Source organism: Hirundo rustica, chromosome 5 (assembly GCF_015227805.2).
Source record: "Hirundo rustica isolate bHirRus1 chromosome 5, bHirRus1.pri.v3, whole genome shotgun sequence".
NCBI classification, from domain to species: domain Eukaryota; kingdom Metazoa; phylum Chordata; class Aves; order Passeriformes; family Hirundinidae; genus Hirundo; species Hirundo rustica.
Window position 1 is genome coordinate 46,634,999 of NC_053454.1, and position 287,924 is coordinate 46,922,922.

Sequence of the window (287,924 nt, forward strand, 5' to 3'; positions counted from 1 at the left end):
GCCCTCGGGCCCTTGCAGCACGCGTGGGGTAAGGGTAAGGTCGAGTGCAGCGTGTCCGTGGGCATGGTTAGTGCTGGACTTGGCAGTGCTGGATTAACAGTTGGACTCGCTGATCTTAGAGGTCTGTTCCGAACTAAACGGTTCTGTGGTAGGATTGCTGAATTAAATATATGATGCCAGAAAATCGGTGAGTGCCTCTCTTCACACACTCTCCCCCACACACACAACCACACACCTCTGTATTCAGATGATGCACTTGCTTTCGGGGTGTTTGGTGTGAGATACTTCTCTACAAGACTGTGGGAAAGAAGGAGGAAGTAAACCTTAAGATACATTACAAATTAGCTTAAAAAAAGTAAAAAAAAAAAAAGCCAAAAAAAAATAAAAAAAAAAAAAAAACAACAACAAAAAAAAACCCAAAAAAAACCAGGACGTTAAAGCCTGCTCCTTTTAAAAGGGAGACCACTTCTCAAATGAGACCCCTTGTCTCTGGGTGATGAAAAAGCTAGACAAATGTTTAAGTTCCAGTTATTCGTCTTGCCAACTGCAACTCAAAAAGCAATCCAAAAGCTTGTGCGTAGTTCTAGCTTTCAAGCTGACCATAAGAAATGCTATGAAACTGTGTCAGGAGAGGTTTAGGCTGGATATTAGGGAGAGTTTCTTTACCCAGAGGGTAGCTGGGCATTGGTACAGGCTCCCCAGGGAAGTTGTAGCAAAAGACTGACTGAGTTCAAGAAGCGTTTGGTGGACAAGGCTCTCAGGCATGTGGTGTGATCCTTGGGGCTGACCCATGCAGGCTCAGGAGCTGAACTTGGTGATCCTTGTGAGTCCCTTCCAATTCAGGATATTCTATAACTTTAAATTTGCTGTCATCCTTACTGAATTCTGTGTATATATAAAAAGTTGCCTTTTTTTTTTTTTTTTTTTTTTTTTTTTTCCCCTTTTCTTTTTCACACATGGATTGTGTAGGTTTGGATAAGCTGATAGCGTGACAGGCTTTTCTGTCTTACTTTCTGGATATGCTAACTTGGTTGTCTCCAATGGTAATGATATTCTCTGATTATTAGGATTTACAAGTAAGTATTCACTCACACTGCATCTATAATATTTTATTTTTCAGTCATAGTAGTGGAAATATTGAAGCTGCTAAATATGTACAGTTCATTAAGAAATAAGGTTTCCTCCCCCATGAATTCTGGAGTTTAGGAAAACTGATACAGATGGATTTCTGGTCTATGTCTGTGCTTTCCAGGGAGTATTGTAACATAAATAGAAGGGTATAAACATCTGATACATAAGAATATTTCTGTGTCTCATAGTATTCCTCTATCTTGCCATGTCAGTGCCGTCGCTACAGAAAACAAAGGGACTTTTTTGAAACAGAGACTTGTTGAATCTAAACAAAGTTTCATCTCACAATTGGATTTCACTTTTGGGCACAGCTTCTTCAAAAGATCTGATGGCAAGAATTTGCCAGCCTTTCTAGCATAGTTTTGTAAGCAAGGCAATTACTGTTGTCTAAACTTAGTTTGCTGCCTAAGGAATGTAAAATATCTATTAAAACAGTAAAGGAATTTACAACACAAGTGGTGCACCAAGGAAGCAAGATGAAAGTTCAGGGAAGCAGGATAAAAAGATTACCCCTTTATCAGGGCTGGTCTTTGATAGTGTTTTATGTAAAGTCTGTAAAATGCTAAATACATTGTGGAATACAAACCAAAGCAGTAAACACTCTGAAGAGTACCAGGTAAATATGTTACTTCCTGAGCAGTAGCTGTAGTTAATTTTCAAACAATTATGATCCATGTAAAAAATCGTGGGGGTGTGTGCACATTTATGCCACTGCCCTCTTATACATGAAGTGCTTGACCCAGATAGGCTGGAAAACTCTGGTGCCAGAACTGAAAGGAACAGAATTGCTGTTAAATTGAAGCATTTATTCTTTCTTACTACCAGCCATAAGCAGGGAATTGCACTCTTCAGACATTTTTACATGAGAAGGCCTCACTTCTTGAAATTGTCCCATCCTTACACACAGTTCATTAGTTCCTTGTACAGCTTTTGCTAAGAACATGATGCAAAGAGCAGAAATCCCCTAAAAGCACAGATTTGAAAGATGAAGCCCTCCAGTTACTCAACCACCTGGATTTCTACAATTATAATGTCTGTTAATATTTGCTTGTATTTTACACTTTTTTTTTTTTAGTGTAATGAATTGTACTTCTGTTAGTAGGTTACAGGCACACTTTTTTTCACCTCCAATGTATGTTGTTTCTCTTCACCTGGAAGCTGTTGAGTAAAGGAATAAGCAAAGGACAAGAGGAATAACAGCAAAAGACAATGTCAGTAGCAGAAAGAACTGGTAACACGTTTTTCTTTCCTTTTTTCTGTGTCAGCATCCTTAGTGCAATAAACCCACTGTGTTCCCAGCAATCCTTCTCTTTCACCAATACCTTCTTTTTCCTCTCTGAGCCAAAGAGCCTAAAGGCCTCTTCAGCCCACTGTTGAAACAATCACACTTTCTATTTTAACTAACCCTTACTGTAATGAGACCTGTTTCTGGCACATTTCCGAGTACCCTTAGTTTTTCCCTCTGTCTTTAAAATGTGAGACAGTCTATACTGTGCCTGGCTTTGAGCAACACTGCTTAATTAATAAGTTGGCAGCTCACAAGAAGAGAAAAAAATATCTGCTGCACCCTTTGCTGTAGGAAGGATGTTTAATATTAGATTATTTTTTATATGACCACTATATTCTATAAAACCTCTGGAATCTTAATATCGTTCCAGATATTCCATCAGGTTTTGCCAATGAATTATTGGGAAGAGGGTCTAAAATATGCACTCTACAGTCATCTGCATCTAGGAAATTTAATGGATAAGTAGTATGGGATATTTCAGAATTGCACGTTTTTCAACATGCAAATCTCAAACATAAAGACATTTGGTAACTAATGCCCCAAATACACTAACACACTACAGAACAACACTGGGTCCAATCTTCGTTCTAATCCTGCAGAATGTCCCTGAAGATTGTTACCCTTGACAGCAGGGATAATCCATGTGCCTGAAAAAGTCATGTTAGCACTATATATATATAGAGTAATAAAACAAAACTCAGTGCCATGTAGAGAAATGCAGGCCTGCAAGAATAAACATATGAAGGCATAATTAATTTATTTGTTAATTCCATCCTGAAAGTCTTCAGATAACTGCAAATGGCTCAAACATAATAAGACTCATGAAACAAGAGGTGTTATGTCCTATCAAAAAGAAAATACAGCCTTATGGCAGTCATTGTCTGAATTAATTTTATTTGTAGGTTCATAAGCATGTTTTTGTTTTGAGCCACTATTTTTGTACTAAAATATTTTTAAGGTGTTGGGTTTGTTTTGTTTTTGGTTTTTTTTTTTCCTAATTTAGTCAGGATCACGTTTTTTCATCAGCCTGTCTTTCCCATGCTACATATATCTCAAGCACAGGCCAAAAAGATTAATCTTATTCCCTTGTAAAAGGATCCCTGGAGATGTGATGGCAATCCCCTTTCAAAGGGGATTCATTCCACATTTCTCCATAAATAAAAACCAAACTGTGCCAACCCGTGACAATAGGCCATGCAAAATTCCCACTGACATCCCTTTAAGTGAGAGTTTACTGCTGATGGCCATCCTGATCTTGCTGGCTTTACACTGGCAAGGACAGCACATTATGAAGTATGGTTCATGGCCAACTTTCTTCAGTCTGTGGTGGAAATGAGCAAAGATGTTCTTCAATGACTTCATTCCTTTTTTATTAAAGAGTTGGGGTGTCTTTTTTGTTGTTTTTTTGGGTTTTTTTGGTTTTTTTCGGGTTTTTTGGTGGTTTTGGTTTCAGGTTTTTTCAGGAAGCTAAGGGAGGACTGCAGTTTGGTTTTGTTTTGGTGACTTGGTTTATTGGTTTTGGGTTTGTTTTTGGTTTTTTTTTTTTTTTCAGTTAGTACCAGCTTTAAATTACCTAGCTCAGTTACTGTTGGCAACAATTCTAGGAGCAAGGAGCTTAGCATGGTTGATACTGATCTAATTGGTTTTCTGGCAAACTGAGTTTTATGCTATTCTTAATGTACTTACTGGGTTATGAACTAGTTTTAACTACATCAATGACAAATGCACTTCTAAGGCTTTTGCATTCTGCCAGAAGGATCTCTGCTGTTCAGGTATTTGTGAGGAGTTGGGAGAAATGAGTTGTAAAACTAAAAGCCAAAATATTCTGAAAGCACATCTTTATGCTGCGTCCTAGGCATCCAGCTTTCTTGATTACAGTATCACTTGTGTATTCATGTTGTAATCCGGTTCTCACCCGTGATAAGGTGAACCTGGGATTGTAACTTTATACATATTGCTGCTATTGCAATAACTCAAATTGACTCACAGGGAGGAAGCGTGCAATACAAAAAGTGTCTGTGGCATTAAGGAATAAACATGTCACAAGTTCTCAGGGTTTGGGTGAGCTTTTTGTTATAAGACATTCCCATCAGGTTAGTCACAGGAAAACACTGGGTGCTTATGTTCCCTATAACCTAGCTGCATCATTCAGTGCTGTACTTTGTAGAAATGCAATAAGGTATTGGGTTATGTAGTCAGTCAAGAACTTGATTTAAATATTCATTATGCTGATGGGAAATTTGTGCCTGCATCTCATTAATCAGCAAGCTTGAATTTGCCCTTACTACAAACAAGGTTAAAGGAAAAACAAAGGAGAATGCACGTTTGAATAAATCAAGCTAGATGGTACAGCTGTGAAGATTTTAGAAGAGCAGAAATGTTAGAATCCATTCTTAGGAAGTTTATTCCAAAATCAGAATATCTTTTTCCTTCCTTGCATACAGCTGATAAGCTACATACCTAGTCTGTGAGGCTGCAGAGTTGGTCCTAACGCTTCTTTGCCCCTCTAGAGTTGTGCTCTCTCCACAGGGGAGATGCTGGTGTGGACAGAGCATACCAGATTATGTTTTCAGTCCTACTCTAGGTATCTGCCAGCCACATTAAGGTCTGGTCTCCCAAAGATTTGTAAGTGATTCAGGATGTAGTTTTAAAATTATTGACTGCCCTAGACATTTTGGAATGCTTACATGCTGTTTTAATAGTTTGCTATATTGTTAGCAAATTGTAAGCTATTAAAAAGCTATTAGTATTTTCCCCACTTGCAAAGGCTGCATTCCAGTCACAGGGTAAAGCGCTTTCATATGAACAGTAAACCAATAATCATATAAATATTGAAGTAAAATTATCATGTTACTGACTCTAGACTGAGATCGGGCAGAGCTGTAATAAACCACTTCCAGTGATAGTGAGCTGGAATGACTAAAGTCCAGTTTTATCTTTGGAGAACACTGTGACAATTGTTTGGAGCTTTGGACACCCAAATGTGTTCAGATACACAGATGAGAAGATTTGCAGGGCCCAAACAACTCTTCTTTGTAAATAAGCAAAAGTATCATGGAGGATATTCATCGTTTACTTAGTCTTCATTACCACTCTTCATTACCAAAGTATCTGTAAGAAGCCCACTGTCTGGAGATTGGATACTTGGCACATATATTTTTTGACAAAAAAACAAACAAACAAACAAACAAACAAAAAAAAACCACCAAAAAAAAAAAAACCAAAAAACCAAAACAAAAAACCACAACAAAACAAAAAAGCCATTTTAGATAGGAGAAGGAATTGCTGAGGAGAGTCAGAGGCACTTTTGCATGTGGGGCTGTAGAGAGGGAAGGAGGTTGTGGGTTTTAGGAGATGTCTGTATCCATCATGATGTCAGGTCTACCGGACAATTCCTAGGTTCTGCCTTTTGTTATACTTTAATTTCTAGAAACACGCTATAGCTTCACTCTGTAAAATCCTATGAGAAGATGAAGCTAGTCAGTAAGTTTCACATACAGGGAAGAATTCATAATACTGTGCTATTTTATCTAGAGGGGTCCTTCAGTCAAATTAGCCCTCCAAGAGCAAACATCCATGGCCAAAGCCTTGGGGTCCTCCAGTCAGTAACAGGGTGGAACCTCAGATCTATTCACATTTTCACACCAAATAAATCTTCAAAGCATATTAAGCATTCTATTCAGTCTTTCTAGATGAGAAATTTTCATGTCCACTCAGCATAGGCTCTACCACAGATGATGTAAAGAATTTTATTTCTCTTTTTGGTAACTGCATGACAATGAAAATTCAGAAATTTTGGCAGGTCTTTACAAACACCTTATCCAAAGTGTCTTATTCCAAGAGAAGTGCATTTACAGAGGTGGAACTCTTTAAAACTCCTTTAAAACTCTTTAAAAGTCTTTATGCTTTTGTGGTCATGAAAGCTAAAGGGTGACAAATGTGTAGCAATAATGTATCTGTAGTGCAGTTTGTGTTTTTTTATGATGAGTCCTGCAGTTCCTCCTACTGTCCAAATCAGGCAGTCTGTTGAAAAGTACCGTAATCCCTTCACCTGCATCTCTTCTGCAGAGAGAGTTGATTTGGATTTTGTCCCAGAAGAGTCTGTAGCTGTGTTACATTCTCAGACTTAGGAGCAGGGACTAGTAAGATGCTCCAGGATAAATATATGACATCTTCCCATGTCACATGGATTCATGAATTTAATGAAATTCATATGTTTTTACAGCAAAATCTACATGAAGATTAAATTTTAAACTAAGTTATTTTAGAATTTCAAGTGCTGCAACAGTTTGATAGCTTGCCAAAAAAAAAAAAAAAAAAAAAAAGTTATATTAGTTCTTAAAAGCATTCACAGCTAGATTCTTTTTTTTTTTTTCAGAGAGATTTATTTCCCTAAAATAACATTTTCTTACTAAAAAGTGCCTGCTGGGCAGAGCTATGTGACAGGCAAGTTGGATTATCAGCATGTTTACTTTTCAAACATCTCTGCCACACTTGAACGGTTCTGCTGTGGTGTCATACATGAGTGATGAGATAGATTGTGTAAGAGTTTGTGTACTAGGATATAAAAATTTAAAATGTTACAGCATTTAAAGTGCACTACCATTTTAATTCCAAACTAGTCAAAGCAGTGTCCTTATACCAAGGGAAAGCATTTTCTTTGACTTTAGTGTCCCTTTTTGGAATGTACCCTCAGCTCGAAGGAAAGTTGCAACCCCATTAGCACAAATTAGGCCTCTTGCTTGTCTGAAAGGTGCAGAAGCTCCTTTACAGCTTTGGTCCTCTGCTTTCCTGGTACACTTTTTGAAGGGATGTAGGCAGAAGTTTGGATGTGATCAGTGTGCCAGCCACGTACTGTGCTGTTGTCCATGATATCTTGGAAGCAAAAAGCAAGGATTTATGATGTAGCTTGACTCTGAAGGAAGGCTTTTACTTACACTGGGATGAAAGTAAGGGAATAAAGCGACAAGTTCCCCAGTGATTTTTTGTGGAATCACTATCATTCTGCTACTACAGTTCTTTATAAACAGAGGAATGTAGGAAAAAGGACCCCAAAACTATCTTTGTTCAAAATAAGATTATGGAAGTGAGATAAATTTATGGAGTATTCATGGCACTACTTTGGATTTCTTTCATAAAGCTTGAGACTTGGCTTCTAAGTCGATAAGGACATTGAGACACAAAATGAATTCTCTGAGGCTGCTAGTGCTACAAGGCTATATAATCACTCTGGTATTGCCAAAGATTTCTTTCTTTCTTTCTTTCTTCTTCTTCTTCTTTTTTTTTTTTTTTTTTTTTTTTTTTTTTTTTTTTTTTTTAAGATTTGTGTCATTTTCACTCCCACACATCTGGCAAGAGAACTCTGCACTGGCTTAGCAGAAAAATCTTATCTCATAGATCATTACTAGCAATAAATTCCAGCCTTTGTGCTTACTTACATTGTCCCACAGCCTGGAGTCACTGACTTTGTAGAACTAGGAATGTGGGCTGTAAAATATTTATTCACTAGCATGCCCCCACCACCAAAAGAAACCCCAATCCCAAAAAAACCATGCCATGCCTCAAAACCAAGCCTCAAGCTCTTTCATTGTGAAGTCAGCTTTGAAAATGTAAATCACATGAAACTGGCTCTTGGGGCCAAAGAAAACAGGCAGCTGGATTCCATCCCCCAGCTAAGAATCAGCCCTTAAATACCTCTTAAATAGACACTCTATATGAGCTATAGTCAAACTCATTTTCAAGTAATGTTTTCCCATGTGTCCCAGAAAATGCAAAGAGCAACTCTGCGTGGGGATGAACTGGGGCATTGGCAATGGGTAAGTGTGCCAAAACCCTGCAAACTGCTAATGCAGTTCTACCACAGTTCTTCTCTAAGGTCACACCTGTGTTAAAAAACTGATGTATTTTTAATCCACGTCATAGTCCTTATATATAGCTAAGGCAGCTGTGCTCTAAAGGACTGTCAGCAGATGGCCTGTGCTAGGTCTTTTCCTGCATACTAGTTCACATTGGTGAGCATTTTTTCTGGTATTGTCTTCTGGAAGCATTCTTATTTATGGGATTTATTGTGCTGATCCTTTTCTATATGACAGGCGTGGGGAACAAGAAGGCAGAGTTACCTGATACATGGAAGACTTGGCAACTTGTTGCAAAAAAGACTGAAAAGATGAGAGAAGGTAAGACAAACGAGACAAGGACTGGCACAGATGCATTTATCTCTATGGGTTCAATTAAATAATATGCTGGGGAGGAAGCAAAGGAACAATTCCTAGTACTAAACTACAGATTTCCAGTTTAGCAACCTGTCTCCTGGAGTAGAATTAATCCTACTATTAATAAACAAGATCAGAGTTAATGATGACCAGCAAGTGTTACTGGGCAGCAAATGTATTCTCTTGGTGTGGAAGAGTATGGTATGGAGACACTTGAGGTGCAATGTACTCTCATATTCCTCATAATCAGATTTCAGAGGAATAATTGGCAACTGGCATATAATAAAGCCAGAATATTTTCCAAGAGTCACAACAATCATTCTTGAGTAGCTTACCCCAGCAAAAATATGGCGGAATAACCAATCAGCTTAAAATGAACATGAAATGCCTTCCCCTTTGTTTTCGTAGGACAAATTAATGTTTTGACTCTAGGTAGTGTTGCATAACATGAAACGTATTAGTTTTAACCAATATACCAGCACAATCCAAGAACAAGCTGTAAGTTAAATTTTGGCATTTTTATCTTCAGTTTCCCCAGTGACTATTAGTGAGTGCATGGAATTATTTTTTTAATCAGTCCTGTTAGCATTCACATACCCAGCCATCAAGACTGAGGTTAGTTTATTATAGCTGCTCCGGGAACCTTAACTCACTTGCATTGGCTTTAGGAGGATTAAGTCAGGAACAATACTATTTTAATGCCATTTTTTTGTATTTACTTGGCAAATGCTTTTGACAATTTAAAGTTTCCCATGGGAGGTGTCAAGAGGCTGAAATTCTCCTGGGCAAGGGAGGGAGAGTGGTTGAAACCATGGCTTCCATGCGGCTTCCTTCAGTATTTTTCTTCATGTCATTAGTGCTGTACTCGGCGCTTTCCCCTCAGCTTCCATTGGAAGAGAGAGTGAACAAATGTAAAAATGTTAGTGAGAAATGGAGGCAAGAAATATAGAAAAGGCTTCCCTGCTGTTTTATTTGGCTACTTCTAGGCCTCAGTAACAGTAAACTTAGCCACAGAAAATTAGTATAGAATATTTTGTCTAGTATGCACAAAACCTCCCAGATGCTTTCAGTACATTTTTTTTCCCAGTTCATTCTATTATTCTACACAGTCTTTGTGCCAACGATCACAAAACCTTCTGACCTCTCTGTTATCCTATGGCAAGAAAATACAGTTCCCTAAGGCTGCAAAAGCATCAAGATTTCCAGAAATGAGGTACCTGCAATTTCCATGACCATCAATCAGTGTAGCTGTGAGCAGCATATCCTTCAGACACCACTAAGACAGAAATACAGAATGGAGGGACAGGGGACACCCCACATCTGACAGGCTTGCCAGTCTTCTGAATTTCGGCTGAAAATACCTGAGTTGAAGTGTCATGGATAGCTTTGTTAAATCTAGTGACCGTAGGAAGTGATCTGACTTGTGTCATACTATGCATTACTCTGATCCTCTAACAAGCCTCCATGGTTTATTGTGTGATAAGCCAGGAAATGACACAATTAGTAAATTATTTCAGTTATACATTTCTCACCTTTTTAACTGCTGTAAGGCAGAATAAAACATCTGTGGGGATTTTGCCAGCAAGTGAAAATAAAAATAGTGCTAAGTAAATACATTAAAACTTGATTAATGCAAGAAAAACACTATAGGCTACACAGCTTTTGCTCCTCAGCAGGCCTATTTCACGTTATATGTTCATACACAAATTTCTCTTACTAACACTGCACAAGCAGTCTGGCACCATCCTTGACAGATGAGCTTTAGGAACTGTTACAAAGTGGTTTAAGTTATAGCTCCATCTGTTATATCCCATCCTTCTGATGGAGATTGTGTTCACTGTGGCAGAATAAGCAGAATGGAAGATGTGTTCATATCCTCACCAACTGCAGCTCAGAGTCTGGTGCCTTGGCTCACACCCATCTTCTCAGCAGTTTAATCAATGACGCTCTGCTTCGTGCCCAAGCATGAGGGTGGGCGAACATTTCCTTCTGCTGGTCCTGATAATCATCAGCACAGGGAAAGAACAGGCTGTGGTGAACAGGAGAAACTTAACAAATCACAATGGGATCTGACTCAAAGCTTTCTTGAATTTTACTGTGAGGAAGGAGGCCTTATGACAGTGCTCATCCATGCTCCGCCACTCTTATGTACAGCTAGACCAGGGTTGTGGTGAAAAGTCTGCCCATTATGGATCTGAGCAAAGTAGTTACTACACTATCACTGCGTGGTTAACAAAGGTTGTGGGCCAGGACTGAACTGTGCTTCCTTTCCCACCTGGCAATGTTTGACCTCATGGTCTGTGCAGTCAGAATCTGCTGAAGTTTCTGGACAAAGAGGATTGTCCCATGTAGAGAAAGCAATAGTGGTCATCTGAGAAAAGGTGACAAAGCAGTGTTAAGTGAGTAAAGTGAGTTAAGTTATTCAGGGCATTGTGATCATTAACTGATGTACTAAAGGCCGCAGTGGAACTGGATACAGAGCTTAGTGCAATCAGGCTTTTCCACAGCTGGAAAAAAAACGTGCTACGTTACTTAGGTAAAAATCATATCAGGGATATTTTAGTGCCATTGAAATAATTCTCACATATGTAACAATAAATACACGTCTACTAAATAAGGCTTAAAACTACTGAGTATTTTTTTAAAAAAAGTATACTCATATTTCTTATAATTAAAAGACATAAAAATATGTCCAAAGTTGTGTATACTCTGTTGAGAAGCTCAGCTGTCATAGACTTCATCTTTTAGGTTCTTCTTACAATGTTCAAAGAAGAGGATTAAAATTCTCCAAACGGCTATGTAAGTTATCAAAATTAATGTCAGTAGGAAAGGATAATTTAAATGTGCTATAATTATAGCAAATTAGTTGCATTTTATTTCTATCTTTCAGACATCTTTATCAAGAATTGTTACAAATTTCCAGAATAAATGAGGTTGGAAAAGACCTCTTGAGATCGAGTCCAGCCTGTGACTGACTGTCACTGTGTCAACTAGGCCATGGCAGTAAGTGTCATGTCCAGTCCTTTCTTAAACACTTCCACACAAAGGAAGAAACAAAATTTAGAGGAAATAATAACACCTACAGCAGTTTATAAAAAGCAGTGTTAAGCAGGGCTCAAGTTGGTAGAGCTCCACAGTAGAGAGAGTTAGGGCTCATCATTAATAGCACCTCAGGTATTCTGTCCTTTCTGTATCTGTATCAGTCACTTCAGAAAACAGCTACATACCTTAGTTTTGCAAAACTTCTCTGACAGCATTCAGAATAGTTGTAGCAGCAATAAAACAAAGAACAGTAAGAACATTTGATTGCTTATGGGGGAGCCAATAGGAGGAAAGTATGGCATCTCTGAAGTAATGCTTGAGATTTAAAAATTTTTAAGAGAGATGGAATCACAGTCTTTTAGCCAACAATTTGAATTTAGGGAAGTTTTATTCTATATCAAAGACACAGCCAAAATGCATACTTCATCCCATCCCCTAGGGGAGAGATTACTGTCAGGACTGTGTGCAGGATACAGCAAAAATTAGGGTATGCTTGGTTCTCTTCTCCTCAGAGCATGTCTGCATCAGCTCAAGCCACAGTCCTATTTAAATCTGAACTGTATATTTCCTGGCTGACTACAGTCCCTAAGGGAACATCAGCCAAGCAGAAGTGAATCACGCAACGCCCCAGCCTCACACTTGATACACTCAACCTCAGGGATGACTTGCGAAAGAACTGTCACAGCCATCCTGGAACTAAGCAAATGCTACCTTGCTGGAGTTTTCCCTCTCTGCAACCTGCCTATGGCTTCGGCTTATGTTGTGCAGCTCATGTGAAAAGACTCTCCAAGTCTTTGGCTCTGTGAGTTCTCTAAACTGCATTGTTAAAAAGAGAGTGAATGGAATTGGCTAAATCCCATCTTGGTTTAAAAATGTCTTGGAAATAAAATCTGGAAGAGTGCACCAGATCAGAGATTCTCAAGGCAAGCAATTTAGGAGCAGCAGCTGAACTCATATGTATACACATATATATACACACACACATATATATGTATATGTAAATGTCTCACAAGTAACTGCAAATTAATGTATCTTCGTGGAAGCAGCTCAATTAAGGCTTTAGTTGATGATGAAATGTTTTAAAGACTCTTGCACAAGCCAACCATTCTAAGTGCTACAATTTGAATTGATGAACTCATCAGCTCAGCTGGAAAACCTATCAACTTGGAAACACATCTGAAGGGTAAATTGCATTAATGCACAAATTTAATTTAAAGGAAGATGTTTATGGGTTTAAAAACTACTACTTAAACTATTAAAAAAATGCTCCATTTAAACTACTATGATAAAAATGGCCCAAAAAATGGTTTAGGAATGGTAAACATTGTTTTCTATTTCACGCTAAATTTGAGTCTACACGGTTCATGAATGAACAAATGGTAAAATAAGACTTGAGAATACACAGTTATTTGAAAAGAAAAACAGTTAAAAGGATTGAAAAGTTAAATTTCTATGTTTGTCTTCGGTTTATCACAGCTAATAAAATTATGTAGAGCGTAGCTTTATTTGAGCTCTGATGTGGTGCTTTGACAGAAGTCAGATCAGTAATTTAGTCAGGGGCATGCTTCTACCCCAGCCCCTGGCAGAGGGGAAGATTATACAGAATCCAACCATACATTTCAACTGTGCTAAAAGTCTCGTGTTCTATTTAAATTTGCATCTAGTCATTTGGGGAAACTGGACATACCATGCCATAAAGCTACTAGAGAGCATCCAGAGCAGGGCTACAGCGATGGTGAAGGACCGAAGAGAAGTCATGAGGAACAGCTGAGATCACTTGGTCTGTTCAGCCTGGAGGAGATCGAGGGGAGACCCCAGTGCAGTTACAACTTCATCCTGAGGGGAAGAGGAGGGGCAGGCGCTGATCTTTTCTCTGTGGTGCGCGCTGGCCTCAAGTTATGTCAGGGAGGTTTATTTGGGTCGTTGTTCATATTAGAAAAAGATACTTCCTGCAGAGGGTGGTTGGGCACTGGAACAGGCTCCCAGGGAAGTAGTTACAGAGTGACCGCCAGAGTTCAAGGAGCGTTTGGACAGTGTTCTCAGGCACACGGTGTGCTTGTTCAGGGCCAGGAGTTGGACTCTGTGATCCTTGTAGGTCCCTTCCAACTCAGGATATTCTATCATCCTCCTATCCTCCGGGAAAAGAACGTAAAGATTTGTAAACAGACAAAGAATTGCATTGACGGGTATTTTCAGAAAACGGCCTCGTACATGGAAATAAATCAATGGCGGGGCCTCAGTTACTCCTGTTGCGGCTCGGCCTCGCCGCGTCCCCCGCAGGCCCCGCAGGCCCGGCGGCCGCGCGTTTGCACCAGAGCGCTGCCACCTGGCGGCCGCAGCGCCCGCACAGCGCCCGCGGCACGGCGCTCCCGGGAGCGCGGGCAGGGGCTTGGAGCTTCGGAGCCACCAGGGGAGCGGAGAGCGCGTGGGGGAGTAAGCGTACAGCAGCTATGCTCGAAGGAGAGAAAGAGGGACGCAGAAGCAGCAAAAGCCGAAGTAAGAACTACTAACAAAAAATGCAGATTTCTCAAGAGCACGAAGAGCTTTGTTAGGAAAAGTGGTAGACTGGAACTTGATTTAAATCAGCCATTCATTTACCAGACCACAGAAAAAGCTGCGCTCTGCTTTGGTTCACATCACCCAACCAGATAACAGATACAGTTTTCTGAAGTTTCTTCTCATAGTAACTTCAAATAGGCACTCATCAGGCCTCTTCAGGCTTTGTTCTTCAAAAAAGGTTTTAGGCATCAGTGCCCATGGTAGAGTACTGTACCTGTTCAGCTCTAACTAGCTCACCGCTCGGGGTCTTACTTCTCTCTGCTGATGGTTTTTTGCTTGTTGGGGTTTGGTTTTTTTAAACTTTCCTCAACTGAACTTAGAGTTGGCTTCAAGGGTTAAGAAGCGAGTCTGAGGACAGAGACATCAGTGTTATATAGTTCACAGAATATGTTTTGTGTGAAAGATACCATTCCATATCTCAATTTGCTACTAGAATTACAAGAGAAAATTCTTCAAGATGAAGCTATGCACAGCACACAAGCCAAATGCTCAACTAATTTCAATAAATTGCATAGAGACCAATTAATTATCTTGCAGCCACCCTGTCCTTGATGTCATTAGAGAATATGTTAAAGATGGATTTACCATTTCAGATGAAAGTATTTCTTTTGCAGACAAACTTATTTACTGTGTCAGTTTAACTTAGCTTTTGAGGGATTTCAAGGATATTCAGACTTGGGCAGCAGGTTTGAAGATTATAAAAAAAAAAAGCTGTCCACAATCTACATGTATTTTTCAAATCATTAATTGGTAAAAAGCTCTGTTTGTAAATCTTGCAGTCAGCAGATTATGCCCATTTTTCTCACCAGAAGCAAGCCAGTACACAGTGTAAAAACTGAAGACTACCAATAATTATATGATTTCAATTTAAAGGAAGTGAACACAGCCCAATCCTTAACTCCCGTAAGACTGCATCACCTTAAGGGGATTCAAAACCATAGAGGACAGAATATACCAGTTGCGTGTTTTGTTGTTTCCATACAGTTATTCTATATTATTTTAAATCTAAAGGTTTTGAGTCCTCCCTTCCTCCAAAAAGTAGGCAAGGCATGATTCGAAAACTCAAACCTGAAAAAAAGGAAAATAATTCAGAATCATTCTTGAAGAGTCTTTGAGGTGTATTTGCTAAATGTCATGGGTGACATAGCTCATGAGGATCATCTCTCTGAATAGATTATGCAGCAGTGAAAAGTGGAATGGAAGAGAAGCCTGGTAAAAAGTTTACTGTGGGAAGTTAAGAAAAAGGAAATAAAGAAGGAAAGGGAATGAGAAGAGAGGCAGCATAGCCCAGAACCAATGCCATTTCCAACAACTGATCATAGTTTCCCATCAGATGAAGTAGGAGGTGTTTATCAAAGAAATAAGGATATAAAGAATAATCTGTTAAAGGCAATTTATTATTATTAATTTTATTCTCACCGCAGATTTCCACGATACTGCTGAACTACAGTAAGTTTCGTATTTGTCTAAAAAAATTAACGGTTTTCAGTGAGCAAAATTTTAATAATGACACCATAAAACAATTATACAAAAATCATGTACATATTTTGACAGTTTAAATTATATATATATATATGTACTTGTTTTTACTTTGTGGAAAAGCAACTTTTGACAGTTTTAAATTGTGACTGAAAAAAAAAAAAAAGAAACCAAACCTATTTTTCTTCAGTCGGGCACTTGGAAGTTTGACAGTTCTTCAAATTCATAGCAAGACTTACTGTAATGGGTAAACCAGTAAAGATGATGCAGAGACCATGACTGCAAAACAACAGAATCCCTATTGTCTGCCCTCTATAGTACTACTTTGACACAGGGAACGAGGAAATGTGTGTCAGAAGAAACCGGCTTTTGCTTGTAGGGTGGTGGAAACCAAGCTATACAATACAGGAGCCAGAAGATGTGAAGTATCACACAGCACTTGTGTCTGCAATGTTTCATTTTCCCCTGGAGCAACAACTAGAACACTCAGACTTCAAAGTCAAACTGGAAACCCCCTCCCCCTTTCAGTTCAACAGTGTAGAACATCATCATTGAGCAGATTATAAAATTCAAGAGCGGTAAACAACTGGGATTTTTAGGAAGGGGATAGGAAAGGGGAAAAAGAAGAAAAAGAAGGAGAAAAAATTTGGAAAAACGAGTATTCCAGCTCCAAATGGATTTTACAATCTCAACCCCTCCCAGACATTTCAATGATGACTTATGTACCAGCTTGCCCTGATTTAGAAACAACATCAAGATATTTCAGATGTGACAGAAGCCTTCAAGTTCAAAATACAGTAAGAGTGAAATGCTTGAACTGGACCAATAGATTAAGATACTATTAAAATACAACCATGAGAGTCAGTAAAAACAAAATAATTTCTTTGTGTAGGTGTAAAGAAAAGCTACTTGAAGTATGTAAGTAAATAGCTAGATGTGAGTATTTCCACCACACAGTAATGCTTCCAGCTGTTCTACCATACCAGCTATCTCTTCCTATGGCAGAAATTCTGTTTTAATTATAGGTCTCAGTTTTGTATCGGAATATATACAGGCATTTCTTTTTATTTTGTTGTGTTGGTTGGTGTGGGTTTTTTTAAATTTTGGGTACCGAATATTTAAGGAACATGTATGCAAATCCACACAAGAGAACTCTAAAGGTATCTCAGTTTAAAAGGCATGTTTTTTCTCTTTTTCATACAATCCACATTCTTTTTTGAAGTCTTGCCTCTCCTGCCCTATGTTACATTCTCGGCTACAATTTGTTGTTCAGCTGTGCAAACTTCAGACACTGATATGTAGTAAGCACTAAGGAATTTCCTGAGTCAGGTTTATTCATCATTACCTGTAAAAAGTAGAAGAGGGAGAGAGACAGTGTGAAAAAGAGAGACACACATAGACATAAGTCAAGCTAGGGTTACCAAACAATCTAGAAACCACAATTTAGTAAGCAGTAACACTAAGTCTATCACCAGCGAGGTGACCATGACCAAAGCTGCCTTAAAGCACTGCACACAAATATTGAACATCTTGTCATCTTGGATCAGTGAATTTAACATAGGTGCACCTCAAGTGACCTGCTTCAGTTAGAACAATCCTCTTAGGAAAGAGCAACAAAGATTTTCTCCCAACATTTCTTATTTGAAGAGTATAAGGCTTTTGAGACAGAAGCTCATGAAGATCCTTCTGTCACTTGTCCTCTATTCACCCCTATTAGCATAGGACTATTTAATTTAAGTGTCTGAAATGTATAGAATTACTTTTTCTTATTATTTTTGGATGCTACCACAGATTTGTAAAATACAGAATTAGAACTGAATCTAATAAAAATAGCTACTTGTTAATCAGCATTTTATAAGATGAAAGTCAGCTCATTTTAATAGGATTCACTCGGACAACAGCTTATAATTTATATGCCAACATTTCAGCAAATTTCATTTAAGTCTTTTAGTACTAGTTTTAAAATATCCTTAAGAGCAGCAAGCAAAAGAAAATGGTAACACTATCCATTTTCTTGTTATTTTGCCAGTCTTTTGGACAATTGAAAAATTAACTACGATGATGTATCTCTCCAAATGTGTCATTAAATCAATAAATTGTGCCTGAAAAAATACTTTTCAGACATTTCTCTGTCATACTTCTCTAACACAGCATGAAAACAACATGGAACTGATTGTTCTTACCTAGCAGTTCTATATCAGTAGAAAAAAAATAAATTGGGAAAATGTAATTTGGATTAGAATTTTTTAAAAAGGTTATGTTTTTATAACTAGTTTTAAGACACCCTCCCCCAAGTATTTACATGTAAATAGAAGGCCATGCACTTACTTGACTTCGCACTGCTAATGCAACACATTTGTAAAAGAATTTAAAAGATGCAGAAAGCATATATGGATTAACATGCATTAGAATACTTTTTAAAAAAATTAAATACATGAAATGGTGATCATTAAACACACTTCTAAAGCCAATACAGGATGCTTCTGATTTTCATAAAACTGATTAAAATTTTAGATTTCTTCTTTTTCCCCTCTCCAGTGAAGATTTTCACCATTAGAAATTTAAAAATACATAACAGTAGTTAAATTTTCGACATGAGAGAAATGAAAGAAACCAAAACCATTTCCTCACTGATGGTGGTCTGAGTAGTTTTTCATAAGAGCGATTCTAAAAGATGGAGGAACATCCATCTGCCTTGTAACCTGTGCTAAACTGGGCAGGGCTCGAGAGCAAAATAAATTATTTTCATGTATTACTACTGAGTCACCACCTAAGATGGATGGTATATACACATCAAGGGCTTCTGAAAATTGCTAATTATAGGATAAAGAGCTCCATGAAATTTTCACAAAAGGAGTGATGGTGCAACCTATTAAAAGTAACATAATAGAAAGCATAATACTGTTTTAGCTAAAAGTTCATAAATTCTTAAGATAAAATTGGTTTTGATGCTGCAAGTTTTGTGCTGGATTTCCTTTCCCCCATGTGTGAAACTGTTTTACAGAAATTAAATAAGTATACTGTACCTTTTGTAAGCCAATTATTGTTACAGTTGACTGTACATGCAAATTCTATTAAATCAGAGTGGTCAACAAAGTTTGCCACATTTTGTTGTGGGAATAAAAATACCCTTTGTGGAAAATTTTAATTAATTTAGCCAATCAATATACCAAAGCACAGATATGTTCTATATTCTGTCATACTATGATGTTTTAAAGTGTCTTGGAACCTAAATTGAATATGACCAAGAAAGAACATAAGACAAGCCATAATTTCCAGGATACGTGGAGATTACCTTCTTGGTAGGCTCCATCTGCCATTACCAGGTGAAGTATTTTGGCATACAGGTGTTTGTGTTCATTTCCAAGAACAGTCTGAACTATGGTTGAACAAATATCAATATTTTCATCTTCATCTTCAAGTATAGCCTAGGGGAAAGAACCACGTTGCCAAAATTAAAATGGGTATAAAATGAAATAGTTCAAATTTATTAAATGCAATTCATGGTATAACCCAATGTTTTTCTCTTTAATCCACTGGCTGGGCATTTTCTCTGTTAATATTTTAGCGTGCCAAAACAGATTAAAAGACTATAGAAAAAACCTTTTACTCTAGTCACACAAAGAAATTAGTTAACGGGCACAGCAAACAGTCATAGGTGCTTGTTTCTTAAAATATTTCCACTTGAGTTTATTCCACAAACCTTTATTTTCTCATAAACTTCAATTAATTTATCAAAGCCTATTTCCTGCTCCAGGTTATATCTCAGCTCTTCTAAATGGCTGAAGATACTATCACATTCTTCACATTCACTGGCAATCTCTCCATCACTATTATCTAGAAAGAAAGAAAACAACAGTAAAACCCCCTCAGTTTTCCTTTAAATGTTGTTTCTAAATCTCCAAAACAAATATCCTTTAAAAGCAACCAAACAGGTAAGCTCAGGAGCACTGGACGATCCTGGCCGATGTTCTGGCAATGTGCAAGAAAATAGGAATGGTCCCTTTCTTGAAAAAAATCCCAAATCCCAAATGGGAAGTGTCCAGCTGTCCCCTCCAAATCCCCACTCTTACAATTGGCCATAGGGGTATTCAACCTGAAGGAAAACAAGGTATGGTCTTAAAGCAGAATTTTAGTAAGCAAAGTAGGTCAAGCTCCACACCATCACTCTATAAATTTCTGAGGTGAAACTCATGAACGGTTTGGCAGCTGTCCCACACAAGGGAAGGACTTCCTTAATGAAGCAGCTGTCTTCCAGCAAAAAATAAGGATATGTATCTTATCTGTCCATTACTTTCTACCTGAGATGCATCCTCTTCCATGGAGCAAGTCTCAAAATCTCAGTACTAATCTAGCTATGGAGTTCCTTGTTCTTTTATAAGTGCATCTCCTTTGTGTAGCAAATTAAGTATGCCAAGTGGTGCAATAAGATACAGGAGAGAAATCAAAACAATTTTGCTTAAAAGGTACAGGAACCTTAAAAATAGGTTTATAATGGTAAAACATTAGGTAAATCTAACAAAAAGGATGTTTTAAAAAATACAAGACAGAATTCCTATGTAAAATTCCATTGTAAAATACAAGAAAAAATACTTTCTTAAATAAGCATTCGAATTTGGAGAGAACTTGTCTACCAGGGAAAAACTTAATACATTTCAGAGCATGTAATATTAAACCTTTAAATACTATTACCTGGTAGATCACAGACTTAATGAGTTAGTATTAGAACTCTACTACTTACAATTATTATATATGACTAGTGTAAGGTATAGTCCTGACCAAATCACATCCTTCATTCAAGTATCAACAGTCAAATCAGTAAGAAATTATCATTAAAATAAAAAGAAAAGTTGAAGATGGGTTAAAACCCCATTAGGTTATTCCCAATACTCTATTAAACATCTAGATTTGAGCAGATTTTGTCACAAGTTCTATCTGTTACCCCTTTGAAAGCTGGCCTCCCTTCCTCCCTGCCCCAACAATTAAACTTGAAATTCATATGGAATATCCAGAAGGGAGGACACTGGAATTAAACACTAGCACTTGCAACAACAGCTGAATCACAGACACAGATAGTATTGCATGTGTATAACATCAGCACCACCATAAAATTAAGTTTATTTAAAAAAAAAAAAGTTTATTTTACCTTAAAATAATTATTGTAATGTATTATTAGATGTTTAATTTGTTGAAATTTTTTTCTTAACTATATTTCTAATTGCACTTAATTTTACAGCCAGAGTAAAATACTTCTATTTCCACCAGAATTTAAAATACAGAAATGAGACTTCAGGATGTTGTGCATATCTAACACAAAATGCTAAAACCAGTAATTAATTTATCTCACTTTTAGTCTGACTGCATTAATGCCAGATTTTGGCTAAGGACAAGGTGAGTAATTTCACGTTCCTTCTGACTGCCTGTTAAATTACTTAACTATAATTTAAGCTGAATCCCAGATACTCCAGTCATGTCAATTGCTATTTCTTTTTCACACTTACAGCCATGAATTATTCAAGACATACAATGCATTCTTTGATCTTTCCTGAAGCCAAGTTTTAGACCACTTAGAGAAAAAGGCACTTACCAACGCTACCCAACAAACAGCCAAGCTTTAACTTGCAACATGGAATGTCACTTAGATGTTGACCTTAACATTCAGAAAGTCTGAATACTATCTGATTTCTTTAAACTTATGCATAAAAGCTATTAATTAGAGCTTTACTCGATTATAAGTTAATGAAGCCAAAACATTATTCTGTGTCTGAATTTTAACGTGAATAAATTACTTATAAAACAGGTATAACAGAAATTATACCTGACTGCCATTCTTCATTAAGAGCACTTTCACTGCTGGGGTTATTTTCATCTCCTTCATCCAGCTCAGTACCATTTGTAACGCATTCCATAGCATTAGCCTTTAAAGTAGACTCCTCTTCTTCACTCAATTCCTCACTAGGCTGCTCCCGAAGCAACTGTTCCATCGAATCCCGGAGCTCCTGCAAATCTGTATCTGTCTCTCCAAACATACTAAAGGAATGTGATATAAAGTTTATATAATTAATACTTTGCAAGACAAACCCTGTAGAAAGAGCTCGTTTATTTTGTTAAGCAGCAAATTGAAAAGCCAGTCATGCAGGGGAAAGGAACAATAGAGACACCCTCCCTCCCCCAGCTATTTGTGACCAAGTCCAGCATGACTACACCATTGATACTGATGTATCATGCAACACACAGAGAATAAACAGATATCCCAGTCTCATAAAACGACAGTAAGTCCTCAACTCAACTTTATTAGTAAGGTAATTTCAAAATCCTTGTATTTGTGCACTATTATAGAACCCTGGCAAATGCAACATTTTCAATCCAGATAAAAACGTGTCTGGAGCAAAAAAGAGATCTAGCTCAAATCAAAATAGATACACCAGACTATCCAAGCTGTGGGGATTAGTCAATTCCAGGGTCAGATTTTGTAGCCCCTGAAAGAATCTGGGGGACTTGAACATTTTAATACAACAGTAGAGATAAATGAGCAAGATTCCCAGAACACAGAAAGAAAGGAAATATTCAAGAAATTTTTATTTCTACAAGAGCAGTATCAATCAACTCTGAGTTGTTTGAGCAAAATGCAAGTTGCAGACACCAGAGAGAATAGCACCTTGGATAGATTTTGGGAAGGAAATTCAGACAGCTATCATATACAGTACACCCCATTAGCTTCTCAGTTCTCTGGAACAACACTTAAAGAAAATGGTGATTCACTACAGAATTTTCAAAATCTGGGTAAAAACTCCATGCTGATATGGTGTGTATAACAATTAGTGTCTAACCAAAGACATTCTTGATCTAAGATGCCTGTTAAAATACTTGATGCACTCACATATCCTCAGAGTCAGAGGGTCCTTCTTTGGCTTGCTCATCTTCCGTATCATCTATTTCAAGATTATGTTGATGCTGCACATCTGCTACACTGGGAACATCAACTAAAGTTCTGTACAGTTTGTAAAGATCTGGGAGTGAACATGTTCTCAACATCTACAAAGGCAATAGAAAGCCCGCTTGGTAACAATATTAAAGACAGTTTGAGTTTACAAAACATTAAAGTGAGATTTCACTGTTCTTCAGGCTTCCTGCTTCACAGCCAGAAGCTGTGCTAGTAGATGAAATCCCACAGGAAAAAAATCACTTAGTTGGCACAAGTGACAAGATGTCTTTGCTGCCCTGTTCAGTGATTGTTTATGATGGGAAAGTAGTGATAATTCTAAAAAACTGCACAAAAGGGAGAAAGCAGACAGGGCAAGTTAGGAATGTCTTCATGAACTCCCTCAGTAATGTCTAGAGAAAGGGTGGAATTCCTCCACTAACACCTTGAACACAAAATGCTGATTAGTGAAACCAGACTTTCACTGCTGCATGAGACTTGCTGACACCATGAGCACAGTGCAGTTGAACTACAGGGCAGACACGGCTAGACAAATACAAACACCTGCTGAAAGAGTTGTGCCATCTGTTCAGGCCTCGTTCAACTTCACTAAGAAAGTAAGAGTAATACTATAGAACAAAAAAGTATTTCTTTTTGGTTTTTAAAACTTGCCTTTGGGTCATTTGCATCAAAAAGTCCTGTAGAAAGTCCAATCAACAAAGAACTTTTGCCTTTATTTCTTGCTGGTGATATGGAACGTGAACGAGGTACAAAAGACTCTTCCTGTGAAGACTGAGCTGACAGAACTGGTGAGGTTGTTGGTACAGCTGTGGGCTGTATTACCCTCTGGAACAAGGGTTCAGCTTGCTGACAGTCACTGGCACAAGTTTCTGATGTGGTAAAAGAAAGTCTGTTACAAGTCTAACTAGATTAAAACCCCAAGATGCTTAAGAAAAATGTAACTACCTAACTAACTTTTGTAATACAACTAGAGGGAAAAGTAGATAGCACTTTAAAAGTATTAAAATATTTTTGATTATTTTAGTAAATACAATTACAATGTGAAATTTCCTCATCTTAATTTTTGGAGAGTATACATCCCCAGCTATAGCCTGTTCTGTTCTCTGGCCTTCTGTTTTCTCACTAACCAGTCCATGTCTGATACTGTGTCATCCGTTTTCACCTGTTGCTTATCACCTCATCCTAGAGTTCTTTGAAGTTATCTCAATATAATTCACACAAACAGGGGGAAAAAACCTAGCCAGTTTGCTTAACCCACCCTTAACTAGATGCAAGAGTATCATCAATGATACTTGACAAAACTGACAATGTTTTTTCTGAAGTTACTTCCCAGACCTCCAAGAACAAGCAATTCTTCTATGCAATAAAGATAAAAGATTATCATTAGCAGCCATATAAGACATTGAGTCGCAGCTCAGTATTAATTTGAGATGTGTATAAACAAAGCAACACTTTGATTAAGTAAATAATCAGATCTCATACCATCCTAAATAGTCATTTGAAAAAGCTGTAACATTCAGAAAGTCAACGTTCATCAGTATGAGCCACTGTCCTGTTCATCTAATACTCGGTGTAGCTTTCTTGTAACATGTTTTCCTCCAAAGCAGCAAACATAATACCCACAATCTGTCCTCCTAATCCATCAAAAATTTCCTTTTTAGAAGTAAGAACCGAAGAAGCAAATAAAAATTTGCTCTTTTGGGGCTGACAAAGTGAGAAGGGGTGACTCAAGCACCCCACACAGCCAAGCCATGGAACATGAGACTTGCACTGACCTGCTGGAGCTTCCTTTTGTGGTTGCACCTTGTTGGGCACTGCTTTCTCTGAAGCTGCCTCATTCATTCCATCAAGTTGTACCCTATTATAACACATCACATCAAGGGGAAATACCATGTAAAAAACGGTCATTAGTCTATTGAAGTCATCAAGTGCAGTAAAACTAACACAGCAGCAAGCAATGAAGCTTTAACTAAATGTAATTTTAACTGACAAGTCCAAATAAAACTCAGTCAAAGCTCAGTTGCTTGAACCAGAGAGAGAGAAGTCAGACTAGGGTACTTACGTATCCTCTTTCTCTTTTACCCACACTTCATTAACAGTGCTGGGAAACTCCTTATTCTCCTTACTCTGGCTCTGGTTCATTTTATCTTCCATTTCTTCCAGCACCTCTGCTTCCAAATCATCAGGCTCTAAAATTAATAGTTGTTTACCTTATTAAAAATTAATCCCAACCAAGCAAAAAGATGGGGTAATATACCTTTTAAAATTACAGTTAAATCCTTCAGCTTTAATAATTTTCTGCATTTTGCAGAAGAAGCAGAAGTTTTGTAATCCCAAAGCTAAAAGTTTTGGTTTTTTTTCTGATACCAGGAAAGTATTTTAAAGCTCCAATGATCTGTGTCTTCTAAAAACCTCAGTACCCTGCCTCCAGAGATCAAAAGGATGGCAGTATCGTACAGGGGAAAAGATTCCAGCACAATTGATGGGGAGAAATGTTACCCTGGTTTTTCTGAGCCTTTTGATTTTCTTAAATGGAGTCAGATCTTTTTAGTTATTGTACAATATTAAGAGCAGTTTTCTACCTTTCCCACAGATGTAACATAAACAAATCCTTTGTTTTTCATTCTCTGTCCTTTGTTTGCATATTTCTAACCTGAAAACAATTGTAACTGACAATTGGTCTGGCCACTGAGGCTGAGGGGTGGAAGCCCCAAAAAGCCAATCTTCTGCTAGACCTAGAAATGTATAAAAAGTAAAAAATAAACAAAGGGGCTCTCTCTCTCCACTCTCTTAGCTGGGAGCTGGTTCGGAAGGACCTCTGCCTTGCAAAATCTCTTGTCTGAGTGTAACTGCTTTGTGTGTCTCGGTAACAGAGAAACAAACCAAACCCCACCAAATTAACAACAAAAAATTTGAAGCACTTTAGAATTCTACTAGTACTCTGAAGTTTTCTATAAGCACACAAAGAAATGTTTCTGGAAATTTACTAAATACATTGCCGAATCAGATTACAACACAGGCATAGAAAGCACCTACCTAAAATGTGTTAATATAAAACTGCACATTACTTATGAGAAGACATAAAAGTATTCAGGATCATTACTTCACTTATTGCATCCAATAAACAGACTTTAAGTAGAATTACTGACGAAATGAGTTACCATCCAGCATAATAGGTATGCTCTGTACCAGGGGGGGTTCAGTTCTTTGAGATTCTTCTGGTACAGCCATGACAGACTTTGTAACACCAACTGGTACTGCAGACTGAGCTCCAACAGGAAAAAAAGCCTTCTCTTCCTTCTCCTCTGATGAAGACTGATGACCTTCTTCAAGAAGTTCTGCAGTACCTAATAGAAAAAGATTCTATTATTTAAATAGTGCTTCACCATATCTGGATAATAAACTATGCTGTGGCTAATAAGGTAAGTTGGGAAATTTTGTTTCTTTAAAGGAAAACAGAAAGAAAAAGTTTGCATGCTTTTAGTACTGTTATAAAGAAGAAAGCTAGAAATATTAAAATTTGAATTTCATATGTTACATTATTGTTAGTACAATTTTATATTTGGGATAAATTTAAGTCCTTTTGTCCTCAGAAAGAATGAAGGGCAGGAGTTGACTAGGAAAAAAAATAATCAACAGATATGGTAAGTCACATGCTGCCAAAAAGGTTACAGGAAGCATCTAATGCAATATTCAGATGATGACATCCTTTCAAAAAATGGGATTGTTTCTATAAAAAGGCAAAGTTTAAGACTTTTCAGCAAAATTAAGATCCTTTCCTCTCAGCGCACCCTGGTTAATTTCTTACCACTTCACTGAGTTTGAAATATTTTGGTGTCCTCCAGTATCAGCTTGTGCTTACATTCAGAACTGAGGCAACACCCAGAAGTAGAAAGCAAGAGAGAATATAAGAATACGCTTCTATTACTTCAAAATTTTTCTCAGTAGAGAAACTGTGACTGCACTTGCAGTGCAGATAATTACCCACTGTGCTTACCATTTATCTCATCTTGTTCCTCAAGTATGTCAGTTTGCAGCTGCAGCTCTGCTTCTCCTAGGATCCTCAGAACTGAATCAGTAGGGCTTTTGCCCCAGACTTTCCTGTGAGGTTCACCAATATCTAACCTAATTACTTCCCCCAGAGTCTGACCTTTGGGACACAAACACAAATATAAAAACTTTTCTAAATTAGATTTTTTTTGTTCATTTTCTACATAATAAGCAATCAAACAACCAACCTCCACAAAACTTAAAACTAAAAAGGCTACAAAGCCAGAATGTCACTTCACCCCAAGTCAGACAGCCTAAAGACTGTGCTTATCTAGAGTTTTTCTTCTGCCAATTCTAATCATTAACAGGAGTTACTCAATACCAGTTGACATATGCAACTTAATAGCAGCAGTAGCTCTTTTCAGAAATTTGGGCATTCCAAAAGAAAGCAGTATGAGAAGTGTTTATTTAACACTGGCATAGAATGGTATTGAACTTTACTTGAAATTGTAAGCTAGAAAGTTTCTTGTCTTGCTATCCTTTGGCATTTATTTCTGTTAATTCTCCTTCCAAGGAAAACAGGATACAAAGCGACAAAGAAGAACAGAGTAAAAGAAGTTTCTTGATCTTCTAACATTCTAGCATTGCAAAACTACTATGCATAGATGCAAGTCTGTCACATTCTCAATGATTTTTTTTTCCTACAATGTGAAACAGACTTTTAATAAGATATACTGAAACCAGGAAAAAGGGGATCCCACCAACAGACCAAAGAAAGCAAGTAGAAAATCTGAAACGTAGTCTTGATTTACGAAAGGCTCAACAGAAATAACAGATATAAATTGAGAAAAACCCTCAGTTGTTTTTTTTTCTACTAATAACACAACATAACAGGATTTTCAAGTTAAATAAGAAACTTTCATATATTTTAAATGCTTTTTATTCTTTCTGTTAAATTAGTGCCTATTTAAAAGACATGAAGAAAGTAAGCATGCATTTAATTAAGTAACTGTTTTCAAAATTATGAAATTATTTATTGAATCTCCTGCAAGCCATTTAAGTACTCAGCCTGTACCTCATTCCTTATTTAAGGGAATACATAACCACCCACTTTTTAGAAGCAGATGACATGTAACTGACAACAAGATGATAATAATAAAGTATATCTGCTTTATAAAAACACACACTAGACGTGGCAAACTGATTTACTAATACCACAGTCACAAAAGAAAAAGAAAGAAAAAGAAAGAAAAAGAAAGAAAAAGAAAGAAAAAGAAAGAAAAAGAAAGAAAAAGAAAGAAAAAGAAATATAAAGATAGAAAAAGAAAGAAATAGTAAGATTAATAAATAATAAGTAAGAAATAGTAAGAAAAAGAAAGAAAAAGAAAGAAAAAGAAAGAAAAAAAAAAAAAAAAAAACAAAAAAAAAAGAAAAAAAAAGAGGGGGAAAAAAAAAAGAAAAAAGGGAAAGTACTTACACTCTGTTCCAGAGAGAGAATCTTCCATCGATAACTGAGCCAGAGGAACGACCAGCTCAGATGCCCCAGGTTCCCATTTTTTGCGATCTCCCAGAAGTGGCTGGTCACCTTGTTGTTCCTTACCATCTTCAGATCCACCTGATTCAGAGGTATTTTTATCCTCCTTTTTTCCTTTCTCATCTTCTTGAGCTTTAAGATTTTGATTTAATCTTCTCAGAATTTCGCGCTTATTCTGAAAGAAGGACCAACATATGCATTAAAATAGTGCCTTTCTTAAAAGGATACCTACATCAAACGAAATAATTTTACGTACTTGTATTGCAAAATCTGGTTTTTTTACTTCCTCCTCAGGTTCCTGGATAGCAGTTATTACATGTTCATCCTTTAAGTCCAAGAAGCATGAAATAGAAAGTAGAAGAACATGTCAGAAAAAAATTATCTTGAGAAGAGTAATAAACATAATAAAACCTTTCCAATAACAACTGCAGGTAGAATGCATGAATATTCTGTTTTATTCTGTCCCAAAGACAGAATTTCAAGGGCACCCACCATCTTTGAACCAATCACTATCTGAAAGTGATGAGCAAATGAATCACTCAATTTAAACAGACAAATGAGATTTCAGAGCATGAAACATGTAGAGATAAAGCCAGAAATGACCTTTACAGCAAGATGCCACTGAATTCCTATGTTACAAATGAGTAATTCTACAAGAGAACCAAAACAGTGGCAAGCACAGAGTCAAGGATAATGTGTGAAGAAAAAACAGAAGGGAGAAGAGACAACTTAAGTGATATGTAAATAAGCAAACTAAATATTGAAGGTAAAAATGTTGAATTCATAGTCTGTATACAAGGCTCGCATTATCCATTTCCAATTGCTCTGTGCTGTGTTACAGTCACTGTCTTGCATCACTGTGAGACAAACTGTCTACATAAAAAAAATGCTAATGATTTTAGTATTTGTCCAAACATGATTTATTTTGCCAGCTATCATCTGACATCTTTCAGTGTATTATATTATATATATACTCTTTATTGTAAGCATCACTCTATTCCCATTGTCATGGCCTCCAGGGTTGAATACAGTATGAAGTTCTACACTACACTGAAATTTAGAAACAGCTTGGGTAAAAGTACAAAAGCCAGCATTCAAATTAACACAAATTATGTTAAAATTTTAAATTATACAAGGTTACATACACCTGCTCAGTTTCACAATAACATAAAGCAGTTGAGGGAAACACCTAAGTATTTACAATATCAGGACCAAGAGTTTGCAAAATAGAAATTAGGATGCTCTTTTAGGCAGCAAGAAGTGACAGCACTAATAGATTCAAGAATCTTAAGCTTTGTCTTCTCTGTAATATTCAGCACATTCAAGCTCACTGAAAACAATCAATCATTAATACAACATAATTCTATCATTCAAAATGTATCTGCTCACTTCCACCAAGTATCCAACTCATTAACTCCTCTTTTCAAGAGGCTGATGAAAATGCTGGAAGTTGATGTCTTCTCTGACTAAACATACCTGCCCTGATCAAAATGGAAACTGCATCCCAGGGTTTGCCATAAGCTATTTTGTTCACAACATGAATTTCAGTTTCAGACTACAGACGTGTTTCAACAGCTTCCAAGCTCTGGTTTTTGGTTGTTTGTTTGTTTGTTTGTTTGTTTTTAAATTATTATTATTATTATTGTTTTTTATTTTTTTATTTCTTTTCTCTAATTAGGAGCAATAAATGTCCTTAACAGTTTTTTTTCTAACTAACCAATACATTTCCTCTGTATTCTCTTTCCAATCAGTGTCTATTTCCTATCCATTCATTTTACCCTCTTAGCAAAAGTACCTACCACACCCACTTCCTTCAAAGCAGAAGTCATGGAGATGACAGGTACAGCAGGCTTCACTGGAAGTTGTGGCTTAGGAAGAGCAGCTCCAGGCTCTTGTAGTCCATTCATAGGACTATGTTCTGTAGCTTCCACATGAAAAGGCACATTAGGATTCTTTACCCCTTTTGCAATCATCTGTACAGATTCAAATAAAAAATTAAGTCAAAAATTAACTTCAAGACTTTGCACATTAAACACAGTATTATCAATTAGGCTCATGTAATCCTTACAAAAGGAGAATAATGCCACACATTCATGCTACTCACTGCACGTCAGTTTGTCAGCTTCAGCATCCATATCCTTTCTCTAGTCCTACTATTACTAGTTGGACTTCTTGTTCCATAGCACACAGAAGTAAAAGAATATAAAATAAATTTTGGTCATGTACAGATCATTAATAAAATAATTGGGGTGGTCCTAGTGATTTTTAGGTTTGACATTTTAGTCTTCCTGCAAGTATACCTAAGATTAGGCTTCTAACTCGGGAATTCTGATTGATACAAGATACTCTCTCCACTTGCAGAACTACATGTCTTGAAAAATCACAATATAGTATTTTATTTATACAAAGATATGGCCCTACATACTTTAACTGCAGGTAACAGATTTATTTTCTTACATGTTCTTCCCAGGCTCTTTTCTCTCTTTCATATGCTTCCTTTCTCTTTCGCTCCAACTGTTCCTTCAGAACTGCAGCACGAGCATTTGCTTGGGCCTACAGTAAACAAGCAAAAAAAAGGACCAACATAAAATCATCAGCAACCTATTTCATGGAACATCTTAGGAAGGAATATTCTTGGATTACTCATCTCCCTTTCTCTCACTACTCTATAGACTGTGAAAGAAGGACTCCATTGACAAAATCACCACACAAGTATGATAACTGATCTTTCATGTTGAAATACTGGCAACTCCTCAAAATTTAATTACAGTTCTTGATTTGCCGAGTTGTATTTTTAGTGTACATTGTAATATTAAACAGTGACTTAAAATTAGAATCTCTACATAAAATTAGCCTTGAAGCTAAATGCATTAATCAAAAAAATATTCAATATTCAGTTTAAATTTTACTAACTTACTCAAACACAAAAAGCATCGCTTGCTGTTTCATCTCTAGTTTTCAGGTTAGGCACAAGGTTAGCTTGTTTTTACACTGTACTTTGCAGACGATGTGGGAAAAATCATAGAATAGATAAGAGCAATATGTATATGCTATGTATAATACTGTGAAATAGTTATTGATATAAAACCACCACATGGAATAAAGTTCTAATCAAACACTGGAATTCTGTGAAATGCATCTGTTTTAAATGTAATTCATCCAATCCACACATAACCCATGTCAGCCCATTTAAGGAGTTTTGCCTTCCTTTATTCTTTAACGAAAATAAAGCTGTTGTCAAAGACACATCTTCCTTACCCTTTCAGTCTCAAAATGCTGTTTTAATTATACCAAATTGCCATTAGGACTAAAGCTACCCTAGAGATAAATCTCAAAGAGGCTGAGATAGGGAAAAGTCCTTGACTTGAAAGGACAGGCTACACTATGTCTCAGTATGTTTTAAAGTTGCCAAGATAAAGCAGCTGAAGGGAGTTGTTTGCTCAATACAGTTAACCCCCCCACCCCTTGTAGAGGATCAATGAACAAACTATTGATACCAAAATGAAATATAAGAAAATTCATGAGATATAAAACATATTTGACAACAGTAACTTCCACCTCCTCCCACTCCACGCTTACCTTCTGCATTTCTACCTTCTTGCGTTTCAATTCTGCTTCCTCACTCGAGTCCTGTCCATCAGAACTGGCAGCTTCATTCTGCAAAGTGAAAGTCTTCAGGGAATTATCATCAGTTCATGCATTTAAAAGCTGAGTGATACGAGTGCCTACTCAGAATATTTTAACTGACTGTATGACTAACATGGGTCAGTTTCACTAAGTAACTCCTTGCATAAATGCAAAGTCTAGTTGAACAGAGCTTGATCTCTGAGATCACTGGGGATTTTGTTTATTTGTTTGGTTTTTCAGGGAGGATTGTTTCTAAAAGGTGCGAAGCTTTAATAAGTCAGGAAAACAGTGATGTGCCTCTTGTTGCAAGGAAAGTGGCCTACAAAGCTGGGCTCTCACCTGCCACCCCTCATCACTGCTGCATGTTCTGCAGGTGAGGTACACAAGAAAGGTTTGATGCTCTAGAATTCCATTTTTTTTCACAATACATGCTGTCTAAAATATATGTCTCTATATAAAACTGCCTATGACAAAAGTCTTCCACCAGGGGTAAAAGAATACACCCCACAGTCAACTTCTGTAAGTATTTGAGATTATTTTTAAACCAACCTTATCTCCACGAAGTTTTGCTCTAATCTGTTGACGTTCGTTAAAATTTTGTAGCCGGATCTGTCTCAGTCTTGCCAAATATTCCTAACACAAAGAAATGACATAAGTTTCAGCTCTATGGAAACTCTCTCCAGTATGATTAACTTAAAATATATCAGATTACACACACACACACAAAAAAAAAGGGTGATCCACCCTCCAATATTGTTATCACTTCATTAGCATTTACTAACCCTCCAGAAAAATTCTCATGTAATAAAACCAAAGAAAATTGGAATATATGTTTCTCAGTATTAATAATTATAACTACATTTTACATTACTGAAAGCTAAGAAAGATTGCTTTTATCAAAACAGGATTAGGATATAGTGATACCTATGTGTATCAAATTCAAGAACCTCTCTGAGACAGATTGACGTAAGCAACTATTATTTTGATTATTTTAAAAACCAAAATAATTAAACACACCCAATCTTTAGTACATTAACAGTAAAATATTTCCTAGAATTTTAGAAAGTCCTTTAATTTTGTTACACTGATGGAACCATGCAGGGAAACCAGGCACAGTCAAGGTCAAAATAGTGCTATTTTTGTGATGAGCAAAGTGGCAAACATGCAGCAAGCATACCTCTTCCTCCTTGTTTCTGGATTTCCTTCCTCTTGCAGAAATGGACCTGCCTCCATAGGTATCTGCCACGTTTTGCAGTGTACCCTGTTTGCCATTTAATGGTATCAAATTTAAGGTGGCTGGGGCAGTAAAATTATCTGCTTTATCCAATAACTGTTCAGTTATAAGAAACCAAATCCATCAAAGATCTACAGATGTTCTGAAGTTAACCAAAAAGCGAGACAAGAACTCTAAGAATATAGCTGCCTTCCTTCAGTTCTGATTCTCTCATGCTATGTTAGAAAACCTAAATTGTGATGGGTATGAGTTTTCTACATCTGGATTATATAAAAATGGTGGCACAGGGTAGGGATTTCTGCCATTGCTGAGTCAAGCCTAAAATAGAGAGTGGAATCCTTTTATGTTCTTAGATTAAGCTTTTTTAACAATGATGACTTAAAAATCTAATAAAGCACTTCACATTACACCTAACAAGCCGTGCTAAATGTCTAATACACATGTAGTGTATGGACTTGGTTCGTGTGATGTACTCTGTGACTTGTCACCAAAAGAATTTTAACCTCTAAGAAAGTCCTCTACGGAACAAGAATAATTTAATTTCATGTTTTCTGCTTGGATTAAAATAAGAAATACTTGAATTATTTTATTATTTTTATCTAATAATCTAGCACAAATTTTTGCTGAACAGGTTAAAAATTCCTGGATTTGTTAGTGCAACATACAACAAAGACAGCAAGCACATATACATGTGATAGACCTGCCTTATACAATGCCAAGGGTTTTGGCTTTCTCAAGCTTGTGTGTAGAGAATCATGAGTAAGTAAATACTACAGTGAGGTTACTGACTGAATCCAAATATTCTGGTTAAATAACCTCTCAGATTAAGAAAAACTAATAGCTCAAGGAAACAGCACACTACTGCACTTCTGTAGTTTAGTGAACAGAGGATCAGAGAACAAATTAAAGGAACTATTTTGTGGAAGAGTAGTTTCTATATGTTCATAAGGGCTCCATGAATGCTGGTTTCAGCTTGAACATTAAGCCATACAAAAAAGAAAAGACTATTTTCCATATTCATCTTTTTAGAAAATATTTGGTTTTATTTTTAACTTTTTTATTACATGTTCCTGAGCTTTACAAAAGTTTACTGGCACTATTGAAGGAATTTCATTGTTCTTTGTTCTAGCATTGAAGTTATTTTAGGTATTTCCATCACTGATGGTGACTTATATAACTGTTCTTAAGAAAGAAACTGGAAGCAAGATTTTTGAGAACTGATTTTCTTTTTTGTAGATCGTTAATTTTACTCATCTGCCTACATTAAATTTTCAAAGAGCAGGACTCATATTTTGCAATGCCACATAGCTACATTGAAGTAGCAAATTGGTCAGCAGCTGTCCTAAAAAACAGATGTCTGAAAGTACCATCGACTCAACTTGTGAGTCAAATTTAGACTGTCAGTTGAAAATTAAAATTGACAGCAATTATATTTAATAGAAGCTGGGTAAATTACTGGCAGTCATCATACAAAAGGCTGACTATTAGCTGATGATTTCTCCTTACAGATCAACATTGTCCAAACAACAGTCTATCTGTGAACAACTGCCAGCTAGTCAAATTATTGTCCTGCACAAACAGAAGGAAGCTGTTGATAACTTCTGCTTTCAATGGCAAATCCAGAAATGGATTTGGACTCTGGCTTCAAGTTGTAAGTCTTAAACATCTGGAAGTTACTTTTTTAACTGTTCAGTGACCTCCCTGTTTTATTATGGGAACCATCCAAGAATAAAACATTTAGGCTCATTGAACACATTAGAGAAAACTGAGAAACATTAACTTGAATGGTTGGATATCTTAAATTTATATCAATGCCAACAAAGTCAAGAACAAAATGGAAGTAGGTACTACTAATGACTTGCTCAAGAAGAGGTAGTGACAAGAATTGCTCATTTTTTTAAAAAATATTTGCTGGTCTGGAAGGTTTCAAAAAACAGAACCATAGTTTTAGAGAGGAAGATTCATGTTTTATAACATATATACTAATCTAAGGATACGTCACCATCAAAGCAGTGAATCAAAGTACCTAAGAATTGCTTACTGTAAGTGAAATAATCCCTGACATTACGATCTGGCTTTAAATCATAATCTGATTATCAGGTATAACTCAGGAGATGCTTCTATAAATCTGCAGTTGGTCTCATCTCACTGCTACTCCAGCACAGACAGCTCAGTTTCAGCAGCTGACAAAGACATTGTCACTCAATTGCACATGAATAGTGCAGAGAAGCACTCAAAAAGTAAAACCCTTCATGTTATCAAAACACATAGTCATTTCCAATATATATTTTGAACAAACTTCCTAAAGGAATACTGAATTTAGAACCATAAGCATAAACAACATTTTATGACACTATCTTCTACCTAATTTCTAAAGAGTAAAGGTTTTATAAAGGTCAGCACTGACAGATATGGATGACTTCAAACCTTTTCAATAAGCAGAATGTGTTTTTCTAGCATGCACCACTATGTCTGACCATTAGCTGCATCAGTTTAATCAAACTTCATTTTTGGTTCAAGCTACTGTATAACACAAAGTTTAATTTTAACCAAGACTACGAAGTATGAACTGAAAAAAATGTAAATGAATCTTCTAAAATTCACAATAGCAAGTTAGACACATGCAAACAAAGATAATGTCCTTTGTTAATAAGTTTAAAGTAATGAGAAATTTACTGCAGAATGATGTTACATTTTATTAAAATTAGCAACAAAATGCAGACAACTTATCTCCCATTCTCTCTCTTTTTTTCAACACTTAAGGAAAATATTTAGTCAGCATTTCACTTACGATGCTACTTCAAAGACTCACAAAGCATGCTGAAACAGTAATACACACAGGAAGACCAGATTTCATACCATGTGTCCCTGAGCTCGAGCTTTGTTTTCCATGGCTTCTCTCTTTCGTTGCCAGAATTCTTCAACTTGCTTTGCTCTATCTGCAGCTATCCATCCTTTTTGCCTGAGTAATTTCAACACAGGCAAGATGAAAGTCTCTGAAAGATGACACTCTAAACACCACCACCCCCACTGTCCTCCCCCCCGCACTTATTCTAACTAGAACACACAGGGAAAAAAAGTAACTTTGTATGAGTAAGGCATCTTCAAAAAATGCCTTTCATCAGCCAAAATACAAGTCACACTTCCACAAAATGGAGGAAAATAGGCTTCATGAAAGAAGAACTATTAAAGTTGAGAAGAACTATTAAAAAAATAAATCCAAAACACTGTATTGTTGTCGTTCCAGATCCTTGTCGTCAAAACAAAAATGAATGTCAAAACACAATCTGGATACGATTGTTTCTGGAAGTGTCTCAGTTTGTTTCATTACTGTCATAATTTGTGAAAAAGAAGACTCCTTCACCATTTCCCCTCAGAGATGAGCAAGAACTCATCACACGAGCCATTCAGTAAGGTCAATACTGTGACAGCCTTTCAAGACTGTCCTACATTTGCAGTAAGAGCCTCTACCACTGAGGCAATGACTACCGTGTTACTGCTCTCAGAGTGTTCTGGCAATTCCTTTCAGGGAACCTTGGGGGATTTGTTTGTTTGTTTTCAAAGGGTCCCTGAAAGAATTTTCCTACCCTAGAATTAGCCATAACAAGATGATTGTTTTTTGACAAATTTCACCCAGGTCAAGGACCTCCTTGGGAAGACAAGAAGGCGACATTTAGGTTACCATAACTGAGCATCCTGCAACTCTGTCAGTACATTCATAAGATCATAGAGGAACCAGATTCTGGCAAATTTCTTAGAAGTAAACCCAGAAAAGTTTCATACTAAAATAAAACTAAAACACAGAGAAATGGTGTAAGATTCTACAAATGGTAGAATGATGAGGCTTATCCAAGGCCCCCTGAGCCTCCTTTAACTGAGGACCACTGGGGGTTTGGCAACGGTCAGGAAGAAACTGGAATCATAGCAATCATCCATTAGGTTGAGGCAGTTAAAGAAAGAATCATTTTACAATACAGAAAGCTCTAGTAATTCATAATTAATTAGCACACTAATTAAAATACTTGCATTTTATTATTTTGCCCCTTCACTCCCCAATCAAAAAGGAAATGAATTTTTTCCCGTATGCTACAATTCATTAAAAGGAAGACAGGGATAAAATTACTTCGATACAATAAAACAAACACTGCTCTGAAAAGGCAAGACAATCCACACAGGTGTTACTGCTAAAGAAACAAACACTTGCCAATCTGTGTACACACACAATTCACTGAAAGATTTTAACTCTACCTTTTAATTACATATGAACTCAATTGGTGAAATCTGTGCAAAGCAGCTGAAGTTTGTCACACATCATGAACGGTGTTGGAGGAGAGGTCTTTTCAAAAAAATTCAAACCAAGACAATCCTATTTGTCGCAGATCAAATTCGCAGGAACATCTTATCTCACTGTAAAGGTGAGCGACTCATTTTGCTAAGACATTTCAACAAGATTTCTTCTGGGCTGCACTTCTGCCTTAGACAAGTTTTCAAGATTGATCACACTGAATGCACTTAGCTTTAAAATAGTGGTGGTATAATGAGAAATACTTCATTTGAAGATTTCTCAGCTTCTTCAATATATGCCCTAAATTAACAACAACTTTGTTAAAGATAGTAATTTAAATTCTTTCTTTGAGTGAAACATCATGAACACTAGCCTTCAGCTGAAAGAATTAAGTGTAAGATGGAAATAGTGCTAGGCTGACTATGTTAATAAAATTGCTTCTAGGTAAAATACAAATTCTTAACACATTTAAGATGCTAAGAAACAGTACCTAGCACCTCAACTTAAGGCTAACAGTAATCCAGTTTATAAACAGAAAAAAATCCCCAATCTCTACCTATTTTGAAACTTTTGAAACTCTGGAGTGTTTTTCATTGAGTGCTCTGAATTCATGTATTTGAGAAATACTGAACTAGTTTCTCTTCCCAGTCTCTGTGTTATTTAAAATTTGCAGCACTCTGCTATAGTTGCTCTCAATTTTAATACATTTAAAACAGTTTATCCAGGTGTAGACAAATATAATCTACTATTTTCAAACATACAAGTCAAACTGTTTCCTAATCTAGGCAAGAGTTGGAGATTGTGCGCTCTGTGCAAAGCACTGAGAATAAATAGAGGAGGAAACACATTTAAATATAGCTGGCAAAGGATACCTTCCAGTACTGGGTTGTACCAGGAAGAATTTTAATTATCTCACAACAGTCCAACCTACTATAAAGAATTTAAAATATACCTTGGAGTTGTAAGAATTTTAATATCAGTGTTAAGCATGATATTATTGCTGTAAATTTTAAAATAGTAAAAAATCTATAATTACAAGTACACATTATATTAGAACATAAAATTGAAGTAATTTAGTTTACAAGAATAAATTATTTCTTTGGCCACTTCCTTTTTCTCACATTAACTCCATTTATTTCTTCCTCCATGGAACAGATCATTGGCTCTTCGGAAGTTTAAATAATGAAAGAAAATCTGTGCCTCTAGGAAAGTTAGTTAGTAACATCCACAGTACTGAACTTCCAGGAAAATGGTATTTTCGCATTTACTAGTCACAACTACAAACACAGTTCTTTGGGCAATATTACAAGATCTAAAGGAGAGCAAAGAAGTTTTGAAGAAGCTATTGGAAAGAGTGAAAACATTAAAAAGAAAATCAGTACTTGTTTAAAATCTTTTTAAATATAAAAATACCCTATTTACAGTAATTAGACTTAAACCTTCTAATTCACTATTTGAATACCGAATTAGAAGCTGCACACCATTATAACATCTGGCATTCACATCTCAATGAGGAAAACTCCTAGAAGTTCTCCCCTGATCAATGAACAGAAGCCAACAATTCTGGGATGGATCTAGACACTTTGCAATACTACAAACACTTAGTTGCAGAGAAGGTAGGAAGAATAAGATGATGGGAGAAGGAAGCATCTTGTCAGGTAACACAAAAAGTGAATGATGAACAAAGCGAAGGAGGAGGCTTTATGTTGCTATCTGCAACCACATTAAGCCAACGATTTTGACTGAAATCTACTTTAGGTACATTTGCTTAGTAAACTATTTTTTTCATTATTGGAAAAGCCAAGATCTCTGTGGCAACTGAGCTGAGATGGGTAATACCTTAGCCCAGGTAGCCTATGCAGAAACCATAAACCTGAGACCACGGGAGGGGGGATATGGAATTAGGATGCTAAGGGCATTATTCCAAAATAGGTCACGTCTCTAGTTCTAGTACTCATCTGGTTCCAGACCTTTGACATATAAAGTCATGCCACTATCCCCTGTTTGGGATTGGACCCCTGCCCCCAGACAACCCTATATATTGTAAAGTTAGGCACGCCCCCAGGTCTTTGGATGCTGGCTCTCAAACTACGCAGTTGCTGCGTTTGTGATCAGACCACCATTAAAGTTCTATTTTCGGGCATTCCATCGCTCCTGTCCCATTTATTTTTGCCACGCTCCGCCCGGCCGGCCCAGACCCGAAATCACTGTGCTGACTGGGAGAGATCTCCGTTGGCTCTACAAGAATTGTGGTCTGTGAGGGACTAACACACAAACAGCACAATACCAATGAATAGAAGTGATTTGGAGACATGCTCAACTACTAAATGAAACCAGACACAGAACAAGAATCTAACATGTAGGGACAGATTCACGGATTATCATAGTCCAACCTGTTTGCACTGGCTTGTTTAGACACCTCCTTCAATCTTTTCCCTTTTTTCCTAACTGCACCAACATCGGGTAAATGGTGATGACCTGCAGGTCCCTTAGGAACTCCTGGACGTGTTCCAGGTGGAATTCCTCTGTAGATAAATACGTACAGTAACTTTCATTACTTTCATCTAAAGCAGAACACGGGTAACTTCTAATGGAAGGCAGCCATACCTTTCAGCAACTCCTCGGTCTTGTAGTTTTGCCCTCAATTTGGCCTCCCTCTCTTCAGCTACTCTGAAGATGTTTTCCTTTTGCTGTTGCATCTGGTCAAAAATAGCATGATAGTGTTCATAGCGTCCTCTGGAAGACACAGGAAGAGGACCAACACCACCTCCACCGACATAATATGGTGCCTGGAAACCAAAAGGGGTGGGGCAGAAATCTCAAATACTGGTTTTAATAAGCTCTTCCAATTTTTACCTCTTCAGCAGAGTAATGATATTAACATATTCTGCAACAATTCTAAATTTTTTCTAGTTTTATCCCTGGCATGCCCCTATTTTAATGAATAACAAGATATCTCTTTTTTTTTTTTTTTTTTTTTTTTTGGTTAGCAGTCCATAATAAAACACCATTTTTAGGCTTCCTTTAAAAATAGTCCAGTCATACATGAGCTGTCTGTCACACATTTTGGAAGTCATTGAAAGCGACTCCATTGAAGTGTAAACAGAGACAGATAATATTACATGGCACAAATAAAAGTTTTAGCAAAACTTGTGTTACAATTCCAACCAAAGTAGTAACAAGTGACTTATAGCCAAACACACTTTTTTTTCATGTTGAGCACAGTCTTAACTTTGCTGAATAGCACCAAGTACAGATTTATCTGAGAACCCCCATTGTCACCAACCTATAACTTGATTTCCATCACTAGACTTGAGATGCTTCTCTACTAAAGCTCAGATCAGGGAAACACCTACCACAAGGTACTGCGTTATGCAAATTATCCCTGTCATTCTCAAAGCATTAGAATTCCTGCAGAATTTTCAAGAGAAAATAATGAAAAAAATAATGTTTCAAGCAGCTATGTACAGTAATAGCCAAGGATGGATGCAGAAAATGTGAAACTGGCAAAACAAGGTTAAGGTTGTCAGCACATGCATAAAAAGGTTTCCTTTACGCCCGGGGGAAGCAGTCAAATAGCCCATGGTAGTAAATCCATGGAATTTGTTTTAACAACTGTGTCAATCTTCCTTCCAGACTGGTCTGAAATATTTAATATAAATTCAAACAGGTGAGTACAGCTGTGACAGGTTTAAGACTGCTGGTTTAGAAATTCTTGAAGAGACTATATTTGACAATGGAATTTATCTCACGTTCTGAGTTTCAGTTGTTCAGTGCCTATCAATGGCTCCCCATAATCCAGACAAGAGTAGTAAATCAAGGATTTATTTAGGCATTCAAACAAATATGCAGGTAGACTGTTGGTCTGAATAAAAATAACTGTGCAAGACTATATTTCTACAAATAGAAGGAAAAGTCTTACTTTATACACTATTCAGGGTTTCACCTATTACTATTATTAGAGTTCAGTTTCCAAAATTTAAAGAAATACTATAGGATGATCATCATTCTCTAGGCAAATGATATGAAGCAGGTGCTCATCAACAGTCTGGAGAACAGACTGTTACAGCTCCTGCTAGAACCACAAACCCAAAGCCAAACGCCACCTCTTTCTCTACTTTTCCTCAGAACAGGTGCCAGCAACCAACCTTAAAAGAAAACAGGAGGACAGAATCATGCAGTGCATGACTCTGTTGTGCCTTAGTGAGAGGCTGTGTGGCTTGTGTTATAGGAAAGCTTGAACAATGCTATTCAACAGCACTGTCGGGGGGGTTGCTGGATATATTGCTTTCATGCTGAAGAAAGGAAAAAGATAATTAAGCCAAGAATATTGTAATAGTATATGGAAACCTGAAATTATAGTAAACTAGCAGCCTGCAGCATAATTTGTACTCAACTCTCCAATTTGAAGAAGACATCTCAATGATTCTTCCACCTACCATGATGTTTTACGCCAGTGACACTTGGTGAAAACAGACGCACTCACTAGCCTTAGTTTTCCTAGATAACTGAGAATACAGACAACAGTGCAGCTGGAGCCACAATAGAACAGTTCATATGTTCACAGTAAAACTTTCTGAGTTAATCAGAAACACTGTGTTCAGGAACACATGTAGTTCTCATCCAAATGTGAGTATGTATGCCTGCCATGTTGTATGGGAGCTCGCATCAGTGCCTGCCAGTGTGATCTTGAAGGAGAGGAGGACAACATAGGAGGCAAATTACATTTTTTGACTTTTTTCATTAAATCAGCACTTCACAGTTTTCAGTCTGGTGTGCTTAAGTTTGCTTTTATATTTAAGCTTCACTTATGTGATGTATGGCACACACCCAAAGATGATATCTATTTTGAAATGAAATACTTAATAAGCAGCTACTGAAACCTGGTCAGTGTTTGTGTTATATTTACTGCTATTCCTTGTTTTTGTACAAGGAATAGCAGTAAAACCTTTATCCATTTTGACTTTATTACTCAGTCAAAGCTTGCTTACAAAAACCCTACTAAGCATGTTTATGCCCAGTATTTTTGTAAGACTCACTATCACCACAACAAATCCCTGTGTTTCGATCCACTTTCTATTGTCAGATAGATTTGCACCATAGCACTACTTAAATTCCTGCACTGGCTCTGTCTGATGGAAGTACCCAGAGTCATATATTCAACTAACTTGATGAGACTGCTTTCCAGGACACTTACGTTTCCATGAAATTATGACACGCAAAAATAGGGAAGAAGAACCTGTCATAGGAATCAGATTAAATTATGCACAAAGTGAATGGCTAAACAGCACACTGCATTAAAAAAAGAACTAGATTTACTCAGAATTTTTTACCCCCCATCTGAACATCTTATCGATATATAGAAAAACCTATATTGCTAAATAACAAGGAATGTTTAAAAGCAAGTGTTTAATGCTGGGAATGAGGTCCATTACTATAATATGAAAACCTGTGAACAAAAAAATTCAAGAAAAAAACTTGAATGTGAAAGAAGCTGTTCATGCATACAGTCAGCACACGAAAAGCAGCAAAAGCAGGCGTGGAAATAAGAAAGTGGTGCATGAAAACCATTACTGGCAGAAAGAGAAGAGATTCAGAAATTTAGGAAACATTAAAAATGAAAATTGCGCATAATCTCCAAAAGGCCAGGGAGGAGCTGTTACAGTCTATCTCAAATTATCCACAGATTAATAATGGACAGCCCCAAGACTTGACTTCCAAGAGCCGATCTTTCTGAAAAGAGAAGACCATTTAATATAATCAAAGGTGGGGGGAACAGACTGCACCACATTTCTGCATCTGCTGCCAACCTTAACACCACTTCCACCTGAACCAAGCACATTCCTCCATCCTTGTTCCCTGGCTCTGTTTATTCGTTCCATCTGAAGGAGAAAACAATACAGGAAAACAAAATTCAAGGAACCACTAAGTAAAAATTGAACTTCACTCTTAACACATTTTAAACATATTTTACCCTTTCTTTTTCCAATCTTCTCATTTCATCTGCCTTCGGTAAACTGATCTGCAATGTGTAAGGATTAAAAACGTTAAGGAACTGGGGAAATCAAACTACTGCATATTCTTACACACCACACCACACGGTATTTCAATAAAATTACTATGGGGGAATAAAGAAAAATGTGAAGACTCTTGTCTACCTGCTCTCTCTGGCGTTTTTCTTTTTCAGGCAATTCTAACCTTTTCTTTTTTGAAGGTTCCTGAAAAATAAGCATATAATTTGGTATTTATTACTGAGCCATTACTCTGTCAAGTCTCTGTCAGGATGGGTTATTGATCCAATCGCTGGTGTATGTCCACAAATATTAAAAAAAAGAAATTGCTGCTATATAATGTTTGGGTAAAAGATGAAAAGGAAAGGTTTGAAGGTCGCATTTTATCATTTTTGCTGTGGACTTGGCTTTTCCTCAGTTTGCAAACTGATGATTTCATGATACCTCAACCATTTTCCTCCTTTTTTCTACCGGAATAATTTTCATCAATGGGATTATAAATGCCTGCATAAAAGGTTAAACTTCAAATTAGACAGCACAACGCCATAATGAGAGAAAAATTCTATCAGAAAACATATTCTTTAAGTCACAACTGAGTGTGCACTAAATGGTGTTTAAAATACTTGGTTAATCTGGTGGTTTGAAGTGAAAATTTAGCAGTGCTCATCCTGTACTAGAAATTCTTCAAAAGCTGAACACAGTGATTTTTAAATCCATTTTGTCTTAATTATTTCTTCTCTGGTACTATCACTCTTCATTACAATCTTTTCTTTATATTAACTCTTTGAGGGGGCCTAGATATTAGGATTCTCTTACTTGGAGAAAAGATTTGGTAAGTTATCCTAGGGCTCTCATGCTTGGTACTTCGCTTGGTTCCAACTCTAACTGAGGTTCTTGTTACCTATGACAACACACTCACCATTGAATACCTGCTAAAGAAGCAGCTATAGTTAATAAAATGTGCTGTTTACTCTAATCTTCTCAAAAAAGCCATCACTACTTTTAAAGCTTTTTTTTCTGACCATACTAGAACATACAGAGCTTCACAGTATTTTCTTTTGACAACATGCAATCTGTCAAATGGGTAATTTAAAATCAAGTTGAAGAAGTTGGAAACTTTTAGAGACTTGTAATAACATAATGTTAATGTAATACTACTAAATAAAAGAGATGATTGTTACATCCTCCTCTGAAAAGCCAGCTAAGAGCTGCAAGCTCAGACTCAGAGAAGAACATTCATATTAAGTAGTAGCCATTGTTTCTATCCTGCATCTTATCACTAGGTACAGTTCACAAAAAGACTGCCTTAAAATAGCAGCATTACTGACTCCTTCCATGTGGGAAGAGGGTATTTCCTCAGTCTCTCCCCGCCACATTAAGTCTCGGGACCAGTTGGATCAGTGTTGGCTGGTGAAACCCATGACAAAGACTGATAGATGGCTTTGCAACCAAGCCTTAAAACACATAAACCTCGTGATTTCATAAGGACACACACAAAGTCTGCACTCTCCTTGCTTTTTCAAACTGTGTTTCATGAGCCAATAAGGCTTGCGTGATCAATGAGCTTTTCTCTAAACCTCTGATAATTGCTGAACACCATAGATAATTTGTATCTCAAGAATAATTTTCTATCCACCTAAATCTTAGACAGATGGATAGAGGTTTTAGTATTACGTTGCCTGAAGTGCCATAGGAGAAGGAAAAAAAAAACCAAACAAACCCCACAACAACACCACCACCCACGTTACTTATTCAGAAGAAAATCTGAACTAGTTATCTTGCTGAAGTAGCAGCCTCTTGGTTGCTAGCTGTTTGGCATGTACATCTAGCTCAAAACTAGCTGTAGCAAAAACAACTCCTGACCATGCAGTAATTAATGAAATAAACAGAGAGATAACAGAAGTTTTACATAATAAGGAATACAGAGAAGACAACAGGAAGAAAGATCAAAAGTACTCTATGATGGTATACAGAAAACATTCTCATTAGCTCATGGAATTAAATCTGGGAAATTCCTCTTTCAATTACAGTTTCTCTGGCTGACAACACTTTGTAAAATAGCTAGAAAAAGTTCGCATATTTTGAAACTTTAAATTGTTTTGAAACAAAGTAAAAAAGATGGAAAGGTTCCTATCCAGTGTCAATGATCTTGGTATACCTGACAGGCTTCCAATATTTCTAAGAGTTGTTAACACCAACAAAGCAAATGAAAACACACAAATGTAATTTAGCCTTGGAATTAAAACCCAAGCCTAAAGTAGGAGTTTACAAAAATATTAAAACAAACTAAACAAACAATCAAAAATGAAGCAAGCCAAGCATTTAAACTGCTACTACTTTCTCTGCAGGCGCATGAGACATCTCCACATACCAAAATATTTTGAAAAGGAAGGCATATTATTTAAATAAGGTATGAACAAAACAGCTCAATTTAACTAACTTAGCTTCTTACCTGTCTGGTTTTAGTCAATGGCTTCTTCTCATTAGGCTTTCTAGGTGCACCACAAGACTTCCTGATAGTTAAAGGCACTCCATATTTTGCAGCAGGTTTGGTAATTTTCTGAGCTGGTGCAACTGAAGTCAGTGTTTGTTCTTGAGCTGGTCTTTTAGCTGAAAAGAAAAAAACCCAAACCCCACGATAAAAAAAAAACTGGTTTTGAGCTACTCAGGCTGGCCAATGTATCACATTTCCCTTTCCCAAAGTCTTAGAACAGCAAAACTGGAGAAAGATGGGTGAACTGTGTGTCAGAGACCGAAGTCATATCTAGGCCCTGCCATATTTGGTCTGCTTTGTGCATATTGACAAGAGAATGAAGAAAACTTTATTGTAAAACTGGTGGGAACTTGACCCTTGAAAGAGAAACAAGGTGGGAACTTAACCTGTGAAAGAGGAACAATGCTCATTGGAGCTGTTGTTAGCATGGAGGTGGGATCATGAGCTGCTGTGGCCTCATCTCACACGCTGGCCAGATGTGAGGTGATGTTGTAACTGCAAAAATTCCACTCTTGAGAAGCCGTGAGGTGTGGTCCTGGGGTGGAGGGGTGACAAGGACAGGAGGCACACTGTGTGGATCTAGGGGATGCCCTGAAGGTGCACTGCCTGCACGAGCACCATGCTCTCATGTCCTCCTGCCCAGTGGCAGGGGTCCATATGTATTTTTTGCTACTGCTAGTAATAAAAGTAAATTTGCTTTGCAGTCACAGTTGAGTTTCAGCTTTTTTGTGCATGGGGTATCCTCCTGAACCCATAACAAACTGCTAACATTTCATCCACATAAGCTGATGTATTAGCTTGCCTAAGTTTGATGTTCGGCAAGAAATAGAAGAAAATTATTTCCATGCTTTGACATCTTAAACCTTCAAGCTGGGTAACTGATACTTAATTCAGCTCCCTTGCTTTACTGCACAGTGGTCATGCACACAGGAAAGATGTTTCCCAGTGGAATGGAAAGACAGGCCTGTCTCCACTAACAACACTGCAGGACTAAAACCTGCAATGTTAATGCCAGCAGATGATGAGATCTAAAAGAGCTTCAGTGGCCTTCAGGGACTGTGATTCCCCATGGAGTTCCTGAATATACACCAATATTGTGGGTTTGATTCTGGGTTAGCAGGGCTCTCTTACCACAAAATAGGAAGACAGCAACACTATCAAGAGATAGCAAAGCCCTTGTCAGAGCAACAAATAATTACAGAAAATAAAATAATTGGGAAGAAAACCTAGGGGGGGGAAAAAAAAAGCAGACTAATGCAGTAAAATGAAGTAAGACCATCTTGACAGAATTAATCTACTTTGTTGACATGAGTAGAAATTTTACTGAATTAGATTGAAGCCAGGGCTTTATCTTGGAATCTCTAATAAAACCTCCTGCATTGTTTTTTAAGAAATTGTACTTCTCATTAGGCATTTGTCACTACCAAGGGATAAAAATAAGTCATACATTCATAGCATATTAATTAGTTCCATTATTTGCAGTCTACACTGTCTCCTTAAATTTTGCAAGTATAGCATACTGCAAAAGGAAAAAGTATACTTAATATATTACAGACCCATAGCTTGTACTTGCATTATTTGTACTCAATATATGTCCAACTCCCAAGGGGAGGGGAGGAAATGGCTTCTCTCTTTTTTCCTGAAAATTCTAGTCAGGTATGAGAACACACCACAAAAACACTAGTAGAAGAACAAAGCTACATACATGACCTTGACACAGCTGAAAGTAAAAGAAGACACTAACTTACCTGGTGAAGCATGTGGTCCAAACTTGTGGAAAATTTTGTGACTGAATTCTTCTGCAATAAGCTAAACAAGTTGAAGAGTTAGTCAATTGTACCTGTGACCAAAGCTAGGAAGAACTCATTTTCAGACAAGTGTGCCATTAGCAGTAAGCATCTAACTAAGAGCATTTACTGTAAATTACCTTTAAATGAATACTCAGCTTTATGTATTGAATCTAGTATTACTAAAATCAATATGGAACTGGAGTATTTTCAAACATTTTTGGCATAATTACTCAAGTAATATTAAAAAGCAATTTAGTCTGACTTCTGGGTGGCACATGTTATCTCATTTATGAATTAGCTAAGAATCTAGAAGAAAGTTAATGTGAACATCAACACATTTTTTATGCATAATTCATTTTAGATTTCTGAGTAGCTGCCAAAGTCCACCTCAACTTCTCATACAGCTTGTGTCAAAAAAAATAGTTCTTGAAAAATATTTGCAGTTTTAAAGTGTTTCTATCCTTCTTAAGATGGGAAGATTACCACATATATGTGGATATCTGGAAGAACATATATGGTGTGCTGTCAGGCATATCAAATTAGCATAATAAAATATGGAAAGCAGTCTTACTGGGGTGAAAAATTTGAGACTAGACAAAGAACATTCAAATATTAAGAGGCCATCATCTTAAATACTGTAGGTAGTTCTGAACCAAACACCTCAAAACCTCTATAGTAGAAATGAAAAATATTCAAGGAAGAGCAGCAAGGATAAATGAAAAGTGTTAGCTCAGGAGTAGGCTTTACAGAATCTTGAACTACCCAGATTGCTTTGATTTGTACCAGTTGCTACAATGTACCAATCAGTTGCAATGAATGCTGAGGAGTTAAACCTGAAAAAAAACCCCAAAACAACAAAACAAGAACTAAACTGCAGAACTTAGAACTCTGCACATGATGATGGAACAAATTTTTAATCTGTAGGGTCAGGCATCAAAGATTCCATAAGCCAGAAGTCACACAGTTTCCTACAGTTTCCTATTAATGGAATTTCAGTGATTTTGGAGTTTTTATTTGAGTGGTAAATTGTAACAACTGAAGTATATATCCAAGATAACATCTTTACTGATAGAAAAGAAACCTGACTCTTCAATATCTTTCAAAGAGCCTCCTCTCCTTTTAAAAAATTGATGCAAATTTAGATCCACTCCTTAATGCAGCTTAATGAAGCTTAAAAAAAGAATTTACATAAAACTGGAAGACTGATGTCTTGACATTTAATAGAATTTCAGCAAAAGCTGCGACATTCTGAAGATATCAACTATGCTTGTTGATACGCTTAAAAAAATTTTTAAGCTTAGATTAAGGAAAAGAGAGGACAACAGCACTAGCCATGGATGACACTGGAAAAAAAAAAGCATTACAACTGTGTCAAAGAATGACCACCTCCAGCTGAATATCAATATACCAGACTGACACATTTAGTAAAAGGTGCTTTCTGTGTGGGTTTTTTGTTGTTGTTGTTTTAAATTTTAGATAACACCTCTAAGTCAAACACAGCAGTGCTACAGTTGGAAAAACTGCCTAAGTATTCATACTCAGTCTAGGACAAAGTAGTATCACCATCTAGTGATAGAGACACCTTAGTACTAATTATACTTTGACTGACTAACTCCAAATAAAAATTTCATATCCATTGTAGCTACTGGAAATAAAATCCGATCAAATTACTGTTGCAAATGTTGGAACAAACTTATCTGTAAAGATTTCTGAATTTTACCTTTCTTTGGGACTTCAGTCTGAAGTAAGTTGAAAGTCTATTTCAACACAATAGAAATTCCAATTATATATGGCTTTTTCATGACATTTCTTTAGTTGTGAGTTAGAATCCATTAGAATTATTTATACTGCCCTTCCTCCATGCCCTTTCTCTTCTGTATTTATTTACCTCATGTCAGTACTATTATTCACTTGTTAAATCTTGATCTCTTTTGACTAGATTCATATTAAAAGGACATAATCAAATATCAAATTATATGAATAGACTTTAAACAGAATAGGAAGCAACTTCTTTGAGGGTATATACACATGATACATTTAAACCTCAAGAAATTTAAATATTATTTTATTCAGCATTATTTTCCAGAACAGGCTCTCAGGCCATTCCAAATTACAAACAAAAACTGGATTGAAGAATTCTATACAGCAACAACGCTGAAATAATTGATAGCAGCATTTTATAGAAAGATGCATATCTAAACAAATCTCAGTCGTGACTCCTCACAATAGAGAAAAACACAGAAAACAATGCACTTCAGAAAATGTCACTTTAGATTTACGTATGGAAACAACCAAACTTAATAATTTGAGAATTTTCTTTACAGTTCATGGTAGAACTATGTTTTCCTCAACTGATCCTGTCTGTAAGAGCTCTAGGGAATACCTTTACTCCAGTTTTCTATGTAATATATTAACATTAGAATGAAGAAAAAGGAAAGTCCAATGCTGTTTTTAGCAAAGTTAGAATTAAAACTAACTCCATACCTCTGGTGTGAGAAATTTTTCAACCCGTTTGGCTATAAAGTTTTTCTCCAATATGGAGTTTACTGATGGTCTATTCCTAGGATTCCTTTTAAATAGCTGTGACAGCAGATTACGTAGGTCATAGGAGTAATGCATAGAAACAGGAGGAAAAGGTCCAGAGATTATCTTCAGGACCAAGTTCTTCATGTTACCGGCTTCAAACTGTATGACACAAGGAAGAAAACAGTTACTCTTATCGCCTGCTCACATGCAAGGCTGCACATACAGACAGATGGTGAGGAAATCAAACTAACAGTGCACCTTCCTTTGCCTCAACATACACATTTTCAAGGTCAACACTAGCAGTTTAAAATAAAGTGTTGCCAAGTATTCAAATTAAAATTCCAATTAAAAATACATCACAATACAGGTATTTCATACTGTGGAGACATAAATGTTGCTAACGAGTAATTATTTCCCTCCAGATCTAGACTGACAATGATATATAACTAAGGAAAAAAAAATTATCTGCTTGATCTCCTCTTCCAAAGGCTTTGAACCACAACATGCCTGCTGCCTTTTTTTAGCAACCCCCTCAATTCAAATTACAGGAATTATTCACACTCATTAATGGTGAAATCCAAGGGAATGCTCAGCCTTCAGTTTAACCTCAGGTAACAGAGGGACCACTTCAATTCCTTTGTACAACAGAAAGAAAACAACACATCTCACACATCTTGCAGAAAACATATTGTTGACATCAACTCTCAGAAATTAAAATATTGTCAGCAGTGTTGCCACATAAAAGACCAAGCAAGAAGAAATTACAAACTTGGAAATGAAATTAAATCCTTCTCCCTTGAAAATCTTTCTTTTCATGTTTTCTTTCAATCTTTTTCTTTTAATAAAACAGCTACTAACAAAGCTCCAAACGAAACAAAATCGACAAAAAAACCATAGTAGGACAGAAAAAAACCCAAACATTTTCATCTCTTCCTAACTGAAAAATGAATGATGAAGACATACTCTTCGAACTACACATACACATAGATAGAAGAAGAAAAAGTTGGATAAAAGCAACTCTTCCACCTTGGGAGTTTTTTCTAAGCACTTTTTCTGTCCTAAGCAGAAATACATTAATCCATCTGCAAAAATGCAGGATCTAAATTCAGACTTTCAGTGAAGCTTACAATGAATTCAAGCTTTTTTACAAATAAAACCCCACCCAACCAACCAAAAGCCCCCAAACCCGAAAAAACAACAACAAAAGCAACAAAACCCCAAAACCAACCAAACAAAAAACCTCACTAATACCATCCCCCCCCATTCCTTGTCTCCTTTATTACAACACCTAACAAATTTTTCAGCTAATACAATCCATTAAAAACAAAAGTGCCAAGATACCTGAGAGACTGGCACGAAACAAAACACCAAAGAAAAATGTTGGTTAGCACAGAAAGCGGAGATGAAAATGCTGAAGGTAATTTTCAAGCAGCTACCATAAAAGCCTTTCACCAACTAAAATATATCTGCATAACATTAGAAATAAATTGTTTGAAATCATTATTCTTTTATAGACACACAAAGTTTCTACTCACCGCATGTTTAAGTGTACACATTTCATAGAGAACACAACCAAGGGCCCAGATATCACTAAATCAAAGAGAAGACATTACTTTAACACTTAGTTCTAGGTTAACATTGCCAAGTAACTTGTATCTGTGAAGTCTATCTCTAAAGAGGAAAAGGATGGATTTTTGAGGGTGTACAAGCTCCCCTCTATGGCCTTCTTTGACCCCGCAAAACCATAAGGAAACAAAAACCCCAAAACCAATTCATCAACCAAAGTAAGGCCACCTTGAAAACTAGATGATGCTGTTTCGGCTTCTGATTTAGAACCATCTCAGCCACAGAAATTAGACAAAATATGGACAAAGGTTTCTTTTGTTTAAATATATACATTTGCCCGATGTCTTTGAACTAAACAGACAAAATCCAAAAATACTTCATCACTTAATTCAGCAAATACAATTCTGAAAGTCCATTTATTCTGTTTAGCAGTGACTGAACTTACCCTCACTCATTACAAGATTTGGTTAGAACACCATTTCATAATAAACCCTACGTACATGAAATTAAGGGGAAGGAATTGTAACATTTTTATCTCTTAAGGAATTCACTCGCAGCAATGAATGCAACAGCTCGATGCAGTGGAAGGGTAACTCACTAACAGCTGCATAATTACCCTGGGGACACTGTTACCAGGCACAGGCTGCTGCCAGGGCAGCAAAGGTGTACGCCAGGCATACACAGGACTTCATCTGGAGCAAGCCGAGCCACCCATCTATGCACATCATGTGCTCAGATAATCAAATTGCTGTGTTTCATCCTTAGCAGAGTTTCACACTGGTAGTGCATAAAGGAAGGCAGTACAACCACTGTGCAGACGGGCAAATTTAGAGCCATAATTAAGAACACAACTAGATCTAGAACTTGCAGCATTAGGCAGTCACCTCTCCATGTCATTGCTTTCTGCTGCAGACCTACTGAAGTACCACCTCTACAGTGAAGCTCAGTACCTACTTGGGTAAGAGACAAACTAAGAGATGTTCACCGTCATTTGATTAGAACAGGTTTAGATTCCTAAAAGAACTCATTTTCTTTTTACCAAAAATGTTGAATAAAATCCTTATTAGTACCTTTTATTGTTGTAAGGCTTGTTCTGACATATTTCAGGTGACAAATAGTACGGTGTTCCTATGCAAGTGCGTGCCAACTCTGCAGTACTGAGACAAAAATAAGGATGGATATTAACTGGTTAATTCACATGAAGTGCACAGATTGTGTTTTCCTTGATCAAAGCAAGTTAAATTAAGTCAGGGGAAAAACAGTATCAAAAAGGAGTTACCTGTTCAGAACTCTGGCGATTCCAAAGTCTCCCAGCTGTATTGTTCCATCTTTGGTTAAAAATATATTCTTGATATAGAAATGTTAAAAAGTCTGTTAATTAAAACTTTCATACAATTGCATACTTTTTGTTCCCTACATGTTTTGAGAATAATAAAGTTTTTACTATTCAATACCCCTGAAATTATTGTTATTGACTGCTATGGAATGCCAGACTTACACAAGTCCTACTTTCTTAATATGAGAAAACATTACTTCACATTTTCAAACATAACTTTTTCTGTCCCCAAACAGAAATACATCAGTAACACTTGTAGTTCCATGAAATAGCCTCATCTGTTTGTATAAATATATAAATCTCCTGCAGACTGAAGAAGTGTTTCCAATATTAGAAATGTTTCCATAAACAAGCTAGGAAACTATGACTGCAATCACTTTGAAAGACAATTCAGTTGAAAAACAGCCACCTACATACCTGTGACTTTATGTCCCGATGCAAGATTTTTCTATCATGTATGTGTTTTAGTGCTAAACAGATTTGTACAAACCAATCCAGAATCTATTCATAAAAGAAAATGAAACATCAACTTCGTCATTTATCTGAAAACTCCCCCCACTTACAAGATATTATCAAATCAGACTTTAATTATAACTATGGATTTTACCTTCTTCCCCTCCCCCCTTACACACTTCATTTATACCATAGGATAATTAAAAACTTAATAGTACTGTCACCATAATGCAAACCTTTTACAGAAAGATGATTATTACCCAAGTTTGATATTAAGACTGAGTTTCATTAGGTAAAATAAACCTAGCAGAGGTATGTACTATGGACTTGATTGGCTAAAATGCCTAAGATGTGGAACTTGCAAATTAAGATTGCAGTTTTGCTGTAGCCAATCCAAGTCCTCTTGCACTCAATCAACCAGGAGTCCTAAGAAGCCTACTGATGCTCACTGATGCTTATTTTACATGTAGTAATTTTGTGTATCTTACCTTGAAAAGAAAAATATTACAAAGTAGTTTTTGATGAAAAAAAGCAACAAACAGCTAACTAGAAAATTATGAACAAGCCAACAATGACCTTTTTTGGGTAAATCTGCAAAAGTCACAATTTAAGAAGTGACTAATGACAAGAACTTCACCGTGTGAATAAAAGTTTTACATTCACTACTTAGAAGCACATACATGACAAAATTATAGAATAATTGCAAGGCATAATTTTCACTTTTCCACTTGAAGTCCTTCTTGTAAAAGTGATGTCAAATGAGAAAAATTGAAACTGCTACAAATTATATCCTAAATGTTTCATATACTACTAAGGTTTTCCAATCCCAGGTAAATTCAGATCCTACTGGACACAGACACAAAAGCATAGAAACAATTTATAAACAAAGAAACACATCTGTCCTAACAAAAAACCCACCCTGAATCCTACATAACTTATTTTTACTTAATTTAATCAAATCTGTACTTGAAGTCCTCCCATTTATTCCAAATTTTGTCACTGCTCTTTCACGAAAAAATACTTTATGACCAGTTTTGTGGAAGAAGAAAATGTATTGGAAGCATATCAGTAGAATATTAAATTTCTATTACTGGCAAAATGAACTTTTGAATTAGCCAACTCCATATTTCCATATTTCATATTATTATACTTACAAAGTATATTATTTTATATTTATGATACATAAAAATCAGTACTACAATACAAAAAATTCTATGCCATTACATCTTTAAAAACATTATTGCAGAGGTTTAAGGATATTCATGTCATCTTTCAGTATTTTTCATGTCTCAGATTCGGTTCACCTCACAAGAGATCCAACTTTTAAAAGCATCTTACACATACAGACAAAATCTCAAGTAACATACCCAGGACTTCCAACCACATTTTCTTTCCGGTTTTTTTTTTTTTTTTATGCAGTTGGTGTTTTTGGTTGTGTTTGTGTTTTTAATGCTACTACACTGACCAAGAGCAACAAGAATGACTGTTTGAGAATCTCCTTTTAGATTAAGCAATCACATGTAAAATCTGAACCAAAATAATTTCAAATTCATGAAAAAGTATCCGGAAATGAAACATTATAGCCGCAGTTTGCTGCTACCTGATCTTCAGAGAACAGGATTCCTTTCTGGGCATTTATCTTTTTAAATAGGTCTCCTCCTTCACAGTAATCCATCACTATGTACAGACTGCCATTTTCTGTAAAGAAAAAGACAAAGTACTTCAAAAAGACTAAAACAAGACCCTTCTTTATTTAACTTTCTAAATATCTTCTCCACAGTCCCAGAAAAGGCAACAAAAAATTACTTTTTCACATGCAGTTTCAGATTTAACTTATTAGTCCATTTTTTCAAACTTCAAGAAACAATATGTTTATTATTTTGGGTTTCACAACCTAATTTTACCATTTTGGTAACATTGGACTATTTTGATAGGAAGAGTAAAGAATTAGATCTACTGAACCAATGCCCCAACATGGTACTCAAAACCACTGTGAAATTAAAGGTGTCATTTTATGAACGCAGTATAAAACCAACCTTCAAACTTCTTTCAAACAGGCTATAGATTGCCTTACCCTAAAAACAGGGATCTTAAGTTGCCTCTATTTGCCTTATTCTTTCTTGGAACTTTACCTGGACTTGCCAGAACACAAAAGCCATCAGCTTTCATACTAGACACGCAGTTTATTTCAGTCTGAAGAACAGTAAGAGAACTTACAGCAGACAACCAGAGATGGAAACAATTATTTTCTCATTTTTGAATGAAGTCTCAGAAGACTTCAAAAAATCCCATGCAAGTTTCCAGCAGGAGTTGTGAACAAACATAACATATTTCATTCAAAGTTATGATGTTAAAGTTAACAGTTATTGATGAAAAAACAGATTAGGGAGAAGCAAATTGCAAGCTGCCAAAAGCATAAGAACTACACTATTTACATACTAGGCATGATTTTGAGAAGAGATGAACTGCTGAAAATCAGTCACATGCTGCTCAAAAGAAAAAAAACCTCCTATTTTATGAAAAAGTTAGTCACAGCACTTAAAAAACATTAAATTAAAATAAATTGAATCATCTAAGTCACTTAAATTTCCCTCCCACAGAATGTTTCTGAAATTTGCCTTTCAAAACATCAAGCCCTTAAAGCTGTTTCTCTGTTTGGTTATTTTATTGTTATCTTTAATTAGTATTATTTTAAAAAATTATTCTAGGAGTCTGGATTTCTTGCACATCTATTGCTGAAATAATTTTCTTCTATAAATTTTATAGTCAATGTATTCAAAGTCAATGTGTTTTGGCAATAAAGATGCAACACAAAGTCTTGTGAATTATGGATTACAGGATCTACCTTGTAAGAAAAAAGCAGTCTTAAAGAACAGGCCTCTACCACAATGAAGAAAGCAGTGTGCATATATAAACCAGAAGTGTGGCTGTGTAATATGATTATGTCACAAAAATCTAATTAAACGAAAAGTGAAAGCCCCAGGCAAAAGACAAAATAATGTCAGCAGAAAGGAAGGAAAGAAGAAGAGACCAGAATCTCTAAACAGCACTTCAAAAAATATTTAGGAGCTTCTAATAATATTTTAACTTGTATAACAGGTTTTTGGAGTCTTTTTTCTTTTCTGTCCATTTCCCAAGACATTCAATGTGAAGACAATGCAGAATTATATTCCTCCTTCCTTCGCTGCCTGATGAATTGAACAGTCCCATCTATTTTTCCATCTCTGAAAGCAATTATACGGTTGCAGTTACTGAAAACTGCATTCTAAGACAACAGACTTGGACATAAAACTGCTCTTGCTAGGTTATCAATATCCCAATTTAGACTGTAATTTAACCTACACAAATTTAACCCACATAGGCATTCCAGTTGCTAGGGTATATTCAAGGAGACTTATGCTCTGGAGAAACAAGAGAATCTCGTTCATTTAAGCACCAACCAAAACCAATGCATGTAAGGTATAGTCATGAATAGTTTATCTGTTGCCCTTTTTTCTGAATTACAATGATTTTTACACGTGGATGGGAATTCTGAAAAAAAATATGGAAAACAACTGAAGTAAGTAATAAAGGTATGAAAAACACTGATTAAAAAGAGAAAACTCCCTGACTCTTAGACTAAGTGCAGTAAATAGTGCACAGAGTCACTCACGTTACTTCAGGTTCTACTGCATTAGTTCATCTTACCTTCAAATGACTCCCTATAGAGGACAATATTTGGGTGTTTCATGTTAGCCAAAACAGCAACTTCTCTCCTTGATTCTTCTCTCTCCTTATTTGACATCTTCAGAAGGAAAGTAATGATTTGTGAGAACAGAAATACAAAACGAATGGATCAGGAATTTATTAATAATAATCACTCACCTTAGAGATGTTTATTTCTTTAATAACATACTGTTGGCCATTTTCTTTAGCTTTGACAAGAATTGCTTTCCCAAAGGATCCTTCTCCAATCTTCCGTACTTTGATATATTTATCCATAGTTCTCGTTTTAAGGCATCCTTACTTGAGTACTGGGAAAAAAAAACCAAAAAACAAACAACACAAAAAAAAATAGCATATTTAATTAGGTGTACATAGTAATCTAGCCTGATCAGGTCATGGTACTTTTTTTGCTCAAAATGTTGATCCATTTTTCTCTTCAGTTGCTCTTCTGTAAATCATCTACTCTTTGTCTCAATTCTATTTTGGTACAGTTGGCTCATTTTGGGCCAACAAGGACTGCATAACTAAAACCTGTTTCATCTTTCATTCTGATTAAAAAGGATCTGTTTTGTCTGTAAATAAATCAGTACAATCAGTGGCAAGGGTTCTGATTCAGCTGGTACACAAACACCATAGAGCTATAGTACCTGGTTAAAAATCTCTTGTTCAGCTTTACTTGGAAGAAACACAGCGGAGGTGAGGGGAAATCCTATGCATTGTTTCTTAAGAAGCACTAAATCCAGCTTTTTTAATCACTATAATGAAGCAAAAAAATGGATGGAGTTCAACAGATCCCCATCACATTTCAAATCATTATTCAATACAGAAAGGTGTGGCCTTAAGTCTGACTGAAAGGCTCTTTTCACATTGCATATAAAACAAATCTTTACAAAATGGCACCAATCACTATTTTTCATGTACTATCTGACCATTTAGACTACCTTTTCAGATAAAAAAGGAGCACTCAGGTGAATTGTGATGGTGTTTAAAGTTCTATATTAAAAAATTGTTCTGTAAAAACAGGACACCAGTGTCTGCAAGCAGAAGCTATGGCAATACACAAGTGTGTTAGAACTGCACAGGGAAAGGGCAAAACAAGGACCAAAGTGACAAACATCAAAGCAAATTCACAGTAAACGAAAAAATTATATTTTTTAAAGCAAAAGGAGCTTCCATGCCCTCAGGAAGTTTCCATAAGCTAAAAAAGAAGTGTCCTAAGATTTTCTTCACTTAAGCCTCACTTGGAAGAACTAATAGCATTTCTGCTTTGCTGCATCCAGCTTCCCTCCAGCAGGAGATCGCGGTAGTTTAGATCCAAACTTCACACACATCACAGGTCTCACAATCAGGGTCTCTCCTCAATTTGAGATTTTTTTTTTTTCCCACAGAATTACCATGTACTAGACACAGATGCTGCTTAACAGAACCTATACCACGAAAGCAGACTAAAATTAATAAGTTTGATTAGCACAGCAAGAGAAAACGAGAGAGATCTAAAGCAATTTGTTCTGCAAAAGAGGAGTTGTGAAGCCTATTAAGGCTAAGCATAAACACCAGGAAAGGAAAAAGTTAAAATTACAGGCCTGCAGTGTCTTGGTAAGGTTGGGGTTTTTTTCTTACAGTACATAAAGATAGTTTAATGTAAAGTTGCACTTCTAAACACAAGACGGACTTGGTATTAACTTCAATATTCTCTTTCAGGCAGCAGTAAAAGCACAGCAAATGGGACACAATTTGAACTTTGCGTGACTTTACTGAAGTTCTCTTCCTACCCTTCTTTATTAAACCATCAGCGTTGTTCTACAGTTAAACCAGCCGCAGTAGGCATAGCTTAGGGCTGCTTCTGCATGCTGCTCTGTGCAAAACAACTGGCCAGTAACAAGCCTTTGGGCGAGAAGTTACAGTTCAGTCAAAGCGGATATATAATCTTCTATGAGCTAGATAGCTTATTTTTACAGGTGGCAAGAGAAAAAGAGGCGTCCAGAGAAAGGACATCAGCGCTGACAGGGCGTTGTCTTTCCAAGCCTACGGCAGTAAGTCAGTTCATCCACCACAGACGCGCAGGAAAGCGGCACAAGTCACTCCCCGAGGCAGGGCGACCGCCCGGAGCGCAGGGCCGGGCCAGGGCCGCGCGTACGGGGAGGGACAGGGCAGGACACGGCACGGCAGGGGCCGAACTGGGCCGCGCTCCGCAAGCGGGCCCCGCCAGGCCGCCGCCCCCGCACAGCCAGAGCAAGCTCTGCACCGGGGCGAGAGGGGCGGCCGGGAACCCCCAGCCCCAGGGTGACTGAGAGAGATCCGGGCTATCAGCCCGGCTCCCAGAAGGGCGGCTCCGCCCGCCCCGTCCCCACCCCGCCTCAGCTTCCCCCGCCCGCCCCGTCCCCACCCCGCCATACCTGCCCGCCGCGGCCACGGCCGCCCAACCTGGCCTCGCGCCCAGCAGGGCCCCGCCCCCTCCGCCCCTACCGGCGGCCCCGCCCCGAGGCTCGGCTCCCATTGGGCGAGCCCGCAACAGGGCGGGGCCGCGGCCCTGCCCGCCCGCCCTGTCCGCGTTAGCGGCGCTTCACCCTGGTAACGCGCGGCCGGCGTCACGTGACGGGCGGGGCGCGCGCCAGGCGCGGCGCTTCGGGGGAAGCCCCCCAAAGAGCTACAGCTGTGTGAGCGACGGCCCGCAGCAGCGCACGGCCCCGCACCCGCCGGGTTCCTAGGGGAAGCGTGCCCCCGCGGGCTGAGCGCAGCGCTTACCGGGGAGCGTCGGGCTGCACCTGTGGCTCCTCCGTTCCCCACTCCAAAACGCGCCTTAACGGCACCTATGGGCAAAAAGCCTCGTGATTCGCAACGCGCTTTCTCAGTCCGAGTGCCACAGGGCACGGCGTCCTCCGGGCTTGATAGCCTTGCGTACAAAAGAACCAGCGGGCATTTTCCTAAGGGGAAGAAAAAAAAAAAAAAAAAATCACTCCTTGACTTGACACGTTTTGGTGTAACTTTCATTCGCTGTGTATTAAGTGAACCCCACACTGGCCTCGGCATCTCGGCTGGCAGTACCCAAGAATTCTGTGCTCAAGCCCGACCTCAGCTTAAGGGGTTTACCTGCATTTTCTCTGCAGAGAAAATAAAGGTAAAACCCTTAAGCTCTCGGGGCCTCCGCAGCGCCTGGAATTTAGAGGCGGCGTAGTTCAGCCCAAAGCCGAACGCCGCAATGTACCCAGCATCTCTCTGCCGCCTTTACCCGGGAAACCACCTCCCGCCCGCTCTGAAGCGCGGGACGGTCCTGCCTCCCCCTGGGCCCTGAACCCACCCTCGCAGCGAGGGAGCCCGGCACGGGCCCCTCCCGGGCCTCCGGGAAGCCGCGCCCCTCCGCGGGAGGGCGGGAGCGAGGGCCGGACCCGCGCCGGGCGGACCGCGGGAAGCAGAATCAGCCGTGACGGCGATGCTGACCCCGGCGGCCCTCCGAGCGCCGATTCTGCGCGGTGGGAATCCCCGCCCTCCCCGGGCCGAGGGGGCGGTGCCGGGCGGCGGAGCGGCCGCGGGTCCGGGGGCTGCGCCCGTGTCCCGCTGGCGCTCGGAGGGAGGATGAGCCAGCGCCTCCCCGGGGATCAGCGGGCGGCACCGCCCGCGCAGGTACGGGCGGGGCGAGCTGGGGCGGGGCAGGCTCGGGTTCCGCCGCGGCCCAGGGACACGGCACGGGAGCGGGGCCGAGGCGGCGGGAGGAGGGGAGCGGGCAGCTCCCGCCCGCCGAGCGGCAGCTGCGCCCCGCCAGGGAGGCGGCTCCGGCCGGCCGGCCGGGGGCGGGAAGGGACGGACGTGGTGGCTCCGTGAGGAGCCCTCACCTCGTCCCTGCGCCTCCCCCGAAAGGCCGGGATGAGGGGGGAATGCCCCGCGCGTTTACACAGCGTAAGCACAGCGTGTTTGTACCCTGTCACCCCATCCCGTCCGGGCAGCGCTTGTGCGCGCACGGGAAGCGGGGGCTCTGCGGCTGGGAATGTCCAGGGTCTCCTCCCCACGTAACCAGAGCTGGAAGGATGATTCCGCATGAGTTGCTCGCTTTATGTTGGCTCACGGCTTTGGCTAGTAGGGCCCCTCTTAGACAAGGGAGAGAGGTAATGGGCTCTTGTTGAAGCCTTATAATTAAATGGGCGTGCAGGTCAGCGAGGTTAAAACTGAATGTTAACTGCGTTCTTTCATATTATCTTCCCTGCTTGTCCAAAATTCTTCCCTTCTCTAGCCAAACCCGTGGAAATGGCAGCCAAACAAGTGTGTATCAATTCGCACTTAAAATGAATGGTTATGAATGTGTCAGTGGAAAATCGTGTGCTGATAGTGAACTGCGTTCAGTGTAGTGTAGTAAATTTGCTGTGTCACACTTTAAAGTACTAAACTAAGTAAAATGTGACCTTACAACCAAATTTAATATGCTTCTGGGGCTAACCTATGTTAGAATATATGCTTAAATATTTTTGACAACATACTGGTAAATGATAGTTATTTGAATGTGAGGACTTGCACCTCATTTTTGATGTTGTGGGACCTCTGAAGTTTCTGGTGCAGAGTTTGTGGAAGAAATTGTCAGGTGAATGGGTGCCTTTTGCCTTTAGATGGTTTTCTTTTTGGTGGACCTGTGAAGGGGTTTATTTTCAGTATCCCTTAGCAACAGAGATACTTCTTTGCAGATACAGCTATTTGAATAAAGTATGTGTTGGTATGACAGATTTGAAAGCAGATAGTCATCAAAACTGTTTCTCTATTTAAAGAAATGTCAATATGCTGTAATGTAAAATTTAAAAAATATATTTGTGCATTATAGGAAACATACCTTTGTGAAGCATAATAAAAGAGAACTCACCAGCTGTCACTATCAGTTTTGTCAGGATAAGTCTTTCACTGAGTAACTGTCAAATACTGAAAATTCAATGTCTTGTCTCTTTGGCTGGTAAGCAGATGTAAACTTGCTGCAAAGTTGTCAGAGTGGGAAGGAGTTCTGCTCTGGGCAAACTACAGGTAGCTTGAAACTCACAGCTTGAAACACAATGACTCTGCATCTCTCTGCAACACATGTGAAAACAATTTACATGGTATTCAGAAAAATGGAGACTCTGTCTTGTTTGTTTTTGTTTAGTATTGGCATGTGATATGTCAGTCCTAAAAATTCTTTGCCTGATAATGGTAGATGTCATACGCAATGTGTATTGTAATGCTTCTAGAAACATGTTGTACTTGTTGTATTCCAAGGTTTTCTTTGCCCAAATTTTTACAGTGCCCTCTTTAAATGGTTTATCATTCCACTGTTCTCTCTGTGGTGTGTACTTGCAAGTTAAAGTAATCTGGGGTAAAATTCCCCTCCTCCCTCTCCTCCCCTTTTAATAAGAACAAGCCTGTCCAAACTCTTGACCAGGAAAGGCACTTGAAGCTGTTGGCCTTTGCTCTTTGTGACTGCGTTGCTCTGAACCACTTTATTTCATGAATTTGTCAGTGTTTTTCTCATGGCCCTGTTTATACTTCCCCTTTTGCACACCAAACATTTGTAGCAAATTGATGTTTGAATAACCTGCAAGTGAAAACCCACTGTGCTGGTTGCTCTATGAGCAGGTGGGTCTGGCTGTGTAATACATGTTCTCCTTCCACTGAATATAAAATTCGGCTTTTCTCCCACACCCCCCTCGCCCTCCACTTTGCTTTGGGGTCTCTGTGTATGTGTCTTAACCTTGAACAGCAGAGTTGCATTCCTTGAGTGTAAATGCTAGAGCCAGGACAACTGTTCCAAGTTTACAACCATTGCCAAAAGGCGTTCTAGGAACATTGAGATAGTTTTTTCCTGCTCTTACTTAGCTGACTTCATATGCATGGGAATAGGTGTAACTGTGCAGATTAAGTTTTCAGGGTAAAGTCTTATAATAATTTGGCAGTGGGGATATTTTTAACTTGGTTATAAATAAATTAAAAAAAAAAAAAAAAAAAAAAAAAAAACCACAAAAAAACCAAGTAGAATAGAAGCTCTACTGCTGAAGAGATTTGTGCCAGAAATGATAGTGCCAGTTTGATTTAATTTCCTAATTCAGACTATTTTGCATGTTCCTAAACGTCTTGCTTTGGCACCTTGACAGCAGCAGTAACCCAATAAACTCCAAAGGTTGTCAGCAGTGGCAGTGATAATGTACATGGAACTGCTTTTGTACTCTCCCTGCTCATCTTCCCAGAACTAAGATTTCAGCTTAATGCCTGTGAGCAAGTTCCCGTTTCTGTCCTCCTTGTTTCGGTTGTTCCCTTGTGTCATAACCTTGAAGTGCAGGTTCTGTGTTGTCTGACTTGCTAAAGCTGTTCGGGTGTCAGGTCAGCTTTTTACCTGTGCTTGTGAATGAGGAGGCTCTGCAGTACAGTGCTTCGTGCTTGACTATATGCCACGCTTTGGAAACTGCTGGAGATGCTCAGAACAGTAGAAAGTTGACAGTTACGAAGTTTTAGAGTTGTATAACTTGAAACTTGTTTTTGGATTTTGGAAGCCTTTATAAAATAATCTGAGAGAATAAAGTCTAGACAAAAAGATGCTCATTTAAATTGTTTAGGATGAGAGGGTTGTAAAACAGATAATTTTTTTTTTCTGCTGGGAAATGTGCTCTGCTTTAAAAAAACAGAGGAACTGAAAAATGTGAATTGTTGAGATAGTAATTATACTTAATGAACTGGTATTTTTTATTACTGGAGAAGGGAGTTGATGAAGTAATGCATAGGCTTCATGTGTAATAGAAAGATTCTGGACAAAGCTGTTAAAATGGTTACAAATCTGTTTACATCTGGAGTACCCTTTTTAGTTTGTATTATGTAATAAGTAGTCTTGAGTGTATATTCCTGGAAATGAATGTAAAGAACAGAATTTATAACTTCATAGTGACTCCAAGCAGTTATTTTTAATAACTTGCAGAGAGTCTAGTCAGGTATTTTCTCCTTGAACTTTCTAGGCATTCAGCTGTTTTGCTTGTTAAGCATTTTCCTTTGGCTTTCTAGTTACAGGTGTAGACTGTGCTTACTTTGTGAGGCTAGAGAGGACTAGTAAATAAAAAAGTGAATTAAGCTTGGTCCTGAAGCACAGACCCTTTGATTAAAATAACCTTTGCTGTTATTTTTTTCTCCTTATTTTTGATATATTTTGATAAATTCCTCTAAAAAGTTCTGAGGAGATGAAGTACTCAAATATGTATTTTGCGTGTTCATACTGCACTAACAAAGAAATGTTTCCTAATTGAAATAGTAAAAATGGCATTTCGCTTCAGTACTTTGTACTGGATAGATAGTATAGATAGAGCTACTGGGGTGATTTAATATTTTGACATCCTGCCAGTGTAAATTTAAGTACTTGTGTTCCTGAAAGATAAGTTTGTTTTTGAATTCCTTCCACTTTTATCTTCAAATTAGTGTTCTCTGCCAGATTTCTTGGATTTTGATGTGTTATCTGCAATTTTTGATCTACTGCAGCTTTTCCCCTTGAGTTTTCCATTTTTGATTTGTCTCATGTATATGTTGGGAAAAAAATTCAGTTCTCCATATGCTTCCAAACACATTAATTTTCTGATTTTGAAAAGTGAATCTACAAATTTCCAGAGTATATCTAGGAAAGAAAACTGAAAATTCCTTTAATTGTTATTTGACTTTTTGCTTCTTGTCTTGCAGACAACTTTAAATTATTTTTAGTCCTATGGACTTAGTTAACAGTTTTCTTCTGTTTTGTGCTGAAATGTGAATATGCTTTTAACTTAGGCAGTAAAGCTTCTAAGACACCTGAGGAGACCTAACAATCTGGGCACTAAGTATTTATGTCATTACCACAGTTAGAAAAATCTCAGTGTTTATTCTAACAAATTTTAAAGAATGTTGGGTTTTTGTTGTTGTTGTTGGGTTTTTTTCCTTTGGGTAGGGAGAGGATGAATTATTTTTACTAAATTTGATCTATGAACTCAGTGAACTGACCTCATCTCTGTGGTTATATAACATATTTAAGATAACACCTTCTTTGCAGTCTGTTAGCTAGAAGCCTTTTAGTAAACTATAGGTTTGTGGGGTTTTGTTTTGGGGTTTGTGTTTTTTGTTTTTTTTTTTTTTTGGTAATATTAAAAATCTCACATTAATTCAATTTCTTCTTCATAAGATACCCACCATGAGTCTTCCTTTCAACATGATACCACTATTGAACAGTAAATTTCCCTCTAGACTCTCCTGCCAGAAACTTGTTTACCACTTGTAGACCCTGATGAAAAACACGTAATTTTGGGAGCTAGCCTTGGCAATATTTCAACTAGGTTTTACATCTGGAGAGAAGAATCTTTAAGTGAGGGGAACTTGCTGTGCATTCTGAACTGCTAACACACTTGATTTAGTAAATACTTTGCTTTTGGTGCTGTTTGTGCATCTAGGGCTTCACTGCCTTTTGCTTTTTCTTTTTTTAAAATCCTTTTAGAGTATCTATTTTTATTAAAAAGCAGGAACAGGCTGTTAACAGTTTTGTTTTTTAACATCAGAGGTTCATAGGTCTCTCGGAACAGATTAATATATTTATTTCATCATTGAAAATTACCAGAATGGCCACCAGTAATGGTTGGGAGTGCTGGTTTTTTTTTTTAAAAAAAAAAAAAAAAAAAAAAAAAAATGAGGTGGCTTCTGTGTAATCCAGCAAAGGATGTCTGCCATGAGCCAGATCCAGGTGTTGAGCACAGATCAGTCCTTCCTTACCTTGCTGCCTTTAACACTTGCTTGAGAGAATCCAGAGCAAGAAACAGAGCAGGTTTGTTGTCAGGGCTCCTGGCCTTGAAGTTTAAATAGCTGTGTCTACTGCACCTGTCAGTTTATCACTCTGCTACTGTGATGTACCTCCCTTGAGGAGAAGGAAGCACTCAAGGTTCATAAGTGCTTGTAGTCAAAAGGAACAACAAAAGTCAGAGGATCTGCAAACAATCAGAAAGGTTTGTTAGTGCACTATGCACATGGCGTGAAAGCTGCTCTCTTAGTCTGTCATTAGCGCTTGGCAGTGGGTTTGGATAAAGGGATAGGGTGAAAGGGAAGAGAGGAAAAGAGATCACTAGCCCTGGTTCCAGCATCGTTCCAGCTGATGAGATGTCCAGGGTCCTGGGGGCACTCCTGGGCTTGCTGGGGGTACTTTTTAATATATAGGTTCCCTCAGCAGGAAGGCAGGTTTCTTGTTCTCTGTGCGAGTTACCCATCGTGCGCAGTCCATTCTCTCAGACCTTTCTGGAAATGGGCTGGAGAGCTTCAGGGGTCTTGATAGTCTTGATGCCCCTCTGCAGTCCAGGCCTCGTTCCTGTGCTTCCTCCGTAGTGTGCTGTGCTTGGTTCTGGGAACTAGACCAAAGATGTTTGTCCTGGAGGAGTGCTGCCCTGCCTCTGCATGGCCCCTTCTCCAGCCGCATCTTGTTCTTTCTCATGTTAGCACCAACAACCATCTGTTGTTACCAGCAATCCTTGGTTGGCTCCGCAGCCCTGCAGCTCGCACTGTGTGAGACATACACGTCAGCCCCTCATCTTCTGGGATTCTACAGCTGCACATACCGACGGGAGTGCCCAGCCTTTTTTTGTGTCTGGTCACCAAAGTCTTGTCACTTCTAGCGCAGTACAAAAACATGTTCCTGTTTGGCTGGTGTTTTCTTCACTTCTTTGAAGCTGGGAAATTGTTAGGGAGAGTAAGGATCAGGAACCACCAGGGGTCCCCACAAGATTTCACAAGTAGTGGTCCTGTGCCTGTGCTGTGCTTTGGAGAGCTCTAGAGGATTTTTTCCTTGATCTCAGGGGCTTTAGTATGTGTTTAAAGAAATTTTAATTCAGACCTTAAAAGGTAGCTGCTGTTATTGAGAAGGTGCTTGGAGTCAGACTTAGGATAGTGGTGCTTTTTCGCATTCCAATTTGACAATCCTGAATTATATTGAACTTGAATGAAATTGTCTGAAAGATTCTCAACTCTGGTGTGACTCTGAACTTAGGAATCTGTGCACATAGTAGGGTGCTGAGTGCATTTCTCTGAGAAGTTGAAGGAAAGTAGTATGATTAACGAGATTTCTGGTCATTCTGGTGATGTGTAAAAGCTCTGCTCTATTGTATAACCCTCAGATGACTTCAACACAAGTCCACATTAAAAAGGAGCAAAGGCCTTTAAAAACTGGTAAGAGACACTGTTGCAGTGTCTTATCATCAAACAGAAAATGAGAAACATGACCCAAGACTCAACAGACAGAAGTTACATTGTCTGCAATGGGAACTGCAGTCATAGTTCCTGCCCTTCTGAAGAGGAGTATGGCTTTTACCTTTTAGTTTTCTTAACACGTTGCAATGTTATTTCTCATTTGAATATGATCGCAGAAGGAATACCAGAGACTTTTTATTTTTGCGAAGGGAACTCTTCATCTTTTCTTTCCTGGACTGAATATTTGCAGCTATGGGTACTGACCCATTAATTTAGAAATTAGTACTGTATCCTACATGTATTTTAGACTTGCTCCAAAGCAGCAGCCATGGACACAGTTGTTAACCGTGATTTGACTAAGGAGCAGTACCTGCCTGTGAAGCTAAAGCTTTTGAGTCATACTTGATTTTTTTTCCGCTTAGTTCAGGTTCATGCTAAGGAATAATATTGTTAGCTTTTCTTTTTCTTTTTTTTTTTTTTTCCCTCTCCTTTTTAAACTGTTGCCTGAAAAACCCTCCAAGACTTTGCCACTGATGGAGCTGCTTGTTACTCTACCTGTGTGGGAGAGGACCCTTCAACTCTGATGGCAGAGTTTTTTCTAATGTCTCAATAAATGCAGTTAGTTTTGTAAGTTTAAATTGAAGTTTTCAGATAATTCAGCCAGTTTGGTTGAATGCTATTAAAGTATTCACATTAGTAATTTGGTGAATGTGAAATGCCATTAAAAAGTATTCTCATTAGTGACTGGGTGTGAAAGAAGCAGTGCCTTCCATCAGGCAGGCTGATTTGGGTCAATGGGTATAATTCCTCAGCTGTCACAACTATGGGGAGCCATCATCTTTCTGGTTATGACATTTTAGGGAGTGGAGAAGCTGTGGTTTTGAATACTTTGTACAAACTAAATGCCCTTAATGTTTGGCATCATATGACCAGAAGCATGAGTTCGGTATTAATCCGGTTATTAGGCTCTCGGGTTTTAGTTGGCTTTTTGTTGGCTTCCTTTTTTTTTTTTAAAAAAAAAAAAAAAAAAAACCCTGAGGAGATAAAAAGTACTCTTAACTAAGATTGTAAAGATTCAGTAGAATGTAAATATGAATACTGAGAGGTTTTGTTGCAGTTTTAAAGCTAAGACTGTGCTTTGCAAGTATTGTCTTTTCCTGTGGTTTTGTCTATGTGGTTCTGTTCATATTTGAGTATGTCTCTTGCCTCCACGAGTGTCGGTTTTATTTTGGAAGCAGCTGTGAATGAAACTAACCTAAGCTTTACTTATGGATATTTTTAGAAACCGACTTTTTATCTTCTATTCCAAGACAGTCTAGGAGTCTACTACATAAACACAAAAGTTTTTTTTGATTTTTAAACTCAAATAGCTTCAGTTAAGTGGCAGTGCTTTTTCATAACTTTGTTTTCCAAAGATGACCTAAAAATTGACCAAGATTCTTTCCTGAGGATGACAGGTTGGGGTTGGAAGGGACCTTAAAGGTCATTTAGTCGCAAGCCTCCTGCCTTGGGCAGGGACACCTTCTGCTGGACAGGCTGCCCAAAGCCCCGTCCAGCCTGGCCTTCAACACTTCCCCGAACAGGGCATCCGCAGTTTCTCCGGGCAAGCAGTCCCAGTGCATCACCACCCTCACAGCAAAGAAAAAGAGGTTTTGATGGGGTTTTTTTGGTTTTTTTTTTTTTTTTTTTTTTTTTTTTTTTTTTTTTTTTTTTTTTTAAGTGCTACAGAGAATGATCTACAGAATGTATTTCTGTAGAGGTTAGCATAAGCATTCCTTAAAATTTAAGTTTGAATTATAGAGTTACCTTTAAGATTTTTTCGTGGTTGAAGCTGAATTTGAAGCGTTAAGATCTTTTTTGTGCCTTTTTTTTTTTTGCGAAGAAATAATCTGCCAGTGGTCTAAAAAATACAGTGATAAGTTCCTCACAATTCATTCGCCCATTTCCAAAGCTGGAGTTTGGAAGATGAGTAATGTTCTCGTCCTGCTTAAATATTTTCATGTCACAGACAGAATAAATAAATGAAAGGTAGACATGCTGAATCTGTGGTGAAAATAGAAATGTAATTTTCATGCTGGTGAGACGAAGAGAAAGAGGGGCCACAACATGGCCTTTGTTTTAGGACTGTTGTAAAATTCTTGAAATTTCTGAGTTTAAAATTTCTTTCTGAAGGAAAGGTTTATTTAAAAACTAAAAAATATGCAGGATTTTAAATTAATTTGATATGGTAGGTTTAGAATTTGATGATAAAAGCTTAATTCTGCTTTGATCTTTTGGGCAGATGTTCTGGCATAGACTCCCATACATATATGGATACATGTTAAAATTTTAATTTAAGAATGGGTGTGGGAAGTGTTGCTGTCATACTGTTTGTCTGCTCTTAAAATATGCAGTAGTTGGATACGTAAAAAAAAGATTTTTTTTTTATATATATATATATATTATGCCTGACTATTTTATAACAAATAGTTATAAACAAACCTTTGAAAGTTCTTAACAGTTAAACCATTTTAAATTCTGTATTATTTTCAAAAATTTTCAGCAAATTACTCTTTGATTCCTGTCGCCGCATTTTCTCTACTGTAGAGGATATTCTTTTGTATAAAGCTTGTATTGATAATTTTAATTCCATCTCCTTTTGCTTGATAGGTGCATAGCATTCTCATTAAGTGCTGTACTCAAGTAGGGTTTCTTGGAAGATATATGAGAGTTAGGGGACAGATCACTGCCTTTTAGCTTAGTTTTTAGTACTGAACAGAAAAATTGAATTTTACACTGATTTTTTTAATCAGGATTCTTAGTTTGAAAAAGAGTTTGAAGAGCTTGTTAAGACCGATCGTGGGTTTTTTGTGTTCATTGTGTTTGTTGGATTGTTTGTTGTTTTGTTGGGGTTTTTTAGTTGTTTTTGACTTCAAACTATTTAAAGCAAATTTGTAATCTGGAATCTGGAAGAGTACTTTAAAATTTTCACTCTACCCCCTTCTGGGGAAATGACAACCCTTAGATGCCTTTATTTTTTTCCTGCCACCCCTTTGAGATGGTGATACAGACATTTTTTAAATTGAGTTGCAGAAAAGTTTTTCTGTGGGATAACAGAGCACAATCTGGAGATTTACCGATTTGCTTGGATCAGCTGTCAGCAAATGTCTTGTAAATCTGGGTTTTTACTGGCCATTTTTTGTCTTTTCCCTAGACATGTCTCTGCACTGGCAGTGGTTCCCTCAGCTGACTCGCTTCTCTGCTTGACCTTTTAATTGTAGAGCTTGAAAGAGAAGCAGGATGTCTGACGTTGGACGGCAGAAAACGGCACAGCCTTACGTGGTTTTTCTGCTGTTAACATAGCTGTTTGTCCACTGTTCTTCTTTACCAATGTACTTCCTGCCTGCACTGTATTTCATTAGATTTTCCACAAGATATTATGCCCGTGTGCTCATTACTTTCTTTGCTGTCTCTGGTCGTAACAGGTAAGATATCCTGCTTTAGCTCTCTGTTCTTGAGTTTGGTTATATTTGTTCTGTATTGCTGCTACCTTTTTGTAACTTGTAGCATTGTCACCATAAAAAGTTTTCTCCGAAGCTCGAAATACTCTTGTTTTATTTTGATACAAGTTTCTTAGTGTTTTTTGAATATGCAAATAGGGAATAACTTCTTTTTTTATATGTGTTATACGTACAGGTTGTAAAGCAGCTAAATGGAGTCTGAGCAGCTGTTTCATAGAGGCTACTATCGAAACAGTTACAACAGCATAACTAGTGCAAGCAGCGATGAGGAGCTTTTAGATGGAGCAGGAGTAATTATGGATTTTCAGACCTCTGAAGATGACAATCTCTTGGATGGTGATGCATCCATTGGTAAGTTAATTTCTGCTTAAAAGTTTCTCTGGGTTGTATTTTTCTGTGTTGTGGGGATTTTTTTGTTGGTTTTTATTTTGTTTTGATTTTATATGACCAAATCTGATCCTTTTCTGTTGAGTTAATCTTTCCTTCAGAGAGAGGCTTTAAACCTGAAAGGGGTTGAACGTTCTTCTGTGTGCTTTTCTAACAATTACATTGTGTGGGATGACATCTGATACAAGGCAGATATTAACATGCTGCTGATGTAAAACTTGCTGTCAAGTAGAAGGATGGCTATTCTGCAGCTACCTGGTCTTTCTTCTCTGCAGTGGGATTTTGGAAGTCTCAATGTCTCCAATATTTCTTTGATGCACAAATTAACAGGCTGTTTTAATCATTACTTCTAAAGATAAATCTGTTTTGCTTCGTTTAGCTTCATCTCTGTAAAACAGAGGCAAAAGCCAAAAGCAGAGGTGTTGTTAGAAGCAACAGAAGGCACAATATGAGCTGAATTTTTGACTAGATAAAAAGTTGCAAAGAAAACTTTCTACTGTGAACGCTGTAAAAGCACTGAAATAATACAAAGAAGAAAGAACTGGGAAGCTTTTTTTTGGTGTAAGAAAACAGTTAATGTAGTGAAAGTATTAGCATTCATTTAGCTATAGTCAAAGAGGTAAACTGAAGGAGGGAAAGAAAGTAATTTCTGTTAAAGATACTAAACTTGGTTAAATGTATACTCTGGTCACTTCCTCTAACTTTGTTTAAAATCAAACTCTGCTTCCTGGATTTTTTTCTTTTTTAACTGCCTTTTCCCCTTTTCTTCTCCCATTAGCAATTAGAGTTGTTTTCCTCCCCTGCAGTGTCTCTTCCTCCGTATGTTTTCCCTTTGCTGCACTTAGCACTTGAAAGTTGGCACTGTACTGGTGGCTGTGCCATATCATAAGCATCCTTCTCACCTGTATTCCTTTTAATTAGGTATGTCTTGAATGTGCAGTTGTTTAACTTGCATACCAATACAGCTATCAAAAGCCAGCACACCTTCAGTCCTGTTCCTTCTGGCACATTACTTGGAGAGCACCAGCATGCTTAAGTCTAGTGCTGAAGAGTTGGGAATTATGAGGTGGACAGCTGGCTTCTGTATATAATTCTTTGCTCTAAGTATCTGGCACTGTTAATAAAGAGAGTGCCTTGTTTGTCTAACATGGTATTTACAACCTGTACTGAAAGTCTGAAGCTCCTCTAGTTATTGTTCATGTAAATAATTTCCATTGCTTCAAGAATGAGGGAGAAATGAGTTTACAGTAGTTTCAGAGTCAGTGTTCTGCCCTTTACTTGTGAAATCAGATCCATAAATTGATTCTAATGAGGGGTTGTTTTCTTTGCATTGTCAAAACCAGTGCTAATTGCTGCATATGCCCGCAGCTCCCATCTTGTTCTAACACTGAAGTAACAAAATGTGGGTTGGTATGTAAATATTAATGTATTTTCTTTCTTGGATCTTTAATTTTTTGCCAATGACTTACGTGCTTGCCCCTGTTCAGGACACCCTGTAAGAGGCAGCAATAGTAATAAGCCCAATTATTTTATTTAAGTGAATGGTGATTTATGGATCTTCATACATGGAAAATGTTTTATTGTATAGCAAATCATATTAAATATCTTAGTAGAAGATCAGAATCTGATGCAAGTTTTCTTTCTAGGGTGATAAGAACATACTTCTAAAAATGTTACACATAAACTTCCATGAAGGAGGTGAACATCTGTGTTTCTCATTCTTTAGGTGTTCAAATAAGTCAGGTGTTTTTTCTTTTGTGTTTTTAATACAGCAAATCACAATGATAAGACAAAAAAGGGCTTTTTTGCGTGTGTCTGTTTTGTAATTCTTTCTCACTCACTTAGCATCATACATCTGGGGTTTTATGTATTATTATTACTATTATTACTATTCTTTAAATGCTCTTATCCTTTAGCTGTGTTTTTGGTCTGTTCAATCTAAGTACAGATGGATTCAGTATGGACAGTATGGAATGCTCCCTACCTCCTGAGGAAGGGCAGGACAATCCCAGTAATTGGAAGATTACATGTTTCTCAGCACTGCAGGCCCTCCAGAGCCTGATGTGAATGCAGAAGCCTCAGGTCTAGCTCTGTGCTTTAGCAGGAGAACCCTGCCAAAATCAGAACCCCTATTTAAAAATGTGGTGTGGTTTAAGTCTGTGGGACTGGAAGGATTTATAAGCCTGGTATCTTAGCAACATTAGCAAAATGGCAATAATGCATTTGTAGTTAAAATTATTGTGGAAATAATGTAGATAAATGGAAAGCTGCATTGCTGCAGAATGTAAGCTTTTAGTACAAATGAGCACAGACGTGAATTTATGCAGTCTGCACAAGTTGCTGTGGACAATAGAGTGCACATCAACATTTTACAGTTTATGTAATAAAATGTAGAACTGCCGATTTTTTTAAAAATGAAGACATGCAGTGAGGAGAAAAGGGAGGGTTAAGAAATAGTCTTTCTTCTTTTTCCAGCTAATGAAAATGGAAACATAAGTTGCACTTATCTAACCAATATGGAATTTCTAAAGTGGTTGTAGTCTTTCCCCCTTGTTCAGAGGGTAGTAAGTTAGCAGAAGTCTGCTTATTTCACTAGGCTTGCTCAGTCCCTTGGTTCTCAGGACAGCAATTCTGTAAAGCTGCACTGTACTGTTATTCACATTACCACTCATACTTAAGTACCTAAGTGAGGTTTAGAAAGCCAGTGAAGCTCTTACACAGTGGTGAATATGCCTTCTGTTGAAAGAATGTGAAAATTGGATGATGTTGGGAAGGAATGCTACCTCATATACTCCTTGTCTTATGTGGGAAATTCCATGATACTATATGGGACTAAACAAATGAACAGTAACTGAAACCAGTAATCAGAAAGTCCTGTCACCTAGACTCTTAGGTTTCTTTGATATTTGGTTGATAGTGTTTTGTCTTTTTAGTGTCATCTTATTTGAAAGGTTGTGGATAGTTCCATGTTGGGTGATCACCATTATCTTAAAACCAGCGCTGTACAATAATCTTGCTTTTCCTAACACCATCTGAAAGCATGTATGTGGCCTGTCCTTTGGTGACTCATATGAGGAAAATACAGAAATTGTGATGATGTAGTGTTGTAAACCAAATATATATATATATATGTATAGTAATTGTATATGTACTATGCCTGTTGTGTTCTCTGGTAGCTGTTTTCTTTGCAAGAATGACTAATTTACAGTGGCAGTTGTTGTGGACAACAAGTAGGTATTATGAAATTGTGAGTTCTTTGAGCGTAGTCTATTTTAACATGCTAAATAATTACATTGCCACGCATATGGATGTCGTCATCGAGATGGCCACAGCACTCAAGGGTGCTTCTTTAAAAACTTCAGAGGGCTTCAAGTATCAGTCCCATGTTATCTAAAAGTCTTTCACACCTTTTCTATGTTGCAGTCCCGTGAGTAGCTCCACACAGCTCTGGATCTTTCTCTCCTTTTACCTTCCTTCTGCATTTAAAGTTCACTCCTTCCTGTCCCTAGCACGGCCGCCTAAGCCTGTCTGTCCCTCACACAACCTCTTGTCCCTTCCTCCTCACAGCACAGCCAACTGACTCCTCTCCCCCTTAATTCACTCTCTTATCACACCCCTAGCTGTAAGGACAAGGCTGTTCCCACTCTTTGATAATTAACTCGGCTGCAATGTATGGGGGGCAAGATTGCCTTTTAGCACTATCTCTGTCTTCCCACATATGGAGGCTTGGATGGCTTGTACCAAAGCCCTGCCTTGAAGGGATGCCGCCTGTCAGCTTTGAACAAAACTTGCTTTTGTTGCTTATCAAAACTTTGTAGCACTGAAGTTAGTGTTTTTCCTTGTTAAAGGGCTGGCTAATGAGTTTGGTGATTTTATACTGAAGCATCTACCTCTTTGTATGGAGGACTTGTCACCAGAGCTCATACAGAGAATGTACATCCATATCTGTGTTTTATTTTTAGACTGTTTGCCCTGCTTCTTGCTAGGTCAATTTAAAGATATTATACTTAACTCTGGAAACTCAGTTCTTTAATAGTGAAGTCATATAAGCTAATATTTACTGGTTTAAATTTTATGGAGCTATACTATTTAGCTTTAAATCTTACACTAGGATAGTTCATTATCATTGTTGGCCATCAGTTTAGCAGAGGGGGAAAAAAGAATTCTTTCTAAACAGAAATAAAATCTCCAGAATGGAAATATATTATTAGATTTATATTATAACTATGGAATGTCATGAGAACATGAAATGTCTACTTTTCTCTCAGCAGTGGTTTACCTTGTCTGCCTCTTAAGTTTGAGAGAATCACAATTCTTGGCTATTAGCTGGGCTTAGAAGGGTGTAACAAGTCTCTTCAAAACATGAGACCTTTTCCTTTTCTGACTCAGGGATAGCCAACCAGCAAGGTAAAACTGAAAGTTCTGCATAATTTTGCTCAGAATGGAGAGCTGTTTATATAAGAAAGGGCTGCATCAGTTATGACTGGTTTTTATTTAAGTGTAGGGCAAGCTCAGTAGGAGGTGATTTTTTTGTTCTGTTGTCAGAGTGCAATTTTTGCAAGAAATCAGATGATTAAACCTTATTTGCAGTAAAAGTGGTTTGCAAACAAATGGCCTCTCGAGGTACTTTGATCTGTCTGTCTATGGGAATCAGAGTCCTGAATGAGCTTGCATCCTTCTCGGTAGCTATAGATGTTCCTGCTTCCGTTGAAGGAGCTTAGTTGCTTATATTGTGAGTTCCGTGTGGAGACCGTTTACAATTTGACATATGGTGTTAACATAGAATTGGCAATACTTAACCTTAGTATGACAACCTGTAAACTGGTAATTCAAAAGCTGCTGCTACAGCCGCTACTCTCCTCCTTGCTACTATCTCACTGGCACTGAAAAAGAAAAGAATGTGCAAGCAGGTCATAGTGTAAAACACTGCATCTCTGCTAAAACCTCCTTAACCATGATTTGGAATCCTTTGCCTAAAGAGAGAGGCCTAAACAATCCATTTTCAGTGCCTTAAATACTGACACTAAAAATCTTGCAATAGTGAACTAATATTATGGCATTATTTGAGGAACAGAATGCGACTTCCAGCAAGTGCAGGAGGTTCAGTATAACCAAGAAGTTTGTACCACAGGGGGGGATAATTTTTCGAGTAAGAGCTAGTTATCTTTTCCAACAGCATGTGAATGTTGTTTCTTATGTATGTGTGTTTCTATTTAGCTATCGCCCTTTATTAATAGAAGGAAGAATACAAAGAAAATAATAAAATGGCTTAGTGTTGTATTCTTTATATGTGGAAATTGCCTTGACGCATTCTTCCTATTGTTCACAGCTGATATGAAGAAGAGTCTTTTGAAGAAGTGATTTTGCACCTTTGGCATTGTTTTTGTTATCCATCCATTCCATCCATGTGTTATAAAACTGACTTGACTGAACAGTCAATATGACAGTTTGACATATCACTTTCCTAAGCTACATACAACTTATTTTCCAAGTTAGCAATATATTTGCATTAAAGAGCTCACTGCCATTCTTAAGTAAGGAGTATATTCACCCCCAAATGATGCCATACAGATTGAAGCATGAGATAACATGACTTGCTGTGATCACAAGAGCAAGCATGAGAGACAGCTAATTTATAGAATGAAATTAAATGAAATTAAATTGTCAATAACTAATTATGATTTACTTTTTTTCTGTTGGATTGTAGTTAGCCTGCAGACTTTTTGCCTGTTTCATACTGCTAATACAGCTACACACAGGATAGCTGACAGTATTAAACCATGATTTCTTCTACTTTTTTATTAGGAATGCATGAAGTTGATTTTGCCCACCTCTCTGGAACAGAAATTGTCATACAATATGTTTGCATAGGTAACTTGACTAATTAATAAGATTCTTCTTTGAGGATTTAAAAATTCTTGTCAACACCCCCTCACTTCCCCCCCGCAACTGACTGGAAGATTCTTAATTTAAGGAAAAAAATGTTTTGTCTTACTTAGGGGTTGTCATTATCGAATGAGTGAATTTCAGTCAGTATCTGCTTATTATGCTAGTGATTTCCTGAACTCTAATGTTTGATTGGATTTTTTTATTGTAGTTATTGTCCAAAATATAAATTCACTTGATATTGTTGTAGTTGAACAGTCTGTAATGGTGTTATAGCGTTACTTCAGGCCATCAGATTATAGATGGATTGGTGTGGCATTAGGCTTTCCGAGGGATGGAAATTACGGCAGTGTGTATGTTTTTAGCAACCAAGTAGCTTCTTGTTCCCTTTAGTGTCTGAAAAGAAATAATTATCATTTCAGTTTCTCATAAATGCCATGGTCAGCTCTTGGAGGACTTGTTTGTCAACCCGCCTAACAGTCCTTGAATGGTCTTACCAGTCCTTCCTGCCAAAGTTTATTTAGCACATGAGCCTGATGCTCTGGAGGAAGATGAATTACAGTACTCATAATCCATTCTTTTCATCTTCCTGATATTATATAAGTTTGTTGGCTTCCTTCTGCAGCTCTCCTGAAGTGCTTAAAGCACATTGGCTTTGTCAACAGATGCTGCTGAGGAAGTTGTTCCCAACTTGACAGCTTGGTGTAGTGTTAGTATGTGTGTGTCCTTCTCCCAGACAAACTGTGTGAATAGTGTAAAGTGAAGGAATGAAAACAGAGGAAGTGTGATGGCATACATGTAGAAAGATGAGTCTGAAATATAAAATAATTCAGTATAAAATCTTTAGGATCTAAATAGTCAATTTTTTCTACAGATTTGATAATGTTTCATTTATTCATTTTAGTTTTGATTTTTTCTCTCAAGTCAGCCAAAGAAGGCAGATAGGACTTTAGCCAGTTTGATGTTGGGCTGTACTCTTGCTTTCTGCCTTTGAGAATATTCTTGGTTACCAGCATTTTAAAGTGAAAGCTTTTCATCTAGTTGGATTAAACAGGAATATTATTCTGAAAGAGGATATCATGATGTCCCTGAAACATGAGAACAGCCATACTGAGTCAAACAACAAATCTACCTAGCTCAGCATCCTGTCTTTGACAGGGATTAAAAGTCAGTGCTTAAGGAAGAGTAAGAACAGGATAAGACATAGGCACCACAGTACCTGTACAGCATATTTTGTCTGACGGCCTCTCTCATCTGAGTGGTGGGTTTTAATTGTAGTCCTTATCAGTGAGTGTAATTTTCTTGAACTGAGCTTTTCTCACAAATGCAATTCTTTAGCACCCAAATCATCCTTTGCAAGCTCTGATAGCTTAGCTACATTTTATGTAAAGCACCACCTTCTTTTCTTTATTTTGAACCTAAATCCAGGTATAAATACTGCTGAGAACAGATATAAGTGCCAGAGTCTTACTTAGGTTAACACTCCATGTGTTAGCGTGGACTGACACGTGGATCTCCTCGTCACTTACTCTTGTATGGTATAAATGCATAAACTCTCTTTTGTGTTTTTTAATTATCATCTACAGTAGTAACTGCAGAAAGTATTTCTGCTGATACAGAAAGTTTTAGAGGGTATTATTAGCTTATTGAAGTGAAACTGCTGTTGATAGGAAAAGGTTTGACATGAAACTAGAACAGGGTGACCTGAAACTAGGATGACTTGATTGTTGTGCCAAATACACAAATACCCTGATAAGCCTATCATGCAGCGGCCATACGTGTGTAGAAACTAACAAGGATTAACACATGAATTACGTGGTGCTGTCACTGTTATTAGAACAGATGGTAAAAAATTTATTTCCATTGCAACTTATTTTTTCTTTTCCTTAGTTATGTCTTTTTCAGGTTGCGGTAGTCTTGTTCAATTGATTTGACCTTGTAGCTATCCCATCCTTTGGATATTCTTCACTGCTCCTTTCTGAACCCTTCCTAATATCTCTAATTTAAGGGAGGGGTCAGAATTTCACACAACATTTGGAGGATGGGCATGTCCTGGAAATGGAGTGAGTTTATTTTGCCCACTACTAAGTACTGAGCCCATAGTTTAATGGAATTCAAATATACCCGGCATAATGTAGTATTAAGTATTAACAACATACAGAATTGCTGTTGACACTATGCTGACAAAGCTTATTTATTTATGAAGAAGATGTAATATTTTCGAAGTTAGAAGGTAAGCCTAATATATATATATATATATATATATATATATATATATATATATGTGTGTGTGTTCTGGTTTAGGAGTATGGTACTCCCCAGTTTAGTTCTCCACCAAGACCTTTGAAACCATACTGCTTGCTCCACCGTTCCCCCCATCCCTGCCACCGCTGTGGGTGGATGGAGAGGAGAATTGGAGGAACAAAAGGCAAAACCCACAGCTTGAGATAAGAACAATTTCATGGAAAAAGCAGTAAGATAAGAAAATGAACAGTAACAGCAACAATAGTAATAACGAATGTGTACAAAAAAAAGAGAATGATTCACATGCAAAAATTCTCACCTCAGAGCCTGACCCGACCAAACCCTGCTGCAGCCATGTCTTCCCAAGTGGAAAGGAGTACCCTTCTTGGGCATTAGAGAGAGTCCCATTTCCCTGCCCTGGCACTGATGTGAGGGGTATGGAATAACAAAGTCTTGGTCACACCCTTCCTGCTGAGCTGGCCAGAACCAGGACAGGTCTGTATCTAGGGAGGAATACGCCTTGGTGCTAGAATTTTTATCCCCTGCAATATGCTTTGAATACCAAGTTGGAAATAGTGGCCAACAGTAAACAACCCTAAAACAGAATAAGGGCAATGGAGCAGATAATGCCTATATCCTTGTATGCATTTAGGTGTGAGGAAAAATGGAACAATCTCCACAGCAGAATTTTGACTAGTCTGAGAAAGGGGGGAAGTGAACTTCAGGGAAGGATGCTGAATCTTCCTGTTGATGCATTGTAACTACAGCTTTAGCAAATTGGAGCGTGAGAAGAAAGCACATATGTTTCACATATGTTTTCACAAAGGTGAAAATGCAGCAGTGCTTTTTTTTTTTTTAGTAAAAGCCTCCCCTGTAAACAAAAAGCATGGAAAAAACACAGAAAGTAGTTAAGAGGCTCTTAGAGAATCAGGGAGCAACTTGTCTGCAGAAAATAGCTTGCTTTTCTTCCAAGTCCTCTTCACGTGATTAATACAGGAAAGTAGATATTTCTAATGTCAGTGTAAAACTGATTAAAAAAAAAAAACAACAAAAAAAAACCCCCACCAAACAATGAAACTCCCCCCCCCAAAAAAAAGCAACAACAACCCCCCTCGAACAAAACAAAACCCCAAAGACCAAAAAAACTGACACACATCTCTCACACGTGGTAGTTATATGTAGTCTGTTGATGTCAAGTGTTTTCTTCCATCCTCATTGGGTTACATGTTAAGTAGTGTTAGGGGCAGGTCCACAAAGAAGTGGAAAGAAAACTGAGATACTAGTCTTGCTTTCAGTGTTTTGGGCCAAGATGTCGAACCAGTCTTTAGGGACCAAAGTTTCTCCCTCCCCCCAGTTTATTTTTGGTCTCAGGTGTTAATGCTGCATCATGATTTTATTATTTCCCCTTTTTTAAGTCTATTTTCTCTTCTGCCCTGAAGTTTTGCATGGCAGTGGGAAACCTTTACTGCTGTTTCCCCGACTGGCAGTGAAGGTTCAACTCCCCTGAGGGGAAGTCAGTCTCAGAATTGATTACACAACATGCTTGTGGCTATATGACCTGTTCTACTGCATTCTGTTTGCTGCTTGGGTTTGACTTCAATTACCACCTTCTGTGTCTGGACAGTGAATAAAAGCACCATTGGAAGTTATATAAAACTGTAGGTGTATAATACAAAAAGCCGTGGTTGGCCAGTAAAAAGTGAGTTTATTAGGTGAGAACCTGAACAAAAGTGTTCTCTGGTGGGTGAAATGAGCATGAACAAAATTAAGTAACAAATTTGTGGGAGACAAGCAATTATGAAAAATGAAACTGTGATTAAGAAGTTTTGTTGGGGTTTTTTTGGTGGTTTTTTTTGTTTGTTTGTTTTTGTGTGTGGGGGGTGGTTTTTTTTGTATAATAAAATGCAGATAGGGAAAAATCTTACTGCCTATTACTGCGGTGCACTTTCTTCTGGGTTTTTTTTACTTCTGTGTTGCTTAAACCCCATCTGCCTTAAACTACTCAACAGCATATGCTATACATTTGTTTTCTTCTGCTTTTACATTGTATTTGGTCTAATTTTTTTCGTTTTGTTATCTGCCTGTCTTATTGAGGCTTTTGATGAGGTGGCAGTGGTAACAGAGCCTTCGATATATAGCCTGATACACTGATCAAGGACAGAATTCTATATGCTACTAATAAAAGAATGAAGTTCAAGACTCTAATTTACAATGCTTCCAAAATAATTTATCCTTGTTTTTTACTGTGTATCAATTTGAAGCTATGTATAGCTGTACTTTTTTTTCTTTCTCTCTCTTTCTCTTCCTTTCCTCCCCATTTTCAATCTTTGTTATATCATCCTGGACCATGTCTGGGAGTTAGAGCTGGGAGAACGGTGCTTATCCTTTTGTCATCTTTCATATCCTCGCAGCAGGCTCTGTGTGACCCAGATGAGAAAGTTGTATGATTTTGTGCAAAATGAACAAAGTCAGGCTGAAGGGTCTGCAAGATAGTAAACTGAGACATTAAGAGAAGTCAGGCTGGTAGAGGTGTTAGATCTGGGCTTGATTTGTCAGCATGGCTTAAGAAGAGGGTTAATGAAAGAAGAAACTGGGAGAAAAGGTAGGAGAATAAAACTGCAAGGAAAAGTCATGATGAGGCACAGAGGGTTTTGAGACATTTTATGTATACTTTGGGTACTCTTGTGTGCTGATGCTTTCATGGCCACCCTTCAAGAGAAGGTTTATATGAGTTAAATTCCTTTTGGAAGGGTTGAAGATGGTAGCTACTTTGGTGAGTGCTCTATATGTAGCATTTTTCAAGGGAACATTATCTTCTAGCTCTGCTGAAAGAGAAGCTTTAGTTTTGAATAATAATAGAAAAGAAAATGACAGTTAAGAGTCACCAAAATCTTTTGCATCAGTCACACTAAAATTTGTAATTATCAAGTCACGTTTTTGGTATCTGTTGTCATGCTGATAAAATCATTCAGCATCCTGAAACTTACATTTGTAATTTCATAAAAGACATGATTTTAATTTTCATTATCTAGTGCAACCAAGGTACATCGTCTGTCACCAAAATAAACCAAGTAATTGGAAAAGTGAGCGCATGTTTATTTTATAGGTAGCAAGGTGTTTGGCTGTCTTCTTTAAACCTAGATTACCTTTTAATATGAAATGGTGGGAAGTGTTTCAGAGTTAAGGTCTTCCCTCCAGCTTTGGGTAAGCAGGCTGTCCTGCCTCCATGGTACTCCCCTTCTTTTCATTGGCCTTGTTTTGTCCCTTCAAAACATATTTCCATGGGTGTATCTGATTTGTATAACCTCTGACTTGTTCTTATATTGTCAGATACTTTGCCTTGAATATGATTCTTCTCTTTCCCTAAACTGGAAAAGATAAAATGTGGAGAGAGGATAAAAGTGTCTTCTGTCATTCTTAGTATGCCATAAAGGTGTGTCACCTGTGTTTGTTCCAGTATTTTCAGAACAATGGACTTCTGCAAAGACAGGTGCATCTAAGTTATGGTTAACCACAGCCTATGCCTGTGGCAAACAATGGGAGCACTCAGATGTGTGAAGTTATTTGGGCATGGAGGATTTCTGTGATTGAGACCTCAGTCTGTAATTACTACAATGAAATTTGGGAAACAAGCTGCTATACAAACCTACTGTTTATGTGTGAGCTGTTCTATGTAGTGAATTGGCAATTTGAAGGGGCTCTCAGCCATTTAAAATAAAGCTATTGTTAAATTTGCTTTAGGCCTTACAACAAGTGTTCATAATATTCTGTGCTTCATAATACCCAAAATACACAGTTAGCTAGAGACACTGTTTCGCTGACTATAATTTTGGAATTTGCATAACTTCACAACAGAAATGACTGACAAATAGTCTTTGGAATATAAAGTCATCAGTTCAAGCCATGCACTTTTTCAGATCAGGTGGAAAAAGAGTAATTTGGAATAATTAAATTGGATAGGTGTTTAGATATTTGCAAAAAAAAAAGACTGCTTGTCATGTTAGTATGCATAGTATCTTTCTTTCATAAGAAAACCGAAACAACACAAAAACTGAAATCACCTTTCATGGCATTGTAGGAAAGGGAATACACACAGTGGTGATGGCTATGAACAATGAGAACACAAGCTGCTGGTAACTGAGAAGGGAAAATGACTGCTCTGCTTTTGAAGCACAGACAAAGGACTGTATTTGACAGCCAGTCTATAAGCAGTGACCTTTGAAGAGCTGTTTTTTTTTATTAGGGGGACTCTTGAAATTTCATGTAGCGAACATGAAGTCATCTATTTTACACTGCAGACCTCTTGTTATAATTTTCCCTCACATCCACAGTTAATCAGGTATGCTCTCCATATCCTTCACTTTTTCCAGCTCAAACTGGATTTCAGCCTTGGGCAGAAATTTTGCATTTGCCTTAGTCCAATGAAAAGGTTTAGGCCAACAAGTGAGCCATTTCTTTGTTGTCACTGATTTTTATTGTCAGTTTTAAGACATTGCAGGCTTTCAATAACCACATCAAACTCCTAAAGTAGAAGTGATCTTCCAGACTTTGTTAATGCAAGTCCTTCCTAACTTTTATTTCATATTTTCTCAAGTATGAAGTTGAATTTTTAGTGTTGTCATCTATAATCAGCATATAATAAATGCAATAACTGTTCATTCTGTAATAATTCTTGCTTCAGGTTACAGAAACTGTTGTATTTCTTCCAGCTGTGAATGACTTTTTATTTAGAGCCTTACACTAAGATTAGAGACTGCTTCCAGGTTCTGTTGAGGTAAGGAGTTAAGAATGCTCAGGGATTTCTGTTGTACTTCTCTGGAAATAAGGGATATGATAATTTTAAGTTAAGAGGTCCTTAGGTTTGTCTTTTCACAGGCAAAACTAAATGGTGGTAATACATAATGGCTCTGAAAGTTTTGGATGTGCAAGATCTTAAAGATTTAGGGGTTTTTGTTAACAAGTTTGTTGTTGGAGGCCACTCTTAAAAAAGCATTTGTTTGTATAGGTGATAGGAAATGGAGCTGTCTGTTTCTCAGAATTGAGTTTCTCTGGCTCAAAGGTTCCCTTTGTCTTGGAGAAAAGGTAGTCTTTAAGGTTTTGAAACATATTTTGCTATATGCTCATTTACTCCCCCTTTTCTCACTTGAATTTCCACCTATAGAGATAACCAGAATTTTCTCAATGTTTGTATCGAAACCATATTTTTAACATTTAGTAGATTTATAAGCCTGTGAAGTAAATGTAACATTTCTTTATGTCCTACTCTGTCCTCAAAATGATCATTTGCAGTACACATCTTGTAACATTGGCTTATAAAAGAAATTACTTTCCTAAGAACATGTATGGAAAATTATTTCAGAAACTGATGCATTTGAAAACTAAAATAACTGTCTGTCACTTACAGAGGTGCCAGGCCATGCACAATAAAACTAATTCCTTGTTTCCTGTGTGAATGAAATGGAAGCTGGGCCTTGGTGCAGTGGGCATGCGACATATTTAACTTAGCTACCTGCTGAAGGGAAAGAAAAGGAAAAACAATATGCACACCTTCCGTATGTATTTGATTACCACTGGACCAACTATGGAAATCTCATGTAAAATAGCTGTCTTATCAATTTTTCTTATCAGCAATTGCAAGATAGAACCAGGACAAAATCATACATTAAACATAAAATAGTAAGTATATGGATTCAATATGTAATAGTATCTGCTTCAAATGGAAGCATGTAGTCGATGTAAGATTTCCTGTCTTTAGATCCCGGCTGTTTGAAGTGCTTGGGCTTTGTCAGTGCTGTAACAGCCGCCGCTTGATGATGCATCACATGAATGCCTTGGTTAGCATTCATGTGGGTTGTTGCCTATTTTGAGCCTGTGACTTTTAAGGGACTCAGACCATTTTATCAATGTGTAGAGCAATGCGAGCTAAGTGTGGACTTGTGTTTATTACGTTGTCTTCCACCCCCACCCCAAGCTTTGTAGTGTGAGTATGGATGTTACGCAGTTGTAATACCAGAATAATCACCAAAAAAAAAAAAAAAAAAAAGGTCTGTCAGTCTGCTATAGGACTAAAAGTTCTGTATGAATGGGGGATAGGGGATTGATGAAAATGGAGTGAGCTGATCCTGTGGAGCAGAGGGGTTGGCTTTTGGCAGGTTATGTTGTTGTTCCTTGGACGCAATCGTTTTGATGTGAGAAAAGAGTAAACAAAATGCTTAGGAAGGAGGCTTCTCCTCAGCCCCCAGCAATGCATGAAACTTCACTTCCAGATAAAACGCGATTATAGGTGTTCAGAAGCGTCAGCAGGCGTGGCTCCAGAAAGGTGCAGCAACTCCGGGCAGCTCTTCTGTGGCAGCTTCGCCTGTTTCTCTGAGCCGGGCCCCACCGTTCACCTGTTGACGGGGTGGCAGCTTCGGCGGGTTCGGCTGTGCGAGCGCATCCCTCTCGCCGTCCGGCGGCGGGGGCGGCTCCCGGGAGCTGCAGCGGCCGCTCCGTGCCGTGCCGTGCCGTGCCGCCGGGCGCTCCCCGCCCCGTGCCGTGCCGTGCCGCCGGGCGCTCCCCGCCGCCCCGTGCCGTGCCGCCGGTTGCTCCCCGCCCCGTGCCGTGCCGTGCCGTGCCGTGCGGCCGGGGCCGCGGGCGGGAGGCGCAGGTGGCGGGGCCGCCCCGCGCTGACATCAGCGGCGGGGCCGAGCCCGCTCCGCAGAGCTCGGCGCTGCAGAGCCACGGCGGCGGCGCAGGCCGGGCCCGGCCGAACATGGCAGCGGCCCCCGCGGCCGCCCTTGCGTGAGCGATGCCGCGGCCCTCCTGAGCCGGCAGGCGGGCTTCGCGTTCGTCACGTCCATGGATGTCTCTTCCGACCCGTATCTGCCCTACGATGGAGGGGGAGGAGACGGCATTCCCCTCCGGGAATTGCATAAACGAGGTATGCCGGCTTGGCGTTCGGGTGACTTGTTTGCGTAGCCGTACGTGCGGGACCGCTGTCCGCGTTTGAAACAGGGACCTGAAGGCTCGCTAATTATCGAGCTGCTTTGTTTCGCCTGCCCGGTGCGTTCTGTGGGAGGAGAATTCAGTTCTGGCTGGTTCCTGTGTTGTCGGGGGTGGTTTTCTCTGCGGGTAGATCAGTCCTGCTTCACATCTCATCGCCCTGTGACTCCATCTTCGATATGTGGCAGGCTTGCCTTTCGCTCTCTCTCGGGTTTTTTTCTTGTGTGTTTTTTTAACCAATAAAGCCATCTCGTGCAGAAAAAAATCCCCTCCAAAAACTGTGTTTGTCTTTTGACCACGAGCAAATCATCTAGTTACTAAATAGGATATCTACCTGTCTTCTACTAGCATGAATAGAAACAGCGTTTGTCTGGCTTTGAAGTTTCCCTACCTGGGTTTAAGACTGGGCCGGCTGTTGGCGTCTTTGATATGCCAAGGGAAAGCTCTGCGATGGTAATATGTCAGCTCAGCAAATATTGATGAACTCATAAGGAACTGCTACTTCAGTTTACACTGTTGCTTGTAAGGAAGCAGATAAGAAAGAAAAGTGATAACAGTGTGTGTGTGGGGAATAGTCTTTTGAGTTTACATTTTGTTTCTCGCTGCATATTTAAAGCAGAATATGTTCTGTAGAGATTTGGTTTTGTCCTGAGAAGTTGTAGTAGGAAAAAAAAAAGTTATGCTCTCCAATTCTGAAGGATGTAAGTGTGTTTTCTTGTTTGGATTGGGCTGTTACAATGTGGTATTTAAAACAACAAATGCAGTGAATTCCTAGTTTTGTTTAAATTGGGCAATCTAAAATTAGAAAGTTATCAACAGTTATATCTGCTGGCATAAGCATTAGAGAGGAGGTTTGAGATATGATTTACATAAAATGATTTTTTTTCTCTCCGTGTTATTTGTTGGTTTGCATGTCCATGCAGACTCTTTATTTCTGTAAATAAATTAGCTCATAATTTATTTTCATCTAACATTTTATCTGTCTTTTAGTGGTTTACATAGAAGGTTATTTGTTGTCTTTTTATGATTCTTAGAACGTTTCTCAGCATCTCTTAAGAACATCAATATGTTCCAATGCAGTTTCTTTTATACAAGCAAATTTTACACTGTTTAGCAAGTGCTACGTAGTTCTCTAAGTCAGATTTTAGAACCACTTCTGAGAAATTGAGGTGGGTGTGTTCTTAAAAGATTTGCAAAATGAATTTGGGACCTTCTCAAGGCTGAATTTAAATACTTGAAGGGAAGGTGCAAAGAAGGTGGGGACAGGCACTTCTCAGTGGTGCCCAGTGACAGAGGCAATGGGCACAGACTGAACACGGGAGGTGCCCTCTGAACATCAGGAAACAGTTTTTTGCTTTGAGGTTGACTGAGCACTGTAACAGGTGACCCAGAGAGATTGTGAAATTTCCTTCCTCAGAGATACTCAAAAGCCATGTGGACATGGTCCTGGGAAAACAGCTCTAGGTGGCCCTGCATGAGTAGGTGGTTTGGATAAGATAACCTCCAGAGATCCCCTTCAACCTCAACCGTTCAATGAGTTTAGATTTGTAGATAGATTTAAATATGAGAACTGCAAAACAGTCCTAACATGACACTTTTAGACTCTGCAGTTATAGTTAGACATTGAAATGTGAATTTTTTACAATATAAAAAGTAGATATTTGCACTGCAAAGTGATGTCTGGTGCACTGGAGTATTGCTGTTAAACACAGTGTTTGAAAATACTGTAATGAGAAATGTGGAGGATTCAGTTATGTAGTTCCATTGTGGTGACACTGCTGGGGGCCAGCAAGGCAATTCCCAGTTGTGACTTGTCATTTTTGCAGTTACACTGAATTCTCTTAGGGCTTATACTTCCCATATTCTAGTACTGTATTTCAAAATAATATTACTGGTGCTTCTTGGGCTTGCTCTAGGGAGTTTTGATTAAAAAACCCCCAAACAACCAACAACAAAACCTGAATAGTGTCACCATAATCTCTTGCAATTCTGAATTTTTCAAGTGCTTATCAAACCATGACAGTATGTCTCATAAGAAGATGACTCCAGACTTAATCCAATAGATGTAACCAAAATTTGTGAGTATTTCCTGCTGGTTCAATATGTCACAGTAATCTGTTATTGTGATTCAGCTATTAAAATAAAGCTCAAAATGCTGGCAGACAAAACCAGAAACTCAGAGTAAATTCTTGACGTTACCTTGGGTACTACCAAGATTTTTTTTTTTTTTGCTCTCACATAGATTTCACAGCATTGTGATAACAAGCTCAGAGAACGTGGGTAAAGATATTCCAGGAAAGCAGACTTCATTGTCAAAGGCTGGTGATTTTTTCCCTTATTCACATACCGACAACTTGTATGTCCTGCGGAGTGATGTTCACATCTTGAAAAATTGCTTTGTAACATCAAAGCATTTGTTGCGCTAATTGACTGCAGTGGCTCACCCAAAGTAGCTGTACCTCAGCAATTATGAAATGGCTGCTTAAATTAGCAGGGGTCTTTGAGGTTTAATTAACGGCCTTCACTAATGTTCAGTGAGATGAAATACAAAGTATTATAATACATTGTTATTAAAGCCCTGATCTGTTTGCTTGCCTTAAGAAGGTTTTTTTTCATGTGCAAGTACACTCTGAAACATCAAGTGGAAAGATAAAAAAATACATATTTATTGTGTTTATCTTTTATGTGGATTACTCACAACTATCTCTTAAAAAACAGGGAGCTAAACAGAATGATTGAATACTTCTTACCAGGAGATCCTTTGACTTGTGCTGTCCTAAGACTTCTTTTTATGTGATACTAAATGAATTGTTCCAGACCTACTTATCCTCCCTGACACATAAATAAAAATTCAGGAACATGGTTCACTTCTGCTCTCTTCTCTACTAAATTACAGTTAAAAATATTGTTCTCAGAAAGGGTTTAAAATTCTGATTTAGGATTGCATAAATCACAAGTGACCGGCATGTACATTTTTGTAAGAATTTTTCATATAACAAACCATATACTGCAACATACGTTGTGTAAATAAATTACTTGTGTTGCCCTCAGATTTATTTTCGCATCATTTTTACTCGACCCTTTTGAAAGTTCAGAAGTTTCAGTATCAGTGTCTTGCTTGTCTTCTAGCCATTCATATACATGCTCACACTCTGATTTCTTTACCCCTGCCCCTCTTTTTATTATTCCTAAATAAGCACTCATTTTACCTCGCTATAAAAATTTGAAATCTGAGCAATAGCAGTACGTGTAGGGTGGCCAGGCTACCAGATCAAGCAAGACTTGATCTTTAGTAGGCATAAACTTTGTTGACTCCCAGTTATTTTCTACATATATGTAAACATGTCTTAGATTTAAGAAATTGGAAGTCCTCAAGTGAAATTAATGAAATTTTGTTTTGCTAATAATCTCTGAGTAAGTCGCCAAGAGATGTGAAAAGTATGTATATAAAGAACACGCAGGTTTACTGATGACTTAGTTTTAGTAGATCTAATTTTTTGGGGAGACAGAATAAGTCACAATTATTGTGCACCAGTCACCAGCCTTGAAGGTGCAACTTCTCTTGCTTAGACAATATTAATAGTAACATAGGGGAAAACTCTCAGCCACCTGGAGCCTCACCTGTTACTGAAAGCTGTGGGGCAGAGATTATTTAATAATATCCTAGGATGACTTTGAGTCTGATGCATACTGAGCCCGTTCAGATCTTCCTAAGTGATAAAACTTAGACTTTTAGGCTGCATTTCTGCTTAAGGACCTCTAATGTTTAAGAATTAGTAATAAATCAAAAGTCAATACCAGTGTGACCTTTGAAATAAATGGGTATGAAAGTTGTGTACACATGTTCAGAGCTAGAGCTTGACCCTGAAATTTTATTGGTGGCAGACGGAGAGTTAAAAAATTATTTTTCTGGATTAATTACATGTTCTCCACAGAAAATGTGATCAAGATTATTATCTTTCTCTAACTTTAAGTACCTTGAGAAAAAACATAACTTGGAGAAACTCAATATGAATATGGCACTGTATTTCTGCTGTGCTTTATTTTAAAGTTCCTTGTATAAAAGAGGGATAAGCATTTTCAATTATGAATTTAGCTTATTTAACTTTGTTGATTAACATAAAGTTTCATCAGATGTAACTACAGTTCATTTAGGTACTGTAGTTTCAGGTTCCCTGTTTTTATGTGCTGTAGACCTGGTAAGGTTCTCTATGTAGCATGTTTCTCAGTTTTGAAAAAAAATTGATGTTTTCTTATTTGAGATATTAGAAAGCTAATGAACAGATCAAGATTATTCCCCCCTGGGGCCTGAATGTGGTCTGATTGGGGTAATCATATTAGCAGAATTATTACTTTTGCTGCATCCTGTCTTTGCCCTCTAAACCAACTTATAAGTAAGTTGCTCTTATGTACATGCAGCAGCGGCACTTAAAAATCTAATTATCTAAATTTCTGGCGTTCTGACTCTTATGGCCTTGGTCATTGTTAGATCATAGATAACTTCCCTTTTGTAATGTTTGCTTTATCTAGCTTTATAGATTTTTTTATACCTTCTATTTTTCTCATCTCCTTGCTCATTATTAATCTTAAATATAAGTTGCAAATTTAGAAGTGGGAGGATCTCAGCTTTTCACTTGCATATCTGAATCCCTGTTCATCATGGACATAACTAAAGAAACATAGTCCATCTGCCTTTATGACTACAGGAAAAGAAATCTATAGCAAGAATTCTTCTTCTTCTTTTTTTTTTTTTTTTTGGGTGCTGCATTAAGAAACAGAAATGTTTGTTTCACCTGAAGTGAAAAGCCAAAGCTCAGGGTTTTTTTATTTTTTTTTTCCCATGTCCATTTGTGACAGACACAAATCTTCAAAAGTTTTGGTTTACCTCCGAGGTGCTACTATTGAACTATGATTTGAGTCCTACTTTTTAAAAGGTTATTTTTAAATCCAGGTCTATTTGGGGGCAGATGAAGTGGAGGGTATTATCATGCAGTACTTTGGTAAATAGTACAGCTTATCCATGTTCTTCAAGACTTGTTCTGTGTCTTCCTGTTTCCCATTTGTCAGCTTTTTTCCAGCTGATTTTTTCCAGTTTTTGTATATATAGTTGTGTCAATTTTATGTGCATTTTGACTGTATTGCAGAGACCAGTGTCTTTTTGAAAGTCTTGGATGCAGTTAAAAGAGCTAACTGAAGAGACGTGCTGAAAATTCATAGTTGGACACAAAGTGGAATGTATTACTTGATTGCAAGGACTTCAACATCGTTAATTATCAACAGTAGTGAATAACAGTGGCATTGTATGCTGTATTTTTGATTCTGAAATTTAAAAATTGCTTCTAGCCAGGAAAAGGAAATAGTGCTCACTGACTCTTTTTGAGTGGTTACAGACGAATTTAAATAAACTGTTGATTGTTTCTTGTCTTTTTAATTGAAAGCCTCAAATTTCAAAAGCCTCAGTTTTCAAAATGGAAAAATTTGAGGTCTGAATATGGAGACAGAAAGAAACTGAGGCACTAACACATACCTCGTGTATGCAAATTTTGTTACAAGCATGTGATCATTACAGTGTGCCTTGCACGCAGGGTGCTTCCCTGCCTCCACTCCCCTTGCCACCTAATACCCAAGGACATACGGGTGAAGCAAAGCCTTGGATTAGAATCTGGCCTCTGGAAAGCTACAGCCCTGCTGATTTTAACACTCAGCAGATTTGGATGGTCATGTCAGGGGGAGCTTATTCCAGCCTTTATTGTAATCTGACTAGCTTCATTTTCACTCCCAGAGGTGCATTTATTTTTTTCCCCTCCTCCTTTCACACTGCTGGGAGTAGCCCAAAGGAGACGCGTTGCACTGCTGTCAGCCATAAGAGCAGCAGCTGAGGCATATGCTGTGTAGTCGTGCGTTGTTTAGAAAAAAGGATGGGTGAGCAGCAGCAGCTATTCCTACTGCAAGAGTTAGCAATTACATAGCTTGTAGAGAAATACCTTTGAGAAATTAGGACCTGTTATTGCTCTGTCTTTGAATACAGCACTGACATTGTTTATCTGTTGTTGATTTCACAACTTTGGAATGTTTCTAAACCTTTGGGAGTTTTGAGCTGTGTGAAATAGATGTTACTGTATAGTGTCTGGACATTAATATTTATAGTTTTGAGTTGTTTCCGGCAGAAAGTTATAATTAAAATCTAACAAGACCCCAAGGGTGCATTTATGTATTTCAGGATAACTAGTCTGACAGTTTGTTGCTGTCAGACTATGGAAGGAAGTGAACTTGTTGCTCCCCATCTATTCTCTCAGTTTTTGCCCTTGCACTGGCTATGTTTCTTCTCCAACAGCACAGAAACTTGATTCCAGTTCCATATAATGGCAGATTTTTTTGTTGTTGTTGTTAGTTCTGTCTGCTTAGTTGGATTAGCATGTCGGCTTGGTTTACTGTGCAGTCAGATCAAGGGTGTCAGAGCTGATTCAAGGGTGAGAGTGGGAGTGTGTGACCAGGAACGGCAGGGAGAAACAGGGGGAGCAACATCTACTCTGTGTGCCAGCAGTCAGTTAGATCAGTTCAGTCTTACTGTGTAATTATGTCCCAAGGGGTACGTCTCATTTCTTAAAATGGAATAAAGTCACAGAGGCTCAGTTTGAGACAACGGTATATTTTGTGAAGTGCATTCAGAAGATGGGTATCATGTGCTGGGTAGCATATTGAAGGGGTCTTAAGCTTAATCGTAAGATAATGGTGCGTTGTTAACTCTGATAGCCACCCTCTTGAGAAGCTTGTTCAGGTCTCAGTTCTGTACCTTATTCTTGTGCGAGGGTGTAGCTGTGAGGATTTGTTCTCCAGGTGATACTGGTTAATTGCTCAGATAATCACGTGGGGGATTACCACATAAAAATCTGTCGTGCATCGTTTGACTACCCAGGACATAGCATTTGTCTTAAATCTCGATGTTTCTCTTCTCATTATTTTTATGAGAAAAGAAGGAACGCAAGGAAAGAGTTGGGGAGGATTGTTGAACAGTTATTCATTAATTGAGAGCAGCATGTATGTTGTAAAAACCCTTTCTTGTGTGGAATAAATTAGCTATAAACTTACCAGGTATTTTTCTTTAAAAAACACCTTTCATCAGCTGCATGTGTTCCAGGGTTACTTTCAAATTTGAAAGAAATCTCCTGAGTTGTAAAAAGACAAAGCAGTATGGGATTACTTCTACAGGAGGTGAGGCCGCCCTTAAAAATACTGTGCGTGGCCTCAAGATTGCTGTGTGTAAACTATGTAAATCAGCTTTCTGTCATGTTTATCATAGTTCCAACATCAATCAAGATTGAACACTGCTTGTGTGAGGCACATCTATAAAATGCGAAAGAAGAGATATTCCTTGCCTTAATGCGGGGCAAAAGGCAGGGAGGAATCCTGATATATAAAACAGCTTCTGTGAGTATAGCAAAATATTAGTTTTGTAATTATTTTTGCTAGTGGTTCCATCAGGAGAAACTAGCTAGGCAAAGCAGGAGGCTGGAGCAGTGTAGGGACTCAACAGCCACTGAGTGTAACTTCATGTTCAGAGAGAAATGCAGGAGAGCAATATGGAAAGGACTGTTCATTTTTTGTCAGACGTATTATCATCTCAAGCAATTTTGGATTATATTTTTTACATTCTCATTAAAATTTAAAAAAAAAAGGAAGAAGAAAAAATCCTTCACTTCTTCAGATAGGAGAGCTTTATTTTTATGGGGTTGGAATCCACTTCTCTTATTCTGGTTTCATTTGCGTAGCATTTTTGTTTTTCTTGTACTTAATTCTCATCAGATGTCCCGAAGTATAGTGTTTTACTGGTAACCTCAATGCTTATTACAATTTTTTCTTTTATTGTTGTGCAATTTTTTTTTTTTTTTAACAACTTCAGTTGAAACAGTTCTTCACAATACCAGAGCTGATTGTTGAGAAAGGATTGTGCTCAAGGCTTGGAATTACATGCACGGAAGGATAACAAAAGTCAGCTGCCTTTCTGGAAGGTAGTTCATTCAAGACCTACAGTGACTGAATCCCTCAGAAGAGTTTCCTTTTTCTGAAGAAGCATGTTGCTTTTATTATCTAGAAGCTTACTGTCTATAAGCTTGCAGTCTGTGATTGCAGCAGCTCACAGCAGTTACATGTTGAGATTCAGGACAGCCAGCACAGCTTCAACAAGGTTTGTGCCTGACCCACTCAATGGCCTTCTATGACGGAGTGATTCCTTCAGTGAAAAAGGGAAGGGTTACAGATAGACACCATTTGTCTGGACCCCTGTAAAGCCTTTGACATGGTCCCCCGCAGCATCCTTCTTTCTAAACTGGACAGAGATGGGTTTCATGGACAGGCCATTAGATGGATAGGAAATTGCTTGCATGATCACATCCGGGGGGAGGGTTTAATTTCTCAGTCTTGATGGAGGTAAGTGACAAGTGGTGTCTCTCAGGGGTCAGTATTGAGACTGGTGTTGTTGAATATCTTCATTAATGACACAGATGAAGGGATCGAGTGCATGCTTAGCTAATTTGTAGATGACACCAAGCTGACTGGTGCTGTTGACAGTCCTGAAGGATGGGATACCATCCAGAAGGAGCTGGACAAGCTCCAGAAGTGGACCTGTGGGCATCTCATGAGGTTTAACAAGACCAAGTGCAAGGGAGTGTTGGTGGCTGAGAAGCTGGATATGACCTGGCCATGTGCACTTGCAGCCAGGAAAACCTGTGCTGCATCCAAAGCAGGAGACAGAGGAGATTCTTTTCTGCCTCACTCTGGTGAGACCCCACCTGCAGTGCTGCATCCAGCTCTGGGTAGCCAGGATAGGAAGGACACTAACCTGATGGAGCAAGTCCAGCAGAGGGACACCAAGATGATCACAGAACTGGAGCACCTCTCCTATGAGGAAAAGCTGAGAGGGTTGGGTTTGTTCAGCCTGGAAAAGAGAAGGTTTTGAGGTGTCCTAATTGTTGCCTTCCAGTACCCAAAAGGAGCCTAGAAGAAAAAAGGAGAAAGACTATTTACAAGAGTGTGTAGTGACGGGACAAGGGGGAAAGGCTTCAAATGGAGAGGAGGTTTAGATTAGATATTGAAAGAAATTATTTACTGTGATGGTGGTGAGGCGCTGGAACAGGTTGCCCAGAGAAGCTGTAGATGCCCCATGCTTGAAAGTGTTCAGGGCGAGGTTGGATGGGACTTTGAGCAACCTGTCTAGTGAAACGTGTCCTTGTGCAAGAACTAGATGATCTTTAAGGTCCCTTCCAACTGAAACTATTCTGTGATTTTGCCTTATTTTTGCAAAATGTGGAGAGGCTGTGTTTACTTTATAAGGCTTCTTGAGTTGTACCAGGCCTCTGAGAGGATCAGTATACTACTGTTCCCCTCTCTCTAGTAACGTTGGAATACTTTGGAATAGCAGTAATAATAAAAGTTCTGCATTAGCTTCCAGTCCCATAAAAACTTAAGCAAACTCATATGTAACAAAATGCCTTTACTTTCTTTACAGCTCCAGAATGGCTTAGGTGTCCTCATATGAACATCAGAAGTGTTCTATTATCATAGCTAGAGGCTATGCCTATACATCTTGTATAGGCATAGTGCTTGTTGTGGTTTTTAAGACCAAACCTGCCCCTATTTTGGTGAAAAGCATGTGGCCTGAGAAAGCATCTTGAAACTTGAGGACTGGGGAGGAGAGAGAGGAAGGAAGGGGGAAATACTTCTGAAGGTTTGCTAAGTGCTACAATTTATCTATCTAACAATAACGATTTCCTGCCTGATGGTAAGAATGTTGTAATGAAGTATTTGTATTCTGGTAAGGGTTTTAGCATTGCGTTGAAAATACGTTTAATGACACTTTGGAACTGGGAGTAAATAGTGAGAATTTATGTGTTTATGTTGATGAGAATCAGTGTCTTCATAGCTGGAAGGAGCATCTTGCTGTGTGAAATGCTAGAGAAGGAAGGGTAGAAAGGGAAGCGAAAGCTTGGAAAAGTATTGAGTCTTAGTAAAAGTATATTTCTTTAAAATCTCCTTTAGAATAGTTGTGTACTACATAGATCTTAACACTCACAGGAGAATGTCATCTCAGATTTCTGTGTCTTAGATACAGAGCATCAGATTTTGTAGAGTTGCCCTCTTCATGGTCCGCTAAGGATGCCTTTCTACCACACTGCTGCCTGTTTTCTCACTTGATACAAGACTACGGCTATTCAGGCTATTCAGCTATCACATCAGAACTCATGGCAGCTCTGGATGCAACAAAGCCTCCTCCTCAGCTTCATATCTTCTTCTGTGGCTCTTCCCCATCATACAATAATCATTCATAGTCCAGTCTTTGGTGTACCAGCAACTGTTGGCAAAGTAGGAACCTGACACAATTTCAGTGGGATTTTTACTGTATCTAGACGATGACCAGCCTTTGTAGTCTACTCCAAGTTCTGCTATGGGTCAGGTGCAGTTAATATAGTGCCATCTCTGATGGTGGCATCTCTGATAATCCCCTGGAGGGAATTCCAATTTAGCTCCTTGTGATATGCATAAATCCTACTGCTTGTGATACATTTATAACTCTTAACTTTCCTTTGTGTTCTGTGGCATAGGATTGCATGCTCCTTGTAGTTTGGTATTGCTTCATATATAGCAGGGCATAAAACCAACTCCTCCAGAGCAAAGACAAGCTTTGGCCCAACCCTACTCACTCAGGTTCAGGAAACTGTGATCATGTTGTAACTTTGTTAGAGATTAATAATTAAGCCGTGGGTGAGGTTAATTTATGTCCCCTTGCTTTGCCAAAGGAAGCTGATTTCATGTAAGTATAATATTTTAATAAGATATTCTGTTACTATCTTAATTTTGAGAACTAAACTAGTTACTACACTGTGAATTTTGTTATTATGTCTTCCACAAGATCCCCTTGCCCTTTCAGCTAACCTGACATGTATTTTAGACTTCTAGTTGGGAGAATTGGAAATGGCAAGAGAATGGAATCCCATATCCTAAAGCAAGGTTTTCACAATCACCTCTGTTAGCAAATCTGATTTGAATTGTTGTGGTTGTTAGCTTTTTATTAATGGAAGGATAGGTAATGCTTCTTTACGTCTGCCTTAAGAGAGACTAACTGCAGCTTTCAGAAGAGATTTACAAGGCTTAGCTCTGGGAAATAGATGAGGGGGAATTTAGTATGGCATAGGCTGGGGAAAAAAGTATTAAGCTAAAGATGGGAGCCAGGGTCACCTAAAAGAATGGTAGTGATGTTACTGGGGAGCTGTCTGCTACATTTGCATTGTCTTCTGTACTTTTCTTTTAATCTTTATAGAATTTGTAATAATAGTTGTTTGTGAATCTTGAATATCATAGTTTGCATTTTGTCTTAATATGAATTTTGTGTTATTTTCTTGGTTTGTCTTTCACCACTAAGAAAATGTCCCAATAAGCAATGTGTTATATAGTAGGCATCAACTTGACCTCTTAAGCAATACGTGACTGAGGCACCACTTTGGTCAGAGTATAACGTCAGGTGTCACACTGCTTCTAGATCTTAGAATTCACAGTTGTAAAGGAAAAGGCACACTTTACTTATGTATAAATCTAATTATGAGTTGTTGTGAGGGCTTGGGCTGGTGAACTCAGCATTTGTAACATTTGGAAGTTTACAGGTAGGTCCTTTGACAAATTTTTGTTTGTTAGTTTTGGTGTTTTGGTTAGTTGGAAATTTCAACTGGCAATACCAAGAAGCTCAATTAAAGAGGCCTGGAATTAAAAACAAAAACAAAAGAAAAGCCCCACAAAAAACAAACCCGGCTTAAAAAAATCCCACCTGTCTAAACATCCCAATATCAATCTAGTGAAGTGAGTTCTGGTGTCTGTCTGAACTGACAGAAATCTTGGTCAACTTGAGCCTACGTCTTCATGAATAGAGATTACTGTGGTGTGCCATATACTATTGGGCAAATTATTTTGTTCTTAGTCAAACAAGTGAGGACTAAGAAAAAGAAGCCAATATATTACAGAATTTATGACATTTGAAAGGTTAAAAAAAGTAAAACTTTCTTATTCACTTTTGAAAATTGAAAAATTCTCAATACCCCTCTTGTTCTTAATCTGATCAGTAGTATTTATGCAGTAAATACTGCATTTACTATGCAGTAAATATTCATAGGGCTGTTGCTCTGCAAGCTGCTTATGAAGAAACTAGCTAGTGATGACAAATTAGCAGAAGATATTTTCTTTATACAGTATTTCCAATTTTTCATGACCAAAGACTGTTCTGCGATTTACCTGAAAAAAATAAAACCAAAATATGAGTATTTGTTTGGCTTTTGTTGCCTTTTAGCTGCACTTGCAATCTATTAGTTTAGGTTTGGTTTAGATGTGTGGGAGAGATTGGTAATCAATAGAATGTATATTTAGAAATAAGTGCTAACATATGAAGGCACTGTGAACTTTCTAGCTAATCATCCTTGCTTTCTTTTTGTACAAACAAATTTTCCTCTGGTAGTTCATAAACTGAAATGAACTTCAAGTTAAATGTGTGTCAAAGCTGCTCTTTTTTCCACTTGTTTCTGTTGAACTTCTTCTGGAGTCTGTACACAAAACAGAACAGTAATTTGACTAATACATTTGTATTTAACCAATGGAAACACAAAGTATGAAATACTTGTGTGAAATACACAACTTTAACTTACAGCTGAATGACAGTAAAAAGGTTTAGATGTGTAGGAGATGGCATGCAACACTGAGAGACCTAAATGACAATACAATATGCATATTGTGGAAAGTGTCTTAATCGGTTGCTCAGAATTTTTTGTGCTATGAACATAGTTTGAATATTTCATGTATTGCAGAATTGATTGATTCCTGTGTTTCTCTGCTCTAGGAACTCATTATACAATGACAAATGGAGGAAATATCAACAGTTCAACACATTTACTGGACCTTCTGGATGAGCCAATTCCTGGAGTAGGAACATACGATGACTTCCATACCATCGACTGGGTTCGAGAGAAGTGCAAAGACAGAGAAAGGCATAGACGGGTACTTGAGATAAATAACAGTACTTTTTTGCTTGGATGTTGGAGTTAAGGTCTGATTTAGAAACACATACAAATATATGCATATCCTTTACATTTGAACATAGTTACATCAGCTAGAACTACTTGAATACTGTTTAGAAGGCACTGCTTAGCTGGTTACCTGCAGTCTTGCAGCATTATTATTACTTGGAAAGGAAGCAGTAATTTAATAGAGCAGGAATAGGTCCCTGTCACCCAAATACCATTTTTAAAGTACTGAATTTTTTGCATGCTAGTATATTTAAGGCTATTTTCCAGTGTAGATGTATTTGGATTAATACAATAGTGGTTTTGGTGGTACTTGTACAGAAAAGGGAAGTGTGATGTATATTGCTTTTATACTGACACAAGTGTGTTGGTGCCGCTGCAGGTAAATGCGCAGAGTAAATAAGGATAAAATAAGAATAGCAACTTTTTCACTACAATGACTTAAGGTGTCATTACTAACAGTTGTCTAGAAGTACTATAGGGTAGTTATCCAAATTTTTTTGTTTTATTTTACTTTTATGTGTTTTTTAGTCTAAAGATAAATATGTTTATATTTGAAGTAGCAGTTTTGGAATTTGAATCATATGAAAAAACTTAGTATTCTAACAGTTAAATTGAGGTTCAAAAATATTTAATCTATAAGAGGGAAATAATGTTACAATTCACATTTTTAGATGTGTGCCATTGAAAATACTCAATTATCCTAATAGTGCATTTCTTGAATTTTAGTTCTTTAAATCAAGCAAATATATGTTTCTCTGCCAGTTACTTGATGTCTGAATAATTAAGCTGACTTATCTATGTAAAGCACTAAATACAAGCAGAACTCTTGTGGTTTCAAGAGAGGGTTTATTTGCCTGCAGCTTGCATCATGCAATTTGTATGTCATACTTCCTTTTTTTTTCATTATTCATATTACAGAAATACATACAACTCTACATATCAATTTCTCTTTGCAGATTAACAGCAAGAAGAAAGAATCAGCATGGGAGATGACCAAAAGTTTGTACGATGCATGGTCAGGATGGTTGGTCGTCACATTAACTGGTTTGGCTTCAGGTAAATGAAAACACAAAGGAGTCTTGTCTTATATTTATCAACAAGTACAGTTATTGTGTTTTTCCTTTGTTCTCCACCAACCCAGCTAAGAGCTGGTTCAATCTACTACAACAATTCCATAGGGAAGAAAAAAGTTGACTATCTTGATTTACAGGCTTCACCATTTTGAGGTGAGGGTTTACTGATCAAATGGGAACCAAAGTCCTCACTGAATTTACAGAGTTTCTCGAGTGTTTTTGAATTTCCATCTACTAAACTATCGATGTTCTTTAATCCTGTGATTGAGATTTAAGTTTTCCCTTTTTGTGAAGTTTTGGTTTTTACCTGTAGGATTTCTTGTGAGAGTGTTGATTGTAAAAATAGTTCTGGTATACGTGTAGTTTTGGTAAGCACACTTCCTTGTAAAGCATGTATTTATAGAGTAGTTCTAGCTATATGTTTATGTCCTACTTTTACAGTGGTCCTTCCACAGAAAATACTGACTTGAACAGGTAGAGTTTGATGACTTATACTTCAATTCTCTCTTTCCTTCTTAATGTGTTTTAGCATGAATTTGACAAAAAACCGTCCAATAGTTTGTGGCCGAGCCATCGGGCAGTGCTACTGCTTTTTCTGTTAGTATAGTTTGAAATGACTAAAACCTGCAGGAAGGAAAGGTCACAAACTTTGTGCCCAGTTTTTCAAAAAAGTACTTACAACAGACATTTTAGATGAAGCGTTAGGAAAAATAGTTGTGAAGTAAAGCTATGCCTCTTAAAAGCATGGTAACAGTATAATTAATGCTTAGGTATATACATAATTGCTTTCACAAATCACATATAAATTATTATATATGCAAAGTTTGTAGTATGTTTATATACTTCCGGATGCACAAACCAGGAGTATAATTACTGGAAATTGTTTCTGATAATTTCAGTGGGAACATGCACTATGGTGTTTTCAAACCCCCAAGCTGCTGTTTATTAAAATTCCTTTATTCTGTTTCTGAGCAACAAAATGAACAAATTCTGGTCTTGAACACTGGTAGATTTTTCTGTCTCAGATGCCTTCTCTTGTATGTCTAGTGGATCTTAAATGGTACTGCTTTGAGTTCAGTCACAAGGAAATCTTATGTTTGTGTTTTAATAATTTGGATTCTGCTTTTGACTTGCCAGCACATGGGCTAGAATCCTTTTCCACCTTTTAGACAGGTTAATGCCATCTCTTTCCAGAGGCTTGGTGCCCTATAAAATGGTCCATCACAAAAAAGTAACAGTTTTCTTTTTACTCTTAACTCCTTGGTTTCAATGGGCTATTGGAGAACTGCGGTATAGGCAAAAAAAAAAAATAAATCTCATTTAATTTGGGAAATATACAAAGCACTTAATTCTTCAGCAAATATTAGTCTTACCATAATGAAAACAGGATATAATCCTGAAAGTCAGTCGTATATTAAATATCTGTTTAATTCAGTTAATACAAGCACATTGCTTCATTTTTGCTGTGTGTGTTATTTCCGTTTACCAGAACATTAATACAAAACTGTTTCTACAACAGGGGCGTTGGCAGGATTAATTGACATAGCTGCTGACTGGATGACTGACTTAAAGGAAGGCATTTGCCTCAGTGCTTTGTGGTTTAACCATGAGCAGTGTTGTTGGGGTTCAAACGAGACCACATTTGAAGAGCGAGATAAATGTCCGCAGTGGAAAACATGGGCAGAACTAATAATTGGGCAAGCAGAAGTGAGTATTCTTTGATGGTCTTGTTCAACAGCTTGACTGAATGGAGAAAGAAAATAATGGGCTTAAGGTTAGGATTCTAAACATGAATTTGGTTTGTACTGTCTGTGCCATTTTTCAGCATTTGAATAGCTTAATAGATTACAGTGCAATAAATGTGTGTTTCATGAACTGCAAGGGGCCTTGGAGTATTGCAAATGTAAGGAAGTTATGAGAATATAGAACTGTTAATAACGTGAGAATTTGATCATAGCTATATGTAAATTAAATCCATTTATGGTGTTCTCTGATAACTAAGAATAGATTTGTTTCATTTTTTCTACCACATTTTAAATAAGGGAGATGTACTCAATATTCACTAGATTTTAGCACTTACTAGCTATTAAAAATATATACCTGTTCTATGTTTATTTTTTCTGTTTAAGATGTAGTGTTAGAATACTTTCTACCTTTTATAACCCAGTCTGTGCTAATGTGTAGGTGTCATGACTTTATGCTTTTCAAACAAAACTCTCTCTTGGCAATAATTATTGTGCCTCAAAATGTGTGTATAAATGTACTTGCAGCAAGAGTACTTCTGGATTATTTTAAGTAGTGATTTTGCTCTTATGTCAAATCTATTTTCTGACTCTTTGTTTTTGCTTTTAGGGCCCAGGTTCATACATAATGAACTACATAATGTACATTTTCTGGGCATTGAGCTTTGCCTTCTTAGCAGTTTCTCTGGTGAAGGTATTTGCTCCCTACGCCTGTGGCTCAGGGATACCTGAGGTGAGGTCTAACTAATATATGTTTATTATAGGTGTTTCATATTAATGTGTAAATTACTGCTGCCTTAGTGGGTCAGGGGGAAGGCAAGAGGAAGCACCCTGTGCCTTTGAGAAAATATATTAATACAAGCATTCAAATTGAAAACATGTAATTGTGCTGTTTCTGAAAAAATAACCCAAATTTTAAAAAATCTCCTGGGTTAGTAGATTTTGCCTCTGTCAGGACCACTTTTTAAGGAAGCATTTGGATTTCCATGAAGAAACACTGAAGAATGATTTCCAAATCTTCCCTAAAGTGCATCCTCCGTATGGTGATAAGAGAGCAGTGGTTAGTTGACACAGTATGGGTTGTTTGATAGAGCTATCAATCTTTTGTTGCAATGGCTTTGGTTGCCTTAACTAGCACAAACCAAGGCAGTCACAGTGTGAAATGTGTAATATCCTCAAAAACTCTCCATTTCCAATTGCTGTCTGCTGCTATCCACAGAATGGGAGAGAAAAATCCAAAGTCAAATCAGTTCTGGTCAGTCTCACATCTTCAGTTTTTCTGTAAATATGTTTTTTTTAATTGGCCTCTATTTAGGCCTGGGGTAGTTCTGTGCCATTATTTTGGAAGAAATTTCATCTTAAATTGGTTTTGAAATCTAGCTGTCTTTACTTTCTCGACACAGCTGCCCAGTGTTTTGTGTACATCCTATTTATGGACATGTTCTCCTATGATAGCTGTGTACTATTTACTCTATGTGGGCATTTTTCCAGGCTAATAATAAAGCATTGTTAAGCACAGTAATACCTTTAGCAAGTGTCACATTTTTTTGGTGGAGGTAGGCTGATCTTTTCCATCTTTATGTGAAGAAATCTGCTGTTGATTTTTATGCAGTGATGGTAAAACATGAAGAGAAAACAGGGGTGATATTTGTGCAAGTTGGGATATTGCTGCAATTGATGACCTTGAGTATGGTTTTAGCAGGTTTATTTTTCCTTTGGAAATTTTCTGCCTTTCGCTCAATAATTTACATAATAAACTTAACGAAACCAGTCTTGGAAGTTGCTGTAGATTAAATTTCTACTAGATAACAATTTATAATGCAGTTAGTTGTGTGTTATTATCCAGTGTTCTAGAGTAAGTTGCAAATGGAAAGCTTCTGGTAAACAGATAGACTCAGTGTGACAATCTGAATGATACATGTTTTAAAGTGTGACAAAGCTAGTCATTTGAAAAAGCTGGCCTTGAAGTTCTGTGGCTAAAATAAAAGGATTAATTATTTTCTGAAAATTGAAGAATGCAGTAACAGATACAGTTTTTCATTTCTTACAGATAAAAACTATTTTGAGCGGCTTCATCATCAGAGGTTACTTGGGGAAGTGGACTTTGATGATAAAAACAATTACTTTAGTCTTGGCTGTTGCATCAGGTTTGAGTTTAGGAAAAGAGGGTCCTTTGGTACATGTTGCCTGCTGCTGTGGGAATATTTTTTCCTACCTCTTTCCAAAATACAGTACAAATGAAGCTAAAAAAAGAGAGGTAAGTTCTTGAAAAACCATTTCTAGAATGTGTGGAATATTGGTGCATTTACACAGATTTGTTTAAAAGATGGTATTTGTTCTCTTGGACAATGTTTAGTGATTATCAATAGTTATTTGTTATGTTAAAAACAATGTATTATCCCCAGCATTCTCACAGGTAAATAATTTCCATGGTAGAGTCAGTCTCTATTTCTTCCACCTTAGAGACCATTTAATTTTAATTCTTTCTGTGTTTGTCGCTACATTTTGGTAATTGATGAGTGTCTTCAATTGTGAGGACAGCAGAGTGCTCTTAACCCATGAAAAAAGTATTCCTGGTGGCAGCAGTGTTTTCTGCCCTGTTTTAGTTCACTGTTGTTAGTGAGAGTGTGGTGGGTTAGACTTGGTGCCGGCCAAGCTGTTCTCTCAGCCCTCTGTGTTGGCAGGACAGCAGAGTAAGATGAAAAGCTCGGAGGTCAGGATGAGGACTGGGAGATTCCTCACCTCATCCTCACAGGCCAGACAGACTAGACTTGAGGAAAGTTACTTGACTGCCAATAGCAGAGTAGTGAGAAACGAAAACAAAACTAAATGTATCTTGCCCCCACTGTCCCTGCTGGAGGGGCTCAGCTTCGCTCCTAACTCTTCTATCCCAAAGCGGCACAAGGGGATACTTTTTCTCTGCTGCTCCTTCCTCTTGATACTCTTTCTCTGCTTCAATGTGGGGCCCCATCCATGGGGACAGTCCTTCCCAAACACCTTCAGCATGGGTCCTTTCCACAGGATGCAGCCATTCAGAACTGCCCCAGCCTGGGTCACCCACAGGCTGCAGTGCTTGCAAGAAACCTGCTCCTGCTCAGGCTCCTTTTCACAGGCTGTGGCTCTTGCCCGGAGCTTGCTCTGGCATGGGCTGTAGGGTGAAAATCTGCTCTGCTGTGGTCCTCGGTGGGCTGCTGGGAAACAACCTGTGTCACCAGGGCTTTACCATGAGCTGCAGGGCAATCTCTGCTCCAGCCTCCTCTCCAAACGAGTTCTCAGACACTCTTTCCATCCTTGTCACCAGCTTTGTTTCTCTCCTCTGGATGTATCCAAGGACCATCACTTTCTTGACATGTGGGGCCCAGCACTGCAGAGAGCACTCAGGGTGAGCCCCCCCAAGGCTGTCACCTCTGCTGGCTGTCTGCTCATGCTGTGCTTGATGCACACCAGGATGGGGTTTTGCCCTCTGGGTTCCAGGGCACGCCCTGCTGACCCACACTGAGCTGCTGCCGACCAGCACCCCCAGATCCCTCTTGGCAGGGCTGCTCTCCAGCCACTCCTCTCCCAGTTTAGTTTTGAACCTGGTGTTACTTGATCCTAGGTGTGCAGCATTTGGACTCATTGAATTTGATTCCATTAATCATTGCTTGGGGCCTCAATCTATCTAGATCTTTCTGTAAGGCCTCCTGTCCCTCAAGAGAGTCAGTGGCATGTCCCAGTTTGGTACCATCAGCAAACTTAGCTTATAGCTATAGTGTACTTCTGTTGTTCATGTTTACAGTGTGGACTGCAACAAACCCCCTCACCTTTATTTTTTTCCAGGTGTTGTCAGCTGCCTCAGCAGCAGGAGTTTCTGTAGCCTTTGGTGCCCCAATTGGTGGAGTCCTTTTCAGTCTGGAGGAGGTATGTCAACAGATGGCACTGAAGAATAAATACTTTTTTAAAATCTGTCTTAGTTTAAATAATCTCAGACTCCTTTAAGCTATGGAGTCTCTCTTAAGAAGGAAATTATTTTTGGACTTATATTTCAAAGCCAAGAGTCCGGTTACCAGCAAACTCCTAAAGATTTTTTTTTTTTTTCCTTTTTTTTATGAATTCCAGCTTTATTCTCAATTATTTTATTCTGGAAAAGGAGTGAGTCTGTTAGTAATTACAGTTTGCATACAGATAGAGACACAGCAGCTTTTCAGTCCAGGAGTTTATTGTAAAAAAATAAATAAAGGGAATAGGGCGCTTAATTTTTGAAAAAGGCTTTAGAAACTTATTGAAAAGTTTTGTAAAGCAAGTTATTAAACATTACTTAAAGCTTCAGACAGTAAGCACAATTGAATATGATAATTATTAAAATGGCAAATATACTATAAAACTTACTTCCAAAGCAAGGAAATTCTCTTCTCCAAAAAATGTTTTTATGTTAAATTAGTTTTAATTGTAATTTTCAAAATATGTAAGGGTGTTATTTCTATCATTCATGTTTTTAAAGACAACTAAAATGCTAAAAATCTCTGAATTAAAAAGTAGGAAAAATACTCTTTCATGTATAATTTTGTTATATTCTTAGGGGATTTTGAGGAGTTCCTCTGTTGCCAGAAAAATGCATAAGAAAACTCGAAATTCAAATCGGGTTATATGTGGCTTAAGAATGAAATTGCATGTTCTGTTTTGAGGCCTTTTAATTTTTTTGTTGTTGTTGTTCGTTTTAGTTATACTTCTCAAATATAACAGATCTGTGAAAAATCTTTCAATATAGGTTGAAAGGAGATGAAACATATACTTGCAGGAGATCTGAGAGTGCAGCTGGTACGCACTTGGGCTCTCATGGAGGCTAATAAGAGACACAAAGCAGAGCAGCTTCTAAGCATAAACTGCAGAGCATCATTTCCTAGCAGTCTTAAAACAGCAGTGGTTTCAACATTGCTGTAGCACTGGCTTTAAATCAGAGTTGTTGAGCTGTTTACAGACATAGAATATGCTGGAGTGCCAGTGCTCCAGGTGACAGGAATAATTTTTTTAGCTTATACCATGTGAGCAGCAGTATTCTAACAAGTGCATAAACCTGTCTTTCCAGGTTTTTAATTGAATAACTAATAACTCTCATGTATTGTCTTTTGCAGGTCAGTTATTATTTCCCACTGAAAACTTTATGGAGATCGTTTTTTGCTGCTTTAGTAGCTGCATTTGTTTTAAGGTCCATCAATCCCTTTGGTAATAGCCGCCTAGTTCTTTTTTATGTGGAATATCACACTCCTTGGTACCTTTTTGAACTGCTTCCTTTTATTCTTCTGGGAGTATTTGGTGGGCTCTGGGGAGCGTTTTTCATCCGAGCAAATATTGCGTGGTGTCGTCGACGCAAGTCTACAAAATTTGGGAAGTATCCTGTCCTGGAGGTTATTATTGTTGCAGCAATAACAGCTGTGATTGCGTTTCCTAATCCATATACAAGGTTAAACACCAGTGAGCTTATTAAGGAACTCTTCACAGACTGTGGGCCATTGGAATCCTCCTCACTCTGTGACTACAGAAATGATATGAATGCAAGCAAAATAGTAGATGATATTCCTGACCGTCCAGCAGGCACTGGAGTCTATTCAGCTATATGGCAGCTGTGTTTAGCACTCATATTTAAAATAATCATGACAGTCTTCACTTTTGGTATCAAGGTAAGTGTGAATGCAGTAGCTCTTATCTGCTTGATCATTTAATTATTGGCTTTCTCATTTCCCATATCTCAAAGCTAGAAGCTTTGTTTCTTTTTTTCATGTTATTTCTTTTAAAAAAAGGTCTTTTTACTTTTGGTTTATAAGCAAGTCTTGTAACAAACAAACAGTATTAAATTTAATTAAATTCAGAATAGCCCTTTGTTCAGCTGAAAAGGAATGTGCTAAATGCAGTAGGGAGCAGTAACTGTGTGGATGGATGGCTGTTTGGGCCTGATTCAGCAATAAGGGATGGTTCTAAAATTTTTAAGAGCAAAGTTCAGTATAACCACTCAGGTTCCCTACTCCTGTTGCTTGGAAGAAGAATAGACTGTACCCCCCTTACACTACTCATTGGTGGTAATTCTTATATCCACTCTCCTCATCGTTCACATAAATACAATTACTACAGATGTTAAAGAGAGACAGTGATGATTTCTTTTGCTGTATTTTCCAGTATTGCACATCATGAGGAGAAAGTGAGCTTTGTTCACGTGACTAATGGGAATTTTGTCTCCATTACAAGCAGTGTTTGGTTTTCTCAGTTGTTTCATAGATTTGTTTTGGAGGTGGCTTCAGCTTCTCCCCAGTCTGTGTATGTTTGCTGAATGATGATGTATAACTGTCATGCCTTCATCATTTTCTGTCTTGTCAAGCTCCCATCCCAGTTTTTTGCCGCCACATAATTATCAAATGTGTCTTAAAGCAAACTTCTGTAGAATATTCACTAAGCAAGATTTGTGTTTAAATTTGCCTTAACTTTTCAGTTCAAGTTGTCGTTCCATGTGACAGCATGTATGAGAACACACTTCCTTTCTGTGAGGGTTTGATCACTGGAATATGCTGTGCAGAGAGCACCCTTAGAAATACTCATGTCTTGACTGGTTGCAAGCCTGGACAGCATGCTGTAGGGGACCCTGCTTGAGCAGGGGTAGACAATCTAGGGCAGTCATCTTCAACCTCAACTATTCTATAACTAGAACAATAACATCATGTGGTGTGTCTCATGTTTCGATATTTTAGAAGATGTTGCAGGTTGCCATTTGAAGTTATGTTCTATATATTGGTCTATGGGTGAGAGGAATCTTAGAGTATGTATTTTAAATGCTGGTCTTCCTTAGGTCCATAATTTGGACAGTGTTCTGTGATGTGACTGCTTCAATGTGTTGTTTAATTTTGTATTCACTTACTGAGTTTCATTTATATCTAGGACATAATTTTACCATTCCCATGCTTATGTGCATCTGGCTCTTTTGCGTGGGGCTGTCACCACAAGGTCACACTGCATATTAGAATTTACTGGTTTACAGAATGGGAGAGCTTATGCTTCATTTGGATTTGGTCCCTTTTCTCAGAACTTCAGCACAGTGGAAATATTTCCGTGAAGCTGTGAGAATATATTTATTACTTTGCCAATAGGCGAGGGGTCATGTTGCTGTCATTGATAGAACTGTGCTATGTGAATTTCTTGGAAGCTTTAAAGCACATGGTTGGTTAGTGTCAGCCAGGATCTGGAGAAGAGGATGTTACTTCAATGGTATTTGCTTTAGGCTTTATCTCTATAAAAGAGGCAAATTCAAAATAGAAGGGAAAAACAAACAAACACCCCCCACAATACTCCATTGTCATTTAAATCATTATAAAGAATCCCCCAGGCTCTCCAGGTCTGTTCCTGGAGCTGTAGCTATCTGCAAACACGTATCTTCCCCATAGGAACTGCTTTCCTGTGCGGTGAGCAAAGCTACCCAGCTGCTGCCAGTGGGGCAAAGTGATTCCTCCTGCTATTACTGCTGTAGACATGCATTACCAGGATGCTGATATGGCAGGGGTTTGGCATTTTTTAGTTTGTTTTGGTTGGGTTTTTTTGTCCCTTTCATGCTTTTGTACCTATACTGTGCTGCTTATTATCAGTAGACTTGTTACGGTGTCTAAATGCTGATCAACAGGTGGGAAGGAGTTACAGTTTTGCCTCAGAACATGACTGGTACACAGCTGCACTAGCAAAGAAGTGGAAAGTTGTACCCATATCCTAATCCTTGCTTCTTCCAAAGATGATACATGTGACACAGAACAAATCTTTTCCTCTGGAGTGTAATTTGAGCTTGTTCAAAAGCGAGCCCCAGGGAAGAATGCTGAGAAGAGGAAAAACTTAGCTGCTTTCCCTTGCTATTTCTCTGGGAAGATTCCTCTCCCCTTTGTGAATTGTGATTCATGGGCTTATGAGAACAAATGGATCTGTAAAATCATAATTACAGTTAGACTTGTAACCGTTATCCACATACGATGGAGAGAAGAGAAGGAGCTAGTGCATAAGAAGTTATATTACCAAAGGACTGGAAACAATTTGGATACAATTTCCGCATGGAGACTGAATTTCTGTGGCATACTGCTAGCACAATAGGATCTGAGCCGGTTTCAAAGGTTTATTTAGTTACTTTTATATTGGAAATATGGGACTTTTTTCAGGGTTGTACTGTTCACCAAAAAAGAATTTAACTCAGGAAAAAGAATTGATTTTAGCAGTTAGAAAGGGACTTTGATGCATAATTAATTGTGGGAAATTACAGTAGTGGTATAAATGTGCAATTTGAATACTAGACTAAAATGATGGCATTGAACATTACCTCTACAAACAGTGACATATTAGGTAATCCAGTATAGGAATTAAGGATTATTAAACTTTTTCTCAAAACCCATGCTGCTGTCTACCTAACACAAAGTTGTTTTTTGTTTCCTTGATTTGTTGGTTAGAAATCATCTTTGCAACCATACATACAGACAAAATACAATAATACTAACAACAATTCTGAAATATATTTCTGCACATTTCTGCACCAACTGTTGAATACCATAGCAAAAACCTAGAGTTTGGAATTCCACAATACTTAAATTTCACAGCTGTACAGTACAAGAAAAGTGGTGTGATGTGTCCTGTTACAGCAGGAATGCAATATTTAATTTTATTATTTCAGCAGGATGGGATGAGGTGCATTTAGTCAAAGTAAAAATTCTACTTTTTTGTAGTCACATCTGTACCTCAGTCACAGTATAAGATATTTTGATGTTAACAACCACTGTGAGGAGAAGCAGCAGGCATTTATAGTTAAGACATTTAGGTACCAGTATGTTTTTTTGAAAGATTAACTTCGTAAGGAGAAGAAAAGAAACACAACAGTTTATTTATGTGAAACTGCTGATAAAAGCAGGTTTGCAATAATATTTTACTAAACCATGGTTGTGTGACGAGGCTTTAATTAGTAGTAGGAAAACATTTTTAGTAACTAAAATGACAGTAGGAGCTTTCTTTTTTTTTTTTTTCTTTCACCTATTATGTTACCTACTTTTTGCAGTGGAGATTATCTTGCCCTTTTCTCTCTCAGTGTGTTTAGCATTCTATGTGCACTCATTTCTATAGGAAACAGCAATAATAGTACAAAGCCTCTTTTAAAAATCACCTGTTTAGTTAATTTATAGCAGTGTCAGGAAGCAGTTTAGGAAGGCAGTCCTGTTGAGTGAGTGAGTGTTGACTCTGAGGAACATGAAGGAATAAGGGAGACAGGAAATAATAAGGAACACTTTTCAGTATGATTAGCACAGCTCACACTGGACATGCACTTGGTAGAGAATTGTGCTGTTGACACTGAGTCTAGTTTGTGGTCCTGTATTTGTGATAGACTTTTGTCTTAAACACAGTAAGATATAAACAAATGTGCTCATAAAATGGATTCTGCTAATCAGGTCAATCAGAGACATCAGTAATATTCTGTTAAGTTCTGCTAATCTTCCAAGGTCACTTTGCATGGTTTTAACCTGACAGTTTGAGCATTTGCATCTCCTTCAGAAGAAAAAAAATTAAAAGTCATTTGTTAAGCAAGGTGTCAGGTATGTTCCCAGCAGCATGACAGCAGTTCTGTTTTTGTTGCAGGTTCCATCTGGCTTGTTCATACCTAGTATGGCAATTGGAGCAATAGCAGGAAGGATTGTAGGAATTGCAGTGGAGCAGCTGGCTTACTACCATCATGACTGGTTCATTTTCAAGGAGTGGTGTGAAGTTGGAGCTGACTGTATTACACCTGGTCTTTATGCCATGGTTGGTGCTGCTGCATGCTTAGGTAAATAAAATACAACAAATAAGTATCTGATTTCTTCGTATAGCAAAGTAATTATTAAAAAATGAAAAGAGATATAAACTCGTGCAGTTTTGGAACATCTATTTATGGGTTCTTCCCTCCAGAATAATGCATTCACATCTCTACATAAGACCCTCAAATCCTTGTGATCTGAGGAATAATGTGAAATCTAAATTGATGAGAAATAGGAAAATTTTAGTAGTGTTTGCTTTCTCTTTTTGGTATCAAGAGATGTCATTACTATATTGGTCAGAAAAACCAGTTCCTTGAAAGGTATGAAGCAGAGCATTTACAGTGTCAAATACAGTTAAAATTATTAGAAGGAAGTGGTGTGATAGGCTGCCACATCTACATGAATCTCAAAAATTGTTCTTGACATTCATAACCCAAACAAAAGTTTTAGAAGTGTGTAAGGTATTTTTAACAAGTTTAATTGTTGAAAATCAGCCTCAAGGAAAGAGGCTTAAATTGGGCACCTAAAGTTGTCCTCATTTATAATTTGGTGGCTTTAGAAATTAAACTTAAAAGCTGTTGGGACAGATTCTGCAAGAAGTAGACTTTTCTTTAAGGAAAAGTGTGTTTGGGCAATCAAACTAGTGAAAATAATTTAGGTTTTGGAGAGGTTGTTTTGGTTTTTAATAGTGCATATTGAATCACTCTTGAATGCATTGAAAGACAGTTCATATTCTTTCATTGAATGAGGATATGGCATCAGAAACCTTATCAGAAAAAATGATTTTAAATGGTAACAAAAGAAAAATATAATCCCTGTCTTCTGTTGTCCAAGAAAGAGATTTCTTTTCATCGATCATAATTCTGGTTAGCTTTTATGATTAAGCAACATCATTAAATTCTTAATCCTTTGGACAATATAGCTGTTGATTTGCTACCTGTGACTTTTTTGCATTAGTTCCATTCTTTTTTCAAACTCTTGTCATACTGGATTTCCTTGCATTGCACAATACTTTTAACCCTAATGTAGTATGGGGGTATACACAGTTTTATTCTCATAACTGTAGATACTTTCCAATTCCCTTTATAACCTCCCTTTCAATGAATTTTCCATAAACTCTCTTTTTCACTTCTAGAATTTTTATGTTAATTTTCTCTGTCTGCTTCTGCTGGTATTACACAGAAGGATGTTTGTCAGATGACCTTTCATGTCAAAGTTACGTTTGTAGGTCTCAACAGGAAGGCAGAAAAGTCTAAAATCATTATTATCTGATACTCACATGTTACTGGCTATCATTTTCCTTGCAGGTGGTGTGACAAGGATGACTGTGTCCCTGGTAGTTATTGTCTTTGAGCTAACAGGAGGGCTGGAATATATTGTGCCCCTAATGGCTGCAGTCATGACCAGTAAGTGGGTAGGAGATGCCTTTGGTAGGGAAGGCATCTATGAAGCGCACATCCGACTGAATGGGTATCCTTTCTTGGATGCAAAGGAAGAATTCACTCACACAACACTGGCTGCTGATGTGATGAGACCTCGGAGAAGCGACCCGCCTCTAGCAGTTCTGACACAGGACAATATGACTGTCGAAGACATAGAAAACTTGATCAACGAAACCAGCTATAATGGTTTTCCTGTTATTATGTCAAAGGAATCGCAGAGACTAGTGGGTTTTGCTCTAAGAAGAGATTTAACTATTGCAATAGGTAATTAACTTTCAGTACTGCATTATTATATATGCCAATTCAAATTGTTTTATATAATTTTATGTTTAAAATAGAATTTACACTGTAGGTTTCTAGACTCAGCTCTAGGTTGATTTAAGTATATGATAATACATCTTCAGTAGCAGGCTCTGAAATGAAGAAAATCCTCATCTCTTTGTTTCTATTGTAAAAAAAAAAAGTTATATTCAAGTAGGTCAAAACATTATCTTACCTGGTATTTTTCAGTTTTTTGAGGCTTTTGATAGTATCTCATTCCTCAAGTAATGCTATACTAACATTCTTCAAAATTGAGTAATTCTCATTTTTCACCAGCAGTATTCTGTGAGAATTGCTGTCCAATTTTTAAATTCATATCCTATTTCTTTCTGACAGTGTGTTATTTACTTTTTTTATAACAACCAAGGTTGTATTATGGAGAGATAAGTGCAATATTAATTATTTTAGGTTTATGTTTTTCAATCTGTTTGTGTAATGGGAAATTTGTCCTTGGGCACACGAGCACACAAGCCCTGTTTAGGACATCTCTTTCTGGGTGAGTATTAGTTCTTGTGTGATACTTGTGACAATGCTTTGTGCACTGGCAAGAAACCAAGTAACCAAAGGAAGAAACACACTGTTATGTAAGAAAATGTTAACAAAACTGGAACATTTAGTGCATGAAATAAGTAGTGGAAGTTGCATCTTAAACTACGTTGGGGGTTTTTTGATACATACTTCTTAAACAAGGACACTTGAGAAGGGGACAGAAGTCTACAGAAACTTTTTTAAAACATGTTTTATGAACGTAACACTATTTACTTCAGATTTTTCCTTGTGGTCTTACTACTGTGTATAGCACGTTATTGTATTACGTAGGATGTATATGAATGTACAAAACTTGGAAATTATTACCGACACCATACTGGTTTAAGTTTGCATTTAGTTGGGTAAATGGGGGAATAGCAGAGCATTCTTCTTAGAATACACTTTCACAGGACTCACTGTATAAACTCAGCAGCTGAAGACTCACTTATGCTGCTGAGTTTATACAAGGAAAGTTGCTTAGTCTTGGGTTGTGTCTGTCTTAAGAGTCATTGTGCCCTGGTAGCCAGGAGGGCCAAGTGTGTCCTGGGGGCATCAGGCTCAGCATCACCAGCCGGGCAAGGGAGGGGATTGTCCCGCTCTGCTCTGAGCTGGGGCAACCTCACCTCAAGTCCTGTGGACAGCTTTGGGTGCCAGATTTAGAGATCATCCAAAGGAGGGCCACAAGGATGGTGAAGGGTCTTAAGGGGAGGCCATATGAGGAGCGGCTGAGGTCACTTGGTCTGTTCAGCCTGGGGAAGAGGAGACTGAGGGGAGACCTCACTGCAGTCCTCAGCTTCCTTTTGAGGGGAAGAGGAGGGGCAGGCACTGAACTCTTCTCTGTGGTGCCCAGTGACAAGATCCGAGGGAATGGCCTGAAGTTGTGTCAAGGAGGTTTAGGTTGGATATTAGGAAAAGGTTCAGGGCCTTTCAATTGAGACTGGCTTTTCCCTGGCAGTTTCTTCAGGAGCTGAATATGTTGTTTTTTTAACCTTTCCACCTCTTCATGGTAAATAAAAGTTACTTACAGGAGTGAAAAAATTGGTTGAATAATGACTAAAGCTGAGTGACAAATGGCTTTTGTGATGTTTGCACAACCAATTCCCAGGGATAAAGCAGTGGCTGTGGAAACATGAGAGCCTGCTAGTGTTGATTGAGCTGTCTGCACTATCTTACTCCAAGAATGTAAATTCTTCCTCCTCTGCTGTTTTTCTCCCTTCCCTGTCTTTCTTAAAGAAAGTGCTAGAAAGAAGCAGGAGGGGATTGTTGGCAGTTCCAGGGTATGTTTTGCCCAGCACACCCCATCGCTTCCAGCAGAAAGCCCTCGCCCTTTGAAGCTCAGAAGCATACTTGATATGAGCCCTTTCACCGTGACAGACCACACACCAATGGAAATAGTGGTGGATATTTTCCGGAAGCTGGGTCTGAGGCAGTGCCTTGTAACACACAATGGGTGAGTAAAGTGGCAGCAGTGCTGTGCATTTTGTTAGAAACAGTAATTTTCACTTCCAGGATCAGAGTATTTGAACCAGGATGTACACCAGGATCATGGAAACTTGGAAATTTGAATGTGTAAGTTTGGTATTGCAGCTGAGGGCTCCAGCTGTCATTAAGAACGTGCTGTGCTGTAGCACCTCTCTGAAATTCCTGTGCCTTCCTTGTATTTCAAGTAAGCAGGCAGATGATTTCAGTCATTTTGTGACGATCTGTTAAAAATTTACTGCCACTCAACAAGCTTGGTCTGTGCAACTTGCTTGTGGAGGACATACAACTTGTCTTGTAGCAATTTAGTCTTGTGCGCTGCACAGCCTAAGGCCTGTATTTCTCAGTTACTGTCTGTGTTCTGGCAACATGCAATGTATCAGCAGTTACTGAACATCTACAAGTACTGGGTTCATAAAGAGTAAAGGAGAAAATGATCCAGTCAGTGTCTCTTCTTCTGGAGTCTAGTGATGGCGATTAGCACCAAGTTGTTGTTTTTTGGAATTCTAACAGCTAAGCCGCTGCTAGTTCTGGAACTTCAATCTGCAACTTTTGTTTCTACAATTCCAAATATTTCAGGAAAGTGATTTTAAGATTTAGAATGTTTGTAAATGAGACTGTTGGGAGCTGTCCTGTGATTATCTACTAAATAAATCAGCCCCTAGCATGGAAACTAAATGTTCACTGTAATTGCCTCTTGTCTAAACTGCTCCTTGTTTTTTTATATGATCTTTTTCTGTGCAGCTGTTCATTTAACATTCTGCTTTCCTGTATCTCCTGCATCAAACACTTGACACGCAAATCAAAGTTACCATACTACTACCACCATAGTATCTTGCTTTGCCTTTAGCATGTCTTTTAAGGGGAGTGAAATGTCTGCTCACATGTTTAGGATTGATCAATGTCCTTGGGACAAGAAATTCGAAATGACTGGGACTTTCTTAGTTTTTCTGTGGGCAAAAGGACTGCTGCTGTATGTGGCAAATGTTTAAATATTTCACTGGTTTCCAAATAGGTGGTTTTTTTCAGATGTATCTTAAAACAAATTTATTTAAATGTTCTCTTGCCTGTTTTTTGTTTGTTTGTTTGTTTCTTCAATGAATCTCTGTATGGAATGGCAAGTACTGTTCCCAGAAGCCTTTCTCTGGCAGGGAAAGGACATAATGATCTGACACTTAGAAGTTAGTGTGGGCATGCAGTTATTCTTGTTTTGGGAAGGGAAATTGGAATTGATGGAACTTCAATTAAAAGTATTTACTATGATAATTTTTTTCATAGTTTCTTTTGTGGTTGAGTACTCAAACATTGACGTTGATGCTAGAATCTTCTCTAAAGAAAGCTTGATCCTGCAAAGCTATGGCAAGCTCTACTATAAATTTTTAACTATTTTATGACAAAGTAGCAGAAGTATGGCTTTAATATTTATTTTATCCTACTTCATTTTGCAAATTTGTGATATTCCACGAGCACACTGTCCATTACAAGAAGAGCAGATCATAAATACTAGTACCAGTGGTGTTTAGCCATGGCATTATAGCCTTGTGGATATCAAGGACTAATTTATATTTTGGCTGGCAGATTTCCTGCAAGCTGAATATACCTGTTTAAAGACTTGCATCAACATACTGGTTCCAATCCAGACTGGATTGTACAGAAATTGGTGCAGATGGCAGAGAGAAGACTGAGCCTTACTCCTCCAAATATACACCAGTATATCCATTCCAGGGAGCTGCTCTTGATTTGTCCTGTCATGAAGAAGAAATTTGTCTGAATTTGTCTAAGGACACCAGATAGCCCAGCTCTGTAGGGGAGCTTTGAACCTCAGTTGCTATGATTTGACACAGTTACTACTTTGTTCATCTACTGTAGCTAGTTAAAATGTGAATAATTATCTGTATGTGTGAGGAGAAATAACTATTAAACAATGGAAATACAAAGTAGATTTTTGTTTTGGTGCCTTTAAAACCCAAAAATTTGTGAATTTAGGGTGAAGAGATACAGCTTGCTACCCTGATGTGTACCTGATATGAGAAACATACTCCTCTGGGGTGGCTGAAGAGCCAATTGTGTTCCGCATTTAGGGAGAAAAAGGAGAAAAGCAAAATCTGGGAAAGGTTACTGACTTATAAATAAATTCTCATTTAATTATCTCATTAGCTTTCCTGCAACCATTCTTTTTTTTTTTTTTCTTTTTTCTTTCTTTTTTTTTTTTTTTTTTAGTTTGCGCTTACCTTTTTTTTATTATGATTAGAACTTTTTTTTAAATTTTATTTCACACACAGTTATTAGCATAACATAATCTGTTGCAGGATTGTCTTGGGGATCATCACAAAGAAGAACATATTAGAGCATCTCGAGCAACTAAAGCAGCACGTCGAACCCTTGGTGATTAGATATATCAGATCTCATAATTAGACACATTAGAAGTCAGGAAGCATGAAACTTGTGAACTGTTCAGGGCTTTTATGACATCAGCTGAACAATGAAATCTTCTTATGCTCAGAATTTGTATTAAACATAACGTGCAAAATCCTTCTGTAGAAATGAAGCTGTAAATGTGAACGTAGTCACAATATTAAAGGAAAGTAAACAGTAAACTTTCTGATACTTGTGTTGTTGAGATCACATCAATCCAGCTGGTTGAACTCTAGAATTCCCCCAGTGGGAAGGCACACAGCTAGGATACTTTCTCTCTACCTAATGCAAAGTAAGATTTTTCATATATCCCAATTTCTTTTTTTGATTTGGACAGCTTTAAATAGCTGTTAAATAGCAAAGTATCACATCTTTTGAGAAGCAAAGATAAGCACATTTTAAATGCACCATTAGATCTTCCCTGTAATCCTCCTTTATCAACATGATTTTTAAAAAAATATTCTTATTTTTTAGCAAAAAATTTTGCTAAAGTCTGATTTAACAAAATTAGATTTTATGTAAAGTCTGTGATTCTGCCGCTGTTACTTACAGCAGTCAGTGTACTCCTTTACAAAATGTGCAGTGATACCAGCCACCGAGTGGCCTGCTACTATCTTGACTGTTAACTTCAGAATCTAGATATGGTTTTAACCATGATGTTGTGAACTAACCCAGATACGTGGTACACTTTGTCTTAATTTGGACATGAGTTGCTAGTTCCATGTCTACTAAACATAGCCACTATGTTTAGCTGCTTGTGTGCAAAACATGCTAATTATATTCTCATTTTATGCTAATATTTCACAAGTATTTCATGCATCCTTTAATAAGACAAATTGAAGTGTACTAACTAGAATAACAAGGGCAGCAGCTCATTCATTCTGCTCTTTGCTTCTCTTGTGATATTATCCTTTTGGACAGTCTCACCCTATTTGATGTTTTGCAGTTACAGTTTTAAAAGACCCTGTCATAAGAGCACAGTATCTAAATTGGAAAATGAAAATTTTATTATTCAGAGTTTATTTTTTTCTAGAGCCACGAACTCCAAAAACTAATTAACTGTTTATTATACAGAAGTTTCATGGCTAATACAGTGTGCTCCTATGAATACATTCAGTCTGAGCCAGTGTGTCGGACTGGAAGGATCCTTCCAGTTTAAAAAAGGAGGGGAGTTCAATTTGCTTGATTTGGGGCCATCAAATGGTACATTACTTCTGATGGCTAGGTTGGAACATGCCTCCCTTACAAAATGGGATCACTATCACTTCTTTTTCATACCTCTCTTCTCTTTGTCCCTCTTTGTTACTTTTTTGTTGGCATATGCTAATCAAAATTTGATTTTTGTAGAAACAAAAAGTTAAATAAAAATTGTGATGGGCTCTACTTGTATGACTTGTATTTCATTAAAATGGACTACAGCTGTCAGAGACCATCTGATACGGTGTCTCAGCATTGCTGTGTTTTATCAAACCGGTGGTTCCTCAACATTTTGATAAATAAAATGTTTCTGTTTAAATAAGAAAATCAGGCTGTTTACTTTTGCGCTATTCCTGTCAACAAAAAGGACTTGCCTACAGATTTGTTCCTCTTCATTGTTTTCCTGCTTGGATTAATATCAATCTTCCATTTATCCTTTTCAGGCGCCTCCTTGGCATTATAACAAAAAAAGATATCCTCCGTCATATGGCCCAGACGGCAAACCAAGACCCCGCCTCCATAATGTTCAACTGAAGCCCATAGCTGAGGAGAGAGAGGAAATGGAAGAGGAGGTTCATTTGTTGAATAGCACAACACTTTAGTCTGGGGAAAACTTCTAAAATCAGAGACGAGCTGGGTTTTTACGTGACAGTGCTGCTGGCAATCAGGAGTCAGTCTGGGGGAGCATGTGGCCAGGAGGAAGGCTGATGGGAGTGTGGGAAGGGAGAGCTGCTGTCCTGCACTGGATGCGTCCCGAGACATCAGGTCTGCCATGATAGTGCAGTGGGTGAGCCGTGCAAAGTGGTGCCATTCTCCAGCCCAGCCTGGTACTTCAGCATTGAAGAGACGTGTTATTAATCCCTGTTTCTGGAGGGATCATTCTGAATTGAGCCATCTTGTGGAGACTGAAAGGTCTTGCCCTTTTTACCATTGAAAACTGTTGTGTTAACTCATGAAACGTATTAACTATTACTCGTCACCTTTCTACATTCCAGAAGAGCTTTATTTCTCTCTCTCCTGAGCCGTAACAGAGTCTCTTTAAAATTGGTGTGCCCTTTTGAAGCAGTTGTTTCTCATATTGAGATGTACTGTGAGTTACTGAGGTGCGATCACAAGAAGGGAGGTTTTTCTTGTGCCATTAAATGTGTAAGTTCGTACATCACAAAATGCTGGGGGCAGTGCAGATCCACTGCAACAAAACCAGATTGAACAGGTAATACTTGCAAGAACCACGCGAGACTTCTTTCAACACGTGTGCTGTCATGATATGAGAAAACGAAAATCAGATGAAACCAGTATTTTAAAGAAAAATACTGGTTTTGCTGCAGAAAATATCAATAATGTGACCTGGTCTTATGCAATTTTTGTATTGTTGAACACACTATGATATATACCAATGTTGTGCAGTATAAGAAAAAATACTGCTATTCTACTAGTTTAAGAGCTGGAACAATTCTGCATACATGTATCTGGTAAAAAAAAAAAAAAAATGCATGCTTCAACACTGGAGATCTTTTTCCCCCCCCCCCCGTAAAATTTGAGAATGGTCATTTTTATTTTTTCTTCTCCACAAAAGACGCTCCACTGCTGACATGATAGGAAGAAATGTAACTCATAATTTGCACTAAATGTATATTATTTTTCTTGAAGTTTTACCATTCTTTATTTATATTTGTATGGATTAAAAAAATCTATTAACTATGAATCAGTTAATATCTCACATAACTAATTACCTTTTTAATGTGATTTTATAGAATAATTCATAATCCTCTGCAAGTAATGGAGGATTAGCAAATGTTTACAACTAGATGAAGGGTTTCAAGAAAATGGCTTCTTTATCATCCAACATACATACAAGATCATTTTCAAATGTAACTTTCACTGCCGTTACCTTGGATTTCCTTTTTTCTTTACTAGCAGATAACTGGAACAGTAATAGTAGGGTTTCATTAAAAAAACAACAACAACAAAAAACCAAACCTGCATGGTTTTAAAAGTAATAGGAGAAAGCAACTATTAGATTGTTTTTGACTCTTCTCCTAACTGTATAAAGGTGTAAGTTATATGTAGTCACACCTGAGCAGCAGGGCAGAATTGAATCCAGTACTTGAAACTTTGGCAGGACTTTAAAATTCAGCAGCAACACACACACACTTGGAGGTGAACTGACAGACCCCTAACTTCATTATATTCCTATTCATTTTATCAGACCACCACCAGAACTGCATGCAGAGGAAAAAATGAGAATATGCTATAAGCCTAAATTAGGGAGGGAAAAAAATTAGGAAATCTGGCTGACAAAAATCATGTTTTGTAGTATGAGGTTGGGTGAAGTTCCTGTCTTTTAACCATAATGCTCACAAGACTGCAAAAATGGCAAGAATATAAACACTAAAAGTCTAACATAATAATTTCAATATCTCTAAGGCATTCATCACAATTACCTCAAACATCTTTATTCAGAGAGTACTCAGTATGATTTTACCATAAGTAAACAGTGAACCAAAATTCTGGCACTTTTGGTGAGTTGCACAAAAATGGTTGTGCTTAAGTGCACTGTTGAATTTTAACTGATTTTTCTTAGTAAAAAAATGCCATCTCCATTTTATCATCTCAGCTCTAGCAGCAACTGGAACTGGTAGAAAGTGAAATGTGCCAGGGGGGTCACAGGCCCTGTATTAGAAACAGGTTTGGAAATGAAACAGGGACTTGGGCTATGTAAAAATGGGAGCATGGCAACAACCAGCTGCACTCTTCCATGTGAAGTCAGTGCTAGTTGTTAAAAATTTGCTCTGTTACATTACATTAGCCTGAAGAAGAGGAAACTTCACAAAGAGCAGAATTTGACCCATTTAGAGAAGGCAGGAAGTTGTCTGTGACACTGATTTCTGTTGTCTGATTATTTTTTTTTCTACAGTGGAAGAATACAAACTCACTGCACATACAAAAATCACTTTAAAATCTCGGCCATGTCTGATGTTATTGTAAAACACTGCTGTGTGTACTGTATTAACTTGCACCTAATTCTAGAGACTGCTGTCTGAATTAAAATACAGTTCACACTCCTGCTGTGTTTCATTTCTGTGTGGATCCTGAGTGCTGCACATAAATTGTGCATCTCTGTTTACTCTTCTAAACCTGCAAAGCTTTTCCCTGTTGACATTTAAAATGTCTTCTGGTAAACATACAATAGAGTTCTGTTAATGAAGTATGTGTGCCTGTGCTGTGCAACAAAAAATTTCTAACGTGAAACTTGCAGCACCTTACTCAAGTTACTAATTTAAAAAGAAAAAAAAAAAAAGGTGGTGGATGGGAGGGGGAAAGCGTCAGCATTTTCTTATTTTTTAAATCATTCAGATACTGGTTCATGAACAATGCATTCTTTGTTAATCTGTGATGTTGCCTAGAGCTGTATTTAATATTGATCTTAATGTTTTTATTTATAATAGTGTGGTAGAACTGCATATCATCACAGTAAAAATTCTCATTACTGTGATGATTTAATCAAGCATTAAAAACTTCTGTATGACCATTTATTGTTCTGTCATGTTTTCTCATTATTCTCAAAAACAAGATTTGTGTTGATTTTTGTCTTTATTTTCCCTTAGAAAAGACTAACAACTGGGATTTTTACATACAAAACTAGTAAGATATGATGAAAAGAAGGGAGTTTAGGAGATGCAGTATTTGCATTGTCTAGCATTTGTCTATAAATCAGTAGCCAAACCAGCCCCATAAAGCGCATCTGCCTTAGGTGGGGTACGTCTCAAAAATGGAAGTTTAAGAGTTTGTTTTAATTAATTAAAATCTTTTTGACTTAAAATGGTTAAAAGTGGATGATCCTTTTATTGTCTAAAAGCCTGCTGCTGATGACGTACACATCACAGAATGGCTTGCGTTGGAAGGGAGCTAAAAGATCACTTTGTTCCAACCCTCCTGTCATGGGCAGGTACACCTTCCACTAGAGCAGGTTCCTCAGAGCCACATCCATTGAACACTTTAAGGGATGGGCATGTGTGCTGGCTTGAAAGCAAAACCAGCGAGAGACTCCAAGTCAGAAAAAACAATTTAATAGGAGAGGAAAAAAAAGGTAAAACAAAACACATGCAATGATACAAAAGATCACTGACAAGAGTCAGAATACAACCTGAAACCGTGGTGGTAGCAGTCCAGATGAAGTGGTCTTGTTGAAGCAGTGTTCTTGCAGAAAGATCTGGTAGCTCTTGTCCTCTGGGAATCCAGTGGGTAAGGCTGCCTGTGCTGTCCCAAATGCCAGATTATATCCAGGTGGGAATGCTTGGCTCCTCCCCCTGGGCAGAGCATCTCACAATGGGCTGATATCATTTTATCAGTTTTGTAATGGGTCCTTGATTGCCCATTAAACAGAGATATCTCCTGGAGGGAGTTATCTATGAGTCATGCAGCAGGGCATTGATGGGCCATTAACAGAAGATAGTCTGGAGGGAGGGGCCAAGGGAAACACTGCCCAACCTGGCTTCAACAGCTCATGTAGATGGTGATAGAATACATACTTTGGGCACATCTTACATTGTAACCTAGAACAGCATATACTTCCCCTCTGGGCAACCCATTTCAGTATTTTACCACTCTCATAATAAAAAATGTCTGCCCCCGATCTAGTCTGAATCTACCCTTTTTCTTTTTAGTTAAGACCATTATTCCTTGTCATAGTGCAGCAGGCCCTGCTAAGAAGTCTGTCCCAGTTCCAGGATACACAGCTCATCAGTCATTTTGCAGCTGCAGTAACAGATTTCCTTCTCCATCAGGGGGTTAATACATGAGTATGGATGTCCAGCCTCCAGTCCTCATTTTTGCAGATCTCAGCTCATATTTAAGTAACAGTTAAAAAGTTGAAGGTTTAAGGTCCCCTCCAGTGCAGCCCTTTCCATTTTACTTTTTTAGTACTTGTATGATTTCCAGGGCATTAATATAAAGGTCTGCTGTACTTGAAAAAAAGGAAAGTGAGATGGAAAGTACACCTGTTTTTTTATGTATAAAACAAAACTCGAGGCCTGTGAATGAGTGCCTTTATGTTCGTGCTTGAATAATTGGAACATTAAGATGCTGAGTGAAAGGGGTGAAGTTGTCAAATGTACCTAAGTAGCTGTGGCATGTGATTACCTTATACATTTGAAGCTCAGAATACTTTGGCAGCACTCTAACCTACATTGTACCTCCAATGCTCTGTAACACAGAACTGGCAATCCTAAAAGAGTAGGAACGACTTACATTTGAGCATGTTGCTAGTGGCCTATAATCTTCACCTGTAGTAATTCATATTGCTGTCATTAGTACTGATGTGAATTGCTACAATGGAAGTCAAGGCAGTCAAGGAAGATGGTAGCAGGGCTGTTGAGTAAGAGCCAATGTTATTTTCTATTGTTTCTGAACAGTTATTTTAATCTAGTGCCTGAAAATAAACCTCCAAGTGCAATACCAAGAACACAGAACTTGGGGCTAAGGATCTTAAAAACAATTATATTGCATCTTGTACAAAGTCACTTGGGTTTAATTTTTAAATGTTTAAACCTGGAGATAGCTTCTTCTGATTAGCAAGGTTGCAGCTGCAGTGGAATTCCCTAATTTCTCTTGTAATGTCAGTTAGCACTTCCTTCAACCCGTTAGTTTCCTCCCACCTGAGCCAGCTCCAGCAATAGTGCTGGAGGGATGGTGCTTTGCCAGAGAAGGGAGCGCTGCAGTAAGGGAATGCTTTACCTGAGGGGTGGGACACAACCGGGGAAACGCAGAAGGGCAGAGCCATCAGCTGGAGCAGGGACGTGCGGCTCGGTTCGCGGATGGCACAGGCGGGCGGTGACCCGGTCACAGCGGCCCGGCCCAGTCCTGCCGTGAGTCACGGCCGCGGTGCCCGCAGGTGCTCTGAGCAATGCCGGGCAGCGGCCCGCCCTCCCCGTGCTTCCTTAGAGCGCCAGCCCCGGCCCGGTTTGGCTCCCGGAGCCTGCGGGGCAGCACCAGGCGGGCGCGTCAGTGCCACAGCCCCGCAGCGCCTCACCCCCGCTTCCCGGCCCGCCCTGCGCAGCCAGCACCGAAAGCAGCGCGTTCCTTAGAAAACCTTTACTGACCGTAGGGGACACCGCCAGCGAATACAAAAAACCCACAGACACACACACACGAAGACAAGCCCTGTCCTGGGCGCGCAGGGCCACCCCCCAGCAGCAGCCCTCACTCAGGGCGCCAGCTGATCCAGATCCTCCTCCTGCCGCTTGCCCAGGTGCTGCTCGATGATTTCTGCAAAGAGGTTCCTTTTCAGCAGGGTGTAAGCCAGGGGCAGCAGTTGGCCCACCGTCTTGTGGAAGTACTGCAGGAGAGAAGGGAAAACAAGAGCCGCCCGCGGCCTCAGTGGCTTTGTTGATCCCGGCAGCAGCCCCACCTCCTGGCTCTGCCCCATTGACACTGCGCCTTTCAAGCCCTCCCAAAGTGGCCGAGCACATCCTCATGCTACCTGTGACAGCCACAGCAAGGGCAGGCAGGGGTGCCCAAGCTGCCGCAGAGAGAGAGAAATTGAGTGCTAGCAGTGCAAGAGATGATGGTCCCACTCACTATGGCATCCCAAGCTGGAGCTTGCAGATGAAGTCGCCTATCCTGTAACAGTCCCATGTCTTGTCCCACCCTGCAGTTTGAGGGGATTACAGTGTACTTACAGTAACCATTTAAGCACTCCAGATGTATAAACATCAGAGCATATTTAGCATTTGCACACGTATTGTACATTTGCATCATTATTGTACATGTAAGTCCATTGTATCTCTCAAACAGAAGAGACAAGATTCAAGTTCTTGTCTATGTCTTGAGCTACAGATGAAGTGTCAGTGTTTCTCTGGCTCTGTAAGCAAAGGGACAGGAAGGCTCCAGTCAGAATTGGAAAACAGCTCCAAGTAGGACCCCCAAGACAGGCAGGGCTGAGCAAACTGCACAAAACTTACGTGTGAAGCCACTGTTTCTTCTGCTTACTAAAGTAGAAATGAAGGTTTCTTATTCTAGAAAACACCTGCAAAGTTACAGGTGTTTCAAGCTACAGTGTAAAACAGACAAGACATATGACAGTAAAGACAATTTTTCAGTCTCATGTGCTGAGAAGCACAAAGTATGGAAGATGAGTATTTGTCTCCACCTACTCAGAAAAATTGGAGCAACCATTTCCTTCACTGCCCTTCCAGTTGCAATAAGGATTTAAGCAGCTGAAGCAGCCTAATCTCTGAAAGAAGGGTTCTAAATGAGCAGGATACCAAAGGAAAATGCCACGTGTTTTCAGATGCTGCATGGAACTTGAGAGCAGGGCATGAAATCTAAGCAACTTAACAGTGCATGGCAAGAGCAGTCAGTTTTCATACACTTCAGTGGCTAAATATTTTAACCAGAGTTTAGCACAACTCTTTCGGGCCTTCATTTAGTACTGAAAAACTGATCTTTCCCATGATACTCTGGAGCACCACTTAGCCAATACTTGTTTTGCTAGAAGCAGCTGTTTTTCAGGGGTGTTTCTATGATGATCCATTCCTACTAGGCTGATTTGAAACTTTGTGTGTTATTTTCTAGCCGTGGACTGATTACAGCCATGACTCTTTTCATCAACAGGCCATTAGCTAATACAGAACAAAAAGCTTTAAGTATGGGTTTTTTACGTGTAATAAGTGCTATTAATTCAATCCCCTTACTGATGATATTCACTGTTAGCAGAGAACTAGGGAAGAGACTCCAGTTGGGACATGCCCTGTGCAGTACAGCCAGGCAGCTGACCTGGGTTCACATTCTTTCAGCTGGGGTTACTACAAACATCAGCCTGTTTCTTGATCTGATTGAATATGGGTGCCTACCCAAGTAGCTGGGGACAGGGGACTCCAGCTATTCACTGCATTTGCATCAGGCACTTTACACTCTGCTTCTGGATTGTGGGATTGGGCTTTCATACACACAATTTTAAATTCAACGTGGAATGATGTTGTGTGACGTTTTAACGGTCTTCATGAATTAAGAATATTCTCGTAGACCTCTATGATTCCAAGGGATACTTAATCTACAGCAGAACAACCTCCAGCCCATGTAAAAAATAATACATCATTCTGTGAAGTACGACTCTGTTGTAGTACTCACATGTGATCCGTAGCAAAACAGGTCCATGCCCAGCTCATACCCCATTCCATAGTCACACTCATCATTAGCAAACTGAACAAAGGTCAGCATTTCTTGAATGGGTGCAAAGGCCTTCACTCTCTCCTCATCAGTCGGAGCATCAACAATGGCCTTGCAAATTTTTTTAAGATTAGCTGCAAAAAACCAAAAAACAGATGTTTAAATATAGAAACTTAATACTGCACAGAAGTATTCTGTGGCAAAACTATACCCACGTGTCACATTTACATGCAAGATAAGTGGGCACTGCTGGTGGAGCAGTTTGTTTTTTACTGAGGGTTGTTTACTTCAAAAAAGCAGAAGGATATAGTAAACAAGATGCTTACCATTTGTTTCAGGAAGTTCTCTGTATCCAACATCATTTTTGTCTACAGGAACAACTAGGCCTGCTCCATGAAATGCTTTGGTTACCACCTAGATAAGACACAGAAAATGGAACATAGCACCATAAGACAGTACTGTGACCTAAGAATAGCTCACCCCATTAAACACTAACACCTGACTGCTGGTGGTCAAACCTAGTATGCTGTCCTGGCTCCAGGACATCAACTTAGTTTCAAATTATACTGCAGTTAATTTCAAGTATTGAAGTTGGAAATAACTGGAAACTCCATTTCAGTCAAATTCTGAAATCTAGGTACCCTCGTCATTGTACCGCATTTGTTTAGTCCCCTCCTACTGTAATTATTTTTGATAGGTATGCAAAAAAACTCTGTTATCATCCATATCATCCTTTTGTCCATGCCCTCTGTTTATTTCAGTTTTTAGACTACTGTGCTTACTAGGTTTTTTCGTAGTGGTTTGTTCTTTCTGTTTTGTTTTTAATTTAATGCCAAGCTATGACTTACAAGAGTAAAGTGTTTTTATTAAATCCTATTATTTGGAACACACTTGTAGTAATCTTCCCTCTCCTGAAGTTTATTATAGAGAGCTCATCACCTCTGGAAATTCCTCATGAAGCATCCTTACTGACTAGAAGGATGAAAAAACACAAAGAGCAAGTAAATGAAAAAAAATTAACAGAACTTAGTTCTCTCCAGCAGATGAGGAAAGTCATACTTTCTTATCTCTCTGTTTCATCTTCAGAGTTTTTTGTTCCAGAGAATAACCCAGCTCTTTTGCTGTTCTTGTCAGCTTTTCATCTATGTCTTTCAAAACAGCGTTTTTCTTTTTATCAGCCACTTCCTTAAGTTTTTTTGACAAAAGTAATCTGCAAACAGATGGAACATGTCAAGGAAACAAAAAAATCAATTGCCTTTTAAACATTAAACCTGTAGATCTTAACAACTTAAGATTAGCAGTCCTGCATTTATTTATACACAGACTTGAAAATGCAAGCCTCTTAACAAGAGGAAAGGAAACAGTTTGGCACAGCTAGTACTTGGGCTTATCTGTCCCTGCATTACAATCTAGTTTATGCAATCTGCAGGTGCTGAAGGTTCTCCCAGCCTCAGTAACTGTTCATCTTTCTATCTTAAGAATTCAGTTTGCCGTTTCCATGCCATATACACCATTTGTTATCCAAGTCATGCACACAAATACATATTTATAAGCTTCCCCACGGTACTTTCAAAGCCAATGGCCTCGTTTAACTCTGCACTGCACAAGGGTTCTTTTGCAGATGCCATCCTTCAGTCTGCTTTCAAGGACTGACATGTGTCTGTCCTTAGAGAGCTTTCCATTTTTAACCAGCAGGGATGAGATCAGTTGTTTACATTCCTGATGCATGCAAAGCTCTGTGAATCAGACTGAACTACATATCCATGTCAGTGTTATCCTGCCACAGGGCAGAAATGGTATGTCTTGTAGATATTAATTATATACAAAAATAATGTATTTTTATGTAGGCAAGAACAAGAGCCAGATGTTATTCCTCTACTATGATACTCAGATTTTCTTGACCACTATTAGAGACGCCCTTTTTCAACTTACAAAATTATTTTAACATACCAAGTGGATATTTTTTCCAATTTAGAGCATGTCACTGCCAATATATTTAAGGAATGACATAATTAACACATCTATTTTCGTTCTGAAAGGAAAATACTGTCAAAAAGCCTACAAAGGCTTTTGAGAGATAAAAAAAAAAAAAGTGCCAGCAGGGGCAGGAAGTAAGTGAGGGTTTCTTAAGAAGGACATATAGTAAGTTAGCTTTATTATTCCACATCCAACCTCCCAATTATCAATTTCCCTCTACTCTGTTCTTTATAAATAAAAGTAAATATGAACCTTACTTGACTGCAGCAAAGACATTATCACCAACTTGGGAAATCACGCAACCCTTCTTAGCTTCATTTGCACCAACCCACACTGGGAGCTCATCTGGCACATCCCTATTGATGAAAAAGTACACACAATATAGTCAAGCTGTGTTCATTTCTCCTACTTCAAAGTAAAACTAAATTTTTCTCCTCACCATGCTGCCATCTCCTTCAGAAATCTACCAAGAAATACCCTTAGATCTAAAGCTCTAAAATCTTACAGCAAGCTTTGAAAAGAGCTTGCATCCATACCTGCATAGAAAATACATGTTCCCTTTCGGTAATTTGATTTTCTTCCCAATACTATGGCAAAAGTTAAAAACTAGTGAGTGAAGGTGCTCTGGATTCTGGAAGAGGTAGATTAATAAATATTTAAATTGAGTCTTCAAATCCTGTTCCTGCAATCTTATTTAATGAAAAGATAAAGCTATGTGTTAATACCCTACTACAAAAAAGAAAGATTCTGGTTTGGTGATAGCACACAAGTTACATTACACAGAAAAAGAGGCCAAAAGCTATGCATAGTTGTAGTGGAGCAAAAGCACTCAGGAAATAAAGTACCTGAAATATCCCATGTGATACTGTGTTCTGCTATCCCCAACAAGTATAGTCTGAAATTCTGGAGGATCATAGAAGAATCTCCAATGAAGATTGAAGTTCACATCTGCTGATTTTGCTTTTTTGTGTTTTCCAGCAAGAATATCATATGGTCCAACCAGTTTAAGTCCAACACTTGACACAAGTGCATCTGAAAAGCAAACCATAAATCAGGTGCACGTCTAGACTGGGAAGTTCTGATATTGCTCAGGTATCGGAAGTTTCCATAAATTCAGTCAAACACTGTTCACTAGACAAGGAAAGCTAAGACACAGTTTTGTCCAGATAGCTTTGATTCAAGAGTTAGTACACTAATAAAAAGTAGCCATCAACAGTCCAACATCTGGATGGAGATGGGTGATGGGTGGTGTCCCTCAGGGCTCTGTACTGGGATCAGTATTGTTTAATATTAATCTTTATCAATTACACAAGACGGGATCAGCCAACCTCAGCAAATTTGCAGATGAGGGGTGCAGATGACACTCCTGAAGGACAAGGTGCCATCCTGAGGGACCTGGACAAGCTCAGGAATGGGGTCCGTGGGAAGACCAAGTGGAAAGTTCTGCACCTGGGTTGGGGCAGCCCCTGGTATCAACACAGGCTGGGGATGAACAGATGGAGAGCAGTCCTGCCAAGAAGGACTTGGGGGTGTTGGTGGATGAGAGGCTGGACATGACCTGGCCATGTGCACTCACAGCCCAGCAAGGCAATCCTGTCCTGGGCTGCATCCAGAGCAGTGTGGGCAGCAGGGGAGGGAGGGGATTCTGCTCCTCTGCTCTGCTGAGACCCCACCTGCAGGGCTGCATCCAGCTCTGGGGTTGTCAGCACAGTAAGGTCATGGACCTGTTGGAGTGGTCCAGAGCAGGGTCATGAAGATGATCAGAGCCCTAGAGCACTTCTCCTATAAAGATAGGCTGAGAGGGTTGGGGTTGTTCATTCTGGAGAAGAAAAGGCTCCAGGGACTTTAATGCAGCCTTTCAATACTTTTAGGTATTGAAGGTAAGGACAAACATTTCTGTAGGGCCTGTAGCAAGAGGACAAGGGGCAATGTGTTTTAACTAAAACAGGGTAGATTAAGACAAAATGTAAGGGGAAAAAAAAAAAAAAAGCCTTATGATGCAGGTGGTGAAGCAGTGGAACAAATTACCCAGAAACAAGGTGGATGACCTAGAAACACTTAAGGCTGGGTTGGGCTCAGTTCTGAGCAACCTGGCTCTGTTGAAGATGTCCCTGCTCATTGTAGGGGGCTCAACTAGATCACCTTTAAAGGTCCCTTCCCATGACTCTGAAAGATACTGTCATTTCTAGAGCATACAGGGTTGCCACATTCTGTTATATAATAAACTTGAAGAGGTTGAAATCCAGATTTAGTAGTGCTCACTCTGAGTTCAAGTCTTTTCAACCTCTCATCCCACCAGAGGAGGCTGTGGGATTACAAGGGGATGCAGCTGGGACAGCTGATCCCAACTGACCAAAGGGATATTCCATAGCATACATGATGAAGACCTGCCTTCTTGGATATGGCTGAACACCTGCCTGCACACGGGAGGTGGTGAATAAATTCCTTGTTTTCCTTTGCTTGTGGCTTTTGCTTTCCCTATTAAACTGTCTTTAGCTCAACCCACACATTTTCTCACTTTTGCCCTTTTGATTCTCTCTCCTGGCTCACCAAGGGGGCGAGAGCAAGTGCCTGTGTGGTGCCTAGTCGTTGACTGAGATTAAACCATGATACATGAGGAAACGAGTTCCATACTAAACATTTTAAATGCACCTGCAGGAAAGGCAGATTTAGACCACATTTAGTCCCTTTACATTGCACAACTTCTGTAAATACATTTTAGAAAGCTTGAAGTGTACATCTCGGTGACTATAGCCAGTGTTTTAGTTCACATTCATGTAAATATCCTCCATCTCAACTGAAAAACTGAAGCTTCATTAAAATGCATCTGACCACCTCCAGTTTGCCTGCCTTCAGGCTGCTTCTGGGAGCGAAAGTTAGAAGAGGCAAAATTTAAAACCTCACCACTTGGTTTCTCAGGATCTAGCTCCTCACAAAACTTCCAAAACTGGTAGAAGTCCTCAGGCAGTCTAAGCCGATAACACGTTTCTGCTTCTTGGCAAAGACTATTGAGATTATCTGGCTGATTTGATCTTCTCTTCTTGACAGCTCCATTTTTTTCACTCTGTAGATTAAAACAAACAAACCCAGACAAGCCAAAACAGAGTTAATTTAGTTGCTTTCTGTCAATTCTACCAAAGGATTCTACAAAGTTTTTATATTAATGGAGGAACAAGGATTAGATCCATTAGGGCATGTTTGTTAGTTAAAGCAGCATATATACAGCCCAGAACATCAGTTTTGGACAGAACCCATAAAAAGTACAGTCTGACAAATGTACTAAACATGTCTGAAGTAGCAAACTGCAACTTTGATACTAACAGGTCAATAAAATCAGCAGAAACACTTCTGTTAGTTAAGCAAAGGAGCAAGCAATCCCAAAGTTTAATCTAATTCTACATTGTTTTAAAATGACCATTTCCAACCACACTGCAGACAGCATACAGTATGTTTATATGTTTTACAGACAGTCAGAATACTATTTTGTCACATCAAATTAAGTAATACAGCAAAACCCCCTCTGGTCTCTACTATTTTAGCTACTCTGCTATTCAACATCACGACTACTGCCGTTTTCGGCGCAGCATTTTAGAAGCATCTCAAAGGTGAAGTTGCTTTTAAGAATGATGTAACGTGAACTGAGGCAGGCCAGGAAATGATCCACAGGGGCACACTCTACAGGGGCAGTAGCCTCAACCACCCCATTCCCACATAATTCTCCACGAATTGGTATGAATCGCTATCCCCCCTCCCCATTTGAAAGAATAAAAAACAAAACAAAAAAGCAACAAGGTTTCTTTCTTGCTCTTAAGAGAAGGCAATGCGGCGGACACGCCATCTCTGAAGCAGGGCCCCGCCAGGTAAGCCGGGTCGCGGCGTGTCCCCGCTCCCAGCGCGGTCCCGGCGGGACGATGCGGCGGCCGCCGGGCCCAGCGCACGTCAAGCGCGGCGCTCCCCGCGACACGCCCGGGCGAACGCGGGGCCCTGCGACTCTCCCCAAAGCCACGGAGCAAAACAGAACGAGGCCAACAAGACAGACCGACAGACACCACAAGGCCCCCGCCGCCCCCCGCCCCACCTGCTCTCCGGCCGGGCCCGCCGCGCCGCGCGGCCTCCGCTTGCCGCCACCTGCCATGCGCTCCCGCCGCCCGCATCCCGCGCGCCCGCCCGCCCGACACGGCGCGCGCAACGCGCCTGCGCGGCCCCGCGCCGGAGCCGGGACTGTGAGGGGCCGTGAGGGGCCCGCGACATTCCCGGCTACGGCGCTCCCGGCACAGCCGGGACCCAGGGGACGGCGAGAAGGAGCGCAGCTCAGCCCGGATGGCGAATGCGGCTGGTGCTGGAGACAAGTCGGGAACTCAGCGCCATGTTACCTCAGCGGTAGATACGCCACATAGATACACTTTCGAGGCTGATTTTTTAAAAAAATCCTGATTACTTCTATGCGCAAACAACTGTAATATGAGTTAGAGTGGTATATTGGGATGAGAATGAGGAAGAGATAACCTGAAAGTTAATCGTCTTCACAGCTAAAGGCATAAGAGAGAGGCAGCAATACAGGTTCTCAGTACAAATAATAATAATAATAAAAAAGCGCCAGCCCCCTAATCTTCTGTTTTAGCAATTGTCAGCTGCCAGGAGTAAAAAAAGCAGCCTCACAGCTTCTGCTCAATGAAAGAGCCGAGGCAGCCGTGTAACGCGCCTCAAGTGGCACACGTTCCTCAGCTAGAGCAGCCCGCGATCGCGTTATGCAACATCCGCTTACCCCGCTCAAGCGCTTTGCATAGCAGAGGGCCTGGAAAACCAGCGGCGCGGGAGGCGGCAGTGCGAAGTGGTTATATATAAACTTTCGCGCTTTTTTTGTTTCAGTAAGCAAAATCGCAGGGGGTTTATTTAAAGAAACATTATGTAGTTAACCTACAGGAACTAGTGAACTCACAGTGCCTACCAAAAAGAAGGATGCGTGTATGGTGTAAGTAAATACCGTGAGATCTTTTTATCCTGCAGTCCGTTAAGGCTGTAAATATCTGCTGTAGTACTGATTGTCAGCCTAGGTCTAGGAATAAACTGCAGCGCGTTTCAGTCACCTGACAGCTGTATGACTCGCACAAAAGCTCGACGATGCTAGGTCAGGCTACAGCATCCACTTCTAAGAGTTACACACAAGTCACAGGAAACTTGATTCTGACTGATGATGGTACTGCCTGTACATAAAACAGCGAGGTTTGCTATGATGTAGATGCAGAACAAAGTCCGCATCAAAATCTCCTTTCTCAGATGGAAAAATCGTTGTTTAAATCAGCATAACTATTGTTTGCTTACCAAAATCCTGCACACACAAGGAAGGAATATTAAACTTCATGTCCAAACCTTGTTTAAGGATTTACATTTCATTGCCTGAGGTTAAGAAGAAACGAGGCACAAAAGCTTACTAAGAAACCACAAACCTAATTTTCTTTCTGAAAAGTGGCAAGAGTACTGGCCTGAGGTTTCTTTGGGAAATACTTTCTAGTATTAGTCTCACTCATAATTTCTAGTGTACAAAACCTTAGCAATAGTGGAGGCTAGCAGAAATGTCACCCAAAGGGAAAACAAATAAATAAGGTCAGCATGAAAGTGTCTACTTTGAGTCAAGAAGAAAACAGCAGCTTTTCAAAGTTTTCCACCGTTAAAGAGATTGACTTTTGCCTCTTACAATATTTTGCATTATAGCATTGAAACAGAAGTAATGTAAGCATCAAATAAATTTGTAGTGGCCCCATTTTAGATATGCCAATACCTCACAAGGCACACTTATACTGGAAAGAATGCAAACTGACTAGAAAAATACTCCTTAATGTTAATGCTGGGTGTCTAAAGCCTAACTTGGAGTGATTCTACTACTGAGGATACAGCTCATGAGCTTTATTGATCAATCAAGTTGTTCTTTATTCTTTTCTCCACACAAGCTATTAAAGACTCCAAGAACACTTTCTTCTAGAACAGCCCACAGTTTGGAAATAACCCAGGACAGAAAAAAAGTGCATAATCTAGGGAGGAAGATATGAAGTGCTCTCCATCTGAGAATCCTGGTCTCTTACACTTTCCAGGCAAGTACCCCAGCCACTAGATTATTGGTTAAAAGTACCACTAGATTTTTGGTTAAGAGTACCAGTGTTTGGCCGTATTCAAGATAAAATGTGATTTTTAAAATACTTTTATGTGTGTATGTAGATAGTGCAGCTCAAACTTTTTTAAGTACCTTACAAACAATTTTCAAATTAGAACCTCAAAAGAAATAGGTAATGAAATGCCCAGTTATCTCATCCTGTCAGGCTTGGAATATGAAGCAGGTAGCTCAGTTTCATTAAGATCATGATGGTGGTTGTGTTCAGAAAAGTAGTTTCGCATGGCTGGATAGATAAAAAGAATATTTTTTAGTTTAGATGTATCTAGTCCCAGGTGGCAGCTGATGAGGTCTTTTCCAAACAGCAGCTTTGAGCCCAAGTACATATCTTGGATTCAATAAACCCTTCCAGTTTCTCTTCAGTTAAGTCTACCCTCATCAGTTCTTCTCTGAAGTGTAGAAATAGATGTGGGATGCCACTCTAGAAGCCCTTGAACAAGAAACCCTTAAGATACTGAATGGTTGTTCCGGGCACCATAGTAATTTTTTCCTCTCTGTCAACAAGTGGTAACTCCCTCTGTACAAGAAGTAAGAACAAATTATTTGGAGGAGGATACAAAGTCCTAGATTTGAAAAGCATATATAATTTGATATCAGTAGTCCTATTTTCATTCACTGCAGTAACTGTAAAGCTATAACAGGGAAGACTTTTTACAGTATCTTAAAGCCTCCCCTTCAAGCTAGAAAACATAGCCTCCTGTGTATCGCCAGACTTCTGAATCAGGATAAACTGAGATTATCCCAAGATAATTGTCTGCAAAGTAGCTTTATCAAGCTCTCCAGTCATTAGTATGATTAGTCCCACTCTGAAGTGGGCCTAGTTTCTTTTTGTCTAGATTGTTTTGGTTTTGTTAATTCATAACTATGCAGGAACAGATTTTGTGAGAAACCACAGAAATGAGATATGTTTCCTTGAAACAAAGCTTTTCAGACCTGCTTTCTCAAAAGGTATTGTGGATACATCCTGTGTATACACACACATATTACCTGATACATTTTATTTGCCTCTTGAGGTTAGCAAGACTTCAGGGTCTTATTTTACCTCTTCTATGTTCATTTCCAAGATTATTGTTTAATGTCCAAAATTACCAAAATATGCCCCGTGCTATGCAGAAAGAAAAAAAAATCTCAGTTCTGAATTTCAGAGTTTCATGAGAATTATGGTAAAGAAAGCTTTCATGATTCAAAAGCCAGAACAAAAACTTTATCAGCTAGTAGGTACTGGAAAGAAGACTTGCAGGATTTTTGAAATCAGATTTTTGCTTCCTCATTGCTATTCACTGACTCTTTCATGCTCAGAGCTTTCCATTTCATTGCTTTCCTTCTACCCCTTACAAGATGAAGATTTGCTCACCTGTGAAAAACACCAGAAGTAAATTAAGCTACACTAAACCAGATATTCCGTGCTGAGATGTTACAGATACATATCCGTCTAGACTGTATTGGCAAATTAGATGGGATGCAATACATATGGTTCACAAGCTATTTTCCCTACCCTTCATCATATGCAGTCAAAAGGTAACTGTCTATGGGACTTCTTTTAGGTAGTTTCAAAGAGCAGCTGAGCAGCAAGGGATATGTGTGTTCAGTGTCCTCAGTCACCACAACATATTGATAACTAGGCTGCAGTATAAGTGTAGATAAATCCTAATTTCTGCTCAAGGACTAGTTTTTGCCAAACACGGTACTGCATTTTTCTGGACACAAGAGGGAGCCATTTAAATTCTTCTTATTAAAAAGGCAGTATAAAGAATGAAGACAAAATAACTACCTGAATGCATGAGTGGCCGCATTGATGTCCTTTCAATGTGGACATCATATTTCTGAACCTTAGATAATTTTGTCGTATTCTATGCAATCACAGTGCATGTAGCATCTGCTGGATTTTTCTGTGTGCAGCTATCACGTTGGAGACATACTGAATGCAGTGTGGCACAAATGCAGTGAAATTATGCCATTTTAAAATAGTTTTAACACTGCAGTTTATGTGACTGTTCTTAATGAATTGCTTTACAAAATTGCCAGCCTTGTTCTCAGGTTAAGCCTCACATAATCCTCAGATCACACAGAGCCTCTGTTCCTTGGGTTATTAGCTTCTGTAGAGCAGCTCCACATTTTCAGGTTCGCTGAAGGACACATCCTCCCTCTCATCAAAATAAGCATGAGCAGGAGCTGTGGACGCTTTTCAAGGTCAAAGCCAAGACTTGTCTCCAGGAGAGCTGGGAGTGAGCGGTGCTGCCGCAGAGCACAAAGACACACAGTGCCTCTGCTGACTCATCACCTCACTGCTGCCCGTGCTGACAGGTTGTCCTGGATCCCTGCCAGCTTCCCTTGCGATTCTGCAAGGAAGGCTACATACACCAGGATAAATGAAAGAGCACAGTGCGGAGGGGAAGTCATAACTGGGAGAAAATTGATTGGGATGCTGCAGGACATGTATTTCCTGAGACAGCCCAGAGGCTTCAGGACACTTTGTGTGGTAAATGTTTAAAAAGTAATATGGGTGAAGATACAAAGTAGTCTTTCTGTGAAGGACTTGAAGTTAGATAAATATTTTAGAAAGTAAATTAATATTATTTAGGCATCAATTCGGTGAGCCTTGGAATAGTTGCTCTTTACAGGAATGTAAACTGACAGCTTGATACTGCTGTAACCCAGCATTTGAACCACTACTATTTAGATCTGGCAGCTAGCAGTAGACTGATTGGTGGCAGTGGTATTGTACTGCAAGCCAAACCCTTTCTTTCTGCTCTAATTTGAGTACAGGGAAGCCATTCTGATGGCATAAATTATGAGTGCTTGAACACAGAACATCTACACTATTCTGCATTGAAATTACTTGTTAGTCCTGTGGTTGTACAAACTGCAGTTTATGTAGGACCATTTGCCATAGGCACGAGTTTTACAGGTGGCCATAGACAAACTGTTATAAGTTCCCTGGTTTAGTTGAAATACAGCCATGTATGTTTGAAACACAGTTTATCTGAATGCATTATCCCAGGAAGCAGGAGTTTTCCTGTAAGAATCTACTCCTATAAAAGGGCTGCTAGTGTGAATACCTACTAAAACAACATTTTCCCTTGTGAAAGTAAACCATAGAGTTAGTAAGTCTAATCCAGTTTTATTTCTGGTCAGCTATTGGAGCCAGGATAGATTGAACCAGGCAATCTAGGTACTACATTGGTGGTGGGGGGGGGGTGTTAAGGTTTTTTTATCATATATAGGTATTCTCTTAATCTATAATTTTAACGTTAAACTGTTGCCTGCATATGTACAAAATACTGCACACTGGTAAGGAGGAAAAAAAAGTATCAAGTCAAATTGGTGCCGCTGGAGGCAATAAATGAAAAAGGAAAGTTTTTTGGTCTGATGCATAAAAATGAAATCAATCTAATAGCAAGTCATTTTAAATCAATGACTACTGTAGAGATAGCCCTTGTGAGGTTTCATGTTTCTGATATGCAAGAAGAATCACTTGATAAACATATTTACCAGCAAGACAAACCCTTCATACATTGCTTTACCATTAGTAACTCCTAAGACTGGCATATCTTTCATATTGTATTAGTACACACCACCTCCCAGTCTTCAGTGTCAGAACCTCAGGGCTCTGTTTTCATGGAACAGTTTCCTCATATTGAGAGCAAGTCACGTTCTGCTGTAACTGGATATTAAGGTGGCAGTCAATACAAGTTAAGAAGTAAGATGCATCCCCTTAGTTCTTGTTGATGGTGTTAACATTTTATCTAGTACATATGCTTTGACTTCCTCACCCGACAAGTAATATTGTGAGGAGGTAGAAAATTGTGGCTCTGAGTCACTTCAGCTTTAGGATAGAGTGAGTCAGGAACTCAGCAGCTCAGGGAAAATTGATCATGTTCCTGTTGTCTGAGAGACATAGAGAATTGCTGGCTATAACTGACAGGCAAGATTCTTCAGGGGCAGGGTAAAACTGATTTTGTGTTTTAACATCCTGAGGGGCAGTAGTCTAGATTTTCCAGTAAACCATTTGCAAATCATATCTTTTGTAGCCATTATTGCTGTGAGAGTCCCTAAGCTTGAGGATTGAGTATATGGTTTAGGGTGAACAATCCAATTATATTTAGCAACTTCTGTAAGAAGCTTTTCCTGTTGCATTTTTCTGGGCACCGTGGCAACAACAGAATGTTAAAAGGAACCAAAACTGGGTTTAATGTAAGTCTTAAAGGCAGCACTAAATTATAACGTCAACTTTGGACTTGTGTTCATGTTTAAAATTCTTCCCTCAGACCTGCTCAGATGTTTCCACTCCATATGGCTTCTAGTGTGGCAGTACAGTAAACTTCTGCTAGCTAGTAACACAAAATACCACATATTCTCACCATGCCATTCCCAGCTAACAGCTTCAGCGCCTAGGGCTGTGTAGCATTAGCACAGTCTGTTCCCAAATAAGTTACCCTTTCTGTCTATAAGCATGACTAATTAATTCAGGTGCAGCACTGAAGCTGCCACCGCTCTCCTGTTTCCAGGCTGGAACTAGTCAGCTGTGATGCTTACCTGGAATTGCTATGCTGTGCCATTCCACAACACAGGGAACACTGAAAAAATGTCCTACCCTGTTTTCTGTGTTGCCATTCACCTTTCATCTGCCTTGTTACTATAAGCTACCATAAACAAGTGCCACAGCAGGAAAATCTGTCTAAAGCCCTCACCCACAGTTATAGCATATGCAAAGACACTGACTCTGGCTAAGGCAGGCATATGCCAAATCTTGGGAAATGACCCTTCTCTCACTGGGATGGTGGTGGGAGAAGGCAGAGCATGGCATTTCCCTTGATGCTGTAAGTCTTGGGCTTTCTGCTCCTTTCATGGAGCTGAATCTGCTCTTAGTGCAGTAACACAATTAGGACAGATTCCACTGGGAAGCTGCAAATACAGTATGCCCAAAAGACATTTCACACCACAGGATGAGCCTGACATGCTTCCTCAACTTAAAGGAGCCTACTTAAGAGCCCCAAAAAGTAATGGGTACTTCTTTCACAGTAAGATTTTGCCTTTAGTATCATCATTGTTCCATGTTGAGATTTTGTAAGTGTAAGCTTTGTCTGTATTGAGATACGCTACTTTTCATAATCCACAAATGTCCACAGTATAATGAAATTGCATTTGATCACCTACTTATAGTAGTATGACAGCTTCATATGCCACTATCTTAGCTTCCAGCACAATCCAAGCTTTAGGCACTCCTTTTTCACAATATACTGACAAAAATATACAGGCATTGCCTCTGTCTTGCGAGCTCATATGGCACCTTCCTAGGGACTCCTCAGGTAACAGGCATTAGTACTGGCTAGCCAAATGGCTTTAAAAAAAACAGCACATACCTCCCTCAAAGAAAAATCCTTAACACCCCAAAGCAAGAAAAAAGCCTTAAAAATGTCTCCAACTAACAAAAAAACCCCAAACCAAACCAAACAAACAGTAGCACACAAAAAGCCAAAGTTATCAAGTGGCTCATGCAGGACTACACAGATGCAAAACTCCACATGCGGAGAGATCAGTTTTCCAGTTTAGAGACCAGTCTTAAGTTTATCAACACCACCTTTTTCAACAAACAGCAGAAGAATATTTGTGTTGCATTGGTGAAAAATCATAGGATGTCTCTCTTCATCCCCTTTGCATGTTATTCTCTATTTACACAAGAAAACAATTTGATAATTACCTTTTCTATTTAAAAATATATTCTAAGCTTAGGAACACTACATACGAGATGCCTCAGGGCACAAACAATTTTGTGTTATGTTTAGAGCCAAATTGGTTCAGTTCTACCAAGTAACCCAGATCTTGCCAGTCAGCTCCTTTCCATTTAACTTTTTTTTAACATACTTTATAGTACTCAATCTCAGGACAGCTTAGCTAGTAACTCTGCTCAGCAGTTGTTGCTTTCTCAGCAAAAAGATAAATACACCAGCCATTGTAAAACAAGCTCCTTATTCTACTTTTCTCAGAGCAAAAGGGAGTAAAACCCTCCTATTAAATTACACGTGCCAGCAGATTAAGAAAACAAACAACTCCCAATGAAAATTCTTACCATTGCAGGTCACAAATAAAAAAATAATTCCCCAAAGGAGGCCAGAAAGCTGTTACTCTAGGAATAAAGTTGCATGCTTTTTTACTAGGAGGCTTGTTCTCTTATATAGTGTGCTCTTACCAAGGTATCAGCACTGGCTGTTGGGTTTCAGGGTCTCAGCTGTGCCTGCTTCCTGGCTATTTAACCCCTGTCTTTCTGGTCCCAGTTTTCAACAGATCTAAACACAAAAAAATGCTTAAAGTTTTGGATTGTTTAGTGGGACATAGCTTAAAGCATTTGTAGTACCCCACAAAACACAACATAGCTCAACATAACTGCTTTTCTCCTGCATAATTTCTTATTTTCTCCCTTAATTTGTTGCCTATCAGAAGAGATAACAGGTGAAAAGTTAATCTGAAAAAGAAAAGGAGGAAGCTAGGCAGGGACATCATCACAGAAAATGCATTCATTTATATGAGAGTTACAGCATTTTGGTTTTGTTTTGTTACGGTGACAAGGCTGACTTAAAAGAATAGCAAAACTTTTTACATTGATTCTATCAGTCAAATAATTCTGTGTAACCAGAGGGTGCTAAATAAGTAAAAGGGGAGGAATGAAGACCAACAAATGGGATGGATGTTGCAAGAAGAATTTGTGGAAACTCTTGTTGAATTACTGCTAATTGTGCTTTCACTATAATTGGACCATGGTGCATTAATAATAAAGAAAAAGAATCTCGGATGTTACTAAAATGTCCTAAACCACGCTCCTTTTTAATGCAAACTTTTTAAAGTCACAGTGTCTTCAGAGTGTCACCTATCCACTTAAACACCTAAATATACCACTTAAGCACTACTGATTTTTTAAAATTGGTACCTATTAGGTGCTCAGCTTCTTTTGTCAGTTGTGTATGTTCAAATCTACACAATGTCATAAGACTTCCCAGAAAAATGCATTGAGTTACAATAGTTAATTCCAACATATTTTAAGACATTGTATTATGTACCTTACTCTATGTGAGTGCTATGATCAGTAATTATTTTAATTGTCTAAGGAGGAAGGTAGGCACCTGTACTTTTAGAAGGTTCTAGCAAGGCCCATTGTTTAGTTGTGCAAAGTGCTGTGGCTTTCAGCTGACCAGCTGTCATTAATCCATTGAATGAAATAGGCTACAATCTTTGTGAAACACCTTGGGTATATATAATTGTGGAATAACATCTCAGAAATCCTGTAGAAAAGCATTTGCTATCTAAGTCTTCTTAAAGAAAAAGTTAACAGCTTTGGTTTTTGTTTTTTGGATTTTTTTGGTAGAATCACAGAATGGTTTGCGTTGAAAGGACCTTCCAGATCACCTAGTTCCTGCCATGGGCAGGGACAACTTCCACAAGGCCAGATGACTCAAAATCCATCTAACCTGGCCTTGAACACTTCCAGGCATGGGGCATCCACAGCATTTCTAGGCAGCCTGTGCTAGTGATCATCACCCTCACAGTAAAGAATTTCTTCTTAATACTAAATGTAAACCTACTTTTTGTCCATTTGAAGCCATTCCCCCTTGTCCTATCACAACATGCCCGTGTTAAAGGTCCCTCTCTGTCTTTCTTCTTGGCCCTTTTTAGGTACTAGAAGACTGTTCTGAGGTCTCCCTGGAGCCTTTTGTTTTCTAACCTGAACAACCCCAACTCTCTCAGCCTGTCTTCATTGGAAAGGTGCTCCAGTGCTCTTATCATCTTCATGGACTTGCTCCAACAGGTTCATGTCCTTCTTATGTTGAAGACCTCAGAGCTGGATGCAGCACTCCAGATGGCATTTGTTCCAGGAGAGCAAAACGGGGGCAGAATCACTTCCCTTGACCTGCTGGCCACTCTCTTTTGATGAAGCCCACGATGTGATTGGCTTTCTGGACTGCAAGCACATGTTACAAGTTCTTGTCAGGCTCCTCAGTCACAAACATTCCCACGTCCTTTTTCTCAAGGCTGCTCTCAATCCATTCTTGCCCAGCTTGTACTTGTGCTTTGAACTGCCCCAACCTAGGTGCAGGACCTTGCAGTTGGCCCTGCTGAACTTCATGGGGCTCTCACAGAACCACCTTTCAAGCCTGTCCAAGGTTCTTCTGGATAACATCCCTTCCCTCCAGGCTGTCGACTGTAGCACACAGCTTGGTGTCTCAAGCAAATTTTCTGAGGGTGCACTCAATAGAGCATCCCATAGAGCAGGCAGGGACTCCAGTGCAAAGCAGGCTCCATGCTCAGTCAGTTATGTGAGAGGTGACCATCTGCTGGAGTCATAAGGAAATGATACAGAATTTGATTTATACTTTGTAACAAGCTATCATTTAACTTTGGCATTGTCTTCTCTCATATTCACACCGTTTAGCTTCGCTTTGTGATGTGACTAATGTGTTTTTCCTCCTTTTCAACTCCCCCCGCCTCCTCAGAAGTATACCTTTGCAACATTTAAGTTAGCATTCTATGTAAAATAGTTTTTGATTTTGCTTCATTTTTGGGGGAAAAAATATTTTAAAATCCAGAATAAATCAAATGAACCAGCAGAAACATAATTTGAAGAAGGTAGGATTATTACACAGTTATTATGGTGTGTACATACACCTGGAAATGGATATAAAGCACAAAGGACCATTGTCATCATCCTACACCTGATGGCATGCTCATCATCTTAGTACAACCTGATATTGGTAACCAAGTGTCTTTTTTGTAGTATGACACAAAACCCAACATGTCAACAAAATGGAGAGTTTTGTCCTGGGAGACATTAAGAATTGAAATAATTTGAAAAAACCCTCTATTTTTGTTTCTTTAAAATGAGGAAAGATGATTTAACCACATGGCTACTAACAGCAACAGGAGGCAAGCAGTTAAATTTCCATAAATCAGAAAGAGCATTAACCTCTTACAGTTTCATCTTTTCTAAAGCAAATGAAATACTGTATGATATGGTTGCAATGGTGACTAATAATATTACTTATCAGCAATTCTTAAATCAGTCTATAATCACAGGAATAATTAGTGTAATGATTTGGTTCTTTATTAATTAAACAATCTGTAGCTAAACTTCTTGCGTTTTTCAGAAATCCTTCTCCAGGTTGGTGTTTTCTTTCTGCCTGTATGTTTTTGTCTCCAGAGGAATGCAGCATAGCTACTGGATGAGTCCGTGTGCTTTTTCATAAAAGGAGGTAAATAACATGCTCTTTGGCACTTCTTACATACATGTAGTTGGTACATGTGATCTTATTTCTATGTGATTCATTTATTTCCTCTCTCCTATTCAGTCCTGACAACATCGTTGGATTTTGGTGAACAGCTTCACAAGTGAAAAATGGATTTCACTTTGTAGGAGCCTTAATCCGGTGGAGAATACAACATGTGGCTAAAGAAGTTGGGAATCCCTTGTGAGTATCCTTCAGAATACATAGAATAAGATGGAAAGTGAAAGTTCATTGCATCTCACTTTGAACCAAAATGTGTTCATTTAAATGAAATGTCTTTACTTGGTAGCCATTGTAACCAAAGAAAGTTGTCATGGAAACCTTGATAGGATAATAACTACCTGGATAGAGCTATAAGGCCATAGAGACTGTGTAATCAGGTGGCCATTTACTCTGGAAGATAGCGGTTTCTGTCTAGTAAAGGAGACTGGAATTAGTTGATTAAAATTAATCTGCTGTAGTAGGACCCAGTAATGAGATACAGACATTTTTTCTTGTCTATCAAAGACAATTACTGCCTGGCACTTTGATTTATTCACTGGTAAAAATATTCTAAAGCTGTTTAGAGGAGCCCAAGTGTGGCTGCTAAAAAAGGGTTTGTTCCGGAAGTTAATTTTGTTCTAAGTTCTCCTCCCTTCCACATTGTCTGCACTCTTGTTGTAATTACGTGATTGTGTTCTTTCCTGTTAGGCTGGATATCTCTGTATTGCACTGCATTACACAGTGTACACATAACCAAAGTGCCAATTACACCACTTGAGAGAAATATCATCCTGTACAAAAAGAATGTGCTTAATTGGTCTTGTTTAATTTGAGTACTTCACAGTGCAAGTGCAAAGGGCTAAAATAATCACACAATTGTAGTTGAAGATGTTCAAAAAGTACTTGAAGTACTTTTGTGAAATGGATGATTGGGAAGCTTATCCAGTCCTCTCAGTCATACTACTCTGGTTATCCAGGAATCCAGAATTCAAGCTGAACGTGGATACTTCTATATAGTTTTTGGGGCAGTTTCCTGAATTCATCAGGTTTTTATGTAGTTACTATGAGAGAAAGAAGATGGGAACTAAAAAAAGGTACTTTTCTTTCTTTTTCCAAACTGGGTATTAGGGCTCTGAATCTCTCTGGGATCATGGCTTGCCCTTTAAAGCTATATAAAGTAACCATTCAGGAGCATCCACTTCTTTACCCTGGCATCATGTTGGAGACAGCTATGTCTTAGATTGTAGACATCCCTTGTAGGATGGTTAAAAATAAAATTGCAATTCAAACTGGCTCTGAGTTTCAAAACTGTCATGAAAGCAATCTGTTCACACAGTACTGCTATGCAGCAGGACTGGATGCAGGCAGGATGTGAATAAGGGTGCTATTGAACAGCACAACACATCCTCTGTAATATGACATGGAGACCACATCAATCTGTGCAGAGCAAATGGGGTCGAGCAGGAACTGTAGCTCCTTTGTGTGCCCCCTAGTAAATATGTTCTTCCTCTGAAAGCAAAAATACTAAAAATTTATAGGGCTTCCAATGAATTTTGCTATTTGGTCTTCGAAGCTAATGCTTATACAGTTTTGGTCAAATATCTGCATGCATGAGGCAAATCAGTGGATCCAGTTGAGCAGTTGGTACACTGGAAGTCTTCCTAAATAATATTCCTTTAAAGAGATATTTACTGAATATGTATGAACAGAGAATAATGGAATGGAGGATCATTTTTGCACAGGTGCTGAGGAAGAGTGAGGAGAGAGTCTGTGTTTACTTCCCTAAGTAATTTTTCTGCAGTCAGTAAAAGATTAATGAAATAATCTCTGTGATGGCTGAGTGTAAGGTAACTCTGAAACCACAAACATGGCAAAGTTGTTCCTCTTTTGAAAACACTGGTCTGAGTACAGATCTGTTTGTATCTTTGAAAAGAACAAGTAGTCTAACAGTGTATCTAAAGTATCTATAAGACCCCCAGATATTTACATAATCAAATGAAAATATAAGTCTTAACTTCACCTACAAATGGATTGGATTCCTGCTGTTTTGCCTCAGCTCAGGATCAATTTAGAGTCTGGCTTTTGCTATCCTTACTCAAATACATGCCCCTTAGAGGACAAATCAGTCAGTTTGTGAGGTGGTATCTTATTACTTTCATCAGAGCATTAAAAATAGCAGTTCAATTCAGTATTTAGTCCTGCACATGAAAGGTTTAGGTGTTAGAATGGATGATTATTTCAGGTTACAAACCTGTTTAAAGACTGCTTTGTTATCTGAATTAGCTAAAAGCAAGTATGTCTGCTATATAAATTGTGGTAATAGCCCAGACATGAAATAAATGTCCCCCAAGACAGATCCAGCTACTGAATGATTTTAACTGCATTCACTAATGTGAGCAGAATAGCAGTTCACAGTCACATAATGACTGAAACATCACTGTAGAAACCTGTACTGCTATTTCTACCACAAATCCTGCACTGGTTTGCATGTCTTAAGGAGACTCTCCTTTTGGAATGTTGTTCTGTCTGTATTCACCATTGTATTTTTAACCTTCAACAATTTAAAAAAAATATAAGGGATATCCTTGTGATTTGTTTTCCAAAAAAGTACCATGTATAATGTTCATCTGAAACAATTTTGTATCTTATTTGCAAACTGGGAAAGAATTATAATTTTTCTGAGTGTTGGGAGAGAATGAAGAAAACATGTAGCTTGAGTTTACGTTTTAAGCATTGCAGTTGTGACACTTGTGCATAAACTGGGTCAAGATGATTTGGGTGATAAGAACTAACTGCTTAAAAATGTTTTTCACAGTGGTATGTCCTAGACTGGAGCCTGTCAGTTTATTGCAGGAAATCTGTTGCTTAGAGAGATCAGGATTTTTTATTACGTATGTTATCTTTACTGTGTTTCCAAGAAAAAACTTATGATGGGCAGGTAGTGTAAAAAAATTCTCATAACTGGTGGTCTATTTGTCCAAAAGAATTATGTATTTGTATCTTCCATCAGTGTTTGTGTAGAGGAAATCTCATTTGTCTACTTGTGTCTTTCAAAATTTGATTGTGTTTGTAAAAATTCACATGGCTCTCTTCTGGCATATGGTAACTGAACAGAATTTGCATAAATTCAAATTTTATTCAGGCTCTCCAACACTTTCTAATTCCCTGTCTTAGTTTCTGGTGACCCCTACTTTAGGAAGAGATCTCCCTTTGGCTCATGTAGTTAGATATAGGAATGAGGAAGCGCTGCAGGAGTATTCTGCGGGAACTGATGCTAAAGAACCATGTCACAAGGAGTGATACAGCTTACTTCATATTTGTTGAACTCTCTATCAGTAGGAAAGCTGTGACTTTGTTCAGTGTTAAAATATGATATGTTGTCATATTTGAAGTATGATATTCATCTCACAGAGGCTGGCTTTTGCTAAATTAAATTCATACTGCTGGAGCAGCTCTGAATTAAAATGTACAGTCAAAAGATTCTGTCAATATCTGAAAAAAAGCTGTGCTAAAATTTTATGCTTTCTGCAGCAGTAACTTTATGATGGCCCCTGAATTCAATATTGCCAATGGAAATTGGTAGCAATGTAGCCTTAGGCTTTGACACTTTGGTTATCTGAGACATGGATTTCTGAGCTTTAGTTAATATCTAAGGAATTGATGAATATTCATAAATTATTAAGCTAAATACTTCCCCAAAAGTAGACTAGTGGGAGGAAATAGATACTTCTATTGCTGCTTTTGCTATTTTGTGCTAGTCCTTACCACTTCTGTATTGCAGAAATAAATGTTACTCCAGTCACAGTAAAAATCATCTTGCTTGGTTGTCTTGTATGGTCCAGCAGTCAGGTCCTCTTCCCATGGACTGTGCTGTTGCGACATACCTGGTGCATACCAGCTGGGAAATAAATCTTATGCAAGGTTAAAAGTCTGATGAAAATATGGCTTGTTACAATAACAGTGAGTAAAATTGCACTTTTAATTTCATTTGTTCTAGAGTTTCTTATCTTCCCATTTTCCTTTCAACCCCTTGATTACATTTACAGTGTCAAGATCCATATGATAATGTCCCTTCCTACCTGCAAACCAGATTCTGTAGCTACCAGCATATGAAATAAATTATTTGATCAGTCCAAGTGCCTTTGGATCCAAGTGCCTGATATGAGTGACCTTTGCCCATTTATATTTGGTTATCTGAAAGCCGCCTATGAAATTGTGTCTTTTGGAATCTGTTGGTAACATACTGTTGCCACTCTCATCATTCCTTTCTGCTATATGATGGCTCACAATATAACTGGCATTTCGTAGGTACTTGGTTTCTCAACCTGAATCTTAGGTCTCAGCACCTCTGTCTGTACTGATGAATTGCTTTTTTTAGACTCTCATAGTGTTAGTAGCTCTTAGAACGCACCAGTTCTAGATATTTGGGTTATTGGTATATCTTGGGAAGTGATAGTTTTCAGTCTTGTGTGCTTATTATCTTTTTACTGTGACAAAAAATATTTGTGTTCCTTTTATACAGCAATACTAAGGCAATGCAAAAGTTCTCTGAATTCACTTCCATGATACATCAATAAAATTATTTTAGCATTACCTTATATTATCATTGTACATTGTATCATTGCATCAATTAACACTGTACATTTGCTCTGGCCAGAGAAACAATATATCAATCATATACATATACATATACATATACATATATATATATATATATATATATGCAATAACACATATGACAGAAATTTTATATTTCTGAGTTAGAAGAAGCAGTATAGTAATCCACAATTTCAAACATTGATTCTACGAAGTTTCCCATGATTAGGAAATAGTCCCTGAATTGGAAGGCCAGGTTAAGCACATTCAGGTTTCTGGTGCCGAGAGAGGAATTTTCTATGATTGTCCTCCAAACCATTCTCTTAAATGTCTTCCTCTTTGGAAACAATACACACAAAATGAGTAATGCTTATGCTAGCGTGGACCCAGGCACATGCACTTGCACCTTCAGATCCCATGACAGGCAGAACCACAAAGGCCAGAACAGATTTAGATTAATAAAAAATGTATTCTGTATCTGTAACAGATTATCTGTAAGAAAGCATGTTCCTCAAGTAGCTGATTTTTCCTTTTTCATAAAAAAAGTTATACTGAAATAATTTTATTTGTAAAGAATATTCTGGCAATACATGGAAATTAGGCTAATATAATTTGCCTTTTCATTACCTCTTTCCTGATGTTGAAAAGGCTGGAATATTTTAATCACTAAAGGCTGTAAAAGGTGCTGGTGAAACCTTGCAAGTGACCTTTGAATTTACAGACAGTCAGTTAATTTTGTTGTCACTGTGAACTGTTACCGTTGGGACAGCATTTTTTATGTCATTTAGCTTTCTGTGCAGTGAGCTAAGTGCAGGGCTAGAAAGGGTTTGCCTTCACACAGAACTTATTTATTTTGTCACCAAGCTGTAGAAAATGGTAATTGATGAAATGTATGTTTGTTCATTCAATAAGGTGGTTTGGATTAGGCTGAGACTTCTGGGTAGGGGAAGAAACAAATATTTAATGTCAACTAGTGGTACAATACTCTCACCTAATCTACCTCACCTAATTGACCAGTTAAGTGAAGGAACAACACTTTGTTGTAGGAACAACACACGTATTTCTTTCATGGTTGCACCAACTATGATGCCAAGCATAGTCCATAATCCCTCCTGTAAGGTGGAACACGTGCATATGTATAGATTAATTGTTGAATAATCGTAGGAAAATAGGAAGAGGACTGAAAATAGGAAGAGGACTGTGTCACTAGGTTTGCCCTCCAGCTGTTTTCAGAAATCATATCATAGAACATATTAGAGTCCCTTTCATGGACAACTTAAGATGCATTTTGAAGTGGGTGATATTTCTAGTGCTCATTACTTTTGTTGGAAAGCTCTTGCAAAAATTCATTTTACTGATTAAACGGGGAGTGTCTTCCTAATTCTGGCCTAAGTATTTGTGGCCATTATGTATCCATTTGTCCTTTTGCCAGTATTCTTTAGCCTAGATTGATCTCTCCTTGCTGGTGCTATCTGATGTTGTGGTGGGTTGACTGACTGGATGCCAGGTGCCCACCCAGGTGCTCTACCATTCCTCTCATCAGCTGGACAGGGAGAGAAAATATAATTAAAAGCTCGTGGGTCAAGATAGGAGCAGGGAAAGATCAGTCAGCAATTAATGCTGAAGACAAAACTGACTCAACTTGGGGAAATTAACTTATTACCAAAAAAATCAGAGTAGAATAATGAGAAATCTTACCAAATCTTAAAACACCACTCCCAAACCCCCCTTCTTCTCGGGCTCACATTCACTTCCCATTTTCTTTACTTCTCCTGCCAAAACAGTGCAGGGGGACAAGGAATGGGGGGTGTGGTTACTTCTCGCATTCTTTACCTCCTCTGGTGTTAGATCCCTCCTGGGAGAAGACCCTCCTCAATTATCTCCAATGTGAGTTCTTCCCATGGGCTGCAGTTCTTCATGAATTTCAACATGAATCTCTTCTACAGGGTGCAGTCCTTCAGGAGCCGACTGCTCCAGCATGGGTCCCCCACGGGGTTACGAGACCTCCCAGCAAAACTGCTCCAGTGTGGCCTCCTCTCTCCACGAGTCCACAGGTCCTGACAGAAGCCCCCTTCTCAAGGGACCACAGCCTCCTTTGGGCATCCCCTTGCTCTAACATGGGGTTTCCATGGTCTTGAAAGTGGATCTTTGCTCCACTGGGCCCCCATGGGTTTTAGGAGCCCAGCTGCCTCACCATGGTCTTCATCACTGGTTACAGAGGAACCTCAGTGCTGGCACCTGGAGCATCTCCATCCCCTCCTTCTCCACTGACCTTGGTGTCTGCAGAGCTGTTGCTCTCTCTGGCTGCTTTTTTTCCTGCAGATTTTTCTTCCCTTCTTAAATCTGTTATCCTGGATGTGCTACCACCATCACTGATGGGCTCAGCCTGGGCAGTGGCTTGTCTATCTTGGACTTGGCTGATCTTGGCTCTTTTGGACATGGAGAAAGCATCTGGCAGTCTCTCACAGGAGCCACCCCTGTAGCCTGCCCTTCAAGCCTAATGTATATGTGGTATCATAATTGGCTTAATTTTATTTTTCCCAGTGTAAGTATATCAGTGTCTCTAAGTCTTCACTTGGAAAACAGAGAAGCTGTCTATTCTTTTGATTATGTTTGAAGAAGTCTCTGCACCTGATCCAGTTTATATATATTTTTAACGTAGATGTTTAGAGGTATAAACTGCATTTGTGCTGAAACACCAAAAGTGCTTTATACAATAGCATTTATACTTTCTTTTTTTTGCTGGAAATAGTTTTCTTGATGCATCATATGATTTCAGTTGTCTTTTTCAAAGCTCTATCAAATGGGTGTCTTGGGTATCCTGTGATGGTCATCTTTTTTCTGTACTGCCTCCAGTTGCCTATTTCATAGCAGCCCTCAAGTGCATAATGCTGTATTTTGCAGTATTAAAATTTAATTCAGTTTCTATTACTTCAGTCCTCAAGGTCGTAGAGCTCTTTGTGTATGTTACTCTGGTCTTCAGCCAAGACTTTTGCTGCTTTACAGCTTTACATCAGCAAACAGTAATTAATACATGTATTTTTTTGTGTCCAGGTCATCAGTGAAAATATTAAGAAAAGACCCATCCTCAAATGGGTCCTTGAAGATCTCCTTTCAAACTTGCCCTTCATATGAGTAGTTCTACTTTCAGTACATATCACTATGTTGTGTTGAGGCCGTTTCTTACCTACCTTGCATTTCTTGTGCTCGTTTCCTTCATCATGTCCAAGTAATATCGAATGGAGAGCAAGTCAGTGCTGAAAGTAATTGTGTTCCTTGGAGGTGTATGCTTATATTATCAATCTTTTCTGAAGTGCAGATATAATCTTTTCCAGTTCCATTTGTTTTATTTAAAATACTATATGTTATTTAGGGAAAAAAAACAAGGCAAAATCATCTTTCTGTAGAGACCAAGGAGACAGCTTTTCTCTCTGTGTGTATCTGTCAGTGTGAATATGTGGGTACAGAGAATGATGGGGGTAGACTTCTGCCCTAGGGTGGCTTTATGATGCTTGTATCCCCAATCATCTGTTCTGTTTGTGCTGTATATTGAGTTCTGTGCCTTTAAGACTGGTTCTAAGAGCAAGGAGAAGCGCAGAGTTTGTTTTGAGAAAACTGCCTGACTCCTCCACATTCTTCTCCAGACGGGGTGTTTGGTGGAGGTTTGGAGAGACTGCAGGACAGAGATCTTTTTGCTTTTAGTTAGTTTCAGCTAGCTAGGGCAGAGAAGTTCCCTGGACTGTTTTTTTTACCTTTTTTTCTTGAGACAGTTTAAACCTGCTCTGGACTGAAAAAACCCAGGGGAGCACTGGGGGCTGCACCTGCGGCCCACCGGGGCCTGGACCTCGGGATTTTCCAGCAGCGCCAGAGAGACTGGGACTGAGGAGAGACTGAGAGAGGGCCGAGCTACACCCACAGCAGGAACTTCCTCAATTTGCCATCTCACTCCAGAACGAGAGGTTTTATTGTTTCATATTATTCATTCTTTATACTTTCATGGGCTTTGTTTGTTAAGTAAAGTAGTTTTTTCCACTTTTCTCCACAGAAGTTCTTTCCTGGACCGGTTGGGGGGGCAGGGGCTGTTTGGGTTTCCTCCCCAGAGAGCCCCCATTCAGGGGTCTTCTCCCAAATTTATCCTAAACCAGGACAACTTCCATGTTGGTATTATTGGTATATTACCCAGAGTCTGAGCCTTTAGGAGCCCCAGCCATGTGTCTGTGCAGCTGTCTTCATCACCATTAGATTCACATTGCATCTACTCCTTGTTTTCTCAACACTGGTATTTAGAAAAATCATTGTGATTGCATGGCTTTGTGTTATTGAAAACAATATTTTTTTCTCTTGGAATCTGTAAGCGTTCTAAATATTTATGTGGGATCACCTAGAGCCTTAAAATACTACTTTTTAATGGTGTTTTAGTGTAAGAAATATTTTAATGGTACTCCATTTCTTGTATCTCTGATATGTTGCTGTAAATCCATGATGCTCAAGCTCAGTTTGTCCATTCACAAAGGTTTATTATTTTCTCCCCATATAATATGGGACTGACTACGTGCAGAGGTGCCAGCCACAGTTGGCCTGGTCTCAGGAGAATGTTCATAAATAAATAATAATGTTGCTTTGTGGGTTTGTCCTCATTTCACTGGACATCTCTTCTGGTAAATAGTAGTACCCTGACATCACAGTAGGCAGCAGTCCAATGGCATCTTGGTCCTTACCATATGCATCAGTCTTTCACTTAACTTTCATATACTTAAATTAATTACTCCCATTCTGTGTGAGCCAGTATCATCTTCAGTCAGATGGTGATTCTGATGGTGAAGTCTGATCACCATGTCTCTCCTTCTAAGGAGAACTAATTTACATTTAACACAATACTATACTGAGAAGACATTTTCTGTCTCATCTATATTCAATAGCAAATCTAAGCTTTTCAAATGGAGATGGAGAGAAGATCCTATGAACTACTGCAAACCTACAAATGCTTCTGGTAGCAGTATGAGCTGGCACCATTCAGTAACCCACCTGGATTCTAAAAGTTAAGGTTAATGGGGAGCTTGTGCTTGTGCAAAATTTTATTGACTTGCCCTTGGAGCCAGCTAGGCCACCAGCATGGATTCTATAAAAGCCTCTTCCCCCACAGAAGAAAATTCTCTATCCTAAAATGGAGATGCTCTGATGTCCATTCACTTCTAGCATTTCTCTATTTCTGTCTTGTGTAATCAATCTTATTCAAAAGCTTTCTTTCATATTCTCTTCATGAAATACCATAGGGGCCCTCATCTCAGAAGAGGTCTTTAAGGGCTATTGATAATGCATATAATGTTTTCCAGCATCAAGATTTGAACCAAAAGGTAGTGGGAAAAGGTGGAAGCTGAAATTAATGTTTTTACCAGTGAATGTAATTAGCCAATAGAGCAGCTTCTGGTAGGAGTAGCTGATCCACAGTCATTAAAATGTCAAAGACTTACTGTGTTTTTGTTTGTTTCTTTGTATTTAATGTGAACCATATGGCAATGAACAATACTTCATTTTGAGTATCCAAATTATTAACAAAAGCTTTATAGTAGCATGTGTGAAAGAGGGCTTTCATTATACTTGTAGGGTTAATTTATATGGGGTAATGTTTGGTCTCAGTTAATCCATCTGTTCAACGTTCTAACAATATTTTAATGAAACTTTGAGCCAGATGTCAGTGTAGAATTGCCTATTTTAACCATTGAATTTCAGTAAAGTACAGAGGAATGAAAACCTAACTCTAAAAAGGGGGAATTACAATTACCACCATTGATTTTAACAGGATCAGGATTTTATGGAGCATTTATATTTCAACAATTGAAATAGCAAAATAAAAATTGATACATATTCAAGATTACCATTAAGCATGTAAGAGGCAGTTATTGTAAAACCTGCAATTCTCTCTTGTGTAGTGACTCATAATGTTTTATAGTGTTCTATAATACATAACAACAACAAAAAAATTACTCACAAGAAAATGACCTTTGTGAAATATAAATTGTGTCTCAACTTCCCTCCTAATTCATAATAGTCACAAAGCTGGTCCCACATCTGTCACTACTAAATGAAAACTGAAATTATACTGATCATTTTTAGCCCTTTGACCAAAACTTTCCAGCAGATATTAATCTATGTTCATTACATGCAATTTTTAACTGCATGGTGAATCATTCAATTAATTCCTGCTGGTGAAAGGTCTTAACAGGACTTGGACTTCAGTGATCTTTATGGGTCATTTCCAGCTCAGGACATTCTATGATTTTGTGATTCTATGATCAGGGCGCTACTAGACTTTAATTGTCCTGCCCAACCTCATGTTGGGCCTCTGTCTACACCTCTGTCCATGGGCCTGGGAGCCTGATTTCAGCTTAGCTCGGGGCTTCAGTCCCTGTCTGAGTCGTATCAGAGGACTGCTAGTTTCCAGCTCAGCCACAGCCCTTCCTGGCCATGGGCTCTATTGATCAAGACCCTAACCTGAAGGCTGCTTTCATGGATTGATCTCAGATCTGCCACATCACCAGGATTTTTTATGATATTCTGCATTCCTGGTTGAGCTTGGGTGCCATCTCTGGGTCTGTCCTGCCCTGTTCACCTTGCCTGGGTACTGTGGAGCTGGGCCCTGGCTGGCAAGACAACTGATCTGCTGGCTAGATGTCATGCTTGGCTTCCATCTTCCCATCCCTTAGGGAGCAATCAGACCTTACTGTACACTACAGTAACTGTCTACAAAAAGTGATAGAAAAACTTGGATTCAGCTTCTGCTCCAGTGGACAAAGGGATGTTGCTCATGGATGTTGGGATCATGGGTTGAATCAATCTCTGAAATATTAAAAAGAAATCTGAGCCAGAGTAGTTTAATTCTGATTACTAAAAATATTTTGTTTAATGGTTACATTAATGTGTCTGTGGTTAAGGAGTAGTTACAGAGCTGTAACAACTGGCCATGGGCAGCAGAGGATTGAATCTGTTTGGGATTGTACTTAGCAAAATTACAGATAACAGTCAAATCTATTGCAAAACAAGAAGCTTTGATCGGACTGTCATTTCTTAACATTAGAATAGTTAGGTATCACCTAACTACCTCAAGTGACTGGGTGGGCAATTCCTGCATTCTTGATTTACTGAGTCTTTAAAATGTCACTGCTTTCAGACCTTTGAGTACATTTATGGCCATAATAAATATTTTAGTTTCTGTGGCTTTTGGAGGCATATAAGTTTTACTTATCCTGCACAGCATTCCTGTCCCACCCCCACTCCTTATTATGTGTGTAACATTTTTTGTTATCAGACTGTTACATCTAGCGGTACATGACTCATGACCCATTGCAGTTCAGTCAAATGTCAGTTATGAATATATTGCAAGATGAGCCTGCCTTGCACATCTTTGGTGCAATATCTATTATTCAGCTCTTGCTGGAGTGCGTGGAAAGATACCCATGAGGCTGCAAAGACATTTGGAGCAGGTCTGAGTCTGCCTTTAGTGTGCCTGACTACTGCATAAGAGCAACAGGCCTATTTTTATACCTGGTAGTCATCACTTTTATAACTTTAATGTAGTCACTACAGGTGACTGAAATCGAAGTGTCAGTGTACTCTGGTTGCAAGATTTTACACACCCAGGTCTCTGAAGAACTCCTAGATTTTCACATAGGCTAACAACCAGTTAGATTAAAACCACCTCATCTACTTCTTGAACAAGAGGGCTGTAGCAGAGGCCCACAGCATTATCACCCGTGATGGTCTGCCCACCAGTCCTAATGTGAAAATTGCCAGCTGGCTTATGTCCATCCCTAGAGCTCTGTGCATTCCTACTACTCTCAACATGAAGGACAAATTGCTGGCCTTCCCAGTCTCTCCTTCCTTGCCTTTCTTTCTGAATTTTGCTTTAGCCCTCATTAATGGCATTTTGTTCCTATTGTCTTGAGTTCTTTTGCTTGTTTATATACTCCTGCCTGCAACTGATTTTCCCCATATTCTCTTGTTCCCACTCTTTTGTGTCTGTCTATCTTCCTTTGTTAACACTTTGAATTCAGTATCTTCACATCTGTAGCTATCTGGGAATAGTGGAAGATACCTCAACAGATGCACTTTAATGCCAGTCTCTCAGTTCCTCAGATGTACATTTTCGTCTATTGTCCTCCATGGCCCTCAAGGCTTACCTTTTTCTAAGGCAATCCACTTGAAACAAAACCTGTTTTCTTATGGTCTCAAAGCATTGTTATTGCTTAATTATTAAGTAAAATTGTGGAGGCACTGATGCTTTCTTAAAAAAATCTGTGCATTTAATATCAATTGGGATAATCTGTGATGTGCTAGTTTATTGATGTGCTAGTTTATTGGAGGAGGGCTCTGCAGAGGGACCTGGACAGGTTGGATAGATGAGCCAAATCCAACAATATGAGGTTTAACAGATCAAGTGCAGAGTCCTGCACTGTTGTCACAACGACTCCAGGAGGCACTACGGGTTGGAGACAGAGTGGCTGGACAGCCGTCAGGCAGAAAGGGAGCCGTGGGTGCTGGTTGACTGCAACTGAACATGAGCTTGTAGGATGCCCACATTGACCCAGAGGGCCAGTGGTATGCTGGCCTCTATCAGTAATAGCGTGGCCAGCAGGACCAGGGCAGGGATTCTTCCCCTGTACTCAGCACTGGTGAGGCTGCACTTTGAGTGCTGTGTCCAGTTCTGGACCCCCCAACTTAGGAAGTACATGGAGGTGCTGGATTGTGTCCAGAGAAGGGCAGTGCAGCTGGTGAAAGGTCTGAAGCACAAGTCCTGTGAGGAGCACCTGAGGGAGCTGGGGTTGTTTCACCTGGAGAAGGCTCTGGGTGACCTTATCACACTCTACAAGTACCTAAAAAGAGGTTGTAGCTTGGGGTGGGTTAGCCTCTTCTCCAGTGAGCACCCAGTGACAGGACAAGAGGACACAGTTTTAACCTGCACCAGGGGAGGTTTTGGCTGGGCATTAGGAAGAAGTTCTTCAAGAAAGAGTGATTGGGCATTGGAATGGGCTATCCAGGGAGATGGTGGAATCATGATCCCTGGAAGTGTTGAAGGAAAGACTGGGTGTGGCACTTGCTGCTGTGGTCTAGCTGGCAAGGTAGTATTAGGTCATAGGTTGGACTCGATGACCTCAAAGGTCTTTTCCAACCTAGATGATTCTGTGATTTTGTGATTCTGTGAGTATGAATAGGATCTGGGTTTGGTTTTCATGAAGTTCTGTTTCTTCTAGAGAGGCCCAGCCTAGCCACCTTTATATACAGTCAAAGAAATCCCATGTGCAACTTGTCATGAGCAATATGATTAAAACATACCTTTTTAAAAGGTGTCAAAAACATTTGATATGGTAACATTTGACCCGTGCCAGTTTGAGTGGGCTCACTCCTTTGGCAGAGCTCCATAATAGCTGTGATATCCCAGCAGGTTTTTTCCTGGCTATCACAGCAAAAAAAGAATTGACTCGCTCAATTTTAAAGCAGGGGAAAGAAAACAACATAGAAAAATTAAAAGTATTTACAAGACAAATGATGCAAATGCTTGGAGTCATCATATACGTTTAATCCGTGCTTAAAAATATTTTACTTTTAAAAAATTAAAACTGTGTAATACTGATTTTGTATTTTCTCTTTGGTCTCACATTTATTCATTTCTATTGCAGGAGGTGCAAATTCCCTTAAAATAGTATTTGCTGAAAATACACTACTTGTATTGTACAATACAGCACAAATGGGTATTTTAAATCCATTTCTAGTTGACTGGTATTCTTTGCTAAGCTTTGAAATTATCTAATTGATTTTTCATTGATCCTGATGTGAATCAAGACAACCACTGCAGAAATAAGTGGAAGAATAGGGAGATAAGAGCATGGAAAATAAGACTCAACATCTCTGGAGGGAGGTGACATTTTTGTCTTAAAAGACTGTCAGCTCTTATAGTATTTATGACTGATTCTCAGAAGACAAATGCCTAAAATTAAATGCTTCAGATTTGCAAGTGACAAATGAGTCATGGGTAGATGCAGAGAAAAGTAGAAAAACCAGCAATGACAGAATGTGGGTGTTAAGAATAATAAAAAATAAATCTGAAATCTTATAGCTGAATATTCATAACTAATCTCATTCTCATTCATTTCAAATTTTTAGAAAGGTGCTATTTGAATTCTATTAGCTAGTTTTTCAACATCAGCAATCCCAAGTAAGTTGAATAATTTGTTATCCAAAAATAGAAAAATATTCAAGCTCAAACCTGAAAATCTATAGTACATGTGAAAATCAATAATTTAAAAAGAATTACTTTTTGGGAGGAGATCATGTGTGTTTCTCAGTTGTAATGGGTTCCGATTGTCCATGACTTAATAGCTGTTTTTTAATTTTTTTTTCATGGAGTGCATCTGTTCTTCATTATTTCTCCCAGACCCTTAGTTTGATTCTTCACAGTACTCTCAGTAAGATCAACTCATCCAGGTATCTGGTTGCTTAGTCTGATGCTAAGGTGATAACAGTAAAATTTGTCATGTGAAACCATGGGATCATATTCCAGTGCATATTTCCTCTCCTGGAAAGGTTGTGTGTAACTGGCAGGCAAGTCTCTAGGGAATCACCCAGGAGGATGCAGATGGGAGGGGAGATAGCAGCCATCTTTGCAAAGATGTCACTCCCTGAGGTGAGAAAATGAAACGCATGAACAAAGCAATTTCTACATGAATGCATCTTACTGCCCTGCAGTCAGGTTCACTTTTCCTTTCAGTCTTGAACTGTGTGCTGAATGAAATAGTAGATAATAGCATCTGTGTATTCAGTGGCTGATACACTGAGAACATATTTCACAAATTCAGAATATGTTTTTAAAGAAATTAGGTTTCCAACATGGGAAAAAAACCCAAAAAAACAGACTTCAACTTCTGATGACAAAGGAGCAAATAGACTCTGCTGTTAAACTTTAGTTTTTGATTACAGGGGAAATACCTTTGCCAGTATGATTTCATGGGTACTTTGCTAGTTGTCACTAAATATTCTGACCCTGTTTGACACAGGAGTGCACAATTCCTAATCTTCATATGTTAAATGCTCTTCAGGAAAAAGTGTACCTTCTGTCCTAGGTATCAACAGGAAAACTTGATTTTCTGGATGTAATGTGAAAAGGTGGAAACTTAACTGTGTCCAGTAAGCCTGTCCCTGGCCTTCTGTTGGGACCTCTCTATGCTGCACTGAGCAGTTCTCAAACTGAGACCAACCTGGGTCAGTAGGATTCCTCTGGAACAGATCCAGCACCAAGACCTGTGCCCCCTGCTTCTCCCTTTCTTCTGATCTTTTCCCTTACTGGTTAGTGATTGCAGTGAATTGAATTGTGATAATTTATGCGGAGAATATGGGAACCTTCATCTTAGCGCTTAGTAAAGGTGATCAAAAGAAAAAGGTGAAATGCAAAGGGTTAAATGAAATTAAAGAATTAAATACCATCAAGTGATTAAGTAAAGAAGTGTGTCTAGTGTGACAGACATACCTGAAGACCTATTCATAGTGGGTCTCACTCTCGCCTCACTGGAATTCAAGACTGACTCCAATAAAGACCAGTAGCATCACCATTAAAAAGCCACAGGACTTGATGACTCAGTGGCTGATACATAATTTTCTTGGTTTAACAGTAGTATGAGTGCTCTGCATCTGTGGGTGGGTCAGTTCCTTTTCTCTCTGCCAACTTTTTCTGGTTCCACTTCTTTGATTGCTCTGCTCTGAGGGATTTTTCTACTCAGGGTTTTTTTTCTTAGGGCTGTTTCTTCCTTCCTCTTCTTACGCTGTTGTGGAGACTTTCTCTCATACTCTTTTCAGGCTGCACTGAGTAAAGGTTCTCTTTCAAAACATAGTATCAATGAGTTACCATTTTAATATTTAAAATAAGAATTTACTTGGAGCAATCCTTGGAGAGTTTGAAGCTGAAATATGCTTTCCCACTGAAAGACATTGGCCTTCTATTGCCTGAGCATAGGCTCAGGTTTGTGTGCTACTTACTATTCGAGCTTCAAGATGCCAGTTATGGCCTGCTGGTAGGAAGATGGTGTTGATGTTGAATTATTTTGGTGGTTTTATTTTGAGTTTGTTTTTTTGTTTGTTTGTTTGTTTGTGTTTGGTTTTGGTTTTGGTTTTTGGGGGGTTTTTTTTGTGGGTTTTTTTTTTTTTTTCACTTGAGCACTGAAGGTCTTTGGTTTACAGTCTCTTCCTCATTTAAAAGAGAGGTGTCTCTGGCTGATTGAAGTGAGTTCCTTTATTTTATTTTATTTTCTGTGGTGGGTTTTTTTTTTTTTTTTTTTTTTTTGGTTTTATTTCAGTTTGGTAAAAATACAATGAATCAGTTGGGAGTTTACTTTCTTTCTGTTCTGTTGTATATGTCCTTATTCTGTCACAAGTCAGAGACAATAGCTGCTCAGTGTTCCACTCATTATATGTGTTATATATTTGATATCACTTAGTATTCCTCTTCCTGGTGTGAGGTACAAATCCTTTTAGCATCCCATCATCTTTCTTTGTCAATAGCCAGACATTTCTTGTTCTGATACATATTTTTACAGGGTAGGTGTGCAGTGCTGCACAGAATACACCAGATAAGAATTTACTGTTTATAAACATAAACATTGTCTGGCATTGTCTCCAGTTATTTTAAATGTAGTTTATCTGCCTTTCTGTAATAACATGCAGGTTTCTTTGGATACCGTTAAACTGCACAGGTGGCTTATATATTTCCCTTAAATATGCATGCTCTTCAATATGCATGAAAAGTACTAAATTATACTATCACGATGCTCTGAGGTCTTTTGGCACTCTCCAACAATCTTCTCTGGACAGTGCAAACTCAACTTGGTATGATATGACGTTTTGCCACCTTACAAATTTTTTTTGTTTGTTTGTTTGTTTTTTAAGACAGCACAATGCCTCTGGTAATTCAGTAATGTTATATATAACTGCTTCTCTTCTGCACTCTCACAGACTCTGTTTAGGCTTGGTGACTCACTGGTTTTGAACTACTAATTTGCTTTTTCTTTCATATCTCTTTTTCTGAGACTACCTCTTTTTTTTTTTTTTTTTCATTCTGTTTTAGGTCAGTGGTTTTCTAATGCCTGTCACGTGGATTTTTTTTATCATGCATTTGAATAATTTAATGAATGCCAGATTCGTGTTTGAGTATGAAGAGACAAAATACAAACTGTTAGCTTCTAGCAGTGTCCTAGTCTGTGTTTGCAGAGCTGTGTTTCTGTGGTTTTGAATTTCTGAAAGGAAAATTTATGAATTTTCATAAAAACTGTCAGACAGAATTTCATTGCAGATTTTGTATGAGAAAGCCTCTTAAAATTTAACTTGGATGATCTGGATAGAATTTAATCTTCTGAAAAAAATAATAAGTAACAGTTTAAAAATGCCAATAAATATTATCTGTTAGTGTCCAATATTTCTACAGCCAGTCATCACAAAAAGCAAAGACAATTATCTACTATATTGCCTTAAAATACCCACTCAGAATAAACTTCAATGCCTAAAACACTCATCCAGTAGTCTAAAGGAATATTCAAACTATCTGCAGGATTACCCTGAAGTATTGACACGTTGAACTGAAGGGAAAGTATGATTTGTCTTTGGGAATAATCAATTTGGTCAACAAAATGGGGAGAAAAATTTTGCCATAATCACAAGGGTCTTCAGGAGGGCTAGAGACACTCTCTTTCTTAGTGTCTACTATTTTTCAGTAGGCTAGTGAGTGGAAAAGAATAAAAAAATAGACCAAATTTATAGCTTGGACAGTATATTAACAACAAAAAAGTATTCAGCAACAGTGCTGGGTTTATGTAATTATGTGGAACAAGTTGTAACCTGGTTGCATTTTGTATTGGATTTGGGTTTGTCTTTGGCTGTTAAGTGAAAAAATGGAATCTTTCTGTAAAACTTGCTTTCTCAAGGAGCGGGACATGGAGTATGTTACCATTAGCAGTCCCTTTCTGATTTTCAGAAACTCATAGTTATGAGTTAATATAACAGAAGCAACTGTTTCTTTCACACTTCATAAAATAGAAAGAAAAATTGTCCATATACTTATAAACAAGAATAATGGTTTTAAAGGGGCATAGACATTATTTGCCATAAATGCTCTTATTATTAATTGATTGTTCTAAGGACAGTTTTGGAACAGTAACTTTTTAATATGTAATCTAAGAAGTATCTAAACTGAACAAAAGATCAGATTATTAGCTTGCTGCTTCAGCTGTCATACTAGAATATGTTATTATGTATTTTTTTCATCTATGGATAGAATATTTTTTACCAAATACAGATTAAAGATGAGAAATAGTATTTTTTTTTTTTTCTTCTAAAGACAACCAGGGCTTTTATTTGTAAAAAAACTCCAAGTATCTGAGTAACTTTTTCTATTATGTAAATAACTGTAGCCGGTAATAATTTTCTTTTTCAAACTCTGCCATTATGCATTGTAATACATATCCATGCTCTGTATATCCTGTTAGAGATGTATATGGTTGGGTTTGAGTGATTTATTTTTATGCATTTAATTTCCACTTTTGTTGACCTAGACTTCCCTTGGCAAGAAAAATTAATGATTTCTGTAAGGCAAAATATTTTTGGAGAAAAATTTTACTCAGTCCCAGAGATAATGATTCCTTCTCTTTCTACTGTGTAGCCATTGCTGTGCATGCATTCAACCAGTTCCTGTTCCCTGTGGGCAAAACAGCCACCTATAATCACATCCCCCTTCCGTATTCCCAAAGGCAAGTCTCGGGGGGATATTTCCTAGTTGTCACTGAGTACCTGTGGCAACCAGTTATCTCCTACAAACTTCAAGAATATCCAAGCCCTTCTCATCACAGCAGTGTGATATTCCCAGGTGATGTCTGGGAAGTTGAAATCTCTCATTAGGACCAGAGGTATCAATCCAGAAATTTCTCCAAATTGCCTGTAGAATCACTCATCAATGCTTACATCATGGTTAAATGATCAGTAGCAGACACATCATCTGTAAGGGCTGTACAGTCACGTCTTTCTCTTACCTATAGTGGGACACCTCCACTTCAGTTGCCCACATTCCTGTGTTTGAAACAGCAAGTACTACTGGTTGACAATGAAAGAAACAGAAGTACATAAGAAAAAGTGGATGGGGAGATAATAATGGGATATCAGGAAACAGAAGAGATGTTGCTTAATAACTTATTTCATTTTTAATATTTCATCTATTGCTGCTGAAATTCTAGCTATTCTATAAATGCCTTCAATTTTCTCTTATTACTGAAGAAGTCTAAAGGCTGTTTGGAGAGACTTGCTATTTTAAATGCTTTGCAGTTTAAGATATGTAATAATCTGCTTGTAGCAATTTGCTAGACAATGCTGGATGCAAATGTTCTTCAGAGAAAGGGTGAATATGAGCCAAAACCCCACAAATGCTCAATTTGAATCAGAATTTTAAAGCCTTGGAGAGAGAGCACCTGAAAGGCATTCTTTTAGGAAAAACTGGATTATTTATTTGGGTTTACTAAAGATGGTAGATTCCAAGCCTGCTTTTGGTTTATGTGTCTTTGCTGATATTAGGTATTCAAAAGAGGTAAACTGAGTGAATTTTGAACACAACCTAGGACTCCTAAGTGAAGACAGTCTTCGTGTTTCTCATGTTTCTGACAGAATGTGAAATGATATTTGAATGCAGATATATTTATGCAGTTTAGATTAGCGACATTTGCTATCCAGGCAGCCCATTCCTACCTGTGATTTCAAAAACAAGCTGGGGCCTGATGACTCACATGCCTCACAAGAGTGTGCCATAGTACAAAAGTTTACGTGAATTCCATCAGAAATTGTAAATTGGATTGATTGATGTAAAGCACTGGAAAAGAAAGAGGCAGTATAAGAAATAGACAGAGTCACATTTTTTTAATGAAAAGGAAAAAAAACTCAGTAACCATAAAGTGGGAAGATTGTTGGGCCCAGCTGAGACCTTGAACCTGTGAAATGACACCATATAATTAGCTGAATGAAAAAAAAAAAAAAAAAGCGTGGAAGTTCAATAGAATACAAAAGAAGAGAAAATAATCTAAGTTGCCTGGAAATTTCAAATTGGGTATTGCTTTAGAACAGAACACAGAGAATATGGATAAAGCGGGGTTTACAGATGTTGTATGGAAACTTTCATATGCCACTGAGATTAGCTCAGCTGGTTAGAGCATTGTGGAGATAAATGCCAAGGCTGTGGGTTTGATCCCTCTATGGGCCCTTCACTGAAGGGCTGGATTTGGTGATCCATGTGGGGCTCTTCAAACTCCAAGTATTCTATTATTCTGTGATAGCTTATGAGCAGTCCAAATAATAGGAGGGGGAAAGGAAAAAAAAAAAAAAAAAAAAAAAAAAAAAAAAAAAAAAAAAAAAAAAAAAGAGGGTTCAGAGGGTTTTGCTTGAGTGGTCGGAGTTTTATTTCTCCACAGGATTAGCTGAATTGTAAAATAGAAAGCAGGATGTAAATAATTCACTACAGCCCCAGCTAAGTGAAGTTTTCTGTGGAAGGATAGTGCTCAGGGCCTGTGTCTGTACACAGTAATATCAACACTCCTGGTCAGCTATTCCCTGACTTGGAACCTTTGGGACTCCTTTTCAGGCAAAACACAAGTGTAGTGTTGAGTATTATTGGATGCAGAAGTAGAATAATCTGGGGGAAAAAATCTTCCTAAACCAGATAGATTGATAGATTCCCTGAAATATTTACATAGAGAAATCAGATTGAGTGATCAGTCTACCCAACCATTTCTGGCCTAGAGCTATAAAGCAAACTGTTTTAATTCTATCTAGCAACAGGCAGTAGTACAGCCACTCATTAGTCACACCCTCCCAGTGGGTTATAAACCATTTATACTATCTGCTTTCAGTCACAGGTTTATTTGGAAGAACTAGGATTCTCCATTAACTATAAATTGTTTAGATTGTGCTATTGCTGAAAGTCTATTAGCAGAGTAAAGGGGCTAGAAAATAAATAGTGCTATTGCCATGCTTCTGAAATCATCCTTCAGGCAGATTTTCAATAAATGATGAGAATGTGAGAGACAGCAGCGTGGAGTCCTGAAGAACTGTCAGTTTTGCATTAAAGAAAGGTAGGGGGGAAGAAAAGCAATAAAGACAACTTGCTTAGAATAGATAATTTTTGGCTACCAAAGCATTTTTATAGAAGCGTTATGCTGAAGTAAAGATGTTTAAGCAAGTATTTACATATCAGTTCTAACTAGCATAGAGATTGACAAAATATGGTGAAAGCAGTATCAGCTATTTGATGTGTACTGATACTGTTTAATGTTGTCAAAACTGATTTCATACAGGATTTTTTCATTTTCATATAGAATTTGATTCGCTTTCACTGAGGACCTAAGTCAGAAACAGCACTGTACCTTAGAAGTGACTGTACCTCATTGTACCCCATTTCATAACATTTAGTTATGAGAATTTTAGTACTGACGTCAGAGGAACTTGGGCTAGGTGCTTAATGCCTATGCCTAGTATTGAACATTTCAGTCACATTGTTGTCTTCCTAAATATAAAGTTTCTATTTTTTTTTTTTTCCTTTTTCCTTCCAGTGCTAATGTTCAGACTTTGTAGAATTTGTTCCATAGCACAGCTGATGTGTTGCTGGCACACCACCAGAAAAGTGAAGCACATTGTTCCTACTTCAGTATGCATCTATTGCTGTTTTGTTGGCAGGAGGGTCAAAATGTGTTCCTTTCATGTGTCATTTTGCATTTGGTGGGTGGTGGGGAAAGAATTACTGCAATTTGTGTCTCAACTGTCGTAACTGGAGAGACTGTTATGCATAGCATAGCGCTGTATTCAGATGTGTGTTCAGATGTGTTACATATAAATTGGAATTTTATTCTTATTTACATTAATGAGAGCTATGAATAATTAAGTAATTTGGTTTACATAAATGCCTCTATTTCTCTATTTGGAATAGAGACAAAGGTGTTAGACTAACATACTGCACAGCCTATGAGACTCAGTGTAGGAAGATAATTGGATTATGTTTTTTGTACAGCAGATCCTTCAAGAAACCAGGAGTTTATCCCCATCTACAAGCTCATATTGTCAGTGACTAGCTAAAAGACTTACCTTAAAGGGAAATCAAATATTTTCACCTTTATACTTTCCCAGTAGTACAACAGTGCTGTCTATCTGGGATGTCTCTGCCACACTTAAGCACCACCAAGTACAAAATGTTACTTAGAAATGTATTCTGCCTCACAGATCATCAGTTCCAACTCAAGCTTCTTTTTTTCTCTAGTAAAATCCCCACTGGATTTTGAATTATATCGCTCCTTTGACCCTGGTAGTCAGCATTTTCTATGTTATATCTGAACAGCCAACTAAAACCCTTAAATAAAAGTCACCTTCCTAACTTCCTTTGCTTGACACAATGCAGCTCTCTATAGGTGAAACTCATATGTCATGTGTGTTTTAGACCTGTCAGACATGGCACTACATGGCCACAGAAATTAGACTGACACAAACCTCCCTGCTCTGCATTTATATATGGAATTCCTTTACTTAACTTTTCTACCTCTAATACTTGGTAGCATATATGGTTATAAAGACCTGTATGAAAAATATTCAGTCAATACACTTTTTTTTTCTGTAGAGTAAGATGAGAGCAGAAATCTAAGGTAAACAGTAGAGGTGGTCAAGTTGTTTTTACTCAGCATGATAGAAGCAAATACTGTGGTGCTCAGCCACAGCCATGACACATGGTGCTGCTGCTGATCCAAACTAGAGCAGAGCTGCCACACACAGAGCTGTACTGATGGAGTTGCACATCAGCAATAATGTTAGGAATAATGTTTACAAAACAATGAAGGAAATTTTTTTTCTCTTTAATTTGCTGATGTTTCTTTTTTATTTATCTTGTATTTTTATCATTGTAGTTGTGTTGAATTCAGATAAGGATTTTTTTGGATGCAGTTCTTTCTGGACATTTGCAAATTATTCTGATCAGTAACAGTGCATTGTGACAACCCTTTGCTAAATATTAATAATACCAGATACCTCATCCATACCCTCAGGGCAAGAAGCTGCAGTTTTAGAATATAACAAGATGAAGAATACAAAATAGGCAGTTTTCCTTTTTATCAAAAAAGTTTCCACATTTTCATTAAATCTTGATGTAACTTTGAAAGCAAAAAGAATTATCAGGGCTGAATAACAGCCTGTATGAGAAAGGGGTTTTACAGTGTTGGTGATTCAGGAGGCCAGTTAGTATTGGCAAATATAATTGTGAAGGCTGCTTGATAGATGGAGAGAGCATAAGCTGTAATGTTTTAATTGGGCATTTTATTGAGGTGTTGTAGAAGATGGACACATAGAAACAACGCTTCAGTTACCAATAGCTGAAACTGTGATTGAATAAAATTTCCATCTCTTTCAGATAACTCTCATTCTCTACCAAAACAGAAAGCTGTGCAACACCGTTTTCATAAAAAACTCTTAATGATTCACAAAGCTTTGCAATAACAGATATGGGTTACTGGCTGAAGAAGAACAGCATAGAGTGGCACCCAAAGGAAAAACAGAAGTGCTTTGTTTTGTTTTTAAACAGCTTGCTTTTCACTGCAACAGGACAGTAACTGACGCTTGGAAAAATCATTTCAGTGAAAGTTTTGACAGTGAGGAACTTCAAGTTCTTCACACAGCTTTAGTGCATCTCCTCAGGTTTACAGCATAGTCTTATATTCTTCACTGGAGCTGACTGGAGTTTTGTCTAAGTATAGAAAAGAGTGTGGAACTTAATTGATACAGCCTAATGATCTATTAGTTCCTTTTTTGTTCACCCTTGGTTTTTAGTTTTGTTAGTGTTGTCAAGTCAATTACTCTAATTCCGATGTTTGTAATCGGTGCTAGACTTGATATTACTTGCCCAAATTTGATGGAAGGCTGTCACTTCCCCAGACAGTGAGTCCACATTACAGGTATGTAGCACAGTTCATGAACGTGTTGGGAAAAAAAACCAAAAAAACCAACTTGAGTATTGTCAGTTTGTATCTTAAATCACCATCTTATCTAATTTGGCATGTTTTCCCTAAATTGTCACCTTGGAGACTGAGATTTGAACTTATTTGTTACCAGATGCAATAGTTCTTCTGTTAGTTATTGAGAGAAGTGCTTCCTAATTCTGGGACCTGTGCAGGAACCCTAGCTCCATGCTGGGATGAGACCTTAACGCACACTCTCTCCTCTCTGTGTCAGTTTCTGGCAAAAGTGAACCCAGCTGTGTGGGTAAGGCAGGCACCCCCAGAGTCACTGCTGAGATTTCAGACAGTAAATCCACTTGGTTTATATACAGCTTGGGACTGTTTGTTTTTAATTAAAGAAAGCTCCTGGCCATAGGAACTGTGAAGAAAGAAGCTTCCTTAGTGAAGAAAAGCTTGAAAGCTTGTGAATGTAAATGCCCTGACAGCAGAAGGGCATTTTAAAAACTATCAAAAATCTGCTAAATTTAAGATTGCATAATCTTCTTTTTTTTTTTTTTTTTTTTTTTTTTTTGGTGGTGGTGGTGGTGGTGGTGGACTGGTAATATTTTCCTTTTCTACTGTTCTATTTGGAAATATATTTTTACTTTTGTTAAGGGTGTCTTCTGTTTGCTATGGTAAACATTGCAGGGATGATGCTTGTCAAACAGATGAACTCCTTGTGTAATTTCATTGGCTTCCCTGGAGCTTTTCCCAGTGCTATTTGAGGAGAATCTCAAATGGTACAAAAATGCTCTCTCCAGTTGGAGCACTGCTTGCTCTGCATACATGGAAATGATGACTGTAACTCGGCCTTTAAGTCTTTGGCTGTTTAAAGAGCTGACTTCTCTGCTGAGCTTCCTGGTGTGAGTCACTGGCATTAAATCTAATAGCGATAAAGACACCTTGTGTGTCACGTTATGTGTCTCACAGCACTCAGCTTCAAAAACAGGTCTGGAATCAACTCTTCATCTTCTTCGGAGGGTAGGAAAGATGCTGAGCTCACAAATTGAAACACACACCCTTTTTAAAAGCAGACTGCAGTTAAATGTCAAAAAAAACCCTGTCTTTTAAATAAAACAGTTTTATAATTAAAAGGTTCAAGTTTATTTTATGAACCTCTTTTTTTATGAAGGGAGCAAAGCATTTTTCCCTTTTTGCCTTTCCCCATATGAATCTTTTACATGTTTTATTTAAAACTAAACAATACCCAGCTTCAACAGAATATATAGAATCACAGAATTGCTAATGGTGGAAAAGACCTCTAAAATCATTCAGTCCAACTATTAACTTAGCACTGTTACCTTCACCACTGAACCATGTCCCTAAGTGCCACAACTAGATGGTTTTTCATTGCTTCCATGGACAGTGATTCTACTACTTCCCTGGCCAGCCTGTTCCAGTGCTTGACAGCCCTTTCAGTGAGGAATATTTTTTCTAATGTCCAACCTAAACTTACTCCCCGGGCACAACTTGAGACCATTTCCTTTTGTTCTGTCACAGAACAACATACTCTGCTCTCCTAGACTTCTCACCTCCATCTCTCAACTCAGAACTGAGATAAACAGTTGATTTTCTTTTCTTAATTTTTGAAATTTCCATTTCAGAACATTTTTTATCAAACCATATTTACACATAGCAGTAAGGAAGAATAGCCTTTCCAAAGTGGCAGAACTTCCTTGTTAGTTTCTCTGGAGAAAAACTGAATAAACAGGTTGATGTGTTTTCTTTTCCTTCTTAGCTTCCAAGACAAGAGATGATTTGGTAAAGTTAGTTTCATAGATTTATGCCCTCTATTTATCATATAGAGGGCAGGGAAAAAGTGGATCAAGAATCACATGGATTTCTAGAGGTACAATCAATATTCATATTCTGCATCAAAGCACATTTTAATTATGGTACATACACATGGATTGTAAAATCACATATATTTCTGTGGGATATTTTTTTTAAAATAATATTTTTATTGGATTTGTAATTTTGGAGTTGGCTCAGTTTCTACTCAAATATTTACTGAGACATAACAGAATTTTTAATTGTGACTTTAAAAAGTATCACAGGTGACCTCTGAACAAAGTGATGTGAACAAGGGGATTAACTGAGAAACTGAGAAACACTTTGTTTCAGACCTCTGCTCTCCTCAGGCACTGTCTGTGTGAACCTCTTTAGAGAAGCTTTGAAATTAAGCATTGAAATTAAACTATCTGTCATTAGTTTCACAGTCTCCTGCAGAGGCACTCAGTGTTCTCTTTTCTTCTTTTGTAATCAGTTAGGATGCTGTTAAATGACAGGAAATTCAAGCAGTGTGGTTAATGCTGATAATGAAATAAACTGCCTGTCAACTCTGAAAGCAACATATAAATAATTTTGACTGCTTCGGGAAGAAAAAGCCCCAGTGACACCTCAGACCACCCAAAATAAATATATTTTGTATATATAAAACCCAAGTACATTGAAAGGCCAGTTTTGGGTTTTAGCTGGAGCTGACTGGTAGCTTGAAATGTGCAGCATTTCTCAAGATGACCAGGATCATGTCAAATTAAATTGAATTTCATTGCAGAACATGGTTTCAGGGGCTTGTGGAAGCTTCTCACTAATATTCTGCCAATAAACTAAATGGCAACTTTGCTTTTATTCCCTTTTATACAATGAAAGAATTGATTTCACTCTGGTTACTATCAAATATTTCTATCAAGAAGAAGCTACTCCCACTGGTAATGTCCCAAGAAAAAAAATATTTGGGGGAAGTATTTGAAATGAATGGGATTTCACCAAGACTAAGGTAATAAAAAAATTAGTATGAAGAAAGATTCATATGCAATTGTAAGATACTCTTTTACCATGCACTATTTAAAATAAAACTAATTAAATCCAACAGCTGGTTCATTATAGACAGAGAATAGGAAAAAATCTCATAAAAAGTGTGAACAAAACTTCTTGGATCGCTTTTTGTTCCTAGTGACTGGTTAAATCCACTTATGTTGTGGATGGTCATGTTTGCCCTGGTGGGATGTCCTGGGAAGGAGTGAACCTTTTCTTTCTGCTCTCGTAGGCAGCCCCTATGCTGACTCAGAAAGCTGTGACATGTCAGTGGCAGCTCAGCTCTGTGCAGTGCAATATTTAGCCAAAGGCTCACCTGGCATCAGTCCCTCCATCAAGCTCCCCACCCAACAGTGCCAGAGCTCTTTCTGGGGCAGAGGTTTTTGGGTATTCATTTTACAGAGATTAGTGTACATTACTCCACAGAGTAGGGTATTAGAATGATCTCTTAATTCTGTTTCACTGCCAGTCCTACTCTGTGATACTGCTACGTCCCCAAGGACTCCTTTCTTATGTTTGAGTGCTTTGATAATTCTGGCTTTTGAAGGGCTCTGTGCCATGAGTGTGTCTTTGCTGAGTTGGGGACAGAAACGTAGGACCAGCCTTGGCCATCTCTGATTGCAGCACAGTGAGGGGGCTCCTAGCCTTTCTGAGAAAAAAGGTTCGCATACAGAGGAAAAGATTGATAATTATAAAAGAGGCAACATATGAAACTGTTCTGTCTAAGACCACCTCGAAGACCATCAATTAGTCGTTATTTTTTTTCAAGGAACTTTATCCTTCATTTTATTTGTATTCTATTTACTTGCATTTGAATAATTCCTATCCTCCCCTAAAAGTGCCTTCTTTTTCAGTGAGATCAGAATTCCTTCATTCCTCAGCTCTATATATGAAGATGAAGTTGTCTATAAAGGCAGATGATAACGGGCTAGGAAAAAGTGGTCCCACCAGAGCAAATGTTTCTTCATCTGACCACCTCCATGTCTTCCATAGTGTTGTTGCGTGTTACAGGGAAGTCAGGACCAGGGTGCTCAGTCTAAACACATTTTGGTGAGTCATTCTTTTCTCTGAGGAGCTGGCCTTGCCCAGTTCTCCTCTCTGACTCACTGTAGCTGTAAATGGTGGGGCATGTATTTTTTAAAGGGCACATACTGAAACCTTCTTCAGAACAAGTTCATCTGCTTTTTCTACTAATTTCTCTATAAAGTACATTTTGTTCCCTTGTAAACTCTGATTTCTGGCACAGGCAAGTTCTTAAAGACTGGATAGCAGTCACAGAAATGTTAGAAGTGTACAAGTAGTTCTTAGGTAACTCTTATTTATATAATTCTTTTATGTATATGAAAATAGATTTTACTGACTCAGTTTAAACTATAAACTTGGATATAGAGGAAAATCACATTTTTACCTGTGATTAAGCCAGAAGTGTCCGTGTTACTGGCATTGCACCATCAGGATTTAATGAAAACTTTTTAATTTGATGGATTAATCTTTATTCAAGCTTTGCCCATTCTAATTATATGATCATGAGAAATTGAGATAAACTTTTGCTATCTTGCTGCGGGCAGAACGTATTTTAATATCTGTGGAGCTTTCTGTATGACAAGATGACACTTGTTTGTCCCTGGAAAACGAGTGCCTCAGCTACAGGAGAAAATCTAGTAGATAAAGGCACTGAATTATAGGTAGAATGTCAGGTCACATAGATCACTATGTACCTTCTGTGTTTTACTATGGCTATTCGACTAGCAAAGGAATAAAACAAACCAGGGTCTCCTTTTTCTGTGCTTCTAGTTTAGGAATTTATAACTGCTCAGAAATTTTTCCTTTGGGGGTGGCATACCCTACCCTTGCTCTGAACTCATGAGTGATTTCTAATGAGCAAATTCAATTAAAAAAACGTAAAAGCAATAGCTTGTTTTAATCCTAAGAGAAAATGTTACAATCATTGGAAGAAAAGGAGTGGTATGTTTATTACCTTTCACACATAAAGCCTGTGCTGAGGGCATTTTCAGACGTGAGATTAGGCAGGCAAAATTTGACTTGCAAATGGAGCATTAGGATCTCGACTTCATTGCTTGGATCTGACTCCAGTTCATAAAAGAATTGCAATATCATGTTAGTAGTATGTTGTAACTGGCTTTCCATGATACTTTTCACGGATAGATCATCCTTTTCCTGTTTTATGGATGATGGCTCCAAAAGTGGAGGGTTTTAGTCATTCACCAGACCAGTTATAAAGCTCAGGTTTTCTAAATTCCAATTCAGTGCTCTGTATTCCACTCTGCTAGAGCTATGGCATTCAAGCTGAGTGCTTGTGTGTTCAGATAGCATTGGAAAAGTCTGAATTGGTCAGGAAGTAGAAGTTTATACTTTATTAGCTGTTAAAATGTTGCTTTCCTTCCTGGACAAGGCTAGCATATATCTGTAATCGCAGCCACTGAATCTGAAGCATGAAGCACTATATGCCATAGAGCTTGAGCACATAGGCAAATCAGACATTTCTGCGGAGCACAAAACAGGAAAACAGCTTGTTTACTTAGATTCTGCATGGCCACCTGCCTTAAACCACACAGAGAAGCTGCTAAAGTTAGTTGATAAAGTTTGCAGCAAAGAATTGCTAATCATTGCTTGCCCTCAGCAGAAAGACACATGCTGTTGCAAAGCAAAATTCAGACTGTGTCTAATACCACAAAGTTTGAAAGGAAGCAGCTGTTTTCATTTTAAGCAATTTCCATCATGATATATGAGTAAAAGAATATTAATAAAGACAACATGATCATCAAGAGTGAGGTTCTACATGCTACAGCTGAAGATCTTCTTTAGATAGTTTCTGCACTGACTGCTACATTTCCATTTGAAAATGTGTGTATCTCTTTAGAAATATATCAGATGTTGATCTGGGATTTCTAGGAATGTAAGCCTGATGATGTTCTACCAAAATATGATTTGAAGCTTCAATATATGTCCCTTAAAATTATTGCTGCAATACATATAGTGAGGCTATCAAAAAATGAGTATTTTCTACAGAAAAATTCGGTAGGAATCAGAGAAAACCCAGTACAACATGTTGTGAAAGATCTTAATTCAGACTAGCAGCATTTAATGTAGGTTTTAGTGTCAGAATTTTATTCTGTCAATCACATCCCACAAGAGAGGTCAGCTTTATTTCGCTGGAGCTCTTACTTGATTGTTACAAATTTATACCTTAGCTAAAAAAAAAATTAAATCAATATCTATCTACAAAGGCGATGATGATGATTATTCACTATGTCTGTATATCGCCTCTTATGTGTGATTCTCAAAGAATCATACAACTGAGCTGATTGGCAAAACATCAGGGATAATACTGACTTTGGAAGTCATTAAAAGGCTAGTTTTGTCTATCTTAATTTTGAAAAATAAAACAAAAAATTGCCACATATAGAATAAAACGTTCTGTTGGATTTTTGTGCTGTTCTTTGGAATCATGTATCTATTTCAATTTCTTTCTTATTTTCTATTTAATAGCCCCAAGTGCAAAAATGATGGAACAGAAGTGTGGGAAATAAAATTGTCCTCTGTGGAATTTTGAAAATGTTGAATGGCTTCTTCCCAACTTGAAATGTCACAATATTTTGTGAAGTTCTCTTTTCCATCCAGGTCTAGTCTTTATTACACACTTGCAATTTCTGTCTTCCTCCAATAGCTGCCAAGCAGGGAAACTTTTGAAAGGATCTGCCCAGTATGACAACACCTGCTGGTAAAGCAGGACACCCCTTCAAAGCCACTGCCCTGTGTGCCAGATGTGACTATGGAGGTCAGGTCATCTTAGCCCGCATTCTCTTCTATTGCATACACCTCCCTTTTCTCAAAAGCTGAAATAACTTGGAGGCATGGCTGCCCACCCACCAACCTGTCAGTGTCTGTCACAAATCTTCAACATGAAATTATCTCTTTCTCAAAAGGCAAACAGCAGGTATTAACACCTACAAATTACTAGGCAAAGCCACAGACTGTTTTTTTAATAAATACCAAGCAGGCATCAAACTGCCCTGAGATTGTTGGGCTAATTTTTTGAGGTAAGTATAATGTATATTTTATTGTATAAATGACATATACACTGTCATAAATAGTGGTTTTTTCCATAATGTGTACAGAGTGTATATGTAATGAATGTGCTTATTCTGTACAAATTATATGCATCCCAGATTCATACAAAGTGATGCATCCCAAAATAGAGGAAATCAGGCAAGAACACCAGGAGTTCTGTGTGCATGAACAGGGAGCTCCTGGACAAAGTCAAACACAGAAAGTAACCCTACAGAGCAGGGAAGCAAGAACAACAGCCTGTGGGGAACACAGGGAGATTGTCTGAGCAGCCAGGGATAAGGTTAGGAAAAATAAAACCCTGGGCAGGGTCCCCCAGGAGTCAGTATTGGGACTGGCACTGTTTAACATCCTTGTTGGTGATGTGGATTGAGATTGAGCACACCCTCAGCAAGTTTGCTGATGCCACCAAGCTGTGCGCTACAGTTGACATGCTGGAGAGAAGGGATACTATCTAGAGGAACCTTGACAGGCTTGAGAAACGGATCCATGCAAACCTCAGGCAGTTCAACAAGACCAAATACAAAGTCCTGCACTTGGGGTGGGGCAATCTCAAACACAAGTACAGGCTGGATGGAGAATAGATTTAGAGCAGCCCTGAGGAGAAGGACTTGGGGGTATTGATAGATGAGAGGCTGGACATAAGCCAGCAAATGTGCACTCACAGCCCAAAAAGCCAGTTGTAGCCTGGGCTGCATCCAAAGCAGTGTTGCCAGCAGGGCAAGGGAGAGGATTCTGCCCCTCTGCTCTGCTCTCACGAGACCCCACCTGGAGTGTTGAGTCCAGAGGTCCCCAATGTAAGAAGAATGTGGACCTCTTGGAGTGAGTCAAGAAAAAGTCCATGAAGATGATCAGAGGCCTGGAGCACCTCTCCGGTGAAGACAGGCTGAGAGAGCCAGGGTTGTTCAGGGTGGAGAAGAGAGGCAGACTTCCAGTATCTAAAGGAGACCTACAGCAGAGCTGGAGAGGGTATATAGTGATAGGTCAGCTGAAAATGTCTTTAAACTGAGCGAGGTTAGGTTTAGACTAGGTATTAGGAAGAAATTCTTTACTGTAAGAGAGGTGAGGGAGTTATCTCTGAACAGGTTGCCCAGAGAAGTTGTGTCTGTCCCATCCCTGGCAATGTTGAAGGCCAGGTTGGGCAGGTCTTTGAGCAACCCAGTCTAGTGAAAGGCATCCCTGCTCATGGCAGGGAGATTGAAGCTAGAGGATCTTTAAGGACCTTCAACTGAAACCATTCTGTGAGTCCATGATTCTACAGAAAGTATTTTGTGTTGGTAGACAGTCAAAGAAAGAATGTCAGCACCTCTAAATGGCGTGCAGTAGATGGGCTCAGTCCTTCCTATGGCCATGTATGTTCCATGTCTCCCTGGGTACATGTAAAATGTAACCCTATCCCTATGTATGCCAGTAACTATACACTGCTGCCATTCACCAGTGTAACATCATAATCTTGTGCCTCAACTGCACAATATGAAATGGGTGTTCTGAGTTTTCCTCTTCCCTGCCAATTTTTTTTTTTCTTGTCTGTTTAGCCCTTAAGTTCATTGCTTTCTGAATCAAAGATGATGTTTTATTATGTGCATGTTTGTGCTGCACAGCAAGAACATGCATCTGAGTTGGAGCTGAAGAAATAAATAGCATAACATAAATAAAATCCAGCATCAGCTGATGCATCAAAGACAGATAAATAAAATAAACAAAAGACAAATATGTATGCTTGGAAACAGTGCCTTAGATCAACCTTTTGCTTTAGACTTGGGATGTTTTTTTTGTGCTTATCTTATTTCATTATCTTTTGAAGCAGGCAATGAGTTTTCAGCTTTGTTTCTGTTCTGTTGAGAGATTAATGAGGGATTCCACCCTTGCATGAATATTTTTACTTTGTTGGGTTAAACTTTTGTTTGCCTGATCAGTTCAACTGACCAAACTAAATTAGCTACTCTGAGAATACACTCTTACCAAAGCATCTTTATATGGTTTCTCTGATAAAAGTTTAATGCAGTGTATAATTAGAAAAGGTTGAGTACTCCCATTAATTCTACAGTGTTTTCCCATTCGTTTATTCTGATAAGCCCAATATTTTGCTGACAGGATGAATATAGGCTCAATTAAAGTGTATGCAAATACGTATTTATCACTGTACCCCAGAAACAACATCCCACAGGAAGGGAAACAAAGCAGGAGTTTCCCTGCGGTTCAGCTGGCATTTGCTGTCCTCTCAGAGCTTTAGGGATGATGGAGCACTCTGTGGGAACGTTAAAGTGTGGGAATCCCAGTTATATGGTTAATGGAGTTGAGTGATGTGCAGATCAGTAAGGCCCTGGGGAACTGGTGCCTCTCTGTTTCTGCTGCAGATCTCTTCCCCTAAGAGCACAGCCTGGGCAGAAGCCATGATGTTGCCATAGTTGTGTAGCAGCAGCAGTAGGACAAAAATTTGTAAGAGTTAATCCTACTTGAAGGGTCATTAATTCCTAATGGGGTTGTGGAGAATAATATTGTAGAGATCCTCTCCTGCTTAAAATCCCATGCAGTCTAATCCTTCAGTGTACTTACAATAGTAGTGATGGAAAACTATGCATGGATCTTTTTTTTTGTCTTCTACTTTGCTCTCTGTTTATCTCTTTTTATTGAAAAGTTGGCTAAAATAAGGCTTTCACAGGAATTTTCAAAAAGATGTATCATTAGGATTATGACCTCAGGAGCCTGAATATTACGTATATTTCTCCTGCACTTTGTGATTATAAAAACTTCCAATAAATGTTTGAGAGTAAATTTTTTACTGTAATAATTTTAATACAGTTTCCAATCAGCACTGTTATGTTCAGAAAAAAGCTAATGTGTAGCAAAACAGTCTGCAAATGTGTCTGTCTTACAACACTCCCACCTCCCTTTTTTATTGCCAATTTCAATGCAAGAATTCACTAGAATGCATACATTTCCATATTTTAGTACACAAAAATACAAGTTGTCTTTAACACAGACATGTTTGATAATCTCAGGGAGATGATTTCATAGTCTTTGTTGGGTGGCCTCATAATGTATGTGTGAGAATTCTTAACTCTTCTGAAAGCAAGAGAACAGAAGCATTTTACCTATCCTTAAAATGCTTCAGAGTCCTTGGCAAAATAACACTTCAGTGATTCCTGAGCTGGTAAATTGGCTGCTGCAGCAGTTCCTGGCAAGGTCAGCACTGCAGTGTGTTGTAGGTAATGGAAGGCAGCTCTTACAGTGAATGCGTCTCCTCCTCGCTTAGAACTATTCCCCTCTTCTTGCTTGTACATGGGTGTGGGGGTGTGTGCATGCACTTGCATGGGGAGCTTTTCCTTCTTACTTTCAGTTAGCTTATCACTGGACTATGAACGTGTGGAAGTTAAAAGCTTCATACCTTAAAAAAAAAAAAAAAAAAAAAAAATCCTAATAAGCAGACACTAAACATTTGGTCAAATTGTTTCTGTGCTCCTTAGTGCTTTCAAAGATGCCTGTCCTGCTCTCTCCCCTATGCTACTCTGCAAGTACAGGAGGACAAAAGATACGCAATTGAAGTTGTCTTTCTTTAAATACATTTCCCATTCTTGCTGGAAACAATAACTATATTGCAATATTGCTGCAACAGTATAATCCTGTTCCTTAGACATGCACCTAGATTTTCTGAAGGGCCAAGGAAAAAAGGAGCAAGGCAAGAAAGTAGTCAATTGTCTACCTAAGAAAAAAGTTAGCAACATTTTCGTAGAAGTAGAACATTAACCCACAGCCAGATGTCCCAACAGCTAGCTGTTTCTGTGGATCAGGTTTGTGAGCTTCTTCCAGTACTTTTCCTTTTGTTGCAGAGCATCCAGCCTGTAGGCTATAATAATCTCTGCCATGATGCCACTGATATTCTTCAGGGATCTCAGGAATGGATTTGGCTGCACTGCTTGTTGGCCTTTTGTACTCTGTGAAAAAGATTTTCCATTGTCCATTTATGAAAACAGTTGTGTCTTTCCACAGACAGCTGTACTGAGTCCAAAGGAGTGGCAACAGATGCCTCATCATCCACTCCAATTAAAGAATTTTAAGAGGGAAGGAAATCCTGCCATGATGCCTGAGTCACCAAGCTAACATAAGAGACCAGAATCTTTTTCCCATTGCGTGCTCAATTAATACATCCTTATAAAATTATTTTTTCACTTTTCTGGTATTGGGAACGTGGAAAAAAATTTATGGGTTCCTAGTTGGATGGTAATGGGTGTCTTTTACTGAAATTTTGGAGAGAACTTGGAGATACAAATACTCCTGTGCTTTTTCAACAATTTATCTGAAGCAAATTTTGTGTTCCACAGTATTGTTCTTTTTGATTTTGTTTACTTCACCGTGGTGTTCACTGTGGGCTGCGGAGCAATCTTGGCTCAGGCACCTGGAGCACCTCCTCCCCCTCCTTCTTCACCGACCTTGGTGTTTGCTGAGTTGTTCTTCTCACATATTCTCACTCTACACTTCTCTGGCTGGATAATTACAACTGTACCACAACCTTTGTTTTGATTTCTTCTTAAATATGTTATCACAGAGACATTACCACCATTTCTAATTGGCCCAGTTTTGGCCAGCAGCATATCTGTCACTGGAACCACCAGGAATTAGCTCTTCCAGACATGGTGGAAGCTTCCAGCAGCTTCTCACAGATTCCACCTCTGTGGCCTCCCCCACCACTACCAAAAAACTTGGCCATGCTAACCCAATTTAAAAAAAAAAAAAAAAAAATGGAAAGGAACACAAAGTAAAAAACCCCCTAAATTCCTAAAACTCTATTTACCATAATTATGAAGAAAAACTTAAAAATATGTCCCATGCTTGGTTATACAATGTTATTCAAGAATGGCTATTTCTGAGTAACTCCATATGTGGGTATCCTTGTTCCGTAATTGGCATGACTTTTATTTTTGGCTTAACTCCTTTTCAAAGTGCATTAAGTTGAGCAAGAGCATATCTGTTTGGTAAAGGAACTGAAATGTAAAATCAGCCTCCTGAAAAATGCCTTCCTGTCTTAGTGTATTAAGTTTACAGGCTGCTTTGAACACAGAAGATGTGAAAGATTATACCAAACCCACTGTGAGTCCAAAGTGGTGACATTATTATCATGGTTGCCCTATCGAGCAAGTAACGAACTACATAGTTATTTTTTATGATAAAGATCTACAAATACTCAACATGGACTATAAAGTTCATTTGAGAAATGCTTTAAACTGAAACGTGTTTAAAGTCATCAACAGGGACAAAGGAAGAATTCTACCCCTTCCTGATAGAAGGGGCTGTATAGTGGGTAGAACCTACCTGGATGCCAGGTGTCCACCCGTATGGCTCTGTCACTCCCCTCCTCTGCTGGACAGGGAAAAGAAAATATTGGCAATCAAGTCATAGTAGAGTAATAAGAAATAAACCCAAATATTCAAAAACCTTGCTACCACTCATTCTTGCATCCCAGGCTCAGCTTCACTTCTAATTTTCTCTACCTCCACTCTACCAGCAGTGCCGATGGGGAATGGGGAATGGGGATTGTGTTCAGTTCATCACACATTCTCTGCTACTCCTGCCAGAAGCCAACAGTCTCTCCCATGGTATCACAGCCTCCTTTGGGCATCCACCTGCTCTAGCATGGGGTCCTCCAAGGGCTGCAGGGGCAGAGCTGCCTCACCATGGCTGCACCATGGACTGCAAGAGAATCTCTGCTCTGGCACCTGGAGCACCTCCTCCTCTCCTTTTTTACTGACCTCAGTGTCTGCAGGGCTGTTGTTCTCACATATTCTCTGTTCCCTCTCTGACTAAAATTGCACAGTAACTTTCTCCCCTAAATTTGTTGTCCCAGAGGCGCTACAGCCATCACTGATGGGTTCAACCTTGGCCAGCAGCAGTCCCATCTTGGAGCTGGCCAGCCTTGGCTCTATTGGACACAGGAGATGTTTCCAGCAGTTCCTTGCAGAAAGCCACCCCTGTAGCTCCCCTGCTATCAAAATCCTGCCATGTAACCCAATACATGCTGTTAGGTATAGGCAGTCAAGCATAGGACATGATACCTGGTCTAGCAAACAAGTGTTTTTGCACTCCAAGGGAGTCACACCGTGCTTATTTAACGAAGAGGAAATGGTCGACTGATATTGTGGATAAGGTGGAAAAAAAAATCGCTTATGACCACTGGCTGGATTTTATATGGAAGGTGGCTTATAGAGGGTATCATTGTCCACCATGATAAGACACTTTTTAATGATTGTTCCTCAAGATGTCTGTGTCTCTAAATGAGGGAAGCATTTGCAAGGAAAATCTGCAAACTATTCAACTGTACAATGAAAAAAGAGATGTAAGTAGAAAGATGCTTTTATGTACATCATTAACTTCCATTGTGCTAAAAAGTGATTCTGAAGTAGCTGTGTAATAAAGAGACATTCCACACCCAGAACTGTGGTTCCTCTAAAGCCATCACTCCTATAGACCCTATAGATAGGGTAGGGCATCAGAGATGCTGGAGCGAGTGCTTGTGTGTTTTGCAGTGTATCCAAAGGGCAGCAGGTTGAGAGCATGGTTTACTGGTGTTTAGAGAAGAAGGAGGGTTTTCTGGTGATGGGTTACAGTTGATGGCAGAACTCACTGACAATCAAAAATATACTTTTGGACCCTGGGTGGCCCAAGGGAAGTTCACTACAGTCAGCAACTGCTGTCAGTTGGCACAAACTTCAATTTTGGCACCTCTGGCTTGCCAGAGCTGTAAAAAATATAAGCATCGAAAGGCACAAAATACAGACTCCACCCCCCAGTATTCAGGCCTCACAAGAGTGGTTGTGGGGAAACACAACCCCCAACGCACAGGGAGACATTCAATCACGTCTAAAGCACAGGGAGACATTCAATCAGCCTCAGTGACTTTATCAAGACTTTGGAGACTCTGTAGTGGTTTTCATGGTTTGAAGCAATTTTCTGCTGAAGTGTTGAAAATAACCAGAGGAACTTTTGAGGAAATAACACAGTGAAAAAACTCTGAAAAACACTGGCCCTTGTTTTCTGGGACTCTGTACTTCCTCTTAATGCATGAAACGGAGAAGAAGTTAATACTGCTTAGAAGTGAGGAGTTTCGTACAGAAGGAGGTTTTATTTTTGTATCAGTTTGTTCCTCTTTAGCATATTTGAATTGTTTACCTTTTGCTACTTTCTTTCTGTTGCCTGGAAACATTTAGTAAGTTGTTAATGCCAGAACATTAACTGACTTAAGATTCAACTCGAATGAGCTCTAACACAAAAGCTTATCATCTGTGTTTTCAAAATATCCCAGCAATATCAAATTAAAGGGCTTTGATCAAATAGAAATTAATTTTATCAGGATAACAGTATTGAATGTACTTTTACAGTAATATCATCTTCTTGTTCTTCAGCTTGTATGCCTTGCTGAACCAAAATTTCTCAGCAAAACCATTATCCCTTTCTCTGAGAACCAGACGGATGATGTTGCATGCATAAGTCACTAATGCAATACAATTATTTTTAAATTGCTCTTTCAACTTTCAAATTTCTTTCCCGATTTTAATTTCAGAAAGCTGAGAAATCTTCTATGTGATACCAGCACTTTGACTCAGCAAGGTTGTGAACACCTCCCTGAATTATGCTCTTAACTCCCATTAGGGGTTATGAAAGTGTCTGACCAGCATTGGTATTTCTACTATACTTACACTTCTTATAGTATAAGTATAGCAGAAATACCATGGTGCACCTTCACACTGAAATCATCCAGTGTGAACTTGCACCATGCCACTTGCACATCTGCAAAGAGTTCATATCTGGCATTCTAGAGTAAATATTGCAGCAGCACTTATAATAGCTGGTTCAACATTTGGGAATCTCCAAGAGGTATTCCTAAGTCAAAAGCATGATAATTGAAATGACTTGAGTATATGAAATTATTTCATATAATTCATGTTAGTGATCAGCCTCAGTTAATACCTACCTGTAAATGTTTATTTTACTTATGGGACCGTTTGAAACATATTGATATCTCACCTTGAAATATACACCACTGCTTGTAGGTGAAAAAATATTAAAAGGTTCACAATATCACAGAATACACACTATTTAGTTTTAAGTAATTTAGTATTTAGTGCTTAATGTCCCAACAATATTGTAAGTCATAAACCTTCACTACCTCTTTTCTAATGATATTTCCCTAACTAAATTAGCTACCAGAATGAGCTTCCCAAAGTTCAAGTTGAACAAGCAGGATATCCAACAGTTGTTCTGATAGATGTTAATTGGTTGAGATGGAAAGCGCTGCTGAGAACTGTCTGACATCTCATTTTAAACACAGTTGCATGTGTATTTCATGTCCCAGTTCATCTGAGACCCCACTCCCCTCCGTTCTGAACATGATCATATACACAGACAGTACCTGGTTTTGAATTTACAGGAAAATCTTGGAAAAAATAGAAAGACCATAAGCAGTAATGGGGAACAAAGAGGGAATAGCAAGGAAAAGACTGATGGCAATTATTGGGAAAGAGCCTGCCTCCTGCACAATGGTACTATTCATATATATAAATCACGTGCTCATGTGTTTTTCTGGATCTGGGCCTGACTGCACAACTGGATTTCTTTCAAGCCACAAGTAAGTGTAAGAAAAAGCAGAATACAAACATAGATTTTTTTAGTGGAGGGTGTAGTTCAGGCATACAGAGTCATGGACTGTAAAGGAAAGCTGCAAAAGACCTGGGAAAGAGAAGAGAGCAAAATGCCACTTTGCACAGTAGTAGTTTAGTGTTAGTATTTAAAACTGAATATGCTTATTTGGTGAGTTTGAAGGTTCATTTTCTGCCTTCTGTTAATCTTTGGTTGTATTTTAAGAGAAGAGGACTACATATGGACTAAAGTCCTTTTGAGGTAAAGAGCAAGGCTGTACTTTGGTCTCTGAGAAGGATGCCTACTCTTTCAGTGCGGAGTAAGGTTTTGAAAGCTTTTGTAAGAGTGCATTATGAAACCCTGAATTGGTATTGGATGATGACAGTGAAAGATATCAAGGATGTGGGGTGTGGTAACAGATTACTGAATATCCTGCGTGCTGTGCAGTGCAGAGCTAAAGCACGTGTGGGTGACAGCAGATCCCCTCCCCATCTGAACTGTGTTAATATGCAGAAGGCAGAATACAGCCTGCTCACCTGCTGGATCGGAGATCCTGCTACCTTTGCTTAATCTGTTCTTTTGTCAGATAGCCAGCTGGCAGTCTAAACTCTGAGGCATATATATTATTTTTAGTGTTTGTGTGTTGCATAATAAAAGTATGAGAGGCGTGGAAATAAAATTGCAGCTTGGTCAGCTTCATTTTGAAGCAGATCTTTTGAGTGGAAAATCAGTGGCTATTCTACAGCCTGTGTATTTTCTTCTACACAGATATGCACAGAAATAGAAAAAGTTTCTATTAATTGATGATGATGCATTAATGTCATCTAAAGATGTAGTGAAACAGGAAGATAATTGTATTAATGAGTAAAATACAGTATTTAAGCCCTAAGATCTAACAAATGTGACATGGTGCCTTATCTAATGAGTGTAAGTGCAATTTCTCAAGAGATTGGAGAACTGCATAATCTTCCATTCCCATCCCAACCACAGGACCATAATCATAAGTCATTCATGACAAAAATCAATGATCTTAGTTTTCCTGAAAGCTTCTGTTCACTCTTCCTCAGAACAGTTTTTCATCTTTTCTCAAGAGGGTATTCAGAATTTAAGCTCCCTCTCTCTACTTGTTTATGTACAGTGCTGTTCATCTGCCAAATGACCATGGTGCCAAGTTCCAGCCTGGCATTTATGGAACATTTTCCTTTCCGCCTCTTGAGAATACATGCTTTGGCCTTTCAAAGCCAGCAAATTGTCAACACTTATGAAGTGGCATGGCCTAGGCTAAAGTGGACAGAAAAGTAATCAGCATCTGTCTCATTTTTTTGTGGCTACAAAGTGACACAAACTAAAGAGTTATTGATGACAGCTTTTGAAAGAAAAATATGAGGGGAGACTTCTCTTTTGATGATTCTGTGTTTCAATAAAATTTCTCTAATTGCATGGGTAGATCAATAAAGTTTTGTAGTACATATTATATCCTATAGCAGACTGTTACAAGAAAAGGAAAAGTGTGTATCAGCAGGCCAGACTTGTGAAAGATTGTGTAATTTTGCTCCAATAAAACTGTCTTTTCACAATCCATTATATGGTAAGTCAATAAAAAGTCAACAGACCTCATTTAAAAAATGGGAATCCTTACTGTAGCCACTTTCCAAACAAGGTACCTGATCAAAAGCATTTGCTATCAATTCTGCTAACTGACAGTTTCTTAAAACCTTTTATTGTGTTACCTGGAGCCAAGCTGAGGACAACCACAATCACTGAGAAAATATTGATTTTTCTAGGATATCCTGTCTTTGTTCTGCAAATAGAGAACAGAGTTTATGTCATGGTGAGAAGAAAATGTTGTGATTAAGTGTGGAATCTGTGTTCTCTTAAACTTTCAGTACTCAGTTTTTACAGGTTAAAAGAAAAAAATATAGAACACTCTGTTAAAACACAGCAATAAGTCATGTTGTGCTTTGTTAATCTGGCCAGCATTCTTCCATTACAGAATGAGAAGATGAATAAACACAGAGGGCTTAACCAGACAGAGGCTTTAAATCTATTAATTCATCTTTATGTGCCCACTTTTTGCACATCCTCCTTCGGAACAGAATAGTCAGTCTGTTAGGTCTCTGAGGACCAGCTTTTACATGTGTGCTGGCAAGTGATCCCCCTGCCTTCATGCAAATTAGTAATAGGGAGAGACAGGGCAAGAAGAGCCACAGCAAACATCTCTTAGGATTAGAAAACCTTGTAGCTGTTCAATAAGAAGGGAAGACTGGTTGATCAGAGCTAGAATAGGTAGAACAAGGAGCTGTTGCTGAGCTGCCAAAGTGTGACGTATTTCTTTAGAGTAGGGAGGGTAGGGACAGGGAGATGATTTTGCTGGAGTGTTTTCCAGTAATAAGCGTGGGACAGTCATCCTAGTTCCATGTCTATTGGACTGTCCTAGGCTGCCTCCAGCTCACTCCCAACCACCTGTTCTTGTCTGCACTGCGTTTGTCCAGGTGCACAGCAGCACAGTCCTTTTCCACTTGAATGCTGGCAGTCCTGTGGGAGAGTCTTTCTCTGGTACACTACAAAGGTAAGCTCGCACCTGCCAGTACAGCTCTTTCCTTGTGCATTCACACTGCCTTCAGCAGTTGCCTCACTGAAGAGCCCATGTTCAGTCCCCCTCGAGAAACAACTATAATGTAGTGCTATAGCAGAAAAAGAGGGTGTGGGTACTTTGGTCACAACAACAAACCAGAAGGAAAGAATAGGGTTCTCATGCATATACAATAATCCAAATATCATGGATTATCCAGAGAAGTGTCTGTAGCTACTGTCTGACAACTGACAGCTGCCTATTGGGATAAGCTTCCATGCTGCAGTGACCTCCTCTCTTGGATGATATTTTACCTCCAGCATCAATTTTACAAGGTCCCCGATAATTTCCTACAGTTTTGGGGGGGGGGGGGGGGGGAGTTGGGTTGGGTTGGTTTCTTTTTATTTCCAGTGAAAAATATGTGAAATGATAAGTCCTTCAGAGGCTCTCATTCCCTGCTTCCTGCTGAGAAGAGATGGATTTTTTTCTGAAGATTTTTTTCCAGAATTGGTGTAGAGTAGGAACGTAGTTCTCAGTGGTGGTGTATCGTGTAACATTTGGCTAATGCTCTGGGGCTATTTCTGGTAACTGCAACAGGAGTTACAGTGTCGGGGTAGGTCTATTATATGTTCTAATAAAATAACTCATAGTCTAATGCAGTCTACATAAATAACAGAGATTTAGATCCTTTCACTTCAATTGGGGCACATATATTAAAGAATGAGCTCTGTGCTTAAAGGAGATTACACAGGGATTATGAAATGTAGAAACTGTTGTTGCAAAAAGCAGTTTTATTCAGCAGCAGATTACTGTCATTTTACTGCAGAAACTGGAGTTTCTAGGTAAACCCAGACTCCATTAGCCTATATAGAAATACAACATTTAAGTTAAAAATAAAGTGGAAAAGCATTTATCAATTAATTTGAAATTCATATAGTTTACATAGTGTCCTGAAGCTGTCTGCAGTCTCTTCAGAAATACCAAGTTTAGGTAGGCCCTTGCACTTGGCCAGCTATCTGATGAATAAGATAAACCAATCAAGGCAGTGGATAACTGCTGTATGGGTGATGCAAATGTGCTATTCCATCCATGACGGGAAAAGAAATGTCTTAAAGCAGAGGTGTATCGTATATTACTTTTTTCAAATCAACACACAAAAGAACATAACATACCTATAGACTCACAAATGAATGATGACATTTATTCCACTCATGTCTTGGGAATTATAGATTTACATGTTCTCTTGATGCTGTTTGGCAAAAAATCTGCTGCATTCTATTGATTAGTTCATCCTGCACCAACGTGGGAGTAGTTAATTGTATGTCTGTATAATTAAAATTGAATTATACAGAAAGATGTGAGTAGTTCTGCCCCAAAACAGGCAACTGAAAAAAATCACTAGAATTCCCTGATTTATTTTAAAATGTGGAGATTTTTACAGAAAAAAAAAAAAAAATCCAAGCAGTAAAGCAAAACACAAAATAAGATTTTGGACTGGGAAAATGAAACAAGAAGATAAATCTTCAATGGAATATTGATTTCTTTTTTGATCTCACAAAAGGAGATTACACAGGGTACAGAATGTTTAACCAAGAAGACAGCAGAAAAGAAATGCACTTCCACTAAACTTGTAAAGAAGCTGCAGTGACCTAGGCAGAACCATAAAAAGGACTGAAAATATCTTCCCTGATAAAAGGCATTCTAAGAGAAGGACTGAGAAATATGTTTCACAGTTTTGTGATAATTTATTTTGATATTCAGAGTGAAAATGTCCTTGATTTTAGGGATCTCCTTTTTCTTCACCTGAGTATGTTTATGGTAAAAAAATTTAGAATTTAATATACTTGAAGATAAATCACCTCTGAATGTTTTCAGTGAGCAACTAAATTTTCCACCTTAATCTTCTTAAATTTCTCTCTATTTTTTAATTGCCTTTTCCTGAGGCTGTTTGCTCTGCGTGTATTAGAGAGAAGGTTAACAAAGCATTTTAAACAGGCAAGATCTGTGTGTGTCTCTTTAGAAGGCAGCTTCTTTGGTAGTGTTCACCAGGAGGAAGGAGTTAAATGATACCCAAACACCTCAGGAGCTGTCTGTCAATCAGGGCTAACCTTGAGGAAGAAGCAATAAGATGCTTCAGAAAGAGGGAAGTCTTTCTGGCCTTTATTTTTCTTCTCTGTATTTGTATTTATCAATTGAGACTGACTGGGCCTGAATTGTTAATAAATACAAATGGTTTATTGTGTGGTAAAATCAAAATCTATACAAAAGAAGGCAAATATATCTCAGAAGGTGCAGCTTCTGCATCTTCAACATGAGATCTCAAACTCTGTGGCTCCACAACAGGACAGGGTGGTAGTCTGTGAACGGCATTTGATACATAGCTAAATGGTCCTGAAAATAAATTTTAAAATGGCAGATAAACGAGAATAGGCTCTTCTTGATAACTCTGGTACTATTGTCATGCCTAAGGTCCTTAGCCACATAGGAGAGGTTCTGGTTAGAGTAGATGTAACAGGAATCTGTTCTCAAAATAGAAACTGGCTATAGGATGGCAAAATTATTTAAGAGTGATGCTGAATTTCTTCTCAATCACAAACATGTATTCTTTATGCTATTCAAGTCTGGCTTTTCTTTTCTCATTTTTGCCTTGTCTTGTGGTATGAAATAGCTTCTCATAACATAACTTGAGTGTCCTAAGCGTGCCACATTTATCATTTGCTGCCTACATTCTGATTTTGAATAAGAAATTGGTGACTTAGCTTCAGTTTACATTACCGTTTTTGCCCAATTTACAGACTTACACATGATATCATAGACTCACAAGTCAGCCTTTACTGGAAGAGTAAAATGACTCAGTTTGGGCCTGGGAGCCAGAGAGCTAAATATAGTACACAGCATTAGAGCCTGGTACAGCTGGGGGAAAAAAATCCATTTGGGGACTAATAAAAGGTCAGTTTGGAACAAAGGTGCCTCGGGTGCAGAAACACTTGCCCTGACAACTAACATCATTCTGTTCTTTTTTGAGAAGTGGCACCGCAGAGCTGCTGGAGACAGAAGAAGGTATAGGAAGGTAAGACAGGGAGGGAAAAAAAATGAACAGAGAAAAGGTTTGAGCTGGTTATTCCAAAAATTGGTGCAGGATGTAGGCTATCAAGTATCCATTTCTATGGAAAAGTGGTGTTGTGGCACTGTAAATATCTTGTTGAATGTCTACAAACTCAGCATACTCTGTGCAAATTCTTTATTGAAACAATGATCAATGTACAAGCTACATCACATTTCATTTTGCCACTTCAGCATGAACTTTTCTCTTTGTGGTTTACGGCCGTGAGCTATAAAATCATAACAGTTATTTAAATCAAAATACAGCAACTGCTTCTCAAAAGAACACATTCATATTTGTCTCACATTTCTTATAAAATCAAAAAGGATTTCATAATAAATGAAATATAACTTACGATACTTTAGTGCAAGCATTTCCTTTGCATCTAAGAAGCTTTCAGTTGTCCCACTAAATATGGCATACTTAAGAGGCCAACTCTTAAAATAGCATGCTGCCAAGATATCCCATGAGAACTTTGAAAAACTGACACTGTTAACACTTTATAGAATTAGTTAATCTGACCAAACTGAAAGTCAGAAAGCCCTGGTTATATGTTACAGTACTTTTGTCAAAAGGTAACTGCAAATCAAGGAACTGACATATCTACATTAGAAGAAAACAGGCACTGATTTAAAAAAATCAACATCTGCTCATATATGTTATTTCGCAAGTCTTATGATTATACAGTAGTTTTTAAGCACAGGAGTGTACTTCTGTGCCTTACCAAGTACCAACAAACCTGCACAAAAATGCTGGTCTGTGGGTTCTTTTAATTTTTTTTATATGACAGACAAAAAGTAACTGAAAGGTAGGTATCATCACAAACATGCTCAAATCAGAGAACAAAAAAAGGATCAGCAGTAAACAAACGCTGCTCAAAAAGAAAATGTTGAGAAAATAGATAGTGAAGACTATGTTTAAGTGGTCTGATTAGTATGGTCTTACATTTACTCAAACCCAACACTGATTTTCTTCTGCTGCAGAAATCTAGTCATCTTTCATGAAGTTTGGCAAAAATGTTTGAAAATGGTGTAAATATATTGTGCAAATCTCTTTTCCTTATTAAGCCTGGCTAGGTGTTCCTTTGCTTTTAGAATGCAATTTCAGTTGGACTGGATTTTCCAGATTCTGAGTGTTTTAAGAACCATTAGTGTTCAGGGGTACAATAAATAGAAAAATGTAACAAAAAGTGTGCATAGTCTGATGACAGGAGCAGATTAATGCTCCTGAAGTGCTTAAGGTGCATGAAAATATATAACAATGCAAAAATTAATGTTTTCTTTGAGCCATTATTAATTTTATGTTTGTTAATTGTAGTTTTGGACCATAAAGTAGCCATTTGCTAAGAAATACTGCAAGACACAATTGCATACTTTATAATAGCACAGCCAGAAGGTTTGGAACAGGAAAGACAGGTCTTGCTTCCCGTCTGTCTTCCACAAAGGAAGTTCCTGAAAGCATATAAAAAGCTTTAGTATTAGAAGTGTCATGTAATGGATGCATAAGACATTGAGCAGCAGACACAAAACCACCAAAAAACCACATAAATCAGAACCACAGGTTCTGTATAAAATCTGTATTTTCTTCATCTACACTGTTGTTTAGTTTTTATTCCAATAATAACACAAAGCTAAATGTCCAGACTGGTTGGAGCAGTTCTACCTGTGAACTCTCAGCTCTGAGTGACCTTGCAACAGCAGGAATCAAGCACTCCATGTATTGCATGTATCTAATCCAAGTACCCGTTGCTTATATGTGGTTTGCAATGTGCATTTGTGTGTACTTCAAACATGCCCTTTGTGGGCAGCCTCTAGGGAATAACATCATTTGTATCTTCAAGGAAGTTTACACAGCGATACTGAAGAAATCTATGGGGATTGTTTATTCTCAAATGTTTCTCAATAAATAAATAATAAAGAGTCTGGAGGACAGCCTGAGAGAAGCAGTCAGGGTCAGAACACCATAGAAGTACATAAAGGGATCTGAGCTCTTTTGTAAAAACTTCATAGTTTAAAAAGATTAAAATTAAAATACTGTAATAAATATTTTTACAACTTTTAAAAAAATTTAAAGTGTAATTTAAATGTTATTTTTATGCTTTCAAGGAGAACATCCTTGCTTTTCTGTGCAATCTTAGTTGGGCACCAGGTAGGTAACTTTAGAATGCATGGGCATTGTTTGTAAATGCTGGGCAGGCAGAAACATCAATGCATCTCTTCTCAGGAGGTTAAAGTGAATTAAAGGGGTTTAGTGCAAGTTCCTGCTTTTGTTTCTGCCCTTGGTCTTTTTCATATCAGAAGCAAATCAAGTAACTTGAAAAACTGATGTGAACACTAAACAGAAATGTCCTTTGGATTCAGACAAAAGTTACAAATTTGCATATTATGGTCAATCGCACTGGTCAGAAGTGAGGTTCTTTATGATATTCTCTTAAACTAACTTCTTTTTTACATTTATATTGCTTTGAGGGAGCACAAATATTTCCAGTCATATTCCTGAAAGGGACTTTGCCCTTGCATGTTTCCTTTTGGGCATGTACAAAGGCATTTTGTATAGAAACCTGTCACTGTGGTGAGCACAAAAAAATATGAGACATCTGAATGCTGCTGTTTCTCACAAGTTGGTTGTAAAATCTGAATTCAATTATTAAACACTTTTTTTTTATAACCGCAGAAAGATAAATTGGGAGCCTTCTCTGCATCACCTATGTAAGTCATGGGGTATTCCTGTATTGCACTGCTGGTGAGGCTCTGCGCTTTAACATGAGGAAGTTGACATAAGACCTCAGTTCATTATCAAGGGTTTTTTATGTACCTGCAACACTGAGTTTGTCTGGTCTTGATTACCCGTGCAGTTAATACAACTGATTGCCTCCAACAGACACCTTATGGAGATGTGGATGCTTTGTTAAAATGTCCAGAGAGACATCCATGCATCATCTCCCCACAGACCTAAGAGATTTCTTTTTCTACAATATATTTGATTCCAGATTTATTTTAAGTGTCTATATTTATACTACAATCCTTCTTAAACACTACAAGGTCATCGTTTGTTCATTAGTTCCAAACTAAATGTGTCAGGTAATTAAGTAATATGCTATTAACCCTACACAAACTCCTTGTAAGTGCTTTCTTTCCAGACTCACTGCAGAGAAGGTACTTTTTATTGTCTGTCTGCAAGACAAATTATCACTTCCCTTCCACTGCTGGCATTTCCTGGCAGAAATGTTGATCCTTTTTAATGCCAGAATTGCTGTGATCATTAAAGCTTTACTGGGGTAGAGTCACATGTACTCAAGCAGTGAACATCCTACATGTAGGAGGTTCCCAAAATCCCAACACAATTATGTCACATTTACCAGTTTGCATGACTGTCTTTGTAATTTTATAGGACACTTGATTATATTTTTTTTCAGTTTGGATACAACACTCTCAAACTGATGCTTATATATGAATTTAGGCTTGGTCCTCAAAATATATGAATTTGCTCAAAATTAAGAAGCCGAATAAAAGGGTATTTTGCCATTTCAGCCTTGTCATCAACTGATTACTGGCATTTGCAGGACTGTTATGGACCTGCATGTCTTCTGGTAAGGTACTCATAGTTACTGCTACTAAAACTGTTACTTCAAAACAAGGCATCTTGCATATTTGCAGCTGTTTTCCGTATAAACTTCTGGCAACATAGACAATGCTCAAATGTATGCAAAAAACCCCTGCAGAGCTGTTGGACTGCAACTTTCTGTACCATGTTTATGGTCTTTCCCATCAGTAATTTACACCTCAAACTTGTTTCTTCATGCAAAACAAACGATTGTTGGCATCTTCATTCCATAAAAAAGGGAAAACTATTTCCCATGTGGCTAAGCAGTGTGGTCTCAAATGAAATGGAAACATTTTAACTTTCTTTAATAGCCCTCTAAATCACAATGCAGCTGAGCAAACAGGCTTTGTAAATGGGATCTATTAGGATTTTATTTAGCTACTGGAGTGCTGCCTCTTGGGCAATATTTCAAATTCACAAGTTAATATTTGCAAAAATGCAATAGATGGAAATAATGAGAGTGAAGGAGGAAAATGGAAACCAGTTTTATGTTTAGTAAATTCAAGTGTCCTACATCAAAGACTACTAGTGACTTCCAGGAGGCCACTACAGGTGACTCCAACCTAGAAAATGCTGAGGTAAATGTTTCTTGGAAATACTCCTAATCAAAAAGAGCAATTCATATTAATGTAATAGCAATTACTCTGCCATACATCATGGTAAACTAAACTCAAACTGAGAAGAAAGTGCCAAATAATCCACTTACATGCTTTTGCTATGATAGTCTCCAGGTAAGGCTTAGCGGCAAGTACAATATGTATTTTTAAAAGAGCTCCACCTGATTTTCCTGCTATGCATAGATTCAGGAGTAACTATCATACATGGCTTTCATATATAACGCATGTATTTTTGTCATTTGCCAATGCTGTGTCATCAGAACCGAGTTCAGCAGAAGGCTCTGGAAGGGGCTCTGCAGGAAGTGCTGGTGTTTGAGGAGTGTCTTCTTCCTTGGTGTCCAACTGCATGCTTTCCTGTGACTGACCATCCATGCAGTCCTTTTTTGACAATGGGTGAACTGACACTTTTATTGCAATCTGTTGAGGTGGCTCATGCAGTGATGATGCGTCTGAGTCAGCTGTGGGAGATTCACTACGCGTCAAAGCATTTGGGATCATATAAAGCTCATCTGTTTCAGTGGTTTCCTGGCCTTCTGCTGCCTGCCGTACAAAATTCTGTCCTTGCTCCTCCAAACCGACAACCTCCATAATTTCTTCCATTATAGTCCTGCAGTTCATGATGAGAGGTGGCAAAGGTACACTCCGAGCAAGCTCTTCAATATAGCGAGCAAATTCCATGGTCTTGAACTGGGTTACTTTGGCAAGCTCGAGCGTTTTGGCTGATGTGATAATTGGGATACGCTTTGCAATCTCAAAAGCCTTCTGAAGTTTCTCTGCCCCTTCTGTTCTGAAGAATTCATTGATTGCCTTCTCGGTTTTCTTCAGATGACTGCTCATCATACATAACCGAGTAATGTTCAGTATCATAACAACGGTAAAAGCGACAAGGCAGACAATCATGTAGTAGATTCCCATATCTCCAGAGGTAAAAACTACCCTCAGCGTCACAGTATTGTTAACACTGCCATACGTATTAGATGCCACACATGTGTATTTACCTCTGTCTTCAAATGACACGCGGGTAATGTTTAGTAGCCCATTGTCAAGAAACCACCATTTTCCTGTTGGAGAGGAAACAGAGTAACTTAGAAGTATTTTGTCACATGATCAGCATAGTCTTAAACGTCAGCTTTATCAAACTGGCTTGAGGTTTTGCAAGAAGGAAATAATGTTCACAAGAAGACAAAGAATTTACGATCATACAGGCCTGAGTTCCTAGCTATGTTATTATGAAATCCCTGACATCAACTCTGGATAGTCAGGGCTTGACTTAAAAGGGTGTCATAAAACATGCTGATATGCATCACATCTATCTCAATCTTGTGGTCAGTTAAGTTACAAATATAAATCTACTCCAGAGAGCCTCCCAAACACAGGTCACACTTCCTCAAAGAACAGGATCAATGGGATTGTGAGTCAGAAAAACCTACTAAGTCCTCCTTGTTTTGTTCCCTGACAATGCATTTGCTTACAAATGGGGGTTATTTTTGGTGTTATGTTAGAGTAGCTCATATAATTCTGTTTATGTAAACTTTAAAAACCCCAACATTTCAGACATAATATACTACATTGCTTGCGCTCTGAGGTGTTGAGAAACTGATTTTGAGGTATGCTTTTGAAGAGAGGGAAGTAGGAAAGGAAGAGTAAAATAGATGGGAAGGAGAAGAACCATGACAGGGTTTTGGGTTTACCTTGTTTGTTGGTAACACAGCACACACCAAAAAAGAACTTCTTTTACCTTTAAAAGTAATTTCTATCAATGTAATATAATTGATAACTTTGTCCTCTGCATGGACATATACATTTCATATACATGAATGCTTCATATTCATTGAACCTGGCACAGCAGAAGAATTTAGGTATGAAACTGCATTTGAAACAACATGTTAAAAAGTCATCATTCCTGTCACAGCTAAAGTGGTTCAAGAATCACTTAGTTACTGTATTTGCCACTATATATTGGTAATGAATTAAGATTTTGAGTTCCTCAAGTGAACTTCATTTTTATTCAAATATCACTACACTATTTAAGAGCTGAGGATGTATATTTTTTCTTTATATGGTGTGATATAACTTCTTAAATTGCAACTTTGCTATAAAAAACCTAAGTCAACTCCAACAGGAAAGCCTGGTGCCAATTATTTCCAATTATTGTAAACCCAGTCTTGGAAGTGTTCATATGGTGGAGAACAGCCAGAAAGAGGAATGCTTCTGTGCCTTCTGAATGCTTCATACAGGGAGATGTCATACAGAAGATTTCCTTCTGAAGCAATAACAAAGGCTGATATAAGCCAACAAGATCAGCTAGTACATACTGCTGGTCAGAGGAAGTCGCAACTGTTTTCAATCTCTGGAACACAATCCCAAGCCATTCCTGACACATATCTGCTGAATGTAAAGGAATTTCAATAACCTTCCACAAAAAGGAATGTCAGGTGTTCATCTGTCTTCACCATCAGAGTCTTTTTTTCCCTTAAACCTAACCTAACCAACGACTATTGAAGTCTATTAAGGCAGCTGAAAAACATACAGAACCAGTGATCAGAGAACTAAACCTGCACAAAATCCCTGTGCAATCATGTAAATCACAAGGCAGGATTGCAGTCCTGCCACAGGTTGGTGTATACTTTGCTCTACATTTATTTTATTCTTTTCACAGAAGTTCTTTCATTGTTAGAAAGATTGTTCTATTTTTATTTTTCCTCTTATTTCTTTCAGGGAAGGAACTGTGGGCAATTCTCATTAGCCAAAAACCCCTTTAATTCAGAGTAGTTATGGGCTTTTACCATGTTCAAAGTTTTTTTAATTAAACATGGCTTACCCAAATTGGTTTTTTTACATTATCTCCAGTAGAAGCCTATGCAGAAACTATTCCCACAAGATCCCTGCCTCAGTTCCTGTGTAGAGACAGCTCTTAATTACATCTTTTTATCCTCTTACTTAGAAGTATTAACTTAACTGGAACAATATTTTTTACTCTAGCATAGTTTTTGAAAACAGCTGAATCATTTTGCAGAATAAATAAAAGCTCAGTCTAAATCAGATCTTCACATTAAAAAAAATCACCCCCACCTGCTAAAGTTAGGCAAATTCAGGGGAAAACTCCTTTACAGAGGAAATGTCAGCATCTGTAATAAATGACACTTCTTCCTCCACCTCCAGCATAACAAAAAATGCAGAGTATTTGCTGCTTAGTATTTGTTTGAATTGGAATGCTGGTCCCTTTTGCAAAGTAGGTTCCTATTAATTGTGAAATAACAAGATGCCTTGTGATGTATCCTGGCTCCAACTGTTCTAAATGACATAATGGCATTGAACTGTGACTCAGTGACTGGGTCTATGCCAGTGGATCCTGACAGACTTATTGACCCACATAAGAAAACAATGATTAGAAAAGGTATCATTGCTAGGTTTTGATAACAATTCAATGCCCTACTTAACGCCACATGCTAGAAACATTTCTTACAGAAAGAGAGTCTCTTAAAGGAGGTATTGCACTGTTGAAATTCTAAATTAAAGTAATGTTGTCTTAATACTACATCTGTACTTTTTACTGATTTGGTCAAAGTTTTTGCTTACCTACCTAAATATTTGTTTTAGCTACCTCTGTCAGCTGACTACACAAAGACCTAAATTTAGATGCCTAATTCAGGGGAAATTTTCTATTAGTTAACCTTAGCAAAACTCTCCAGCACACTAATCGCTGTGGTTGCCACAACCACACAAATCATGTTCAAAAATCTGCTTAGTATTCAAGTAGTTCCTTTCTCTAGCTTTACTCAGAAAATGATAACATGCTGTACTGTAAAACATAACCAGATATGCAGGAAGCTCTTACAGATACACACTGCTCTTTCACATCAAGCTGGGTCAATCGTTACTCCCATCACAGCAGAGTTCCCTGTCAGGTCAGCCATTAGTTAGGCATGCTGTCTTACAAGTAAGAGTTTATTTCATCATACAGTGAACAAAGCAGTCACTATGGAAGGATTACATAAGGAAAACCACCTTTCATATACCCACACTACCCTCAAACACTCTCTAGAAGTATAACTAGGATTATCACCCAAACCTTCCATTTATGGAAAATAAGCTCATGTGTAATTATGGTCTCTGGCAAATGCCACCGAAGAGTCTTAACTAAAGCCAGGAAGGCTCAAATTTGGGCTGTCCTTCTGACTGCTGCCCTATATTGGTTTTGCACTTGGTTGTTCAGGGCATCTCCTGTTTCTCACACTACCATGGCACTGCACATAAAGACAGCAGGCATATCAGGGAGTTAGCTCTGTTGAGTTCACACCGACAAACTATTCTCATATGTCATGAGAATCCTCCTTTGAGTTGGGAAACAGCTTTTTAATCTTTTTGTGGTGCCAGGAAGAACAAAGGAGGACAGAATGAGAAACAGGAACCCGAAGTCTTCCAATGAAAAGAGGCCTGTCTACACCTTCTGTTAATTGCTTCAGCTTCTTGCAATGTGTTGCTATAAATAACACGTAAAAAGTTACTGTTTTCTTCCAAGGTGTGCATAAAAAATTTATAACTGCCACCAGGCTTTCATTTATTTTCACACAGGAAAATACCAGAGCCAGGCCATTAAATTCAGATTATCTGTCAACTTGCTGAAATCAGCTGTGTCTCTGGACAGGCCACATCAGTGCTATTAGTAAGGTTTACCTTTATTCTCCTCCTCTTGGAGCAGGCGACCGTTGGAATTGTACCATCTGTAACGTGGACTGGGACTCCCTTGGACATTGCAGTCGATCAAGGCACTCTGGCCCTCCTTGACTATGATGTGGTCGATGCGGGAGATCACAGCAGGCGCGGCCCCCGAGTGTGTGTCAGTGCGGTTGAAAGTGCTGTTACTCACATCCTCAGCAGTGGTCAAAGCTGCTAATAAGATGACAAGGCGTGTAGTAGGCAGAAAGTACAAAAAGTGGCGGCTGTTCAGTATGTCCATTTTCCTTCAGTGGTGTACACGACTGCCAGGGAACTGGTTCTGTTGAATGCAGATCCTCGAGGTGAGCAGGTCACAGGAGAGTTCTACTTTGATCTGTGCAATTTCATGTTTAAAATATCCTACAAAATAAATATATAAGTACGGTGAGACGGCATATATAAACAATCCATTAGCTATGCTCTTTTAAAATAGTGACACATCCATTAATGCATTTCACAATCATCAGCACAGTGCCTTGTCTAAATGCTAATGTTATCACAGTACTTATCCTTACTGGAAAAAGATGCATACATTTTCTTGACAATGGTGTTGTTCAGAGTGACAGGCGTAGGAGAAGGCTTTTATCACCCAGACACTTAGCAGCAGTTTAACTACAGTAGCAGCTACAGTTTTATGCCAAAAGCAAAAGTTCAAGACATTTTTTTAAATTTTTAAAAACTTTTTTATTAAAAGAAAAAATTGCAAAATCAGGAAAAACAGAGGTACAGCACATTAAAAGCTGTCACTACCAGTTTAGTGCTGCAACTCTATTACATGCATGGTCTTAGATGAACTTTAAAACACAGTGTAAGAAAGGACAATTCCAGGAAGGGTTTTTGGATCTAATGCAAGAATTCTTGATATACACATTTTTTCTCAAACACAGCAACACAGAGCAAAACATATTAGACCATTCACTTTTCTTAAGCTATTACTGTCTAAAATAAACCATAGCATGGAAGATTATTCTTAAAAGCTATTTCATGCTTGATAAAGTAATTTCAGTTTTGTTATTTTTAGAGCAGATTCGTAAAGAAGAGTACTTGCTAGTGACATAATTATGGTTAATGTTCCTTTGAGATACAAATGAAGTTAGGACTTTTCTGTTCCTTATGTGGCACTAAGCATTTTTCCTGTGTACTTTTTGCACACTTTCCGTTAGTATTTTCCCTCAACTAATCACCCACAATGAGGCCTTTCTGAAGCAGTGATTTCAGTTTCTGGACAGAGGCGGGGGGCGGTTACAAATGTGCTTTCTATTGGCCTCATTATGCTCCCAGTGAACACAATTGGCATTCAGTACTGACTGAGGGCACAGTGTTGGCCTCAAAATTAGCACCTTGGAAAATTTCACTCAAGAGTCTAAAGGCCACAAATCATGTTAAAATCACAGAGTGTCCAACTATACTGTAGCTACTCACATGTTTCTAAGGTAAATAACTGAAAGTTAGAAAGAGGAATCTATCTGGAATCCAAATATCGGAAACTTATCTCATGAACTTTCCCTAAATGAACATTTATATTTCAAAAAAAACTTTATATTTTCTTAAATATACATTTGATTCATGGTAACTCATCTGCCTTAGCACACAAAATAACCGCTGACAAGATCAGCTCTCTAGATCAGTTCCACATATAAAGGAAACACTAAAATAAAAAGAAACAAATGAAAAATCCCCTACTCTATTTTCTTCTGTATTCAAAAAGGAAAGAAAGCAACGTTACTGTCTTTCACTAGTAATATTTGATTTAGGTTGTTCTGTTATGCATCCTCTCTTCTCTGTAAAGCAATGAACTTGCTTTCATACAAATAGATACAGGTGTTACTGAGAAAGCAAATTAATTCTTCCATTTTACAAGATGAATCATTACTAGAAATTAAAACCTATGCTTTTAGATAAACTAAATGCCATGATGTAGAGGTCTGCACCAGCTTCAAGCCTGTCCTTGTTTCTTCTCTGCTTTTATTATTACTGAATGTGGAAATATTTCTCTTGAAGAGACAGAATAATTTTTAACTTTAAATTAATATGCAAATCTCATTTGTCATATAGAGCTATATCAACAATGACTTCAGAAATCTATTTCCAATTATGCAAAGCGTGTAGAGTCTGTGCTTTTGAAGGTACACTCTGAGTCAGCAGTTTGGGAAAAAAACCTTCAGTTCTGCCTATTCACTTCAGTAACTATTTACATCTCATTTCTACTACTCCATTAACCTTGGAGACTGACATTCTTCATTATTACACATATTCAGTCTACAAAATGTTTCTGTACAGTGTCACAGATCTGCATTGCGCCATACAGAAAAGCCAAAATCACACTTCCTGGCAAAGCAGCAGGAACTGTGACTGGCTGGATTAAGACAATGGGAAGGGCAAAAGATAACAATATAAACTGATTAAGCTTTGTGTTCTAATTACTGTCTGGGTCTTGTTATTACTATATTTGGGTCTATCATATATTTTTACAGGAGAAAAATCAGTAGCAATCAAAAAAAAGGTGTTTATTGTGGAGAGCAAATTGCATTCCAGAAGGAAATGAAATAGCATCTCCCCAGCGGCTGAACAGAAAACCCGTAAGGAAGGGACCAGCAGTGTATTAGGAAGCTCAAGGTAGCTGATGGCCCACTGATTGCGCACAGCACAGGGATGTGGGTGGAGGTTTGGAAGGTGTGGTGGCAGTAAGGCGTTGCCTATTCCCTATGTTTACGTGTTTTGAACACAGAGCATACGGAAGCAGAAACTGTACCTTTGTGTAGTGATAGCAAATGTGATAGCAAATGTGATAGCAAAAAAACAATATGGCCAAAGAGTCGATTACCTGTCTGAAGGTAACAGTGACTCCCTCATTCTGGCCCAGAATGGAACCATAAATAGCTGTAGTAAATTTTAGGAAATAGAGATTAATAATTTATGTCTACTGTGTAAGATTCTTACCTACTCCTTCTTCTTGCTGCTTTCTCATGTATGTTTCTGGAATGTAAAATATTATGAAAACACTAAATACCTCTGTAGATACATTTCTTTTTGAACTATCTACAGTTTGATGTCTAATATGAAGAATAATCAGGCAGTAGGTTTAAAGCAGAATGTTTGGAAATGAAGGTTGCTGCTTTCATATGCCATTCAGGGAAGTGCCTGAGTATGTTTCAGGAGACAGGGAGAGATCTCACTGAAGAATGGTGTTTTAAGATACAAGTTTCGACAAACGTTCCCAGGGCAACTAGGAAGCAGTAGGCAATCTTTCCTTTGGTGCGCATCCTCTCCAATGTTATCAGGAAACAAAAGGAGATGGAAGAAAGCAAAGAAGGTTTTCTTAGCCCCAACTGACACAAGTAAGTTACAGGGTGGCCACGCTGGGACCTGAATGTCCAGAACCCTCTTCAAACCTGCTGGGCATGAGCAAGAATGCTAGTCAGGTTAGGAAAGCAGGAGGACGCAGAGAGAGAACTGAAAGGGTAGAAAATGTGCTCACACCAGATGCTGGTGCAAAGGAAGATTTGCTGAGAGTCTTGTCCTCCTGCTTTGCCATAGGCACAAGAGCAGCCTGAGGATATCAGGAAACACAGATCTGGGAGCCAGCTGCTTTGCTAAACATAAGTGATGTAACGAGTTATGGTTTAATCACACAACTAAATGGCGAGAAGACTGAGACCAAAATTGGACTACTAGTGATAGCTGCCAAAGCAGGAAGAGAATTCAGAGTATTGGAGAAGTGGGTACAGTGCTGTCACCCAGAATCTTGGCCACAGGAGGCAGCAATTAGCTGTGACCCATGATAAACTTGATGAAGGCAGCCAAAACTGTAATCTTTTAATCTGACCTAAGTCAGAGAAAGCTGGATTGACTAGACTAAAACAAAGATTCCTGTAATAACTCCTCTAGACTCAGAGTAATACAGTACTCTAAAGAAAGAATCCTGAGACTCGCTTTGTAGGAACAGATTGAGTCTCAGAGCATTTTTGCCATGAAAAGGTCACTATAAACAAAGAGCTAATTTTTGGTTATGGAAAGAATGTAATCACCAAAACATATGAGCTACCCATAAAATACTTATCAAAAAACTCTATATAATACAATTAATGTGGTTATATATACCTCCTTTTTTTTTTTTTTTTTTTTTTTTTTTTTTTTTTTTTTTTTTTTTTAATTTGTGGTGTGTGAAATGGAAAAAGTACATCCCTGGACATTATGAGCTATGTTTTCCACCAAAAGCCATGGTATGGGGACAGGCTTACCTCCAAAGACAGAGTGAAAGGAATGCTCAAACTCTTCTCCAAAACCTAGAACATGTGTACAGGAAACTGTCCTGCTGTATTGTATCTGGAGCAACATTTACCACTTAAAAGTGCTTGACAGTGGTCCATAGATTAAAGAGTTCTGGTTTTTAATTCCCCAACCCAAACAGTGTAAATTGAAAATATTAAAGTAACAGATTTACTGATTGTGAGATTAACTTCCAAGGAAACACTTGAGCTACATGAGAACACATGACAAGCTTTTCTTCTAAGTGACATGACAGCCAGCTCTAGCATGCTCTCTATGCATTTCTATCCAGAGAAGTCACCTGGAATGTACTCCAGAAAAAGTAGAGCTGCAGCATGATAGTTTTACTCCTAATTAATGTGAAACATGGACAAAAGCTGCAGTTACAACTTCTCTGTCCAAAATCAGGCATCAGTCTAAACAGAAGACACATCTAGGACTGACTAGGAATATTAATCAGAGACATGTTCTGACTGACCAATTATTTGTTCATGTCATGGATGTGTTTGCTTCCCATACTACTGCCACCAAAGAAAATCACTATGGGTGCGTGGTCACGGTTGTAAGTGCTGCATTTGTGCAGAACAACATGATGACAGAGCACAAAAGAACAGAAAGGAGGGCAATGATGCATACCCTTTCCTGGCTTGCTCACATCTGGTAAGACTGGCCTGTTCTTGTTCTTGTAGTAATGTGTAATCCTATTAACTGTGAGGTTATTCAATTCATAAGTGAAGCACAAGAAGCCAACTTACTACAAAAGGCATAAATTGTGCTCCTATAGCTTTAACATTCCAATGCTATCTTCCTTGGCTTGTAAGTGACAAAGAAAATGAAATTATTTTCATTCTAGCTCTCACTTGTCTAAAAGAAATATAAAGGCTGATGCTATAAAACAAAATTAAGGCTATTTTTTTATTATTCAAAAACTACCTCCTACTTTTCCTAGTTTCCATAGGAAATGTCTTTTAAGAGTGGGCAAAAGTTAACAGGTATTAGTGAAACAAGAATGCAAATGAAGGAACTTCTGCCACAGAGGTGAGAAGCTCACTGCCAGTTCATAGGCTTATGAGAGAGAACCACCTACTGAAAAGGTCTAATTATTAGGATCCAGACATGCAGATGAAAAGAAATGTCATTCATTTACAACTAGCAGAAAATATCTGACTTATTTTTCTAATAATTTTTCAGTTGATAAAATGCTAATGCTTGGTTCCAGAAGAGCTGCTCTGTTCATTCTCCTGGATGGGGGATTTCAGTCCTTTGTAGTTTCAAGGCTTTCTGCTTCCCTGGCTACGCCGAATAGGTGACCTGCTGGTGATGTTTGTGAGATGAAGAGCTTCCTTCTGCACGTCTAGACTGGGGCTTCCCAGATGGGCAGCCTTAGCTTATTTAGTCTCTTCAGCTGCCTTCAGCTGCATAGGAACTTTAGGAAACCTCTCAATAGGGCTGAGCCCTGGCCATGTGTGCTCAGTTGCCTGGTTCCACACTTGCTGCATACAGCCACCTGATGGGAGGGTATGGAGAAGACAGACATGGGCTCCTGAGAGATGTGCTATGAAAGGACATGACATGAGGGACACATACTGCAACATAAGAAACTATGAATATTTATGAAAAACCTTTTATGCAGGAGGTCAGTCAAGCCCTGCAATAGATTGCCCAGATGGGCTATGGAATCCCCATCCTTTGAGAAGTTCAAAACTTGACTGAGCTAGCCCTGCTTTGAAAAAGCTGTTGAATCAGATGGATCCCAAAGCCATTGCTAAATGGGATGCTGGGAAATTGTCTACATGATCTCCTTCACAATTTTTTGAGTAGCAGCATTTTAGAATGATAAGACAGGCTGAGAGTGTTGACTACAGCCTGAAAAAAAAGAAAAAAAAGTGTTTGGCCTTCTGCATTGTATTTACATTATATGAACAGTACATCTCCTCTTTACTATACAGAGAAGACTAATTTGCAGCCAAGGGAACTGTGAGCATCTTTGTTGCCCTCCACTGGACTTGCTTCACCCTGTCCACATCTTTCTTGTGCTGAAGACCCAGACCTGGATGCAGTACTCAAGGTCAGAGGAGATGGGGAGAATCATCTCCGTCAAGGTGATTGTCTCAATTTCTTGACATAGGATAAAATAAGGGCTGGAAATTTATGAAGATTTAATTTACAAGTACAGATTCATAGATTATGACAGCCTATGATGAATGTGGGGACTTAACTTCTGTATATGCATTATCCTCTGAGTGTATGACCCAGGGCAGTGAACAGGAAGGGCTGTCAGTATGGCAACCTGGAGACCCTTTCTAGCACTCCTGTCTTAAAAAAATTATAACAAAGGAGCCTAAAAATTAATTGTACATTTTGCAGGTATTGGTAAGTTCTTAAAGGCAAACATTAGTTGATCTGTTTTGTAAGGTGACAAATGATTTAAAAAAAAAAATAATTTTATATATATATATATATATATATATATATATATATATATATATAAAGGGATGTAGCTTATTCTACTATTAATGGCAGAACCTGATCAAACTTAGTCATTATCAGTTTTTGTCTTCTAAAATTATTTTGGTCTGAACACACACAACACTGTAGGGCGATAACAAAGGAAAGAAGCATCATAAAGATAAAATTGTCATGGTTTCAGGGTTCCATAGTGTAACAAGACACTGCAGCAAAGAGCAGCAAGCGATAAGGTGATTACATATTTTAGATGTGCAATTGAAAATTAATGTTATATCCAGACTTTTCATTTAGGGAAAGAAGTACATGCCTTTCTATTCAGCAGCTGTACAATGAAAGAGTTTTCATGTTGCCTTTATCAGTGTGTAAATGTTTTAGATTTTTTTTTTACTGTAAATTTCTCCTCAGTTTATCTACTTCGTGTCTCTCTTTATTCTCTTTATCTGACTTCATTTCTCAGTATTGCAAAACTAGCAAGCATATGGCATCCTAGAGCTACACTCTAAATATTTGAATGGACCCATTGATTTAATCATGTCTTTGAATGGTCAGATGTACAGTCTCTTGATGTCAATGGTCACTCAGAGATGCTAACCCATTAACCTAAAAAAGAATGAAGACTGTTGGTGGGTAATTACCGATAATTATTTAAAAGTACCTTAATAATGCCAAACCTCTGGAAAATCCCCTTTTGATGCCACAGCTCCTGTAATTCCAGCATCTGTGCCATATCAAATCAGCTTTTTGCAAAATACACTGAAGCAACAAAAGCACTCAGGCAACTTGAATGCTTAACTTCCACTAAAAAGTCATAATTTGGTTGTGCATTCTAATATGGACTGAGAAATCAGTTTTCTTTCTATGTGGTATTTTAATGACTGCAGCACAAGCCAAGCTCTATATTTAGTGGAGAAGCTTGCTGTTCTTCATCAAGGCAGGTACTGTCATGAAAAGTGTCCTACTGAGTTGTAGGTTGCCAAGATCATAAAGCAAATTCAAGACTATTGATAGTGGAGATTTTTCAAGGCACAGCTTATGTTTGATTAGGCATAAATGCTTTGAAAAAATTTATTCTTAGAAATAAAACCTTTGTTTATATAGATTATCTAGATTTACTCAGTGTTTGTATTTATTCATAGGCTGTACAATTACCATTCAATTTATTTTGGTGTACAAAACTCTTATTCCAGAAACATTTGTATGGCTTTAAGAGTTCCTTGCTTAACTCCTTGCAAACATTCAGCATAGCTGCTGGTTTGCTGTCACAGTAAATGCAAATGCATCAATGCTTTAGAGTTCCCTCTGTTGAGAAAGGAGGTACAATGAAGACACAGAGAGAATCCCCCCCACACTTCCATGTACATCTGAGCTTTGCCTGGCCTCACCAAGTTCTACGTCTCTTTCATTTTCTTTATGCACCTTGTATCTTTTATTTATTCCAGCACTCTGTAAGCATTATTCCGCCAACAGTTTAAATAACCAAAGTCAGCAAATGCAACAGATCTCTTATGCTCTTGGCAAGGCTTATGAGACTCTGCTAAGAACATAGCAATGCAGAATGTGGCCCAGTAAACTTCCTTCCACTTCCTTCTTTGAGCTCTGCTTGTCAAAGCTAACCATCTCTTAAGCACATCTAGTGGTTTTCTTTTTCCAAAGGAAGAAGGAAAATTCCAGATGTAGGAAACACAAAATTAGAAAAATTAAGTTTTGTTTAGAAAAAATATGAAGGATTTTCAGGCTAAAAATTCTATTTAAACTCTAAATTTTGAATGACTGAATGTTCTCAATGCACTGATATAGCTTATATTATGCTATTTTAACAAAAGACTCCCATATTATTTAGAACATAAAAGAGAAAAGAATAGGAGAAAATAGATTTGAGTATGACTGATTCTTCCCTATCCCTCTAGAACTGTAAGATGGATATAATTTTTAATGATTGGCTTTCATATTTATTTACTAGTTGCTGGGATACAGGGCAAAGAGGTTAAACATAGATGCCATGATTAGGACAGGATTAACCTTGTCAGAGGGTGAATTTAAAGGAATCTAAACGCTCATGACTGATTTCAATTGAAAGTGATTATTTCAGGTTAAAGGTGTCTGCGTCTCTTTCCTCTACAAGTAACAAAGGGGACGGAAGACAAATTCAAACAAGCTTACCCTGCACCACACAGCAGCTTAAGTCTTGCTTGTACCCAAACATGATCAATTCAGCCTTCTCCAAGCATGACTTTATATTGCCATATGTATGCAATAATTTAGCTGAAGTCCCTCAAGAGTTTACTAAAGAACATCTATAATTTCACACTTGTGTGCCAGTTAGGTCTACGCTGCATTGAAAAGAGTAACAGTAAAGGTACATAACTTTCTCAGCATCCAGTAGTGTGTGTGTACCACACAGTCACACACATAGGACTGGGAACCACACACACCCCCCCAGCTGCAGTGCCCTGGTCCCTGCATGACTTAAAAATATCAGCAACAATTTTTTCTTGGAATAAAACTCCCAGTTTGGCAGACCCATGTCAATTAAATATTAGGTCTGGGCTAGGTAGGTTACTCTTAATGCAATAAGAAATTCCTTCACATACAGTGGCACTTTTCCAAAATAAAGTTATTTACACACATCTGTATAGAGGTTGTTTTTGCTGATAAATGTTCTAAAATGCTGCTATGGATGACTTTAATCACAATAACTGGTGAAAAGTGATAACCTCTCCATTGTGTTGGAAATTATGTTTCTAAGGTGAGTCTGTATATGGGCAGAAAATGCCACTGTTTTAATTGTCAAAACATAATAAAAAAATTAAGGATACGGAGAGATATTTGCAAAAGCCCACAAGTCTGCATGAATGGATGGCAGCACAGACTTGCAGGAATGAAAAATTCCAGGAAGTATTGAAGACCTTCTTGGTCTTATGCCAGTCTTCTGGTGACATATTAATACAATCCAGGACATCTCAAAGTAGGCTCATAGGCATTTGTTCCTGCAAAGCCTTCTAGTAAAGGTGCAATTTGCTGAGAGAGAAAGACCTTGCTAGCAGAGCTTAGTACAGATTGTTTTAGTTGCTGGCAAGCTCACTCTCCCTGTTGTAAATTGCATCCACATCTCACTGGTGCCTTACACTGGGCAAGAAGCTTAAACTATAAAAGAAATGCCAGCCCCACTTTCCAAACTCTGTAACAAGAACTGAAATCGAGATTTTTTTTTTTTTTCCCCATTTAAATCATTCCCTAGAAGCCTCTGTCACTGTGTCACAAATGAGACACTCTGTTGGCTGGGTTTGGGTTTTGTTCCCCTGGTTAAAGCAATGAATGTGCTTTAGCCAGGTTATGTGCCAACTCCATCCTCCTTCTCCAAACTCGTGCAGGACCTGTCTAATTGCAGGGAGGCAAAGGGGACAGGGCAGGAAGGCAGCTGGAGTTGTATGATATCGATCACTTCAGAGTTCACTACCCCACTCCCACCATGTGTTAAATGTCTTAAGAGTAACTGACTTTATCTCTAAACTTTATGGACCTTCAGGACAGGAAATACATAGTGGACACAAAACATTGTTTGTTTGTTTGCTGTGGATGTTCCGCTGTTTGTCCAGGCCTCTGAAAACTCCAAATTCTTCAGAAAAAAATGGGTGCACAATGTGCACTCCAGCTGTGTAAGCTGCACTCAGCATCAGCTGATGTAGATATGCTGCAGTCTGAATGAGACAGATTTCTAAAAAAAAAAAAAAAAAAAAGATTTCTAGTATAGCAACCACAAGTATAACAATGGTGCTGTTGCTAACTGTACACGTTAAGCCAGACAAAGGATTCCTGCCATGCAAAATACTGTCTCCACTTAAAAAAGATCTGCCATACTTTGTCCTATGGCAGTGAAAAGAGGAACTCTTTCACAATATAATGACTCTAAAGAACTAAAATCTACATTCTTCCCCCCTTAAATCCATTGTGTTCTTCCTTTTGAAATAATTCTACAGTCCTTCAGACAAACATGCACCAAACGAGGTCGCATTTAGGATCTTGCCACAGTTGGTACTTTTATTTCCTCAAGCAGGGTTATCAGGGTGGCTCCATTTGACATGTTTCAATGTAACAAATGAAAGAGGGCTGTTTTAGGAAGTGCAGTCTCTTACAAGACTCTTCAGATAAATGCACTAGAAAAGTGCCTACTCAGTAGCGCTCTGTGTTCTCTTAAGCTCCCTTGTCCAATACTGCTCGAATTGGCCCTGTTAAGAAACAGGATTGGAAAGATTATTTCGAGACCACTCTGAAGTGTTTAATTCTATTTCCCTCAGGTCACTTATGAAATTGAGTGTTCTTATGAGGCTATCCTGAGAAGTAAATGGGTAATTAAAGCAAAATATCATGAGGCATCCTTCATTTCAAATTTAAGGCAGTACAACTTAACCTCTCTTTGAAGACAGCTCCATCGAAGAGATCTCTGCACTGAGGTGTCACCTCGCATTCCCCTTCCCAGGGCGGGACAGCAGCGAGCATCCTGCGCGCAGGAGCTGGAAAGCTCCAGTAAAGCCTTGGGGTCGTTAGCTTTATTTTTGCCTAACGAAAACCACTTTCCTTCAAGACTCGGTGCTGATTTGAAATAATCTCCTGAACTTTCACGCTGAACACAGCATTACTGCGCTCCCGTTGCGCGGGGAGATACGGCGCTCCACGCCGGGCTTGCCGCGATGGAGAGCGACCGCGGGAGAGGCGCCGTGCCTGGCAGCCGAGCTGCAGCGCTTCCCCGGCACGGCTATCGGACCCCTCTCCGGCTTTCCGGGCTCGCCCGGGGCCGCCGCGGGACAGCGCGCCCAGGGCTCACCGCGGAGCTCCGCAGCCACCGCGGCACTGGAGCCGGCTCGCAGGTCGCCGGCAGCCGCGGCAGGTGCCGGCGGCGCGGGCGATGGAGGCGGCGGCAGGCAGCGCCTCCCCGGGACCTCCGCCCGCCCGCTGGGGAACCGCGGCCCGCGCCCCCCGCGCCGCTCACCTGCCCGCCCGCTGCTCCCGCTCGCTCGCTGCCGCCGCCGCTGCCGCCGCCGCTGCCGCCGCCCCGCGGCAGCGCCCGCTGCCGCCGCGCCCCCTCAGCGCGCCCCGCGCAGCACCATGCCGGCGCCGGGCCCGCGGCCGCGGCCGGGGCCGGGGCGGGCGGAGCGCGGCGCTGCCGCAGTGCCGCGCCGTGCCCGTGCCCTGCCGTGCCGTGCCCGTGCCGTGCGCTCCCGCCGCTCCGCCGCTGCCGGCTCCGGCGGGGAAAGTAGGTCAGGGCGGCACTGAGCATGCTCGGGGCCGGGCCCGGGGGGCGGCCCCGGGGCCCGCGGGGGGCGCGGGGGGCGGCAGAACCCTCGGCCGCGGGGCTGAGACGGCGCCGAAGCCTCGCGGCGGCCTGAGGCGAGGCGGCGGGGCCTGAAGCGAGCGGGCGGCGGCGGGGCCGCTGTGGGGAAGGCGGGAGGTGCGAGCCCCCTGTGCCCCCCGCGGGCCTGGGGCGTCGGGCATCGCATCCCTTCTCAGAAACGCTTGCGGGAGCAAGTGCTGCCGGAAAGGGGTAACACCCCAGCATGCTTAGATAATCTTGAGATCCAAAATGCTTCGCTTCAGAGAAATGGCACACGTGCTTTCCCCCAAGGGCTTTATTCCTAACGGGGTTGCAGCGCCCAACTCCGGTTAAACTCAGTCTGAGGAGATCCTAGCCTGTGGGAAGCTGACGCTGACTATAGATGTTTAAGTGCTATGTCAGCAGGGGGTAAAACTCTCTTTTAATTTGAACGAAGCTGCTTGAATTTGGTTGGTGCTATCTGTGCAGGCTGTGCAGCTGCCAAAAAAGAGATTGGGATGTATGTGGGCAGCTGCCGGCAAGAATCTGGCAGGGAGGGACCGGGTGTGTGCTGATCCTGTCCCGCGTCGCTCTCCCATGCTTCTTCCCTGACCTTGTGGCATCAGAAGACGAGGATGCAGGGCGACCTTCAGCTGAGTGGCAGGCCACTGGGTTAAACCATGGAGGTCTGTATTTCCAGGTGTTTGTAGTATTTTTATAGCCAGGCTTGGACCTTGGTCTTAATATCCTCTTCTGATTGCTTACAGGGAGTATTAGCTGAAGCTCCTCTGCGCATGGAGGAGTAATCAGATGAGAGAGCATTTGCTGAAACTGCCAGAAAACTTGGGTTAGGATTGCATTTCATTACGGGGGGGGTGTATGTGAAGTACACTGTGGTATACATCAAAGCAGGTCTCTCGTCTGCCGAGGGGAAACTGAAGAGGAATAGCAACAAAGGATTCAGGAAAAGGGAGGCAGACCCAGTCCAGGGAGCTGGGCTTGTTATGGCGAGGGCCTGGGCTCCTGGTCCCACCACCTTGCATGTAAAAAGTGCAGGGGTTGAACATGGATGCATCCAGTGCTCGGGAGTGGTGTAGGCACTGTTGAGATCAGGCTGTTGACAGCCAGGGCTTCTTGTGTTCAGTGTCTCCAGAATGGAGGAAAATGAAGATGGTGGGGAAGATGCATTTGGTGTTGTCAAACTTGGCAGTTGAGGGAATAGGTCAAGGACTGTTCTACTAACTTCCAGCAAAGCATTCACTCAGTGGAAGGAACTGTTAAAGTCCTAGGTCCTTGCTGGCCACTGGCTTGCGATTTGTGTTAGCTTGACCACACTAATTATGCAATTGTTTTTCCTTCTTCCTGTCTTGAAGTACTGGTTTTGAACACAATTGAGTGGAATTTATTTGTCAGTTAATGATAGAGCAGTTAGATAGTTGAGTCCCCAGTCTTACAAACTCCTTCAAGTCTGATAACACCACGCTGCCACTGTCTGTATGCCTGTCAGATCAGTGTGTGATACGAGGCTGAATTTTTGTTATTTGGAAAAGTCACACATCTTTCCTTCTAAAAGGGTCTATCCTTTCAGGCTCCTCAGGTTTCAGTGAACATAAGCCTGTGTTGCTGGAGCCATCCACCACGTTACTTGCTCCATGCCCTTTCCTGGGAGATCACTATCACCTGTCAAGTGAGTGTGTGGACTTAGTGAGGCATTTTTCCATCCCACCTTCCAATAGTGCTTGCACCAGCTGCATGCAGAGGACTGATTTGCACAGAAACTACAAAAGATCTTCTGGATGTGCACCCTAGCTCTGGCTAAGCTATAAAAAGCTCCTTAATTTACCTGAGATTAAATCATTATATAATATTATTATAGATACATGAAGGTGCATGAATGATAAAATTGGCAATGTTGTTTTGGGTTTTTAAAATAATACCTGCTGTAAGTAAACCCTGACATTTTATACTTAGTACTGTAGAACTATTTCTATAAAACCATAACACTGTTTGATTAAAGGCAGCCTTATACCTTAGAGCAAACAGAACTTTGCTATTGCTAATAGTTTTATCTGAACAATGTAACCAGGGAAGCCTTGTAATCATGCAGTTAAAAATCTAAGATAAGATTAAATTGTACATTTTGTGTGGTTACAGTCCCTCCATCCACTAGGCGGAGTGGCATATGGGAATGGCTGAGACAAGCTTGTGTGCCCCACAATGTCAGGTAACCGCAGAGAAACTTAAGGAAAAGTTTTTAAATAGTGTTGAGCAAACCAGCTGTCTTAATATGCCAGTCAACATAGATACATGAGGGGATATTCCATTTAGACATTAATTTTAATAAAGTAAAAAGAAAATTTTGATTATGAGAAATATCTTGTTTCAGTATGGAAACATTACTCTTTTGTTTCTTTTAAAAAATTTTTAGACCCAAGTATAATTAGATCTTCCATGAATACTGATGAGAAAATAATTATTTATTAGTATACATATCTTCAGCATGCTACTTTACCTCATTTAAATTGTTTTCTGAAATACCAACTGTGTTTTAGTTTTAGGTATATCTGTTACCCAAGATTGTTACTTTAGTCACTATAATCTCTAATCACATTATTCCCATCCGAAAGACTGAAATTCCAAGCTAGACTTTCTTTGTTGAGCAGCATGCCATTTTTTGGGAAAGATGTGGACAACTAAAAGGCTTGGAAGTGATCTTGGGATGGAGATGGAGAAATCATATGCTCCTGGGAACCACTGGCCAGCACCAAACATGCCAGAATGGTGTGGGAGGAGGTGTCACAGGAGGGGATAGGTGTTCCTACCTTGAACGAGACAGCTTGGGTGTCAGTTCAAAGCACTTGATTTATTTATTTTACCCAGCATGCATTCTTGCTGCAATGACACCCTTCTTTTGGTACCTAGCTTTGTATTAGTCCTTTCAGAAGTATCTTAGTCCGATGTGTCCCAGAGCACTGTGGCTTGTGTTTTGTTCTTGTTTCTCCTCCCTACCTTTTGAAAGAACTCAATATAAATGAAAAAGTATTAGGCATGAAGCTCATGAACTTTTGGTGGTTTTTATTTGTACCTTATAATAACGCGTAGTGCTAACTATTTCTCTTCTACATTTCTGGATTTGTTATTTTCCTATGGTGGTTTCTTTTTTATCTTCTACAAGTGGACAGGAATGACCAATTACATTTTATTCCTCCTTATGCTTTATTTTTTTAGGACATGGGGTTTCAAAAGTAACTTGTTTTATATCTTTACTTCGACTCCCTCCTCTGCTTCTCCCAGAGGAGGAAAAATTCTTAGCTTGTTTGAGGATGACATTTTCTGCAGTGACCCACTTTTGTCACTTGTTTCTGGGGGAAATTCTTTCCTGAAATGTGTCATAGACAGTCTGTAAACGAAACAAACCCACTGATTAAGTGGTCACTGTAACATTTTCTCATGTAAATGCATATATGATTTTTCTTGAAATTAACAGCTTATTGTGGTTGAATTTCCTTTTTGAGGTTCTCCTGGCTTTGCAGTATATTCTCTTGATGGAAAGGTCTCTCCCTGTCATACAGCTTGTGTGTGGACAGTTTCTGTATGCACTTGTGGCTGTGTTGAGAGTGTTGTTGCTCAGGCTTTTCAGTGACGTGTGCTGCAGAAAGTCTAGCTGTGCTGAGGTGCTAAGGCAAGGGCAGATATGTCTGCATAAATTATTGGCAGCTGAGGAAAGGGTGAAATCCACACCTCTTGTGATCTAAAGGGAAAGTTCCATAATGATGTTACAGAAAACTGGATTCTGAGGGTTTGGCACCACTGTGAAAAGGCTACCAAACTTTTTAGGACATGAAGAAATAAAAGAAGGTCTGGTAAGAACTTCTCTATCCCCATCCCTCCCCCCAGCACAAAACTTTCCATGTATAAGCTGAGGCTAACTGAGAATACTTCATACAGATAAGAGTTTTGGTTCCTTTCTTTTTCTGCATTCATTACCACTTCCCTGCCCCATGATTTCCCGCACATTTCCTTCCAGCTACTGAAAACTGGAGACAGTATTGCTTCAGAGAACATTGGTGAGATGAAGTCCTAGGCTGGAAATGAAGTCATTGGGCTAGACATAGAAGAATTTCAGTTCTCTGTCAAACCTGAGAGCTTTTGTTTTTAGAGAGATTATATTGGATGACAAATGGATGAGTGGGGATGCTGGATGAGCCAAAGGCCTAAGAACTGTTACCTTAATAATGTCAGATGCATCAGACTCTTTAAATATTTTCTTTTCTTACCAAATAATCTTATTGAATTCAATGTTCTGTTGTACGAAACGAAGATCATTTCTCTAATCACCTTTGCTGACCTTGCCTGGCCAATGGCTTTCCAGCTGAATAAACAGAGATAGGGCAATAAAAAACAAATCTTCACCACTAATTAGCTTTTGAAACGTCAGTGTTTACCATTCACTGCATGAACTGGCTATCAGGCATTACACTGCCGTGAAAACAATCTACAACTGCATGTCATGAGTGTAAAATAATACAAGGCACAGAGTATAGTGCTGAATTGTGACTGAATGAAAAGGTACTGGGCATGTTGCATGACCTTCAGCAAGATTCAATGTTTATGTCAGTGGGAAAGATGAGCCAAATTATTCATGAGGCTGAAAGGAGGAGAAAGGACATGTGATCTTGGAACAGTTAGTGTTATGTTATTCTTTGGGAAAAAGATCAAGATGATTATGTTAATATTACCATTTATGCTATAGTCTCAGCAGAGTGCGAGTTTCAGGAATGTGTCAAGCTCTGTGTGTTTTATCCAACCACAAAAATTCAATAGGATTTTAGAACATCAAACAATACTTTTTTTTTTTTCTTTATTGTTTTGTAATTTTTAATCAGCAAATGCTTTCAGAAGCAAGGTGAATCAATAGGTGTGAATCATCAATAAGGTGGCTATGAAATGAAACTTTTAAAGAATATAATATAATCAGGCGTTAATATGTGAAAGCAAAAATAAGACAACAAACTATTAAGGACTTTATAAAATAAAAACAAAACTCAAAACTGTTTTCAGTGATGTAGCTATATTCTTTAGAGATCCTAAATATACTCAGTAATAATAATAATACTAATAATATACTCAATAGATACTAATAATATAAATAATTACACTCAATATATTACTAATAATGCTAATAATTATACTCAATAATACTAATAATATATTCAGCTTACCAGAGGAAGTTGAGTATATTTTAACAGGAAATAGTAGGAAATCTGTCTTTAAATATACTGTTTATCATTAGAAATGAGAATTCTGCTTTTCAGTCTGGTCTGCAGAGCTTAGAGGCACTGGTGCAATAAATGCAGAATATGTCCTGACAGAGGTGGTGTGCCAGGCTGGGCCCTTTTACTCTCAGAAACTACGTGTCATCAGCCCCTCCATTTTCTTATTAGATATTCACAAAAAGAACTTCTTTTTATGAATAAATAGAGTATTTCGACTAATCTTATAATTCCACAGTAGAATAGTGAAATTAAATACATGAGTAATTTCAGTGAGTCAAGCCAAAACTGGCATACCCCAAATGAGAAATAAAAGTATTGGGTCTCTGATATCTGAATATTTTCTGCTAAAGAGAACGTATAAAACGTAGGCTGGTATTTTTTCACTGCAGTCATTTAATTTTGCCTGCAATGTACAGAGGTTTGACATTAGCAGTTGCCCACAAATGTTCTCAGACCAGCGTTGACACAAACAGAGTGACCACATTTATAGCCATCTACTTCATGTAAGTCATCTGTCCTTTGAGAAGGATAACACCATACAACCTTGGGACACTTACAAGGGAAGTCACTCACTAGAGTCATTGTGTTTGAAATTCAGTGGGTTATATCTTACAGCCCTGGCTGGAAAAGTAAATTCAGATAACTGTACTTTTAAGAAACTGAAACCTCATCAATTTGCCGCCAGTCATCCTGGGCTAAGTTTTTTGGTTCCTGACAAGTAAAAAACCGTTTCTGAGATCCTCAGGGTACATGAGGCTTTTCTCCTGGTTGTTTCTGAGGGGAGTCCCAACCTGTGAAACTGTTCTCTACCCTGCTGAGGTCATGATTTCCCAAACTGATGACAAAAGCAGTACTGAATTCCCTTAACGGGTACTCATTTTTTGCACAGTCCCTGGAAAAGGCAAACACTACACTGCCTGACTGAATTGGTTTTGGTCCTGAAAACCACTTTTGCTGATCATTTTCAGTAAAATTTTCAAGGGCTTTTTGCTTTTCTGCTGACTGTACTCTGTGGCTGGTAACTTCAGTGGATTCTCCCTTTAAATACTGTGGTTTGCGTCATGTCAGTCGTGTAGTGTAAATGGTTATCTCAATGAAGTTCATTTTTAATACTATGTTGAGCTTTAATCTTTCACTACTTTAGAATATAACTTCTACATTTACAGCGTCTCATTCTATCAATTAATGCAATGTGTATTTATGTCTTTTCTGCTATTAGCTCATTCTGCTAATTAAATTTACTTAACCAGTACTTGAACCTTTATCCAGAAGCACTTTCAACTTCAGACTTTCAGCGTTGTCACATCGTAACCCTGCCATCTACTGGAAAGTTTTTAGTAATGTTTTCTGTTCTTAAAATTGTGGTGGGGATGTCTACAAATCTTATGTACAGAAAAGACCACTTCTACTCTGAAACACAAAGGCTGATTCCCTGTTGTTCAGTGGAAACATGCACCTGAAATGCACAGATATACATGGAAAGGAATCAAGTGCTTTTCAGTCTCAGTCAACATTTTTGCCATGAAAAGTTTTCAAATCTCTCATCCTCCCTTCCCACTACTTTTTGGGTGGTGTCCCAGGACTAGGGAAGTTGGCTGGGTAGATCCCTGGCCTCACGGTTCTCTGCATGATCAGAAAGTTTGGGAGTCAGCAGTCAGGGGGTACACAGCTTTGATGCCTCAGAGACTTTGTGTGTGTGACTGATTTCTAATTGAGTGTGCAGTTGGACCCTCAAGATCACCAGGTTTTCATCTGGAGGGATGAAAGAAGCAAGCATTTGGCGACATCAAGCGTAGTAGACCAGCTGGGCTAAAGATGTGTCAGTGTTGCCAATCTCTGCTTGCAGGTGGTGCTGTGGAATAGGCTCTGGGGCTACCTGGTCCTATTTTGTCTTCTCTGTAAGTTACTGGCAGACTGCTGGCATCTGGAAATACTGAGTTTAGTAAAAGACAAAGGTTCTTGATTTGCAGAACTCCTGTTTTTCTTGCCTTGTGCATCTGTGTAGCTGAGAGGTGCAAAAAAGTTCTTGTAATGTGGTCAGACATGCACTGTGGTTCTGGGAGCCTCTTGCCTCAAAGTCATCAGAGCTGATATCTCTAAGATCTCTAATTATCATTTCATGTCATGCTCTTTCTTTACCTTTTCTTCCTGTACCCTTTCTATACCATCTTTGTGGATAAGTTTTGCTTTAGTTGTTCTACAAGACATTATCTGCTCTGAAAGAAAGGGAAAGAAAACCCAATGCAAAACAGTAAAGCAAAATTTGCTTCATAATAGGGTTGAAGGAATTCAATTAGTCATCTTGGTTTGCAAGGACTGGAAGCTATGTCCCTGTTTAGTGAACTGCCATGCATTGATTCACAGCCAAAGCTGTCCATAAAGGGGTCTGTACCCCTTAGCACAATACAGACAGTCACCAGCTCAGCTACAGCTGTATGTATCACATAACACATGTTAACACATGTTCAGTCCCAGCAAATAAACCCAACGGCAACTTCAGCTGTGCTGAGTAGGACACAGTGCTTGGTCAGACTCATTCCCAGACATCTGGGCTTGTGCCACTGGATGTGGCTTCCTGCAGAAGGAGCTAGGTTAGGTTAGGTGTGCCAGCAATGCAGCTATGCCTAGTGACAAATAGTGTAGCAACTGTGACAGCTCCCCATTAGCAAGCAGAAGTTTCTCCAGAATGTCTTTTCAGCTTTGCAAATGAAGTATATTAAGTATCTGATTCAGTTTTCATTTTAAGAATAGATGAAAAAGTAAGATACAACAGGTGAGTAATTTTAAAGATTATTTCATAATAGCAATAGCTGAGATTTTTGCAATCAAAGTCTCATTAATGCTTTCTTTCCTCTATGTACTAGTTTTTAAAAGAAATGATATTTCTTGGTAGAAGACCTTTCTATTATGGAGGAAATTATATAACTTTCTCCATGATAGGAGAAAAGACCAAAATTGTTATCCACTCTCTGTTAAAATTACCATTTTACAGCTCACCTCCCCACAGAAAGACCTTGAATAGGGTTCATATTACTTCCAGATATCAAGGAAAAAAGTAATTGGTACCAGCACATTGCCTGGACGTTAATAATATTTCAATTTTACCTTGTTGAAAAAATAATTTATTCCCACCATATATTAGAAGGGAGGAGATTTGGCACACTCATAGGCTTACTGTGATTATGTGTGATAATATATACTTGCATTTAAGCTCAAAACCATTTTAGGTTATTTAGTTTTATGGAGGATTGTCTCCTACACTATAATAGATGGCAAGGTTTTAGAGCCCCAGACACAGGATCTCACTTACCTAGACTGAAATAGGATAAGGTGCAGAAGGCACTGCACCACAGATAGGATTGGTGGGGTCAGACTCTGGTCTTAGGAGAAAAATTTGCACAAGGCATAAACAGGGATAGTTTTAGAGGGAGAGGGCACAGGAACTGCTTGAGCTGTTCATGATCAGAAGGCAAGAAAGAAATGGTATTTTGGGTGACTGCAAAGGAGTTAAGTTCTGATTTTCTGCTCTAACACTGAACTAGAATTGTTTGTCCTTAGGCTGAGAGATGGGCAGGATGGAGTGGGACAACTACTGTGATGCTGCTCTACCCTCCTCTGACCACCCTGTCTTTCTCACAGTCAAACAAATGCTGTGTGTTGGATTATTTTTTTCCCTCCAGCTACAATATATCTCTGCATATTAAATAGAAGCGTTTCTTGAACAAAAGGAGGGCAATTTCAGTCATGGTTGAATCCTAAAGGAAACCAAAAATATTCTGGTTTAGCTTCTCCTGTCACATCATCATAGTGTATGTGGCAGTAGTAGGAAAAGTCTCTTACACCTACCCTGCATTTCATATCCTGAAAGAGCAGCTACTGTCTACCCTATTCAGAAAATGTTATTTTTTAGCATATATACCTCCTTTTTTCTTCAGGTAGGTTTTAAGAGCCTGTTAAAACTACTTCTTCCCTTTCTCGGAACTCAGATATTTATGCATTATAAAACTTCCCTTTTGTCTACAACACAGGTTGATTTTACTGCCTACTTTCATTGTTCCCATGCCTGCATTAATGAGACACTCTAGGAGAAATCTAAACAGATAGATTGCCTAGGAGTTAGCAAATGGTATAATCTACTAGAATAAATAAACTTGCGAGAAATTCTAAGACTCATAGACTGCCAAAATATTAATTTTTGCAGAGTTAAATAGGATTATTCCTGTTCGCAGAAAGCTGTCTATGGACTTTTCAGAATAGATAGACGTACTAAACGTATTTGAAAAACAGGAAGAACAAAGCAGCGTAACCATCTGCCCAGCCTCCCACCAGTAACCCTTCCTGCTCCAAAGTGGGAATGCCTGCTGTGAATACAATGAGCATGGTCAGGAAAGGCTGACCACAGCAAATTTAACTGGCAAAACAAACAGGGTGTATTTGGTATTTCTTAGGTGTTCTGTTGAGTTTTATTCTGTCTCTTACTTTCACTGGTGCCAAATACCCATCACTTTAGCACTTGTGCTGAGTATCTATGGGTTGTCCCTTCACTCTGAACAGGGGGATGGTGTCAGTTCCTGCTTACTAGAGAAATGCTCTGGAAGGGACACATGCCATGGCAGGGGCAGTTCACCCTAAGATGCTCTTTCTCCCATTCCTCACGCACGTAGAAGCCAGGAGTCATCTCAGGTAAACCCAGCTGGTGTGAGGCATGTCCAGCTATGTCACAGGTCCAGTCAGGCAAATATATTCAAGATATCCACATCAGGTATTTAGTGGATTTCAAGGGTATAGGTAATTCAAGATAATTGAAACAGCAACAGGAGCATGTGGCTTTCTCTTCACTTCACTTGATATGTGGGTAATTAGTTTTTCTTTGCATGATATATTTATAGTTCATATACTGATGACAAGTAGTTGTTCAAAATATTTTCAGCTCTGGAAAAATAAAGTGCTTCCACTGTGGGTGTAATTGTCTGATGAAAAATACATCATTTTGTTTGAGGAGTTTATTTCTGGAGTCCAGAGAACAGCCTAATCTCTTTAGAAAACTAATTTATGAAACTGCTGCAAAATATCATAGTATGTAGAGTAACTTAACATGTATACAACATGGCTTATAAAATAAATCCGTTTTTAAGAATAAAAAGTGCGATAATTATTTGATAGAATACCTATTATTAATAAATATAGAAAGGAAATGAAGATATATTAGAAATCAACAGTATTCTTATTTTATTTGGAAACTATAAATTGGTGTTAAAATGAATTAGATGTGAAATCTATTGATTTTAAGTCCACTGAGACTTTTAAAATATAAAAATGAAATGGTTATCACTCAAATGCCATTCATTCCCGTAAAGCAAACTCAGTTTATCTGAATGGGTTTCCTATTATTTGTTTGATTTATAAATAGTTTATGAAGACATTTTCAAAACTACATTCTCTTTCGAAACACCTGTGCTGTGAAAGAGATTTAACTTTGTCAAAAATTCTATATGGAATGTAAGGCTAATGCATCAGACTTGCTTAGGTTCTGTGTAGAGTTATGTAGAGGTGCTGCTGGATGGCTTTCAGGCTGCTTTCAGATTTTACATGGAGAATATAGAATTCACCATTTTGGGTCTACTTTTATATTTCAGGATCTCAGAGTTATATAAAAAGGATATGAAGCCATTGGGTTTATGCAGCCATGTTCTTACGGTGTGACAAACCTTACAGGAAAAGGAAATAACACTGCTGAGCAGACAATGCATCTTCTTGGGCCATTTGGTGATGAGCATAAACAAACTTACTAAAAAAAGAAAAAAAATTTTGTTCACTTTGGTCACACACAGAGCCAATAACAGTCTTAAATTACACGTGCAAGGGGCTGGATGTTCTCAACTCCTGCGTTCTCAGGAGGGCATGGTATATCCTTCACCAAGTTACTTTAAGTGTTTGCTCTGAAATACAGTTTATACACCTCCAACAGGGGGGTTTGTATACTCATAATTAGGTTACAGGGATACTTTCAGATCTTTGCTGGATGTTCTGGTGTTTGCATATACTGTGCAAAGTAGTATTATTCAGAGTTATTGTGCAGTTTTTGATAGTTAGTGGAAGTAAGATTGTTACTTTTTTTGTGTTGGAGTAAAATTAGGCACATAGTTTCCATGCATCAATAAATGCAGGTTTCAAATAACACCAGTTTGCAAGAGAATTTTGTTTTGATCACTTCATACAATTTCTCCTTCAGTTTCTCATAGTGTCCCAAAAATCCCACTTGTTGAAAATATAGGAAAAAAACAGATAAAACAAGTGTCCTAAAAGAGAAGTTGAGTTGACTTAATCCAAATACTGACTATAATGCCCATACTGACTACTAGTATCAAGTTGGAATACTGTGCTGGTAAGGAACTTCAGGCAGTAGAGTCATACATTTTAAAAACCCTGGCAAACCTTCCATCTTGCTCCTCTCCATGCTGTTCTTGATTTTGAGCCTTCATTCTCTCAAGTCACAGTTGACTTGACTCACTGGTTTAGGATGGCACATAGAGTGATATCTTTGGCTTCACAGTTAATACTTCAATGTAGCAACTTGTCAGTGTCGGAAATAACTGCTCTGAAACGAACCAAAGAGGAACAGGGGAAAATGGGCAACACGTCTACTTTCCTGGAACACTCTCTAATATCTGCAATCAGGAAACACAACAACAGTGTCTCTGAAAGCTGTCTGATATACACAAATAGTATATGAGTGAGAGAGAGTTCAGCTCTGGAGAAAAGTCTATGGAAATGCTGAACAGTATCAGGAAGACTGCACTGATTTGTCATGTTGCATTTGCTCCCTTCTCTTGGGCAGATGCATGATTTTGCTCTGTACCTTCTGAGCAATGGAGCTTGGCACTTCAGACACCCACTCATTGTGTCTTGCTCTTCTCACCTGCACTGTATGCTTTGCACCAAAACAGTTCAGAGAACTTTGTAATTATAATCTGTATAGGTCAAAGTCTCCAGACATTAACAATTATAATTTTACTAGTATGATAAGGATGAATTTGACTGCTTGCAGATAATGAAAGAAATAGCACATTAATGAGGGGTTAAAGATGTGTGGCTTTTTATACAGGTCCATTAAGTAGAGAGAAATCTAACCATGTGCTGTTATTTTGCTTTTTGATACTCAAGCTGGTGTTGGTCAATGTAGACAAATCCCTTGTCTGCCTGAGGTGACTCTGTGAGTGTCCACAGTCCATTGCTACCACAGCTGGAACTGCTGAGATCTCCAGTGCCTTGACTTGGCTACTACTGAGCATCTTGCTTCTCACACCTTAACATTCCACCGACTTTCTGACAACAGGCTGGAGGCTGGTGAGTATTTCTTTGACAGTGGAAAGGAGGGTATGTGTTCATGCAGTCTCTGTAAAAGCTGCCTGAACAGTCTTGAGAACGATTCCTGGTCAGTAATGGAAAAAAAGTTAGGTGTTGCTTTGGTTATTGCATGGATGCCTCTTGTCAATACTCTAATGAGGGAGGATATACTGCAGACCTAGAAAACTCCTCTGAAGCCCTTTCTGTTAATTGAAAATGGTCCACAATGACTGTAGGACTGGGAATGGATTGTGTTCCAGAAAAGTAAGGCAGTGGCTTGATAACAAGTATAATTGATGTTAGAACAAAAATTAAAGATGGAAAGAAAACTAAGACTATTGCTAGAATGTTGCCTAGCCTTTAGAACATCTGGGGTTTTCCCCACTCTAGAGGGTTTTCTTTAGTTTCCTTTTTTTTCCCCTTTTTTTTATAATGGTTGTAAATTGTGTAATGTGCACAATTATTCATAAAGAAAAAGCAAGAAGTAAATTAATTTTGGGGATTACAAAAAGCAACAAGATCACACCACTTAAAACTCTCTGTGGTTTGGGTAAATACATTTCTCATACTTAGGTCTTACATACAGGCCAGGTTTCACTGGGTCTGAAAGAAAGTGGTGGAAATACTGTGTTGGGAACAGCATTTTTGAATATAAGAGTGTGTTACTCATATCGTACTGGTTCATGGTGCCCAGTTAATATATTCATGCTTCTTACAGAGTTTCACATGTTTTAGTGCAGAAACTGTACAACTGCTACAAGTTCACACCCTAGTCTGGCTATTCTTGAAGGTGAAAGAGATTGATACAAAGATCCACCCATGGCAGCAATTAAACATTCTGGAGAGATAAGCATTTCTCTTTATGGATGTTTTCCATGTCCATCACATTTAATGGAATTTTATTATATTACATTCCCAAGGGAAATGGCATGTAAATAATGGATCAGATCCAAATCATCATAGCAACCATGTGATTTCCCCTTCACAGCCCTTGAAATTTTATTGTCTTCAGAAAGACAACATCACTTGACTCATAGCATATTCAGAACATCAGAAATTCACAAGACAGGTAAAACTGCTTGAATAATAATTTTTTTCCCCCTGCATGGATATTTTTTACTCACCCCTGTCTCTGTGGCTTCTTCCATGATCAGCTTTCGTGTTTTGAATGTTTCCTTAATTGTAATCCTTGAAACAATTCCAATGGCAGTACAGTTTTTCTCTGCCAAGCCTGGCAAAAGAAAAGATATAAAATCAGTATTTTATTGATCCTGTGGGTCTCTAACACTGTCATACTGAAAGTAGCTTAAAGATGGGCAAGATCTCATCTGCAATACCATGGGTATATTGCTACACAATTTTTTTTACACCAATGCTTTATGAGGTGGCCAAGCAATTTTCTTTTTTGGGACCCTGGGCTAGGTTTCCTTTTGTCAGTCAATGATATTCCAAAGCAGTGACGTATGCAGTTCAGCATAACTTAATCAGTGTTGGCTTTAAAATAAATGTTTTAAAATAGCTGAAGAAGCATATTTATCCTCCATTACTACCAGATGTATACTGGCAGCAGATGCAGAGAAATGCACCAATGCCGTCTTGATTTGAACTGGTATTGGTCATGCTAATTGGGCCTTTTCTCCACAGCATGTCTGTCTGTGTGTGTGTGTGCATGCAAGGGAGCATGTGTAGACCCTCTGGACACACTCAGAGTCCAGCAGTTTTGTACGTTGGCTCTTTCCATCACTGCATGATGTGATCTGTGCCTGCTGCTAAGTCATTATACTTGTAGCAAATCATGGTACTGCTCTGCCTTGTATTTTACTGTGAAAGCTGTAACCCTCTTGAAACCCCCATCCTTCCCAACATCCAGACAGTCTATTTGCAGCTGGCACTTTTCAGCGGGGACCTGCTAATTTCATTTGCTATTGCCTGCTTTTACAGAAGTGGTGGACTGTAGGCTCATTGACAATCAATCTTTTAATTATCAGCATATGCAGCTGTTTGAATACTTACTATTCCCTCATTCTTGTCCATTTTCTGCTCATTGTCAAAGAAGCTGAAGTGTTTTGTGGAAAGCCCAGCTTCCCAAGTCAATTTTGCATGGCAATTTTTGTTTTAAAAAAAAAAAAAAAAAAAAAAAAAAAAAAAAAAAAAAAAAAAAAAAAAAAAAACCAAAAAACCAGCATCACAGAAAAACTTCCTGGGAACATACATGTCTTGTATAATTACCTCTGAATAAAATTATGCTGTGAACATAAATCTGAACTGCAGAGCTGTTTGATGCAGTTAGAAATCTATCTAAATTGCTTTACTATTTATTGCAGTTCTTAAAAAGGCAAGTCCGGCAGTTTTAGGAACAAATACCTTGCATAACTTTTTTACTCCACAGTTAGTGGCCACCTCTACAGCTTATCAGGTGCAAAGATACTTCCCTAAAGGAAATAAACCCACTTTATTTGCTACTTATATGCAAGCTCATAGTCTGCAAATCAGCAGCAGGCTATTATTGCCTCAGCTGTGCACTTGACACACTGCTTTATCACACAGAACTACTCTGAACCAAGCAGCTGTTGCCCCCAAGGCAGCAGGACAGGCACCAAACTTCTTCACTGCATGAGCTGCCAGGATTTTGAGTTACTGATGATTTTCTCTGCCAAAATCTGGATTTGAAAAGAAAATAAAGGTCTAACTAGATGATGTTTTATTCTTTATCTGAAAGCCATGACTTACCTACACAGAGGTGAATGTAGCAGAGCACGGTCACTTCCCATCACCTGAGTGACCCTGAACTTTGGTCCCTTCAGTTGCTGCTCTCTCAGTGAGGCTCCTGCTGTTTGCAGTGTTTACTTCCTCACTAAGCTAAGAGACAGCAGGACAGCCTTGGCAGGGCTAAGGGTGATTTGCCTTCAGATCCCCGTGACATTCCTGCTGCAGGTGAGTCGCCAGCTTTGTGAGCACTGCAGACTGATTTTACATGCCTGGGTTTACATGCCTGCCACCTGCCTGCAGACTTCTCTGAGAACTTCTGGTAAAACTGCAGGTATCACTTACAATCTGTGACAACCTGGGTGACTGAGGCTCTCTGCTCTTTGCCTCTGAACAGCCCACATTTTCTTGTGAGGAGTTCACTGAAGATGCATGGCAGGGTGTCCCTTTCAGGATGGGCTCCCCAGCTGAAATCTCCCTGTCATGTTCCAAAACGTGTGGAAGTTGTCCTGGGGTTCATGTGTGTGTAGTCCTTAGTGTCTGACTCTTCCATAGTGTCCTTCTGTTCTTCTGGAATGACCTTGTGCTCCAGGTGAAGAGGGGCTTCTCTGTCTGGCTGATTTCTGGTATCCTGGTGAGGTGTTCCCATTAAATGTGACCTATAAGTTTAAATCCAGAGATGATCATGCTGATTTAAACCTTTTCACTTTGTCTCCACAGGTGTCTGAGTGTTCATATGCAAACTCTCATTTCCAAAGACAGGCAGAGACTGCCTCACCTCTTTCCCTCATTTGATTACATTGCTCCCTGCTGCTTATAACAGATTACATTTTCAGCTATTATCAATTGCTCTTAGATATAATTTAGTCTTGTTAGATGTAGGAAGAAAATAAAACAGGCCAATTTGTCATAAGATCGAAATAGCCTTGCCACATAAAACCTTTCCAATTATTACTTTTCAGTTAGTCAATAATGCCTTCTGAGGCTAGATGGAAATGTGGCATCCAGAGTAATATGAGACAGTACATGTGCACAGGAGACACTGTCTCACGTCTGAAACATCTCTGTATCCCTACTGCAAAACTAATAAGTTAATTTTCATAGAAATTCAAATAAAATCTCTGATTCTTGCCAAGCTCTGAGCATTTTAACATGTTTGAAATTCTCTTGGCACTTCTGCCTTAATAAAAAACAGTTTTCAGCAAGATAGGCAGATATGAAAGGCTGGTGCTCATGGCTGTATATTTGCTTCCAAATTAAGGTTATGCAACCTTCTGGAAGTAAATAGTTATGCATGTAATTAGAGGTTGTTTGTGTAAATTTATAAAGTCATATAACAATTAACAGAGCATGTTAAACTAAGCTGAGAGTTGGTGTGAGCCAGTGTCATTAGGAAATAAGCTCTGAGATGGATCACTGGGTAACATAGTAGATAAAGTAGGGTTAGACCTCTAGACAAAAAAAGGCAAAGCTTGAGTTCATCACAGGTTACTGTGGGGAAGCTTTTCAGAGTTCAGGCAAAAAGCTGATCCTAAAGCAGTTTTTAGGTTATGAACAGCTTTGGCTAGGATGAAGGTGAGAAGCTACACTGAGTAAAATCATGATTTATGCAAACGTACAAAGTAATCCAAACTCCACCATAAACCTTCTTCTAATTTCTATCTGGCCTGGAAAAAAAAATGGGGCAAAACCCTCTCTGGGGAAGAGAAGTGGGGTACAAAGGCTGTAGTTCAAGTTGGGGCTTGAGTTCACAGAGCTCCGGGGCAAAGGAGAGCATCTGCAAGGAAGGCAGAGATGCTCTTCTGTCAGGTCAGTGGCAGGCTAGGATATCTCACTATGAAAGAGTGGAGGTTAGATTGGGATATATGTTCAGTCAATGCTAAGGCCACAACTTGTTTCAGATTGACTTCAGAAATTATTCCACATTTGGTTTTTGAGCCACCTTTTGCCCTGAGGCTTAACTGCAAGGCTCAGGGAAAAGATCCATCAGTGTTGGGGTACAAACTGGGATTTGCCATTGTCAGGGCCAGTAAATGCTGCTGACAAGCTGGTTACGCAGAGCTGGCCGGACTGTGTTGGGTGTCAGTGCCAGTTTGTGTCCCTGTGATCTTCAGGCCTATGGATCTGGATGGTCTCACTAACTTAAGGGAAAAGCTAGCCTTGTACTTAGAGTGAGTTTGCTACACTAAGTATGGGAAAACCCAGATGCCAGCCTATTTTAACTTGTATGGACTCTCTGTGCACAAATACATAAATAAAGATTAGAAAGGATGGGTATTTTTCAGGAGGCTGAAAAACTTCAGGTAAAATTCTCTTCAAATATCATTTTCTTATTTGAATTTGCTTGGATCTTGGCAAATATAGCAGCAGCACAGTACCAATGTGTACTGAGCTCACTGACCTTTCAGCCACTTCCCTGTGTGTCAAGCGTTGTATCTTCCTGGGCCCTGGGGAATCGCAGGATGCTGGAAGCAAACCCAAGTAAAACTATTTAAAAAAAAAAAAAAAAAAAAAAAAAAAAAAAAAAAAATCAATGCTCTTGATTTCAAAGAACAGCAAAATACATGAGTCAGTCACAGAGACATAATCCCTTACTACCCTTCTTGTCATGCCCAGCCATGATTTCATTGGAAATCAATTTTAAGTGCTGTCCTAGATGAGGCTTCTTCTGACTACATTTTTCACAAGTCCTTTGATTTTTTTTTTTTTTAATGAAAGCTTTAAAAAAAGAACAAAGAAGGTGGCTGACTAGTGGTAGCTGATGAATTAATTGAATGCTTGGCTTTGAGGGCAAGTAAAAAAAGTATAGCTAATTGTTACCTGGTCACTGGAGAAACTGTTTAGCCTGCTTGCATCTGGTGATGTGTCATCATCATTGTCAAGGTGGCCACAGCACTCAAGAGTGCTTCTTTAAAAACTTCAGAGGGCTTCAAGCATCAGTACCTTGTCACCTAAAATACCTTCTCTACATTGCAGTCCCATGTTATTTAAGAAGTCTGCCATACCTTTGCTATGTTGCAGTGCTATGAACAACCCCACACAGCTCTGGCTCTTTCTCTCTCTTCATTTCTAGCTCTCTGCTTCCTGTCCCTTCCTCCTCGCAGCACGGCCAGCAGACTCCAGCTGACTGACCACTCCACCAACTCACTCTTTTATCACCCATAGCTGTGAGGGCAAGGCTGTTCCCACTCTTTGGTAATTAACACAGCTGCAACACATTAGGAGCAAGAGTGCCTTCAGCACTATGACTGTCTGTTCTCCCACAATTTCCCCTTTCTTTTTTAATTATAAAGTTGAGCATTTCTAGAAAAACATGCTTAGGTAAATTCACATTACGACATTCACATATTTCTCCTAGAACTAAAAGTTATATAAATGTTTAAATACAACACATGTTTTACTAGCAAATAAGTACCTTGTACTGAGTAAATCACATGGAAGCAGTGGAAAATACTTTGAAGCTCTCACTACACATTGGTTAAGCTGACAGCTTTGAAATGTCTGCCTTAAAAGATCTGAGATCTGCTCTCCTATGTCAGTAGACCAAGTTAGTAATCTGTTTTAGACAGTTTGCTGGTAACTTCTGTTACTAGATGAGCTATCTTCCCTTGTCAGGACGGCTAGCCCACCAAAACTGGTTGTCATGAAGATTTTCTGCTCCTGGGCGAGGGGATGACTCTTCACACACATCAAGACTCCATACCAGTTTTCCCTTAGCTCCTGACTTGGATCACTTTTTCTGCTGATTTGCGCCTCGTTTCTTCTTAGGCTTTGCGTAACAATTTTTTGTTGGCAGTAACACCTGCAGCTCTGTCTTGGAATCACTGAGCTTCTCCTCCTCTACTTCTGAGCTTTCAGGTTTATTAAGAGCACAGTTGTCCAAGTTGGTTTCAGAGATGGCAGTCTCCTGCTCTTTTGCAGCTTCTTCTGCTGTCTCCTGGTTCAATTTACCTTGCTTAGACATTCTGAAAAACTGCTATAATTCCAACTGCCTTTCTAGCATCTTCTGTTGGTCTTTGCTGGTTAAGTGCACACAGATAATCAACAGCAACATGAGTCCCATGTCCCCATTAACAGTTCAGAGTGCCAATCTCTATGCCAGTCCTTTGGAGAGCTTGACACACCACAGTCAAGCTGGCTTGCAGTTTGTCATCAATATAGAATGTGTCCTAGAAATGCATGTTACCACACAGATATTCATACACAGTATTTTAAATCTTCAGAACCACATGCTCTCTCTATTGGAATGTACAGAGTCTTTGCCATGTATTATTTGTTTGATGAATGCTTTAATCCCCTTTACATTTTTCCTTTCCAGTATCTATAACCAATCATCGCTCTGCTCTTCCATTATGCTTCATAGATGTATAATATTTTCTTCTCCTGATACTTGAGTCCCCATCATTATACTTCCAGCAGCTCACATGTACTCCAGGTGTCAAAATCAAGTCCAGACTGGCAGCTTCACCTGCTGCTCTCAGCTTTGCTGGACTCCATCTCTGCTGCACCTCAATTACCAATCACGTCCGGTGTCACTATATGTTGCTGTCAGGGTGGTCATGACACTCCTTAGATAAGTTTATGTCCCATTATTACAAGTTGGTGGCCCACCTGCTTCCAGGTGCTTTGATAGGAGACAACCAGGTCTGGACATCACTGTTGCTTCCACACACCACTCTCAGCTTCACCAATGCTGCCTCCCCACCCCCCACTCTCCTCCCAGTGGGTCAATATTGCCAGTTACTAGGACCCCACATCACTCCAGACCGGGTACCTCATTTTGACTGTTATATCACATTATTCAGCTTTTGTATCACACCGGGGTCACCATTTGTCATTGTCATCCTTGTCGAGATGGCCACAGCACTCAAGAGTGCTTCTTTAAAAACTTCAGGGGGCTTCAAGCATCAGTACCCTGTCACCTAAAATACCTTCTCTACATTGCAGTCCCATGTTATCTGAAAGGTCTTCCATATCTTTGCTATGTTGCAGTGCTATGAACAACCCCACACAGCTCCAGCTCTTTCTTCTCTCTTCATTTCTAGCTCTCTGCTTCCTGTCCCTTCCTCCTCGCAGCACGGCCAGCAGACTCCAGCTGACTGACCACTCCACTACCGAACTCACTCTTTTATCACCCATAGCTGTGAGGGCAAGGCTGTTCCCACTCTTTGGTAATTAACACAGCTGCAACACATTAGGAGCAAGAGTGCCTTCAGCACTATCACCGTCTGTTCTCCCAGTGATGGAGCTGCACACCTCTGGGCAATATCTGTTTCTCATAGTGTTGTCTAAATAAAATAAGTAAAATAAAAGGCAATGTAAAATTCTGTTGTATATTACATGTGTTCTATAAATGTAACTCATGGTAGACTTGGATCTGTAAAGCACTTACTCTTATTACATGGAAAAGGAAAGTCTCATGGCAGAATCAGTGAACTGGAAGTCAGAAAGTCTAGATTTTCATCTTTACTGCAGGCTTCCTCAGGAACTTTGGATAACTCATTATGTTTGTGTCTCAATGTTCCAAACTACAGAATAGAAATATTTACACTTTGACATAAATATTCAATTTTTTTTTGAAGAGGATCTTAGAATGAAATTTTTTTCCTGGGTCGCTAACATGTTGCATCCATCTGGGCTTGTGGGCTGTGGCATGGGATAGTTAATTTTCTTACCTGAAAACAAATACTTTCCCTACTTTTGCTCTGATGTTGTGCTTAGACATAAAGAAAAGGCATTAAAACCAATACGTATAATCTGCAGGAGTTTATATTAGGCTGTGATTTTGCTTTGTTAGAGTCTGTGCTAGATTTCATCATGGTTTTGGGAAGTTGATGAGTCACTGCACTTGTGATAGTGGATCTTTGTGGGTTAAATTATTGTCTCCTATTTCATTATATACACATTGCACGTAATGTGAAGTAGCTCTGCCTTAATTTGCTTTATCATTAATCATTACAAGTAAAAATTAAGGAAGAAGTTAAGAAGGAGTTTTCATGCACATGGAGTGTAGGACTGAGAGGGGATGTCGGTTTAATGTTTGCCTTTGCTAAATAATATAAAGCCAGCTTGCCAAGGACAAGCCCCAAAGAAATCACAGATCTAAGATTTGCTTTTTTAAAGTACAATCAGTAAGAGGCCATTCTGTGGTCACTCATAGGCAAATCGAGAAAGAACAGTGCTTGGTTCCCCAAGGACTTGTAAAGGAGAAGGAGAAATCAGCCACTGTACTTGGAAGCCTCACAAAGAGCACATTGCTCAGAGGCACCGTGTCAGGGAGAGAAGGAAGATGTTCTCTGACCTGTGTAATGAAGCACTGCTTCTCCACTAATCTCAACTGTGTAATTAGAGGCTTGCTTTATACAGCACATGAGATTCCAGCTTTTAAACATTTTTTCAATAAGACTATTGAGGCTCTTTGCTCGTTTGAATAGTACAGAAATCTTGAGCATATTCTGGAAGTTGATTGTATGAGAAAACATTTTTAAGAATATGCTTGTCTAGCCGAGATGATTTTGGAAAAAAAAGTAAGCACAGCTTCTTTACCATTAATGATCATGGAGAGAGAAGAAAACATCTTAGGGCTTTTAATATTCTTTTAAAAATTTCCCAGATGGCACAAAAATAGCCTGGATAGCTTTTCTGGGAGGGTGTTCGGAGACAGTGTGTTGGACTTTGTGTCTTTGTGAATGGTCAGTTGAAGCATTGAAGAACTTCACTATGCTGAGCTAATTTTTGCAGGAACAGAACTCCGGAGAGACTGAGTTTTAAAGTGAGAAGCTGGTCAGAGGGCTGGAACACCTGCCCTCTGAAGAAAGGTTCAGTGTTGATGTCATTCAGCCTGGAGAAGAGAAGCCTCCAGGGAGACCTTTAAGCAGTCTTCCAGTACCTGAAGGGGGCCTGCAAGAGAGCTGGAGAGGGACATTTTACAGGGGCATGGAGTGATAGGACGTGGTGGAAAGGCTTCAAACTGAAAGAGAGTAGGCTTAGAAATTAAACTAGGAAAAAAAATCTTTACTGTGAGAGTGGTGAGGCACTGGGGAGGGGTTGCCCTGAGAAGCTGAGGGTCCCCCATCCCTGGAAGTGTTCAAAGCCAGGTTGGATGGGACTCTGAACAACTTGGTTTAGTGGAAGTTGTCCCTGCCAAGGTTGGGGGGCGGGGGGGGGGGGGGTGGGGGGTGGAACTAGATGATTTTGAAGGTCCCTTCCAACCAAATAGCATTCAATGGTTCTACGATATATATAACTGAATACATTTCATTCTTGCTTTTGTATAAGTGCGTTTTGTAAGCTCAAATTTGACCAGTGGTGAATGACATCTTGGGTCATTCACCTCTAACTACCAAAATATATTTAAAATAAAGGAGTCTTTCAATATGTTTTACTATTTGCATGTTTTAACTGGGGCATATAAAAATACATTGCTCATTTTGAAAGAAAAGTTGTGACAGGAATACTAAAAACCAGAAGCAAGTACTTACCTGTTCCTACTGAAGAATACAATTTGGGTCACCCTCTGTCATAAAGAAATCAAAGTCATGCAAGCAAAAAGGAAAATGTATTTATAAAGTAGCTATAGTCTACATTTTCTTTGTTCCGCCAAAGTGTACTGACAGTGTGTGACCTGTGACCGTGCAACAAGAACAAGTGGAATTAAATTGTATTACTCCTGGAGCTGTTTTATTCCTTTCACTATAGAAACACTAGGAAAACTAAGGAATGGTTGTGAGCCAGGTGAACTAGAGGGTTTTCAAATAACTTCACATGCAGAACATGTATTTTTGTCTCTAAGTTATATTCTGATTATATTCCCCTGTAGGAAGACAGAAGATAAACTGAAGTCTGGTCAAAGTTACATTACAAAGTTGTCTTTGACAGAAGGTGCCTTTCATTTACACAGATTTATCATTGTGAGTTTTCTGTGACTCAGCAAACTGTGGGGTTTGGCTGTCAGAATTAAATAGTCTCTTGTGGCACAACGCCAGAGTTCAGTGTGCTATCACTTAGTGTTATCAGAAGCTGAAAGTCAATAAAATTTTATAGAAGCAAAATTTTCCAGCATGTCCATGACCTTGCTGGAGAAAGTTGTGCATTCAGCAGTGCCAGCTACTGTCTCTCAGTGTTCAGAGGTTGTCTTCACTGTGGTTTGTGTCTAGAGTTTTGTACAGGAGGAAAAGGATGAATTTTCATGACATTTTAAATTCTAGTCTTATGATGTGGTACAATTTAAACTAGATTATGCATTATAGACCCCCCCCATGTACTGAATTGGTCTCTCCATCTTGCTTTATCAAGAATTGCAAGGCAATAGCTCTCCATATCAAAAAGAGATAATTTTCATTTCTGCAACACTCACAGGGTGCAGAAATCTGGGTTATTTTTCTGGACATCCTGTGTATTTCTTTCTAGCTGGGATAAATTTCATTATGTTATTATTAGCCCAGTCCTTAAGTTCATGAAGGCATTTGCTAAATTTTCTGAAAATATTTTGGTGAATTAAAACTGGAACTTTAATTTGTATATTAATTGGTTTCACAGCCCAGAGAGTGAATATCTTTTCACTTCAACAGTCTAATCAAATAGATCCCATATGGCCTCACTTCAGGCTTCATGACATTGGCTACAGATGAGGTTTGTAAAGCTTTCCATTGCCTGGATGCTCTGTGCTCTAACTGGTCTGTTCTTTTTCTTTCTCAATAGGATAATTCCTCTCTTTTTAACAGGATGACTGCTCCTTTGTTTTCAATAAACCTGATACATTGCTCACAAATCAATTGGCAAAAAACATCCGATCTGTTTCTGCTGTAGAAAAACTGCAGTAGATGCTAGTGTTCTGCCCCATGTTTTGGAACCTTTCCCATAAACCATTTAATTATGTTTTCTCTTTCCATGATTGCCTTCACTCTTATCTCAATCATTTTTCCTGGCTGCTTCACCTGTCTGTATAAACCAGAGAGCGAAGTGGCGTAATCCTTGGGCTGGAAACAGAGATATGTGCTGATAAAGGACCACTTATTTTGTAAATATTGAACCTGGGTCCTGAAATGCATGCTGGTTAAAACCCCATACTGTTAGATATTAACAGATGATACTTACCATCTGAGCTTAGCACTGAAAATCAGACAAAGACAAGAATAAAGAAAAAAGGTGGCAGCTGCTTGTAAATTCACTTGAAAAACCCCTGGGATAAGGTGGTCCTTCAAGTAGGTCAGCGTGTAACTTCAGTGAATAATAAAGGCAATAAATACATGTGTATTGAAGACATAGCTGTTTCAGTAATTGACTCATTACTGCCTCAAATCAAAGCAAACCAAACTTGGTTTGATACTATCTGGTGGAAAAAATAAAATATTATTTTGCTGATAAGACTGAGTGGAGAAATAGGGCTCTAGAATACAATGTAAGTCCAAGTGCCTTCTCCTGAAAAACATTATCAAATGTGTGTGAACACCCAGGGCAGTTCATATTCAGCAGCACTATGCCATGTTTATTGTTATTTTGAATTTTATGTAGTTATGCTGGTTTTGGCACTGTAAAATCAAACTTTTATGTAACAATACAAAACCATCACCTACCTACATGCTTCAGGAAGCCTCTTTTCATGTATGAAAAGGTTGGAATAATGGTACCTAAGCAAGAAAGATCATTATAACTGCTTAATAATTTGAGTGCTGTGTTCTCAGTTAGTGATCTTGTCTACAGTTTGAGAGGCAGGTCAGCAGTTCCGCAGGCTAAGCTCTACATAAATATTATCACTGGAGACTTGCTAAAATATTTTATCTTTCCACTTCTTCAATGGAGTGGTAAATGACACTCTAGTTTGAGACCACTCATTGCTCTCTAGCCTGTTTTTTCTTTTCATATGAACACACCAAGGTTCTACATATTCATGCTCTTTTAACACAGCCATGTGGACCATATTCTTAATGTTGATGAGACTTAACATAAAAAGCTTTTCTCCTTTAAAATTTTCCTTTGCCAGCAAGGTATTGTTTCCACGTTTTCTGCTTTTGACAGCACTGTAACTCTGCTGCTGTCTAATCTCCTGCGAGAAAGTGAAGCTGGAATATGTGTAAAGGAAGAGCACATTGGTACTCATCTGTGTGAAAGGGCCAAGATACTCTCTGAGATCTGCATTCATAGAACTGTGCTGATAATCAGAATGTTGAGGTAAGCTAAAAGGCCCAAATTTATTTTTAATAAATCTCAGCTAAGTAGAAAAGTGATCTCTTTAGGCCTGCTGTGATAAGGTACCCTTAGTTGCAAAGATGACAGGATGAGTATATGAGCTTAGCAATGCGACTAGAATACAGTTGTACCATGAGAAGGATATTAGAGAGTGCTAAGAACCACAGCTGTCTGCACACTCTGGAGTTATTTCCTTGTCAATATGCTGGAGCAGTGCTTATCTAGGAGGAAAAATAGCAGATGTATCAGGCCCTCAGCTTCCACTAACAGAAATATTGGTGCTTAAGGCCTGAAGGGAAAAACAATGTTATAAATGAGTTGTATTAACACCAAACCTACTATTATCTGCTGTCATTAGTGAAGAAAAAAAAATTGCATGAATTTCTAAAAAATTCCACTAGGCTGCCACTAACACACATGTCCAGCAGGAGATCCAGCATGACGTGAAACAACAAGAATGTAAGGTCATGAAAAGAACTTTAAAAGATGAGATTCTTCACACAGAGATTTGGTAACTAAAATAAAGTCCTCTGTACTGAAGTGAGTCACTGGCTACAGAAGGAAAAAGGAAGCTTAGTAACACAATTCATCTGACCCAATTTTAAACCTCAGCTAGAGAAAAGATTAACTGTATCAACCTATGTGAATAATTCAGATGAAGATATGTACATTGTGGGCTTCATAAATTGACATTTTTGTAGATGAGTTCCCAGAGCCACATCTAGTAAATAAGCCAGTTTAAAAAGTTTGTAAATATTAATAACCCTTCATAATTACTGTTATGAGGGGCAATATACTGATGGGTTTTCCCCATTTCCTGCCCTATACTTCAAATAGAATTGAAATGAAAACGCAGGACCAGTTCTTGCAATAGCTCCAGTCTGGGAGATGTTTTTAGGAAATGCTTATGAAGGGATCTACAAATGACAGGCACTGTGATTCAGCGACAACTCGGATGCTTTGCCATAGTAAGACTTTTAAGGCAAATGCCAATTCAAAGTGAGTCTGCTTAAGCATGTGAGAACCACCGTGGCAGGTTAGAAAGCATGTAGAATGCAGCTGCCTCATTTAGCACAGGATCACCTAAATGCATGTCACAGTTTCTGTATCCAGAGCAGTGCGGTACAGGAGGCTGGGGCAGTGTGGGAGCCTGGGTCAGCAGGTTGTCCTCCCAGGCCTCTGTCTCCTTACTGGAGAGAGATGGGACAATTGCCTTGACTGCAGCTAGAGTGACCCAGAGCAGTGAAGCCTCCTGATCCAGATGCTCCTCTCTTTCTCCTCAGAGTGACTGGAGACATAATCCTCCTGGCATGGAAGTGATACAAGGGCTACTAGTTTAGATTCTTAAAGACGGGATGTATACTCATCTTCTCTCTCTTCTTCTCCTCCCCCAAATACTGGGAAATTCAGAAAAGGATTTCTACCTCTTTGAATCATAAAAGATGAAATGGGCACTACTCCTCTTTGCATCCATGAAAAAGATAATCTCACTTGAATTTGCATTCTTTGTCACATTCTACTATGTAATTTGATGATGTAAGTACCTGGAAATGTCAATAGCATCATTGTATAACAAAGCCCTTTACAAAGGATGTTAGCTATCTTTATTACCATGGGGATACAGAGACTAAAGGGACTCATTTGAAGTTAGTCAGAAAGGAGCAGGAAATCCAGGTAAAAACCCTTTTAGAATCCTCTGCCTGTATGGTGACACCGTCAGGATTTTTTTCTCTTTGGTACATAACCAACATGTTGTTCCAATGCAGCTGCTCAGTACATCTGTATTCAACTGCAGTTACAACGGGGAAATGAGATATTGTATACAGACTCTGCATGAGAATGTAGCCACTGCCTTGAGCTGAGCACAAGTCTGGAAAGACGATGTGACCTTAAGAAAAGCTTAGCAGTAAACTGACTCAGTGCCTACGCATGAATTGCGGATTGCTCTGTAGCTTGGCCCTAGATTTCAATTCTCACTGTCACTCACTTCCTACACAATAATATGTCTTAGCCAAACAGTCCTTGCTAAATCAGAGACAAGCTAACATAAACAGCTGTAAACATAAACATCTGTATTGTCATATTAGTTAAGACAAATTTTCTTTTGTCCAGTGTAATGTGTGTGTCAATGGCCAAAGCAAGAACATAAAAAATGGGAAACTATTTAGTGATCCCTTGATATCCTTTCATGTTCAGGCAATCATTGGATTAGCAAATCCTGGTATGGACCGCACAGATCATTGTGTTCAAAAGTCTTTTATGGTCATGTTCCAAATCATTGTGTTTAATCCCTTTTTCAGATCCATTTATATATTTGGCCTGCACAAAATCCTGTGTAATGTTAAGGTGTGAGAGCAAGGCTTTGTTTTGGGTTTCAGTTTTTGGCAGGGGCAAAAGATTTGTGTAGCTCATTTATCACAGCATATTGTATTTTCTGTGGTCTGGGAAGCTGCTACTTGAAGCAAGCTGTGACAGCTATTGAATGCCTAGTTTGGAGGAAAAGATGTTAGGAAAGCTATTAGAAGAATTCTGTTATAGCCTGGGGAACAAACAGAGTAAGCCAAAATTTTTATGAGATTCTTCAAAGTGCCAGTAGTTACATAGTGATATATGGTTGTTTTAGCCTGGTGTTTATCACCCTTAATACACAATATGATACAAATTTTAGAGAAGTAAAATATTTTTGTCCCTTGATGAAGAAGGCCATTTCACAGTGAGAAAGTGGTTCAAACTGTGAATGAGTACTAGAACCATCTCTAGCAGAGCAAGTCTCAACAATTTGTGTCTGGCTCTGGGGAAGATTTCTATTTGTCTTTTGTCACTAGACTTTTCTTACATGTTTAGTCCTCTCCTTTCCTCCTCTGCTATTGAACTTAGCTCCAGTGCTATCCTTCTTATTTCTGTTGTCCTAAGCATCACTGATATTTTATTTTAAAGTGTGAAAGAAAGGTCAATGCACACTATTAATTGGTCTGTAAATATATTTTCCACTCTTATTAGACCTTAGATGCAATGTGTAGGTGTATGTGTAGTCCCAGCATTGCAACATTTCATTCAAGAAACTTACAAGAATGTGGCGAAGATTTCCTCTTGCCCTTATAATTTTGCATCATGAAACTTTTTATATGGGATTTATCAAAACCATGTAATGATCTTGAAAATTTTAGTTCTGTTTTAAAAACTAACTTGGTCATTCAAGAGTCTAATATATATTAAAAAAAAAAAAATCAGTAGGCCTTCACATCTCTAAATACTTTACCCACTCCGAAAATCACTTTGACTTTTAGAAAGAGTGAGGGGATTGTATGAACTTTTTAGCCAATCCCACCTTCATGGGGCACCTTTGGTAGTACAGATAAGGAACTCCAAATTAATTTCCTGAATGCCACTTTTACAAAGTAGCCCAAGACCTGAATTACCAGGATTCAAAACAAGGTGGATTCAATGGCCTTTTAACATAAAATGCTCCTGACATAAGATGTCTATGCTGTTTCTGATAATATATAATCATAAAAGGTTAAAATGTGATTTCCTTATTTTAGACACCAGACAGCAAAGAGTGTTTGCCAACACAGAAAATATTTCCAATGGTGTCTCTCCTATCCACTGTTTTATCTACTTTACAAAACCTTCCTGTCTTAAAGGGAAATATCTTTGCCCTGATTAGGGTAGATTTTGAGGAGATTTATGGAAAATCTTTTGAAAACTCATTAATTAGGAGTGCAGCTCCAAACTTTTGAAATATATCCTTTTTATCCCTTACTTTTGGCTTTAGGGAAATAGCTGCATTAAAATGAGTGCCATGATGGAGAGAATATCATGTAATGAAGGGCTCTTTAATCCAACCCATTATTCTGGTGGGTCTTCCTTCATTTCAAGTCTTAAAACCAAGATAGGATATCCTTCTCAGAGGTAATGAAAATGCATGGCCTTTCTGATAAAGCTGATGATGATTTCCTTTGGCTTTGAAACTCATGAGTCCCTGTGATTCTTGTTCACAGTAAACACCACTTGCCAGCATGACTGTTATCCACAGGGTTTGAACCATCTGTGCATGTTGCTTTCTAAAATTCCTCTCTTCACATCTATTATGTGAGAATGAATCTAACATCTATGGCTTATCACAGACTTGCTAGGGTAATAAGCAAGAATAGCTAAATAATAGTAATAAAAAAGACACAAATGGGGAACATTATGCCAATTAGGAGGCAGAAAGAAATAACACATTTATTCATTTGGTATAACTGATGTTACTTGAAGATATAGGCAATATTATATTCCAGATAGTTACCCTTCTGAGTTACATCTCCCTAAAGTTATGCTGGTCTCCTAAAGCGATGCTGGCTGCTTTAAATGAAACAGTGTTTGGGTGAGACTTAGCACCAGCTAGAGATTAGTTATTGATGGGATTATGTATCATGTGACCTACAGCAAATGCAGACAATAACGTCATAGCATATCTGTAAAGGATAAAAAAAGATGTGGTGGCAAATGTAAGAAAATAATTGGCTTTCATGACTGAAAAATTATGTCAACTGGGGCCTTTGTGGATTAGAAACATGCTTAAAAAGAATTGAATGAAGAAATACAGAAAAAAATCTAGAGATGCAGAAGTGTGAGTTAATACAGTATCTGTAAAAATCAAGGCTGTCCTTTATAAGTTTGGGTTTGTGATAAAGTATCTTCTTTCTTAGGCACGACTAAAAAACTTTTAGTTGTTTGCTTTCATGTAAGTGGGTTCCCTAAAATGTTTACAATTTACCTGGCTAGTCTTGTACTAAGACAGTAACTCTTGTCAGTCTTCCTCACAGATACAGAAACTAGCTTATTTTCTTACTAAGTAACATCTTCCAAGTTCTTGAAAGTGTGGAGAAAATATGATTTCATGTAATCCACAAAGAAAACTGAAGTGGTCTTTCCATCCCGCTGCTTTATTAGTAGTTCTTGTGGAGAGGTGGGCAATCAGAGAGTATATTAAATTATACCTTCCATATAAGGCAATAAAATAATTTGATATTGTAAAATAATTTGATATTGTAAAAAGAACTTTATCTACTTCTGTTAATGCTTGATTTTTTTGATGAATATGCAAAAAAGTATCTTAAGTTCTTTATTAGCCAAATGTAGAAAAAGGTGGAAGTTCTGTGTACATCAAGGAACAGAAATACTTTCATGTTAATTTTTTCCAGACCCCATCACAGCATAACGTGACTTGTTATGTCAACCCAGATCTGATATATTACAAATTGAAAATAAAAAGAAAATATAATTCTGAAGGTATTCTCCACATTCTGTACAGCTATGGGGAATCTTCTAGCTGTAGCCAGATTAGTTAACATGTTTCTGGGAGATTAATTCTAGAAAAGAATCAGGAAGACCCTTATTCTTCTCCCCTTGTGACTTCTGTGCTTTGCAGGTTGCACAATAGTTTCCATAATCATTAGGAGAAAAGTGAGGTACAGTGTGGTATTCCCAGGAACAGTATTAGAAGAATGAAAATGCATGTTTCTTAGGTTTTTTATTCAGAGTGATTACAGTTCAAACACTGCCGCTGTTCTATTCCCGTATAACATTGTCTAGAGTGGGCTGCTCCAAACCTGTTATTAAACAATGAAGAACGCAGGAGAGATTGAGACAAGCAAAGCACAGATCAATAGGGTTTTTTACATATTTGCCTCAGTGAGTCACAGTCCAGATTGCAAAGGCAGGACAGAAAGAACTGCGGATCCATAGGTCACAAGATTGTAAAATACAAGTAGAATTGAAATACAAGCAGATTTTTTTAAAATGCAAAGAGAATTTTGAAGTGTCCAGAGGTTGCCCAGAATTTCTAGGTGGTCTTCATCTGCCAAAAGCATGAAAATGCAGTGGAACCAGAGTGCAGGTACAAGAGAGTGGGCAGCTAAATGCTCACTCTGAAGTAAGATCCAGGCTGCGGGCAGCTGCCGGTGCCAGGCAGCTCTGGCTCTCCAGCACTGCAGCCACCTCCACCTCAACTACCCCCACCGGGCAGCACTGGGGGCTGCGCTCACCACACTGAGCCCTTCCCTTCCTCTGTGTCCTCTTTTCCCCAGTGCCAGATTGTGCCACTTGCATCGGATGCCTTAAACCCAGCTATGAATGAGAGGTTATTTGCTCGTGGGTGGGAGGGAAACCCAAAACTTTTATTTGATGTGTTGTTTCTTCCAGTGTGAACATGTTGCCCACGCTTTTCCTTTTGTCTCAAGTGGCTCCCTCTGTGAACATTTACTAACAGTGAAAGCTCTCTCCCAGGAGACCAGAAAATGTGCATTAAGAAGTTCAGGGAAACAGCATGTGCATATAGGATTTCACCGCCATTGTTCAATTTGCATTGTTCAGAATATTAATTTAATTACAGATGCTTCACCACAGTTGGGGAAAAAAACCCCTCTCTCTAAATTAAATTAGCTGATAGCAAAACCAGGTAATGTGGAGCAAATGGAATTGCATTTTGCTTACATTCAACCAAATTAACATTTAGATCTCTGAAAATTAAGGTGTTTTGTTTAACACATCATGAATTTACGACTTACTTAATAGTGGTATTTTGATTATGTTTATCTAATTCAGGTTTGGATGAATGACAATACGACAAAAATATTTGACAATGACAATAGCATTAATCTGAGAACTAAAATCAGTCTTAAATTATGTTTACATTTATTCTTCGATAAAAATATTACTTTAATTAAATAGACACATCAATTTATTGTATAAAATAATTTTTGCAATTGATCCCAAGATAAAAATTGCCTGATAGCAGCATTCGAGTTATCATAATTTCTACACATGCTTATGAAAGTGAGTTGAGATGTAAATACTTCCTGTTGAGTGGCACTGCACAGGAGGCACTGCTAGTTCGGATTCCCCATTAGCATCATCAAACCGTGTAAAATGGGACAAGTTTGTCTTCAAAGACAATGTTGGCACCCTGAGAGCAGATTTGGGACTGCAGGTTAAAAATTGGATTTACCTAAAAGCTGCAGTAATCTGGGAACCGAGCAAAGGATTGATCTTAGATATGCTGCTCAAGATGCCATGGATGTGTGACTAAATTGCAAGGCTTGAGACAGACGTGAAAAGTGATGCTGGGCTGGAGGCACTGGAATGATCCTGCCAATGGGAGGGATGCTGGGAAAGGCATACATCTGTGCTAGTTCGTTGTGACACAAGCTATCTATAACTAGGGGGAAAAGAGGGAATGAAAATTATTGTAAGTATTAAAATCATGCCTGTTGTGAAGCTTCCAATGAGGCAAGGTTGTGCCTGGCCCTTATTTGCTTGGGTTGCCTGGGCTGCTGAATGGCTAACTAGATGCTTGAACAATGTTTTATTTTGAAATTCGGAACAGTTGTACATAAAGAAACAGCAATCTGATATTGGTGGAAAACCATAGCGCTTTCATCCAAACAGTAAATAAAACTGAAGTCACTAATCCAAACGGGAAGCCTCGGAGAATCAGGTCAGCTGTAGCTTTCTGAAAGTTTTGTACCTGTTGCTGAGTGTCAAATGTTTGGGATGACAATAACCAAGGGATAAGAGACTGAAACATTTCTTTATTTTTTCATTTTGTTTGCATCTGGCAGTGTCAGGGTAGTGTCTATTCCACCATGCCCCCTGTTCAGTTCCTTACCCTCTCCATTCAAAATCACATCCGATTGATGTGTTTTTAACATCCACATGCCTTGGCAAACCAGAGATTTTCTAACACAGGTACAGAGTAATTATTCACAGACTGAACTAAAAACCGGCAACCAGAATACCTTTTTCAAATTAGAGAATGAGATGCAATGCCCTTGTAAATTGCAAGGGACCTCCGTTTATTTGTAATCATAGTCTCATTTTGCTGGATCAGTTTCAATTTTTTTAACATGCTTACATGAGTTTTATCTGAAACTTCAGTAAAATTAAATGCTGATCCTCAAATCATTAAAACCAGATGCCATACAGTAGGACAAGAATGCAAGTGACACATGAGACAATTCCAACGCAAGATTTTGGAGGAATGTATCAATAGAGATTAACAGTGAGAAATAATAGTGGCTAAGACCACCTCAAGTGCAAATTTCTATGTAAATTATTTATGTTTCCCAACTCAAATGGAAAATAAAATCAGAACAAAAATAAATTCAAAACTAACAAAACCATGGATTTTACAGGAAATACAACATTTTGGTTTTGAGTATTTTAAATGTTTCTGAATTGCATAAATTTAGTAATGCAATGTCAAAAAAAAATGAGGCCAATTGTTTTTCATTTTCTGTCTTTTTTTTTTCTTTAGCTGAAAAGATCTAAGGAAATATCCACTGTATTGTACTTGCTTATAAAGTATTCTGATGAAATACAAATGTTCATAAATATTTTCTGGAGATGATTTTTATTACTGCAAGAGCTCTATTTAGCTTTTTCACAAAGATTCTTTTATAAGGTCAGCCAGTCTCTTGAAGGCCTGCAATGACAAATATGGTTGACATTTATATTTCAGCATCACATGAATAGGGAACACATCAAACCTGTAAAGCTACTAAAAATGCCCTAACCATATAGAATCAATATTTTATAATGCAAAGTTCTGCTGATATTCTCTCCTTTCCTTTTATAAAATCATGTATGAGCTTTGACTGCACAAAGCTTCCAATTCTCTGATAGAAAATAAAAGGCAGAGATTTCTGAAAGAGAAAAATGCATATATTGATGTTCAAAGGTTATTTGGAGTTCAGAGGTAACTTCTAACAAACTAGTGATCCCACAAAGACTATCTCTTTTAACTTACTATTACAGCCTGGAGGCTCCAAAAGTGAAAAAAAGGAAGAACAGTTGAGTGGGGAAGCATATAAAAATATAGCTTGACTGTCAATAGTACAGTTATGAATCACTTTACCAAAGAAAAAGGAAAAAACCAGAAGAAATACAGAAGAACTAAGTATTACAAACCTTCACAACTGCATGAAAGTACAGCTACAAATACTGAACGGTTTCAAGCACCCCAACCAAATCAGTATTAAATCTGCACAAATAAATGTCTCATCTTTTCTCCCACTGATTTTATACATAGAGCCCAATAACATCAAAAATGCTCCTAAAACACATAAAAGATTAGTTCCCAAGTAATAAAATAAAGCCTCTATGTAAATTGTATGAAAGAAAGAAAATATTCTTTCTTACAAAGAATTGCCAACACACACACAAAACAACACAGGTAATTCAATGTCAGAATCTCGGGAATGCAAAGTTTGAAAGATACATGACGCCTGCTAATGCTTAAGCAAACAGCAGGTCTTACTACTTACCCCAGCTTCAGTAAGCATTTATAAATAATGTCTGGGAGGTTTATGTGTGAAACACTGTATGTGTGAGATACACAGAAAAATTCTAAGTGGTCCTAAAAATCTGGTATCTTGCAGGTCATTTGGATGAGTACCTTGCTTAATTAAGGAACAGCTAATACTGCTGCAGAAGTACTGCTTAATCACCTACAGACTAAAACTTCTAAAATTCAAGAAAAAATATACGGAGAAGGATGAAAAAATAAGGAGCATTACTGTGTGAGAAACCGTCTTGATAAGAATGTAGAAAAAAAGAAAATCTCACCAGATCCATCTGGGCAGGAGAGGGCAGAGAGAAAGAGGCTCTGACATAAGAACTAGGCTCTGAACTATCAATATTGAACGCTCCTCCAGGAACCAGTAATACCTACAAAAATTGATTAACCACACAGTTATTGCCAATCCTACATTTTTGAAACATTATGTTAAATTTAATTTGAGAAAGCTCAATGCTTACACACTTGTATTCTTTTTTTTCAAAATGAGGGGACAAAAATATGCTACCTGTAACCAGACTTTTCATAATAAAACCAAAGGGTCTTAGGTTTTGGTTACCAGATCTCATTTATATCATCACCTGGGATGGAGCTTACTCAATACACAGTGCTGGGTCTTATAAACTGGAGAAATGAAAACAAACTTAATTTCTCTCATTAAAAAAATTTGGTCAACAGCCATCATATTATATATATATACACACATATATCATATACAATGACATATTGTACCATATGTTATATTGTTTCAATTTACGTAAACAGATAAAATATCAACATCTGAATAGAGTCATGAAAATATTTTGTTAATCAATAACTATGCCACAGTGCCTGACTTGCAGACTTATTGATGATGCACAGCAAGCTCCCCTGCTTTGTTATGTGCACATGTGGATAGATACTGATATTTTCTCCCTCCCTTTTTAAATTTTAAGATCATAAGTCATTAAATCATGTGTCGTACTTCTTTCTTCAAAGCCTTTTCCATTATCAGCTGCTGTGTATCAGAAATACCCTTAATTTTGATCCATAAGAACATGCCAGCAGCAGGAGGGTACCATTCTGCCAAGTCTGGAGAAAGAGAGAGAGAAAATGGAATCAAGGAAGAAACTTATGCTCTACTTTTAATGGATACATCATAGATTCAGTGATGTTTTGGTTTGCTGATGCAAACATTATTATCACTACTGCTATAGTGATTTTTTTATCTTCTTTTAAATTAAAGTCACTATTACAGAGATTTTTTTAAAGACAGATTTTAAACATCAAAAGTACAAGAACATAATGAACTGAAATATAGGCTCTTTGTAAAATTGCTTTAAATAGTATGTGGTGAGCTTTTTTTCATCACCATCTAGCTCCCTGTCCTACCAGAAAACATAAAAACTCAGCAATAGAGAATTTTTCTTAAGCTTAATATTTAATGCAATTGATTTGCTTATACAGCTTATCTGTCACTTCAGTCAAGAGACAAACTTAAGTGATTTTTCTTCAGCACAAAGATGATAAATAGCTAGCAAAAAAATTTAAGTGATTATCTCTGTTGCACTCTGACCTTTTAACCACTTGTCAGCAGCAGTGAGCATTGCATCCCGCTGGATTCTGTAGAAGTCCACCACTCTGAAAGCAAATAATCAATTGAAAGTCATGAACTTGTATCATTTCAGATTCTACTTGTTTCTGAAGGCAGAAAACAACTCAAGTGCACATTTAGTAGAAATACAAGCTCATCCTCGGTGGGCACAACACAGTATACTGTGTGTATAAAACTTTGTATATATACCTATGAAGTCTTTACTGCTTCACTGCATCTCCAACAAAGTACTGATCAACCAGACACAGGAAGTCCTATGTGGCAGCTTCTTCAGCTTAATATTTATCATAGAAACCTTTTATATATTACATCCATTCTGTCTATTATAGCAGCAGATACAAGTCCTGTTAACAGTATTCACCGCACAAAGCACACACACTGAAGAAAATTAGGGACTTAAACAGATGCAAAAGCACAGACTTAATATTTGTGCATTTGGGTTGAATTTGTGTAACAGGTACACATGGAAATGACCTTTGATAAGGTAAAAAGCAAATCACATGATAAACCTGTCACAAGTATTTAACAGCTTCCCCTTTTCTAAACTTTTGAACCTATCTCCTTTATACTTTAAGTAGAACTTTTAAATAATTTAATCCTACTGGGAAAAATGACCCTAATCCAGGTTTCACCATGGACCATGTGCAGTGGCTTTTGTTGACATAAAATGACACAGCTGTGCAGTGGAAGACACAAGAGAAATTTCTGATACTGAGTTCATAATTCAAATGCAAATGTGTTCCCATATCTTGAGAAAACATCCTTAGTAATTTGCATAATTTACATAATTTTACATTTGAATATTTAAAAATTCTCTCTGAACCAATAGCTCTGATTTCTGGATGTATTTTGTTACATCTGATAGACAAACACCAATACCTCCAGAGACTTAAACAGTTTGGGGGCTTGGCTATATCTATTGATACATTCTATATGAAAAAGTAAATCTCCTTTGTGCAGTTTTTATCAAAATTGCAAATTCTCTTACAGTTTTTATCTGTTACCATTTTAATTGCATGTTGAAATCATGATTAGTAAGATGAAACTTCCCCAAAAACGTAGCTGCTCAAAAAAACCCAGACAATCTTCTACTCCAAAACCTGATCTAACAAGTCACCCTCGTGCAAATGAAATCAGCTGGAAGAGATAGCTGTCAGCTGTGGGACCTCATCAGTAAGGTTATAAAGCATTGCAGCTGCCCCACTGCAGCCTTCTTTTTATTAGTTTAAGTGGAAGGATGGCCTTTGGGCTTGAACAAAGCTGCCTTTTGACCAAAAAGAAAGAGGTAAGTGAAGAGATGCATTTGGGATTTATTTTTTGGGAACTACTGAAAGTTGAGCTAAAGTACAGTCCAAGTTTCTCTGTGAGACTTATCTTTATGTTCCTAAATCGTAAAACAAAGCAATGCTAAGGTTGGTGTGTCTGCTTTGGTTTTTTTTCCAACATTGCTGCTTACAGCATGAATATCAAGGGGATACAAGTCGCTGTTACAGTGAGATGTAACAACTTTTTGCATGTTTTGCTCATGTTGCTGTTACAGGCCTTTGCAGAGTGTAGCACACTCCTACTGAAGTGAGAAACTTGGGGCTATAACGGTATCTAAGTAGAGTATATAAAATGAGGCACTGACAGTCAAGAGAAGCTATGCTCCTCCTGCATGCTAAATGAAAGCTAAGTGTGTGTCAGTCAGTACATGAGAAATGCTGTGTGAGTAAGACGGAGCCCAGTGCTCTCTAAGAGTGAGAGGCAATGTTCAGGTGATGTTTAGTGTGTGTAGATGAACCTCACTGTCTTTCCATCAGTATCCACAATCAGGAGATCAATGATAGCAAGATTGTGAATTCCTGCTTAGTGAGGCAAGAGCTCCCTTTATAAAGGCTATGCTGACTCTTTCTCAATGGGCTCTGTGCTCAGAGATCTCAGCTTTTGCTATAGACCTTAACACTTTAGCAGCGATCAAAACTTTATTCACTGACTTGAAGCTTTCAGAATCCTCTCAAGTTCCCTTCAGGTGGGAGCTCCATGATATGTGTGCTAGTGGACTGGTGGATTGTCTGCCTGGAGTGGTAGGTGATGTTCCCTGACCTGCCTGTCTGCAACATCACACTGTGTCTCTTCAGGGCCCTTGTGTCAACCCAACAGTCTTGGTGATCTGTCTCGCCTACTTGGCCTAATACCAGTGCACCTCCTCTGACTTGTTCACTACAAAGAATGTTTGATGTCGGTAACAAGTAGCAGAATGACGGGATGGGATTCACGACATAACCCTACCTGTCTACATGCTCCAAGAAGCCCTTTTGTCCCCATTGTTGAAGCAGCTGTGATATCATAATCTAAAGAAATAAAACACATCATCAATACCGTGTTTTAAACAGGACTGTTCTACAATCATAAGAAGATCCATAGCCAGATGCATTATTTAACATTGCCCGGACATGAAATTGCATGAGGTATCTCTTGGAGCCCTTTATAAACAGAGGTGCCAAGGTCATTACAGTCCATGTTACTGGTATCTCTAAGGATCATGGCAGTATTTGGAAGCTGGGCTGGGGGGAGGGAAAACTGGATGAAGATCTAAATATGATAACTGAGGAGAAAGAGGAAGGCAATGTATATTGCTTTACCTTCCTGTGCACATTGGTCTCTCTGCTTTAATAGTGCCTCTATGACAAACTAATGGAGCTGGAAGATGGAAGCTGTATTTAGATGTGTTAATTCTCCTTTCCTTATTACTAACCATAAATGGGATGTAATCATCAGCTTGCTTTGAAATATCTTTGTGGGCTGCTAGTAGTGTTTTAATTAAAAAGTAGAATAAAAAATAATAAATGAGGGTTTCTTCTGTGCTGTGCTTTACATTGAGGTTTTTCAAATGAACCTACCAGGAAGAGATAAAGTATTTCAAATCTTGATTCTTGAAATCTGAGGATTAAGGGATATCAGCTGTACTATCCATGCACTGAGACAACTCTCTAGCTCTGGTTCTGAGTTCTGTGGTGATCTCTCTTCCTTTGGCAGAATCGACAATGAATGTGCATAAACAAAACTGCAGAGCAACTGTGAAAGTACAAAGCTGTTTGCTTGTGGTTTCTTATAACTTTGAATATGTTGTCTTCTCTAAATACAATTCATTTGGTGGCTTGGTACTTGCCTGTGTGAAAGTGCTGGTGTGCATTGTTGACACCTGAATGTGTAGAACAACTCTGTCGATGAGAGGCTTGGGACCCGTCAGAAAACCTATTCTTAAACTGGAAACCAAACAAACAAAAGGTTACTCCAGAAATGCAATATGCTAGTGCTTTGTCCGAGTTATATAGGAAAATGTGCAGCCATTTCATCGATAGTGTAAGGATCTCTTATGCACTCAGATTTATCGATATCTTCGTACTGCTGTCAGGTTAATCAATTTAGAAGCTGAGTTTCAAAGTTGTGAAATAAAAACATTTAAGAGTTTTTAGTGCTTATGCTAGCTTCTTAGTTATGAGGCTTCAGGACAAAATCTGTTTGGAAGATGTTCTCTGCAACCATAAAGATTACATGAATCAAAGGGAAGGAAAGATAGGTTTTCCCGTAGTGGAAGATCATGAGCGCTCAGGCTTTATGACAAACAGATAAGTGGCAAATGGCTTTAGTCTTTTACTCCCTTTCGGTACTGCAGAAGGAATGGAATTTAGATTAGTAAACTAGATGGTTACTTTTGCTTCAGTTCTTATCACCCATCTTTACAGATTGGGCTGAAGTTTTTATTTGAAGAAAAATGGAACTAGTAAACTCATGTGTCTTTGGAAAAGATAATACCACGCCATGCCATTTTGTGGTGTCACTTCTGAAAATCTTCACACTTGGCATTACATTGTCTCCTCACTTTCTCTAGAATGTGTTATAATCCACTGGCCACCAATGCAGAATTCACATTAATTCTTTATAACTATTAAGTTAACAGACAAAAGCAAGCTAAAAATCAAATACATTGACTTGAGTGAAATTAATACCAGCCAAATTAGTTTTTTTCTGGCAGGTGGAAACAATCTGAAAGAACTGGAAGGCTAGATATCAGTACGACCCTGTGACCAGTTTGTGAAGAATGTTTCTTTTCTGTATTACAAGTTCAGGGAGCTTGCAGGAATAGTAAAAGATAGATAAAAAGGGAAATGGGAAAAAGAAGAGAGAAAAGCTCCTGGGAGTTCCAGGAACAGAGCTGGAATCCAGCATCTGTCTTTCTGCCTGGATGGTGCCTGCAAAAATGGGCTGCCTGTGAGGGAGAGGCTTAACTGTCTGCATCAGAAGAGAAACAGAACCTGGACTAAAATGACTGCCAAGAGTTGACATGAAAAGTGCAAAAAGCTGTTGATTCAGAAGTTCATCCCAGAAGTGCATAGTTATGAAATGAGAAAGCACTATGGCATGTCTCATCACTTCATATCAAGTCTTGTGTCTTAACTGGATGGGCAATGCTAAGTGGTCTACAGCCAGCCTTACCCAGATGAGAGAATTTTAGAGAAAGAGTCGGTCCTGATAACTCGGCCATCCACATCCATTGAGAGGAAAGTTGGAGCCCATGGCTTGGAATAAAAAAGAAAAAATAAAATTCAAGTTGCTAGTAAAGATTATAATGAAACTATCTTCTTTACTATGAAGACACAATTCATTTCTCAAATATGTATTCGAAGAAAAACATGGCAGTAACTTGCTGACAAGTGATTATTTAGCCTAGCTTTCTGAGATGTGATTACAATAATCTGTAAAGGTCTTCAAGAAACCAACTTTGCTATTTTTTGATGATTGCTTAGCCCACTGTTCGATATACAAGTGTTCAGTTTAAGTATTGGTATGATGTCATAAGAAGGAGAGAGAAATAATGATTTTTCTGCCAAAATTTCTTGTGGAGTAAAGAGGTACTGCAATTTCTAAAATGAAGCCTTGTACCATTTTTGCTACATAATATAGCATTTTGCTATATTAAAACATGAAATCAGAAGAGATGACCAATTTGCGAAGATCTGAGTCCAGCATACTTTTTCCTTATAAAGAATTTTGTTTTTACACCTTCTCCCCTACCTTTTCTTACAAAGCTTCACAATACTATTCAATGAGTAAGTGAAGCCATTTTATTGCCTACTTCCATAAAAATGTATTTCAAAAGAGAAAATGCTGACCTTTATCTTCTACTGATGTTTTACTGCTTTGTAAGTCCTGTTTTGATTTCTGAGGTTAGGTACTTTTAAATACTGAGTAACTGTAGTGTCAGGTGTGAAATTTGCAGAAAATTCACATGAAGAAGGGAAGCTGCCTATACAGTACCACTATCTGCAGTACCTGGGAGAACTCCCAGATTCTCTAAAAGGCAAAGGGATAAAAATGGGGTATAGCAGATGCAGAATAGGCAGTCTTCTGCTGAATGAAAGAATAGACAGGGAGAAAGGAACATTAAGAGGCTGCAAATTTCAAGTGCTGCTTCAGTGACGTACTTGCTTTGCTCCACAGTCTTTGTCATTCTCTGATTACTGAAAAATTCTATCTTGTATGAGGCTTGAGAAATTTGAACCACTAATTAACAGGATATAAAATACTACAAGGGAGAAAATGACTGAAAGGCCCACAACTGCCTTGGTAGGACATGAAGAACAGGCATGCAGGAAGGTCTAGGACTTGAACCTTAGTCCTCTCCTGAAACCTGAGTTTCTCTCCAGAAAATAAGGTGTTACTAAGGATTATGAAAGACAATTTACCTTTTCAAATTGAAGAAAGTAGTAAGGATCATCTTCTATTATGAGAAAATCATATTTTCTTGCAAGCTAAATAAATTAATTAAAAGTGACAAAAGGAATAAAAGTTAGACACTGCAAATTCAGTCAGGTATTTTTTTTTAACCAGCATCATATTATAATTTTATTGATTGGTCATTCATTATATAGAAGCTACCACGATGAGAAGCCTTCAAGTGCCCAATTTAGATATCAAAAATTATAAGAGTAATCATGGTGGTACGCAGACCCTAGTATGCAACTGAAGCTCTATTCCATGTGGCATTCAAAGTGTGCAGGCAACGTGCAGTAAATCCAGTTAGAAGCTCATGGCAAAGGTATCAGCTGCCAATGGGCTACCATTGAAAAAGAGTTTACCTAAGGCATAGTGTACCTCTGAAGAGCTGTTGTGAATGAGATTCTGCTAGAAACAAGTTTTAAGAGGAATGTCTACTGGACCAATAATGGGCCCAAATACCACACATGGGATACTTCAACTGAAACAAGGCTGGTATTTATCTATTTCCACCCACAAGGTTCACAAGATCACAGCTCCATACCTGGTAAATCTCCTTTTTGCGCTCTGTGGTCAGCGAGTTGCCAGTTGGGTTGCATCCATTTGGAATAGTGTACAGGAATTTGGGGAGGTTATTGCTACAATTTTTTACATCCTTTGGGCTCCAAGCAGACAGAATTTCTTTTAAAGCTTTTGGAATAATGCCATGTTGGTCACTAGGAATATTAATTATATTACAGCCCAAGGGTCTCAGCTGTTGATAGAAGGAACAAAAATGTCATAATTGTGTAATTCAAAGGCCTTCCTTTTTGTCATTGGCACTGTAAAGTTTCATCAATACAAAATCTTTCTTTTTGATTTTATAGATATCTCAAGCTCCATGAGTCAAATAAAAGTTTGCCTAAATTTGCTGTAAGGCTTGTCCAACTCACCACATTACTTTTTATTTGTCCTACAAAGCCAGCTCAGGAGAAATGGGTAACTCTGATGTTCAATTGCTGCTCTGCTCTAGAAAATCAGATTTGGTCTTTCAGTCAGAAGGGGAGTTTGTAAATCTGAACTGTTCTCTCAGGACTTCTCGTGCTCTCACCACAGACAGTTAAGGTCACCAGCACCTTTGTTTCCTCCTGACAATTTACATTCTACTTTGGTGGAAATGTCAGAGCTTGAAGCTACTCTTCACTGACAAAGGGCAAAGAATCTGTTTTCAATAGATATATTCAGCAGTACAAAGGAGAATGGAATGATGCTACTGCAGTGACATGTTGACAGCAGTATGAAAAAATATAGGTAAAATACCAATGAAAAAGCTTGCTTTCTCTCCTCTGTGGAATTTCAATTTGTACCATGTAGTGCTCTGCATTTTTAAGTAAAACTGCAAGCTGCTCTATTGTCAAAATACATCCCTAAAAAAGTACAGCTGATTAGACTATATATTCAAATTTAGGACAGCAAGCAATAACAACTTATTTTTATGCAAGGGGGGACAACTGAATTTGTAGTGTATTTATTCTAGCTCTACATGGAGCTCTTATGCATTTTGAGTTGACATTTAATTTTATACTGATTAAACTACTTCTCAGAAGTAAATTTTGCTGATTTTTGTGTAGTTGTCACTATTTCATATCTTCATACTCATATATGGGTGTTTCAAGTCGATTCAAATATTATACGATTTATAGTTATTGTATGCTCTGATCATGAAATACTTCAGGTAAACATGCTGACGTGTTAACACACCCACTTGTTATAAATTTAATTTAACTAAACTAGGTCCTGATGGCTTTCTTTCCAGCCACATTTGTTATCTTAGCCCTTGAATGAACTAGTGTTTGGAAGAGGAACTTCAAATAGTGGTCACAGGACTTTTATTAAAAACTTTCTATCAGTTAATATTTATAAACTTAACTGGTTGGACAATAAAATCTTGAGTCTTAGGTATGTTTTTATGGCAAATACAGACAATGTTTATGAGAGCGCAGATCAGGCACTAAACTGCTGTTTAGTTCAACTGTAACATTCACAATGTTTTGTAGCTAAGGAATACTTACAGCTGCTAGTGTCCCAGAGTATGTGGGTGCATCCAAAAGAATGTTGTCTCCAGGATTAATGAGCATTTCAAACACCTGCAAAAGAAAAGATTGTTTTAAAGATTGTTCTGGTTTTGTACCTGTGCTTCATACTTTTGACTTCTTAGTGAGATTAAAAATCTTGATTAGATACTAGTAAGTCCCAAACCATGTAATTATCCTGTCTGTAAGAAAGGCAAAGAATGGATGAAAAATCTGCTCTAGAATCAAATTAAGATGCGTTACCAACTTGACACAGAAAGACAGTACTCTGAAGCACCCTTTCTACTGTATAAATTATAGAAAGAATCAACTAAACAGCAGTGAGAGTGGACTGGAAAGGGTAATTATTTCAGGAAGTAAAAACCCCAAAAAATCAGGAAGTAAAAAAAAGAAGAAACATATTTGGAATAGTGTTATGGTAAAGCATCTATGCACTTATGGTACTCCTTGGGTAATGTGAAATGTTACCTTACAGCATATTTTCTACACAGGCTCTTTGGTTACCTGAACTTTCATGTAGTCCTGACAGTCTAGAATGTCACTCCAGTTTTATTTCATTTCCTTTATCTTGTACATGAACCTAGCGTAATTCATATCTATGGAGAAAAAGCACATGAAACTGTACCCTGCATAAAGTTAGAGAGGGCACTTAATGCTGAATATAGCTGAGCTGATGGAAGAATGAACATCTCTATGAATGAAGTGCTTCTAACATAGGAATCTTTTGGTCTTACTTTACACAAGCCTTCCTGGCTGCCGGTTGTCACACACACTTCCATCTGTCCTTGCTCAGGACTGTACTTGGCTGTAGGGGGATCATGTAAATTCAGCTGGAAATCTTTTAGCCAAGACAACAGCTCTGGAATCCTGAAACATGAATAAGAAGGCATATCTAAGACCTTATATAGGCCAAATCTTGCCTGTACCTCTAAATCCCTGCCAATCTAGCATGCAGTCCTGAGTTTGATTTCAACTGTCCCACCGGTACACTTAAACGCAATTGCTATGACTGCTTTTTCAAAATAAGAAAATGAGATGGCCATATCTGTATGCTCCATACACCAAATTATCATATTGAAATCTGGGCAGAAATTATTTGTCAAGGATGAAACAGGGTGATGGCTGAACAATACCCACTCCTAAAAATGATCATTCAGTACTCGAATGTGGCAGTGTGACAAAGGTCTTAATGCTGCTTGTAATCTGCTGCAGATTACAAGAATTTTTATAATGCATTTTCCAAAAAATGTCTTAAGATCTTGTAGCATGTTCACAAATGGCTAGGTTAATTTAAATATTAAGAAAAGTCTTAACTGATGCCCCACGTGTCTCTTTAGGTACCCCAGTATTTTTGCAAACCTCTTCTCACCTGACTCAGTGCTGTCTGCTGTGTAGTTTACATGAGCACCAAGGTAATGTAATGATATGCAATTTTTGTACCAAAAATGACAATTCTATAAATATCTCCACTCAACTACCACAAGCTCTATATATACTGACTTTAGTATATGGTGCCAAATGAAAATAAATACTCGAAAACATAGAAACTATGTGTCTTAATGCAGTTGTAGTATCTTCTAAATAATATCTGATTTGGGAGTCTGGATTCTCAAATACTAACAGGAAATGCTCTGGCTTGCAAATTACTAGGATTAGGGTTTTAAGTGATTTAAGTGATTTTTTTTTTTTCTTTTTACATAACTTGTTGTGAAATTTTCCACTTGAACTCAAATGTAAATAGTGAGGCAAACTGGGAAAAAAAACAAAAAAGCAAACAAAAAACATGGGTTTTGGGAAGAACCTGTTTTTTGAGAAAAGGGCTTTATGAACAGGTTTTAAAAACACAGGTGACTTAATGCAATAAGAAAGGATATGATGATTGTTAGCTTCTGGTATCTTGAAGTGTAAACAGCTGTGACAGATACCCTGCTGAGGCTGAGTACTGGAGAGCTCTCTTCATCAGATCTTCCCCAATCTCAATAGGAGTTCCATGTCCAATGTCAACAGTTGCCCTCTTAAAAGGAAAAAGATTAGGATTTGGTGCCCCTCCAGCCAGAGAGATGAGAGATGGAGGAGATTTCTGCATTAATTCAGCTAGAGTAAAAGGAAAACACCTTGGTTACAATCTGATTGTTACAATGGTGATCATATAATTTAATCAATATTTAATAATCACCCAGAGAATTTGTTCTATTTTTCAACTTACTTTTTAATTATCATGAATTCAAAACGATAACTCTTCTTAAACTTACCTTTCTGCTTGTATTAAATGGGTGTTTGGGGGGCCCAGGGAGGGAGATAGTATAAGGACAGACTTAAAATCATTTTAAGTTAAAACAACAAAAAAATAATTTTAAGTTAAAAATGCTATTTGTAATTTATCTTGAAACAATCTGGACAGTTCTACTGTTACAGAGACTGTCATGACTGTCTTTTGAGCTTCAAGACTTTAAAATCTTAATGATCTTCTGCTTAGACTGACTTGAAATTAATGGCTTTGTTTTTTGTCCTGTTTTTCATTCAGTATCCCTTCAGCTGATCTTGCAGCTATGCTGACAGATGATTATAACTTTTCTATAATGTAATGGAAATGTTTCTGGCAGCCCAGTTTTAGAGTCAAAGGCACTGTGTAAGTCATTTGCTAGGAAGAAAATCTTAATTCCTGCTTTTAAGTCAAGTTTCACAATCATTCAGATCCAGTCTATGCAGCACAGACCAGACCTTAATCCAGCAAGGGCACTTGATCGCATTAAATCCAAGAACTCACAGTATGGCATTCATGCTGGCTTGACAGTTTTACATCAGATATGAGAGGTCAGATGACACCAGATCTGGCTGAAAAGCAGCCTGTTATCAAGTTTATTTTCCAGCACTTATTAGCAGACGTGAACACAAGGAGTTAATTCCTAACAGGTATTTCACCAGTTTGTGTTATGCCTGTGACTTTTGGTCTGGTAAAGAGAGGTTTACTTTGTCATCAAAACTGCAGGCTCAGTATGTCTTTCTACAGGAACTGTGCTACTTTAATACCTTTGTTATGATGCATATTAATGTATCATTTGAAAAAGAGGCTGCCTAGAGTGAATTACTTGACTTAGCTGTACCTGTATGAAGCATTTTAAGTGGAAAAGGCCAGCCCCTTACCAAGAGGGGAAAATGACCCCTGAGGGTGTAACTAGTGATGTATGTCTCATGCTTGGGTTCTGTCAGGTCTCTGTGGGTTTCAACTGAGTAAACAAGTAGGCAGTTAAGCTCTTCCATCTGTCACGTGGAAGACAATGTAATGTGGTAGCCTAAAGATAGGGTAATGTGGAAAAGCAAGTGTAGTAATACCGAGGTGGTAAGTGTGCTGAGGCACTTAAGGACATGAACAGTATACAGGAAAATGAAGTGGAAAGAAACATGCTGCGACTCAATTTCAAGTCATTAGCAATTGCTTGTTCCTGGATACACGGCATAAACTCAGTTGCAAACTGTGCCTAAAGCCAGGGTTCAGAGACAGTAGCAGAGACTTTTCAGACACTTGTTAAAGGGATAATACTAATTCATCTGTCTGGATGGGTTTCTGAAATGGTTCAAGTCTATTCACATTATTTTGCTTCATACCTGCTCAGCATCTCTGCTTGACAAAAGTCAAGTTATCTGGTCTTGCTTTGTCAGTTGAGAGCATGGTTTTCTTTCAAACCTTTTCAGGTCTTAAGCCATGATACCCCAGCACAGACCAGAACATAGAATGATACTTTCAGAGGAACTGGGAAGAAGGGACGTGTACTCACTCAGCAGTCTTATTGGAGATGCTTTTCTTGCTGCACTCACAGTAGTGATGAACCTAGAGTAATTCATATCTATGGGGAAAGAGTAATTAGTTGGACATGAAGCTAGAAAAGGGAATAAGAACTGCAGTGTGCTTTTAGTATGTACATCTCCCACAAGTAATGCTTTTGATCTGGGTAATTTGTGGTGTGCCAGTGAGCAGGAAAAAAAGCCCCTTTCCCCTCCCTTTACTGTCAGCTCTGGAGTTTTAAAGGCCAATTACAAATCTGAAGATTAGTTGGATCTTCAACAGCCATCAGCTCTTTTTTTATTTAATGAGAATCCAGTTTTATTTAGCTGTAGTAAGCATTACATTTGAAGTGCTTTTAGGATTGCAAGCCATCATTATAAGTCACAACACTTGTCAAGTTAGAGTTTTGTGGTGTTTGGTTTTTTTGTTTTGTTTTTTTTTTTTTTTTTTTTTTTTTTTATTTGTTTTGTTTTTTTTTTTTTTTTTTGGTTTTTTTTTTTTTTTTTTTTTTTTTTTGAAAGGATAATTAAGCACATCTTTCAAACATATCTGATGAGTGTTTTCCTCCTTTTCCCTGGTGGCCATAGAGATTAAGTGGCTAGAGATTAAGCTCACTAGAGATAGTGAGCTACAGTCCGGCAGGAAGTCGGACGGCCCGGAAAGGTTACAAGCAGGCACCTCCTTCCAAGGGAAAGAAAGCACAGAAATGAAATGGAAGGGCAAAGTGCAACCACACTTTGTTGCCGGCAGCGTGTGCCGGCAGCTACTAGAAACGAGCTACCGAGCCGGGCCGCTTTGAAGAAAAAAAACATCTCGTGCTTTCTAAAAATACCGCCGCGAACTTCGCTTCCCCTGCAGCCCGGCACAGGCGCGGTGCCGGCTGTGCACAGGGGCGGGCTGGGGCTGCGTTTCAAGGGACAGCGGAGCACCGCTGCGCCCTCCCCGAGGCGATTCCGAGACACCCCCCCCGCTGCCCACCCCCAGCTCCCCCGGAGGGGGCACGGAGCCCTCGGGGCCATCCCGAGCTCGCCACCGGAGCCGTCCCGCCGTCCGGAGGGCTCGGTGGCGGCTGCGGGCACCTACCGGCGGAGGGCACCGAGCCTGCGGCCGGGCAGGGCGGGCGGCGGCGGCCCCGCGGTGGGCGTGTGCGGGGCCCTGGCCGGCGCTGCCGCCTGCGCGCTGCGGCCGGCCCGGCAGCGAGCCGCGGCGCGGGCCCGAAAGAGATCCCGTGCGGGTCCGTGCGAAAGCTCGAAAACGAGCGGGTTCCTCGGCGGTTCCGTCCGTGTAGTGCCGGCGAAGCGAGGGCCGGAGCCCGGTGGTGCGGGGACAGGCGGGGGCAGCCGGGCAGGGGGCAGCGCCGGGGACTGGGCAGCCCCGGGTGAGGCCGGGACCCGCCCGGCGGCGGCGGGGCGATTTGCAGGGACCTCCAAGATGATCTAGTGCCGACCCTCCTGCCACGGGCAGGGTCACCTTCCCCTACACCGCGTTGCTCAGAGGTCCGTGCAGCTTGGCATTGAACACTTTCAGGGTTGGAGCATCCGCAACTTCTCTTGGAAACCTGCGGCACTGCCTCATCACCGTCACAGTTAATATTTTCTTCCCTGTTGTCCAATCTAAACCTACTCTTCCTCAATTTGAAGCCATTCCCGCTTGGCACTTGTAAAAAGTCCCTCTCCAGAACTCTAGCAGCCCCGCTTTGGGTAGTGGAAGATGCTCTATGGTCTCCCTGGAGTCTTCAGGTGAACAACCCCAATAATTTCAGACTGTTTTCATAGAAGAGGTGCTCCAGCCTTCACGGCCCTCCTCTGCACTTGCTCCAACAGGTCAATATCTTTCCTGTGCTGGGAGCACTCTGGATGAGAGGTCTCATAAGAGTGGAGTAGGAGGGCAGAATCACCTCCTTCGTAATGGTAATGGTCACACTTCAATCAACTTTAAGACGTTTCCGCTGGAGGTTTTGCTCATAAAAGGAAGCAAAGTTTGAAGTTTGACACCCATAAGTAATTTTTTTCTGCACAGATGTGTTGTCTCGGTGGAAGTGGTGTGTCATGTCCCTCCTTGTTGGGTGTCACATGCTGTTGCTTGTGCAACACGTGTAACTGTGTTGTAACTGCCGCTGCTTAGAAAGGGGCACAGACACTGTCATTTTCTAGTCATAGCTTTGGACTTCACTCTGGGGTTGCCACGGCCCTTGGTCCCGAGTGTAAAATGCTAGAAAGAGGTCTAGGTGCAAAGTAGTCTGAAAAAAAGCGGTGCAAGAACATGCAAAACCAACTATGCTTTGCAGCATTTGGTCTTTGCAGTTAACTTGGAGACAGGAGAGTAAAAATACTGGATAGCATGAGCATTGAAGCATTTTTAGGCTTTAATTCAGGAAATCACCAGGCTTTATGGTGCCCAATGCTCAAAGCATGTTTTAATTGGAACCTTCCAAAACTTACTGAAGGCAAAGCTGAGGTGTGAGAGCAAAACGTCTCTACAAAAAAAAAAAAAAAAAAAAAAAAGTGCCTTAACAAGTTACCTTTGTCTTCTCCCTCCGTAAATTTAGGTGACTTTATGCAGTATTTGGATCTGCTGAAGGGCTTCATAAGTAGATGGAGTAGATTGAAATAGAAATGGAATTCCTGTCAAATTTGGGATGCAGTCAGGAAGGATTTTTTTGCTTGGTTGCTGTGTGAATGCTCTTACACTGACAATGAAATTTTATTAATAGCTTTAATGATCTGAAGAATTTGTAATTTAGGTAATTGCCTTCTAATTATGACCAAAAAAAAAAAAAAAAGCTATATAAATGTAAAATAGCAAGTGGAGAGATATTGAATTTCTGTGGGGTTCTGTCTCTGAAAGACTGATTGAATTTGAACTGCTTTTTGTGTAATTCGGTTTTTTCATTTCCTGGCTGTCACTGTTGCAGTTTGTGACACAGACCAAAGCCCAGAGAAGTCAAGGGAAAGTTTTCCATTTTCCATTGATTTTTGTGGGCTTTGTCTGGTCTCTTAGCTAATTATGGTGTCATCCTGTTGAAACAAATAAATAATAATAATAATTAAAAAAAAGTAAAATTGTTTGGATGCTTATCCCAGCTGGATTCATCTGGCAGTGCTCTGCATCACTGTTTATATTCCTTAGCAACCACAAGTCGAGTGCTCTGTTTTACTACTGTGTAAGAAGTTCTGTTTTATTACATGCCCACTTAGAACAATAATGATTTGGTGCAAGTCTTGCATAATTCATGAAGCATCGGTAAGGTCTACGTGCGGTTGTTAATGTCTCCTGTCATCTGAAACTGTACTACCTCTTTCTGAACTTGCTATGTCCACTTATGTGTTAAAAAGCCCATACAACAAGCAAATCAAAAAAAGCCTAAAGCATTAAGAAGAATAAGGAGATTAGGTAAATATTGTTACTTGGCTGTTCTCTTCTCCCCTGAGGACTTCAGGGTTTTTCTTTTTAGAGGGGGACGAGGGATTAAGGCAGTAAACACAAAAAATTAACTCAGTTGCTGTTTTTGCAACTGTATCAACAACGCGTAAATCCCTCCGAGACGCCGCTCTGTGGCCTGGGATACCGTACGTTCGCTAGTTTTATAGCGCGTGTTCTGTGATGTTTGAGTGCCCTCTTGGAAGCGATCACTTCACACGATCGAGTGGGTGCGTGTGGCACAGGGTGCCGCCCGCGGGGGCCCGAGCGGGGCGCGGAGCTGCTCCCGAAGGGTTAAAAGCGGGCGATCCAGGCGCCATCCTCGGCGGAGCCGGGCGCGCACCGGCGCTCGACGGCCGCAGGGGGGCGCTTGCGCACCGCGTCTGCGGGCGGCGCGCTCCGGCTCTGCGGCGGCAATTCCGGCCGGAATCGCAGCGCCGTCTTTTGTCTGCCCGGAATCTGGAGCCGCCGTGAGGAGTCCCGCCCGCGCCGCTTGGCCGCCCGCGTTTCACTGAATGGGTTACGTTTCTGCCGGTAACGCTTCTTGCGGGCTGAGGGCGGCACAGCGGGCGAGCGGCGCTGACAAAATAGCCTTACGGCTTGAAGGTGGGAATTTTGTCGTGACGAATTGGAATGGCTGCCCATGAGAAAATCGCATAAGACTGAAAAATGGAGAAGTGTGAGATCAGCCATTTTAAACATTAGAAGAAAATTGTTTCTGCCAACGGCTGCGTTCCCCCGGAAAAATGCTGACTTTGACAGCGCCTTTGTTTGCAGAACACCCTGTGCGCAGCAAGCCATCACTGGCGTAAGGCAGCCGCTGAGATCAGGGGAATCTCAGCAATACTGAACAGTTTGATTCTAGGGTGTGAACATCCGCTGACACAATTACTGCAGAGATCAAGAGTATTTGGTTCTCCTGTGGGAAGCTAAAACTGCTAGGAGTGTGTTGGTTCTGGCTCTGGAGACAATTAGTGGAAGAGATGTGAAGTTAGTTGTTCTTTGGCTTGCAGATTACTTGAGTGGTTTCCTGACTTCTGTCTGTCTTTACTGTAAACTCTTGGGAAAGTAACATTTCTGGTCTCCCTTTATGCTGAGCCTTTTTCAGTGGGACCCTGATCTTGCTGGACCTAATCAGAGCTGCTGCAAAAGAAGGAGAATGCTGCCATTTGCTCCTCTCCCACTCTAAGGCAACTACATAGTAAAGCACGTCTATAGTATCTTTTTCCAGGGTTTTAAAACTTGATGCATTCCTAGAATGGGAGAGGGCTTAGGCGAGAGTGAAAATTGAGTCTCAGACAGTTACAAATCCTTCTGCCTATCCAAATAAAATTAAACAGCATCCTAGTATACTTGCTGACCATCTTGGCATTAGAAGGACATCCTGATGTGTTTTCTGCTGCTGTTCATGTTATTACACACACACCCCTACACTCCCTTTCATTTATTTTTCTTTTTGTGATAGCTAGCTCCTTATGCTTCAGAGACTGTCAGATGAAAATAACAGGACATCGAAGATATTCATAATATTTGTAGCAGCTGTCAAATGATACTGTTTTAGAGTGGAAGATGTACGGTTCTGCAGAGTGACAGCTGTGGCTTCTATATGTTTGAAGAAGCCCTCTCTGCTTGAAGGGTGGTGGCACTCAGACATATAGCAGTCTTACTCTGATTGACAACCTTTTTTATTCTCTCTCTCTTTTTTTTTTTTTTTTTTTTTTTTTTTTTTGAGTGTACAAAGACTGTTATCATTGCCTTTTTGTCCAATCTAACAATGGGGACAGCACAGTATCTAGAACAACAGTTTTCTAGATATTCTAAGAAAAACTATAGAAAAACTGACTTTCACACTAACATATTCCTCAAAAGCGGTTGCTTGTTCCAGAATGTGTTCCTTTGATAAGATGCCTAATACAGTGAGATGTTTGCCTTAGACATTCATCAGATATTCCTGTGCTTAAAAAAAGCCCTAAACAACAACAACAACAAAAACCCCACCAAAAAAACCCACCAAAGGAAGACTGATAATTTTTGGATCACTTTGTCCATGCTATAGAAGCTGAAATTGGATGGAGCAAAGATCAATAATGTATCCAGTTAAACCACTAACATATAAATGAAATGAATCATAAGAAATGAAATTACTTCTCCTGACAATCTTGAGATAAATGCTGTTCCATAATATCTCAGTCTTGTCAATTTGAATTTATATTACAGGCAAATAGTTGCTGATATGTGAACTCTATTGTGTAAATCTCCCAGGAAGAGTGTACTTACTATTATTTGTGATAGATGTTATTCCTGGGGCTCAACCTTTGTTATCCATTTTCATTTAGTGGAGGCAAAAGTGTTTTTCTCTCCTGGCCTTGCATGTTCCTCTGTTCCTAGCAAGGTCAGATGTTTGTCTGGAGCAAATGTGGCATGGAAAAAGGAATGATCCTAAAGGCAAAATAAGATAATGGAAAAGTAAAATTGTTGCTTAGTTCTTGTTGTTGCCTGGAGAAAGTATGCTTCTCAGGTGTGGTGACAACTGATACTAGAGATGTGTTGTTTCTTTCTGTATTTTGAAGTTTCTTCATTTAACATGAAAGAATTTGCTGGTTTTCTATCTAGTTGTCTTCAAACTGATGAAGATATATTTTTGTTTTTAATTGTTGATTAAAATTTGGCCTTTTATTATGAGAGTAAGTTGGTGCTTTTTTAAGCTATTACATTTTAATTTCTGGGCCTTGTTTTCATAAACATGGAACATAGTTCAGACTTTTCTTCTGTATCCTACTGCAAGCCAAATTTTACATTCAGCAGTTGCAACAGAATTATGCTTCTGTTCAATTAGGTTTTGTTCTTAAGAGCTATGTTTCTTTATGTTCAAATCAAATCTGTAATAAAAAGAAAATTATCGCTTCTGAGAACAGATGTGTGCATGTGTTATCAGAGCAGGAGTGGATAAGCATGACCCTCATATCAATCAGTCTTACAGTAGGTATCTGCCTTCAGTCATTACATGGCTCCAGAGATGATACAGAATTCCTAAAACAGCCTGAAGGTACTTCTGTCATTCTGAATAGACAGGGAATCTGGGGAGATTGCCTGATGTAGCCTTTGCCTTTGAAGAATGAAAATTTTCTCCTGTGTTACGTGTCCCATAATATGCAGACTTAGCTTGATATACTTCATAATTGTTGTGTGTAACTAGGACTCTAAAAATTTTGGAAAACTTGTTGAAAAAGCATATTTCTTATTTGTAGAGACTTATTAAATGGACCAACTCCATCTCCTGCCTAACTTCCCTAGTGGCTTTTCCCTAGTTCTAGTATGTCTGTTTTGACATAGTGTGTTACTGTTTGGAATATCATACTTCCCTTGTTGTTGTCCAATGCCTTTGAGATTCAAACCTCAGATAGATCAGAAGCTCCAGTCTGTCCTTTAATGTAGAGTCTCTGTAATGCTGACAAGAAGTTAATCTCTAGAAAAGGTTCTAGAAAACTAGAACATTATGTTCTTCAGTGTCTTTGAAGAAAGATAAAACCCTGACTATGCAGGAATGGGGAGAACTGAGAGGGTGAATGCCATTTATTTATGGGATACTCCAATGGTTTTTTTTTCCTCAGATGATCTCTCTTTTTCTTCCTTTTCTCTCTCAAATGAGAATATTCTCAGAACATGCTTAAAACCAGAGTTTCTCTTCTTGGCAATTTCTATATGTGGCTGCTGTTCCCTAATGAAATTTCTAAATCTGCTCTTGTTCTAATAATGCTCATTTGTTAATTCAGGTTGAAGTAAAGTCTGTTTTAATTATGGCATCTTTTTCTACTCTGTAATCCTTATTCAAACAAATGCTGAGCCCTGCAATTCCAAGAGTGAAAAATTAATATTGTTGTGTAGATTCTTCGGTGGCTTTCCATGCAGGTGGTCAAGGTGATCCTTCCTCATGAGGTATATTCATATCTGCCTGAAGCTGAATAGCTGTGGGATCTTTGGACATCATACCAATTTTTTTCTTCTTTTTCATTTTTATTCCTCAGACCTTTGTTTCTCTGTCATTCTTTCCTCTTGTACCTACAGCTCTATAGGTACAACAGGAAAGATTTTGGTTTTGACTTATTTTGGTTCCTTTTGTGTCATCCTCTTTCATATTACATGGAACAGCTTCTTAGTTAAAGCAAACCAAATTTCTCCTCTCTTTTCAGAGGATATCCTTAACCAAGATAGTTGGGTTGTAAGCAGGGTATATTTTATTGTCTACATAAGGCTTTGTGTCAAATGCCATGGGGTTTTTTTGTTTTTATTTTTTTAAATAAACACTTCCTTAGGCAGTGACACAGTGTTTTGCTGCTGCTATGTCTAGTGCTGTAATGCATAATGTAACTTTCACAGGACAATCAGAATGATGTATTATCTGTTGGAATAACATGACAGATGAAAGAAAAATCATGAGTTCTACAGGTTTGGTAATCTTGGAAAAATCTCCTTTAAAGAAGACAGTTATGATTGAATAAAGTTATATTCATTTATCATCAAATAATAAAAGTTCTAGGAGAGATAATTTTATATTGTTTTTAAATAGTACATCCAGTTTCTTCTGATGTTGAGCTCCTCGCTTTTGCTTTGTAAAATAACTTTATTTCTGTGTCAGGTGAGTCTTGATTGTGCTATTGTTGTTTAACGTATTTTGTACTTCAGAGTTTGTGTCCCAGCCAAGTTCCTCGTCCCTTTTCCTTGTGGCTTATCTGGGCCATGATTCAAAATCCTCAGAGAGACAGCCTCAGCCAAGTTCTTTTTCATGATCTCAGTTTGTAAGTCACACTTGTTTTCTCTGTTTTTTCATACACCACTAAATTTTAAAATGATAAACAGTTCTGCAAGCACCAACAATCTGTGGAGTTGTACCTCTCTGTCAGCACGTTCAGCAGAAGCAATTGCATTCACAGAAAGAATGATAAAATTGACTGTATCATATAGACTGTGAACAGCATTTTAATGGTCTTTTATTGTTCACCAGAAGCTCTTAGCACTTAGTTGCTTTTGTTTTGTCTTTTGTTTTTATTGCATTAATGCTGTAAATCACTGTTTTTAAAATGGGTTTAGAAAGTGTTTTTTTCTAAGCTGTCAGCAATTAAACTGCAAAAGTTAACTTCTCAGCAATTAAGTTATACAAATTAGTCCAATTAATTGCTAAAACTGAAGCAGAATTTGGTTCAAGTAAGATGAACTGTGGAATGATGAAATCAAATCTAGAAAACAAGAACATTTATAAGGCAAATTCAATAGATGACATAATGAAACAGTTAATCTTCATCATAGAATATGTCTGAATTTCCTTAATTTCACTGAGGCATTGAAGTAACTGTTTATACAACCAGGCCATATTTTAGAGTAACTCTGGCTAATGCTGTGTTTTTTAGAACTGGGATGAAAGACAGAGGAATAGTTGTAGTTAGTGCTCATAGATAGAACTTATAGGGCAATATTTCCTATGAATTATGATCTGTGTTTTTGAGAGTGTCCTTGGGATTCTAGGAATTGTGAATCAAAACTCTAATTTTTATCTGAATTTAGGGAAATTCTTTGTTTCTGTAGTGTGCAGGAATTCTTGGGAGTGATTATCACATGGGTAAGACAAGTAGTTGTTTGGAAAGATTGAGGCATATTCTGTGCTTCCCTGAAGTAGCTGGAATTAGGATCTAAATGAATGTACTTCTGCTTTTAGGAAAGCCAGATCTTTCCCATGCAGGTACTCCAGGCTGAAAGTTGCGGTAGTATTTTAGAAAACTGGACTTGTGTTAAGGACAAGACAAGCATGCTAACTTCATCAGATACCAGCTCTGCTCTGACTGCACCTACCACAGATAGAGAGCTAAGGGTGATATGCATATATAAAAGTATTAATTAGAAAACAAATCACCTTCCTGAGTGTTCTTGTCAAGAACACATGGGCAAATCACATCTATCGTGTTCCATGGTATAGTGTATTATCCATGGGTCTCAGGCATTTATGATTATTTTTCAAGTCACTACAAAACTAAACTTGCCAGACTGAAGGAACTTTGAAGTTTTCTCTACTTCATGCTGCAAACCCTCCATGATTCCAGGAAGGAAGCACGTGTCTGATTCCTGCCTATCTGTTTCTGGAAGCCTGTTAAGGTGCTGTGCTGGATATCTGCTGTTGGACCTTAGACTTACCAAGCTTGGTAAAATATCAGGATTTTTAATCTCTGTTATTTTGGTGGACAGTGTTGCAGCTCCTGAGGCTTCCAGGGCTGTGGTGTGTTATACACGCTTTGAGGATTTCCTATAGCATGGCTCAAGCCTTCCCCAGCCGTTTGTCTGCTTGGCAGTTCTGAGTTCTCTAATGTGTCTTGGCACTACAGCATCTAGAGGTGGTGAAATACTCTTGAGAAAGTTTGGTAGCTGAGTTTTACTTTCTTGGGGGTGGAGGGGGGAAGATGACTGCAGCATATACCAGGCTGTGAGCCTGTAAGAGTGGAGGGGAGCAAGAGTTATGGGTGAGGAACTGTAAACGTTTCCATTTAGACATCTGGATTGTGGCCAACAGTGAGTGGGGAAAAAAAAATGTGAGTGCTGCAGGTGAGAGGAATATAATGTGTGAGATACTTTTACATCTGTTTATTAAATGAGTTCCATTGTCAAATGCTTTCCAGTATTTTTCTCACTCAAAATGAAAATTAACAGCTTGAAAATATAAATGTTACCATACATTGATCTGTTTATTATAATACCTCCTATACGCTGCCTTCCTACTTATTTAGGTGTTGCTGGAGTTTTCTAAAACTTTTGTGAATTACCTACTTGAGACGTAATTTTAATTTTTTTTCTCTTAATCTATTGGTATTGTGTCAAATGAAGTCTTTGATTTGGATAAAGCTCCATCAAAAATTTGAACTTAGCTTCATGTGAAACTTAAAATTTTAACATCCCCCACTCCGCCCTCCCAAATCTCCCTTTTTGTTTTCTCTTGGTGGTTTTTTTTTTTTTTTTTTTCTGTTTCTTTTATTTAGTATTAGGTGATTATAGATTTTGATATATTTTAGGTTTGTTTGCTCTTAATAGGTAAAGGGAGAAACTTGGTTAAATAATATTTCAGTATGCTTCACCATGAAATTTACAGATATGTCTGAATATCACTGAGACAAACTTGAAAGCCTGACCAATTCTCCTAATTATTCTTTGTCTCTTGCAGGAGCAGGGAGCATACTTTATAATTCTAGGTCTGAAAAATTAAGTGGATCTTGCAGAAAGCAGCTGAAAGGTCTTGAAATCCATGGGGTATTAAAGTTGATGGGGGCTTAATGAGAGATTTTAAAACCTGAAAGTGTGCTGTGAAGTGCTCGATGGTTCAGAGGGAAGCTGTCCAGCTGAATGCTCCTGCTTACTTAGCAAAAGCTATTGTATTGAAGCAGAAGTGGGAAAACCCTTAATTTCACCGGCAGGTTTTTTCAGATCCCTGTGCATCTTTGATAATTTCTCTATTTACAGAATATCTGGAAGAATGCAGTATTGCAAAATAACCTATTATTTAAGAAGTTTTTTTGCATAACTGGTCACTTCAGAAGTGGGTTTTTTTTCAGCTTCAAAGGTTTTTTTACCTTTTGAAGCTCTGAAAAGCATAAACCAACTAATAGGATTTTCATCCCTGCTTTAAGGGGCTGATAGGACTAGCCTTGGTGGAAGCAGTTTTTAGACACTATTGCCCTTCCTTAGGGGAATTTTCTTACAGTTGAGGCAGAAACTTCTTTTCCCAACCTGCAAATAATAGTTTCAAGGCAGAGAAGGTTATGGTGCTAAATATTCAGACATTTGAGGTCTAATCTAGTAATTTTCTCCCTGTAATTTGTATCCACAGCATTTCATCCTATGAGAAGAAATTGCAGAAAGTGTAACTTCAAGTCTCCTGTCTATCTGTGTTTTCCATATGAGTGCACAGCTGGAAAAGGGTGCTGAGATTTGCACTGGAAACTAAATATCAAGTAAAAAATCAATTATCATTGGAAGAAGCCGCTTTGAAAATTTGATCTTGATAGCTCATGAAGATTGTTGGTTGCTGATTAGTATGCATACAGATTGTGGGAATAGTATATTTTTCTCAGTTTGAGAATTACTTGTAAACGGATTATGGATCACTTGTGCCAGGCTGAATTAATTTAGAAGATGATTGTATTTTGAACATTTCAAACAAGACTTTTGCAACAGTACAGAGAGTTTTTTTATGCTATTGCCCTGTCAGTTGTTTATTTTATTTCTCTATTTTTCAGTATCCCTAGAAGATGAGCCAGCTATGGTCCTATATATATATATTATCAGCCATGTTAATCTTGCTTTTCATACAAGATCTCCTTTGCCTGATTGTCAATTGATTTTTCTCTGTCTTGGTATAATCTTGGTTTTACAGGCTCCTGCAAAACTGGCAGTAGAGTTTTAATACATGAAGTTGTTAAAATGCTGGCTTACTTAATGGCTGTTGCTATGTGTATAGCAACATTTAGAATATGTGTAGAATCCAGTATTACGTGAAAGACTTTGATATTTAAATGACGTATAAGAGTATTTTGAAAATTTCTGAAAGAAAAGAGGATACACTCCATCATCTTAATAGAATTATTGTTTATAACTGATTTTGCAAATTCTTCTCCTTTCATTCCGGAGATATTCTATCCTTTCCTCCTCAAAAATATGCCATTGACCTATTTTGCCATTTATCTATGTTGCATTTGTCTACCTTATGGGCTGGCTTTGTAGCAATGTCTTGGCTTAGGAAAAGTCACCTAAAAACACTTCTATTCTGGTCAAGTCTTGTAATTTTCTGAAAGATTTTCCCTCCTTTTAAGCTTATATGAACTTGATCTGGTAGTTTAAATTTAAAGCAGCTTTGAGTAACTTTTTTTTCGTACATTTGAACTGGTTTATATTGTTTTCATTCACCAGACCTTTGTTGGCTTTATCATGGTTAACACCCAGCCTAGACTGAACTAGAAGTTGTGAGTTTTCAGGTTTGAAGTGCTCTCACAGTTTTTAAAGTTGATTGCACTGTAATACATTCAAGAATAACTTGTAATCCTTTTCTGTGTCTTAGTAACATGTTAATGATGGGAAATGGTGGCCTTATGTCACTTCTCTGCCTAGGAGAGAACAGTGTCTACAATGGCTAGAACAACAGTGTATACAGCACCAAATATTAGTTGGAGTGCATACGCTGCCTTCTTGTTTTGCATTTGTTGTGGTGTCTGAAGTACCAAGCAGTAATTACTATTTAGGGAAGCATGTCAGAGGCTGGATGTCAGTCCTTGTGTTCAAGGTATGCTTTGTAGTTCAATTTCTGTCTGAGTTCTTGAGGCCTCCTCCTGCATTTGAGAGCTTTTGTATAAGACACAAGTAATAATCCTACAATAATAATTAAAAAAAATCTAAGCTGCAAAGACTGAGTTTCATAGTTGTTTGTACTCCAGTGTTTTTCTTCCAATTACAAAACATAAAATGAGAAGGCTTAGTTTTTAGATTCATGAAATCAGAGTAATTTAACACTGAGCTCTCTTATCCTCAACTTCAGGGAAGCAGTGTGCTTCGGTGAACAGAAAACAACTAATTTTTTAGACAATATTTGAAACAAGTTGACATAGGCTCTAGATGCACATAAAATAGTTTTGTCCATAGCATCTTATTTTCTTTTGGTAAAGCTTTCTGTAAATTTTCTGAAGTAAAACTTGCTGAAAAATAGTAAATGTACGATAAAAGACTGTTTTACCCTCCTTTGCATCCAGATCACGCTTTTCTTTATGTCATCTGAAGATGCAGCTGTTCTTTCACACAGTTGATTCATGTCATCCACAATTAAAATGTCCTTGCTATTTAAAATCTTCTCAGCATGTCTAAAAAGGTTGTCAAAACAATGGCTTGTTCACAGTGAGAGAAAAGCTCTTGATGCTTTACAGAAGATTGATGCAATGACTTGACTAGAAAAATTCTGGTTTTATCTGATTTCAGATGAAGTCATGTATTTTCTTGTATTGCGATGGTTAGTTTAAAACCAGATCTTCCTCGTTTGGAGCCAAAGATGGTAAGATGCACTTTATTTGTGATTCTTGGGTGATAAGCTTATTTACAAGTACTGATCTCATTCAACATTGCCATTTCTATCAAATGCTGTTTTGTTTTTTTTGTTTAAACCAAAAGCATAACTTCACTTATTATAGGTACTGTAGGAGATGCATTCTAAGCTCTAGACATTTGATTATTGATAAAGGATGGCATTGTTTCTGCTTTTACTGAGTCCTTTGAGGAAAACAACATCATGAGGCTTGTTCTTGACTACTTGGTAATATTTAGGTGTTTCTCAAATATTCATTAGGAAAAAAAAGGAAAAGCTTCTTTCAACTTTATGAGAAGAGTCAATTGTCACAACCCTTATCATTATAAAGTTTTAGTAACATAATTTAAAACTTCTTTTTTCCCTCTGGAATTCACCATCTCAAATTGTATAGACAGGTATCCTGTATAATGTGTGGGGAGGGTTCTGCTTATGAGTATGGGGTCCTGGTCTACAATTTCTGACTAAATGACTAGCAGCTCTGTTTCTGTCCCTGCTACTTAATAGGATTAACTTATGCTTACCTTGTAGGGCTGCCGAGCTCCAGATTGTGGCAAGGTGCTTTTGCTGTAGTTCAGAGCTCATGCTTCTCTCTGGGAAGCTGCCTGGCAAGCAGTGGTTAGACTACCTTCTGGAATATGGGAGGACAGAATCTCGTTCCCTTTGTCAGCGAAAATTCCCAAGTGTGACATTACAGATGGTTTCTGATTTGGGGTGGGCACTTTGGGGTATTTTTTCAGTTTGAAGATCCTCCTCTCTGAACAGTATAATTTGTTGTGCACAGACTGGATGTCTGTTACTCTTTGTGGATGGAGGGTTATACAGATCCTTCTTTGTGAAACACAAGCATGTACTGAAGCTGTAATTGGAATTCAGCTTGTTGCCCTCATCAGTAGGTCTGGGGTATATATTTCTAGGTTTAGTCTTGTAGAAGCTATTATTTCCTTCTAAACTGGAACAGCTTCAACTGAAGAGTTTTGCATTTTGTAGCAGTTGGTGGGTAAGAAGGATCTCTTAAGCTGTACTTCTGTAGCAGTTGAGTAGCTAGACCACCTGCCAACTGTACCACAAATAGAGAGTTGCATAGATTTTTTTTCCTTGAACTGTTTCAAAGCATTTTTTCACAATTAAAGATTGTGAATTTGAAATAGGGGAAGTCACTTTTTTTTTAGCAATATGAAAGCAAGATTGCACAGAATTGCACTCCCAAGTGGGTTTAGGGTAAAGGCATCTATTTTGCTTTTTCAAAGGTCTGGTCTGTGTGAGGAGATTTGATAATCCTCTCTATATATTTGTAATTGCCACCTGAGTTATTAAGGGACAAACAGAAAACCTTCTGGGGGCTCATGTAATATATTGTAGTTTCAAGATGCTTAAAAACTGAGCACCACAGTTGAAAGCATTTCTATGTCTAGGCCCTTAAAAAGACCAAAGTACCTAAATTCAATTAATATTTGATCTGATGCACCTGTGCCTCTTAAGCCTGAAGATTTTTTTCTGCTTCTAAGAGCAAACACATTCATCCCTCTCCCATTATCTCTTCTGTGCACGGATGTGCTCATTGTGTTTGCCGTTGTATTCCTCGGAGATGGCTGCAAGTCAGTGTGGCAAAGGGTTTATGACATTGATGTAAGTTTCACGTGAGGACTTTGAACAGTTGAGTGCTCTTGCTGCTCTTTGAATCCTGGTGACTGTACCATTTTCATGTTGCACATGGATGGAAGTTTATTGCTACAAACACCGCTAAATGGGCACTGTTTCTTTCCCCTTTGCTCCCCAGTCTTGATTGTTGATAAGTTGTTGATAAATACATGATGTACATATTGACCATTTCTTGAGGCAGGCATCATGGTTATAAAATCCCTATGCAAATGAAACTGATAGGAATTGGCTTAAGATGATGCATTTAACCCAGAATACGTTCTGAATAATATGTGTTCTATTTTCGGAAGAATATGAATCTTATGTAGGGACACCTGTTTACATGCCAGTTGCATTTTTCATAGCTATTTTTTTCACCTTATTTGAAGGCAAGATGTTCATAGTCTTGTTGTGTTAGATATCTGAATTGGTCACTTGTCTGTGATAAGTTACACTAATTTATAATGTTCAATACAAAAAATGTATCTCTGCTCATGCATGAGGCATTGTACAGGTGGCTGCACTCAAAAGGAATTTACGCTTTTGAGTTATAAATGTGAATTATAAAAGTCATATTGCCATGAAAACAATGGAGATGTTTCTCCTCCTTCATGGGAGTGCTTTCTATAGCATATAAAATAAACCAGCCTGAATTTATATTCTTGATGGCACCACATTTTAGGGTGGCAGTTTCCTGTGCTTCCCGTCTGTCACAAGATTAGGGAAGAAATGAAGAATCACAGGAGAAATATAAAATCAATGTCTACTAGGACAATTAGCAATCTATTCAGAGCTCATCACTGTACAAATTAAGATCGATTGCATTTTGCTACTGTCTTTAATTTAATGAGGGTAGCAGCTGCTCAGCTACTTACAGGACTCACAGTATTACAACACTGTGCAGAGGGGCTTTGTTCATTTTCATCAGCACAGAAGGTAGTATATTCAGCAAGTAGTATTTCAGGTGAAAAACCTGCCTCTACTAAGAGACTCTTCAATTACTCCCATAGCTCCATATGACTTCTTCCCTTATGTCTTCACTAGCCTTCATTATTCAAAAACTCAATTTACTCTTTATAAGAAAATATTTTTCCCTAGATAATGGAATTAAAGAGAAGTCAGGGACAAGTCAATAAACCATTATGAGAATCACAAACATAATAGTTTCACAAAAATGATACCTGGTCTGCTCAGAACCAAAGCTGTGTTTTTTGAGAGGAGAGTAATGATAGCAGCAACTTACTGTTGGTTTCAGAGGACAGTATCGTAACATTTCTATTTGATTTTTAAGTCCCTCAAAAGAGGTTCATTTTGGTCAAATTGAGTCTAATATGTCTAGGCTTGGTTAATTCCAAATTGCTGGTTCCTTCTGATAATAAGTTAATCTGTTTAAATGCAAATTTTGTTTTGAATTGGCTCCCATGGAAGGACACACCCCATATGCAGAGACATGTGAGAATTTGTAAATTTTCCACAAGTGAGTTTTGAAGCCTTAAATGTCACAGGCTCAGGTAGTTTGTTCTGAGATTCCTGACTTTGACACCAAGAAAATCTATGTCCAAGGGGACTAACACTAACATAGTATAACTGGATGAATAATTGGGTTTTAAGGTTCTGATAAAGTCAGAAAATTTGTAGCTAATCATGTTATCGAGTGAATATCTTCTGTCCCTGAAATTAAAATGCTGGCATACTCTAAGCCCTTTTCTCCTACTTGAATTACAAGTGTTTGATTCTCGACTCTGTGCTTTCTCTTTGGAAGTATTTGGATTTTAAAATGTGGCTTTAAGTTGTGGGACTGTGCCTCCTGAAAATTAGCATCAGACTTTAGGCATATCCTGACATTTCTCAGGGCAAGTAGCTTACAAAACATAGAGCAGAGCAACCTTGTCTTTGTAATGGGGAAAAAAGTGCATGATGAATTTTTTATTGGTATCATTTTGTTTGCATAAGATATTCAGTTTGGTTTACATACTTCCTATTACAATCATACCTACATGGACTGGAAAGGACTTCATGCATAGATTTTGCAAATTATACAGGTTCCATCTGATTTTTTTTAACTCTCCAAAAATAGAAATTTCATGTATAAAATGTATTTGATATGATCTAAATAATAATCTCACTCATGGTTTCCCCTTAAATGTTTTTGATGGTATGCAGGGATGTTTGTATTATCCCTTGTTAGTTTTGGTTGTAAGAGAAATAAATCATTAAAAACAGTGTGCTGAAGTTAATTGGAGGTTTGTGGCTTATAGTCAAGGACTTGTAGGATCAGTGTTCACCTGATCCTGCACATACTTTTAGCCATACCCTTTTAAACAAAATCATAATTTTAAATAGAAACATTTTTACTGTGAGTAGAACCTTTGTGCCGCTTCATTCTGCTATATAAATATAGAATGGTTTGGGTTGGAAGGAACCTTCAAGACCACCTAGTTGGGAAGTCTATGGGCCAGGCAACATTTTACTAGACCAGATTGTTTAAAACCCTGGTACATCCAGGAATAGGGCCTTCACAACTTCTCTGGGTAAGCTGTTCCAGTGCCTCATCAACTTCACAGTAAAGAATTTCTTTCTAATATTTAATCTAAGCCTAGCCTCTATCAGTTTGAAGCCATTTCCCCTTAAGTCATCACTGCATGACCTTGTAAAAAGTCTCTCTCCAGCTCTCCTGTAGGCAACTTTTAGGTACCGGAAGGCTGCTAAAACATCTCCCTGGAGGCTTCTTCTGGCCAAACAACCCCACCTCTCTCAGCCTGTCTTCATAGGAGTGATGCTCCAGCCCTCTAATAATTTTTATGGCCTTTCTCTGGACTTTCTTTAAGTCCATGTCCATATTTTGTGGGCTCTGGAGCTGGATGCAGCACTCCAGGTGGAGACCCTCAGGAGCAGAGTAGAGGGGGAGAATCACCTCTCTTGAGCTGCTGGCCATGCTGCTCAGGACACAGTTGGTTTTCTGGGCTGCAGGCACACTGTTTGATGTCAAGACTCTTTTCGTCCAATACCCTCACGTCCTTCTCCCTAGGGCTCAATCTTTTCTCTACCCAGTCTGTATTTGTGCTTGGGATTGCCCCAACCCTGGTGCAGGACCTTGTACTTGGCCTCGTTGAATTTCATGGGCTCACGTTTAAGTGTGCCCAGGCCCCTCTGGATGCCTTCCCTTCTCTTCAGCATGTCAACTGCAGCACACAGGTCAGTGTTGTTGGCAAACTTGCTGAGGGTGTGCTCAATCCCACGGTGTATGTCAGTGACAGCAATGTTAAAATGGCACCTGTCTCGACACTGACCCCTGAGGACACCACCTGTCACTGGCCACTACTTGGACATCGGGTCATTGACTGCAACTCTTTTTTGTGCAATCACCCAGTCATTTTCTTATCCACTGAGGTGTCCATTTGTCAAATACTTGTCCCTCCAGTTTAGAGAAAACCTCCTACCCTGTAATCTTTTATCATAATAATAATAATAGCATTGCAGAAAGGTCTTGCATTTCTGGCCAGTAAAATTCCCCTGGGATTGTCTATAATTTTTAAACAATTATATTAAGGACAAATTTTACTAAAGAAGCAGCTGTTAAAGCACCTTTTTCTTGAGTGGAAAGAAATAGTTGAACAAATTAAACAAAGTTCTTAAAACAAGAATTGCACTTGACTGACATACCAGTGGGAAATGTATTCGGTTCTTCACTTTGGACTTAGTATTTTCCTTACCTTAGGTGAATGAGGGGGAAAAAAAATTCTATTATATGGCACTGGTTTATAATTTTCCCATCTGGTTGGGAAGACATTTCAACTAAAAAAGAAGTCATCAGTGAAAGAACTTTGGGGAATGTACTCTTGTTACTGTTCAATGTCATTACTTACTCATGCAAGTAGGTCCCATTCTGCTGAAAAATCTTTCTTGCAATGAAATTGTGTAGAAGAGCTGTGCTTTTAAAAATAGAACTTAGTTAATTAGATAACATTAAAAATGCTAATCCTGTTATGAGTATGATTTCAGTGATGCCACTCTGACACTAGTAAGTCCCTAGGCAGTTTTGAGTAATGCTGTTAACACAAATGTTGACTGAACATTTGACTATGACATGTAAAGTAGTGTTAACATATACGGTGAACCTATGTATATCCATTATTTGTTTTACAGCTTATTTCCCATATATTGGTAACTTTGGCCTTGGCCAAGTAGCCTGTTTGGCAAGGAGTGGGAAAGGTCCTCAGTTTCCCTATACAACCTAGAGAAAATGCTTTTAGGCTGTTGTGAAACAGCATGAGTCTTTATGCTTAATGTAGAATTATATGTGAATGTTACTTAGTTTTCAGATACCTGACATTCAAGGAAGATCATAAAACTTGTCTGTTATGTTTCAATACACCTCCTGACCTGCTGCTCTCCAACCATTACATTTACCCAAGGGTATGCTTGCTACTGATATTCTTCTGTTTCTCCTACATGAGCAGATTGGCGTAATGTATGAATAACCTCAGCCAAGCAGAAATAAAGATAGAGACCTGCTTTGCTCTTCACTTTCTTCCCTGGGGCAAATCAGATACTGAGATCCTGACCATAACTTTTGTATACCTGTAGAGAAAACGTGCAGAGAAATCATCCTAGAAGGAGAACAATTCAAGCATGATAAACCATTGGAAAACAAACAATTGTCTTCCAGTGACACCTGTTTCCTCTCCCCGTTTTTATTTCTGAAGAAGGTAAATTATGAAAGGAATATAGTCTCCCTATTCCAATATCACATTAATACTGGGAAAAGACAATATCTGTGTTTTGGCTTTCAGTGTTCTTCATAAAACAGCTCTAAAGAGCAGGTCCATCAGGAAAGAAAGAAACTCAGGTTTTCTGGTGGACTGTGCTTCACAATTGTTTAGTATAGGAGACTTTGAGGAAAGTACGTTTACCAATAATAATTGATTTAGTAATCTGGTTCTTATAATGGAGCTCATAAGGAAAAAAACATGGATTTTCTCAGAAGTTTTAGATCTGAGATTTAAGGCATCTGACTTAATAGTTCTTGTAACGTCTATCAACTGTGAGTAGAGACTCATTTTTGGGCCAAATATGTTATTCTTTCATAAGTTTCGTACAGTGTTTCTGTAGATGTTAAATCATATTCATATCCATTTTTCTTGAAGTATACTAAATTATTTACTTCACTGAACAACTGTGACAGTAAGTCTCAAATTTATTTAATTTACATCACAAGTTTCTTCACTAATTGAATTTCACTAATTGAGTTTGTACAACACCCTAGCTGGCCACTCATTACACAGTGAGGAGTGAGAGGCAATAGGCTTTCCTATATTTTCTGTCTGTTGTTGTAGACTCTCTTTCTGGTACTTGGCAATTTTCAAGTAGACACATTTTTCAGATTGAAGTCTCTTTCCCCTTTAGTAAGCCAAAATTTTGAACAGTTGTGACTTTTTTGTTGTTGTTGTTATAATTAGTTTCTAAAGACCTACTTTCAATAAATCTCTGTAGTGCATATTGCTGAAATGTATACTATGGTAATAGTATACACGTTAATCACAGAGTAAAAATTCTATCATTAACAGGATTATGATGTCTATTTTTAAGTTTTCAGAGCTGGTAACCGTGATATCTACTTGATATGTGCATGAGGAGTGGTAAGATTGAACTAGAAAACCCTGTAACACCAGGGAATTGACTTGATTTCAGAGGTTTACATCTCAATACCTGAAATGTGAGTGAATTCCAATACTTCTGTACTGGGATAGCTACATATGTATATTGGATATCTATGCATCAGCTTGTATGCAGGTAGCTACCTGCCAAAACATACACTGGCTTTAAAATATTGTTTTTGAGGAAGTGGTCACCATACAGAGTTGAATTGAACAGCTGTGTCATATTTCCAATTGTTTTGGCTTTTAAATTGCTTATTTTTTAAGGTGTCTGACCACCTACCTAGAATAATGTTTGTTGTGAGTGGAAAAAAACCCCACCAAATTATTTTGTACATTGATTAGGGAAGATACACTTTTAAGGGGGCCACTTTGGGTAAGTAATTTTAGAAGCTTTAACTCTTTAATAAGGCAGTTGGAGTATTTTTTGGAAAAAGTAGACATACTTCAGTATTGATTATAAGTTATCCCTTATTTTTCTTTTCATTATTATCAGTCACTTTGAGTGATGCAGGAAACAAATTGAAAGACATTTCTCTTCAGAGTCTCTGCGCAACCAGGATGTTTTTGGAAGCTTTACTATATATCATTACCCTGACATTGTACGCATCAGAAGTGACAAGGCCAGGATGTTATTTGGACAGATAATCTGACTTGACAGTGAACTTGTGCCTTCTTCAAGAGCTGCCTTTTCCCGAGGTTGATTTCAACATACCCTTGCCTAGGAATTATGGGGTTTGCTATGGTTGCAATTGGGGTGAAAAGGTTCTGTTGTTAGAAGGATCTGTCTATGAACACCAAATGCAGTATCTGCTACTTACCTGTGCTTGGCTTGTGACATACCCAGTACTACTAGCCACGTCCATCATTAGGGATACAAGTATCAAAAGCAAGGCAAGTTCTGCACTACATTTGGAATCTAACTCATGTGGAAATGCACATGGAAGCATCAAAACCTAAAAAAGGTTCATTAATATGGCATGCTAGTCCTGTTGGTGGACTCCTTGCAGTCACTGCTCATGGTTCACAGTCAATGTGTGTAAATATTTTTTTCTTCATTCCTGGTTTGCAAGCCTTTGTCTTTGCTATGAAGTGATTTAGCACAGATGCATTGATTTATTCTGCAGATGGACACATGCATGTGCTGTTGTTCAACATATCAGTTGCAATGTCTATATCCATTGTTAAAAGATCAGGGTAGGAGCAGCAGCTGTGTATGTGCATGTAAAATGAGTTGGCATGAATAGCAACTGGGGCAGTTAGATGCATATGAAAGGAAAAGTAAGAAGGCAGTAGAATAGGTCATGGCTCGATTGCCTTTGACCCATCAGCTGTTGCTTGTCCCTTCAAATTCAGGCAGAGTTAGCCAGGGGCTTAGGAGAAATGGCTATATTAGCCAGTCTGTATCCCAGCCAAAGTGAAAATGCTCACTGCAGCCCACTTTTGAAACTTTTATCTGTGATAGTCTGAAGCAATTTCACAGTACAAGTATTTCATGGAGGGGAGATCCCCATTAGGAAGTTCTTTCAAAAATTTCTCTTCTGGTCTTCATCATTTTACTTCTATTTCTTGTGTGTCACACTAGATAGATTTCCTTCTCCTTAGAAGTTCCATCTATCAAATATTCATGGATGCTCATGCTCACTCTTCACTATTAGACAGCAAAATTCCATGTGTTGAACTCCTAATCTTGCCCCATAAATCAGCTTCTCAGTCTTACCATTCATGCTACTCTTTGCAGCCTGGTGGTGAATATTGTCAGAGCTGCACACAGCCTTTCTAGTGGAATCACAGCTAACAGAAGTAATGGTAATTGTTTTTCTGCAGTGTGGTTTCACCTTCTGTGATCACCAGGAAGGCCTTATAAACCACCAGTAATACATGCTCAGGTCTTCTTACATTCCTTCTTTATCTCATTGGATTATTTGGGTGTGTTTCTATTTCATTTAAGTTTAATCTCTGCATCTCAGCAAGATACATGTGTGATTTTGCTAATAGTGATCCCTGGTGTATGGCTCCAAGGTGGCACATTGTTCCTCACAGCAAGGGAGAACTGGTACGTTTAATGTTAAAAATAGCATTAAATACACCAAGAATCAAAGTATTCCATATATAGTTTAATGAGACAGTGCCATTGCTATCAGCGGAGAAAACTTTCCTGTAGATTTTGCAGCTTATAAATGAAAAATACTGGATTACTGTGTGTTGATTTTATCACAGTAATGAATTGGAGTAATTTATAGTTAGAAGAAACTCAGGCTTTCAGTGTCCTGCCTTTAACTCTGTTTCTTCTCTTTATTTTAAATGGGTAATTTTCCTCCTGTGAAACTTAATATCAAAACGTTTTTAATCTTGGTTTCCATAATGGATCTGGGGTTTGTCAATGTATATCTAGAAATGTTAAGAAATAAACAACCTATTTTGGGGTATTTTTTTTTCCTTTTTTTTAATGTATGCCAAAGATGGCAAGCACTTCAGCAGTAATCTTAATGTGTTCCAGGTGTTCAAAGCTGTTGTGACTGTGATAATTTTACATAGCATTATGCTGATGCAACCATCCTTGAATCATTCCCACATTTGGTTTATACAAATACAGATATTTGTAGATATAAATCTTAAAAGCAGTCATTCCTGCTTGAGTAGCATTTCAGGATGAGTAAAGAATTACTCTGATGCATTGTCAATTTGCTTTGTATTTTGCAGCTCTCTATGCTTTTAACCTTGTCATTGCAATGGATAGGACTTCAGGCCGTATTCACAGCTACTCTCTCAGTCATGAAATAAGTCAGTTAAGATACATCTTCCTTTTTGCACACTTACTTTCATTTGAAATGCTCAACATTTAAAATATTTACTGTTAAATATTCCTATCATTTAAAATCTATACTATCAGATAATTTCCTATCATTTAAAATATTTACTGTTTTTCTTTGATAACACTCTGCAGTGCACTAAAACTTATCTTGGTAGCAATTTTTACTTTTCTGTAGGTGTTTTGGTATGTTTGTCACTAATCCCAGATTTTAACAGGAACAAGTAAAACAGGAGCAGAGGCAGAGCAAGTTTGAGAACTTGTTTCTGGCCTGAACCAGAAAAGAATGGTAAACAGAATCTTTATTTGAAATACTGAAAAGGAAGGTGTACAGAATTGTTACTTGGTCAAGGAAGAATAAGTGAGAATTAAGAAGAGAATGAAAGAGGATAAGATAAATGACTGTTGTAATAAAATGCATGTCTTTCTGCAGACTTTGTTTTCAGGAAGGAAAGCTATTCCTTTTCAGAAATGTCATAAATTGTGTGTATTAGCAAAGATAGCATGCCACTAAGGAAAGATTAAATACTCAAAGAAAAGCCATGGTGATGCAGAATGCAGCGTGCTGCTACTCTGTTAATAATGCCCCAGAAATTGTTGGAACTGTCAAGAGTGCAGTTGTTTAGTGTTGAGAAGAACTCTTTAAAATAATTATTTAATGGAGCAGGGAGTTTTTTCTTGGTATTCAAGCCTTACACATACCATATAGTGAGCAATTGAATAAGAAACTGCTTTCTAGAGTAAAACACTCTGTGACTACAGGAATGGTGTATAGAAATATACCAGTTTTGGTATCTAGACCATATCAAATAGGCATGGTGCCTTTGGGAACTCCATTTCTCATCCAGTATGCAGTCTTTTTCGGAGCTCCACACTGGTGACTCTGAATGATGCAATTGGCTGCTCTGTGTTCTGTAGCTTAAACTGAAGGGCTTGGGACTGACCTTTGAGAGCAATTGTCTTGTCATCTGATGAGTAGGATTGTTGAAGAGAGATTCCTTTCAACAGCAAAAGGGAAGAGATGATAGGCAGGGGATTCTCAGTGTTACAGGATTCTGTGCCTGCCCTTTGTTTGAAGCTCTGACCTTTCAGACATGCAGGTAAAGGGTGGAGTGTGTTTTGTAGTTGTTTCTCAGATAGCCTCTCCTTTGCTCACACATTTATTCTACAGCAGGAATATTCATTGAGGTGTTTTTATGAGTGCTGCTTCAGTCAGTTTCTTTGAACTGTTTAAGTTCTCAGTTCTGTTTTTTTGCTTCACTGCAGCTCACAGATACAATAATAAAGAAATACCTGATCATCTGTATGCTGAAATATATTGGTACAAGCGGCATCTATCAAAGTTTTGACACACAATCTCTAGCAAATCTTTATCTTTGAAGAGCACAAATGACGGAGACAAAAGCTATGTGTTTGTCTTAGTGGACCACTACTGTATTACAGGCAGTAATTACAAGTCTTGGCTGCAGAGCATGTGTGTATCCAGTGTTGGACATGAGGAAAGCACCTGAGCGTCAGCAGTGAATGCATTGTTTCAGTTGAAATAATAAAAAAAAAAGTTTTACCCATTCAGATAAGATTGCAGACTTTGACCCAAGTACTTAAAATATGTGCAGAGTTATAAGCAACTGAAAAAAAAAAAAAAATTCATATGGTGAAGGTAGAGGAAGATTTAGATATTGTCTCCAGAAGTCTGTTCTGTATGTGAACACGAACCTCAAGCAATAATCAAGGAGGTTATTACCTTGGAAACTGGCAGAGCTTTAGCAGAAACTGAGAGCTTGACAACATGAATGTGGATTGCTGGTACCTTTCTCTTATGAGTTGCTCACAAAAATGCTGAAAAGCAGTGCTGCTGATGAGAGGGTATAGAAGAAATCTTATGTATTGGTGTAAGGACAGTGATCTAACTTTGTCTTTGCTTTCTTATTTAAAAATAACCCCAAACCGTAAGGGGAATAACCTACTCTGTGTAAATATCAAAGGAGCTGACAGGTGCTGAATTTAAAAGTTATTGGCTGTTGACTGTACAACAATGCCTAAATAGCATCTGTTTTTCTTTTAAGACATTGAACCTCTGTAAGAGAATTTTGACTCTTCAGCAGTATGTGATGAAGATGAGTAGGATTTTATCTGGCTGTCTAAACACGGAAAAACCTGCTGGCCTGCTCATTCTACTTGATCTAGCCTTAGCATCAAAGGAAATTTGCCTTGCATTATGAAGCTTGCTGATGTCAGAAGGAAAAAAAATTAAGCCCAGATGGCATGATGCTAAATAGAGCTGAGTACGAAGTGTGTGTGTAGAAAGGCCAATCAGTTTTTGCTGATCCCGTAGAAGTGTGAGGAACTTTTCAATTCATCTTCTGTAAAGAGACCCAAACTGTGTATATATTATAGCTGAGCAGAAACCTACATGAAAAAGACTCACTGCTTTTAGCAGGATGGTCCTGTTGTTAGTTTTCATAATTCCCATCTCCATCATGTTTTATTATTGACTGTTATCTGGAACCCTAATTTCATGAGTGAATGTGGATCAACCCTCTGCAGATGGGGAAAAAGATTAGTTAATTGCAATTGTAGTAATTGTTGTTAATTTGTTGGAAACTTTAAGTGAGCAAAAATTTTTTTACATTTGAGTACGTTAGCTACTCATTTCTTTAGAAAGGACAAATATATCCACATTTGTAGGTGAGTATATTTTAAGTCAGGTTACTAGTAGAAGATTTGGTTTTGAATAAAAAGTTTTGATACCTGTAAAATGACACTTGTAAAATATTCAAGGGAGAAAAGCCTTAATATTATTTACTTCTCACATTTAAAGCAGGAATACCAAAACAAAAACCCAGGCAATCTAAAATCTCTTGTAAGGAGCTAAGTTTGATGTTTTAATATGATTTACATGTATTCCAAGAAGAAACTAGAATCTAACTGGGAGTTTTTACATAGATAAAAAAATAATTTTTTTATGTAAAAATTATTTTTTACATAGATAAAAAAATAAAAATCAAGCTTATATTCTTTATTTTGTATATTTCTACATGTAGTAGTGCTTTGCATCTACTTTGCAGTGCTCTCATTCCTTGGTGTGAATTCACAACGTTACATGCACATAGCCAGATTTGTGTTTGTTCTTTTAATTTGGATAAGGTGAAAGTTCAGACCACACTTTTGTTTCCTCTTCAGGAAAGTTATAGTGTTGGCTAGCAGGATTTTTTCTATATAAACTCTCAGTTATTGTGCTGGTTAGTATTGCACTGAAATATTTTGTAAATTAGGTCATTGCTTGTGAAGATCATTACTTCTTAATAAAAGGTGTTTCATTTTTATCAGACATGAAAGACCCATGCGCACATTTTCACTGCTTCATGAGAATATTCTTATTGTGTTTCTTTTGCTTGCTCTTTTTATCACTTTGCTCTGATATGGATCTTTCTGGTGATACCTATGTCTGTCCTCTATGCATTGTCTTATATACGTGCTCTTTTTTAATAGAGTTCCTGATACCATGGCGGTTGTGGTCCAAGATTCCCCTGCCCATAATTCAAAGAAAGTGCTGAATCACAATCCATGTCAAACTGATCTATTTTAAAGGTTGAGTGGACGAAGAAGGTATTACACAAATGAAGAGGATGAAAGATCTTTCATATAATATATTGGGGTTTTTGCTTTATTTAGTGTCTTATAGTATATCTGGAACTAGGAAGTAAACAAAGCAAAAAAGTGAGTTTCACAGGATCCTTTCATAAACTGGAAGGATTCAAAGACTCAAAGAGGTTCTCCTTGTCTAAAATCTATGTGTTACTCCTTTTATTCACCAAGTTGCACGGTTACAACATTCTGTGGATGGCAACCTTTTCAAAAGGAAAAAAAAAAAGGTGGGAGTGAGATTTACCCCATGGTCCCCTCTTCAGCATCCATAACTATTATCATCACTCACTAAGGTTCCTTCAGGCAATAAAGGTCTATGATAATCCTCAATCAGTAGAAAGTCTTTAAAATACCCAGTTTCTAGAAATTCTCCTCATGACTCAACCTCTAGCTCAGAACTGATTGCAAAGGAACAAAATCAAAACAAAAGGAATAGGCTGAACCAAATACTCCAATGCTCTTTCAGATGAGAGGACAAGCAAAAAGCGCAAAAAAAAAAAAATTGGTTTTGCCTGGAGTGGCATCTGGAAATTATATTTAGGCCTGGCACCAGATTATGCTCTTTAACTTTAGTTTTTTTAACCTTAGCTTTTTTATAACTACTTTTATGGCTATTGATTACTTTTTATTTGAAAACACATTCAACCAGGAATGTGTGAGTTGCTTCCCTAAAGCTCTTTAAGTCATGATATATGATTTTCACAGGTGTCGATTTGGTTTGCTATGATATTTAGCTTCCTTAAATGTTCTGGCA

At 38.6% G+C, this 287,924-nt stretch overlaps 6 protein-coding genes across 37 annotated transcripts; 1 reads left to right on the forward strand and 5 right to left on the reverse strand.

Annotated features, from left to right (window-relative positions):
• Window positions 1-15,695: 15,695 nt before the first annotated feature.
• NEK1 (NIMA related kinase 1) lies at window positions 15,696-61,054 on the reverse strand. 22 transcript variants are annotated; one of them, XM_058420570.1, is made up of 35 exons: window positions 61,036-61,053; window positions 59,951-60,129; window positions 57,365-57,513; window positions 57,188-57,284; window positions 55,101-55,198; window positions 53,465-53,548; window positions 52,991-53,058; window positions 52,782-52,868; window positions 51,681-51,735; window positions 50,104-50,304; window positions 47,578-47,638; window positions 45,788-45,945; window positions 43,483-43,542; window positions 43,299-43,346; window positions 43,135-43,206; window positions 39,932-40,113; window positions 39,718-39,849; window positions 35,899-36,001; window positions 32,983-33,066; window positions 32,355-32,438; window positions 31,758-31,835; window positions 30,636-30,731; window positions 29,978-30,151; window positions 28,435-28,503; window positions 28,122-28,353; window positions 26,652-26,804; window positions 25,816-26,001; window positions 24,717-24,843; window positions 24,430-24,512; window positions 23,306-23,523; window positions 22,592-22,746; window positions 21,530-21,741; window positions 19,415-19,548; window positions 19,007-19,139; window positions 15,696-17,056 (listed from the first exon to the last, which is right to left on the reverse strand). In XM_058420570.1, exons 3-35 carry the CDS (start codon window positions 57,479-57,481, stop codon window positions 17,043-17,045), a joined length of 3,855 nt encoding a protein of 1,284 aa, XP_058276553.1. In that variant the 5' UTR covers window positions 57,482-57,513; window positions 59,951-60,129; window positions 61,036-61,053; the 3' UTR covers window positions 15,696-17,042. The 22 variants fall into 22 exon arrangements, with proteins under 22 accessions (XP_058276553.1, XP_039920243.1, XP_039920245.1 ...); XM_040064309.2 differs by having other exon boundaries at window positions 31,758-31,850; XM_040064311.1 differs by lacking the exon at window positions 61,036-61,053 and adding an exon at window positions 60,644-60,661 and having other exon boundaries at window positions 31,758-31,850.
• CLCN3 (chloride voltage-gated channel 3) lies at window positions 60,709-122,948 on the forward strand. 5 transcript variants are annotated; one of them, XM_040064331.1, is made up of 14 exons: window positions 60,709-60,826; window positions 71,060-71,235; window positions 99,257-99,414; window positions 100,400-100,499; window positions 102,036-102,223; window positions 102,869-102,991; window positions 104,309-104,515; window positions 106,078-106,158; window positions 107,370-107,915; window positions 111,877-112,063; window positions 113,342-113,740; window positions 115,559-115,775; window positions 118,114-118,189; window positions 119,860-122,948. In XM_040064331.1, exons 2-14 carry the CDS (start codon window positions 71,076-71,078, stop codon window positions 120,016-120,018), a joined length of 2,601 nt encoding a protein of 866 aa, XP_039920265.1. In that variant the 5' UTR covers window positions 60,709-60,826; window positions 71,060-71,075; the 3' UTR covers window positions 120,019-122,948. The 5 variants fall into 5 exon arrangements, with proteins under 5 accessions (XP_039920265.1, XP_039920268.1, XP_039920266.1 ...); XM_040064332.2 differs by lacking the exon at window positions 60,709-60,826 and adding an exon at window positions 70,633-70,848; XM_040064334.1 differs by lacking the exon at window positions 118,114-118,189.
• Window positions 122,949-123,469: 521 nt separating this feature from the next.
• Window positions 123,470-141,868, reverse strand: LOC120753412 (histone PARylation factor 1). 2 transcript variants are annotated; one of them, XM_040065588.2, is made up of 8 exons: window positions 141,799-141,868; window positions 132,467-132,626; window positions 130,408-130,594; window positions 129,820-129,918; window positions 128,645-128,795; window positions 127,912-127,999; window positions 127,547-127,719; window positions 123,470-125,753 (listed from the first exon to the last, which is right to left on the reverse strand). In XM_040065588.2, exons 1-8 carry the CDS (start codon window positions 141,799-141,801, stop codon window positions 125,622-125,624), a joined length of 993 nt encoding a protein of 330 aa, XP_039921522.1. In that variant the 5' UTR covers window positions 141,802-141,868; the 3' UTR covers window positions 123,470-125,621. The 2 variants fall into 2 exon arrangements, with proteins under 2 accessions (XP_039921522.1, XP_039921523.1); XM_040065589.2 differs by lacking the exon at window positions 141,799-141,868 and adding an exon at window positions 133,641-133,732.
• Window positions 141,869-189,805: 47,937 nt separating this feature from the next.
• Window positions 189,806-211,546, reverse strand: MFAP3L (microfibril associated protein 3 like). 4 transcript variants are annotated; one of them, XR_005701081.2, is made up of 5 exons: window positions 211,500-211,533; window positions 208,673-210,227; window positions 199,733-200,134; window positions 195,145-196,116; window positions 189,806-192,286 (listed from the first exon to the last, which is right to left on the reverse strand). XR_005701081.2 is itself a non-coding variant. In XM_058420515.1 (4 exons), exons 3-4 carry the CDS (start codon window positions 200,013-200,015, stop codon window positions 195,254-195,256), a joined length of 1,146 nt encoding a protein of 381 aa, XP_058276498.1. In that variant the 5' UTR covers window positions 200,016-200,134; window positions 210,011-210,227; window positions 211,500-211,533; the 3' UTR covers window positions 189,806-195,253. The 4 variants fall into 4 exon arrangements, 3 of the variants coding, with proteins under 3 accessions (XP_058276498.1, XP_058276497.1, XP_039921413.1); XM_058420515.1 differs by having other exon boundaries at window positions 189,806-196,116; window positions 210,011-210,227; XM_058420514.1 differs by having other exon boundaries at window positions 189,806-196,116.
• Window positions 211,547-228,256: 16,710 nt separating this feature from the next.
• On the reverse strand, window positions 228,257-232,239 carry LOC120752823 (cAMP-regulated phosphoprotein 21-like). The gene is given in 2 exon segments (XM_040064471.2): window positions 228,257-229,636; window positions 230,565-232,239. A coding segment is annotated over 1 exon segment (366 nt). The 5' UTR covers window positions 231,114-232,239; the 3' UTR covers window positions 228,257-229,636; window positions 230,565-230,747.
• Window positions 232,240-244,059: 11,820 nt separating this feature from the next.
• Window positions 244,060-261,029, reverse strand: AADAT (aminoadipate aminotransferase). 3 transcript variants are annotated; one of them, XM_040064470.2, is made up of 14 exons: window positions 260,974-261,029; window positions 259,883-259,951; window positions 258,032-258,120; window positions 256,841-256,973; window positions 256,086-256,160; window positions 254,579-254,788; window positions 254,004-254,069; window positions 252,754-252,836; window positions 251,426-251,522; window positions 250,546-250,607; window positions 248,236-248,300; window positions 247,645-247,751; window positions 246,950-247,051; window positions 244,060-245,807 (listed from the first exon to the last, which is right to left on the reverse strand). In XM_040064470.2, exons 3-14 carry the CDS (start codon window positions 258,064-258,066, stop codon window positions 245,766-245,768), a joined length of 1,077 nt encoding a protein of 358 aa, XP_039920404.1. In that variant the 5' UTR covers window positions 258,067-258,120; window positions 259,883-259,951; window positions 260,974-261,029; the 3' UTR covers window positions 244,060-245,765. The 3 variants fall into 3 exon arrangements, 2 of the variants coding, with proteins under 2 accessions (XP_039920404.1, XP_039920403.1); XM_040064469.2 differs by having other exon boundaries at window positions 258,032-258,200; window positions 260,974-261,022; XR_005700863.2 differs by lacking the exon at window positions 247,645-247,751 and having other exon boundaries at window positions 258,032-258,200; window positions 260,974-261,022.
• Window positions 261,030-287,924: the final 26,895 nt, after the last annotated feature.

Excerpts from the sequence above, each read along its gene's own strand:
- LOC120753412 (XM_040065589.2), bottom strand. The coding sequence starts at position 133,697 with ATGGCAGGTGGCGGCAAGCGGAGGCCGCGCGGCGCGGCGGGCCCGGCC. Across the intron at positions 129,919-130,407 it reads TATCACATGGGATATTTCAG|GGATGTGCCAGATGAGCTCC; the intron begins GTACTTTATTTC and ends TTTCATCAATAG. Across the intron at positions 128,796-129,819 it reads AATGTCTTTGCTGCAGTCAA|ATTACTTTTGTCAAAAAAAC; the intron begins GTAAGGTTCATA and ends ATCTGTTTGCAG.
- CLCN3 (XM_040064331.1), top strand. The coding sequence starts at position 71,076 with ATGGAGTCTGAGCAGCTGTTTCATAGAGGCTACTATCGAAACAGTTAC. Across the intron at positions 100,500-102,035 it reads ATTAACTGGTTTGGCTTCAG|GGGCGTTGGCAGGATTAATT; the intron begins GTAAATGAAAAC and ends TTTCTACAACAG. Across the intron at positions 115,776-118,113 it reads TGCCTTGTAACACACAATGG|GATTGTCTTGGGGATCATCA; the intron begins GTGAGTAAAGTG and ends AATCTGTTGCAG.
- MFAP3L (XM_040065479.2), bottom strand. The coding sequence starts at position 200,015 with ATGGACATACTGAACAGCCGCCACTTTTTGTACTTTCTGCCTACTACA. Across the intron at positions 196,117-199,732 it reads CCAAGAGGAGGAGAATAAAG|GAAAATGGTGGTTTCTTGAC; the intron begins GTAAACCTTACT and ends CCTCTCCAACAG.
- AADAT (XM_040064469.2), bottom strand. The coding sequence starts at position 259,949 with ATGAATTACTCTAGGTTCATCACTACTGTGAGTGCAGCAAGAAAAGCA. Across the intron at positions 256,974-258,031 it reads CAGTACTCAGCCTCAGCAGG|GATTCCAGAGCTGTTGTCTT; the intron begins GTATCTGTCACA and ends TTCATGTTTCAG. Across the intron at positions 248,301-250,545 it reads TTCTTGGAGCATGTAGACAG|AGTGGTGGACTTCTACAGAA; the intron begins GTAGGGTTATGT and ends ATTTGCTTTCAG.
- NEK1 (XM_040064309.2), bottom strand. The coding sequence starts at position 57,481 with ATGGATAAATATATCAAAGTACGGAAGATTGGAGAAGGATCCTTTGGG. Across the intron at positions 43,543-45,787 it reads CATTGACTAAAACCAGACAG|GAACCTTCAAAAAAGAAAAG; the intron begins GTAAGAAGCTAA and ends CTTATTTTTCAG. Across the intron at positions 28,354-28,434 it reads AACCAGATTTTGCAATACAA|AATAAGCGCGAAATTCTGAG; the intron begins GTACGTAAAATT and ends TCCTTCTTTCAG.